The sequence below is a fragment of the Dermacentor andersoni genome, chromosome 8 (assembly GCF_023375885.2).
Source record: "Dermacentor andersoni chromosome 8, qqDerAnde1_hic_scaffold, whole genome shotgun sequence".
Taxonomy (NCBI): Eukaryota; Metazoa; Arthropoda; class Arachnida; order Ixodida; family Ixodidae; genus Dermacentor; species Dermacentor andersoni.
Window position 1 is genome coordinate 11,026,850 of NC_092821.1, and position 288,358 is coordinate 11,315,207.

The 288,358-nt window shown below is 47.1% G+C and overlaps 1 protein-coding gene and 2 long non-coding RNA genes across 4 annotated transcripts; 2 read left to right on the plus strand and 1 right to left on the minus strand.

Moving 5' to 3' along the window:
* Window positions 1-4,390: 4,390 nt before the first annotated feature.
* On the plus strand, window positions 4,391-181,670 carry LOC129383671 (uncharacterized). The gene is made up of 8 exons (XM_055068340.1): window positions 4,391-4,514; window positions 66,113-66,225; window positions 76,583-76,689; window positions 125,660-125,852; window positions 170,670-170,807; window positions 176,544-176,635; window positions 176,971-177,202; window positions 181,503-181,670. Exons 2-8 carry the CDS (start codon window positions 66,118-66,120, stop codon window positions 181,542-181,544), a joined length of 912 nt encoding a protein of 303 aa, XP_054924315.1. The 5' UTR covers window positions 4,391-4,514; window positions 66,113-66,117; the 3' UTR covers window positions 181,545-181,670.
* Window positions 132,395-141,548, minus strand: LOC129383672 (uncharacterized). 2 transcript variants are annotated; one of them, XR_008611549.2, is made up of 5 exons: window positions 141,464-141,548; window positions 139,043-139,185; window positions 138,006-138,074; window positions 136,883-136,963; window positions 132,395-134,549 (listed from the first exon to the last, which is right to left on the minus strand). It is a non-coding gene; the product is annotated as an uncharacterized lncRNA (long non-coding RNA). The 2 variants fall into 2 exon arrangements; XR_008611548.2 differs by having other exon boundaries at window positions 138,006-139,185.
* An 83,467-nt stretch (window positions 181,671-265,137) lies between the features above and the next one.
* Window positions 265,138-266,700, plus strand: LOC140219985 (uncharacterized). The gene is made up of 3 exons (XR_011896223.1): window positions 265,138-265,442; window positions 265,520-265,597; window positions 266,549-266,700. It is a non-coding gene; the product is annotated as an uncharacterized lncRNA (long non-coding RNA).
* Window positions 266,701-288,358: the final 21,658 nt, after the last annotated feature.

Below are 288,358 nucleotides of genomic sequence, written 5' to 3' on the forward strand. Positions count from 1 at the left end.
TCAAACGCCTTGAAAGGTGGGCCTATCATTGAAAATGGTAGGTACACCCATTTAAATGTTGGCCAGCCAATCTGAGGCACCTTATGTTTATGCAACTTCTATAATATTGTGTGCCACTCCATCTGTCGGCCCCCTACTTGATTTTGGAGGCGCATTCAGGCAAAAATGAGACAATGAAAGTGGAAACCAAGGAAAACCAGGGGCTAAAGGTGCTTGTCTGCACCTGACAAGGTCCCTGTTGTGAATATCTTGCTCACACTAGCAGCCATGGTAATATCGCACCTACGTGTCACGAGTTAAAAAGACACCCAAGGAAAGTGAATTCTGAGTCACTGCAGCAAAAACAACGTATCTCAAAAAGAAGTACATGAACAACAGGAAACGCCTTTATCAAAAAGTAAAATTATGTTTTCGTAATACATAGCATAGGCAAACAATGCTCTATAGACATTTAGACGCAAAGCATCCACAACGTGTGGTTGATTATATTCAATACACCTGTTTAGAATAAGAGTGTTCCCGTAAGGAAATTATCGAAAGTGGTTTTTCTATTTATGGAAAAGCGCAAGAACTTTCCCCTTATTTGTTATTTTTTGTCGATTATCTATCTTTTGATTTCTCACAATGGTAAGATTTTCCCAAATCAACTCGGCGTCCCGTGAAACTGAAACTTGAGTTTACTACTTTGTGCGGAAAGAACTACCTGTTGTTGATCTTGAGAGCAAAAGTTATCCACCGTCAATTTCATCAGAGACGCATGGTCTAAAGGAAGGTTCAAGAAACATTTGGTTTCTGCAGCCTTCAACCTCTATTCGTTCGCCGGGGTTGGAATCAGGCGGGACCGTAAGCACGCTTTCTCAGTGGTTTCGAGAATGCTTTCCTGAAATTGAACCCCAAATGTTGCGTAGTTTCCTTATCCAAAAATGATTTTACCCGAATGAATCTGTAGCTTTATTCGAAATAAGGAATATTTGGAATAAAGCTACAGAGTAAGGATAAAAGAAAATAAAAAATAAGGAAATAAGGAATAAGGAATGCACGTCTCCAAATAAGGAAGACGTGCAGCCTCCAAGACTATTTCGTCGCAGAAGATTACAGAATCAAATTGGATGTCCGCTGTGCGGGCACATTGCTGGGATGTTTTGCAGCCAAAAAAGCAGTCTGGTTTTCTTTCTCTGTTTCTAGATCCTTCCACTCTGGTTGCAGCGTGAGCATACAATATCCAAACAAAGAGTCTCGTCGGCTTTTCGTTGGGGTTATGGTGCTACGTAACGTCGATGAGCCAATAGCACTACACTTAACTAGTTCAAGTATCCAGCCTAATTTTCTTGCACCTACTATATCGAGACATGCGGGATGTGTCTATTTCCATCAATTTAAAAAAAAAGCTTAATTATATCCACTAACTAAACGCGTTTTCAACTCTTACCTTTCCTGGAAGCACGACGTGAAAAAAAAAATCTTGGAGGACGCATAAGCTTCGCCTACAAGAGTGGAACGCGATAGCATTCAAAGATCCCTGACTGCTTCTCACGCTTTCCGGCAGCTGCAGCTTATGCTACCTTAATGTTTACCGTAAATCACTGGCGGCGAACGCTATGCACGAAGCAAACGCGCCTGCTTTCTGGTAGGAACGCGGCATCTTGCGTGGGCCGCGAATGCACGGAGAAAAGCCCTCTCTTGATGATGTTGCAAGGAACCGGATGGGGCGCGCTGCTTTACGAAGAGTAAAAATGCTGGAAAGGGGGTTCATGCCTGAGTTTCCGCGATATAGAATGATGTTTTCTCGTGTAGTCAAAACACAATCCGGTGCCATCATGTTTCTAGTTTGTCTGTTACTCGTACTTTACAATTTTCCTGATTTTATAATTTTCCTCACGCATTTTACATTTAGAAATATAGTTACCTCAGCAATGTCTGTGCACTACGTGGAGGGCCTGCGTGGTTCGGTATGCGTGGATCGGTATGATTTTTTACCAAACGACGTCCGACGCCAACACCGGATGTTCTGCGAAACAGAGTCCTTAACACTATTTCGTTGAAAATGTGGTAAGGTAGGAACGTTAGCTAGTGTAAATGCCGATTGGCTACACTGCGCGGGGGAAATCGCCAAATAGAATAAGAGGTGATAAAAAGGAAGAAGGGTAAAAGAAATGCGCACCTAAACACGGCCTTTAAGCGTTTCGTAAAAAGATATACCAGAAAGACCTGTCTAAATTCATTAACAAGTCTTGCAAATAAATGTCTTTAGATAACGTTAACGTATTACCTCATTTCCTTTCTTGCCACATAATGGGTCAGGAATGCTACCTTTTAACGAAGTCCAACACAAATACGAAAACAAGGCACTTACTGTGCAATAAAGTATGTCCCGAAATGCTAAATATCGTTTAAGTACCCACAATGTGCTTCACATGAACTATTATGTATTATAAGTGGTATCAAAATAAACGTCGAGCTTGATATGATAACAGTCAGTTAGTTTGTATGAACTAAGCACAGGAACACATGTTGCCATGAATGTAGGTATTAAATATGGAGCAAAATAATGCGCGCCTCTGCGCAGTGGGTAAAATTTGGGCAGATCGAACGCACTGCGGGTATCGAGGATATGCGAAGCACGTTGCAAGCAGGTGTATATGCAGGATTGCTTCGGGTTTCGCAAAGCGTTACTGGGTGGATATTTGTGCAAACATTACTAGGATATTTGTGCAAACGCAGGATTTGTGTGTGTGACTAGAGTACAGTGAACTAAAATCAATGAGAGAGCGTGTGTGTGTAACGACAGCAGAAAGACGACGACGACAACAAACTCGATTGCATGACTTCTACAAAGGGTATAGTTGGCGTGAACGAGAGGCATGGAGGTGCGAAATGATTAAGAAACGCAGAAGTGCTCACTGGCGGCACCACGTGGTATCACTTGGAAAACACAAACGGGGGACTTGACGGTGATACTGCACCACAGCCTAAATCCGTTTCCCTTTAAGCCATTTGGACGAGTGGCGTGCTACCGTTGTTCTCCATGGCCGAACCGTGAAGACACTCTCATATTGGAATTTGATGCAGCGTTGTCGTACTCGGACACTGTGTCCCAGGAACGAGCAGGCCTTGTTTGATTAAGTGGCTTGGCAAGTCATGAGGGGCCATAGATTTCCGGTTGAGATTCAGGAGGAATGAGGAGACGGTGCCTTGGCAGTCTGAAATTAATGCTCGTGGAAAATAGTGAATCAATGTTTGATCAGATGCAACCACCACCATCCAATGTTCCGCTGGAACATTGTTCGGGTATTTGGCGCACTTTCCGGGGACTATGTATCTATGTGGCTATGTCTGTAGTTAAACGCACTCCCACCTGCCCAGGTCAATGTAAAGTCCGTATAGAATTGGTAGCGAATCGGGTTGCTTTGCTGAAGGAAAGGTATTTGAAACCAAACGTAGGAGCAACATATGTCATCCAGTATATGGCAATGTGCACACATGCTGCTCTTCAACCAAGTTCTTTCGCACCCACGTGGGTCACTGTAGATCAGGACTGTGTAAGTCCCTCTTTTCAAAGAAACTCTGGCGCCGACTTGCAGCCCTGGCTATGTGCAACGCGGTATGTGCTGGCCATCAATGAACCTCTTTGATGTCAAGCTTGGTCAAAGCGTATGTGCAAGTAGGTGTATGCAACTCTGCAATCAACCGTTTTGACGCCAAATCGGAAAACTAGTTATATGTAAACTAGGTTTATGGAAACTAGCTGCTCTGCAATGGCAAAAAATGATACGTTCAACTTACGCCATGTTCAGAGGAATCACACCGCCGTCGCAGGTTTACCTCAGGACAGCAACCCACGGCATTGGCAGGTTGTGCCACAAACGCACACACATGTGCCGCTTTTTGACGAACATCTTTCACGCCAACAGTTTAGCAAGTTGCGCCATGAATGGACTAGGTATGTGGAGCTATTGAATGAACCTCTCGCCAACTTGGCTAAGAGAGTCTGTGCCGCTTCGTGTGCGGCAAGCGAGGGAGCAATTCTCAGCATTCTCATGTACCGGTGCGCATGAATTTCGGGAGCTGCCCGTAATATCTATGTTGAGGAAAAAAGAAGTCGGATTGAGAGCGAAAGAGCTTTATCAATATAGAAAGCTTGTTGCACGTGTTGCTCCCATGATACACAGGAAACGCTGAGTATAACCAGGTGCGCCTTTTGGGAAGTCACTTCTGCGAATCTTTCTTTCTGCGCAACCTGCCTGTTCGCTGTTACAGATTTATTACATTTATTCACACTAGTTATTCTTTTCCGCCCAGCAAGTGTTCATGATTGACAGAATAGTCTATTTAGTACATGGCTTGTCATAAGTAATTCACGTCTTCAGTTGAAGAATAACGTATCCAGGTAGTGTAAGAATGAACGCTCTGTTCCGTAGAAACTTTCAATACTCGCGTATCTTGCAATCACCAAATTGACGACTTTTTTTCTACTAGTGGGAAATTTTTCGTTACAAGTGGCTTTCACAAAAAAGGTAGGAAACATTCTTCTTGTTCCACATTCTGATTAAGGTATCTAGCTGCATGGGCGTGCGTCTGATATGGAAAAAAAGGGGTCACAGCCGGAATCCACCTCTTTCATGGTGCAACGGCGCATGCGCCCTGCCCTAGCGGATTAGACGCGAAACGTTTTGGAAGGGTCGCGCGCGTGGCCGTGCGCCAGGAAGTCCCCCGAAAAAAAAAATGCGCTCGGATGCGCGCTGCTGCAAACAATCCTGCCGTGTACCGCGTTGAAACTCTACTGGTAGCTCGACGTCGGTGTGGTGCCGAAAACGTGCGTAGCGTAAGACCACAACTCCACTTTAAAAGAAAAAGCGGCCAGGGCATTGTCTGAGTTGTCCGGACTGCACCGTGAGTCAGGTAGTTGCCGCCTTTTATGAATGGCTCGCTAAATTAACGAAAAACCCGTGCGTTACACTTGGGCGACACTTAAGCACATCACGTTGCTGACGAAGTCTTTTTGCAGCGTCCGTCCTCACTTGCTGGTGGTGGCAGCGCGTTCCGACTGCACGTACTCGTAAGGCCCGGAAACACTGGGTCGATACGAGACCGACAAGACGCTCACTCCAACGACTGACCGACTATTGTGCGTCACTGAAACCTTTTTATCATACCAGGTCGACAACAACGCAACCGACGAGCGCGAATTGTATTACGACAGGCTTTCTTGTCGAAGGCACACGCAAAATCAGCGTGCCGACCATCGTTCGACTGAACCCCGCGCGATCGGCCGTCGAACCAGCAACAATATAGCGAAAGCGTCTTCGCTTGTATAGACCATTTTCATGCTTACAAACCGAGTTCCTAGAGGACTTCCGTTTAAGCCCTCAGCAGCAACGCAAGTTACAATAGCCTATGAACTTACAGGACCCTCCAGCTGGCACCAGATTTGATGGGGATTTTGAGTGTTTGAGGATGAATTGTGTTGTTAAGCGCAACAAAAAGAAAAAGCCCACACATGAGTTCGACGCATGGCGCACGTTCTTTATATGTGAAAACATCAAGAATATGTGCCTACGGTATACTATGCGGCAAAATACTTCTTTTTTCATGGCTAACTAGACTCTCGGAAATGGCTGACCGGAAGTTCTCTGGGGTCATGAACGCACTGTTGCCACATCGCGGATGAAAAAGGTCTATATATAATTAATCGTGCTCAAAATGAGTCAAGCACGCCTATGAAGCAAATGTCAATCCTGTTCAGCGAAGGTTAACCTGGCGCCGTCGAGTTCGTGCACTCGCTACCGGTGGACTTGAACTGAAATATAAGCAGTTAGGTCGAACGAAACTGCTTTTATTGTTCAAATCTGGCCTTAGCGATTTGAAATCAGCTACACTTCACTTCGCACGGCGCGTGCACAATAAGCGGTAAGCGGTGACACAGCGCTGTGCCAACATCTGTACGTCACCGTACCTGTAGGCTGTCGGCCACATTCGCTACGTATATGGGTGGGCCTGTACGTGTTGCTTTGCCGATAGATTTCTCAATTTCAGAGATGCACTGTTTGAGTCTGTGTCAAGCAACATACGAGAGACGGTGTATTCGGTATACAGCAGCATAAACAACCGCCTCGCTCATTTATACCAACGACGTTTGAGCGATGGCATCCCCGCGGTTTCGTGAAAGATCATGGCCTACAAATGCGCCCTTATGCGAGCACAGTTTTCTCTAATAATGCTCTATGGCACGCTAAAGCTGTAAATATGATGGAGTTAAAGAAAAGCGAGAATTAGTTAATTAACAGCCCGTAATATATGTATCTGCATCACAGTTACCGTTGTTTAAGTGGTTCGGCCGCTCATATTGACTCGTCTCAGGGTGTAACAACATGGCACATATGCGCAGATGTGCATGTTTTGCTACATTTTGACACTATTTCATATCAGCGATGGACCTTTTCCACAATATTTGACTATAACAACGACCTGCGGCTGTAGATGTCGATGTAAACAAATCCACCGCTTTAATAAATCCGACGCAGAAGGCTGCACTCGAAGGCTTTTTGAATATGCAAAACATCTAAATAATTTGTTATAAGAGTACAAGAAGTGATGTCCAAGTGCAAAAATCCGTGACAAATTTCAAGGCAGCCGTGCCGCCAAACGGAACACAGCGTGCCTTTATCGGCAGCACTTTTTGCAGAACATCGCACTCAGGCCTGCTCACCCAGTAGCTATTAAGTGCTACATGGCTTCAGGAACCACATGCTGTCCCGAAGAAGCCGTTAATAATGACTCCCGATCCACGAAACGCAGAAAAGATGCGCACCCAACTTGGGCCCAGGTACACAAATCAACCTGCGAAATCCCCGGAACCCTTCCAAAACGTTTTCTGCGGCGTGCGGCAGAGGGCAGCACAGGAAAATGAAAGAGGCGGAATCTCAAAGCAGACGCAAATCTTCACCATTTCTCCTAGCGTCAAAGTTCGAGGCAGAAATGCTGGGGAATCACAATGAGCGATGTTTGCCTTCCAAGGGATACTTTCGCTGGTATAGCGAATTCTGTCGCGGCATGAAGCGGTGAGCTTCGTGACATGATTTCCTTGAGGCCAAGCCGTTGGCGAATTCAGAGGGTGGAAGTTAGGGCCCACCAACAACTTTGGACACATGAGCGTACTTCTGTCGGGATCTCGAAATAAAGCGTGCACTGAGACTCTCTAAGGCCTTGTCCAGTGCTTGCTTTCGCATGCCCCACCCCCTCCCCTCCCTCCCACCCTTAGAAAAGTCACAGGTAAAGCGCGGCACTTGCAGCATTGTCACATAGCAGCTCAATTTTCGGCGGCACGCGCTCGAGGGTTCGTATCTTGTGTGGAGGCGCCACAACGTGTGCCGAAGAGTAGACACAGGCATCTAGACTACGCAGCGCACATGTGATATCCCTTGACTTGTCGTAAGTAACGATGCTGCTGTTGTTGCTGCTGATTTATTTATTTATTTATTTATTTATTTATTTATTTATTTATTTATTTATTTATTTGAAGCACCTTACATACCTGTAAAGAATTGTGTAAGGGGGGCTGGCGGAAAATTCCAACAGTGCATACACAACCAGTTGAAAAATAAAGAAAGTATAACACATGCTTAATAAAATTTCTGCACATAATAGCAGTAAAGGAGTGGAGTCTCAGCAATGCAAAAATAACGAGAAGAAATATGGTACATAGCTTAACACACACGATAACATAAAACGAGCCCGGCGCTTGTATAAGTGTGCAGTTCATCAGGTGTGTTATAGCAAATGTAAAAAAAAAAACCAATGACGATGATCATTATTTGCATTCCTTTTGAAACAAATCGGTAACAATTAGTCACCTAGCCTGCTTCAGTTTATCAGGTCCAGCTACATGCAACATACAACTGCTACATACAACTGCTACATGCAGCTGCTTCATGCAACTGCTACATATCGGGACACTTGGTAGCATAGAACGCAATTGCAATGAAAAATTCGCACGTATCGACACTCAGCCGCGCTCAGGTCGAGTTGTGACATGTGGTACGATAAGACGCTAGTGACAATGTTGATAATGATGATTTATTGGTATCCCGCTTAAAACGGGGCGGTGAAAAACAGTCACTTAGTATGCTTGATTTATTCAGGTACGCTGTAGATGTTTTATTCCAGCATTTTGTACAGACCTGAATCTCTCTTTTTTGTTCCTCAAGCCTCCTCTATCTACATTATACATGGGCCTACGAATTGATACAACGCCTGCAGGTGTAATAATATGCAATTGCAGTGCACAGTGTGGCAACAGACGCTATGCGGCGCACATCTCAAATCGTCTAACAATGGAACGGCACAACGTTAATGATGACGAAAAGATGATGATGATTTATTCTCATACTGTTTGAAACGGGATGACGACAAATGGTCACCTAGCCAGCTGGATTAACGAAGCTATGCCTTACGTGCTTTTCATTCTAGGATTTCGTATAATTATTCTTCTTTTTCTCCCTCAACACTTCCCTATCTGCCTTTTAACGCTTCCTGTACATGGCGTGCCACCTTGGACAGTATTAGGCAACTGCAACGCAAAGTGCGAGAGTATCGACGCCACGCGGCGCATATCTCACATCGTGTGTCTCCTGGTGCGCTAGGAAGCGTGTATAAGCCATTTTCCCCCTCTAGGCTAGCAAGCGCACTGGTGGCTCTGTTTTCTAAAACGGATACAAAGAAGCAGTTTGCTTTAATAATGGTACTGAAAGGTGTTTGTTTTGTGCTTGTAGACCAGGAAATGACTTTTTTGGCCGGTACGTAAATACCCAAATAAGTACGTATTCTACTCGTAATCAATAGCATGAAAAAAAAAATACAGAAGGCTGGTGTGGGTCAGTGTTAGTGTAGCTCACTCCGGCGCAGTTCGCCTGGGTTCGATCCCGGTTGGAACTGGGAATTTCTTTTCTCATTTCAACGCGATAGCTGCGACGGACACCGGCGCTGGCGGACACCATCGCCAACCGAAACGGCTATCAGAATGTGCCCATCACAGCTAACGCTATAAACAGGGTTTGAAACCAACCGTCAGAACAACGTGGGTTCTCCTGACAACATGTGCAGCCAATTCATATGGGGCAAACTCTCAGGTGCGTGAACTTCGGTTTAACGAATATTTCAGAATAACGAACTTTTAGAAAATCCCCGACGGTTTTCGTATGCATTCTATGCTAAACTGTTTTAGTTAAACGAATTTGTGAATAACGAACATTTCAGTAGAATTTACTTGATCAGCAAGCCCGGACGCATTTTTGAAATCAGTTCAATGAAGTTTTGCGCTTTGCAGCGCTGGCATAATTCGCCCCTCCAGCAGCGCATATGTGCAGTTTGACAGTGAGCTAGTTACGTTTGCTGAACTATCAGATCTGGAAATTGTTTCCAGTGTTCGTTTCAAAGAAGAGTGTGACGAGGAAGGTACTATGCTAAAAGCAGATTCAAATACTGTAATTCTAGCCGAAGCTATATAATGCCTTGAAAAGTTGTGAAACTTCATGTCTTGCAACTTTCCTCTGCACAAGCTGTGCAGAGGAAATGTACAAAAATATAGACTCTCTTGACAGCTGTGTTACTTCTTGCGCTTTACGAGCATCAGTGCAAATGAGAATATTTTTTTTCCAAATGAGATCGGCACCAACGTAACTCTTCCGTACTTTGTATTGTAACGTTGTAGTGACGGTGAAGAGAGCAGCAACACAGGAAATGACGAAATGAGCGTTTTATTGGGCAAAACACCGCGCTCAAGAACAGGCTACACTCGAAGAACGGCGATAGTGGCGTACAAAGGCGACAATTGTCGAAAATCTCATTTGCTGGTTAAGCGCGTCGGCTTTTTATACATGAGGGATCGAAGGTTCCAGAGTAATCGCTGGTGTCCGCGTGTCTTCCATGCAGAAAGTTCTACACAATTCGCGTCGCCCATGCGATCAGAGAACAGAAGCTTGGGTGACAAGACAGCAGATAGAACCGTCGATAACACTCGAGAAACTTCCCATACAGGCGAACGCGTTCCGCGCTGAGAGATAACATTTGTTAGACGTTGAAAATCGGTCACTGAAAAAAGATAAACAAATAGAAGTGTCAGTATAAATTGATGTAGTTAACTCCATAAATTGCATTTTGCATTATTGACTTGATGTCCGCTGTGCCCTAGGCTTTTGCAAGTTCTAGTAAATATTCAGGTTAGCGAACTTTCAGTTAAGTGAGCTATTTTCTCGGGTCCCCTGAAGTTCACTCACGCGGGAGTTCTCTGTAAAATAAACCTCCTGTAACGTGGGAGAAGATCGCGCTTCCTAGGACAGGCACAATCTCACGGAGCGAAGCATCGTCACGTGTTTCAACGTCCAACGCAAGAGCGATTGCCGCGTCAGCTATTTTACTGATGGCCCTCGCGCCCAATATATTGCCATGCGTACTTGGTTATATATTTCCCGTGACTGTTTTTCAGGGTAGCAAATGGTGAACAATTTCGCTTACCAACAGACGCACCTTTCTGTACCACAACTTTCTCGAACATTTTCGCCGATTGTATCTGTTCTCTATGTTGCCAGCTAACCTTCTGTAATAAGCTTTCATGCGCTATGCGAACAGTTTTGCCCATACTAGGGTACACGTGAGCATCATAAATTAAACTGTAATCGATGACGAGTCCTTTAAAATAGCCTACGTATGTGAGCCGCGAATCGGATGTCGAGGACTCAGTGTGTGCTCGTCACTACGGTTTTGTCCGAGTGTAACCTGTTCTGGTGCTCAAAGGTTCGCCCGACAAAGAGCTAGTTCTGTCACTCGCTATTGTGCCACGGTATGACTCTTCACGGTCATGGCAGCGTGACAAGATACAGAAAATCGGAGCGTCGCTAACGGCCATCTGCCCTCATCTCGCCTCACCACTAGTAAAAATAGAAATTGAGTGAGATAAAAATACTTAACAAGGTAAGTTGCGTGAACAGTGCATTTTCGTGTATGAAATACAAATGCGAAATGCAGAAAGAGATGTTAACATAAATGCAAGATATTATAACGACGTTGCCTACATATGGCGCACAGAACCTTTTTTACTACGCTTTCCATAAGTCAAGAAAATACATCAGATGGCTTAAATATCATGTATAGCCAGAGTCATTGAATAACTTATAAGCACTACAGGACACATACTTCGACAAGAATCAAGAAAGACAGACAATATGCGTCAAATATGGTAGACATCTCTAGCAATAATTCAACGGAAATTTATATGAACCTGTTTCAGAAAGATATTTAACGCGTTCGAATTTTCTCAAATGGCTCCTCTATCGGAAAATATTGCGTCAAGCGAAATTGAGGGATTAGGCTGCTCCAACAACGAATTCGCCATTCGAAAGGAGAACAGACACTTTGTTGGTATGAAGACGAAAAAAATATGTTGGTGGTGATGATAATTTATTCGTCAGCCACTTTTAAATGGGGTGTTCGCAAATAGTAGCTTAGCTTGCTTCAGTTAATCAGGTATGCTATAGATTCTTTTAATGCGATTCGCACACCTTACCAACTTCACGTTTTGAATCTATCTATCTATCTATCTATCTATCTATCTATCTATCTATCTATCTATCTATCTATCTATCTATCTATCTATCTATCTATCAATCTATCTATCTATCTATCTATCTATCTATCTATCTATCTATCTATCTATCTATCTATCTATCTATCTATCTATCTATCTATCTATCTATCTATCTATCTATCTATCTATCTATCTATCTATCCTCTTAACACAGCTAGGGCGACTGGGTGTGCATATACGATCATGAAAGGGTGTTTCACCCCGGCTGCTAGATCAAAAGAAATTCGCAGTTTTGTCCGAAAGGCGAAGCACCGATTACGATAGCAAACTTGTTGATAGCTATACGATTTAAGGGTAGTAGTATTATGGGCCGTATAATTTTGTAAACATTCGCTTGCTAACTAAATTAACGATTATAGAATATGTAAGCGTGACTCACCGAGGACGTAGAAAGAACCAGGCACAAAAACACAGCGCTGTCTTTGTGTGTTTACTTCTCTCTACGTCCCTTTTCAGTCACGCTCACATACTCTGGAATGGATTCTACCGGTGCTAACATCTGGGACAGAAACCTGGAGATTAACAAAGAAGCTCGAGAAAGAATTAATGACCGTACAAAGAGCTATGAAATGAAAAATGTGAGGTCTAACATTAAGATACATGAAGAGAGCGGCGTTAATCTGAGCGTTAACGGGGATAGGCGCTATTCTAATTGACAAAGGAGAAAAAAAAACAGACTGGGGTACGCCATCTAATGCGTACGTTTGATAACCGGTGGACCATTAGAGTTACAGAACGGGTACCAAGAGAAGGGGAACACAGTCGAAGACGGCTAAAAACTGAGTGAGGTGACGAAATTAGAAAATTTGCAGGCGCAAGTTGGAATCAGATGGCGCAAGACAAGTGTAATTGGAGATCACAAGGAGAGGCCTTCGTCCTGAAGTGGACATCAAGAAGTCGCAGTTCTGCCCGAAAGGCGAAGCACTGATTGCGGCAGCAAATTGTAGATAGCTGTAAGAAATAAGGATAATAGATATATCTGCCGTGTAAGCTTGTAAATATTAGCTTACTTACTTAATTAACGGTGATAGAATATGTGAGCGTGACTAAATGAGGATGCAGAAAAAAGCAGACACACAGAGGCACTGCTGTCTTTGTGTGTCGGCTTCTGTTTACGTCCTTGTTTAGTCACGCGTGCACATTCTATCATACCTTCAAACCAACTAGCGCGACAACGTGTTTTAATTGAATTAACAAGCACGGTGTCACGCGTGCACAGGTTAACATGAACACATTTCGCTCAATGAGCACGGAAACTCGCTGTAAATTTCTGGAGTGAGGAATCGCGGCAGCAGCAAGTGAATTGGTCTTCATGTGTCTCTCGCTTCGACGGGAACGAAACGTCGAAAGCACAGCGCATCCTAAGTTAACGGCACCACACGCACTCTGCAAACATTGCAGAGCGCTTTGAAGATGAGGCCCGCGCGGACGCGCACTTTGGCGATGTAGCAGATCGCTTTCCAGGCACATGATCTTCGGTAACGCGTCCCTACGGCGTCCGCGTAATGCCCGTTTCACATGAGGCAGTTGGGACGAAAAGCTCGTTCTGCCGCGCACCACGCGCAGCAATTTTCGCTGACAGCTTTCACGTGCGTTTGCGGCAATGCGAATTCCGTCGCAGCGATGCGCATGGTTGCCGCCTTACTCACGAAGTATCCATGCCTACATCATAAAATAAAAACAACAAGGAAACGAGTCAAATATAAGATTTCTCCTAATATTATTCGACAATAGTACACCATTTTTTAACATTTAAAAGCGTTGAGACCTCACGACAGCTTGAAGACGCGGTGAGTGAGACGCTGCACAACACCGCTAGTAGGGGCGTGTGGCTTGTGCGACGTCGGTGCGGTGGTTCCATTAGGTACACTCAAGTTTCGTTGTTACTATGGAAACCACAACTTTCTTCCTGGATGAGTATTTGCCTTTGCAGAAGAACAAGCGACTATTGAGTGTGCATGTATAGGCAACTGGCACAATTTGTAGCGATGAAGTGGTTGACGACGCTGGCGATCGAGTAGGCACGTGCTTTATGTTGAAGCGGCGTACTTCTCCTGACCTGGTTAGTGTGCAGTTTCTCCTTTTAAACAAATTGTGTTAGCGGAAGGAAAAAAAGATTATGAAGCTCCTAAGCCGCAGACGCTGGTGGGTACGCCCTATTAAAACATAACAAAACTGGCGCGCGACATTACTCCACAGAGCTACCCACGCGCGGTAAAACAGTAAAGAGCCTCTTTTGACGGCGCTTTGTTTCGTCACACATTGCCGCTCCCACATCGCGCCGATCGCTGCGACTTAGCGATGGCGCTACCAATTTGTTGGAATCCAGACGCGGACGAAATGCGACGAAATTCGCTGACTGAAAATTGCGCCATGTGAAACAGCCCTATTGCGGCGTGGGCGATTCGCGCGGCCAACGCCGTAAGAGACGTCGCGGTTGTCTCCGCTTTGCACGGAGCGGCGGGCGAGGACGACAGCAGCCGTCGGAAAATAATGCCCCTCCTCCCTCGCCTGAGTTCGCTGCCTCGCGCGCGACAGGAGAGGGCAAGCATCTTGACCGCGTTCCTCGCTTGAGCACGTGAAACCGAACCTCGTCCGCCACCTCCTCCTTACACTCTTTCAGTCATACGGAACCTTACGGTGACGCCTACGGCAATAATGCGCCTGGAGTGCCTATAAAATTGCTATTGCAGTAAAAAAATGGCTGTGGCTTAGCTAAGGTTAAGTCCGAATGCGAAGCATAATAGCCTTTATTTTAGTTGTTGAACCACTGTTTAGCCTGGTGACCTGCTGTTGCTTGGCTATATTTGGTTCGGCTAGTAGAAGAAACAACTCATGCGTTACTCTGCTTCGCCTTCAAGAGTGGAACGCGACAGCGTTCCCGTCGACCCGCCAAGGGGTGTAAGACAATGGGCTACGGCGCAGCGACTACGCGCCCCGCATTGGACGCGGTGAGCGTCGAGCAACGCAGCCTTCGGCGCGGCAACGAAATGTGCGCCTGAGCAAGCGACGCACGCCTGAGCCTTAGAAACAGCTCGTTTCTAAGGCAACACCGCATTCATTAGAGGCGCTTTTGTACCGCTTCGAAGCATCGTACTCGTGGCTCGACTCCGCGTTCGGCTTTCGAAGAGGAAGGACCCGTGATGGCTCGCTCCGTGCGAGGTTCTTTGGCGGCCGCCGTTGGCCGCGGTGACAGGTTTTCTTCTGCACCCTCGGATTATAGGATGTTGCTGCCGACATTGCCTTCAGGCGAGAGCATGCAGCAGTGCGTTTTTTTGCACGGGGACCTGGCAAGAAGACCATATCGGCTGGAAGATTTTCGCGAGCCATTGGAGGACGCTGGTATCATCAAGAACATCACGGGTATTGGAGCCTACCAGATGAATCACGTCTGGCTAGTCAAGTTGCGCAGCAAGGTGGACAAGGATGCTCTGGTGAAAACGGGCGGTCTTCAGGTCAAGGGCGGCTTCTGCGCTGTCATTGACCCCGTCCAACAAGACGTCACCGTGAAAGTGCACTGGGTCGACTTTGCTGTTCAAAGTGAGAGCTTTCGGCAAGCGTTGAGCAGCTTTGGTGACGTCCTTGACGTGTCGAACGACAACTGGTCCGTCGCCGGTTTTGAACATGCAACATCCACGACGAGAGTCGTGCGAATGAGACTTAAGGTGTTGAGCTTGATGACCTGCCTCATCTTTTCAAGTTGGGAAGTGGCACCGTCCTTCTTGTGGCCCCGGGCCGGTCCCCGCTATGTTTGAGGTGCCGCAGGCAAGGACACATTCGACGGGACTGCCAGACGCCACGTTGTGGTGTGTGCCGGGCGTTCGGACACGAAAGTAATGATTGTGCAAGGAGCTACGCCAGAGTAGCTAAAACGGTTCTCCCAACAGAAGTAGTACAAGAGAACATAATGGACGCGGAGGAGGCCGAAAAGTCTGCCCCGAACAGCAACACCAAGGAATGCGAAGACAAGGCCCGGGAGACTGACGCCGAGAAAACTGGAGGGACGACACCTGACAGTCGGGACTTGACGAAGGCAACTGAGGAAAGTGCCGAAATAGGCTGCACGCAAGAGTCACTGCCCTTAAGCAAGTGAAGAGGAAGACATGAGCGACAGCACCGAGATCACTACGGCCGAATATCAAGCAGACGCTACAGGGGCGACCGCGGGACGCGGGAAGCGTCCCAGAACAGGCATTCCGAAGTTGACGGAGGACAGCACCGAACGCAAGGTTAAACGCCTGGAGCGTCAGTGGCACCGCGTTGCTGGCGCCAAGGGTAAAAAATATGTCCCCGAAGTCCGGTCGGCGTCATCGTCGCCGGTTCGGGGTCAGGGACGCGATAAGTAATACCCTGGTGTTCCCACTGCAGGGTAGAACCACGGTTAGCGTTGTACTGGTGGTTCGCGCTTACAATCACCATGATTAGTATACCTGCACCATTACGCGTCGGTACGCTCAGTGTACGGGGTCTAGGGGCTAGTCGCAAGCAATATCAAGTCAAACGCATAATGCAAGAAAGAGACCTAGATTTGCTTGCGGTCCAGGAGACGAAGGTTAGCAGGGAGGAGGCGACCGAAGACTTGGTAGCAAAATTTTCTTTGAGGTACAATGTATGCGTGAGCCATGCGGTGGGAACATCAGCCGGGTGTATGTTGTTTGTTAAAAATTCAATTGGAATTGTCGTTGAAACGGTTACAAGTTGCTTGCAAGGACGCTTTGTTTTGTGCGATCTTTCTTACGGGGAAGCGAAATTTAGATTTATTTGTGTCTATGCACCTACAAAGCCGCATGAAAGATGTTTGTTCTTTCGCGAATTGAGTATGTATTTTGATTGTGAGAGGTGTTTGATTGTGTTGGGTGACTACAATTGTGTCCTTAATCAGGAAGACCGTTCAACCACTGCTAGTGTAAATGAAGAAAGTGCTGCGTATCTTAAAGAATGCGTGAGCAAATTCTCTTTAAATGATGTGGCACAGTTCGCAAGAGATGGAAGTCGCCAGCATTTCTCACACTTTCAAGGCACCAGCCATGCACGACTAGATCGAGTGTATGTGTGTTCGGAGATTGCGCCTTTGTGTCAGAACTACGATGTTGATGCTGTTTCTTTCAGTGATCATTGTTTAGTGACCTTCGAGATTGGCCAAAAGCAAAAAAGGAAGCTTGAATGGGAAAGATGGAAATTGAATGCCAAGCTTCTCAAGGATGACGTGTTCATAGATGAAACAAAAAAAGAAATACATCAATTTTTTAATGACACACTACGCAGTGCCGCAGAAAAATGGGAGTTATTTAAACAAAGGGTAAAATTGAACGCAATAGAAAGAGGTGGGCATATGAAGTATCAGGCTCAAAAACATGAACAGATGAAGACTTGGTGCGAATCGAAACAGCTAATCCGGGTTTGGTGACTCAAGAACTGCAAGTCATTAAAAGAAAACTAGAAAGCTTAGAGGAGGATAAATACAGAGGTGCAATTATACGAGCACGAGCCGAAAAATACCTCGCGGGGGAAGTACCTACAAAGCGAGCTTTGTCAGATGAAAAGGCGTACGCTCGAGGAAATGAAATATTGGAAATAGAATATAATGGTAGGATATTCAGAGAACAGAAAGTTATCATGACGGCATTTGAAATTTACTATAGAGATTTGTTTGCTTGTCGTGAGCCAAAGGCACCGGGCTACGAGGATGACTTTCTGGCAGAAATGCCGACGCTAGGCAAAGAGGAAACGAATTTATTAGAAATGAATATTAGTATGGAAGAGATTGAGAGGGCTATTGAGGAACTAAGCTCGGGCAAATCTCCTGGTCCGGATGGGATTACCGCGGCATTTTACAAGGCGTTCAAGACGGACATGGCAACAGCATTGCATGAAGTATTTTCAGAGGCACTCGAGCGGGGGACTTTACCACCATCGTTCAATCGTGCGCATACAGTACTTATCCCAAAAGGCAAAGAAAAAAATATACTACGTAATGTAACGGGATACAGGCCAATTACGTTAACTAATGTTGACTACAAGGTTTTCATGAAAGTTCTTGCAGCAAGGCTGCAGGGAGTTATACGGAAGTTAGTTGGGCCGCATCAGACATGCGGCATCAGAGGTAGGAAAATATTTACAAATATTCATACAGCTAGAAGCATTTTAGAATATTGCGATAGCGCTCTCCTCAAGGTAGCGATGCTGCAAATAGATCTAGCTAAGGCTTTTGATATGGTACCACATAGTGTTCTCTTGTTATTAATTAATTATGTAGGGCTTGGTTCCGTCATGTGTAAAGGCATCAAAATGGCATATCAAAGCTCATGTACCAATTTAATTGTTAATGGTGAACTATCACAACGCATACAAGTACTTTCTTCCGTTCGACAGGGTTGCCCGTTAAGTCCTTTACTTTTTGCTTTATTTTGGGAACCGCTTTGTAGAAAAATAGTTAATAGTACAGAAATCAGGGGGTTTAAGATACAGTCCTGTGAAGTACGTGTTCTAGCTTATGCCGATGACGTCGCCCTATTTGCTGCAGATAGGGAGAGTGTTAGCTCATTATTAAGAATTACTGAAAGGTTTTGCGAGAAAAGCGGCAGTGAAATCAATAAGCAAAAGAGTATTGGTCTCTGGCATGGCCATTGGAATGCCACGCCCGGTGTTTTTGAAAATATTCGGTGGCTCACGACATCTAGCACTTACCTGGGGGTACCTTTGGATGGGTATCGTGAGAACGAGTCACTTTGGCTCGAAAAAACGGATGAAATGCGTGCGATGGCCGAAGCATGGGGTGGCCGTGAGTTGTCGATTTTTGCACGTGCCACTATTTGTAACGTTTTTCTCGTTGCGAAAATTATGTATCTTCTGCAGGCACTGTATTGTACACGTAGGCACATTCAAAAATTTCACCGAATATTTGCCACGTTTATCTGGTGTTCTACGTGGGAGCGAACATCAAGGACAAATTTGTTTCGTCGAGTAAAGAAAGGTGGTCTGTCGGTGTGCCACTTGTTTCTTCAGCAAGTTGTATCACGTTTCATATTGATAAGGGACGAAAGAGACCCGTTTCTGTGTTGTTTTTTTCAAACCATGTTAACAGTTTCTATGGCTGATTTTTTTGTTTCTTCAGCCATTGGCCCTCACTACACAATTTCAAGGTTCTTGCGTGAAGTTGTAACGTCCTATCGTTTCCTTAGGGCGAGATTTTCCCTTGAGTACCTCTCCAATGTAAAAAGAAAGCGTCTTATGAAGGATCTCATTGCAAGTGTGTTCCCTGTTCCATTATATCGGTTAATTTTTCAACAAGGGCCTGGGCAAGACGTACTTAAAAGGGTTAAAGATATGTGTATACCGGCGAACGTTAAAACATTCTTCTTCAAGCTTCACACGGGAACCTTGCCTGTTAAAACGTGGCTAGAGGAAAGAGGGATGTATGTGCCATGGGGAAGCAGATGCTTTTTGTGCAACAAAGCTGAAACAATTGAACATGTTTTCATCGATTGTAGTAATGCCATATTCTTTTGGGACATATTACAGAGAACGTTAAAGATAGACCTACCCCTCAATCCACATGGCATTCGTTTTTTACCCCCTGAACGCAATTTTGAACAGATGGATGTTATCTTTTTACTTGGACTACACGCAGTATGGCGTAGTCTGTTGGCATATAGACATTGCGATGTGAAAGGCCGAACTGTGTATGAATATTTTGTGGAAATGGTTGTGAAGGTGCGTGACGTGTACAAGATGAATGACTGCGATGAAGATGTGGTGTCAATGCTTGATACTTTGACACATATAAAACGGGTGTGATCTATGATCACAAACACTTTTGAGGCTTGTAGCCAAGCTGGAAATAAAGAAAAAAAAAAGTACTCGTGGCTCAGTGGTAGCGTCTCCGTCTCACACTCCGGAGACCCTGGTTCGATTCCCACCCAGCCCATCTTGCAAGAGTTGAGCCAAAGCCACCTAGAAAAAGCGCAGCTGCTTATATAGACCGTTTCATCGGGCGAGGAGGATAGGGCGTGCGGAGAGCCTTTCCTCCTCTCTGGCTTGGGCGATCCGGCGCGGCGCTGCTTGAAAGTATTGCTGTCGCGTGCTCCGGAACGATTTCGAGATGTTTTAGATCTTACTTTGTGAAATTTACGCCATATTCGTTCATATAAGGTCGTCAGGGAAGCCTTTCGGTGCATTGGTAACTACTGTAGGCAGAAATATGTCTTGGGGGCGCAAAAATGTGACTCGCATGATCAGCCGCGGTGTACGCGCATTATCAGTCGCGGTGCGTGTATGTGTTGTTTACTATTTTGCTTATATCGATTTAATTCAACAAAGAAAACCAGCGTCTCTGTATTACCAGCATTAAATAGTAAATCAGCTCACTGCCTGATCAATTGGCGTAGGGAGTAAAACAAAACATAAGAGCGCATGCTCGTGCACGGCCAACCTAAGGCAACCACGAAACATATGAGCGGCAGGCGCTATCAAATATTTGTGATACACTGGCATCGTTCTCACGCATTTCAAGTCTAGTATTCTTGAAATTACCATATGTCTACGCTAGCCTTGCTGCATGAGGCCCATGGCGCTGCTCAACACAGCGATCACTGCGGTTGGTGAGCCAGCACGATACATATATAAGCTGTGTGCTTCGGCATTGCCTTTCTGGCCTCTATACAGCCATAATATATGAGAGGGTTCGCATAAAAAGAATGCGATGGCTATTTTTGAGCGCCAAATTTCCGTAATACGTGTGAGTGCGTCGTAGAGAACTGAACGAACACAACCGAAAAAAAATTTGGTTATCATCCTCTTTCTCTAAAAAGCAAGAGAAAACGGGCTAACGCCGCACAACGTTTATAAATATATAACCGCTGATGCCGTATGCTCGGACCATGCGCTATATAGAACAAAGATATCTGTAATCCAGAACCTACTACTGCTTAGGACGCTCACGCAGTTCGTAAACGGTCGCTTTGCTGGACAAGCTTAATTCAGACTGTAAGGTATGCTACTATTACTAGACAAAACTATTTTATTCATGGGTGGAAGCTTCATCCATCCAACCAAGTAGTCACTCAATGTAACCTGCAGCGAACAGTTTGAACTCTTGTCAAAGTATAACAGCACAGCTCCTATCGTAGCAGAATGGTACCCACGCTGTTACGAGCGTCGCGTATGTTTCATGGCCCCTAAACCGCAGCTTAGAAGTAGAGGATAATACTGGAATAGGTCACATTAGTGATTGGAACATTCGGAAATACACAATTGCCCTCCGCGGCTGATTGTAGGCTCAAATATGCGTGCACCCCCTTCCCCCCCCCCCCCCCCCATCGCGCTGCGTGTTCCGTCCACCTCAACACCAACAGAAATTCTGGCCATGGCGCCTTAAACCACTTCAGCAAGTCTCACAGAACCGTTTACCACGTAGAAGACGCACGTCATACTAAACAGACCGCACGACCGCGAAAACAAACGCCAGAACCTACCGCCGAGCGTATACCTGCCATGCCAAAGACCGCTTTCACCCAAGCCAGTATGGCGCTGCTCATAGGCGGCGCCACTGCGTTCACAACATGGCGGCGCCTACGAAAAAACGGTCTATACCGCCGCGACGCCGCGAGCGACGGCGCGAGTTGGAGGCCCGTTTCTCCTCTCTCGTGACGTCACGGTGTCATGTGGTATTGAAGGCGACACCGCCGCGCCTGAGGAGCTGGGTTGAGCTCTAGTAATATGCTTCGCATAAAAGGTGCAGCCTACCGCGTTAGCCGGGTTGCAGTGGGAGAGAACGTGAAAGCTGTAGTTGCATTCTCGGGAGCTTGGCTGGGCCGAACGGCGCTAGCTCTCGGGGATGGAACACGTCAGCTTGCACGCATTTTTCATGTCAATCTCCAACAACAGTCCCCAACTGGGGGCGCCGCGGCAGGTCAGAGCGTCTCCGATGCACGCCGCAAGCCGTACCTTTCTTTCCTTCTTTTTCTTTATCCTGAGGCCGTGGTTTAACTATAGTGTACTAGAATGGGGGAGTGCGTCCACTAGAGGCCACGGCAGCGGCCACGGCAAGCGGCGAGAGTGAAGCAAAAACGTGCAAAAATGCAGAAATTTTGGGCGGCGCTGCCATCGCGTTCTTCTGAAGTTCCAGCCAATCCGGTGCCTCGCCGGCTCGGCGGAGCCACGCGTACCGGCAGCAGGTACGGCGGCGTCGAGCTGTCGTCTCCTCGGCGCACCTGTCGTCTGCTGGACAAGCCATTCTGCTTGCGTTTTTTCCGTCATTTCCTAATTCATTTCTAACAGCGGAGCTGTTTAAACGTTCGTTCCTCCGTGGATCGTTACCAGACAACTAAGCCTAGCTCTGCGCCGGTTCGCGTTGCCTATATACCTGCGAGAGCACCGAGCTACGTAACCTCCTCGCAACCCACGCGCGTAGGGCGGAGTCGTGAGGTGAGAGGCGAGTAAAAACTCTGAATAGCAGGCACGGCGAGACACCTCACGCCTCCTGTACTCCGTGCGTATACGTACTGCTTCCATGGAAATACCGAAGCAAGTTCGGACGCCGGAAGAAGCTGCTTAGTAGGAAGAGCGCCGTACTTCCAAGTGAGAAGCGATGCGTCGCCACCATGCTGATTCGGAACACCGCGCTGAAGCTGCGGCTGAAAAGAGGGACGCCGAGTCGAGGATACAGAGTTTCAGTCCAGGGATCGCGAGAGTCGGCGCCTGAATGCTCGACGTCACCGAGAAAGCGATCGCGGCCCGCGACTGCTCGAAAACCTCCGGCGTCACCTCGAAGAACCTAGAAATAACTTAGCCAAGCCTGCCATAACCTCGCAAAACCTTGAAATGACTCAGCCAAGCCTACCAACAACTTAGCAAAATGTAGCATAAGCTCGCAAAATTGAAAAACAAATTAGACAAGCTACGTAAAAGCTGGGTGATCACAAAATCCGCTGTTGACTGCAGTGTTGCACCACCAGTGGAAGCTGCGCAATTTTTTTGTTTTTTTTTTTACCTAGTACGTGCGTACAAAAGTACAATAACTTTACAGCTTTGCCATGAATGGAGCTTCGTCGCTTCCTTTTCGAAGCCACCAACTCCATTTGTGAGCTGCACTTTGAGGCAAAATACATACTGAGGCATTATTTACATATTATTGACGGCCAAGAAGTATCCACAGAGCGTGGAAAGCTTGCGTTTCCGATCTGATGTGGGGGTACCCACATTCGTGCCGCATCTTCTAGAGTATCTCTACAAGCAGCACAAGCCCGAGCAGGCCACGCAAAAGAGAAAGGCCTTTGGTCTAGACACGGTGCATGTTACTAGAGCTCTGTCATATCTTGTGGCACGTATACCTGTGTCCGTTGTCTACTCCTGGGGTAATTAACCATACTTCCATGTATTCGGGAATAATGAAGCTTGTTTCTAGGAATCTAGCGTGTTGGCTCGTATTCTTATTGATGTTTGGATGCACCCGAATCTTTGGCATGTTTAAGTACACTCAGGTTTCATACTCCTATACTTTTCATTATATTGAGATCCTGCCTACTCCACCGCCTCTACCAACACCGGCGACTGATGGCACATTGGGTGGTTTGATAGGCCTGCTTTCCAAGCTTTTCTTACTAGCTCAGCGCCAATGCTGGTGTGCAATTGTGTTTTCTCACCGACTCCCAGCTGTCACACGGCCGCTTCGATCTGCTTTGCTGGCTGGCTGTTGATAATGACCACAGTAACAGCCCATGAGAAGCACTGTGTAACTCCCTCAAATATACTTATAGAAAACTGAATTTCAGCATCACTATATTGTCACGGCTCCCTTGAGACGAGAGCTGAGAGCGGTGTTTAATCGAGACAATTACAACAAGCGCTCAGTTTGGGCTTCTTCTCTAGCACCTCGCTTGCACACTTGAGGTAGTCGTCATCGTCGTCAGCGTAGTCGGGCACAGATAGCGCCACGGCATTTTCCCCTCCAGAAAGAGCATCGTCCCGATGTTCGGCGGGTAGCACCCGGTGTCCAGGCAACCAAAGAGTGTCCATCTCATTCAGAAAACTAAGGTTTCATGCACACCACGTGCACAGTCTCAGGCACGTCCTGACGGCGCCTCGAGCAGGATGGGCTGTTCCACATGACTTCATATTTGACGTCGCTAAGGCGTCGTAGAACCTTGAGTGGTCCGATGTATCGGCGCAGACGTTTCTGCGCAACGCCTCGGTGGCGTACTGGAGCCCAAACCCAGACTCTGGTAGATGACGCATCGATGGTGTTGATTTTAACGTCGGGCATCACGGTCTTGCTGGCTAGTTACGCCAACGTGCGCGAGCTGTCTTGCTTCTTCGGTGCGCTCTGTAAAATCTGTGGCGTCAGTCACGGTATAGCTGGAATCGTGAGGAAGCATAGCATCCAACGCTGTAGTCTCTTTTTGACTGTGCAGGAGACTGAATGGCATCCTTTTTGTTGTTTCTCGCACAGCATGTCTGCGAGAGCCTTGTTGAGGCGCTCATAAGTCCGCTGCTTTGCGGGTGATAGGCTGTCGTCCTTCTGTGTGCCGTGCCACTGAGCGTGACTACAGTTCGCAAAAGTTCAGCCGTGAACGCGGTTCCCCTGTCGGTTACGATGACCACTGGAGCACCATACCTCAGGACGACGTTTTCGATGAACAACCGTTTGGCCTCGGTTGCTGTGCTGCTCGGAAGTGCCTTGGTTTCTGCATATCGCGTGAGGTATATGATCCGCTTATTGCCGGCAGCAGATATTACGAATGGGCCCAAAAGGTCCATCCCAATTCGTGCAAATGGCGCTTCCGGTACTGGAACGGGATGTAATAGTCCAACAGGTTTCGTAGGTGGCACTTTTCATCGTTGACAGTCAAGGCACGTTCGAGTAATGCTTCACCTGTGTGCGAGCTGTGGCCAGTACTAATTCTCTTTGATCCGGGCGAATGTTCTTGTGTAGCACAGATGGCCTCAGGTAGCTTCATCGTGACAGGCCTGCACGATTTCATTGCGGAGAGTTTTAGGGATGACTATTAGATATCTCTTTCCCGTTGAAAAGAGGTTCCTCCAAAAAAGAACACTGTTGCGTATGCAGGTTGGTGACAGGTTCCTTGATAACAATCCGGGCTTTTTTGTAGAGTGGCCTTCTAAGAAATGAATTAGTGAAGCGAGATCCTGGTCCTCTTGCTGTTGTTGAGAGATGGTGGCCGCATCAGCAACTCCCAAAAAGCCTGCGGATTCGTCATATTCTCCGCCTCACGACTCGATCGGCGATATAGAAAGGCAGTCAGCGTCTAAGTGCTGCCTTCCCGATTTATAGACCACTGTCATGTTGTACTTTTGAAGCCGTAGGCTCCAGAGCGACAAACGTGCAGATGGGTCATTAATGTGGGTCAACCAACAGAGAGTATGGTGGTCACTTATGACTTGAAATGGGCGGCCGTATATGTACGCGCGGAACTTGATGATGATGATGAAGCCTCAGGCAATGGCACAAACCCCCTGAGCGGGATAGGCCACGAATCTGGTGATAATATGACTCAATAAATAAAATAAAATAAATTGGTTAATAAATAAATAAGACGAAAAAAAGAAAGGAGACAAAGACTCCAAGATGTAAAATAAACTATGAATACATGAGATGAAGTATTGATCAATACTATATTAAGCCTTGCGTTGATAGGAATGTATAAGAAAAAAGAAAGGATATACTTAAACTTGAGTAAGTTAAATTATGAATAATAATAGTGAGATTTGAACTGTGAATTTGTGCTTTTACTTTTTGAATTTTCTAAACTGCAGTAGAAATAAATCAATTCTTGAAACTAAAAACTATTAACAAGGCATTCTTTTTGTGCCACATGGGAAATTATAAATGGCTAGGCAAACGTTCCTGTGGCTATATCCCAAAACTGTTGCTCCAAGGGAGAGTATAGCAGTGCTGCTTAAAGGTAATCCTAAATTTTGAAGTGGAATCTAGACATAGTTTTCGATGATTAGAAAGCCGCCGGCATGATAATAAAAAATGATCTATAGTTTCTGGTTCATTGCAGAGGTAGCATAGAGGAGATACCGCGAGACCACATCTGTGCAAGTAAAAATTCAGCAAGTCAGCTTTTTCATTAATATGAATGTCTCGGTGACCAGGAACCCATACTATATGCACTAAACTTAAGTGAGGTGGAGCTAATGAATAAAACGTGTTTCCGGTTGGCGACTTTGTAGACGCAGTAAGTGCGCTGCATACAGATAGAGAATCTGTGACGATAATAACTCTTGTAATAGGAATGGGTAATTTCCGCAAGGCAAGAACTATTGCCAGAAGTTCGGCATGAAAAACTGATGTGTAATCTGGTAGGCGAAGTGAAAAAGACCAATTGAGGGCTGGTGAGTAGATACCCACACCTGCCTTCTGTTCACACGAAGAAGCATCGGTCGCTATTACGTTTATTTTGAAACGGGCCAAATAATCTTGTACACGGTCATTCAAATATGTTGTGGGCAGAAATTTCGCATTGCGTGCAAAAATGTCTGCAAATTCAATTTTCAGTGACCCAGGAGACCTATGGAGCGGAATTATTTCTCTAAGGCGAACATTTAAAGGTGCTAATTGCGCTTGCACAAATACAACTTGCGGGGTATGGAACCGTGACCACGTGGTCTCAAAAAATGGACCTGGTTCACTAATAAATGCATATTGTCCACGTCGTAGCGAAGAATCATAAGCTCTTAAGTAGCTTTGAACCGTAAGCATGCGGAATCGTGTGTGAAGAGTAGGTAGGCGCGCTTCCTGGTATAATACTTGGTAACTACGCATACTACAGCGAAGCACTTCTTCTTTGTGGTGGCCTAATTCGACTCGGTACGTGATAGTGTTCTACTCGTGTAAGCGATGACTCACTCAGCGCCGTCTTGTCGCTGAACAAGGACGGCGCCTAGACCCACGTTGCTGGTATCGGCGAGGATCATTGTCGGCGGATCCACGTCAAAGTGGGCAAGAACAGGCGGAGTTTGTAGACGGTGCTGCAATTCGTTAAATGTCGCCTCCTGCTCGTCGCCCCACACAAACGTGACATCCTTTCCGGTTAAGCAGGTGAGCGGTGGGGCGATGCGTTGAAAACCCGCAATGAATCGCCGTTAATATGCGCATAGGCTCAGGAAGCGTCTGAATACCTGCTTGTCCGTAGGCTTTGAAAACTTTGGGACGGCTGTTATTTTCTCAGGATCAGGTCTGACACCTGTGTGACTTACAATGTGGCCCAAATCTGTAGTCCTTAGTAGCCAAAGTGGCACTGTTCAGGTTTTAAGGTAAGCCCTGCGGACCGTATGGCTTGAAGAACTGACCGTAGCCGTCTGAGATGTTCATGAAATGTGGAAGAATAAAGAATCGCATCCATCTAGGTACACTAAGCAAGTCTTCCACTTAATGTCTTAGAGAACAGTATCCATTAGCCTTTGGAACGTGGCTGGGTTGGAGCACAAACCAAAAGGGAGAACTTTGTATTGATAGAGAACAGCAGGCGTCATAAAAACAGTCTTTTCGCGATCCCGCTCATCGACCTCTATTTGCCAGAATCCACTTTTTAAGTCCATCGATCAGAAGTAACGGGCATGCCATAGCCTGTCGAAGGAATTCTCGACGTGCGGTAAGGGATACACCTCGTTTTTCGTAACGCGATTGAGCTTGCGATAATCGATACAAAACGGCAGGCTACCATAATTCTTAAGAGAGAGAGAGAGAGGGAGAGAGAAACAACTTTATTTAGTCGCCTGCAGAATGACACCATGACTAAATGGCGCCGCGACGCGGGCCCTGACGTCTTCTCAGCGGGTGCTCTCTACTCAACTCCAGCGGGTGTTACTCCCGCGGTCTGTCGCCCTGAGGGGCAACGTTCCGTCGGTTTCGCTCGGCCTTTGTGTTTCAAGAGCCGCCGAGACCTGCTGGACGGCCCAGGTTTGGATTTCGTGATCGTAGCATTCAATCCCAGCCGCGAGTCGCGGCGGAATTGTTGTACTTGTCAAAGCTTCGTCGGGTAACTTGGTGCATTACCATAGGATGTGCGTCAGGGTGGCCCTCTCCCGCTGACACACGTGGCGCATATCACTCACATATACTTTCGGGTACTGATGATTGATTAACACTGGGGTGGGTAAGGAACCAGTTTGTAATTGTCTGAACAGCACCGCCTCCGCTAGGCTCAGCCCCGGATGCAGGGATGGGAAAGTCCTTCGAGCCAGGCGGTGAAATTGTGTAAGTTCGTTGAACGTCGTCATGCGGTCCTTGGCACTACACCACGTTGGACGGTCGGTTGCAGCAGCGCGGTTGGTTAGCGCTCGCGCCACTGCCTGTGCCGTCTCGTTGTGGTTATCGTGCTTCTCCGACGCATCGTTGCCAGCGTACGCCGAAAACCACTTGCTTTTAACATACCTATTCTCTCGTTGCATGTCAGCCGAGCACAGAACGCGCGCAGCCTCACCACGCACTTTGCCTTTGACATAATTCCGCACTGCACTTCGAGAATCACACAACACCGTCTGGCACCCAAGGTCAGCTCGAAGGAGGTGGCAATGCCCACGTCCTTCGCCTAACACGCCTCTCGGACCCGTAAGGCCTCCGCTGCCCTCGTCGCGCCGGTCAACGCCTTGATGACGGTAGCTACTAACGCCGCGCTGTCTCCCTGCTATTCTGCCGCATCCACGAACCTTGCGTGCTCGTCCTTGGTGTGAAAGTCGATGAGAGCCTGGGCCCTCGCCGCTGAACGAGTACCACGGGTGATGCCCAAGAGCTTTCTGACGGCTAGATGACACCATCTTCTAGCATTTTCTTGACTTGCTGCTGTATTGCTTCACACTCTTTCTCAGCCACGTGATATGGATGCTGTCGGATGGGTATTGCTGTTTCCTCCGTAATGATGCGCTGTCTCGTCAGTGGTGTCTGACATACTCGGGACGTTGTAGAGAATCAGTCATTAAAATGGTCAAGCAGCTCCCTGAGTCTTTGTTTCTGTTCCGGCGCTTAACCTGGGTCAACGTCGACAACGGTTGCTTGTGGCATTGTATTGGTGGTCGATTCGAATTTTACAGCAAAGCAGTGTTGAACGCGGCCAATTTCGTCAAAGTATGCCACAGTATGCCACAGCGATGACCTTACTGATGTTCCGGCGTTCACAGGCAACATTTGACAGTAGTACCTCTGTGCGACCACCGATTAGGCTGATGATACCCCGAGCGATGGCAACACGTTGATAGAACAGAACTGCAGGTAATTGTTCGGCTACACCGTCCTTGTCAAACTCTTCTCCGCAACTGACGGAGACAAGACTGCATGATAGTGGTGGTATGCAGACGTTGTGGTCAGCAACGCGTAACGATATACGTTGGCACTCTTCGTGGTGGCTCGTGTCTGTATTTGTTGACAAGTTTATCTCTCCGTCCCGTATGTTAACCACGGCGCCGTACTACCGCAAGAAGTTCATTCCAAGGATCAGTGATCTGCAACGCTCCTTTAAATCTATGAAAGTGGTAACAAAACCTGTATTTTCTATCTGGAGTCGTGCAGTACAGTTTCCTGTGGGTGTCATTATCTGGGCCCCGGCATTTCGAATAAAAGTACCCGTCCATCACATTTTGACTTTCTTAAGCCAGTCTCCCAACGTTATCGAAAGCCTGCGCCAGTATCAGCTAAACCTGTCACATCGTGCCCATCAATGGTTAAGAGTAGGTCGGCACTCACAAATTCGTCGGCGTTCCCTTTCTCCGAGTTGCACTCCTTATTTCTCAGTAATAATGGGGGATTTTCGGCAGTTCTACGACTTTCAACCTTCCCCCTGGAGGTCTCTTATTTCAGTTTTCTCGCCGTGGGCTTGGGGAGCGGCCTCTTACCGCGTCGGTGAAACTGCGACGGTTCGGCGAAAAATAACGTAACGAGACGGCGAGCGCGGCCGCACATTAGCTGAGCTGCCTTGTTCCTAAGTCACACTGTCGTCGAAGCGTGGATGTCTCTCTGGAAACTGTCGCGGAGTGGCAGGAGACATTTGCTGGATGCCACCTAGGCGATGAGGGCAAAAACGATAAATGTGCCCTGGTCCGCCACAGGGAAAGCACAATGGTCGGCGATCAGCAGTGCACCATTGATCCGTCCTGCAAAGTTGGGGTCACCTGAAATGCTCCCTGTTTATCAAAGCAGCCATAGGTCGCTGCTGGTGATACTGCTGTACTGGCACGGTAGAAAGCGGGCGACGGACAGCGTCTGCGCAGGTGTATGTGCGTGGCTCGAAGCGCGGCTCGGGACGCGATTCAGAAAGCGGCTCAGGCGATGCGAATGCTTGCCGAATTTCTTGGCTGACTACTTCAGCGACCGAAGCAACTTCGGTGTCGCAGTTTCCTTTGCAATCTCCTCGCGCACAATGTCTCTTATCAGTTGACGCAGACAGGTCTCGTCAGTCACTGTTAGTACTGCGGCTTCTACAGGCGCATAGGCGTTATACCGGCAACGCTGCTGGAGCACCCGTTCCCGATTGCTGTGGTGTCCATAATGAATTCTTCCACTGTTGTAGTCATATCATAACAAACCAGCAAACACTGACACCGAGGACAAGATAGGGGAAATTACTTGTGCATAATAAATGAAATAAAGAAACGATAAATTAACGAAAAGGAAAGTAGATGAAGGACGTTCCCCATCCGCCGCCAAGGTCTGCAAGTGGCGGTGCTAGCTAACACTCCTAGGGTTCTGCTGGGAAACATAAATACCCAAGAAAGTGGTTGGGGAAATGGGGCGGCGGCAGCTCATTCGGTAGAGCATCACACGCGAATGTTTTTTCATCCACTTTCATTTGCATTATTTATCGTTTCTTTATTTTATTTATTAGGCACAGGTAATTTCCCCTACATTGTTCTCGGTATCAGTGTTTGCTGGCTTCTTATGATATGACTAATAAAAATCGGGCCCCCCGGTTAAACACCTTTCTTTTCATTTTTTCCGCTATTGTAGACGGGTTAAGGTTGTTTCACATGCTGTGACTGGAACGATGAAAATCGATGCAGTCGCAAGCTTCGCAATGCCATTTTTAGAGGGCCCATTTCACATGATTGCGATTTCAACAATGCGACTCGCGCGACGCCCAAGGTTGCTTACTGCCAAGTTTCGTGACACACGCTGCATAATTCATTTAATGTAATGAATAAAACGTTTGCATTATAATATTGTTGGCTTTTCTTAATGGGGAGCAAATAATATGCGCGCTTCGTTATTTAAAACATGTCGAAGTTAAGATTGGTTTCGGAGTGCGCCACAGCGGTTTTTGAAGTTCACTGCGAAGAGACACAGCGCACGTAAACAGTTGTTCACAGCTGGTTGTCCAAGGCTGTGTGTTGTCTCATCTGCCTTCTATGAACGTGTCGTTCAGTCTGCGCTACAACAATCTACAAGAATACCTATCAACAAGTTCCTATAGCTACTCTCCCCGCACGTGCAGTCTGCGAAATTCGGCTGCCACGAAGTCGTCGTGTAAGCCGAACGAGATCCCCGCGCTACCCGTACTCAGCGTCAGCTTCTGGAGAAATGATGTCTGTATATTGCTCGTGATTGCGAATATGCGGTGCCTGCTCCTAGCCAGATTCGTGCACCAAACGCCACAACAAGCACCAGCCCAAAAGCCCGCGTCAGCCCCTGAACGAAGCCGAAAATGAACCGTGTCACTACGGAACGTAGAATGGAAATTGTGTTGTGAAATTCAACTGAATTAACACGGCAAGCTTGGCGAGTTGGTGACTGAACATGTTCCAGGCGCATGCGTCAGCCAGACTTCTATCACTCTGCAGGATAAAGAAACTGATTTTTTGAATGGCAACATAAGCTAACACCCTTGTAAACGTCACTTTACAGGTGTTTACATTTTCTGTATATTATAGTCCCTTGCTTGAAATAAGAAACCAGTTAGTCTGCACTCGTATTGCGTACTTACTCTCGTCCTTCGTCCGGGTTGTGTTGCCTACCCATAGGAGCATGTGAAATTCTACCCTAGCACTAGCCTGGTGCGTCCATCCCTGCGCGTGTGCTGTGAATATATATATATATATATATATATATTGTAAGCACTATTAACGTACTTCGTCGTTTTCATTTGTACATAGCCATAATCATCTTCCCTATTCTTCTTCTTCTTCGCGCGTGAGCTGGGGCGTTGCCTTCTTTAGTAATAAACAGCCCTGGACAACTTGATCGGTCTCGGTATTATAAAGTGGCGGAGGTACGTCAAGACCCCGACGTCCTCTCGCGTTCCCGTCCTCCCTGGAGCTCCGTTCCGGTCGCCGCCTGCGCCCAGCTAGCCCTACAACAATGGACACTTCCAACCCCGGCCCTTCCGGCACCTCTAACCCTCCCACACAGACGACCCGACCTGCGGCGCCCTCTTGGACTGTAACGAGCCCTCATCGCGATCCCCCTGTCTTTGCGGGACTCCACGGTGATGACGTCAACGACTGGATCGACCACTACGACCGCGTGAGTTCGTGCAATAAGTAAAACGACACCCAGAAATTGAGGCACGTCGCCTTCTACTTGACCGGTGTTGCAAAGACGTGGTATTTCAACCACGAATCCGACATCGCGGATTGGCCCACGTTTACCTCCAAGCTGCGGCAAATCTTCGCTTCCTCGTCTGGTCGTGCAGACGTCGCCAAACAGAAGCTGGGAACGCGCCGCCAACTTCCACAAGAGTCTTACACATCATACAAAGAGGATGTCTTGGCTCTATGCCGCCGTGCGAAGCCTAGCATGACGGAAGCTGAACGCGTTCACCACATCTTAAAAGGCATTGGGTCTGTCACGTTCAACGCCTTAATAGTGCAAAATCCGGCTTCTGTCCAAGACATCACTTCAACGTGTCAACGCCTAGACGAGCTGCAGTCTATTCGTCTTCCACATGACAGCAGCGAACCTCAGGTTCCTCATCCTCCAGACGTATACGTGCTCTTATCCGCACCATCATCCGCGAAGAGCTTCAACTACAAGACCTAAGGCGTCCACCTGCTGCCTGCGCCCCAACCGCCACCATCGACTTGCGCGAGGTCGTAAAGCAAGAGTTGACAGCCATAACTAAACCCACGACGCATCTTGCTCCGGTAGCGCGCCCCACACCTACCTACGCGGATGTTGCTTGGCTACCCATCCCTACCGAGACCTCCGTGCCTACTGACGTTTCCTATGACCATTTGGCTTCGATGGGAACCAGAGCACTTGCTGCACCATCGGACCCTCAGTGGCGTCCACCTCGTCCGGTTTGTTCTTACTGTGGTATACGCGGCCACATATCTCGCTTCTGCCGCCGTCGACAGCAGGATAAAAGACGAGGCTATGCTGAGCACGAGAGAGACCGCACTCGTCGATTGGACGCCTACTATCCCGGATCGTACTTGTAGCAAGTAGGTGACGCCCCCTCGGACATAATCTTGGTTCACCCGCCAAGCTCGGCGGCCTGCTATAGCTCGGCAGGCAACAGTGGTCACCCGCACCACAATAAACACCGACGAGCACGGCAGCTCGCCGGTCAGTAATCTTTCAGCACCACCACGCTGAGAAGCCCTCCCTTGTTCACGACCCGGGGTGGATCGTGACACAGGCGACGAGGATGGGATCCTCGTGACTCTAGCGACGAAGCTGGCGACGAGTACCTACGGAGCGTCGCACGCCGCCGCGAGCGGCGAAACACCGCCCCCCGTTGCTGTCGCCATGCCGATGTACGGAAGGCTCGAGCCGTTCGAGGGAGATGGGTCCGCCTGGCAAATTTACGAGGAGCAAGTCCACGTGTTCTTCCGGGCAAACGACACACCCGAGGCCAAACAGCGGGACATTTTCCTGGCCAGCTGTGGGACCCGCATCTTCAGCCTCTTGCGCGACCTTCTGAAGCCAGCCACGCCGCACGTTAAGACGCTGGGTGAGCTGCTTGCCATACTGCGCTCGCATTTTAACCCAGCACCGTCCACACTAATGGAGCGTTTCCGCTTCAACAACCGGAGCCGCCGGGAAGGAGAGACCCTCGGGCAATTCGTTGCTGCGCTACGAGGGTTAGCGAGTGCCTGCGCCTTCGGGGACCAACTGGACTCGCTGCTCCGGGACCGTTTCGTCTGCGGAATCAACAACCCCGCCATGCAGACGCGACTCCTGGAGCTTCCCGACCCGTCGCTGGATGACGCCGTGAAGGCAGCGCTGGCAATGGAAGCTGCCGCCAAGGACGCCGACGAGATTTCCCGTGCGACTGGCTCACCGTCGGCGGAAGCGGCGGTCAACAAATTCGCGACAAAGGGCAGTTCCTGCGGTCGCTGTGGTGGTGCCCACTCCCATTCACAGTGCCAGTTCTCTCAAGCACAATGCTTTACGTGCGGGAAAACTGGGCACCTGGCACGTGTATGCCGAAGTGGGAGGACGAACAGCAAGCAGCAGCCTGATTCAAGCCCAGGTACAACACAAGCCCGCGGCCAGGGTAGCCGTCGCAAGGGTACGCGGCGGAGGCATGCGGCAACAAGGTCAAGCTCTTCCGCGGCCAGGCTCCACGTCGTGGCCGAGGACCCGCTGATTTTCGACATGTGGCACACAGGCTTTGTACCGTCGTCTGTGCCGCCATACATGCTGACCGTCGAAATCTGCGGGCACCCCATTTCCATGGAGCTGGACACGGGGGCCAGCGTGTCTGTAATGGCCGGGAAGCTCTTCAAGCGGACTTTCCCCGGCGTGTCCGTCGAGGCTTCGGGCGTGATGCTGCGCAGCTCCTCCGGGCAACTCTCCCAGGTCCAGGGTCAGGCACAGGTGAGCGTTCGTTTTGGCGACAGGGAGGCGACCCTTCCCCTTTACTTAACGAAGGGATCGTCGCCGACGCTGCTGGATCGAAACTGGATTCATGCACTGGGCATTCGTCTGCCAGAGTACCCGGAAGCCAGCCTGCATGTGATGCAGAGCTGCCAAATCTGCCAGGAGCATCAGCGAGCCTCGCGTAATGTGGAAAGCACCCCCTGGCCATTCCTACAGAGACCTTGGTCCCGCCTACATGTGGATTGTGGGGGCTGTGGCGGTGGTGGCGGAGCAGCCTCCCTGCGCTTGGAGGACCTGCATAGCCAGCTCGAGGAACAGCGGGAGCTGGCATCGGCACGGCTGCTGGAGCTGGAGCAACTTCAGCTTGACCACAAGGAGGCCCTGAAGACGGTGGAGCGGCTGCGGATAGAGCTGGGGTCCGGGTCCGCCACCACCGCCACAGCCCCCAAAATCCACATGTAGGCGGGACCAAGGTCTCTGTGGGAATGGCCAGGGGGTGCTTTCCACATTACGCGAGGCTCGCTGATGCTCCTGGCAGATTTGGCAGCTCTGCATCACATGCAGGCTGGCTTCCACGTACTCTGGCTGACAAAAAACGGAATCCGCCGGATGATGGTTCCACCGTACCACCCTGCTTCAAATGGTGCAGCCGAGCGGGTGGTGCAAACCATCAAAGACAAGCTCAAGAAGAGCCAGACTGGGGATTTCCGGACGCAGATTGCTCGGATACTATTCCAGTACCGGACCACACCTCACGATGTCACTGGCCGTGCCCCCTGTGAGCTCCTGCTGGGTCGGATGGTCAAGACACCCTTGCACGTCTTGCATCCGGACCTCCGATCCACAGTGCTTTTGAAGCAGCTGAAGCAGAAGCTGGCTGCTGACCAAGGATGCCGTCCCGGGCCTTTGCCAGAGTCGGGAGCTCCAGTTTTCGCCAGGAACTTCCGTCCTGGCTCACCGTGGTCTGCCGGACAGGTGGTGTCTCCTGCCAGCGCCTCATCGCTGCTCGTCCGCATGCCAGATGGGGCCATGTGGCATAGACACGCCGACCATGTCAGACCTCGCCTCGGGACCTGGCCAGCACCCTCGACTGCCACTGAGTTCCAGCCCGCAGGAGGACTAGCGGCAGCACCAGTCGCTTCTAGCGGAGTACCACCTACCTCGGAGGCGGCAACCGTAGCCAGTGGTGCGGCACCCGTTGGACCGGTGTCGAGCTCGGCACCACTCACGAGGCCGACCACTACGGACCCCCCGGATGGAGCAAGGCTGGCCCAGGCAGCACCCGGCGTTGCCACACCCGACCCGTCAACACCGGTGCCCAGGCGGAGTACTCGACGGCGGAGGCCACCAGACCGTTACTCGCCTGGGTAGCAGGCACCGTCGACCCAGCTAGGGTGGAGGCAGAGCCTCATAGTGTGAACTTGGACGTTTGTTTCACGAGTTTGACTTGAACTTGGACGTTGTTGAACTTGGACATTTGTTTGAACTTGGACTTTTTTATTTATTTTAACAAACACACTGGGGGTGAGGGGTTGTAGCAAGTAGGTGACGCCCCCTCGGACATAATCTTGGTTCACCCGCCAAGCTCGGCGGCCTGCTATAGCTCGGCAGGCAACAGTGGTCACCCGCACCACAATAAACACCGACGAGCACGGCAGCTCGCCGGTCAGTAATCTTTCAGCACCACCACGCTGAGAAGCCCTCCCTTGTTCACGACCCGGGGTGGATCGTGACAGTACTCGTTCCCTCAACAGCGTTCTCCGTCTCCTCCAGCTGCTCCCAATCTGCCTCATAGTTCCCGTTCGGCCAGACGTCGTTCTCCGTCGCCTTACCGGCGCTCTACATAACCACTTCGCCCCACTTCCTATCTTGTCGACCAACACTCGGAAAACTAACTGTTGCAGTTTTTGGAGGGGAAACTGCTTCTGATTTGTCTTCACAAATTCCTCCTGTTCGCCAGGCCAACATGCTTTCTCTAACTGTCGAAGGTGTTCCCGCGTCAGCTCTCATCGATACCGATATATATATATATATATATATATATATATATATATATATATATATATATATATATATATATATTATAGTATGAATATGGTCCATGAGAGCAGCAGGCAGCGTGTCTTCACCAGAGCAGCTCAGCTGATCTCGAGCTCACGCCTCCCGGACGACTGGCGATGTGTCTGCAGCGCCGGGCATTCCTCTTCACTACAATCGCCCCGCATAAGAAAAGGAACCATCCTGTTGACTCATTGTGAACAAAGAATCATGGGGCCATAATACGGCTTCAGGCGTTGTACGTGGGCGGTTCGCTAACCACGACAGCATTGGTCCGTAGGTGGCGTGACAGGCTCGACAATATAGTTCACAGGCGATGTCTGCGCTACAACACGGTAGGGTCCTTGATACTTGAATACAAGCTTGGATGAGAGTCCAGCAGGAACTGCGGGAACCCAAAGCGACACAAGGGAGTCCGGATGAAAGTGACAGTCCGGGTGATCATCGTCACGTCGAGAGTTTTGTTGCCGTGGGCTTTAAAGGAACCGGCGAGCTGACGGCATTCCTCTGCGTGGCGGGCAGCTTCAGAAAAGGGCGTACATTTATTTATTCATTTATTTCAAGATTACTGCCAGCCTCTGGTTAGAGGCCTTAAGCAGGAGTGGTTACATACATGACGAACAAGACTGAGTACAAGGTGTGAAGCGTGAGCAAAATGAAATAGCACTGAATTTGAAAATATAAGCAGCGTGTCATTTGCGAAAACGTAGCAATTAGCGCTAACAATGTGAAATTATTCCAGAAGAAAATGTAAACTGCTTTTAGCGCCAAGTTGACAAACACTTAAGAGACAGAAAAACTAAACTAGAATAATATATGCATACCACGCGTGGCAAACGATTACAGAACATACATCCTGTTAGACAAATATAATGTGGTAGTGTGTAAAAATGTGTAGCAGTGGCAGAAGCATCAGAAAACACGTGCGTTCAATTATGTGGAAGTACAGGCAGAAAAGAAAAGAAAAAAAGGAAAGGAGGGCAGGGATGTACCCCGGTCATTTACACAATTTCTTTGAGCAGCTTTAAGAATGATTCGATGGTGTCGCAGGCAACCACCGCAGCAGGAAGTACATTCCGTTCCCTAATGGTTCCGGGAAAATATTAATTTCTAAAGGATTCTGTTTTGCAGTAGTAATCTTTAAGCTGCTTAGCGCGGCTAGACCGAGTTGATCGACGAGTTAGAGGCTCGGTATACGTGTCCTTGTCGATGCCCAATCGTTCTCTACATCGCCGTTTTTGCAGGGTAACCAGTTCTGCTGTTTCGAGCATAGCACTTGGTGATGCATACCGGCTGAAGGAATTGAATACAAATCTTATCGCCTGTCTCTGAATTTTTTCCACCTTTTTTATGTTATTATCGCTATGTGGATCCCAGACGACGGACCCATACTCAAGAATCGGGCGGACGAAAGTTTGGTAAGCTAGTAGCTTTATCTCATGGGGTGAATTTCTTAAGCAACGCCTCAAGTAACCAAGCTTCTGCATAGCTTTCTTTTCTATGTATGGCACGTACTCATTCCACTTTAAATCCGAGCTGATAACTACACCCAAATATTTATAGCTTGTCACGCGGTCTAAAATTTGCCCATCGATCGAATACTGGTTGTTTAAAGGTTGTCGTTTCCGCGTCACGGTCATCGCTACAGAAGGTGAATCGGGTCTGTACGGAAGAATGGCGTCGAGGGTAGTTGAAAGTTCGCGGCCATACAAGAGGAAGAATGGGGAGAAGTTTGTGGTCACCTGTGGCGCAGTATTGTAGGCGAACGTGATGAATAGCAAAATGAGGTCCCAATCAGTGTGATCAGAGGTGACGTATTTGGAGAGCATGTCGCCAAGGGTGCGGTTAAATCTTTCCTTCAGAACATTAGTTTGAGGATGGTATGTGGTGATGGTGCGATGAACGATGCGATATTCAGCAAACAGCGCGTTTACGACTTCGGAAAGGAAGGCACGTTCTCTATCACTCAAAAGTTCGCGAGGTGCACCGTGACTGAGAATGAAGTTTTTCAGGAGGAATTATGCTATATCACGAGCGTTGGCATCAGTCAGAGCGGCTGTTTCTGCGTATCGAGTCAAATGGTCGATGGCGACGACTATCCAGTGATTCCCAGAAGGCGTTGTCGGAAGGGTCGATATAGGTCAATGCAAATACGATCGAAAGGCCTGGCAAGACACGGCATTGGCTGGAGTGGAACAGAGAGATGCTGAGCAGGAACCTTGCGGCGTTGGCACTGAGGGCACCACCGAATGTACTTGCACACAAAGGTGCACATGCCACGCCAATAAAACCTGGAGCGAAGCCGGGTGCACGTTTTGAAGACACCCGCATGTGCACACTGCCACTCAGTATGGAAGGCAGAACATATTGAACCACGAAGGTGTCGATGTATAACTAGCAACCACATGCGGACGTCAGAAACGTAATTCCGGCGACAGAGAAGTCCATCCCGAATTTCGAAGTCAGATGCTTGACGGCGCAAAGCTCGAGAAGGTGAAGGAACTTTCGACGGGTTTGAAAGGAAGCGGATAAAAGTACTAATCCAGGCATCCTTGCGTTGCTCCGAAGCCATGTCACCGCCCGCTGGGAACGAAAGTACTTGGTCAATGGTAGAGAGGCAGGCATCGCTTTCGGTTGACACGGGTGAACGGGAAAGCGCGTCGGCATCGGTGTGGTGGCGGCCAGACCTGTAGACAACGCGCACGTTGAAATCTTGCAACCGTAAAGCCCAGCGAGCTAATCGACCTGAGGGGTCCTTCAACGTGGACAGCCAACAAAGTGCGTGGTGGTTTGTAATCACGTCGAAGGGGTAGCCATAGGGGTAGGGTCAAAATTTACTCAGTGCCCAGATTATGGCCAAACATTCCTTCTCCGTAACGGAATAATTCTTCTCGGCTTTGGTGAGGGTGCGGCTTGCGTATGCAACGACGTACTCGTCGAATCCAGATTTGCGCTGCGCGAGCACAGCGCCGAGTCCAACAGCGCTGGCATCGGTGTGTACTTCTATCGGAGCTGTAGAGTGGAAGTGACGCAGTATAGGCGGCGAGGTCAGTAGACGACGCAACAGTTGGAAGGCATCGTCACAAGCGGACGATCAGACGTAGTCGTTCAAGTGCCTCCGTGGGAGCTGATTCAAGGGAGCGGTGATGGATGCAAAATTCCGAATGAAGCGGCGAAAGTAATACAGGCCGAATAAGCTACGAAGTTCTCCCACGGAGAAAGGTGTGGGAAAATCAGCAACTGCACGGAGCTTGGCGGCGTCATAAAGAATACCGTGTTTAGATACATGGCCAAGGATGGTGAGCTGAGTGGCGCCAAATTGGCATTTCTTCAGGTTGAGCTGAAGGCCGGCGGCACTTAGGCACTGTAACACTTCCTCCAGCCTAGAGAAATGGGTGGGAAAATCGGGCGAGAGCATAACTACATCATCTAAGTAGCACAGGCATATTTTCCACTTGAGACCACGGAAAAGGTTGTCCATCATAAGCTTAAATGTTGAGGGGCGTTGCAAAGCCCGAAAGGCACGACACGAAATTCACATAGGCCATCTGGTGTTACAAAGGCCGTTTTAGGTTGGTCTTCGGGTACCTTGGGGACTTGCCAATAGCCACTGCGTAAGTCGATAGAAGACAAGAACTCCGCGCCTTGGAGACAGTCAAGGGCGGCGTCAATTGTCGGAAGAGGGTAAACATCTTTACGAGTTGTTTTGTTAAGACGACGGTAATCGACACAGAATGGAATCCATCCATCCTTCTTTTTAAGAACAACGTGATATGCCCAGGAGCTATCCAAAGGCTGAATGACGCCGCGCTTGAGCATGTGTGCTACTTGGTCGTCGATAACACGGCGCTCTGTCGCGGATACACGATATGGTCTTAGTCGCAGTGGTGCACTGGTACCAGGGTCGATGCGATGACAAACAGTTGACGAGCGGCCCAAGGGAACATGCTGGCAGTCGAAAGACGAACGGAACTTGTCGAGAAGGCGTAGAAGCTGGGCGCGTTGAGAAACAGTTGACGTGTCAGCGATGGATCTATGTAAAACATCAGGTCAAGTCGGCTCCTGCGCAGGGTTACAGGTCACTCCGGCGACTTCATGAGGGGCGATGGCACCAGTTGGCACGTGAATGATGGCAGCAGGGTCAACACACTGGGTACGGCCAACGCACTCCCCACGTAGCAAAGTGAGAGGACAGGACAATCGGTTGGTGACGAGCAGTCTGCTGACGCCGGCATGAACGTCCAAAAGAGCGAAAGGCCGCGGGGAACATTTGCGACGAGGGAAAATTGCAGATGGCGTGAAAAGTACGCTGGTATCAGCAACAATGTTGCATGACACTCGCAAGGGCAGAAGAGTGTGGTGCAATTGTAACGTCTTCGGCAACAAATACTTTACTTTATCTTCAGGTTCACGAGCGTCAAAGAGTGGTGCATTACACAGCGTTTCAAATTCCACATCAGCACGAGAACAGTCACTGACGGCCTAATTAGCGGAAGGGAAGTCCCTGCCCAAAATAAGATTTTGGGAACAAGAACATAACACCAAGAATTCGACGGTGTAGAGGAGGTCGTTGATCACAACGCGAGCAGTACACGCAGCTGCAGGCGTGATGCGGTCTGCGCTGGCAGTACGAAGTGACACGTTGGACAGTGGCTTCGTAACTTTTCTGAGCGAACGGCAAAGTTTGGCACTAATAACTGAAGCTGCGTCACCAGTACCAACCAGGGCGAGTGCAGCGACGCCGTCCAAATATACATCAATAACATTCGTCAGAGAAGGGAGAGGCCTTCGTATGTTCGTGGGTGACACAGTTCTGGCCTCTGGAACTGCGACGATAAGTTTTCCCGTTCTGGCAAAGAAGGACGACGACGCATCGACGAAAGCGATTGGCGTCGAGGCGATGGCGAATGGCGGTCAACAAGAGGGCAGTGGTCGAGTAGGAATTCATCCTGGCCAGGGTTCTGAGACGCGGAGGATGATGGGTATGGGGAAACGTATGGTGCGCCGTCGAAGCTACGGTGGTAGGACGTTGCGCGGCGACGACAAAATCGTCCAACGTGACCCGGTAGAACACAGGCAAAACATATTGGCCGGTTGTCAGGAGAGCGCCGTTGTCCACTGCTGTGTGAGTACCGCGGCTGAACGAAGTGAGGAGCTGGACGCACGACTTATGGGGATCGCCCAAAGGTCTGAGGTGGTGGTCGTGCGAGAGCCTCGACATAGCTGAGAGGTGCAGTCACCTTGGGAGTCGTCACCGGCGGAGTCTCCTGGGCAGAAGGGAGAGCTGCGCGCACTTGCTTGTGGATGACCTGGTGAAGGTTGGCCTGCAAAGACGAAGGTGGTGGCGTGGCTGAGGACAGCAGCGAAAGCTGACGAGCGATCTCAGCATGGACGAACTCTTTTATCTGGCCAAGCAGGGAGTCCATCTCAGGAGCCGCGGTCAAAGCTCGCGAGGGTTTCGTCGGACGCAGGGGGGTGCCGCGTGAGAAGACGCTGTCTGCAGAGCTCATCGAAATTCTGGAAAAGTTCCATGACCTGAGAAACAGTGCCTGGGTTTTTGGACAGCAGCATATGAAAAGCATCGTCGGAAATACCCTTCATGATGTGACGTACCATGTCCGCCTCCGCCATCGTCGGGCTGACACGCCGGCAGAGGTCGACGATGTACTCTATGTAGCTGGTGAATGCTTCACCAGTTTGCTGGGATCGGCTTCGTAGGCGTTGTTCAGCGCGAAGCTTGCGCACGCCAGGGCCGTCGAAAACTTCTGCGATGCCGGTTTTGAAGCTAGTCCACGTGCGCATATCGGCTTCGTGGTTTTTGAACCACAGCTTGGCGACGCCCGATAAATAGAAGATCGCGTTGCCGAGCTTGAGGGGATCCTCCCATTTATTAGTGTTGCTGGCGCGTTCATACGATTCCAACCAATCTTCAACGTCTTTCTCATTTGTGCCGCTGAAGAAATCAGGATCCCGCTGACGCTGGGCACCGGCACATACGATGGCTGGAGTAACCGGTGGGGATGTCGGGCTGGGGTCGTCTGGCATGACGGATGGCAGAGTACGGGTGCGTAATTCCGGGTTGGGCGAAAAGCGCAGCACCTCTACCAGAATCTAATATGAATACGGTCCAAGAGAGCAGCAGGCAGCGTGTCTTAACCAGAGCAGCTCAGGTGATCTCTAGCTCGCGCCCCCCGGACGACTGGCGATGTGTCTGCAGCGCCGGGCGTTCGTCTTCACTACAACGTAAAAAAAATCGTCGGTGGTGTTGAGTGCTTAAATAATTAGAGCTACCTCATGATGAAGTAAGAAAAAATTCTAACAATATGTACTAACAAATTGAAGGGGGGTCGGGTAACCTCAGCGGCCATCCTTGCCAGGGCAAATATCTCAAGGCTCCTAACCAATCAAATAAAGTCCTCAGCCTTTTTCTCAGGAATGAGAAATGGCTGTGGTGTATGAGGTGAAGTACTGCGTGATGATTTAAATATTTTTAAGAAAACCAGCTCCTGTTAAAAATCTAAAAACGCTAGACATATCCACAATTGCATTATCAATCAAGAGCAGTACTGGGTGAAAAGGGATGAATTGGTTATAAAACGGGGGAAAGCACTTTTTCCGTAGCTTTTCCAGTTTACAACATGAAATTAAAATGTGATTGACTGTAAGTTCATCTCCGCAAGTGCAAATTGTTCTGTCTTCTTTCTTCAGCAGAAAGTTGTGTGTAATGTGTGTGGGACCTATACGGAGACGACAGATAATGACTTCCTTGAAACGCTTCTGGTGCACGCATGACTTCCATTCACCTAGAACTGGTTTTATTATTTGTAGCTTGCTATTTAGTTCGTTGCTCCAAGTGGGCTCCCATTTTTTCCTTGCATTACTATGTAGTAAGTTCATGCAATCTCTATAGGGCATATTTTATTTATAGGGCATATAGGGCAACAATAATGGCCATCTTCCAGGCTTGGGGAAGTTTCCCTGATACCAAAACTTTGTTAAAAAATTTAAAAGTGTCTCCATAGCCGGTTCAGAGAGATGAGCTAACATATGATAATGTATTTCGTCTGGGCCAGGTGCAGTTTGCTTACCAGCGGACAGTACCCTATTAATTTTCTGAACTGTAAGTAAATTATTATACGGTTCATTTGTGCCGCCACTTGTCGGCAGTCTTTGTCTTTCAGCTGTGTTTTTGTATTTCAGGAATGATTCTGAATAGTGAGATGAACTGGAGACCGCAGAAAAATATTCACCTAGAATATCTGCCTGTTCTTCTATATTTGTCTGTATACCAAGGTCAGAGAGAAATGGAACCGTGAATGGGGAGTAGCTGCCATTTATCTTTTTTACCATCTCCCACATTTGTTTTGATGTAATTTTGCTATTTGTTGAGGACACGTAACCTTGCCATGAAGTTTTTTCTTCATTACGGCGAATATACCGGGCTTCTGCTCTGAACTTTTTGAACTTGATGAAATTTTCCTGCGTTGGGTACCTACGAAAAATTTCCCAGGCTTTGTTTTGTCCCCTTTTTGCGTCTCGGCATTCTTGTGTGTACCACATTTTGTAATTCTATTTTACTACTTCTGACGACCGAGGAATTGCCAGGCGTGCAGCGGTTAAAATACAGTTGGTGATAGATTCATTCAGTTCGTCTATGCTTAAATCATCTGAAACTATTTTATCTAAGCTGGCCTTTTCTTTAAAAAGTGTCCAGTCGGCTAAATGTAACTTCCACCGTGGTGGTTTTGTTGGGATGACTTGTGGTGGAGAGGTTAGGCAGATTAATACAGGCAGGTGATCGCTGCAGTATGGGTTGTCGATGACATCCCATATAAAATCGCAAAATACAGAGGGTGAACTAAAAGACAAATCTATGAAACTCTTTTTTCCCGTGCTCGGAGAGCAGTATGTACTTTTGCTGGTGTTTAGGAGGCAAACATTATTACTTAAAATAAAATCATCTAAAATGCGGCCTCTCGCATCAGTGTGTGCACTTCCCCAAAAACCAGAGTGGGCGTTAAAATCACCAACTAGCAGGTACGGCTCTGGTAGCTGTTCTAAAAGGGTTTCTAAATCATTACATGTTACCGTTAGGTGTGGCTCAAGATATATATTGCATATTGTGATCGTCTTAAAGTGAATGACAGTGACAGCAACAGCTTCGTATTTGGTTTTAAGTTTGACTTCTTGGGTTGTAACACCAGTTTTATTTACAATAGCAACACCTCCAGACAGTCTACTTGCGTGTTTTCGGTCAGACCGAAAGACATTGTATTTGTTTAAAATGTATTTTTTTGTTTGGGACCTCAGTTGGTCTACTGTAAGCATAAAGCCACCGGGTACAGTGTGTTTAACACTTTTTTTATGTCACTGTAGTTATGTATTAGTCCACGGCAGTTCCACTGTGTAAGGAACGCCATGTTTGATGAGTGTAGTTAAAAAAAATAGGATGCTATTTTTGGGGGTACCAATACTGGGATTTTTTCTTTTCTTTTTCGCTGCAGGGAGCTGTAGTTCTGCTGCAGCAGAGGCGAGTTATGTGTTATGTACATTGTCTCACTAGAGGCTCTGGACTTCCGCGGTGAACCCGCGGGTGTACGGTTTGTGGGCTTCTCTCGACTGGGGGGAGCCTCGTAGGCGGCCGACTGGGAGGCCGGCGCGTCTTTGTTCAGAGGTGGCAGAGCAGCCTTCGCTTAGTCTGCCGGGGGCGGGAGTGGCCCTGCCTCAGGCTTTGCCTGGGCGGTGGCCGAGGCCTGGTGTGGTGTGCCGCCCATGCGCACCACGTCGCGAACTTTGTTTTCGCTCTGAATTGAAATGTTGAGGATTGTTGTTTTCGTCCCTCTTGATAAGTTATGTTTTCCTTGGTCTTGATCGTTATGATTTCTTTCTCTTTCTTCCAGGTTGGACATGACCTCGAGTACGCGGGGTGGTCCCCTTCACAGTTCGCGCACAGTGGCGCAGCGGTACAGTCCACAGATTCATGAGCATTTGATGAACATTTGGCACATGTTTGGCGTCCACGACAGCTCTGAGAGCCATGGCCGAATCTTTGACATTCGCAACATCTTCTCGGATTTGGAATGTATGGTCTTATAGTTATTCTAAGATAGCCTACTTCTATAGATTCGGGGAGTTGGCTGGAGGCAAAGGTCAGGACTGTGTTTTGTCTGTATTTCTTTGTCATCTTTTCGGATTTTGATACGATGGACTTCGGTGACATTCTGGTATTTCAGACCATCCAACATCTCTTCTTCAGAAAGGTTCAGAAAATCGTGCTCAGATATTACTCCTTTGACTGTGTTTAGTGAGCGGTGAGTAGTTACGGTTACCCGGACGTCTCCAAACGACACTAAGTTTGGGAGTTTCGAGTATTGTGCTCTGTCTCGGATTTGGAGGAGTAGGTCGCCACTGGCTAGCTAAGGCCCAGGGCGTAAGTCTGAGATTTTGATACTATGAATGGGGACATTTCTTGAGCTGGTGGATTTGGATCTTCACTATGCATGACATGATACCTGGGGAAGTGTTCGTTTGTTTTTTGGAAGCATTGGGAAGTTATGTCCTCGGTCCGCACTCTTTTTGGAGTGCGATCATTTTCTGAGAGAGATGGAGCCATAAAGTGCGTTTAATGTTCGGTCATGATGCCAGCCGCCCACCATGGAGCCAAACGAGGGGACGGGACAGGAACTCGCAAGTCCTGCCCACGCCAGCTGTACACCTCTACTATAACCAAATATGACACAACTCAGGGTAGTTGGTCACACAAGCTTAACCCTCACCGCCTATGAAAAGTGAAAATGCTGAGAAGAGAGGAGGACACAGGAAAGTTGTAAGAAAGAAGACAGGAAAGTGAAAGGTGGAGGGGAGGATAGGAAAAGGCGACTGCCGATTTCCTTCGGTCGGGTCAGGCCGAAGGTGCCGTCTACGTGAAGCAGAGGCCAAAGAGGTGTGTTGCCTACTCCGGGGGGCCTTAAAGGTACAAATGCGCGGCATCAGCTCAACCCCCTGGACCCCCCTTATATATATATATATATATATATATATATATATATATATATATGGGAGGCCTCTCTGAATATTTCCACAGGCGCTAAAGCCGACGCCTCAAATTTTTTGACCAGTTACCGTCACTTTTGTACCACAACATTCTACACGACACGCTTATCGTACACTTTCTTGTCCTGTGTCTCGCGCTGGTAGTACACTCTGAACTTTTAACAAGAAGACCATTATACCATTACGCACTATTCATAATGCAGAAACGTAGGCCCAAGGCAGGCGCACTTGCCATAGGGTTTTTCTTCTTTCTGCTCAGCCTCGCACGCCGCTCACGGTCAGCCTGTTTTGGGGAAAGAAATATAATTAATAATGTTATTATATATTGTAGTTCCTTCACTATAATTTATAGCAATCATTCAGGTCTCTTAAGCTGGTGATGCGTTTAACCTTTATTAGATCAACATTTTTACACGCTTATGGAAGCCATTTCAAATTAGATTGCTCAGCCAGAGAAAGCACTAATAACCGCCTCAAAGTTTATTCCTATCTGTTATTCCTAAACAGATTATATTTGCAGAATTTTATGCCTGCTTGCATTTCCCGCAATTCAGTGCTCAAAGCTGGAAAAACTGATTCGTTTTCTTGCTGTATAAAGGCTGATTCAATGTCGATATCAAACTATAATTGATCAATTCGAAAGCGTTAAGCAATGACTATACCTCTAAGCTTATGAATGCGATTTTGTTCCATGACCACAATTGGGTTTTCTTTCTCCCTCTCATTAACAGCCATGGAAAGAAACTGTTCACTTTCATAATTATCAGGATGCAAACATTCTGGAGTTTCTCTTGAGCATTTGTTCCCATACTATAGTGCGCGTGTTTGTATCAAGCTCTGGTGTTGCAGTCACAGTGAAGTACGCATTTTTTAATATGTTGTAACAAATTAATTTATTGAACTTTGTTTTTAAATCTGCAAAATGTGGCCATGCAGTAACGACCACATTAATAAGCAAAAAAAGCGGCAGATTCAGTGTACGTGTTAGAATCTATGCGAAGAGAAGTTTTTGTCAAGAGGTCAGTTAAATGCTGTTAAAGTAACTGCGACATATACAATTGGTATTGTCTTCAACAATCCAACATGTCATCTTTTGCAAGGTTTGGTTATGCACCGCATAGGTCACAACCCTAATGTCATCTAATGTTAATGCACTGCACTGTTCACGCACTATAACAAAATGCAAGCGGCAGTTAATGTAGATGCACACTGCGAGACATCAACACAGTGATGTTTGTTGAGGAAGGGATGGTGCGAAGTGTATGCAGATGAACGAATGACATGTGCTTATGTACTTATTTATTTATGTACCTCGCAGGCTGCACGGTTAGAGTATTAGGCTGAGGTGGAATAAAATAAGTAGTTATAAAAGACGAAGGGCACAACATTAAGAAAAAACCAGAAAAAGACGCACCAACTATCCCAACGTGTTTTACTGGCAAAGCATAACACAATACTTAACAATACAAGAAAAAATTACTACCCATGCGCCCTGTACAGATGGTAAACCAGCGAACCTGAAATGTGCGGCCCCGGTGTTTATCACTGGGTTAATTGCGACGGTTTATTAAAGTCTTTCTGAATTATGTCATGCATTTGTGTTTCATAATGCGTTAATCATAAGATTTATGACTAGGTTAAGCACTGTAGTTACCTAGTGACACACTGGGGCTGCAAATTTCATTTAATTAAATGCAGGGATACATTGTTGAACCTATTGCGAAGTCGCAGAGAGACCGCTGCACGCGCACTCTGCTGCCAGAGAGAAACGACCTCACTACCGGTGTAGTCAATGGCCCGTCACCCCTTTGCTGCGAGATAATTGTCATCACAATTTTGTCTTAACCCCGTGCTGCTCTGTGTCCCTTCCCTGCAATAATACATAGATAAATGTCTATATTTTAAATGCATAGGCATTTCTCACCCTACCCAACGAGAAATTTGTCCGTCCGTTACGTACGATGAATGCAGTGGCTCATACCCCCTAAACAATGGTTCATACCCCCGCAGTAGGGTTTCTGTGGTCGGACCACGAGCGTTTCGCCTAGGTATATGCAGGTTCGCTGTAATGAGAATGAACACCCTTCTGCTGGAGACCAAGACGATCATAAGGCAGACCAACAAGTGAAAATTTATTGAACATGCCGAGTAAATCTGGTTGACAAGGAATAAATCGAAGGCATACAAAAAGGAGAAGCAAGAATTGATATGTGTCCATACAGATCCCAACAGGAAACACATCCATCTCTGAAAGTGTAACAGAGACCATCCTCACATAAGATTCTCCCAGTCTCTTTGCATCAAAAGCGTCCATAATTTCTCTAGGCAGCCGGTCTCATCAAAATTCTAGCTTCTTCCTCTACAATGCACTCTCCATATCAGAGCGTGCATTATAGAGGAAGAAGCTAGCCTTCTGTGGATATTGGCTGCCTAGAGAAATTATGGAAGCTATAGATCTAAAAACGTTGGGAGAATCTTGTCAGCATGGCCTCCGTTAGAAATGGATGAATTTCCTGTCAGGAAATACACATTAATTTTTGTGTCTCCTTTTTGTGTTTTTGGTTTATTGTTTGTCAGCCAGCATTTACTCAGCGTGTACATTACACTATTGGTTCTGAGATCATTTCAGTTTTCTTGTTCGTCCTATGCGTTCTCTGGTGGCATTTCCAGCAAGGCTATTCTTTTAGACTGAAACAAGTCGCTTTAGTGGCCCTTATGATGCTTCTGTGTACCTTATATAATTCATTATTTGGGCAATGTTGCAAAGCGTACAGTGTGAAGCAGTAAGAACAGGGTACGCTAACTTCTAATTAAAATGTTTCTAGTGAAAATGCAGTGATTTAAAAAGGTTACCAGAAAGTAGTACGGCAAGAAAGCCTGATAAACACTAGTACTTGTGCCAATCTTGCTGGCATGCACGATTGGCGATTGTAATGACATTTTTCTTGCAATTAGAATGTTTCTTTCTGTAGCATTTTTATTTGTTTGGTTGCATCAAGCACCAATCTTTATCACGCCTTCAAAACTCTCTTTTTTTCTGGTAAACTGCATAAATTGCCAAATTTTTACAACGAACCTTAGTTGTAAATGAGCAGTCATTCGTCTCTAGTGCTATCCTGTTGATACTGCTTCATGCTATGCACCCTTGCAGCATATTGACACATGTACTTATCTTTATTGGGCGACCACGTTCGGCCGCCTAACAAATGTTATTGCGCGGCGCAGGACGTGCCTGCATGTAAAAGAAGTTTCTGGAATGTTATCGATGGTTCCGTACACTGTCTTTCACCGCAACTTGTGTAATCTGATTGCATGTATGCGCGACGCGAATAGTGTAGAACTTTGTGGAAGACACGCGGGTCCCATCGGTTAATCTGGAACATTCGACGACTGATCTATAAAACCCGACGCGCTTGACCCGCTGATCAGATTTTTTGACGATCGCCGACTGTGTTCGCCGCTTTCGTTGTGCTATAAGTGTAGCCTGTTTTGTGGGCACAGGTTCGCCCAATAAAATCTAGTTTTGCCTTTCACAGTGTTGCTACTGGGTTCTTAACGTCAACACCACGTGACATCTGGTAGAGGTGCTTTACGTTCATGTACCGGACGCCCCCGACAAGCCGTAATCCAAGCCCGGACCGCAAGGACGACACCAGCGCCGTCCCGGAACATTGAGCAAGGAGCCGTCTTCAACAGCTGCCCCCGGAGCACGGACTTCTACCTGAGAAGACCAAGAAGATTGTGGCCAAGGAAACCCCAATGGCAGCCCCATCGTCCCCCATCGTGCTGCAGCAGCCCAGGGAGCCTCCGACGTTCCGCGGTTCAACATTCGAGGGCACGGAAACCTGGCTCGAGACGTATGAGAGGGTCGCTGCATTTAACAGCTGGAACAGCGACGACAAACTGCGTCATGTCTATTTCGCATTGGAGGACGCCGCCAGGACGTGGTTCGAGAAACGAGAAGCCACCTTGACGACGTGGGACCTGTTCCGAAGCGGCTTCCTGCAAACATTTACAAGCGTCGTGCGAAAAGAGCGAGCCCAAGCTCTACTGGAGGCCAGAGCGCAGCTGCCGAATGAGACGATCGCGTTCTTCACTGAGGAAATGACCCGTCTGTTCCGCCACGCCGACCCGGAAATGTCAGAGGAGAAGAAAGTCCGCCTACTGATGCGTGGTGTAAAGGAGGATCATTTCGCCGGAATGGTAAGAAGCCCACTGAAGACCGCCGACGAGTTTCTCCGTCACGCGAAGAACATCGAGAAGACACTGGAATTCCGGAACCGGCAATTCGAAGAAGAAGAAGAAGCCGGAGGGAGCGGATGCACATCACGTCGGCTCCGTATTCCACGAATGTTCTTGTAGCGCAAATCGCCAAAAAGCCACCCGCTATTGCACGCCAACGGACTCAGCTCGTTCCTAGGAACATGTGGATACCGAAAACCAGGTGGGATTCCCATTTTTCAAGCCTCTACGACAATATTTTGGCCGGACCTCGTGGCGGGAGAGCCGCGAGGCCACGCGCCGGAGCCGGCTTCCTCAACAATTGCCGATCATTTTCTCAATGATGGAAGTCACCGTAGAGGGGTGCAGCATATCCCAGGAAGAAGTGGATACAAGCAAGGGATGGAAGGAGGTCAGACACAGAAGATCAGACCGGCGAACCTCCCAACATCGCGAGAGCACCTTGTCGCCGACGCGGCTCGACAAGCGCAACAATAACCCATGGAAAGGCAGGCTAGAGCAAATACGCAAGGCAAGCAGAATGCCACATTTGCCAAGAGGGGATTACAAGATTGTGATCAGACCGCGTGGAGGACTCAAGATATCCGAGCACGGTATAGTTCCCCTCACAGCTGCGGTACAAGATGCGGCAGGCATTCCTCGAGACGAAAGGGAGGAGGACATTGTCTGCCCCAACAATTATCAAAATATCTTCATCGTCAGTACATCGGATCAAGAGCGTGCAAACAAATATCAGGAAGTAGCACGTATCAAGATTCAAGACACGTTTTACGAGGCCAATGCTTACGAGACAGCGCCTGACATGACGGCCAAAGGAGTCATCAGAGGAATCCCACTCGACGAGGGCCCAAGAGACATCACAGCAGCGGTGGTTACGAGTAAAAACCCAACGGCGATAGCAGCAAGGAGACTGAGTAATACTACCGCAGTGATTGTGCTCTTTGAAGGACACAAAGTGCCCGCGTACGTCCGATACAGGGCAGCGCTACTCCCTTGCTCCCTGTACAGGAAACAAGTGGATTTCTGTCACCAGTGCAACAGACTTGGACACAGAGGAGATGTATGTCCCAACCCTGACAACAAGATTTGTGCGGGATGTGGAACATCAAACCCAGATAAAGACCACAGGTGCCAACCTAAATGTCAGTTATGCGGTGAGGACCATCCGACCGCAGACAAGACGTGCAAAGCCAAATTCAAAAAAACCCTTCATCGTTAAACAGAGACAATGGCACAGACTGCAACGAGAACGACAAGAAGAACATGAAGACGCTATCTCGACAGAAGACAGAGCAGAGTCTCGCGGAACGCCTGGCCTCCTAAACGCCAGGGAACGACGCTCCAGATCGAGAACAAGGTCTCCATCCACCACCAGATCATTATCCCGGTCCGGCTCCAGGCAACCGGGGACACGATCCCGATCCAGGTCCAGAACTAGGCCATCCTCTTCAGCAAACCAGACTAACACGGTGAGCTGGGCAGACGTGGTCGATGGCGTGCGCCCGGGGGCTGGTGGGGAGACTGCCATTAATAACGAGATCAAGCAACTAAAACACGAGAACGTGCAGTTGAGGATTTTGCTAGCACGTATGAGCGATGAAATCAAAATTCTGAAGGAAGGAAAAAGCCAAATAAATCAGGTAACTCCCACTCCACACGCGAGCACGAAAGAGCCATCTGAAATCCCGGACAATAAGATGGACGAAGGGGATGACCCCCCTCCACTCAAACGCAAGGCCCAAACCATCAGTGATAAACAAGATACCGCAGTGGTAGATAAAGCATTAGCCGATATTCAAAAGACCCTAGCAGAAATACAAAAGTCAAATGAAAAACGGGACGAATTGATGAATCAAATGGCTAAGGCAATAGCAGCAATTATGAGTAGATTAGACATCCTAGAGGCAAACCAGTCACCAGGTAACGGACTCCCCTCCGTTGCCTCCGAACCATCACAATCATTACCCACTTCACAACCACATAATTATATAAGATCAGCTTCTCTGCAATCTCCCGCCTCCCTCCCATGGTCGCGCCCGAAATGAAGCGCGCTAAAAAAGGGTTCAGGATATGGCAGTGGAATTGTAGAAGTTACGAAAACAAAAAGTCAGTTTTGCAGCAGTATTTAAAAGACAAGGATACACCAGACGTCATAATTCTGCAGGAAACACACGGGATTGCAAAGCTAGCAGGATACAGATCTTTTGGCTATGCCGAAGGGGACACCAGGGCATTAACTACGCTGGTAAAAAGAAACATAACTTGCGTGCAGCACAACACAGGCATACCGCACATTGACAATATTCTATTGGAACTCATCCCACAAAAAAAGACAGGACGTAGCTTATTTATTCTCAACATTTATAGCAACCCCATGCTACATAAACACAAATTCAAGAACCTATTCCAGAAAACACTCAGACTTGCTGGAGAAAATCCGGTAGTTATAGGAGGAGACTTTAATGCCCCGCACACCACGTGGGGATACTTATATACCAGAGCAAAAGGAAGGGACTTATGGAACGACTCGCAAGAATTAGGCCTTACGCTCGTCACAGACCCCGCCACTCCGACCAGAGTAGGCACGGCGCTAAACAGGGACACAACCCCAGACCTAACCTTTACCAAGAATATTGAAAAGGCGACGTGGCACAACACACTGGAAGATTTGGGTAGTGACCACCGCATATTGGAGTTACACGTCAGAGAAGGGCCGAATAGATCCAAGGAACGACAGATAAAATTAGTAGACTGGGAACTATTTCGTAGAACGCGAGAGACGAAACAGCAACGATCAATCGCAGACATAGAACAATGGACTAAGGAGCTCAGTGATGACGTCAAAGCTGCCACAAAAATAGCACCACCTGAATCTAACTTGGATAAATGCGACAGCAGACTTCTCCACATGTGGGAAGCTAAGCACTCGCTTCAGAATAGACTTAGCGGTCAGAAGCATAACAGAAAGTTAAGAAAGCGCATAGCACTCCTCAACAAAAAAATAGAAGAACATGCTAAGCAATTGACCAAACAACAATGGGACGAGATATGTAATTCCATGGACGGACAATTAAGCACCGGCAAAACCTGGCACCTGCTCAGGTTCCTGCTTGACCATGACAATAACAAGAAAAATCACATGCAAGCCATTAATAAGTTAATACACGCATTTGAGGGTACAGAAGAGGAATTTCTCAATGAATTACAGCAGAAATACTTAAACCAGGCACCGCCTTGCATCTATCCTAGCTACAACGGGAATACAAACGCAAAATTAGACGAGGAACTCACGGAGGCAGAAATCCGCGCGGCCCTACAAAAGTTAAACACCAAATCCGCCCCAGGCCCGGACGGTATAACCAACAAGACTCTCAGGAACCTCGATGATGAATCGATAGCCAAACTAACAGAATACATAAACGGGTGTTGGGTAAAGGGAGAATTGCCAGCTCAATGGAAGAAAGCGACGATAACGCTTATTCCAAAACCTGGTAAGAAGCTTGAGATCGACAACCTCAGACCAATCTCCCTAACATCCTGCGTCGGAAAATTAATGGAACATGTAATTTTAAACAGAGTAGACAACTTCTTAGAGGATAATAACATATACCCAGATACAATGATAGGATTTCGCAAAAGTCTTTCGACACAAGATGCTATGCTCCAACTTAAGCATCAGATAATCGATTATAAAACGCGCTCGACAAGGGCCATCTTGGGCCTTGATCTTAAAAAAGCTTTCGATAATGCCAACCACGCAACCATATTGGAAAGCATCGAACGAATAAGACTAGGGCAACGGGCGTATAACTACATTAAGAGCTTCCTATCAGATAGGAAAGCAGTCATCTCCGTCGGAGGGCTCAAGTCGCCCGAGATCGACATAGGGGGGGCCGGCACGCCGCAAGGCGCTGTTATCTCGCCGATGCTCTTTAATCTCGTCTTGATGGGACTCCCCGAAAAATTAAATCACATAGAGTCCCTGAATCACACAATCTACGCGAACGATATTACTATCTGGACCTGTGATGGCAGCGACGGATCAATAGAACAACGACTCCAGACTGCAATTACCACAGTAGAGGAACACCTCATAGGAACAGGCCTCACATGCTCTGCAGAGAAATCTGAACTTCTATTGTACCGCCCCACACTTAGAGGCAGGCCTCCCAAAGGATACGACAGAAACAAGGCTCATGAGGAAATCAAGCTACACACCAAGAACGGGCGGCATATCCCAATAGTCAACCAGCTCAAAGTGCTGGGTCTGGTAATCGAGAACAAAGGCACAAATAGGGAAACCGTAAAGAAGTTAGACACAAAGGTAACAAACACCATGAGATTGATCAAACGAATTACTAACAAGCACCAAGGTATGAAGGAAGAAAGTATCATACGGCTGATACAATCATTCGTAATCAGTCAGATCACATACATCGCAGCCTTCCACAATTGGTTTGCAGCTGAAAAGCATAAAATTAACAACATGATAAAAAAAGCATACAAACTAGCACTAGGTATTCCCATCAGTACGAGCACGGATCTCTTGCTAAGGTTAGGACTCCACAACACACTGGACGAACTCATAGAAGCACAACAAACATCTCAAGCAGAGCGACTAACCAAAACCAAAACGGGACGGCATATACTAAGCAAACTAGGAATGAATTACCACATTTTATACGGGGAAAAGAGGACGATAACGAGAGAAATTCGTGACAAACTCCTAGTACCAAATATACCCAAGAACATGCATCCAGGTTACAACGAAGGCAGACGCAAGAGTAGAGCAGAGAAAATTATCCGAAGCTTTGGGTCAGACGACAGAGCAACCTTCGTAGACGCTGCTGAATACCCAGACAGAAATAGCTATGTAGCAGTAATCGTAGATCACACCCAAAAACTCCTTACAAGCGTATCAGTTAATACCAAACATTCCGAGACCGCAGAGGAGGTAGCCATTGCACTAGCATAGGTCTCCACGAATGCTCAGTACATCATTAGTGATTCTCAAGCGGCCATTAGAAATTATGCAAAAGGTAGGATCTCTCCTGAGGCATGGCACATCATCAGAGTCAATGAAGCAAAGTTCTCCAATGCAGAGAAGAACGGCAGGCAATTGCTCTGGTTCCCAGCGCATACGACTTTAGACATTCCCGCGATCAACCTCAACGAGGTAGCACACCGCGAAGCTCGAGGTCTCACTCGCCGAGCTGAGCAAAGAGTGACTTCCATCGGTCAGGAGAACGCGGAGGAGGAAATCTGGAGAGAAAAAGATATATTAACAAGATTTAGCAATATTACCAAATTCTATCAAAATCAGAGGCGAGTATTACCACCGCCTCACACTAAACTGAACAGAGCTGAGTCCGTTACTTGGAGGCGACTACAAACAGAAACTTATACGAGTCCCGTGCAACTAAAAACTTTCTACCCCGATATATACGAGAGCGATATGTGCAAGCTCTGCAAGTCTGTTAGAGCCACCCTTCAACACATGTTGTGGGGTTGTGAAATATACCAAAATAAAATGGCAGTCTCCCCAGAAAATCTACGGGCGCGGTGGTCGGCCGTGCTGCTCAGCTCAGAACTCCAAGACCAACTTTGGGCCGTCCAGCGAGCCAAGGAAGCCGCACGGGAGCAGCAGCTCCCAGTGGCCATCTAGGCGGCCCCAGGCCCGGGCCTCCCAATCGCCGGATTCCAAATAAAGTTATCACATCACATCATCATCAATTCGACCGACGCACCAAGCCAACAAGCTACGCCGGCGTTCAATCAGTGGCCACCGACGACCTGCGTGAGACCATCTGAGCAGTCGTACGAGAGGAGCTTCAGAAGATCTTCCCTTCATCGCAACCTCAAGTGGCCTCAATCGCCGAAGTTGTCAAAGAAGAAGTCCAGCGTTCGCTCGGAGTTCCCGAGGTGCAATCACAATCATCGCAACCCCAGCCAGAAGCGATGACCTACGTCGCCGTCACCCGCCGTCAAGGTCCCCCTGCACGACCACACCAGAGCCCTGTAACGCTGCAATTCCGTCGACCACTGCCGCCGCCGCCAGCACGCCCACCCGTCGCCCAGCGCAGCTAACCGAGGAAGACAGACGTTTGGCGCGCTCCTGACCACCGCCCGCTCTGCTACCACTGCGGGGAAGCCGGCCATGTGTACCGCCGATTCCCATACCACGACCAGGGGTTGCGAGGATTCGCCGTCAACGCACCGCGCGCTCGGGTAGGTGAACGCACTCGTGACATCGCCGACTATCTCGCCGCTACTCAGAGGAGCCCTCGACGACCGTCCCGTTCGCCGTCACCAGGCCGCTACCTGTCGCCGCAGCGCCGACCATACAATGGCCCAGCCTGGGGCCGCTCTGCGAGCCCATATCCGGAAAACTAAAAGCAGCAACCGATGGAGGTGCGGTTGCTGTTCGTCGAACTGACGAAGATCCTCCGCCGCCGACGAAAACGCCGAAGAGACCATCTCGACGACATAATAATGACACGCCGCCGTCCCGACGAAATCAAGAAGCCAAGACTACACCGACGAAAGACGACTTGACGACGCGACGTTCCAGCTCCAGTTCAACGCGACGCAGCCGTGATCCGACGCCAAGACCCAACTGCAACGCCAGACAAAGAACCACCGACCTCGACGTACTTCTCGACGGCCGCGAAGTCACTGCCTTAGTCGACACAGGGGCCTATTACTCCGTAATGAGTAAACACATCGCCGCCCAGTTGAAGAAAGTTAAAACTGTATGGGAAGGCCCCCAAATTCGGACCGCTGGAGGACACCTCATCACGCCGACTGGAATCTGCATGGCAAGAATAACCGTTCATGATTGGACTTACCCTGCCACCTTCGTTATCCGCCAACAGTGTTCACGAGACGTCATTCTCGGCATGGACTTCCTGAACCAACACGGCGCAATCATAGACATGAAGTCAAAATCGATAACGCTGTCGGAACATCAAGCGATACTGCCGGAGAGCTTTCGTAGTCACCATGCCTTGAGGGTTCTCGAAGATCAAGTGAGCATCCCGCCTCGCTCGAGCATTGTAATTTCGGTCGGCACCGAAACACCCGCTGACGTAGAAGGCGTCATCGAAGGCGACCAACGTCTACTGCTAGACCGTAAAATTTGCGTCGCAAGAGGGATCGCTCGACTGCATGGAGGGAAAGCTGAAGTGTTGCTGACAAACTTCAGCCAGGAGTTCAAGCACATCAACAAGGGCACGACGATCGCGTACGTCGAGGAAATTCTGGAAACCAGTAATGCATTTGTCCTCTCGGATTCCGCCGCATCTACCCCGACGACAATGGTTCGCGAACCAGATTACGACATTAATCCAAGTCTCCCCGTGATTAAGCAACATCAGCTCAGAAGTCTGCTGCGACGATACAAAGGCTGCTTTTCGACGTCATCGAGGATTCGACAAACACCAGTCGCCAAGCATCGCATAATCACCGAGGAGTGCACTCGACCACTCCGCCAGAGCCCTTCCCGAGTTTCACCGCGAGAACGTGCAGCTATAAGAGAACACGTCGACGAAATGCTGCGCGACGACATCATCAGCCGTCGCAAAGCCCGTGGGCTTCCCCTGTTGGCCTAGTAAAGAAAAAGGACGGAACCCTACGTTTCTGCGTCGATTATCGTCGTCTGAACAAGATCACGAAGAAGCACGTATACCCCCTCCCACGAATAGACGAGGCATTGGATCGGCACTGCAACGCTAAATACTTCTCGTCGATGGAGCTCAAGTCTGGCTATTGGCAAATAGAAGTCGACGAAAGATATCGCGAAAAGACGGCCTTCATCACCCCAGACGGCCTCTACGAGTTCAAGGTTATGCCCTTCGGACGGTGCTCGGCACCTGCAACGTTCCAGCGCGTCATGGACACAGTGTTAGCAGGATTGAAGTAGCAGACCTCTCTCGTTTATTTGGATGACGTCGTCGTCTTCGCCGGAAATTTCGACGATCACTTCAGGTGGCTTGCGACAGTACTACAGGCCATCAAGTCGTCAGGGCTTACTCTGAAGCCGGAAAAATGCCGCTTCGTTTACGATGAGCATCTGTTCCTAGGCCACGTAATCAGCAAATCTGGTGTCCGTCCAGACCCGCAAAAGACAGCTGCCATCGCACAGTTCACGCGACCCACCAAGAAGAAGGCAGTGCGTAGATTCCTTGGCATCTGTGCCTTCTACAGGCACTTTGTCAAGGACTTTTCACGCGTCGCCGAGCCGTTGACACGTCTAACTAAATGTGATGTTGAGTTCAAGTCGGAAACGCCGCAGGCCGACGAATTTGAAGAACTCAAACGACGCATGCAGTTGCCGCCGGTACTTGCGCACTTCGACGAGTACGCCGATACAGAAATCCATAATGACGCCAGTAGCCTAGGCCTCGGTGCCGTTCTTGTCCAGAGGAGAAACGGAGTCGAACAGGTGATAGCTTACGCTAGCCGGTCGCTGTCAAAAGCGGAAGGCAACTATTCTACGACCGAAAAGGAATGCCTCGCCATCGTTTGGGCTACTGCTAAATTTCGCCCTTATGTTTATGACAGGCCATTCAAAGTCGTCAGTGACCATCACGCGTTGAGTTGGCTAGCGAATATAAAGGATCCTTCACGATGACTGGCGCCGTGGAGCCTCAGACTACAAGAATGCGACATCACTGTAACCTTCAAGTCCGGACGAAAACACTCCGATGCCGATTGCCTATCACGCGCACCCATTGACCCGCCGCCGCAAGATGACGAGAATGACGACGCCTTCCTGGGAATGATAAGCGCGGAAGACTTCGCTGAACAGCAACGGACAGACCCGGAGCTAAAAGGCCTCGTCGAATATTTGGAAGGGCACACCGACGTTGTCCCCAGGGCATTTAAGCGCGGATTATCTTCCTTCACGCTTCAAAACAATCTACTCGTGAAGAACTTCTCACCAGTCCGCGCCAACTACCTTCTTGTTGTGCCGTCAGGACTTCGTTCAGAAGCATTGCACGCCCTACATGACGATCCGACCGCTGGACACATCGGATTTTCCCCGGACACTATCGAGGATACAAGAAAAGTATTATTGGCCGCGCCTGACCGCCGACGTCGCCTGTTATGTCAGAACATGCCGAGACTGTCAGCGACGCAAGACACCGCCGACAAGGCCAGCCGGATTACTACAGCCAATCGAGCCTCCTTGCCGACCATTCCAGCAGATCGGGATGGACTTGCTGGGACCCTTTCCTACGTCAATAACCAGAAATAAGCGGATCGTCGTGGCGACGGACTACCTCACCCGCTTCGCTGAGACTAAAGCACTGCCGAAAGGTAGCGCAGCCTAAGTGGCGAAATTCTTTGTCGAAAACATCCTGCTGCGACATGGCGCCCCAGAAGTCCTCATCACGGACAGAGGAACGGCCTTTACAGCGGAGCTCACCCAAGCCATTCTGAAACACAGTCCAACAAGGCACAGGAGGACAACGGCCTACCACCCGCAGACGAATGGTCTTACGGAGCGGCTGAATAAGACCGTCGCCGACATGCTAGCGATGTATGTCGACCTCGAACACAAGACCTTGGATGCCGTCCTGTCGTACATAACATTCGCTTACAACACGGCGGGACAAGAAACAACACAGATCCCGCCGTTCAAGCTGGCCTACGGCAGGAACCCGACGACGACGCTCGACGCCATGCTGCCGCACGTCACTGACGAGGAGAACCTTGACGTCGCTACCTATCTCCAGCGCGCCGAAGAAGCCCGACAGCTCGCTCGCCTGCAGATCAAGAACCAGCAGAGGACCGACAGCCGACACTACAACCTGTGACGACGCTTCGTCGAGTACCAGCCCGGCGACCGTGTTTGGGTATGGACCCCGATACGCCGACGAGGACTCAGTGAGAAATTACTGCGACGCTATTTCGGACCCTACAAGGTCATCCGACGTATTGGCGCACTGGACTATGAGGTCGTGCCAGACGGCATTTCGCATTCACAGCGGCGCCGCGCACGATCTGAAGTGGTCCACGTGGTGCGCCTTAAACCCTTTTATGGACGCTGACGAACTTCCTTATTTTGTTTTCTTTGATACGAGTGCTTCTTTTTTAATTACTTTCGTTTGCTTACAGCATCGGGTCGATGCTTTTCTTTAAGAGGGGGGTAATGACACGTGTACTTATCTTTATCGGGCGACCACCTTTGGCCGCCTAACAAATGTTATCGCGCAACGCAGGACGCGCCTGCATGTAAAAGAAGTTTCTGGAATGTTATCGATGGTTCCGTACGCTGTCTTTCACCGCAACTTGTGTAATTTGATTGCATGTATGCGCGACGCGAATAGTGTAGAACTTTGTGGAAGACACGCGGGTCCCATCGGTTAATCTGGAACATTCGACGACTGATCTATAAAAGCCGACATGCTTGACCCGCTGATCAGATTTTTCGACGATCGCCGACTGTGTTCGCCGCTTTCATTGTGCTATAAGTGTAGCCTGTTTTGTGGGCACAGGTTCACCCAATAAAATTTAGTTTTGCCTTTCACAGTATTGCTACTGTGTTCTTAACGTCACCACCACGTGACAATATATGTGTGTGCGTGCACTCACATAGATTCGGATGTGAAATTGGGGCCTTGGGCGGGGGTATCATTCTCCTGCTGTGCAGCCTCATGAATTCATTAACTATAGTGTGCCAGTAATACAATGGACAAGAACGAAGTGAAGACAAAGAGCGCTTCGTTCTTGTCCATTGTCTATTTGTTGCGTTCAGTTAATAATGAATACACACCAACTCATCCAGTTTTGAATTCCTATGTCGTGCTCATAAGCCTGCTTGTGTCCTGAAATATCTGCATGGCTATGTATAGTGTAATTTAATTTTTGACCGTGTAATTGCAATTCGCACGTCAATCTCCTGACTTTCCTGACAATCTTATGAGAGGTGCAGGCCCAGGCAGTTTCTGGTGAATCCACGGAGGCGTGCAGGATGTTATAGTCTGCACATTTGCACTGCAAGTGCTGCTTTGATTGCTTTCAGTTCAGCTTTTCTAGGTGTAGGATGACCTGCAATGATACTCACTTGGATGGGGTTTAATTTTATGTAGTGTAATACTACTGTTGCACTGGTATTGCCAAATCAGTGTACTATATGTGCCTGCTGTTTGCTTGCACCTTCATGATTAGTAACCTCTGTGTGTTTGCCAGTTGCATATAGTCCCCTGGCCTAATTGTTTACCTCCATATTGCATGGTATGGGCCTGTTGTGTTTCAAGTTGAGGTGCTCCTGAGGTTGTGTTTCTGAAGGGAGGGTTAGTCATCTTTACATGTCATATGCTAGCTGGCATAGTATATTGGGACCAGGTTCTGCGCTTTTGAGGCAAAAAAATTTTTGCTGCAGGCTGCAACTCTCTTCTGTCTAGGTGCTAGTTCGTTTGCTCTTTCTCAAAGAAGTCTTCAAGCGCGGTAAAGTTGAAAAAACCTGTCAAAACCCGCTGCCTGTATTCGTTGAGTTGTCTTTTCTGTGCGCTGCTCGTAACTTATACCGTTTAATACCTTGGACACAAGTAGAGAATCTGAGATTTCCTACACTATCCACTCATCCACCCCCCATGATTTCAAGATTATTCTTTTCAGCAGGTGTAGAATTTGCGTCCAGACAAGGCATAATTGTTTCACCCACGTGCTCGCTCTGCTGTCATGGTCTTACACTAGCTGAGGATTTGTGAATGTTGATTTGTGGGTATATTTGTCCAGCTATGTGGAGCACCATATGCTATTTGTGGTAGTTCTTGATTATAGTCCTTTTACCGACGTCATTGTAAGCTGACTTATCAGAAAGCGCGAGGCCAGACCAGCGAAGAAAGTCTGCAGGGTTGTCGAGAGTTTGTTGCATCCTTCTTGATTACTGTATAACTTTCTTATAGACGGTAGTATACCACAGACTGTAGTACTTCTTGTCTTATGCATGTGTTGGTGTGGGTGGGCCAAATGTACCTCCAACTCTCGCCTGGAATTTTCTGTCTTTCAAACAGGCACTGGTGAACTTAAATGCTCTACCAGAAATTTTCTTGGTCATCGTTCCTCTTAATAGACTAGCATGAGCTACTGCTGTTAAAAGCCTCTTTACTCTCGTCATTCTTTCATAAGCGGTATTACACAATGCTCTGTAATAAGCTTTTGCTGCTTGTGGCCCACTCATATCTGCCAGAAGGGACAACACTTGAAAAAGGTTTTCTTCGTACTGTGTGCATGATGTAGTGTGAGCATTTATGTCTTGACGTGTATATATTTGTAGAACCAGCTTCGTGACAGAGTACTTGCTACGCCTGATCATGCTTATTTGTGCAGTGCTGTTGACTAATACTTATTGATGCAATGAATGTTTACACACTCGATGTATAAGAAAAGATGCTTGTTTTACAATTGTGCCCTTTGCTTTTGACTAGTGTTAAATTTTGCATAAGCATGCCCCCTCATGCAACAGTATTTTGGAAGTTTAAGGGTTCAATAAATGATTATGAACTAGATCTAAGCGCAAGAGCTTTTTTTACATTTGACTCTCATTGAGATGCGACTGTCATGGCTGGCACTTCAGCCCCTCTCCTTGTGTTAGCAGCAGAATGCTATAGCCGCAGTGGCAGGTGACTAAATTGAAGAACAATTTTGTTGCCTACAGATTTGTTTTTTTTTTCTTGCCTGTTTATGGAGGTAAAACATGGAATAATTTTCTCGTAGCAAAAAAAAAAAAAAGCAGTTTGTCGCCCTTTATTGAATAAACTGGATATTGTTTTACAGTTGAAATGCAGAAATTTCTTTTAAAATCCCAGAGTGGTATGTTCTTGCAAGTAGCATGGCATTTCACTACTTTAAAGGCAGTAATCCCATCGGATATCGTAATACGGGTTACACCCTCATATATGTGGTAACAAACTTATTAGGAGCTGTTATGTCAGGCATAAATGTTTATGCACACTCGATCGCTCTGAACCTGCACGAACTGTTTGTACTTAAAGGATTCACAGGAAGGTATGCAACTGGCTGACTTCGGTGCAATCTTGATTTACTTCTCTTTAATGTGTCAGCTTCTACTGCTTCATCTCCACAAGAACAGATTGTTTGCCTGCTTTTCGCGTAGTTTCGCGAGTTTCACATGGCGGTGGAGGAAGGTACGTTGTCACTGTGCCACTATAGAAGGCGAATAATTTACTTCATTTACTAACTGTATAGTTAATTACAGTTCAAAGCAAATGTTAATACAGGTGCAGTAAGGATACAAAGTCAGCAAGATATTCATTGTTTATTGGTTTCTGTGCAAGAAAAATAAATTCTCCAGAGAAGAGATGCAACTTAGCGTGCATGAAATATACGAAAACAAATTAACGACGATTATTATTCAAGCCAAGGAGATAATGCTATCGTAGAAAATGTATTACGGTTCTTTTTCATGAATACATTAAAGCTGGCTTCTTTCTTGTTTGCATCAGGAATGCTCACGTCTGGTCACTTCAGTCTATGCGTTTGCTCTGTCAAATTTAAAAAGTAATTGAGGTAAGATAACCTTTGAAGATGCATCGGGAAATTCACGCTTGAAAACCTACAAAAAAAAACGCAACTGAACGGTACCGCGTTCAGCACAACGTTGAAACTTCGGGCACTTTGCCGTCTTGTCATGTGACCTTGCCGAGGTTGAAATTATGTAAGCTGCTCCGTACGCACGATTTTTGTACGCTACTCAACAAAAGAAAATTGTGACGACCCCAAAAGGCCATGTCATCTCGTGGGAATCGAACACCTCGCAGTATTGACAACTCGCAAAGGTGTAGGCAGCAAACGTGAAAATGCACTTCATTTGCGTCGTAGCGTGTCAACGAACTCACAGAAATGGGAGAATGGAATCTGCGGTACAAGTTTTTTATTCTCCCTTTGCGTACGTACTGAATTCGGCAATCCACATCGCACAGTGCACTTGTTGAGCGAGACGCTATTTCCCAAAGCAAACCGGCGAAATAGCTCTCCGCGAAATTTCGACGGAAAATCGCAGCCATCGCTGCGACGGTGCGACTGTGCGACCAACCGGCTGGATGCAGCCGAAAATGGGGGGGGGTTGGCACTGCGACTGCGATTTTCATCGCAAACGATGGAAATCGCACTTCCGGTGCGACGAAAATCGTATCATGTGAAACAGGCTTTACGCACGAGACCAGCGAATAGCTTTTCTTTCAAGCCGTGCATAAGATGGCTCAGCTTCTTCGAATCAGGCATGTTGGGATCCGCGCGGCGAAACAAACGAGACATGTCCTCGGCAAACATGGAAACTCTCTCGTTTTGTTTCGGAATGCGCAACTCTGGAGCAGGCGTTGTGCATTATCTCGGCGATCAGTGCTTCCGAAGGAATCAGCTAGCCGACGGCAATATTCGTCCCACGTTGTCAAATGTGCCTCGCGGTTTTGGAAATACGTCCTTGCGCTACCTTTAAGGGCGAAGTACACGTTCGAAAGCTTCTGGTCCGGACGCCACTGATTGACCTTAGATACGCGTTCGTACTGGTCCAGCCAGTCTTCAGCGTCTTCATACGTGGAACCGTGGAAGCTTGAGGGGTCTGGATTGTTTTGAACAGTCACCCGTGTTTTATTTCCAAGCGCCATTTCCTGAGTAAGTGAGGTCGCTGACAAAGTTCCTTGGAAGAGACTGAATTCCCGGCACGGACTTTGCAGGCAGCGGCTTGCGCGGTGCACAGATGTCTCGACGCGTGGACGATGTGTTCAAGGGCTAGATGCAGGGCTACTCGCACAAGTGGTTCCAATCATTAGGCGATGATGCGATACCCCGCACCTCCACCAGTGTCAGGGCTCACTTAGAAGAGCGGAGAGCGGTATTTAGCCTAGGCAATTAAAACAAGCGTTCTGTTCAGGCTTCTTCGTTAGCAACTCGCTTGCACACTCGAGCTCGTCGTCTTCGTCGTCAGCGTCATTGGGCACGGACAGCATCGCGACAATATTCTGGTGGCGATGATTTTGCTTGAAAATGGAATTTGTAGCCGATGGCTGGGTCCGACGGCTGTCGGACGAGGAGCTGGCGCTCACGTCACGCAACTTAACAATCGTCCATTCTCCCGTCAGTTCTTCAGCGAGCACCGCAGCAGCCAAATTCCCGGTGACGTTGGGCGCCTCTGACACTGCCGGCGCTCTGCGGTTGCTGAGGAGGCTTGCGGGTCGTTGCGTGGCGTGCTGGTCGCTAGCGTGAAGGAGCACTTAGACAGTTCAATTTAATATTTCCGCAGTTTTATCTGCCTTGATGCAGTCACGGCCGCTTGTCAATATGCGAATTACCAACCATCTTCTCAAATGCAGGAGCGATGGCCTTGCGAGAGTTGTCATTCGGCCTCAGTCGCGGACCCAAGCCTCTACTCCTGCCACCTTTGATGCAAGCAAGCACGCAGAATGGACTTCATATAAGGTTTGCGGTGAGTGCCAGAGTTGGACCAGCATTCATCGCGATGACCTATGAAATCTACGAAGGAAACAAGTTCCAAGCGAGCTGTTTTGCTGTTCTTGTAACAGCTGCGCACTTAAAAGGTCGCGGGGCTGCTAATCACCTGGATCTTGTTTGATTCTTTCTATAAGTCACCTTTTTTTCCCACTTTTTAGTGTCGCTACGGTAAGCGTCAACTTAAGCAGCGGCCATAGTTTAGCACTACTAAAAGATTTAGGGCACATGGCACAAACGTGCCTTACATTATAATTGACAACACCGTCGAAGCTGGGGCTGGTCGCTACATACTCGCCAGGGGAACAGCGCGAAGTGACGAAAGACAGAAAAGAAGGTGAACGCAAACCAGTGCCGACTGATGGCTGAATTCTCTATTAGGAAATGAAATCACACGCATACCTAGAGAAAAGAAAGGCACGTGAAACTTTGAGGCTTCTGCTATCGAGGCGAATGGTGTGTCTAGCGTCAGCAATGCATCGTTGGCCTTGACTGAGGCAGAACTAACATAACTGAACAACCACAGCAATTCGGGGGTAACCTAATCGGCATCTCATTCTTGGTAGTTATGCGCACTGATGTACCTTTGTTTTCTTTTTTTGTCAATAAAGAATTCAGTCGTTAGTCGGCGCTGGTGTCTTTACAACTTCTTCTCTGAGCTTCGTCTTTCCGCGCTGTTCCCGTGTCAGTTATAATTGACATTTAGAAGGTAAACTTCAAAAGCGAAATGTATTTTCCGTTAGTGTCGCAGTTATTTCTCTTAGTTTGTGCATTTTACTTTCATGAAGACGACCATAACCAGCTAAGGTCTTCGTACAGAAGGACGCATAAATCGCGTGTGAATCCTAAGCACGTCATTCCGCGCCTCCACTGCAAAGCGAGCTTCCTTTTCTTTAACTATACAATGGAAAACGTGAAAACGAACGCGTAAACAGGACGGGCACATGATTTCAACTCTATCACACAAAGGTAAGAGAGGCACTCTATTAATATAAATCTATCAGACATGAGTCCAAACCAGTTTCAATTAAATGGGAAGGAAAACGTAATAATAACTATGAATGTATCACATATCACATTCTGTCTGCAGTACACACTGTCGTAGTAAGTAAACAAAAAATCAACGACGATTACGACACTTTGTAATGCGAAATTTGAGCGCAGCTATATACGCGTTTTCATTTCGCAATATATTGGCTGGCAAGGACAATGTGACTCGTGCGGCACATTCCAAACGGAGCGAAGTATGGCGCGACTGCCTCGCTAATCGAGAGATCACGAGAGGAAGCGTGGGCGCAATTCACAGCAGCCGCCGTAGAGAGTCGTCAGCTCATGCAGCTCTTTGCTTCTACATATATATGTTATACGTAGACGTGCCCACCGCATGCCCTCGGTGAGCAGACGACAGCATGATCTCGTAGCGGTCGTCGCTAAAGAACCCGCCTTGCGCAGCACTACACTTTTTTTATCATGCTTTTGCTGTAGCCTCCTCCTCTGCTTTCCACCACATGGTTCCGCTGCACCCTCCTTCACCGCTATTCTCGTCGCGCTCTCCTTGCACTCTTTTCTCTATCGCAGTCTTTCATCCCCCGCTACGCTCCGTGTTCGCTCTTTCATCCTTATGTGTGTTCCTTCGCTCGGCAACGCCGAGGGAGGACGCCCAGGAACAACGCCGACGCGAAGCGCAGGAATTGGCGCCAAAGGGCTGCTTTATAAAAGGGGCACAACACGCAATCAATGTAAAATAGCCATGTGCGCGAGCTACAATACGCACCGAGACAGCATGTAAATGCCTAAAATAAAGAAGCATGGTTGGTTGAAAAGAAAGTCACAGTTAACCATAAGGGCGAATCACTGATTGCGATAGGAAATTATTCGACAGATATACGAAATATGGATAGCAGTTTTATCAACTGTATAAACTTGTGAACATTCTCTTACTAACTAAATCAGCAAGCATGGTGTCATGTGCGCACAGGCAAATATGAACACGTCTTACACTATGACCGCGGAATCCCGCTTTCAAAAGGCTGACCTGAGGAGGAGCGGTAGCAGCAGCTAGCGAATTGCCTTTCAGCTGCCTCTCGCATGAACGCCAATTAAGCGGCGACAACACAGAACAGCCGGAGCTATCAGTCTTCCGCGCGCCTAGACTCTTTACCCGCTTCAGATCGCTTTCAATATAAGGCCCACTAGGTCACGTCCATGCCACATCAAAGGCAACGGTCTGAGCCTGTGCCTTGTGTGTGGAGAAAAAATGGTGCATTTCCTCGCCGCCTTGAACCATTGGGCGCGCGAGATCAAGCCGCCATTCTCGGATCACTCTCGCATACTTTCCCTCACAACCACAGCACGCGGCGTACATCCGCAATATTTTTGCACTTGGTAACTCTACTTAAGATCACGGCGACGGCGATGCCACAAACGGTGGTGGAAATTCGCTTAGAATTTTGACGTGATTGATCTCAGAAAGAAATGTGTACTATCTCTAAGAGTTGCCACACACAGTACCCTATTCGCGCGAAAACATGCAAAACCCACTGCAAGCGACTACAAAAACACCAAAAAGCAAGTGCCTTCCACCTTTTAAAAACTTCCACTGAAGTATGAACCAGTCAGTATAATTGTACTGTCCACAAATTCATGAGTTAGAACCTTTAAAATACGTGCCAAAATCACGATCTGATTATGAGAAATGCCGTAGTGGGGAACTCCGGAAATTTTGACCGCCTGGGGTTCTATAGTGTGCACGTACACACAAGTTCTTGTATTTCACCCCCATCGAAATGCGGCCGTCGTGGCCTAGATACACCTTAAAAAAACATACAGAACACGCTAAGATAACACAACCATCAGAACAACAATAACAATAAAGTAGGGAAACAATATCAAGCAAAAACAATGGCTCTTAGCTGAAGAGGGGTAGAAGCGCCAGAAGAAACAAAAGCAGACAAAAAACACCTCTTCAAGATACATAGAGTGACAACGGTAATCAAGAATTCTTCTTAAAACCGCTGAGCGGACTTCCACTTTGCCATACGAGAAATCTAATAATTTTCGTAGCAAGGACACCGATGGCATGCTTATATATTGGTCAGCGCTTCTGGCAATGAAATTGGCTTCAATTGTTTCCCTTTTTAGTTTGTCTGCTGATTTCGCCAAGAAGGCCTTGTATTCGAATTCTGCCGCGCACCAGCAACTTCTACAATGAAAACCTAAGCGTCCTCCAGTTTGATGGCAAATTTCGAGCTATGTTCTGGGGGTCTTTCGTTGAAACGTAGACCTGGCTGCGCTGTTCACACCCTTCCCCACGAAGTGTGTGGCTGGCCATCGCCTTAGTCATCCGCGAAGGGCAACAGGCAAACAAAGCACTGACCATCATCACAGATTCCCAGCTGGCCTGCCACAAGTTCCTACATGGAAAAATCGGAAGAACTGCTGCACAAGTCCCAGCCGAAATACTCACGGACATCATCCAAACAACACCCAAACTATCATCTAGACACCGGAATACACTCGCACCATAGGTAACCTGCAAACTGACGGAGCAGCTCGAGGATTCGTGCATAAGCGAGTATTCATCACGCCGGCTGCAGAAGACCCGGGCCCTGTCGACCTCGAGCATTCAGCCATCGTGAACTGCTGCAGAGCGAGTCGCTTGCGATATCGGTCACTCCATCGCAATCTAAATAAAGAGGATGCCGCTGCCCGGCGTAGACTGCAGACAGGCACTTACGCGAACCTCCACATATTACATCGCATATGCCCCACAGCCTACAGTGACGACTGCCCGTGGTGCGGGGCCACACCAACCCTATACCACATTACGTGGGAGTGCACGCTGCACAGCATAGAACCCCACCACACAAACAGCACGAGGGGGCAATGGGAGGGACTGCTGTCTAGCATGGCCCTCGGCGAATAGCTCAAGCTGATCCAGAACGCTGAGAAGATTGCAAGAGCCAGCGGAGCCCTGGACTAGGGACCCTGAATACTTGCGATTAATCTGATTATTCTTTTAATAAAATTTTTCTATCTATCGACCTCCACACGACAGGGAAATTCGGTTAGCGACCCCCGACGCACATTTGGTGGAAAGTTGTACGTTACGTTTTGCTTAGGCAATGCGTCTTTTCCGTGCAAGGACTACTTACATTTGTACCATGCCGATTGTGACTTTCTTCAAATCATGAGAAAAATGGGGGAAGTAAGACATTTCTTCAGCAACAGGTTGCTTGCTTCGTCCAAATACTCTCAGATCCTACAGAACGTGTTCACTGGGTCTCGAAATTGAATCAGTGGATGAGGGGTATTGAGCTTTGCTCAAGCACTGGATGTAAAACTTTCTTCAATTTTATGACAACAATCTTTTCGGAGAGCTCAGCGAAAAGATAACGTCACATTCGTCCTCGTTCTTATCTTATAATCGGCCTTAGAATCAACAATAAAATGCTGAAAATTACTCAACCATATTCTTCCATTATGCTTTCGATGCCCTTTTCCCAGTCTCTAGGTTCCTCGGTACTTCCGAGCGATTGGAGGGTTGGCAAGGTTGTTTCTGTCCCTAAACCAGTTAGCACTCATTCTCCCCAATGGCTATCGTCCTATATCACTGACAAGTATACCATGCAAAATATTGGAGCATATCTGATTGATTTCCTTGAGTCTAATTTCTTCTTTTCGACTGAACAGCACGGTTTCAGGAAGGCATTTTCATGTGAAACGCAACTCATTTGTTTTACTAATGAAATATTTACCCATGCTGACATGGGCTTCGATGTAGAGTGCGTGTTTTTCGACTTTGCAAAAGCTTTCGACACTGTTTCACATGATATCCTCATTCTTGAACTTAGCATCCTTAACATTTACCCTAACGTACCAAACTGGATTAAAAGCTTCCTGTATAATCGAACTCAGTACGTTTCGGCGAATAAATGTTCATTCTCACGCACTTACTTAACACCGCGTGCACCACAGAGGTCGGTACTGGGATCTCTGTTTTTCCTGATTTACATAAACAACCTTCCTAAATGCGTTTCCCATTCATGTATCAGGCTTTTCGCAGATGACTGCGTCATTTATCGCAAAATAACTTACCACACTGATTCTTGTAAGCTTCAAGACGATCTTTGAAACATATCCACTGGGACGATAAATGGCTCATGCGACTAAACGTTAATAAATGTGAAACAACGCATGTATCGGGCCACACTAACGCTGCCAACAGCGTGTTTACTTAGTTCACAATACTTCTCTTGAATCCGTCAACTCGTACAAATACCTGGGTGTTCATATTTCACGTAACTTATCATGCCATACGTACTACTAACGCTAACCGGGTTCTTGGATACTTGCGTCGAAATTTCTCTGCTGTGTCTATGCCGATAAAGCTTACCCTCTACAGAACATTAGTGCGACCAAAGCTAGAATATGCATCCACAGTATGGAATCCCTCTCAAATCACACTGATAAACACACTAGGATCCATCCAGAATCGCGCAGCACGTTTCATATTATCTAACTATCTCCATTACACCAGCATTGCTTCCATGAAAAACACACTTTGTTTACCGGACCTTTCATTGCGCCGTGAATGTTTTAAACTGTGTCTTTTCCATCGCTGCCATTTCTGACGTTGACAACTTCAAGACTGCAGTATTTTCTGGCGTTTTGTAACACCTATTTCTTCTAATTATGTACTGTTTCTTTTCACTTAGCACTGCTTTCTGTATGCCTTCGGGTTAGGAAAGTATCCGAAATAAATAAATAAATAAATAAATAAATAAATAAATCCTCCTTGAGACAATCCGCGGACAACAACGTGCCTTCTTGTTTCGCCATCATTCGCGGACATGAAGACTGTGCGACCATCTAAGTAGCTTACAATCCACATGTAGAGAGGGCCGGCAATGCCCAAATTTATGGGGGCATCAATAATGGCTTCGTGCTGTACATTGTCATAGGCACCTTTGATATCCAGGAAAACTGCTCCTACAAGTCGGCGCCTTCCTTTCTCGTGCTTGATCGTGAACACGAGATCAAAGACCCCATATATAACAGACCGCCCACGTCTAAATCCGGTCATCATTTCAGGATAAAGTTCATTTTTCCCATGACCACTTGGCACCACCCCTTCCATCACCTTACGACACACCTAGCTAAATTGACTGGTCAGTAAGATAGCAGTTCTTAAGGCGCTCTTCCTGGTTTTAGGAGGACAACCAAACAAATGGTTTCCACTGCCTCGGAACTGTGCTGACCAACCACGTTGCGTTACAGCATGACAGCAGGACTTTCCGTCCTTCCACGCCAAGGTGGCTCAGAGCAGTATATGAAATACTGTCAGGTCCAGGTGCAGAAGATCGTTTTTCAGCAACAAATGCACGTCCAATTCCGGCCCCGTGAAATGAAGATCAAGACGAGCATCTTTATGAGGTGCTGCGGGTCGAACGAATGTGAGACATGTGGACATATCTGCACCCGTAACTCTCTTACATAAGTCCTCAGCGACGCGCACTTCCGTCACAGGTAAATGAAGTGCTAGAGCACGAGAAGGGTGTTTACGCTGACGGGGGGCACGAAGACTCAGTGCTATCTGCCAGATCCTAGAAAGTGGCTTTCGAGGATCCAGCGGCGAGCAGAATGTCCTCCATCGTTGCTTTCCCATTTTTTGAAGGTTACGCCATTTTTCTTTCGTTGCAGGCAAGGTCTAAGGAAGATTTAGTTCAGCTACACTCCTTTTCTGCTCGACGATGGATCGCGCGGAGCAGCTCATACTCAATATCAATTGTCGTTCTTGATGTAGGTGCACTGATAAACGTTGTTGTCTTCTGTACTGACGGTAGAATACTCCTCTATATCAGATGGTTAGGGGATGCCTCCGCAATACTTTTCTGCACATGTGGAGAATGTGGTCCAATCAGCGCAGCGTACAGGCAGACGCAGTTGATTGCATAAACCACTTTATCTCCACATATGTTGGTATATGAGCGCTTTCATGCGTTTCTACGTTCGAACACCAACAGACGGAGCGTAGGAGGCTCTGAGACACAATAGTGAGGTCTAACCAACTGCTGTAGGAAGTGCCGTGGATGTAGGTGGGATACCCAATTTGATAACAGTCAAGCCTTCAGTGTCTATAAAATCTATAAAATTCCTACCACGGCCTTTGATTGCGGCTCTTCCCCAGTAAGTATGGTGAGCAATGAAAACTCCAGTAACAACAGGCGGGCCTGGGGAGCCTTGTAACACAGTCGATAGGTAGGGGAGGTCAAGACTTTGTCTAGGACGTATGTAGGCGCCGATGATCTAAAACACATGTAGCTTAAATTTTAATCTCGCATACTTACACAAACAAACACTCGTTGCTGTCATATGGAGTGACTGTATGCTTAACAGGCGTCATGTCGTTGGGTATACACATCAACACTTTGCTCTTATGTTCATCTTCACGAGACCATTCCTGGACGTATCCGGAAAGTCGAAATGGCGATGTGAGGTTTGACTCGCATATCACGATGACTGGAAAGTGGTATTTGAAAACCCGTTTACTAAAGTCAGACATGCGGCCACTTAGACCTCAGCATTCCATTGCATTAAAACAGAATTATGCATTTTGTGTTGCAGTGTCCAGTGTTTTATTGTGAGAGCCATGATTGCCATCCTTATTTTAGAGCAGCTAATAGCGGCTCCATAGCATCTAACGCCTTCGCGACATATACTGCAGTTGGCATTGCCAATCCGGAGAGTAATATTCGCACCGTGATTACTAGCTGTTTAAGGATGCCTATCACCATTTTATTTCGAAGCTTTTCATTGCTCTCTTGGCTCTTGGGTACCGCCAAAAAATATCTCTCCCTGATACTTTTGAGGTAGGGAGGGCCCTTCAGCAGCCGAAGAGATTGGATGCACGTTGGAGGCCGGTTCATTTCTTCGCTGGCCTGGAGCTACTGGAGGAGGCGTACGTTGTCTGTGCGGGCCTTGCTCTCTCTTTGGCATGTTTTACAGCCAAGGACGCAAAGGAAGTGCCTCTTTCTACCGGGACTTACTCTAGGAGCGTCGACGCCGTTGCCGGAACCGGCACCTTCTCTTGCGGAAGGAATCGACAGCCTACTTGTGCGTGCAGTTCTCTCTTACCATTTTCTCAGAATTTGTTTCTCCTCTGCCGCTTTCTAGCATTCCTTGAATGTTGCTACATGGTCTCCGGAGCAATTTGCATATCTCATGGTTGCAGCCGCACAATATTATGTCTGTGGATACTACCACGTTGTCGGCACCATGCAGGATTCCTACACAGAGCACTCACGCGGCTCAGCTTGCAACAATTGTGACAGTGTAACGGTCGTGGCACATATGTTTGTACTGAGGGCCTCACATATCCTACTTCGATCGATGTTGGCAAAGAGTCTGACACGAAGAGCAACTTGATGCACCGGGAGCGGCCGAATGGGTGGATGTCGAGGATTTGCACTGTCGATGATAGTGGAGATCACAGGTCTTAATCTTTGATGTCAGTGTTAACGTCTGATACAACACCACTGAAAGTGTCCTACCTGCACGCTACGAATGAGCGAACTCAAATGTTGCCAACCGTTTGAATAGCTTTCAATGCCCCCAATACTACTTGAACTCACATCCACCGTTAGAATGTTCATCTGAGCACTATTGCGGATCTGTTTCACATGTCCTGAAGCTATCCGATTGAAATAATCGTTCAACGATTGTCTCTTCAACGAATTCATATTCGCTCCTGCTGTAGTTGGCCTGTACCCAACGGAAAAGACCCGTTCGCGACATCTGTTTTTATGAGTGGAATCACTTCCTGGGGATACCATGCAAAGCTTGCGTTTCAAGTGGTGCGATTGGACTAGCGTGTAGTCACTGTCCAAGTCCATCTCTGCTGCTGTTGAACTGTGAGATGATTCGGGAAGCCTATAATCTGTGATGTCGCGGTTTCCCGAGGGATGCGCTACTGTCGTAAGATTCGCGCTGTCAAGAGGGCACGGAGGTTCTCCCTCCTCCATCCGGGACGACGACGTTTTCGGTGAAGCTCCTGATATCCAGAAGTCGCACAACATCGAAGAACCACAGAACAAGGACGTTCCTTCCGCACTTCTTCTCACCCTCTTCCACGAAGAGAATAGAAACCTGGCGAGTTGGTATTGGTTTATATCTGTGAAAAGCAGAGTGCTGAAATTCAATGCCAGGGCAGGCATAGATTCAGAACAAGAGCGCAAAACCAATTAAAAATTGTATTTAGAAAGCGTGTTTACATACACATCGACTATGGATGCACCTGCAAGCCAACAAAAACCATGGCATGGCATTATGATTAGATAAGTTCACAAAAATATATATCAGATCAAAAATTCGCAGTTTTGCCCGAAAGTTGAGGCTTCAATTGCGATGGCAAGTTAGCAGACAGTCAAACGAAATAAAGGAAGTAGATTTATCGACCATATAAACTTGTAAGCAACACACGCTTGCTAATTAAATTAACAAGCATGGCGTCAGCGCGCACAGGCAAACATGCGCACATCACAGTCGATGATAGCGGACACTCGCTATGAAAACGCCGGCGTGAGGAAGCGGTGCAGCAGCAGCGAGGGAAGTGTTTTTCGCGCTGCCTGTTGCTTAAACGCAAACTGACAGGCGGGAACACAGCCATGCAAAGCCACCGGCCGTCGTCCTCCTCCCTAAACTCTTCCCCCAAGGAGATCGCTTTCAAGATAAAGCCCGCGCGACTGCGCGCGTCCGCGCACTGCTGCCGAAGTACGAGACCCCACCCCTCTACCTGCCCCCTCCCCCCCGCTTGTCCACGCGCGATGGAAGACGGTGCGCTTGCTCCCCGCTTTCGTCCCTGGAGAGCGCGACATTGAGCCGCGGTTGTCGGTGTCAGCCTCGCACGCTCTCACTCGCACGTACAGCATACGAAGCACGGTGACGGAGTTATCAACCTTGGACATAGAGAACATCCCGGTGACAGCGACGGCAAGACTGCGCCTTTGATGTCCGAATGCTTACTATCCCCATAAAATGAGAGGTGCTATCAAAAAATTATTGCTGTGTGGCACAACGCTATGATCGCTTTGCGTAATCTAAGGAATTTCTTTTTCCAAGAAAGCTATTGAAGGCTGACCAAAAATTGTGTGAGTCAGCCTGCAGTTATATGTCTTTTCTTATATATTTATAAAGCGCTATAGCACATTACCGTTACTGGCTGTGACATGGCTTTGTTGTGTTGTGGCACTCGCTTCAGGGAAACAAGGCACGTGTCGCAGTGCGCTATTGCTAGAAATCTATGTTATAATCACTGTTTCTTGTGGACTTTGCAGCCTCATGGCTCTGATGCCAAGGACATTAAATTCAAACTTCCCAGAGGTCTTACCAAAAAGATGACACTTTTAATGCTCTTTGGCCGCGAACCGCAGGCCAATAGACCGTAAGTAATACTGGCACATTATTTTTACACTAAAGATAGGTTTAACTATAATATGTCTAGCAGACGTCTCATTTAAGAAAAACCACCTATACGTCATGCCAGAAAATTGTGGGAGGGCAATTCCACTAAAGCTTTTCAACTTTATTTTCTTGGAAAAGTGTTCACAGAAAGAAAAATATTATGAGTGCTTGTGTGCACATAGTCACTGAAGCGCGCACGAAACAAACGTGGTTCTCTAAACAGAAAAATTGTCATTCGTGCGACCGTAACCCGTCCTCCGCCAAAGCTAATAAAAACTTATTGTTTGTGTTTTCTTCGTAGCTTTGTGTTACAGTTGGGTGGACAATTTCTCCCTTTAATGCGCTCTCCTGTACCTTGTGGACTTCTGCAGAGCTAATTTCCAACGGTTGCTCCTCGTTGAATCTTCTAGAAACCCAAAAACGCAACGTAATATGTAAAATGAAATACGTGCGAATAAAAATAAATATTGGGGTCATAACAAGTTGAGTAACCTGCCGCGCATGACAACAACACAAAGTCAGACAGTACAATACATACAGTTCTGACTTGCAGGTGAACCTTTGTTGAAGATATGCCTATCATACACAAATGACATGACATTCGTATTGAAAATCATAACGCTGCATAAAAACACGTGTTCTGCAGAAGGACAGAGCACAGGACCGAGCCAGACACAATGTCCTGCGCTGTCCTACATGAAATGCTTTCTATGTCTTGTGTAAGCTTGTCTTGATGCTTTTGCAACCACATAAAACTATGGGCGCACCAGCAGCAACGAAGTTGAGATTAGTTGATTTGGCAGTTCTGCCGATAGTGTACTAAGGGTCCCTTATTCTAACGTTCAAACACGTGGCCGCCGCATTTTGAGAGGGAGGGGAAGAACACTATGACGCTCGTCTACCCTGGGTTGGGCGAATGTCAAAGGAACCCAGTTAGTGACGACTGATCACAAGCCCCGCACTTGTGAAATCGTCCCGGCATGTTAAATCCCATATTTCAGATTTGGTGCGAAGCATACCTTGGCCTATTCTTGGCAATTTGCGGTAGGTAGGTTGGCTCCCGTCTTGTCTCGCTTTAATGAAAAGAAAATAGTGATTGACCCACAGTGCAATTTAACCTCTCCCGTGCAGCACAGCAGCGCGGTCCTCTAACCACTAGGCACTATCGCATGCATGTTTCCTCGTTTTAAATGAAACCAGCTTTCTGACACAGTCGGTGCGTGCAACACATGCCTTATTATCGTAATTTTTTTTTCGTAAAAGCTCGCGTTTACAGGCGCTCTCGGAGTTCAATTTCTCCGGGACTAGCCTACTTTCGCTAGGAATTTCCTAAATTAGTTGACGCTGGGTAGAAACAACGCGACAATATGCCAACTTAGTGATCACTCAAGGTAATCGTGTTTGAACATTTCTTCATTGGAGCGCAAATGTCTTCTTCATTTTCACACTCACCATTTGAATAGCCATAGATAAGGTACGATTGTATGACACCCAGTTTTTTGTGACGTCACAATCTGTGTTGCTCTTGTTCACGATCATCGACTATTAATGTCGAACCCAACGATCAGCATGACGTAAGCTAGCGTCAAACGGCTGGCGTAGATATCATAGCTTAGATGGCCATACGACCCTGGTCGTCGTGCTGATATCGCCACACCCACGTATGCTCGCGACCTGCACCCGATCCATCAAGTTGCACGAAAACACTAGTAAACTTGACAGCGGTTTACGGAGCCCTAAGAAATGCTGGACAGCCAGGTACTTGCAAAACGCTTCGTATAACATCATTTCTTTCCATTATCCTTCTGTATATAATTAACATGCAATTATCCCTATTTTTGTCTTGAATAAACTGATTCTGATTCCGATTCCCCCAGTTCCTGGGATCTGCACAATCTAGTTTGACGGCTGCGAGTAAACATTGTTTCATCTTTGACAAACTAGCAATCACGGAAAATTACAATGAATAGTTGCCTAATTAAATTATTAGTTGCAGATGCCATACACTCCCACAGTAATGTTGTTACAAAGAATTATTCCTGGTACAGCAGCCCTAAGTATTAATAGGTAAACTTTGACAGTCTGAAAAGGATCAGGAACCTAGCTGATGTGAAGAAACTTGTTTATATTGCCGCCAGCATTGCGAGAAGAAAAAGACGACCGGCATATCCCAACAGCGTAGCCGCCACACCGCGAGCGGCAAGCAAAGCACCGCAAGGCAATGCTCGGCCGGTGCTGACAGGCCGGCGGCTCGTGCGCGAGAATCGGACGATTGGCACGCGACAGGAGGCGACAAAGAGGAGAACGACGTTCGAAGAAGTGTAGCTCGAGGAACTTTTTGTTGTTGCTGTTGAGTATTCAGTCGGGTTTTGTTGACGGGCACAGGTTCGCCCGGAATAAATTAGTTTTCCTAGAAACGGCTGTTGTAACTGTTGGTTACATATCTGGTGGAGGTGCGGGGTATGATTCCAAGCCCCACACACGCCAGGGAAGGTAGCCCGGATCCCCGAAGTTTGGAGCCAACGGACTTAACGCCTGTCCACCAACGCACGAGCCGCCGCATACGAGGTGAGGCCCCCGAGTTTGGTCCTCTCGCCGATTCACCAAGGGCAGCGGCAGCAGTCAGCCTAGGTACCAGTGCGATGGCTACCCAAGTAATCCCTCCTCACGTCGTCGGTGACTCACCTCAGACGCCAGAACCCTTTCACACAGACACATTCGAGGATGCGGAGGACTGGCTCGAAAACTTCGAGCGTGTCGCCAGGTGTAACGGTTGGGACGAGACAAAGAAACTCCGGTATGTGTACTTCGCGCTGGAGGAATCTGCACGCACCTGGTTTCGAAACCACGAAGCGTCGTTATCATCGTGGAAGGACTTCCGGCTAGAGCTGTTAGCTACGTACCCACCCACGGACCGCAGAGAGAGGGCAGAAGCCGCTCTTCAGGCGAGGAATCAGCGGAACAACGAAAGTTTGACCATGTACAATGAAGACATGACCCACCTCTTCCGCCGAGCCGACCCAAACATGGCTGAGGACAAGAAATTGCGGCACCTAATGTGCGGTGTGAAACAGGAACTCTTTGCCGGCCTGGTTCGTAATCCGCCCCGCACTGTAGCCGAATTTCGATCAGAGGCGACGACGATGGAGAAGACGTTGCAGCAGCGTGCGAGGCAGTACAACAGAGATATATGCGTCGCATCATTTCACGTTGGGTCAGGAGCCCTCCCCAACAACATGGACATCCTACGCGAAATGGTGAGGTCCTTCGTCAGGGAAGAGCTGCAGAAACTGCAGCTGGTCCAAAGCCCTCCTACAGTGTCCTCACTTGCTGATGTCATACGCGAAGAAGTCCGGCAACTAATTTGTGAGCCAGAGCCTCAGGTACGGCCCCACGCACAGCCAGAGCGTCAGCCGCGGATATTGTACGCCCAAGCTTTACGTCAGGACCTAGGACGCGCCGACTTTGGACGAACGGCCACAATACCCCAGGTGCTTCCTCGCAATGTGCAGCCCATGCCAGAAGGAAGCCCACGTAACAGCGATGTATGGCGCGCTGCAGACCGGCGTCCCCTCTGCTACCACTGTGGAGAGGCTGGTCACCTATACCGGGAATGCCAGTATCGCCGAGTAGGACTGCGTGGCTTCTCTGTGAATGCGCCTTGCCCTCGAAACGGTGAGCACCCTTATGAGATTGAGGCACTTTTATCTACGCGCCAATCTGTTCGGAACCCCCAGCAACACGAACCTCGATCAGCAGCGCCTATGCGTTATAGGTCGCCCAGTCCGCGTCCCGCTTCCATTTCATCGAGGCGTCGCTCCCAAAGTCCGCGACGGGAAAACTAGAGCCAGCGACCTGTGGAGGCAAGGCCGCTGACGCCCGGAACACCGAAGGCTCTCCATCGCCAATCCGACAAGACGACGGCAGTGACGGACAAGTGCAGCGATGACGCCGTTACTTCCGAGTTGCGCGTCATCATCGACGACTTCGAAGTGACTGCGTTGATAGACACTGGTGCAGAATATTCCGTTATTAGCACTGTACTCGCCAGAAAATTGAAAAAGGTATTGTCCCATGGGACCGGATCTCCAATACGTACAGCGGAGGGACACTTAGTCGACCCCGTAGGAATGTGCACAGCAAGAATCGGAATTAGAGGCTTTACATACGTCAGCAGCTTTATTGTTCTCCCTGAGTGTTCCCGTGATCTGATACTGGGCATGGACGTTTTGCGAACGAATGGCGCAATTATCGACTTGCAAGAATCACGCGTGTTGTTTTCCACTGAAAATGCTGTTACCATTTCTGATACAGAACAGCCACATATTTCTTCTCTCCGTATTGTGGATGAAGACGTGACGGTGCCGGCACGGTGCAGTATGACTGTCGTTGTAAGGAGCGACGTATTTCGTGACTATGAGGGACTTGCAGACGGAAATATCGGGCTGCAACTGGAAAAGCAAATATGCGTGGCAAGAGGCCTTGTTCACCTGCGTAACGGATATGCGGACGTCCTTTTGACTAACTTTGGCAATGAGGCACAACAAGTGGCGAAGGGAACAGCCATAGCGTCTCCTCATGGCTATGCACAATTTGCTGATGTGTCAACCCTCGATGCAGCATCACCAGCTTCTGCCACCTCAGGCAGTGTCGTTACCTCTATCGACATTGACCGAGAGCTGTCATCACTACAAAGAGATGAGATTGTGAACTTGGTCACAGAGTTTGCAGAATGCTTTTCGACTTCATCGAAAGTCCGTCGTACTCCTGTCGCAAAACACCGCATTGTGGTCGAAGAACCTGCAAGACCAGTTCGCCAACACCCGTACCGAGTAGCTCCAAAGGAAAGAGTAGCGATAAGAAGTCAAGTACAGGAAACGCTCAAGGACAATGTAATACAGCCATCCAATAGTCCGTGGGCATCTCCAGTCATCATCATCATCAGCCTAGTTACGCCCACTGCAGGGCAAAGGCCTCTCCCATACTTCTCCAACTACCCCGGTCATGTACTAATTGTGGCCATGTTGTCCCTGCAAACGTCTTAATGTCATCCGCCCACCTAACTTTCTGCCGCCCCCTTCTACGCTTCCCTTCCCTTGGAATCGAGTCCGTAACTCTTAGTGACCATCGGTTATCTTCCCTCCTCATTACATGTCCGGCCCATGCCCATTTCTTTTTCTTGATTTCAACTAAGATGTCGTTTACCCGCGTTTGTTGCCTCACCCAATCTGCTCTTTTCTTATCCCTTAACGTTACACCCATCATTCTTCTTTCCATAGCTCGTTGCCTCGTCCTCAATTTCAGCAGAACCCTTTTCGTAAGCCTCCAGGTTTCTGCCCCATATGTGAGTACTGGTAACACACAGCTGTTGTACACTTTCCTTTTGAGGGATAGTGGCAACCTGCTGTTCATGATTTGAGAATGCCTGCCAAACGCACCCCAACCCATTCTTATTCTTCTGGTTATTTCAGTCTCATGATCCGGATCCGTGGTCACTACCTGCCCTAAGTAGATGTATTCCCTTACCACTTCCAGTGCTTCGCTACCTATCGTAAACTGCTGTTCACTTCCGAGACTGTTAAACAATACTTTAGTTTTCTGCAGATTAATTTTCAGACCCACCCTTCTGCTTTGCCTCTCCAGGTCAGTGAGCATGCATTGCAATTGGTCTCCTGAGTTACTAAGCAAGGAAATATCATCAGCGAATCGCAAGTTGCTAAGGTATTCTCCATCAACTTTTATCCCCAATTCTTCCCACTCCAGGCCTCTGAATACCTCCTGTAAACATGCTGTGAATAGCATTGGAGATATCGTATCTCCCAGTCTGACGCCTTTCTTTATAGGGATTTTGTTGCTTTCTTTGTGGAGGACTACGGTGGCTGTAGAGCCGCTATAGATATCTTCCAGTATTTTTACATATGGCTCATCTACACCCTGATTCCGTAATGCCTCCATGACTGCTGAGGTTTCGACTGAATCAAACGCTTTCTCGTAATCAATGAAAGCTATATATAAGGGTTGGTTATATTCTGCACATTTCTCTATCACTTGATTGATAGTGTGAATATGGTCTATTGTTGAGTAGCCTTTACGGAATCCTGCCTGGTCCTTTGGTTGACAGAAGTCTAAGGTGTTCCTGATTCTATTTGCGATTAGCTTAGTAAATACTTTGTAGGCAACGGACAGTAAGCTGATCGGTCTATAATTTTTCAAGTCTTTGGCGTCCCCTTTCTTATGGATTAGGATTATGTTAGCGTTCTTCCAAGATTCCGGTACGCTCGAGGTTATGAGGCATTGCGTATACAGGGTGGCCAGTTTCTCTAGAACAGTCTGACCACCATCCTTCAACAAATCTGCTGTTACCTGATCCTCCCCAGCTGCCTTCCCCCTTTGCATAGCTCCTAAGGCTTTCTTAATTTCTTCTGGCGTTTCCTGTGGGATTTCGAATTCCTCTAGGCTATTCTCTTTTCCACTATCGTCGTGGGTGCCACTGGTACTGTATAAATCTCTATAGAACTCCTCAGCCACTTGAACTATCTCATCCATATTAGTAACGATATTGCCGGCTTTGTCTCTTAACGCACACATCTGATTCTTGCCTATTCCTAGTTTCTTCTTCACTGTTTTTAGGCTTCCTCCGTTCCTGAGAGCCTGTTCAATTCTATCCATATTATAGTTCCTGATGTCCGCTGTCTTACGCTTGTTGATTAACTTAGAAAGTTCTGCCAGTTCTATTCTAGCTGTAGGATTAGAGGCTTTCATACAATGCCGTTTCTTGATCAGATCTTTCGTCTCCTGCGATAGCTTACTGGTTTCCTGTCTAACGGCGTTACCACCGACTTCTATTGCGCACTCCTTAATGATGCCCATGAGATTGTCGTTCATTGCTTCAACACTAAGGTCCTCTTCCTGAGTTAAAGCCGAATACCTGTTCTGTAGTTTGATCCGGAATTCCTCTAGTTTCCCTCTTACCGCTAACTCATTGATTGGCTTCTTGTGTACCAGTTTCTTTCGTTCCCTCCTCAAGTATAGGCTAATTCGAGTTCTTACCATCCTGTGGTCACTGCAGCGTACCTTGCCGAGCACGTCTACATCTTGAATGATGCCAGGGTTCGCGCAGAGTATGAAGTCGATTTCATTTCTAGTCTCACCATTCGGGCTCCTCCACGTCCACTTTCGACTAACCCGCTTGCGGAAAAAGGTATTCATTATCCACATATTATTCTGTTCTGCAAACTCTACTAATAATTCTCCTCTGCTATTCCTAGAGCCTATGCCATATTCCCCCACTGACTTGTCTCCAGCCTGCTTCTTGCCTACCCTGGCATTGAAGTCGCCCATCAGTATAGTGTATTTTGTTTTGACTTTACCCATCGCCGATTCTACGTCTTCATAAAAGCTTTCGACTTCCTGGTCATCATGACTAGATGTAGGAGCGTAGACCTGTACAACCTTCATATTGTACCTCTTATTAAGTTTCACAACAAGACATGCCACCCTCCCGTTAATGCTATAGAATTCCTGTATGTTACCAGCTATTTCCTTATTAATCAGGAATCCGACTCCTAGTTCTCTCCGCTAAGCCCCGGTAACACAGTACATGCCCGCTTTTTAGCACTGTATATACTTCTTTTGTCCTCCTAACCTCACTGAGCCCTATTATATCCCATTTACTACCCTCTAATTCCTCCAATAACACTGCTATACTCGCCTCACTAGATAGCGTTCTAACGTTAAACGTTGCCAGGTTCAGATTCCAATGGCGGCCTGTCCGGAGCCAGGCATTCTTAGCACCCTCTGCAGCGTCACAGATCTGACCGCCGCCGTGGTCAGTTGCTTCGCGGCTGCTGGGGACTGAGGGCCGGGGTTCGATTGTTGTATTCATATAGGAGGTTGTGGCCAAGTACTGCACCAGGATGGCCAATCCTGCTCTGGTGAGAGAGTGCGTTACCGGTTCTGGTCACCGGGATCAGGCCGCACTCCAGGCCTGTTTGTGCAATTTTCTAAACACACGGTTTTTTTTTTGTATTTTCCGGTGGAGAATTGCGCGGCACCGGGATTTGGATCACGGTCCTCTTGCACTGGAGACGGATACTCTACCGTCCCCGTAGGAGTTAAATTAAAAATTAATTTATGGGGTTTTACGTGACAAAACCACTTTCTGATTATGCACGCCGTAGTGGAGGACTCCGAAAATTTCGACCACCTGGGGTTCTTTAACGTGCACCTAATTCTAAGTACACGGGTGTTTTCGCATTTCGCCCCCATCGAAATGCGGCCGCCGTGGTCGGGGTCCGATCCCGCGACCTCGTGCTCAGCAGTTTAACACCATAACCACTGAGCAACCACGGTGGGCCCCGCAGGAGTTGTACGCCTCATTTAACCTACAGTGGTGCCCTATTTGATCAGTCAAGGTGGACCAATCTGAGCTCGGTTATACCGCATGGATGGCACTCGGCTAGAGAACCTGGTATTTATGACCTGCACATGTGAGGCCATACATATTTGAAGATATATATATTTCTCTTTTTTTTTTTAGGAGGGTTCCCGTACAGTGATAAAATAAAGGAAAAGACATTAAAAGAAAGAAAAGAAAAGAAAAAGGGGCGAAAAAAAAAAGGAACATAACAGGTGATTTGAACTCGTGACCCTTCGATGTTGCCCGGAAAGATAGCTGAGTCGGTTGGTTCGTCAGGCCCCAGGCTACTTTCAAGCGCCAGAGCTTGAAAGTAGCTTTCTAGGAAAAATGGTCGCTCGAGGAGAAGAGCGAACTCGAGCGGCTTTAAAGGCTAGGAAAACTGCCTTAAAATATTTAGACTTGAGGGAAAGCTTCGTTAACAAACTATAACACGGCAATCAGCACTCGAATACGACGAGAGAAATTACTGAGACGTGGAAAATTCCCTTGAAAAAAAAATCTGGTTTGCGAGACAAATGCTTGTATGTATTGAACCTCTTAAAAGATGAGGGGGGAAATATGCGCTCACCGAGAGGGCATCGTCAGCACGAGACCACCACAAGGCACCTTACAGAGATGTGGAGAGCTTCGCGGCCGGAACGAAGCCTCCCCTCTCCGCGGCCAAGAGGGGAAAACGCGCTTTCCGATCGCTCAAGGTTGCGCGGACAAAGCATAACTCTAGCGTCTAGGAAAAGCTTAACCAGGTGCGATGGCGGCACGCATAGCGTGGGAAGCTAGCCGCCAGAATAACTATACCAAGGACTGCTGCAGACGAGGGCGAAATACCTTCGTGTAATTATAATAACCCTAATAGGACCACTTTCGAAAGAAAAAAAAAAGGAAACGGCCCAGAGGGCTATACTACGAGAGCTATGACTGATAGTTTTCTAAATATACATATATATATATATATATATATATATATATATATATATATTCATCTCATCTATGGGATCGCATGCACGCGCTGTTGCTTTCTCTCTGCGTGTAGTAGTTAAGAGAGCCAGTTTAAGGGCGGAGAAGAAGAAAGGAAAGAAAAGCAAAAACTTGCAGCGCCGTGGTTTTAAAGCGCAACCGTGGTAGAGAAACGGAAGGCGATATAAGCGTGCGTGGCCATGATACGCACAGACAAACTGCCTTAAAATATTTAGACTTGAGGGAAAGCATCGTTAACAAACTATAACACGGCAATCAGCACTCGAATACGACGAGAGAAATTACTGAGACGTGGAAAATTCCCTTGAAAAAAAATCTGGTTTGCGAGACAAATGCTTGTATGTATTGAACCTCTTAAAATATGAGGGGGGAAATATGCGCTCACCGAGAGGGCATCGTCAGCACGAGACCACCACAAGGCACCTTACAGAGATGTGGAGAGCTTCGCGGCCGGAACGAAGCCTCCCCTCTCCGCCGGCCAAGAGGGGAAAACGCGCTTTCCGATCGCTCAAGGTTGCGCGGACAAAGCATAACTCTAGCGTCTAGGAAAAGCTTAACCAGGTGCGATGGCGGCACGCATAGCGTGGGAAGCTAGCCGCCAGAATAACTATACCAAGGACTGCTGCTGAGGAGGGCGAAATACCTTCGTGTAATTATAATAACCCTAATAGGACTACTTTCGAAAGAAAAAAAAAAGGAAACGGTACTTCATCTCCAGTAGTCCTAGTCAAAAAGGAGAACACCCTACGATTTTGTGTTGACTACAGGAAACTCAACCTCGTCACGAAGCGGGATGTTTATCCACTCCCCCGCATCGACGACACCTTTGAAAAACTACGCAATGCTTACTTCTCTTCTCTGGATTTCAAGAGCGGATACTGGCAGATAGAAGTGGACGAGCGAGATCGCGAAAAAACGGCATTTGTGACACCGCATGGTTTATACGAGTTTAAGGTGCTTCCATTTGGTCTGTGTTCTGCACCAGCCACATTCCAGTGGATGATGGACACGGTTCTCTCCTGACTGAAATGGCAGTCGTGCCTCGTCTACCTTGATGATGTGGTGGTCTTCTCCACTACATTCGAGCAGCACGCACAACGACTGAGAGCAGTTCTGGATGCTATTCCCACGGCGGGATTGACCATAAAACCCTAAAAATGCCACTTCGGCTTTCGTCAGCTCCGCTTTCTCGGACACATTGTCAGTGCTGAAGGCGTCCTCCCTGATCCTGAGAAGATTACTGCAGTAGAAATGTTTCCGGAGCCAAGAGACAAAAAAGCTATTAGACGTTTCCTGGGACTGTGTGCCTACTACAGGCGCTTCGTAGAAATTTTTTCTAAAATTGCCGAATCACTCTCGCGACTGACAAAAGAAGATGTCCCTTTTGTGTGGGAGAAAGAACAAGAAGACGCCTTCTCTGAACTACGACGGCGTTCGCAGAGTCCTCCTATACGTGCCCATTTTGATGAAAATGCCGAAATGGACATCCACACCGACGCCAGTAACGTTGGTCTCGGTGCCATACTTATTCAGTACGCAAGCCGTACCTTATCGAAAGCCGAGACAAATTACTCAGCTACAGAAAAGGAATGCCTGGCGGTTATATGGCCATCAGTAAGTTCCGGCCATGCTTATATGGCAGACCGTTTCGAGCCATCAGCGACCATCACTCATTGTGCTGGCTGGCGAACCTCAAGGACCCTTCTGGAAGACTCACTAGATAGAGCTTGCGTCTACAGGAGTATGACATCACGGTCATTTACAAGTCCGGTCTCAAGCACAATGATGCTGATTGCTTATCACTCGCACCAATCGGGGCTACGTCACCTGAATACGAGCAAGATTTCCCATTTCTTGGGGCTGTGAATACGACGGAAATGGCTCATCATCAGCGTACTGATCCGGAATTACTCCTGCTCATCGAGTACCTGGAGGGTCGACAAGGATAAGTGCCTCGAGTTTTCGTTCGCGGATTGTGTTCGTATGTCCTCCGGAACAACGTCCTCTACAAACTAAACTTGGAGCACAGTGGTGAGACGTTTCTACTTCTCGTACCATCATCGCTGCGAGCTGAGATCTTAGAAGCTTGCCATGATGACCCTGCAGCTGGCCACTTAGGCAAGCGGACCTCGCATATCCTCGCTTGCCTTAAACAAGGCAAGCGGACCTCGTATATCCTGGTCCCTATCGGAGCTGGGCGGTCTCATCCGTCCGCACGACACCACGTAAAAAGTTTTGCCACCTTCTGTGCGATTTGCGCAGTTTGGTGCACTGCAACCTGTTCTACGGGAATACAACTGTCAAAATTTTCTGCTTCGTAGCACTAAACCAAAATCATTAACTTAATATCCTCGAATACCGTACTTGCAACCCGGAACCGATCGCTGCTACGCACACTCGATGGCCCGCTGCCTGCAATTTCGATGGCACCGACAGAAACGAGTCGGCGCCGTTTCCGTAAATTTGGCTTCGGAGCGCGCAGTTGATCATTTGGGGTCATTTGGCACCACGTGATCGCGCTCGGCGAATAGCGGTGCGAGCGGCGGCGGAAAAGTTATGCGCAACTCTGCTCCCTGCGGGAGCATATACAGGAACACTAGTCTTGGCGAAAAGGGTGACACCAGCGGTGAGGTGGTCAATGGTACTGTAATTCTTGCGAGCCCACGGATAACCCGAGGCGCCCGGCTACCATACCATCGGACAGATCGTGGAGGACTGCTGACCTGAGGCTGCGGGCACAATGAGAAGCGAGTTTGCGCGGGCTGGCGAAAAGTTCTTTATAAGTAGAATGTTTTGTTAAGAGATACGAAAACAATCCGCTCCTAAATACCCTCGGGACAAGGTCGGTCTTGATTAGCAACTACTCAGCAAGGCTTCTGAGCTCCGGGTCCACTCGCTGATACTCGCCAAAGTCGTCTGCTCTTATTGCACCTAGCAAGGCGTCCTCGTCTTGGTCGTCGTGTGGCGGCGTGTCCACGGGAGCGCGAGAAAGGCAGTATGCAACAGAGTGTCAGATATTGCAGTGATGTCATATTCTTCCAGTGGTTGAAGTCCATGTTTCCTCTGGACTAGGACGGCACCGACGCCCAGGCTGCTGGTGTGAGTGTGGTTTTCTGTATTAGGGCACTCGTCAAAGTACGCCAGTACAGGTGGCGACTGCATTCGTCGTTTAGGTTCTTGGAGTGCGTCGGCCTACGTAACTTCTGACTTGAACTGGAAATTACATTTAGTGGGGTGTGTCAGTGGCTAAGCGATGTGCGAAAAGTATATGACAAAGAGCCTGTAGTACGCACTCATGCCAAGGTATCTGCGCGCTGCCATCTTGTCCATGGGCTGATACAACTTTGTGATGGCAGCGGGCTTCTGCGGGTCCGCACGGACTCCATAATTTCTGATGACGTGGGCCAGGAACTGACGCTCATCGCAAGTGAAGCGGCACTTCTCCGGCTTCATGGTGAGCCCTTTTGAATTGATAGCCTCTAATACTGTCGCAAGCCGCCTAAGCTGGCCGTCGAAATTTCTGGCGAAGACGAGGACGTCATCCGGGCAATGAGACAGGGGCCACTTTAATCGTACTTACACAATGTTAATCAAGCGCTGGAACGCTGCAGGCGCGGAGCACAGTCCGAATGGCATGACCTTGAATTCATAGAGCCCGTCCGGTGTGAGGAAGGCGTCCTGTTCACGATCCATCTCGTTGACTTCTACTTGCCAGTAGCCGGTCTTGACATCCATTGACGAGAAGTACTTACTGTTGCAGAGCCGATCCAATGCATCATCTTTTCGTTGGAGCGGCTATACGTCCTTTTTCAGAATTTGTTCGGTCGACAATAATCGACGCAGAAACTACAGCAGATGCCCACGGGCTTTTCGACGGCTGGATGATGTGGTCGCGCAGCTTTTTGTCGACGTGTTGCCTCATAGCTTCACGCTCTCGCGTCTAAATATGGTAAGGGCACCGGCGGGGTGGCCCATCGCATTCTTCGGTTATTATGCGATGCCTTGCAACTGGTGTTTGTCTAATCGTCGACGACGTCGAAAAGCAATCTTAGTATAGTCGAAGACTTCTGAACTTTGTCTGCTACTCATGGGCAGACGGGTTTATGTCGAAGTCTGGTTTGGAAACCGTAGTCCTCAGCGTAGTTGCGGCAGAATCTGAGAGGACAAGCGCATTCCCGGTATCCACAATTTCATGGATGTATGCGATCATCGTGTCCTTGTTGATGAGCTTGAACTGCTGGTTGAAGTTTGTCAGCATGACTGTCGCTTTTCCTCCATGCAGTCGAGAGCTCCGTCTTACGAAGAAAATTTCAAGGTGCGGCAGCAGACGTTGATCGCCCTCGTTGACGTGTTCAACGTCTGCAGGTCTTTCGGTGCCGACGGAAATGACAATGCTGGAGCGAGACAGGATGCTCACTTGATCTTGCAGTACGCTCAAAGCGGGGTAATTGCGAGAGCTTTCCGGCGGTACGCTTGAATGTCTGATGGCGTTACCGACTTCGGCTTTAGGCCGCTCAATGCGCCGTGTTGGTCAAGAAAGACCATGCCGCGAATTAAATCTTGGTAAAAATGTTATAGGATAACGAAGGCGGCAGGGTAGGTCCGATCATGAATGGTAATTCTTGCCGTGGAGAGTTCAGTCGGCTTTATAAGGAGTACTTCAGCGGTCTGAATTTCAGGGCCCTTCCCGTGCAGTCTTAACTTTCTCTAATTGGGCACTGATGGGTGCATTCATGACGGAGTATTCGGCTCCTGTGTCAAATAAGGCGGTGACTGCGTGGTCATCGAGAAGCACGTCGAAGCCGATGGTTCTTTGTCTTGCGGTGCATTAGGTCTTGACGTCCGATCATGGCTGCGTCGTGTTGACCTGTGGCTGGAACCTTTTGTCGTCAAGCCTTCTTTTCTCGGTGCATTTTGGTTTCCAGGGTTCTTCGAGATGACGGCATGTCGTTGGTACGTTGTTGAGAAGTCTCTTCGGCGTCTTCAGCAGTGACGGAGGATCTTCGTCAGTTCGACGAAGAGCAACCGCACCTCCATGTGTTGCTGCTTTTAGTTTTCTGGATATTGGCTGATGGACCGGCTCCGGACTGGGCCAGTGTGTGGCAGGCGCTGCGACCACAGGTAGCGGCCTCGTGACGGCGGACGGGATGGCCGTCGAGGTCTACACTGACTGGCGGCGAGGTAGTCGGCGATATCGCAAGGAAGTTCACCTTGCTGCGGGCACGAAAAGTTGAAGGCGAACACTCGTAATCCCAGTTTGCGGTATGGATACCGGCGGTAGATATCGCCCGCTACTGCGCAGCGTTGTGTTGGCTTGCCACGCGTTGGCTTGCTCGGTGCAGCAGCGGGGGACGATGGATCTGCGGTGTGAACGGTTCCTGCCGCGAAAGCGGAGCAAGAGTGGGATGGCGGGTAAAGACAGCGTAGGTCATCGCTTCGGGCTGAGTCTGCAGCGACTCCGGCTGTACTTTGGGAACTCCCAATCACCGCTTGTTTTAATTCCAAATTACGTCAGCAACATAAACAGGCCTGGAGTGCAGCCTGACCCCGGTGACCAGAACCGGTAACGCACTCCCTCACCAGAGGAGAGTTGGCTACCCTAATGCTGTACTTGACCAGCCACTCCTAGATGAATACAACAATAAAATCCCAGCCCTCAGTTCCCAGCAGCTGCGAAGCGACTGACGACGGCGGTGGTCGGACCTGTGGTGACGCAGTGGCTGCTAAGAATTTCTGGATCCGGACATGCCGTCATTCGAATCTGAAGCTGGCAGCGGTTAACGCTAGAACGCTACTTATTAAGGCGATTCTACCCGTGCTATTGGAGTAATTAGCGGGCCATAAATGGGATATAATAGGGCTCAGTGCGGTTAGGAGGACAAATGAAGCATATTCAGTGATAAAAACCGGGCACGTCCTGTGCGACTGGGGCTTAGCAGAGAGACGAAAACTGTGAGCCAGATTCCTGATTGCTAAGGGTATAGCCTGTAACATACAGGAATTCTATAGCATCAACGAGAGGGTGGCCGGTCTTGTGAAACTTATTAAGAGGTACAAATGGAAGGTCGTATAGCCCTACGCGCCTACATCTAGTCATGATGACCAGCAAGTCGAAAGCTTTCATGAAGACGTGGAATCGGCGATGGGTAATGGCAAAACAAAATACACTGTACCGATGGGTGAATTCAATGCCACGGTAGACAAGAAGCAGACTGGAGACAATCCAGTGGTGTAATATGGTATAGGTTATACGAATAGCAGGAGAGAGTTATTAGTAGAGTTTGCAGAACGGAATAATTGGCGGATGATAAAGACCTTTTTCCGCAAGTGCGATATCCAAAAGTGTACGTGGAGGAGCCCGAATGGCAAGACTAGAAATAGAAAAGACTTCATACTCTGCGCTAGCCCTGACATCATTCATGATATGGACGTGCTCGGCAAGGTGCGCTGCAGTGAGCACAGGATAGTAACATCTCGTTTTGGCCTACACTTTAGGCGGCAACGGAAGAAACCGGTACAAAGGAAACCGATCAATGAGTTAGCGGTAAGAATGAAAATAAAGGAATTCCGGATCAAGCTAAAGAAGGGATATTCGCCTTTAACTCAGGAAGAGCACCTTAGGGTTGAAGCAATGAACGACGTTCTTATAGGCATCAGTAGGGAGTGCGCAATAGAAGTCGGTGGTAACTTCGTTAGACAGGATACCAGTAAGTTATAGCAGAAGAAGACATATCTGATAAAGAAACGCCAATGTATGAAAGCCTTTAATCGTACCTCTCGAATAGAACTGGGAGAGATTTCCCAGGTAATTAACAAGCGTAAGGTAGTTCACATAAGGAAGTATAATATGGATAGAATTGAGCATGCTCCCAGACGAAGACTAAAAGCAGTGAAGGAGCAAGGAATAGGCAAGAATCAGATGTACGCTTAAGAGACAAAGCCGGTAATATCATTACTAAGATGGATAAGATAGTTCAAGTGGCTGAGGAGTTCCATAGAGATTTATGCAGTACCAGTGGCACTGATGACAATAATGGAAGAGGGAATAGTCTAGATGAATTTGACATTCGGCCATTATAGCCGGAAAAAGTAAAGATAGCCTTCGTAGCTATCCAAAGAGAAGGCCGCTGGGTAGGATAAGATAAAAACAGATTTGTTGAAGGGTGGTGGGCAGATTGTTCTAGAAACAGTGACCGCCCTGTATACGCAATGACTGATGACCTCGAGCGTACCGGAATCTTGGAAGAACGCCAACATAATCCTAACCCCTGACAACGGAGACGCCAACGACTTGAAAAGTTATAGACCGATCAGTTTACTGTCTGTTACCCAGAAAGTATTTACTAAGGTAATCGCAAACAGAATCAGAAACACCTTAGACTTCTGTCAACCAAAGGACTAGGCAGGATTCCGTAAAGGCTACTCAACAATAGACCATATTCACACTATCAATCAGGTGATAGAGAAATGTGCGGAATATAACCATCATCACCATCAGCGTAGTTACACCCACTGCAGGGTAAAGGCCTCTCCCATACTTCTCCAACAACCCCGGTCATCTACTAATTGTGGCCATGTCGTCCCTGCAAACTTCTTAATCTCATCCGCCCACCTAACTTTCGGCCGCCCCCTGACGATCCCTTAATGACGATCGGTTATCTTCCCTCCTCATTACATGTTCTGCCCATGCCCAGTTCTTTTTCTTGATTTCAGCTAAGATGTCATTAACTCGCGTTTGTCCCTCACGCAATCTGCTCTTTTCTTATCCCTTAACGTTAAACCCATCATTCTTCTTTCCATAGCTCGTTTCGTCGTCCTCAATTTCAGTAGAACCCTTTTCGTAAGCCTGCAGGTTTCTGCCCCCTAAGTGAGTGCTGGTACTGGAATATAACCAACCCTTATATATAGCTTTTATTGATTACGAGAAAGCGCTTGGCTCAGTCGAAACCTCAGCAGTCATGGAGGCATTTTGGAATCTGGGTTTAGACAAGCCGTGTGTAAAAATACTGAAAGATATCTATGGCGGCTCTACAGCCACCGTAGCCCTCGATAAAGAAAGCAACAGAATCACAATAAAGAAGGTAGTCAGGCAGAGAGATACGATCTCTCCAGCGCTATTCACAGCGCCTGTACAGGAGGTATTCAGAGACCTAGATTGGGAAGAAATGGGGATAAGAGTTAATGGAAAATACCTTAGTATCTTGCGATTCGCTGATGATATTGCCTTGCTTAGTAGCTCAGGGGACCAATTGCAATGCAAGCTCACTTACCTGGACAGACAAGGCAGAAGGGTCGGTATAAAATTAATCTGCAGAAAAGTAAAGCAATGTTTGACAGTCTCGGAAGAGAACAGCAATTTACGATAGGTAGCAAGACACTGGAAGTGGTGAGAGAGTATCTCTGCTTAGGCCAGATACTTAGGGATACCACGCATCCGGATCATGAGACTGAAATAATCATAAGAGTAAGAATGCGCTGATGGGTGTTTGGCAGGCATTGTCAGATTAGGAAGAGCAGGTTGTCATTATCCCTCAAGCGAAAAGTGTATAACAGCTGTGTCTTAGCAGAACTCACCTAAGGGGCAAAAGCATGGAGGCTTATGAAAAGGGTTCTGCTTAAATTGAGGACAACACAACGAGCTATTGAAAGAAGAATGATGGGTGCAATGTTAACGGATAAGATTGGGTGATGGAACAAACGCGAGGTAATGACATCTTAGTTGAAATCAAGAAGAAGGAATGGGCATGCGCAGGGCATGTGATGAGGAGGCAAGATAACCGATCTTGATTAAGGGTTACGGAGTGGATTCTAAGAGAAGGGAAGCGTAGCAGGGGGTGGCAGAATGTTAGGCGGGAGGATGAGATTAAGAAGTTTGCAGGGAGAACATGGCCACAATTAGCGCATGGGCGGGGTGGTTGGAGAAGTATGGGAGATGCCTTTGCCCGGCAGTATGCGTAGCGAGGTTGATGGTGATGATGAAGTCAGCAAACGGATTGCTTTGGTACTGCGATGATTTGTACATCATCGGGAGTTTCTCGCGTACAACTTGTCTGATTGTCGCGTGCCAGTCGTCAGACCTGATGGCTTGAATTCCTGTAGAGTCTGGCATTGAGCGGTGCTTTAATTGGCTAGTTTTGCTAGTGTCTTAGGCGGGCTTTGCATCAGTCGGGCGAAGAGTGGTTGTTTTACACCGCGCATGATTAGAGGTACTGTTTTCTCCTCTGACGTTTCGCTGCCGGTGTCATGGAAAAGAAGAGTAATCTCTTGCGTGAATACCGCGACATTCTCGTTAGGGAGGTGGGCTCGTGCTTGTAGAAGAAGTTCCGCCCTTTCCCTTCTGATGACGCTTATGAAAGTCTTGAGGAACTAGCTACAGAAGAGGTGCAGTGTCGTTAACGAACAATCCCCATTTTCGAACCGGAATTTCCCCATGAGAAATAGAGGTGACGCAACTCGTCTTCAGGGTTCCACTTCTTCTAGGCTGACACCCTCTCAAATGTCTGGAGCCAGGACTCCAGGTCTCCTGATGAAGTTCCGAGAAAGATTGTCTCCCTGGATTTTTGAAGCACTGCCGTGATGGCGAAACTGTTGTCATCGTTGCTGCTTACTCGTTGATCCTTCTGCTCTCCTCAGGTAGACGAGCACGCTCCGTGGTCAGATTTTCTAGTCTGTGACTTGCTTGATGGTCTGGGGCAGCGTTGGTGCTTTCTTCCAGATTAGGGATTGGATCATGGCTCATCGCGGGCGTTCGGTACATGAACGTACCCGCCAACTCCACCAGATGTCATGTAGTAGTGACGGTGATGAAAGCAGCAAAACTGTGAACGATGTAACTAGCGTTTTATGCGGCGAACCTGTGCCCTCAAAAACAGATTACGCTCAAAGAATAATGATAGCGGTAAACACAGCCAGCGATCGTCGAAAAACTGATCAGCTGGTGAAGCGCGTCGGCTTTTATACCTGAGTCATCCAAGGTTCCAGAATAATCGCTGGTGCCCGCGTGTCTTCCAGAAACTATCTGCGTCGCTCATAGAATCAGAATACAGAAGCTTGGTGGCAACAGACAAAGGATAGAGCCATAGATAACATTAGACAAACTTCCGACACATGCAGGCGTGTCCAGCGCTGAGCGAGAACATTTGTTCGATGGTCAAACGCGGTCTTTCAGTAAACAAGCACACGTGTCACTGTGCATGATCGCTGCGGTCTCTCAAGTGCCGCATAGTGGCGTCAAGTCACACGTCATCCAACGCTGCCGCTGTATTTACACAAGACATACTGAGCCTGAGTGGGCCTTCTGCAATTAATCCCCCTCAGATTTAGTTGATAATCGTAGTTCTTGCGGCTATAAACCTTCACTACCAAATAGGCGTATCCCTTCAAATTCCAAGCAAAAACTAGCACGGTAATCATAGAGGCGTTACATATAAGTAGCATGAGTGTCGCAGGTGTCAGATGAAGAATTTACATTCTTACGCTTCACGTTTTGCGACGGCAACTGAATTTGCCTAGTTATGTAATTTCGGCCTTTTCAAGGGTTCATAGCGATACTTTCCCGTTAGTTCTTTCCATGTGGTTTTCAGGTCTCCCACCAGTGTGGTACTTAAGTGTAGTACGATAAAGTACATGAGTTACAAATTTTTCTGAAGTGAGGTTGTTGAGAGTTTGCTATTGTGTCTTTACTTGGTATTCATGTTGTTTCGCACTCTATATAAATCAGTACTAATTCGCCTACCTGTCAGTACTGTGATAAAAAATATCATTGCAATCGTTCAACTGCAGACTAGTAAGAACTTCTTCTATCAGTTTATCATCACCATAACCCCTTCTCACACACGAGCATCTTTCCTGCCGAAAAGGATGTCCCAGTAATCATTCATGACTCTGAGGTGAAAGCTCTATTTGCGCCTACTAACCTGTTGCAGACTTCATTCATTCGCCTATTTCGGGATGGAATCATCTTCCTGGAAATATAGCCGTACTTACTAGCCATGATGCTTTAAAATGTACATCATGAAACGTTATGAACTGACCAAATTGAATACATTCATATTAGTGTACATTTCTTTTTCTTGAATCAATGCAAAAGTAGTCCAACCTTGCTTTAATCTTTTGTTGGAATGTTGCAAATTGTTTTAATTTTCTGACCTAGCTATTGACACTTGTACTTGTTTATCTTTTCCGCGTGACCGGTTTGTTATCGCTCAGCGCAGTACACGCGCGCATGTATCGGAAGTTTCTCTGTCTGTTGTCTGTTATCACCGAAGCTTGTGTAATCTGATTGCATATGCGACGCGAATTCTGTAGAAATTTCTGGAAGAGAAGTGGGCATCAGCGATTACTCTTGAATATATGATGACTCATGTATAAAAGCCCACACGCTTGACCGGCACGTCAACATTTCGACAATTGCTGACTGTGTTGTCCGCCATCGTTATTCTTTGAGTGTAGCCTGTTTTGTAGGGCACAGGTTAGGCCAATGAAACGCTAGTTTTGCCAGAGGACTACGAGATCTGGTGCAAGTGCTAGTGCGTTCATTTAGCGAACGCCCCCGAAAAGCCGCGATCCAAGTACGAGTCCCGGGGACAACACCTAACATCGCCAAGGACCAGTGAGCTCGCCGTAGGCTGCATGGACTGCTACCTCAGTTCAGGCCTTTTCCAGAAAAGACCGCAGGAACCAAGGTCAAGTGAACCCCAAAGGCTACCTCAGCGTCCCCCATCCTGCAGCAACAACTCGGGAGCCACCTGTCTTACTTGTATTATCGGCTGAAGACCCAGAAACCTGGCGGGATACCTATGAACGAACCGCGACTTTCAACAAGTGGGACTCCGATGACAAGCTGCGGCATGTATACTAGCATTAGAAGACGCCGCCAGAACGTCGTTTGAGAACTGGGTGTCGACCCTGACAACATGGGACCTGTTCCGTAGCGACTTCCTCCAGATGTTCACGAGCGTTGTGTGCAAGGAAAGGGCCGAAGCTATGGTAGGAGCCCGAGAACCATTACACAATGAAAACATAAAAATTTTCACGCAGCAGATGACGCGCCTGTTCAGACACGCCGACCCCAATATGCCAGAAAAGGAAAAAAAGTTCGCTTGCTCATGAGGGGTGTCATGCAAGAGCTCTTCGCCGGATTGATACCCAACGCGCCCAGGTCTGCTGCTGTATTTGTTTCTGAAGCCACAACCACCGAAAACACGCTTGATATGCGGACAAGGCAATATAACTACTGAAACTACACCACCGTTCAAGCACTCGACAGTGACGACACGCAAGAGACCATGAAATCGGTCCTTCGCGAGGAAGTGCTGAAGCTATTTTCAAGGTCGCAGCCTCAAGTCGCCTCCGTCACCGACATCGTCAAAGATGGTTCAGCCAGCACTTCGAGTTACTGATGTACAACCGCCATCGCCAGAGCCCCATCCTGAAGCGATAGCATACGTCGCCGTCACCCGCCGCCACATTATCCCCCCCCGCCTATTCGGCGCTCAGTGCTCGCCTCGAGTGGACGTGCGCAACGAGAGCTCCGCCGAACTCTGAGAGCTCCCTGTCATCGCTGAACGAACTTTGGCCCACCGCACTGCGCCTCGCCTAAACATCGGCGGCCTCGGCCGGCCCCAGCACAGGGCCCCCCGACCCTGCGCCGCACTGCAGGCGCTTCGCCGCCGCCGCTGCCGTGCTCGTCATGGATCCGCCGCCCTCGACAGCTACGACTGCATCGCAGCCTGCACAATCCACCACGCTGAACCCACAGGGAATGGACTTTGGTGACGCTTCACAGGGACCATTTATGTGCGTGACCCCTTCAGCACCACGGCAGGTCGAGGCCACCACCATAGTTGTGAAGTTGACCGATGGCTTCAACCTCTCCTCAGTAACACCAATCGAGTTGAGCCTACTAATTCTTCGGGCGGCCCACCTTGCCAAGTTCGAGAGGCAGGACACCCTCGTAAAAATTCGAACCACACAACACCTCATCTCCATCGACACGTACCGTGTATCGGCCATCGCAAAACTACTCCCCTCACAGTCCGTTGATGTCTGCGGGAAATCACACCCTGTGAGTGCGTAATGCGTCAACGACCTAGATAACTCCCGCGCCGTCCTGCACGGTGTACCACTCTCCTTTTCTGAAGATGCCGTACGGGAAGAAGTCCTTATTCAGGGCCGAAAAACCCTGTCTTTACGGTGACTTGGCAAGACGGCGTCGCCAATCATGACTGTGGAGGGCCCTGAAATACCAAAGAGCGCCATCCTGTTTTCAGCGGTCTACCGGCTCTACCCACCCAAGCCGAAATGCCTTCAGTGCTGGCATTGTTACAGCCTGAAACACAGATCTGATGTCTACTCAAACGCCTCAAGATATTCGTGGTGTCGATGTTGTGGGCAACATTTCCCCCTTGGAACTGACACGTCAACAACTCCTCACGAGTGCGATATGCGCTGCTGCAACTGCGGAGGTGACCACCCGGCTACGGACGCAAACTACCCACACAGCCGCGCTGCAGAGGAGGCACTTCGCCGATGCAAACCACCGACACGCATCAATCCAAATCACCAAGAAGCCCACCACCTCTCACGACCACCTACTCGAGAAGACTCCTGCGTTTGAACCAGCAAACGGTATTCGGCACTCGACACCGACTGCAGCCGTAGCCGTAGCCGCAGTTGCAATCGGAGTCATAGTCCCAACCGCAAGTCCAGTCGAAATCGGCCCAAACAGAAACCGAAGCCCGCCCACAAGCAGAAGTTGGACTTCAGACAGAACCAGACAGCTAAATCACAATGTGATAAACACGATCCGCGCCGTCCTTCGTGGCAGCAACTACCTAAATTTAAGCCTGCTGATGACGACCCTAACAGGCCTGCGCTACCTAACCAGCGACAGACGCAGTCTACGCCTTTAAAGGTGAGTGGTACAGGTCTCTCAGAAACTGCCCCCACTCCGCAGCCCTCCCCATTGAACTCAGACCTTCTATCAAAGGAGTTAGATGCACGTATTCGTCGCACCGTGCAACAAGCGATCGAATCTACTATCGGAACTATAATTACTGAACAGATACAACGCGCCATTCTAACCGCTCTAACCCCCTTGTCAAACCAATTTGCGCAAATTTCCACCCGCCTCCAACATATAGAGGGCACTATGCACCCACACAAACGCCCCATCCCACATAACCCTTCTGAATCACAACATGACCACTAACTCTAGGCAAACACCTCCGATCCCAACTCCACCATCCCCATCTCTCACGATATGGCAATGGAACTATGGTGGTTTCAGACGCAAGAAACAACATCTCCTGCAACATATGCTATTCATGAAAATAGAACCGGATATCCTAGCGTTGCAGGAGACCCACGGTGCCTTTCCCCTCGCTGGCTATGAACATTTTATTGCTCCTAGTATTACAAACAAACAACGGGGCACGTCACACCCACTTACTCCTACAGTGATGGTGACTTACGTCAAGAGCTCCTTGCCCACAATCCAACTCGACACTACGCATATGAATACACCAACTACTGAGTATGTGAGCACGAGGACAGACGTTCATGGTCACAGTCTAGATATTTTAAACTGGTATTGGACGCCAAACCAAAATATCTGGCCGTTATCAAGCTACGACCTCTCCCCGCAACGCTCAACACCTCACCATACTGTCCTAATCCTCGGAGACTTCAACTGCCGACACCCTTCTTGGGGATATGACCAAACATCAGCGCTCGGCCGCAAGTTAGACACCTTCATCTTAAACTACGAGGTCTCTCTCCTAAACGACATTACCACTCCCACCAGATTGGGGAACTCACGTGAGAAGGACAAAAACCCTGATCTCACTTGGTCAATCAGCCGCTCCAACATTCAATGGGAGAATACCCAAGACATTCTGGGGTGCGATCACTCTATTATTGAGATCCGACTTCCCTTGCGTACACAAAGGCCAAGTCGGGCACCCCGCCACAAAACCATCTGTATCGTTGACTGGAACAAGGCGCGTAAACGACTCAAACTGGATGAGATTGATGAGAACACTAACCCCACAGAATGGACAAACAATGTAGTGCAGGTTGTGTGCCAACATGCTTCCCGCATTGCCGCCACAGAAGATCAACCCCAGGTTGACACTCACCTCTTAGCCCTCTGGGAAAGACGCTGCAGACTGGTGAGCTGGTGGCCCCGTGCAAAGAATAATAGGACGCTCCACCAACATATACACACCATAACTCAGGAGAGCCAGGAATACGCTGACCAACTGGCATCTCAACAGTGGTGGCAAACATGTGAAGACCTCAATGGCCAGCTTCACACACCTAGAGTATGGCAAATCTTTCGCACTCTCATGGGCCAAGCCAAACCTCGCTATGCCCTCCAACGATATCATATGCAGGCTGGGCGCTCCACAGGAGAAATTATCCAAGAACCGCGCGAGACATTTTATCTGGAGTTCAACCCACCACCACAACCAAGCCAGAAGGGATTGACTCCGCATTTACACTCCAGGAGCTGCGGTCAGCACTCATGCAGCTCTGGCGCAATACAACTCCCGGTCCGGATCAGATAACATATACCATGTTCCGCAACTTGCCCAAAACCACCAGAAGCACCTTCTGCACCTCATTAACCATGCATGGGAGACGGGGAACATTCCACAGTCATGGAAAAAAGCTTCACGTATTTTCCTCCCCAAACCTGGCAAACCTTCCAACACACTTAAAAACGTTCGACCGATATCCCTTACATCGTGCGTGGGAAAATTGATAGAAGAGATGGCCCTGACGAGACTAAAATGGCACCTTGACAGCCAGAGCCATCTCCTAGACACTCATTGGCTTCCGCAGGCACGTATGCGCCCAAGACGTGGCCCTGCAAATTACCACAGATGTCTCCTAGCTCGGCACAACTCCGGACAATTTTAGGCGTGGATATCAAACGCGCCTTCGATAACGCCCTACACCAAGCCATCATTGACAACCTAGGAGCCACCAAACCCGGAGAACGCATGGTTCGCTAGGTCTGCGGCTTCCTCGGTGCTAGGCAAGTGCGCTACTTGGGTCCGGACACCCAGCCATCCACGTGCTTCCCTATAAACTGAGGAACACCGCAAGGTTCCATTCTGCCACCGACTAACTTCAACTTGGCGATGAAGGACCTCCCCACAAAGCTCAACCTCGTTACCGGTTTACGCCATGCAGTATACGCTGACGACATCACACCTTGGTGTGCCACCGGAAACCCAGGCGAACAGAAACCCACACTTCAAACCAGCTTAGAAATCGTCGACACCTATATACACAAGCTAGGCCTCACATGCTCCCCGGAAAAATCAGAGTACGTTGTCGTACTGAATTCCTCTACGCGCAAAGCAGCTGCTGAACACACCCACATTATATTGACTTTATATTGACTATGACCGGTGAACCTATCCCGCGCAGAAAATCCGTCCGCATCCTCGGATTTCTGTGGCAAGAGAGTGGCCGTAGTGCGGAGTGGCTACGGTGCATTCTCTATTAGGAAAGCCAAGTCATACACATGAGCGCACGTGTAAGCAAGCGCCACACAGGCCTGCGTGAACACGAACTCCGTAAAATTGCTGAGACAGCAATCTACTCCCGAATCCTCTATGGCCTGCCATACATTGCACTTACACTCACCCAAACCAAACGAATCGAGGCTTCTTTGCGAAGATGTCACCGCATTAAAATGGGTGTTTCCAGGTACGCCCGTAGCATCGATGTTGAACGCGCAACCCTGCACAACACCTTGCATGTGAAGGTCCAAGCCCATCGGGAGTCTCAGCATCTCCCTCTGAGCACCTCGTACAAGGGCGCGCCATCCTGCGAATGTTGGGACACGACATTTCACCACTTTCACCTCTTTCCATCGATCCTCCACCATGGATAACTGTCCCTCGAATCGAAGTCCGACCGATACCCCGGAATATGCACTCCGAGCGCAACGCACGCAGGCGACAGTTGCGGGCGACCGATCTAACTGACCCAGCGCATGACACCTACTATGTTGACACTGTCTTCTCGCCGACCGCATCCAAGACGGCAGTCATCGGCCCTCAGGGTGACACCACTCGTTGGCATAGCGGAGTACCGTCTCCAACCGACGCCGGGATCCTTGCCGTATCGGAAGCCATTACTATTCCGCCTCACTCCACGCCAACCATAACCATTCGCTCAGACAGCCAGGAGGCCCTTCGTTCTTTCGCAAACAACCTACTTTCCTGTCATATTGGGGCATCTCTCGCGCTACACGTGCAAAAGCATCCCTCACTTCACGTCCTCTTGGAGTGGGTGCCGGGCCATCAGGGGATACAGGGAAATGAGCGTGCTCCTTCCCTCGCTCGCGAGTCTAAAATACCGAGCGCTCCTATTCCATGGCCTGACACCTATTGCGCCAGAATGAACGGCGCTGAACACCGAAGCAAAGCCGCGCTAGGCTCCAGAAACTGCGCTCATCTGCATGTACCCTTCCGGCCCCCGATCCCTCCTTTACCCGCCACGACGGCTCCCTAATTCGTCAGGCTCAAACTCTGACATTGGCCAATGACGCCATGGAACACATTATTGAACAACGCCGCAGCCACCCGGCATGCCCGGTGTGCGGCGGCTATCCCGACGTTCGCCACACGTACTGGACCTGCCCCCATGCGCAGTCCTCGCCTTACTATCTCCCCACCTCTTCCCTGAGCCAATCTATTCCTTACTGTTGGGACAGCTGGAGTACTCCGCCTGAACCCCACCGAGCAGCTTTTTGGTCCCTCCTTGTGCAACACATAAGGCACCTCCAAGGCGCCACCACACCCCCCGCTCCAGGTGCTACTACATGATCACACGGCACCGAAGTGGCGGACGGCACGGACGAAGAGCCGTTTCAAATAAAGTTTCATTCCTCCACGCCCGCATCAGGGGGCATGACGTCACTTTCTTCCGTCACCAGATGCCGCCACAGCTGCTGCCGCCACCCCACCCACCTGTCGCCTAGCGAAACGCACCAAGGAACACAGACATTTGGCGCGCGCCCCACCACCGGCCGCTCCGTTACCATCAGGGTGTACTGCCGATGTCCATACCGCGACTTGGGACTGCGAAGGTTAGCCGTCAACGCCCACACGTCCCAAGTTTGGGGAACGACCTCGTAATATCACCGACTAACTCTTCGCCAGTAAGTGCAGTTCTCTACGACCGCCCCGTTTGCCATCACCAGGCCGCTACCTGTCACCGCAGAACAGGCCATACACTTGCCCAGCCCGAGGCTAGTCCGCAAGACAATATCCAGAAAACTAAAACCAGCAACCCATGGAGGTGCGGTTGCTTCAAGTTGAAGTACTGAAGATCCTACGTCGACGACGACAACACTTCAAGATGTAGCTCGATGGCGTAGCAGCGACGCGCTGCCATCCGACAAAGCCTCGAAGTCAAGTATACGCCGAAGAAAGTCAAACTGGCGACGCCGCGCACCAGCCACAGGTCAACGCGACGCAGCGGTGATCCGACGCCAAGACCTCGCTTCAACGGAAGACAAAGAACCACAGACCTCGACCTGTTTCTCGATGGCCATGAAGTCAATGCACTTGTAGATACTGGAGCCGACTACTCCGTTATGAGTGGATTATCGCAGCTAATTGCGCTCTTTTCTTCTACCTCGCTTTTTCCTGTGTTCGGACCTTCCATTAGCCATGAATAAAAGCCGACGTGCTTAATCGGCCGATCAGATTTTCGACAAGCACCGACTGTGTTCGACGCTATGGTTCTTCTTTTGAGTGTCGCCTCTTTTTTGATGGCGCAGGCTCGCGGGGGTACTCTAATTTCTTCCTTGGAACTTTTGAAAATTCCTTCACCGTCTCTACTACGTGACACTATAAACCTTTGCGAACGTTCCTTTTGTATATGAATTGGGCTAAATGAGTTCCATGCTGAATTCAATTTTGCATAATTTCTAATATGTATTGTAAATAGAATGCTTTTTGATTGATCGGCCTATACATGTTTGTTCGTAGTTCTTTGCATCAGTTATTGTGTAGCCCCATATGCAATTCCCACGTTGGCGTTTAGGAAAAAATTACCGAAAGGAGACTACTAATCTAGCATGATTTACACTTCATTAAACATACCATATTAAGTCTCAAAAGTGAGCACTTCATAATCAGTATAAGCCTTTTATAAATACTGAAGTAAGAATGCCCATCACTATTCTCTATTTAGCGGTTGCGTACGATAGCAAACTTCATGCAATATCTGTAACCTTCCTCACCTCTTTAGCCACCTTCATTGTGAGCCGATGTCGATTACGTTTATATCCTCGTGGAACCAGTTCTGTTATATCGGAGACGACCGGTTATTAGCTTCGCGTCATTTGAAAACTTGCACAATTCGGCTCTAGCTTTTAATTAATTAAATTATGCGGTTTTACGTGCCAAAACCACTTTCTGATTATGAGACACGCCGTAGTGGAGGACTCCGGAAATTTTGACCACCTGGGGTTCTTTAACGTGCACGTAAATCTAAGTACGCGGGTGTTTTCGCATTTCGCCCCCATCGAAATGAGGCCGCCGTGGCCGGGATTCGATCCCGCGACCTCGTGTTCAGCAGCCTAACACCATAGCCACTGAGCAACCATGGCGGGTCTCTAGCTTTTAATGTCTACTACACTATAAACTTACATGAGTTCGATCTAATATATATGGCCTGCAGATCATTTCTCTTAGCGGCACATCTGCTATTTTCTTAACCACTTCTCATTGTACTCTATTTGTTTACTTATGTTTTATAATACCAATAGACGTTTCAGCCATCCAATTACTACTCCCAGATTTTACTCGTGAAGGAACGTGCAGTAATAAAGGCAGGTAGTGCATTCAGTAAATAGTTCGAGGTGTTGAGTGCGCCCGTGGCATGACGGCAGCCTTTCTTTCACAAATTAGTTTCCGTTTCACTTCAATATATGTTTATTCTACACTAGAGTAGTACGAAGAGGAAGTAACGCATGTAGAAATTTAAAACATCGGCTGAAGCTTACTTCATTGTTGTTATTGCAGGCAATATGATTTTGATTAATTCCTATACTTGTAGATTGACACGTTCACGTATGCTTGGCGATCACGGAATAAAACGTGTTTAATTTAGCCATTATCGAAATCAGCAAAGCAGGCACTTCTAGGAACGCACCTTATTGCGCATTTTCATTAAAAACTAATTTGAAACTCTTTGTTTGAAAAGAATTACAGACGCCTGGACCTAAGTGATTAAAAAAATATCTTAACATTTTCATATTGACACGTGTACATATCTTTATCGGGCGACCACGTTTCGCCGCCTAACAAATGTTATCGCACAGCGCGGGACGCGCCTGCATGTATCCGAAGTTTCTGGAAAGTTATCGATGCTTCTATCCGCTTTCTGTTGCCGCCGAACCTTAGGTTATCTGATTTCATCGCCTGACGCGAGTGGTGTAGAACTTTGTGGAAGGTACGCGGGTCCCAACGATTAGTCTGGAACATTCGATGACTGCTGTATAAAAGCCGACGCGCTGGACCCGCTGATCAGATTTTCGACGATCGCCGACCGTGTTCGCCGATATCGTTGTGCTATAAGTGTAGCCTTTTTTGTGGGCACAGGTTCGCCCAATAAAAGTTAGTTTTGTCTTTCACAGTATTTGCTACTTTGTTCTTCAACGTCACCACCACGTGACATCTGGTGGAGGTGCTTTTCGTTCATGTACCGGACGCCCCCGACAAGCCGTGATCCAAGCCCGGACCACAAAAAGAACGCCAACGTAATCACGGAGCATCGAGCAAGCCGCCGTCTTCAACAGCTGCCCCCGGAGCACGGACTTCTACCCGAGAAGACCAAGAAGATTGTGGCCAAGGCAACCCCAATGGCAGCCCCAGCGTCCCACATCGTGCTGCAGCAGCCCAGGGAACCTCCGACGTTCCGCGGATCAATATTCGAGGACCCGGAAACCTGGCTCGAGACGTATGAGAGGGTCGCTACGCTTAACAGTTGGGACAGCGACGACAAGCTGCGGCATGTCTATTTCGCACTGGAAGACGCCGCCAGGACCTGGCTCAAAAATCGAGAGGCCACCTTGACGACGTGGGACCTGTTCCGAAGCGGCTTCTTGCAAACGTTTACAAGCGTCGTGCGAAAAGAGCGAGCCCAAGCACTACTAGAAACCAGAGTGCAGCTGCCAAAGGAGACGATCGCGATCTTCACGGAGGAGATGGCCCGTCTTTTCCGGCACGCCAACCCGGAAATGTCAGAGGAGAAAAAAGTCCGCATCCTGATCAGACAAGAATACAAGAATACGACATCACTGTAACCTACCAGTCCGGACGAAAACACTACGATGCCGATTGCCTATCACGCGCACCCATTGACCCGCCGCCGCAAGATAACGAGAATGACGACGCCTTCCTGGGAATGATAAGCGCGGAAGACTTCGCTGAACAGCAACGGACAGACCCGGAGCTAAAAGGCCTCGTCGAATATTTGGAAGGGCACACCGACGTTGTCCCCAGGGCATTTAAGCGCGGATTATCTTCATTCACGCTTCAAAACCATCTACTCGTGAAAAAGAACTTCTCACCAGTCCGCGCCAATTACCTTCTTGTTGTCCCGTCAGGACTTCGTCCAGAAGTATTGCACGCCCTACATGACGATCCGACTGCTGGACACCACGGATTTTCCCGGACACTATTGAGGATACAAGAAAAGTATTATTGGCCGCGCCAAACCGCCGACGTCGCCCGTTATGTCAGAACATGCCGAGACTGTCAGCGACGCAAGACACCGCCGACTATGCCAGCCGGATTACTACAGCCAATCGAGCCTCCTTGCCGACCATTCCAGCAGATCGGGATGGACTTGCTGGGACCCTTTCCGACGTCAACAACCGGAAATAAGTGGATCGTCGTGGCGACGGACTACCTCACCCGCTTCGCTGAAACAAAAGCACTGCCGAAAGGTAGCGCAGCCGAAGTGGCGAAATTCTTTGTCCAAAACATCCTGCTGCGACATGGCGCCCCAGAAGTCCTCATCACCGACCGAGGAACAGCCTTTACAGCGGAGCTCACCCAAGCCATTCTAAAATACAGTCAGACAAGGCACAGGAGGACAACGGCCTACCACCCGCAGACGAATGGTCTTACGGAGCGGCTGAATAAGGCCCTCGCCGACATGCTAGCGATGTACGTCGACGTCGAACACAAGACCTGGGATGCCGTCCTGCCGTACGTAACATTCGCTTACAACACGGCGGTACAAGAAACAACGCAGATCACGCCGTTCAAGCTGGTCTACGGCAGGAACCCGACGACGACGCTCGATGCCATGCTGCCGCACGTCACTGACGAGGAGAACCTTGACGTCGCTACCTACCTCCAGCGCGCCGAAGAAGCCCGACAGCTCGCCCGCCTGCGGATCAAGAACCAGCACAGCACCGACAGCCGGCACTACAACCTCCGACGACGCTTCGTCGAGTACCAGCCCGGCGACCGTGTTTGGGTATGGACCCCGATACTCCGATGAGGACTCAGTGAGAAACTACTGCGACGCTATTGCGGACCCTACAAGGTCATCCGACGTATTGGCGCACTGGACTATGAGGTCGTGCCAGACGGCATTTCGCATTCACAGAGGCGCCGTGCACGATCTGAAGTGGTCCACGTGGTGCGCCTTAAACCATTTTACGGACGCTGACGAACTTCCTTATTTTGTTTTCTTTCCTACGAGTGCTTTTCTTCATTACTTTCGTTTGTTTGCAGCATCGGGTCGATGCTTCTTTTTAAGAGGGGGGTAATGACACGTGTACTTATCTTTATCGGGCGACCACGTTTGGCCGCCTAACAAACGTTATCGCGCAGCGCAGGACGCGCCTGCATGTAAACGAAGTTCCTGGAATGTTATCGATGGTTCCGTACGCTGTCTTTCACCGCAACTTGTGTAATCTGATTGCATGTGTGCGCGACGCGAATAGTGTAGAACTTTGTGGAAGACACGCGGGTCCCATCGGTTAATCTGGAACATTCGACGACTGATCTATAAAATCCGACGCGCTGGACCCGCTGATCAGATTTTCGACGATCGCCGACCGAGTTCGCCGCTATCGTTGTGCTATAAGTGTAGCCTGTTTTGTGGGCACAGGTTCGCCTAATAAAAGTTAGTTTTGTCTTTCGCAGTATTTGCTACTGTGTTCTTCAACGTCACGACCACATGGCAATATCAAGCTCGCTTTTATAGTTTTTGAGGTGGTATTTTATTTCAATTCAAGCACAAGATTTGTTCCAGAAGAATTGTAAATTCGTAATATTTTGTTGATTGAATGTAGTCGGTAGTTTTCTGAGATCGGGAAGTTGAGCTTTTTAAAGCGTAAGCATTCTCTGGCGACCCCGTGACCCTTGTATGCTCAAGGGTCGGGCCTTGTATCTGCACAAAATGTGTAATATGCAAAGGCATTTAATCGTAATGATAGTGTAAATGTACATGATTGGTAGCTTTTAAGGGATAAGGAACAGGTTAAAGCAAAAGAAGAAATAACAAGAGAATACCCATAGAGATACATAGTGCTGTTTAGAAACTCATAGGGAAACATATAGTAGGCGTGAGCTAACTGAAATTTGAGGGTGGGTCAACTTAAAATTTGGGGTTGAGTCAACTCGTAGTTTCGAGGTGGACAAACTGAAATTTGGGTGTGGGCCAGTTTCTAATTTGGGGCTGTCCAACTTATATCTCGGGGTGCGCCACCTTGAAATTTGTGGGCAGGCCATATGAAAACTGAAAGTAGGCCAACTTAAATTTGGGGATGGGCAAACTTAAGATCTGGTGACGGGCCAACTTGAAACTTGGGGGTCAGCCAACTTGAAATTTCCGGGTGGGCCAACTTGAATTTCGGAATCATCTTCATCATGGTCATCAGCCTGGCTACGCCCACTGAAGGGCGAAGGACTCTCCCATACTTCTGCAACTACCCCGACCATGTGCTAATTGTGGCGATGTTAACCTTGCAAACTTCTTGATCTCACCCACCCACCTAACATTCCACCGCCCCCTACCAGGCTTCCGTTCACTAGGAATCCACTCCGTAAACCTTAATGGCCATCGGTTATCTTGCGTCCTCATTACATGCCCTGCCCATGCCCATTTCGTTTTCTTGATTTGAACTAAGATGTGATTTCCTCGCGTTTATTTCCTCATCGAATCTGCTCCCTTCTTATCCCGTAACGTTACACCCATCATTCTTCTTTCCATAACTAGTTGTGTCGATCTCAATTTAAGTAGAGCCCTTCTCGTAAGCATCCATGTTTCTGCATTGTAGATACAGACACCGCTGTTATACGCTTTTTTCTTGAGGGATAATGACAACCTGCTGTTCATGATCTCAGAATGCCTGCAAAACGCACCCCCGCCCATTTTTATTCGTTTGCTTATTTCAGTCTCATGATCCGGATCCGCAGTCACTACTCCCCTAAGTAGATGAAAGTAGATGTATTCTCTTACTACTTCCAGTGCATCGCTACCTATCGTAAACTGCTGTTCCCTTCCGAGACTAGTAAACAGTACATCAGTTTCCTGAAGATTAATTTTTAGACCACTCCTTCTGGTTTACCTGCCCAGGTTAGTGAACATGCATTGCGATTGGTCCCCTGAGTTACTAAGCATGGCAATATGAACAGCGAATCCAAAGTTACTAAGGAATTTTCTATTAACTCTTATCCCCAATTCTTCCCAATCCAGGTCTCTGAATACTTCGTATAAACATGCTGTGAATAGCATTGGAGAGATGGTATCCACCTGCCTGACGCCCTTCTTTATTGGAATTTTGTTGCTTTCTTTATGGAGTACTACGGTTGCTGTGGAGCCGCTATAGATGGCTTTCAGTATTTTTACATATGGCTCGTCTGCACCCTAATTCCGTAATGCCTGCATGACTACTGAGGTTTTGACTGAATCAAACGCTTTCTCGTAATCAATGGAAGCTCTATAAAAGGGTTGGTTATATTCCGCAGATTTCGTTATGGCCTCAATGATAGTGTGAATATGAACTATTGTTGAGTAGCATTTACGAAGTCCTGCCTGGTCCATTGGTTGACAGAAATCTAAGGTGTTCATGACTATATTTGCGATTACCTTAGTAAATACTTTGCAAGCAATGGGCAGTAAGCTGATCGGCCTATAATTTTTCAAATCTTTGACGTCCCCTTTCTGATGGATAAAGATTGTGTTTGCGTTCTTTCAAGATTTTCAAGATTCCGCTACGGCCCTGGTCATGAGACATAGCGTATACATGGTAGCCAGTTCTTCTACAACAATCTGCCCACAATCCTTCAACAAGTCTACTGTTACCTGATCCTTCCCAGCAGCCTTCCGCCATTGCATAGCTCCCTAATATTTCATTACTTCATCCGGCGTTACTTGTGGGATGTCAAATTCCTGAAGACTATTCCCTCTTCCATTATTGTCGTGGTTGCCAGTGATACTGTGTAAATATCTGTAGAACTCCTCAGCCACTTGACCTATCTTATCCATATGAGTAATGATATTGCCGGATTTGTGTATTAACATACACATCTGATTGTTGCTTATTCCTAGTTTCTTCGTAACTGGTTTTAGGCTTCCTCCATTCCTGAAAGCATGGTCAGTTCTATCCATATTATACTTACTTATGTCAGCTATCTTACGCTTGTTGATTGACTTGCAAAGTTCTGCCAGTTCTATTCCAGCTGTAAGGCTAGAGGCCTGCATACATTGGCACTTTTATTGAGATCTGTCGTCTCCTGCGATTGCTTAGCGGTATCCTGTCTAACGAAGTTACCGCGGACTTCTACTGCACACACCTTAATGATACCCATAAGATTGTCGTTCATTGCTTCAACACTAAAGTCCTCTTCCTGAGTTAAAGCCGAATACCTGTTCTGTAGCTTGATCCGGAATTCCTCTATTTTCCCTCTTACCGCTAACTCATTGATCGGCTTCTTATGCACTAGTATCATCCGTTCGCTCCTCAAGTCTAGGCTGATTCGAGATCTTACCATTCAATGATGACTGCAGCGCACCTTGCTGAGCACTTCCGCATCCTGTGTGACGACAGAGTTCGAGCAGAGTATGAAGTTTATTTCATTTCTAGTCTCGCCATTCGGGCTCCTCCGCGTCCACTTTCGGTAATCCCGCTTGCGGTAGAAGGTCTTCATTATCCGCAAGATATTCTGTTGTGCAAATTCTAGTAATACATCTCCCCTACTATTCTTGTAACCTATGCCATATACTGAATTGTCACCAACCTGCTTCTAATCTACCCTGGCACTGAAGTCGCCCATCAGCATAATGTACCTTGTTTAGACTTTGCCCATCGCCGATTCCGCGTCTTCATAGAAGCTTTCGACTTGCTTATCATCATGAGTGGATCTAGGTGCGTAGGCCAGTACGACCTTCAATTTGTACCTCTTATTAAGGTTCCCATCAAGACCTGCCACCATTTCGTTAATGCTATAGTATTCCTGTGTGTTACCAGCTATATCCTTAGTAATCAAGAATCCGACTCCTAGTTCTCGTCTCTCCACTAAGCCCCTGTAGCACAGGACGTGCCTGCATTTTAGCCCAGAATATGCTTTATTTGTGCTCCTAACTTCACTGAGCCCTATTACATCCTGTGTGATGCCCGATAATTCCTCCAATAGCACTGCTAGACTCGCCTCACTAGATAACGTTCAAGCGTTAAAGGTTGCCAGCTTGATCCAGAGATTCTTAACGGTGGTGTAGAGGTAGAGCATCCACCTCATGTGCAAGAAGACTGTGCTTGAAATCCCGGTGCCGCGCAATTTTCTTCCGGAAAAAAGAAATCCGCGTGTTGATAAAATTGCATAAACAGACCTGGAGTGCGGCCTGATCCCAGTGACCAGAACAGGTAATGCAATCCCTCAGCGGAGCAGGATTGGCCACCATGGTGCAGTACTTGGTGACAGCCATAAAAATGGTGTATATAAATACAGCAATCAAACCCCGGCCCTTAGTCCCCAGCAGCGGCAAAGCAACTGACCAGGGCGGCGCTCAGACCTGTCACTCAGCAGAGGGTGCTAATATCTGGAAATTTGGGAATGGGTCACCTTAAACATGGAGTGGCCCGATTGAGCCCGGCTGAGCATCCTTCGATTTTAAATTGAAATTGAAATTAATTTCAAATCGAAGGATGCTCAGTCGGGTTCAATCGGGCCACCCCAAGTTTAGCCCAATTTGTGAGGAGCTCGCAGACAAGCGAGCGAGTTGAGACGCTTGGCGCGTTTTGAATGGACCATATGAAGGATGGATGGATGGGTGGATGGATAGAAATGTGTTGCATCTATTTAAAAGGTGTTGGGCCCTTAGATGTCCGCGAGCCGACATCTCTAGGCAAGCACGGTCCACCAGCCAGAGTTGGTCATCCGAGCAAGTAGCCCGAAGAGTGGCCTCCCACAAGAAAAAGGAAGGGCCGGGAATCGGCTCTACCGTCATGCGCGTGGGGCAGCTCCACAACCAGTGGAAAAGGTCTGCCGGTGACGCTCAGCAGGTGGCACACTGGAGATTATGGAGACCAGGCTAAAATAAATGTGCCAGATAGGGAGAAATAAGTGCTTTGGTCTGGTTCTGGCGCCAGATAGAACTCTGATGGGCGGTAAGGGGATAGTGAGGGGGAGTTAAATCTCGTCTGGCATCCCTGTACTACGTCGTAATCTGGTGGTAGGTGCAGATCCCCACTCCTGGTTTTTCCATGGGGTTGGGTGAGTGGTCGTCCCGGGTCGGAGGGAAAGATCTCGGACATGTGCATTAACGCGCCTCTTCCCGGGGACACACTCATGGCCAGGCACTCACGTGATAGTCACCGGGTGGGGAAGCGAAGGAATGCTTTAAAATGTGTGTGACCGTCTTAGGTGCTACTCCTTGAAGGAAGGAACGGTAGGCACTTTGAGAATTGGTGCAGATTTCTGTAATGGTTGGATCCGCATCCGCATGCGTCACTGCTAGGGCTAATGGGACCTCTCAGCTACGTCGGTGCGCGCTGTTTTAATCGAGGCAGAGATGTTAATGTGTCCGTCCTCTGTCATGGCAGCCGCCGTGACCGTTCCTTTGAGCGGGCCGACCGCAGCGTTGACATAGACGACAGGACATCTTCGCGATTTTGATAACGTTGGGCTTAGTAATGAGCCCGCGCCTTACGTTGGCCCAGATACCGGTGTGAAGTTATGTTTCGTGGCAACGGTTTGAGTTGACTAGGGTTGAGGATATAGCGAGTTGGTATTGCATTCTAAAACTGGTACAGAGCAACATAGAAAGGAAGAAACAAGCCGAGCCGAGCAGATACAGAAACAGAGCGCTCTCCTGATGCACAAGAAGTGAAGTTCACTAGGGTTGAGGATTGGACGAGTTAGTGTTGCATTCAAAAACTGGTACAGGGCAACATAGAAAAGAAGAAACGAGCCGAGCCGGCCCGATACAGAAACAGAGCGCTGTTCTGGCTGGCTCGGCTTGTTTTTTTCCTTTCTACGTTGCGCTGTACAAGTTTTCGTTTGAGTTGTATGTCAGCTGCGAGTCTTACAGGAATGGGGAACCACGGCTCTTCTATTGGGGCCGTGCCGCTTGGGTCACACCTCAGAGTTCGGAGTAGATTTCGCCCAGTGAGTGTTCGGGTGAGACGCAGAAGTTAATTACTCCTCTGTGCCTCTTATCATTTCTTGTACAGTATTATAGAGGCCTGTCTGTAGGAGGCAGATAGCGCAAGCGCGCATCGGCAGCCTCAGTGCGGTCTTAACCGCCCGCCTGATTAGATAATTAGCCTGATCCGTTTCTTTTTGACTGAGGTGGTGATACGGGAGGTGGTAGGCGAGGCGACTGACCACCAAAGATTCAATCATTTGTAAGGTGTCCTTTTCTCACAGGCCGTGATTCCGCGGCGCAATACGGCGAACCAGTCCTGAGATTTGTTTTATTTGCTTTTCGAAGTGGTTCTGTGTAAAACCCGCCTCTCGGTTAGATTGGATATGCAGCCCCATGATTCTGATTCTATGTGCCCTAGGCACTTGATGACCGCGTATGAGCAGGTGTATGCCTGAGTCGTACTTGTGGGGTTTAATAGAAAGCAATTCGGACTTTTCTGGCGAGCAGAAGAGCCCCATTATGCTTATATGCCATTCGATTAAGTTTATAGCTGTCTGTAGCACATCTCGGGCCTCCGAAATAGTGCCTTGCAACACCCAAAGGGTCGTATCATCAGCCTAAAAAGCGTGGTGCAACTTAGTGATATCTGCGAGTTCTGTGGCGAGTGGGGCCATGCCTACGTTAAATAATAGTGGTGAGAGGACCGCTTCCTGGGGTGTGCCCCTGTTTGAGAGGGCAAAAGCGGCCGATGTGAGTAGACCTAATCTAATCTCGGTGGTACTCGATAGCGGTAATCTCGGTCGTAGTCGCCAAACAATCACGTGCTCAAAACGTTTGCCTACACAACTGGTGAGCGAGATAGGTCGTAAATTCTGAATCATTAAGGATTTACTTTGTCTGGCAATCAGATTAATCTGGGCGTGTTTCCAATCGCCAGGCAGTGTGCCCTTTCGCCAGTGTTCGTTCAAGAGATCCGTGAGCTCCTGCAAAGATATGTCATCTAAATTTTGGAAGACATTGTCCGTTATCCGGTCGGGCCCTGGTGCGGTGACCCTTGTAATATAGCCAAGGGCCTGTTTCACCCCCGGGAGTGTGGCATCTGCATCCACGGATCAGGGGGCGCTAAAGGGGCTGCGTTCAGATGTGTAGGTATGGGCTGTGGAATATATAGATTTTTGGTGTGTGCCATAATATCCGTGCCCTTTTGGTCCTGTAAGTAAATCAGCTTATTTGTAGCGTCAGCGAGAGTTTTGATGGAAGTGAGATCGAGAAGAGCCCTAAGGAAGTTCCAAGTACATTTTTGCCCAGCGTTCCTTTTACTGTACCGCAAAAGTTGGCACCGTTTGTTTGAGCAAGCTGGGTGGCATATTGTGTAGCCTCCTTCGTAACTGCAGCGATACGAAGGCTAACTTTGCGGTTCAATCTCTGGCACTTCCATCGTGGGGTGTTAATCAGCAAGCGTAAGACAGCTGCCATAAGGAAGTATAATATGGATAGAATAGAACATGCTCTCAGGAACGGAGGAAGCCTAAAGGCAGTGAAGAAGAAACTAGGAATTCACAGGAATCAGATGTATGCGTTCAGAGACAAAACCTGCAATATCACTACTAATATGGATGAGACACTTCAAGTGGCTAAGGAGTTCTATAGAGATTTGTACAGTACCAGTGGTACCCACGTTCATAATGGAAGAGAGAATAGTCTAGAGGAACTTGAAATCCTACAAGTAACGCCGGAAGAAGTAAAGAAAGCCTTGGGAGCTATGCAAAGGGGGAAGCCAGCTGGAGAGGATTAGGTAACAGCAGATTTGTTGAAGGATGGTGGGCAGATTGTTCTAGAAAATCTGGCCACCCTGTATACGCAATGCCTCATGACCTCGAGCGTACCGGAATCTTGAAAGAACGCTAACATAATCCTAATGCATAAGAAAGGGGACACCAAAGACTTGAAGAATTATAGACCGATCAGCTTACTGTCCGTTGCCAACAAAGTATTTACTAAGGTAATCGCAAATAGAATCAGGAACACCTTAGACTTCTGTCAACCAAAGGACCAGGCAGGATTCCGTATAGACTGCTCAACAATAGACCATATTCACGCTACCAATCAGGTGATAGAGAAATGGGCGGAATATAACCAACCCTTATATATAGCTTTCATTGATTACGAGAAAGCGTTTGATTCAGTCGAAAGCTCAGCAGTCATGGAGGCATTACGGAATCGGGGTGTAGGCGAGCCATATGTAAAAATACTGAAAAATATCTATAGCGGCTCCACAGCCGCCGCAGTCCTCCATAAAGAAAGCAACACAATCCCAATAAAGAAAGGTGTCAAGCAGGGATATACAGCCTCTTCAATCCTATTTACAGCGTGTTTACAGGAGGTATTTAGATACCTGGATTGGGAAGAATTGGGGATAAGAGTTAATGGAGAATACCTTAGGAACTTGCGATTCGCTGGTGATATTGCCTTGCTTAGTAACTCAGGGGACCAATTGAAATACATGCTCACTGACCTGGAGAGGCAAAGCAGAACGGTGGATGTAAAAATTTATCTGCAGAAAACTAATGTAATGTTTACCAGTCTCGGAAGAGAGCAACAGTTTACGATAGGTAGCGAGGCACTGGAAGTGGTAATACAGCTACTTAGGGCAGGTAGTGACCGCGGATCCGGATCATGAGACTGAAATAATCATAAGAATAAGAATGGGCTGGAGTGCGTTTGACACACATTCTCAGATCATGCACAGCAGGTTTCCATTATTCCTCAAGAGAAAAGTGTACAATAGCTGTATCTTACTAGTACTAACGTAGAAGCCTGAAGGCTTACGGAAAGCGTTCCACTTAAATTGAGGTCGACGCAACGAGCTATGGAATTAAGAATGATGGGGGTAACGTTAAGGCATAAGAAAAGAGCAGATTGGCTGAGGGAACAAACGCGAGTCAATGACATCTCAGTTGAAATCAAGAAAAAGAAATGGGCATGGGCAGGACATGTAATGGGGAGGGAAGATAACCGATGGTCATTAAGGGTTACGGACTCGATTCCAAGGGAAGGGAAGCGTAGCAGGGGGCGGCAGAATGTTAGGTGGGCAGATGAGATTAAGAAGTTTGGAGGGACGACATGGCCACAATTAGTACATCACCGGGGTAGTTGGAGAATGTATGCGAGAGGCTTTTGTCCAGTAGGGGGCGTAACCAGCCTGATGATGATGATTTCCATCGTTCGGAGAGGCTTCGACGAGCCTCCCACAGATGGAGGAGGTGGGTGTCTACTTGGGGGCATTCTTAGTGTTCTTAATCTTTCTTTCAGCTCTGTCGACGGCATGTTGTATCTTTTCATTCCAAGACTCCAAGGTTTGCGGTGTGGTATCCTCCACGGCGACGTACGAGCGCAGTTTATCCCAGTCGACGAGGGTGTGATTTTGGGCCGAATGATTTTGTAATTTTGCGTTATCATTGTTTGTATCACGTGGAAATCGCTACCTAATGTGTCCGGCAGGACCTTGTGTGCTTCCACTATCCCATGTGTGCTTGTCATCGTGAGGTCTGGCGTGGTGTCCCTTGCCATACTGGCGCCCACTCTCGTTGGTATAGTAGGATCTGTGAATAAAGTGCGTGGTGCATCATATTGTTATGTACAAGGTTGCCCTTGGGCGCGTTACATTTATAACCCCATGCCATATGGCGGGCGTTAAAGTCGCCCACTATGGTTCGATGTGTATAGCGCGTTTGAGCAAGAATTTCCGGTATCCTTTTGCCCTTACCTTTAGGAGGACTGTATATGTTGACAACCAACAGTCTTTTTCCCGATGTGTGGTTGGACGGGATCATCTTGAGAGCGGTGTACTCGGTTCCTCCTCCTGAAGGACCCCGGTAGGGGTTCGGTCTATGAAGGGGAAGGTTTTATTATTAAGAATAGCGGTACGCGATGTTACGGATGTCACGTGATATCCCTGCAAGGATAGAGACGCGGCCCCTTTTCCTGCAGGGCCAGTATATCTGGCGGGTTCGGGAAGTGTTGAATGTATACGGCCAATAGGGCGAATTTCTCTTTGATCCTTCTAAAATTCAATTGCCTTACGATTAGGTCAGATAAAGTTTGGTTTCCGGGTAGAGGATGTAAGCCCGCTCTATCCCACTTCTGTCGCTTATTGGAGTGTTGAGCCGTGTTGAGAACGGCCGTGTTGAGCCGTTACAGGGGTCGAAACCTCCAACTGTGGGCCGGTTACTTCTTCTGGGGGCAGCGGGGAGTGTGCGGCGGTGGCAGGTTTGGGCTGCACGTGGTCACTTGTGGGGTATGTTTGAGCATGGAAATCGGAGAGGTGAATAATTGCAGATTCAATTTTGCCGATGCGTTGATTAAACGCGGTCTCCACCTTTTGTAGAGCCTATTCTTGTTCCTTAACCATTTGTGTTTTAACAGCCTCGAACCTGTAAGCGACAGCCTCGCGGCTGTCGCTTACAAAATTTTTAGCTAGTTTTAGAACTAGCCTTGTGTGAATTTTGGGGTTTGGAAATATTGGACAAAGGTGTGTTGTGAGAGGACTGGTGCCTGGGGCGGCGCTGGATGGGGAGGTATTGGGGAGGTCTGCCCTACGGGTGACTTACCAGTGTCGGCCAAGGGGTCCAGCCGTTGCTGCCGCTATGGCTCTGGATCGACGCTCCCTCCGGTGGCCAAACTAGATGAAATCTTCAGACCCCTCTTGTGCATGGGTGGGCTCTCGTTGCGGGAGTGCCGGCCACGTGGCGTCGCTTCTCGTGCCGCGCTGCAGAGGAGGGAGTGGCGGGTAGTTCGTGAGTGGTGTCGCAGATGTCCGTATGGCAGGAGGTACTCGGGGTTGAACATGTGCTTGTTTGGTGTTCTTTTCGTGGTATGATATTTTTGGTTTCATGGGTCGGGCGGTACTGTGATGATCTTGGCTGCAGGCATTCTTAGGAATGTCGTGAGGTTGTTGGTTTGTCTTTGATACCTCGTTACGCCGCCTCAGTGGAGTCGTATTTGGTCCCTTTGGGCGCTGGCACCGCTCTTTCACCGCTTGGGGCCCGCGTCCCTCTGACGAGCCGGGCAACTCAAGTCGGTGGCGGGATGGTCATCGGATCCGCAGGTAAGACAGCGTGAAAGGCAACCTTCGTGGTCTTCATCTGGGTTAAGCAAGCCACAGTGCCCGCACCGCCGTTTTTGTGGGTATGGGTAGATGTCATATCGATGTCCAGTTCGGAGGCAGCAGTGGCACACTTGGGTGACTGGGCAAAAAAGTCTGCATCGAAATTCTGCGCCTTGAAAGAATAGGAAGCTGGGAACCCGCCTGCCCTCGAAGGTGCAGAGGCCTGCTCTTTTCGTTCCGGAGGGTCGGGCTTGGACTATGTTGATATCATGGGGGTAGGTGACCGTATCGTTCATAAGGGCTTACTCGGTAGGTATAGGTATGGCACCTATCCCCTTGCAGGAGTTGTCCGGGGAAGCCACATGCGCAGACATCTGTGACGATTTGCTGCCGAGCAGGAGCGTCTGAATGTGGCAAAACTGTTCCTCCAGGTCAGGGTCCGGGGTGCTGACCAGCGCGATGTTAGATAGATAGAAAGCCAAATTTATTAAAATAAGAATCAGAAAAACCGCTAATGGTCGGGTCGGGGCACATAGTCATGAATATTCGTGCGTGTTTCCACATCGCCGCCACCGTACCTTCTTCCCAGTGTTGGTTGAGAAAGGCCTTGAGCGCTGAAATAAACTTGTCGCTCAGGTTTCTGATCATGGAATTCGTGATCTGGTCCGTGCCCGCCGCTGTGTTTCAGGTGGTGGTTGTGACGACCGCTCTCATTTCATTTTCTGTGATAGGTTCGTCCATTAGTGGGTTTGGGTTGTCCTGTGTAAGGTGTTCTACATGGTTTTGTGGGAGCGGAATCTCCATAGCACTTGGTCTTGATGGCATGGAAGAGGTCTTGTTGGCTGTCTGGGTAGATGTGTAATAACCGCTCCAGAGCCATATGTCCTCCTCCTTTGGTTTTGGTGGGGTCCAGGATGGCTTTGAGGGTGTGCCACGTCTTGATCGTGTCCTAGGTGCCACCGAAAGAGTCGCAGAATCTATACCAGTTCGCGGAGGCAAGTTGCATGGCGTATTCTTCTGCTTCAGCTGTTAGTTGTGCTATGCGCGTCTGCAGTTTCCTGTTGTATTTCTGTTTTTTCAAGCGGCGGGTAAGGCCCCCTTCGGCATCCCACAGGTGTAGTAAGTGCGGAGCCGCCTCTGGGGTCTCTTCCGTTGTGGCGATTTCCTTTGTGTCGCGTTGTTTATGTCGACGGCGATTGCCGCACCAGTCTTCCAGGTTCGTGATTGCGTCGGCGTCCTGTTCTTGGGCTTCCCTGATTTTGCGCCAGCCAGTGAGTTTAGCTGTGCCGATCTGCCTGCGTAGGCGTCCAGTCTGTAGTGTTAGGTTTAATATGTAGCGATCGCTGCCTAGGTTTTCGAGCGTGTTGAGACATTCGGCTCGCGTGGTTTGAGTGATGAAGGCGAGGTCGCGAGTGGTGTCGCGTGCTACGTTGTTCCCTTCCCTCCTCGGTATGTTTGGGTCTCTGATCAGTGTTAGTTGGCACTGTTCAATTAGTGTTTGTAGCTGGAGACCCTCCCAATCCTCCCTCTGGTATCCCCACAGCGTGTTCTGAGCGTTGAAGTCGCCTATGATTAGCAGGGTAGCGACTTTAGCGAGGAGGAGGTTGTCCGCAAAACGTTTTCCTATGTTTGCCCTCCTTTGGCTGGGGGGGGGCAGTAAATGTTGAGCACGAAGGCACTGTGTTTATGGTTTTCTTTGCATGCTATTTCGAGAACTACATGTAGTACGTACACGTGGTCTATGGGTTTGTGTTGTATGGTTGTGAAGTTTCTCTCTACTAGTGTGGCTACCTTCCACTTGTCGTCTTGACTTTTGTGGTATTCTTCGTAATCATGTAGTGTTGGTCAGGGACCGGGCTCTTGTAGCGCTATGATCCACGTTGGCTTTGAGGAATGAGCGATCAATTGTGTGAGCAGCCCTTTCTTCCTTCGGTACTCACGGCAGTTCCGTTGCCAGACTTCAAAGTTTTCTTTGACTTGCCTGTATGGTGTAGGCATTGTTGGACGTTGTGGTCGGTGATGTTACGATTTGGTTCGGTGCTGCTACAGATGTGGCCTTGTAAAGTTCTGTCGAGGTGTCTTCGGTAGTTTTATGGAGTGAAGCTGGTTCTTAAGCTTGTTGTCTACAGTGGCTTCAATGTGTTTTACTACTACATCTGTGCGCTGTATTGCCGTCTGTGTTATTTGTTCTAACTGGGCGCGTTTAGCGTCCGTGAAGGCTTGCATTTGGGTGCGGATGGCATCGACATGGGTTTGTATGTCAATGATGGCCTTGTGTGGAGCCATCTCTTGTGGTATTTGTGTGAGCAGTATCACATGTTGTTTGATTTGTCTGTTTTCTTGTGAGTGTTTTTGTATCTGTGTGCGCATGGTCGCGAGTTCCTGTTCAAATTTCATAGATGATGGCGTCTGGGGTTTTTTATGCGATGTGGAGGCTACTGCTGACAAGCTTACCTCGTGTTCTTTGGTCTTAATCCTCTTGAGTGAGGCTTCCTTGGTCTGTCGTTGGTGTTGCTGGGGCCCCTTGTCTTTGAGTGCCGTGGTGGTTGGTGCTGCTGCTGCCCTTGCTTGGGCGTCGACCGAGATCGCTGTCTGGGCGACAGAAAGTGAGACCGGGAGCGACAGCAGGAGCGGGACCTGGACCTCGGGTTGGAACCAGACCGTGATCCGTAGGTCCTCGAAGACTCCGAGTAGTCGAAATCGGACTCTTCCCGCTCGGAGCTGAACCATCGCGGGCGAAAGTCAGCCACCTTGTTCGACTGAGTGACCGGTCGGGGCTGTCGTTGGGTTATGGGTGTGGTGGTGGAGACAGACTTCCATCTGGCGGGAATGCGCTTGGACTTATTGTTACACTCTGTTGCGGCTGTGAGATGGGCCCCTCGGCATAGGGCGCACTTCGGAACACAAGTGTGTCGAGAGTTTGGGTTAATGTGGTTGCAAACGTTGCACGCACAAACCGTTGGGATGGGGCGGACGTCTGGTCGGTGTCCGGTGGTTCTACAGATGGAGAAGAACTGCCTTGTCGGCTGGTAGTCTGGGCAAGGCACCTCCACTCCGTATAAGTACACAAATCAAGGCACCTGGGGTCTCTCGAAGTGGAGTAGGGCTGTCTGGGATTGTCCGAGGATACGGGCACGCACGATGCGGACTCCTTGTGTGCGGCCCCGAAGACTCGCCATAAGCTCTTCTTCGCCGGTGCCTGCGTCGATGCCGTGCACAACACCTTTAAGCAGGCCCTCGGGTGTTGACAGATACACTTTCACAGTGTGTGATCGTCCGTGAAAGGCGAGGCTCATAATTTTTATGAGGGTGGCCGCTGTGGCCTCGTGAGGGATTCTCACGATGATGTTCGAGCCGTGTCGCAGGATGACGATGAAGTCGTGCACCTTGCAGGTTGGCGCGCCTCCGGTGACTTGGACGCTTGTCTTAGAGCTTGGACTAAGGACCCAACAAGTGGCCTTCGCCACTTGGTAGGTCTGTAGTGTTCGAACAATGAGGCATGGGGTCGGGCGGATAATCATTTTCATCCCAATGCGCAGGAGTGGAGGCGAGCATCGCCGAGGCCTGCTCCTTGCAGCCGCGTCTTCAAAAATAGGTAGTCCGGCTCCGCGCTTTTCGCAGGTAGTCGCGACGTGGCTTTCGCGGCGGCGGCTGGCGCCTGCGTTAGAGCTAGCTCTAGCGGTGTGGTTTTCGATGCCGGAGTTTGCCCGACTGAGTCTTGCTCACCAATGGATTGTTGTTTTTGCAAGCGGAGTTTTCGATGAAGGGAAACGACCATTTCCCACTGGGATTCTTGAATGGGGAGCTGCTCCGAGGGGACGGAAGACGGCCCCGGCAAGGCCTCGTCAGACAGGGGTCTCGGGTTACTCTCGGATACAAATTCCACGGTTTCGGTGTTGGTGGGTTGATGGGCAATGGTGCCTGGGTTTCCCGCGATCGTAGCGTTCCGGGTTGGGTCGCCCCCACAGCTCACCGTAGACACGGTGGCTGCTTGCGGGTCTCCGAGCTCCCGCGAGCCAGCGTTCGGCGTTCGGCGAACGAATGGGGCTCTCGTTGGTCTTAAAACTGCGGCTCACCGAATTTCGGTTCCGGTGGATCACTTTGATCTTTACAAAGATATTCCGGTGATCACAGTGGTACCAGGAGATTTAATGTGCTTGTAAAATTATAGATCACAGAGAAGATGCGAAGCACGTCTGTACGATTTGAGCTTCTTCTTATTCGATATTCTGTTTCTTGCGTACTCGTATGCTCGCCGCCGGAGGCAGCGGGGCTCGGACTGCTGTTTGTATCGCGTCTCGCAGAGGCAAGATCGCTTCTTGTTGTGATATACCTCCTCTTATTCGGCGAACCACCTTGTGGTCCCCTGCGTGGAGGCGAGGCCAGCCGGGTCCGTGTCGACGTTCGCGTGAGACGAATGGGGCGGGTGTGTCTTGAACGACTCCTCGGCGACAACCCTGCGTCGACGAGCGTTGACCACCCGGTACCGTGGAGTGTGAGGGACAGGTGGCTGAGGATGTGCATCATTGGACATGTCGGCTGCTCAGCTCAGGCCGGGGTGGTAGTCGCACTACTGGATGTCGCGCTCGAGCTCCATGTCTTGTGCATCCATGCAGACCAATTGGCCTGCCGGGTCGCAATTACTGGCGGATATCGCCGTGGCTAGGGCCCCTACTAAGGGAGCCGCGTTGTAGAGGGCGTCGGATGCCGACACGGGGTCCACGTCCGCCTTGCCGCGGTCGCGGTGGCGTGTTTAGTCTTAACGCGGTGACCGCCGCTGAGGGATTTCAAACGGCCATCTCGGGTTAAGAATAGAGTCCAGCCCGGAAATATAGGTGTTAAGCAAAAGCTGGTGACTTGCCGGTGACGACGGATGTACGATTTCGTGCCGATGATCAAAGATTCCGGGTGGTCGACGGTGGATTAGCAGAGCCAGCTACGACGCGATGTGCATCCGCCGATGCCCAGGTAGGAAATCCTTACCGAGATACACTTGGCGATAGGTTGCGTGGACAAGCAACGCCCGCATAATACAGGTTCGCGACTGCGACAACCAGGAAGACATGGCCTCGCGGCGATGCGCTCTCCCCTCAAGCAACACTTCACGTGCTACTGCGGCTCCTGGTATTCCCTTTCGACAGCTCTACTCTGTCGAGGCGCAATCGTGCCCGGCGTTCCGGCTGTATTGTATGCATTGAAGAGGCCGGATGCGCCAAGAAAGATGTGACAATTGTCTACTAAAGCCTAAGGAACCTTTGCCACCGGAAAGACTATGGGTAGACGCGCAACAGCTAAGAAAAATAAGTAAGCAAAACTAAGCAAGAATGAAGTCACAGCAGAGCCAAACAATGCTTACGCTTTAGCAGACAATTTTAAGATTGTCTGTAGCTTCTAGACTCACTACCGTGGAACTTGTGTACACACTGATACAAAGATTACCAGAAACATAGCGCTTCAATGTAATCGATTCTATCGTTGTATAGGGCGCCATAAATAATTTCGTTAAGATCACGGTCCATGTTATGTTTTTCAATGTACTATTAACGGGGAACGAATATCTGCTACTTTCTTAGAATAGTAGGCCTGTAACTGACATATAGTGGCGTTCTTGAACAAGACAATTCACTAGTAGAAATTCTACTGGTACAAATAATTTCGTATGCTCCTTCTTTTCTTGGCACTCCGCAATAGAGGTTTGGTTGAGTTAATTATTTGCTGAATTCCAGAAAAGGCAGTGGCCGTCAAATAAATAAATTTTCTAGACTGAATGGCTCAATTAAATAAACCGCACTTTTATCCCTTCAGGATGAAAGCTGAACTGATGACTACCAACCGCGCAGGCCTCTCGATTGGGGTGGAAGTGTTCCACAATGGAGAAGCCGCTGTCCGCTACCGTGGACTCAACGGAGTAGCGCAGAGGACAAAGCGAGTAGACGTCGACAAGGATGGTGGTTTCTATGTCATTGTCATTGACGTTGACGACAACACGGAGATCCAGGTACTATGCCCTGCACAAACTCATCCGGATAACCTAATAATTTATTGCGTGTGTAGCGTTTCGTATTATAACTGGACGTAATGGTCGTAAATTCTGTTCATATTAGGAATGCGGAAAACTATTGTGCCGCCATCTCAACCGCAGAAGTGATCAATCAGTAAATGGTGGCAAAACTAGGACATAAAAGATGTTTATTTATTTATTCATTTGTGATAGCCTCAAAGTACATAGTTGTACATTGCACATGGGAGGGGCGAGAATACATTCCTAGAGCAAAATTACAGCATTAGTTCTAGGAATTCACATTGCAGGGAACAAAAAAGATATGAAAAACTAGTAATGTGTTCATAAGAACCAAAAAGGAGACTTACATAATCTGAAAAATACAGAAAAGGAACACTTTACCAAGCACACAATGTTCACAAATAAGTACGTAATTATGCCATATGCCACCATACATTTTTTATGTTCATTAGTGCACTTTTAAAAAGAGAGGGTCACTGATGCTTACTAATAATGTACGTTGATTATTCCAGTAGATTGAAGTTCCAGGAAGGAATGATTGTGAGCACGCGAGGGTGCTCTGACGGGGTACGTTAACTTTATGTACGTGATCACGATGAGCCGAATAATGAGGCGCTGGGTGGATCCAAAGAAGGCGAAGAGATGCGTGGTGGCAGTATATTTTATGAAAATGGAAATGCGCGATTCCTTTCTGCGAAGAGATAATAATGGGATTTGAAGGGTACTCTTCATACTGTAATCCTAGCAGTGCGATGGTGGTTAGCTAAGATGAAACGAAGAGAGTGATTTTGCACTGATTCGATTTCGTTAACTAGTGTGATCTGATGAGGATACCAAACAGATGGGGCATATTCTAATTGGGGGCGGACGTATGTTGTATACAACAGCCGCTTTATTAAAACAGGGGCAAGCGAAAAAAATTCTCATCAATTATCCTAAGGAGCGGTTAGCTTTACATATTAGATATTGTACATGTTACTTCCAAAAAGATCGCTAATTATATGAATGCGAAGATAAACGTAGCATGCAACCGACTGAAGAGAGCAGTCATTGAGGGCTATTGTAGGGCAAGTTCTGTTAGTACGAGAAATCCGCATATATTTGCATTTATTAACGTTACGTTCCATGCAACAAGTGAGGCACCAATTAGAAATGCTATTTAAATCAGATTGAAGGGTAGATATATCCTAAGGATTAGTTATTTCTTGATACATAACTCAGTCGTCAGCGAATAGACAAATTTGTGAAGAAATCTTATCAGGTAAATCATTCATATATATTAAAAATAAAAGAGGACCAAGGACAGACCCTTATGGAACACCGAATTTAACTGGAGCCACGTTAGATGTGGAGTCATTAGCTACAACAAATTGGGAACGAGGCGAAAGCAACGATTGGACCCAACTAAATACTGCCACCTCAATGTTGAATGCGCTTAGTTTGTGTAGTAGCAATACGTGTTTGACCTTGTCAAAAGCTATCGGAAAATCCAAAAATATACAGTCAGTCATAAAACCGCTATCAAGATATACATGTAAGTCATTAGTGAAAATTACTAGCTGAGTCTCACAACAGAATAATTTGCGAAAGCCATGGTGACTTTTAGAGAAAAAAAAAATTATTTGCTTCAAGAAAGCTGCCAAGGTTAGAAAATATAATGTGCTCCATTATTTTGCACGGCACGGAGATAATCAATATGGGCCTGTAGGGCAATAAAGCAGTATCCGCAATTATGCCTAAAGAATCAGTATAAATAATAAAGCGGAACAAGCAGCTCTGCAGTTTCTGAAATATATGGCAAGGTCAACCTGCATAAAAGTACGATTCCCTTCTTCACCAGCCTTGAAATACCAGACTTACTTCTGTTAATGGAGTGCAATACAGGAACAACAGACATTGTTTTGCTTACATAACGGGCGCAAGTAAAGGAAGGTATTATCATCATTTCAAACGTCGAAGGTGATGTTCAGTCTTTCGCCACGCTCTTTAAACACCTTTTAACAATTGACCACATGCATGCTAAGTTGTGAAGCCTCTACGAAAACATGGTAGGCCATCACTTGATGCAGTATTTTTATTGCAAGGCCACCTAACCGAGAACTAATGTGGATGGATGGACTAAGCAACGAAGCCAGCCTTGATTATTTGCAGGAATCAGCGTTCTGAAGAAAGCTTGAACCTTCCCAAGACACGAAAGTCAAAGATAAATAGAAGCTCAAGAGATCAGGAAACGTTTCAACGGAAACACGGCAGCGATGTAGAAAGACGTGCTCAGTGTTATCTTCCGTTATAGACTGTCCATCCCGCCGCTAAACGGTACCATGCTGCCGTGAATTGCACAAGCCTTCCATATCCACATTAAATACCACTAAATGCTGGATATTATCACCCGTCGGAAACGAGACCAGACTTTGTGAGATAGGAACTTCACGAGGGTTGCAATGTGGGCTTGTTTGTAACGAATCTTGTATAGGTGGACGGTACCATGTTTAACAGACAGGATGGAAGAAGATACACAGGGACACACACAGCGCTACGCGTGTCTTCTTTCGTCCTTTCGTTTAATCGTGCTGACGCACACCTGTTCAAGATAGGAACTTAGTCAGGGCCGTTCACACCCAATACATACGCATCTGCAAATAATAAAACTACCCGCGGTCAAGTACCATGTTCTAAAACGATGCCCCTAAAACGCACATCATATTTATGGGATTTGATTGTTACATGGTAGCTAGCTGGGCGAGTCGGTACATCTGGATTATTATTACTTACAGCGTGCTCTAAAACACGGACGGCGTTTGTGTTCCGTCTATCTTCTTTGTCCGTGTTTTAGTGCGCACGGTAAGTAGTAATAATTTCATTGCAAACCACAATTCGAGCTTCAAGCCCTTGGTCCTCCAATTCTTTTAAGGCTTTGATTGGATGAGCGGAGCACTACCGGTGCCACTTAACCTAGACTTGTTAGCATCGATAGATCTAATGCTCCTTCTCATAGCAGATGCAGTTAATTAAAAAAAACTTTCTTCATTAGTTTGAAAAGATATTTCCTTTCCAACGCTACAGGTCTTCTACGAATCATCATCATCATCAGCCTATTTTATGTCCACTACAGGACGAAGGCCACTCCCTGCGATCTCCAATTACCCCTTTCCTACGCGAACGAATTCCAACTACACTCTAAAAACTAAGGGAGTGCCGGGCACTCTCTTTGAGGGAGTAGCTGCTTGTCCCATATTTCACTCTCTTTTCGAGAGTAGATCGACCCTCTTTGAGAGAGAGTAGGTCAACTCCTCCTGACAGAGTTTTGTTACTCCACCGCAAGGGATTGCTAGTACTCTTCCGCAGAGTGATAATACTCTTCCCACAGGGAGTGCTAGTACTCTTCCGCAGAGTGCTGATACTCTCCCCGCAGGGTTAATAGTACACCGCCAGACCGAGTACTTCTACTCCCCCAAACAGAGTGCTTGTACTCCTTCAGAACAGAGTGCTAGTACTCTTCCCAATACCCTCTTGCCAAGTCCTGGTCACGCATGCAGGCAGGAAATCAGATCAAATTAGGGCCGCTGATATACTGTTCCCTAGGCGGCTCCTCAGAGACACTGGCCCGATTCCAAGCGGCCTTCAGAATAGGCGTGAGCAAAGTTATGCAGGATTTTGAAGTCATTTTTTCCTGGCTATTTGCTGCCTACCGTGAGGCGTGACTGCTCTGAAGTGGCCTATGCGTATGCGTCACGAACGCCACTGAGGAGAAAAAAAAGCGAATTAACATTTAATCTGCAAATATCTCCGCAAATTTCACAATCAGGAGTCACACAATCTAATTAGAATACAATTGTCAAGGAGATCACATACTTATCAAGAATCACAATGCTCTATACATCACGTGAATTCGAACCCGCGTACACTCGCATTCGTAAAACACACATCATAACCATTACACCACAGCGCCGCCACGCCCAGTCGTGTTCTTTTAGAGGTTATATATATACCAAACGTATTTGATGAATCGGCTGTGGTGGGTGGGGTTTCTCTGCAGTGTGCTGTGCTGTTGTGTACTGGAATACGTGTGCGTTTGCATCATTTCCATTCCTTGCTACGACTAACGAAGGAAGACAACGTAGACGACAACGTGAGAACTATTCACGGCTTGTCGCCACCGCAGGAAAATAACAAATGTGCCGTTCAGCTCATGATCGAGTGCTTCTCCAGTCCATGTTCTCCAAAATACGCGGATACAAAGTATTGCGCCAACCATCCACGTATGTGAATTTAATTCGCGCGTATACTGGTGAGCAACTGCGACGCCAGTACCAGGCATTTCGACGTGCCTCACGCTGCCGTGTAGGCGTTCTTTTCAAGTGCATTAGTTTAGAGTTTGGTTCAGTCCGCTGTGAGCTGTTGTCCAGCATTAGCAGCGGATCGTTAGCGTTTTGAAGCGCGTGCATTCCAGCATTTGGAGACTGCTTATGCCGATAGCCGCGTCAAATGCATTGGCACGCATGTTTAAATGACTAATGTGTCCACTTGTTACGCGTGCACTGCTCGTATCCTGTGGCAGTGCTCGTTCTAAAAGCTTCGAAGATCATCTACACTCATGCGTGTGTTCAATTTATATATGCACAGGATGGACTTGCCGGCTAGTTGGTTGAGCGTTTTAGAAGAAACAGCGCAACACAAGGACGACGCAAAAACATGCCACACCACGAAGCGCTGGTGTGGTTGATGCTTTTTTTCGTCCTTGTGTTTGCGCTGTTTCTTCTTCCACGATACACGCACACCACAGGTACGCGAAAGTTTAGGAGCATAAGTGGTTAACTCTGTTTTCCCCGTTTTCTCTCAGTGTCAATGGCACAGCGCGTTGCCCGGAATTGTGCACGCTTACCCCCATATGCAGAAATGCATCATAACTTGAAGCCCATGCTTGACTTGATCTAAACGACGCAAGTCGTGAACGCACCAAAAGAAAGGCAGTGAGCGTCTTGGGGGACGTTCGCACCAGGCGTCGTTTATATCAAGTCAAGCATGAGCTTTGTATTAAGATACATTTCTGAATACGGGGCTAGACATCTGCTTCTTCCAGAAAATGTCGAAGAAACGCCCGCCAAAACCAGGCACATTCGTAAACTTAACTAGGCAATACGAAGCTCCATAGAAAAAAAGAAGAGTGGTATTAAAAGCTTTCAGTATTTTTCTTTACTCCAAAATAGTTGCGCTCTCGTGGCTTCACTGTACAGAGATAGTGCAGCGTTAGCTAGAAAGCATGAATTTCCTAACTCCATGCCAAAATGAGCTTGTAAAATTATTTAGGTGCTAGAATCCAGGGTTTGTAGCGATCCTTGAAAATCCTTTATTTCTAAAATGCCATTTTCAAGGCATTGAAAACCCTTGAATTTTTAGAAGTACTGGAAAGTCCTTAAACTTTTACACTTGGCTAGACTTAGCAGACATTGCCAAGCGCTTTTTTTCCCTTCTGTGACACTCTTTCGCATGTCACAGAAAATTGACTCTAGAGGTAATAGAAGGAAAGCGACATCCTTAAAGTTGAAATTACAAAGGAGCTGCAGATACCAGTTTTATGCACATGGAACCGGCGACAAATGTGCTTGGAGGAGCAGAAGCAGGAAGCTCAACAGTTGAGGCATTCGAAGAGAAGCCGTGAAGAGTAAATTGAGAGCGACAGACACAATAAAAAGATATTAGAAATGACTATTGCTTATTTGATGGTGAAAAAAGCTGAGGCAACAGATGACATCACATACACTGTCAAACCAAACAGTATTCAAAAACTGCAAATGTTGCAGGTCGAAGTAGTTAATTGTGCTATTGCAGAAAAACTTTGAGCGCTTTCTTGAAATGCTTCCTTGTGTGCGTTTAGTGGTGGGCGGTGAAAGGCAAATTAGCAGTCTTTCAAATGTTTGAAATCACTGAAATGCGATTTGTTTTGTTTTCTTTTGTTTGCATTAAAGTTAACGGTGTTCTTGAACAAGTTATTGCCTGTCCAAACTACTACACACATTGCACGAGGTCCTTGAAGTTACTGTGTCGGGGCCTCGAAAGTCCTTGAAAACCATCGAATTTTTTTCTTCAATATTGCTACGAACCCAGTAGAACAACTGTCATGGAGTAAAAACCGTGGCTGAACAGGGGTTTATACGCAGAGCACAGGAAGACTAGAAATGCAGTAGTAGGCATGGAGGGCCCTGAAAAAAATTTGCCACATCCGCTCGTCTGCCTTATGTTTCTGCACCGACTGTTGCATTTTTAATAGAAGTGCACTTTCTGTTCTACTCCAATAAACGCAACATTTCGAACTCCAGTGTGGGGCAGTCCTTCAGCCAGTGCAGAACTTTTTCTGTACATCCGAGTCAGCTCTGTCATTTTTCCAGCATTGTAGTACAAGATTTGTTAAGCTGGTTTAGCAGAATATGAGCAGTATACTCTTAAATTAGCTGTTTATTTGTATGCACAAGTTCAGGTCCTCAGTTTGGTTGCATGACAAATTGCCATACCTCAATAGATACAAGAAACAATTTTATTACAGTTTAATAAAATCCAAACAGTAATAATCACAACAATATAATGACATACATTTCTTTGGTACGTATACAGCCCATGTCTTGGCAGTGTATAAATTCAACTATACACCGCAAGTACTGTGTCCTGACCACTATTATTCACATGTGTAAAACCATCACAGCAATTCAACAAATATCACAGTAATTAGTGACATACACTTTGTAACTGCTTTACATGAGCATAATGTATACAAATGGTCCCTGTGTACCTACACATGACTAGTGCCACCCGAGTACTATTACTCACAGGCGTAAAACCAACAAAGCAGTTCTTTAAAAAATATCACAGCGCTTAGTGACGTACATGCTGTAACTCCCTTGTAGAAACTTAATACAAACACGTGAGGACACAGAAAGCTAGCAGTGGGCATACATGGGAATACCACCACCTCAATACTTATTCACAAGTGTAAAACCAACCAAGCAGTTCTTTAAAGAATATCACAATGCTTAGTGACATACATTTTCTAACTAGCTTATATAAGCTTTATACAAACATGAGAACATACACAAAGCTAGCGGTGCACCCGCATAGAAGTGCGGCCATCTGAACACGATTATTTGCAAGTGTAAGCTCAACAGAACAGTTCGTTATAGTGACCCACATTTTGTAACTGCCTTATACAAGCTTGGTGCAAGCACAAGAATGCAGAAAAATATAAATTAAAAACTTGCTCTATGCATACACAAACAGATCAACACAAATGGTAAACACCGCTTTGAAGACAAATGTGACTGTGGCAAAGCGCAGTGCTGTGCCGGTTGAAATCGCCACCCAAAAAAGTATTGAGCAATGCTTAAACCACAGGCAATAAAGTGCTGAAAGACTGCGTCTCTAACGTAACTATTTTAATTCAAATTTCTTGAATATAGGGCTCACTTGCAGATAAGGCATCTGATCCAACTGACCTGATTTTACACCTGCTACATGCAAAAAATGCACTCAGATATAACTGGTAATAATAATTATAAAAGGCATTTAAAAACTTGATAGTATGATGAAGATGCATGACTAGAAAAGTTCTGTCCCCCTCGTACTTGTTAAAAAGGTGTAAGTACGACACATGTTCTTTTTTTCCTCAATTTTTGCATTAATGGACAGCCGGGAACCTCGAACCGACACACAAAAAAAGATACTGCTATGTTAATAGTGTTATGAATAATTTTTTGTGAAAGCTTTTTTACAGACAAGTTGCAGTCTCGTTTCTGGAGGTTGAGCTGTATCTTGCAAAATAACTTGAAAAGTGGTCACATGGGAGCATGACACTATATCATAATGTTAGTTTCAGTTGACTCTCTTGCCCTACAAGTCGCTGCTCACTGTGGCCAGTGATGCAACAGCAGTGTCTGTGTGATTTTCATCACACTTCTGTCCTATGCCATTCTTACCAGAGTTGGCGGCACATAGATACCCAAATTTCGATAGTGTTGCTTTCTCAGGTGGTTGCTTCTGATTTGCTCAATATCAGTTGGCACTTCAGCTGCATCAAACTTCTTTTTTACCTCTTCAACAACAACATCAACAACGATCTTATGACACCTGTGTTGTCCTTCTAGTTGCCTACAAAGACCAGTCAATCTAGCAACAACACTGACAGTCTCTACTATCTTGTAATGGGGGAGAGGTGTGTCCCACCATGTGTTCAACATTGTTGTCACTATGTGGGCTGGCTGGGGAGGCAACAACTGTAATATGTTTGCATTTGCATATATTAAAGTGATGCTTGTACTGTGTTATAACACCTAACTTAGTCTTGCACTTGCTGCACAATAACACTGGCTCACTGTCGTGGTGAAAAGCTTTTGTATGTTGAGCAAATGAGTTGTATCCACTACAAAAAAGTCAGTGATAGCACACATGTTGCTCTACCAGGCCTGGTGTGGTTCCTTCTGACACTGCTGCTGATGCTGACACGCTGCTGCTTGCCTCGTACACTGTTGCAGCTGCAGTAGACATGGCAGTCTCTGTATCTATTGCTGCCGTGTCATCTGTCATGGTAACTTCCAAGTGGTATCGGGCTCACTTCTGCAACAGAGATGTTGTTTGCCCCTTGAGGGCTCTCATGATCAGGGCCAATAATTTCGTAGGCATTGTCTCCTGCATCGAAGAACCAATAAGAACAGCATGAATTAATAGATATAGCTCTAAAAAGTATGGACATCAAGACTTAACCACAAGCTTTGCACATAAGTGACCGGGCTTAATGAATAATACTTGCAGGAGGAGTTACACAATTGTTTGTGTATATTACAGTAAAGCCTCATCAGAAGATATTCAAGAGGCACGGGAAACATGTCTCTCGAAACCAAAAATTTTGAGACACTGAGGAGCCCGACTAGATCACTTTATTATGCATCATCACTAAAGTATGTTTTGATATATCTGAAGGAATAAATCCTCAGGGTGGCTTAAAGGGCCCCTAAACCACTTCTCGACATTTTTTGAACATTTCAAGTAAACATGCGTATCAAAATCAGAATGCCGTCACGATCGACGAAGCCAAATGTCAGAGTGCGTAGCACTGCCGGAGCACCACAATATGAAGAAAATGACCCCGTGCGCCTCTCTGGACCTATCCTGCACCCCCCAGTTTGTCCTGACGTCACCAGGCTGTCTCTGATGATGTCACCAGTTTCCGGTGCTGTCGATTGGTCGAACGAAAGTGTACGACTGCCGGCAAGGCCTGCAAGCAAATACACACACTCCTTCTTCCTCGTCGCGTTGCGCGCGATGCCATTGTGGGCAGCCAATGGGGGCAAAGAACAGAAACGCCAACAGAAGGGTCTCCCTATGAGGCTCTTCAACACGAGTCACCATACAGTTCCGTTGTATTAGCGCCACCCCTCGCAGGACGACGGGCCAGCGCGGCAGCAACAGAGCTCGTTGGTGTTGGCCTGTCCCGTAACATTTGGAGGTGTACTAGGCAAGGAAAAGACGATACTGTCCATATGGCGTGTACCAGATGAAAGAGTAAAATGAGTGGGGACTACTTTTCGATAATCAAACACGCGTAGCTCCACTATTACTGCACCGTTTCGAAAAATTCTCGTGGCTACCTGTTCATTGCCTTATTGTGTAGAACTGCAACACCGCAACTAAATTTCAACCTCGGTGGTTTAGGGGCCCTTTATTGAAGACATTCACAGCTTTTTAGTGACTGTAGATTGTGTTAGCTTCCTTCCCAACTTCTGGAATTTAAACACTTCACTTTGCAAGCCTTGTTGCTCGCTGTACCTTAGAGGTGCTCTTTGATGCTCGTCAGCTTCAACTGCCGACACTTTCTGCCCTGCACTGTCCTCGTTACCCTCCTTTTCTGGTCCATGCTAAAAGAGACATGCGCGATTGACTTGTGTAAGGATTGCGTGATCTTTACGCCCTTCGGAGCACACAAGGTCCACAAAGTGAATGTGTCTGGGTTGTGTCCCTTCGAAGTAGTGAATACTTAAAAAGTCACCCTTAGTAACAAAGGTGTCTCTTGTATACAGTATTGTTAACGTGGCAAACATCGGAAAACCAACCAAACCATTTTCAGATGTCTCTTACAACCAAGTGCATTTTGTAATGAGATTCTACTGTACTGAATATTTTTCAACTATGGATCATCTGCATGTACATATAGTCACAAATACATGTTGTGTGGAATGGCGAATCGGGAAACAGTTCGTACTCTTACTTTTTGTCCCTAACATAAGCAGCTGATAACAATATGATAAAAAAGCAGGCAATGAGGCTAGAATGGAACATAATCCTTCAGCTCTAAACAGTTCTTTGGGCCCACATCATTCCCTCATATGACATAAGGAAACAACTTGATTGCAGTAATCGCTGCATGTGATCTGAGTTGATTGAAACAAACTATACATAAGGTTGTCCTGTATGTAATCTTATCAGAGTGCTTTTTAGATGTCCTGCTGGTGATCCTGGCTGTGCGATGCTTCTCATGCTTTTTGGCACGATTCCTTTTTTTCCACTCCACTTTTTTTTTCAGATTTTCTCCCCTTTCCCTTCCCCCTTGTGTAAAATAGCACACTTGAAGTATCAAATCTGTTGAACTAACGTGTGTATCAAACCTGTTAACATGTGTGCTTCTCTGTGGTCTGTGTTGTATTTTTGCGCTGCACAATTCAATTCAAGATGAAAGATGGAACGTCCCTGCCTTTAGTTTAATTGTGCGTGTGTGTGTATGTGTGTGTGTGTGTGTGTGTGTATGTCTCTCATGTTTTGAAATATATGTACATTCAGGAGTGCCTGCATGCCCTTCTCTCCTGCTCCAGTGACGAAAAGGAGAGCCTGTTTATGTACCATAGTAAAAAATTCAAAGGTTTTCGCTGTGCCCATTACATCCCTTATCATATGGATCTGTCACAATACAAAGTAGCAGTGGTCCATAATACTAGCCCATCCCAACATAATTATAAATTAACACATACCGACATGCTGCGAAACAGCTGTTGCAAAGCCGCTGGTGAAGGCAATTTCCGCAGCACTGCAGTGGTACAGCCGAGTTCCACCTGTATAGTGACAAATCCATATGCGCGTTAGCAACTCAGTAGTTGCTGATGGTTTCATAAGCTTTACACTACACAATAAAGTAATCTAGACAACTTTGTTGGAACAAATGCACATAATTAGGACACCACTTTAACACGATTAATTGCCCCCAATCTCTCACTCACTAAGGGATAATACTACTGAAACATAGGTGGAGAGCTCAGATTAACACAGCCCATAAAGGACAAGCGTTCTTTGAGGAAAACAGCTATAACAGCGGTTAGTTTTCTTGATCATTTTATGTGGTAGCCTTGATTTAAATGTCATGCAGTACTATAAAATACGAAGTGCCGCATTTCTAGCACCAGAAGGCGTCGTCAGGTTCATGGTACAACAGATTTTTGCACTGTTTGTCAGTGAGCCGACACATACAAAGAAAACCGAATTCACACATTCATATACAGTGTCAAGTGCACTTCTGAAAACGCAGCCACCAGTTCCAATGTTGCTGAAAGGAAAGGTTATATAAAGTGCCAGACTGCATGGAACTGCCACTTATGACTGTAAATGTATGGTCTGCTGATTGCAGAGGTAGTCACATGCTATTTCTAGTCTTTTAGAAGCATTACTAAAGAATAAATTAAAATCTATTCATAAGTCACGAATTTCATGCATCCACAGTTTGGCTAAATAACCTGTGAGAAAAAGACATGTTTACCTGGAATAGCAACCTTTTTTCCTGCTGCGAAACTTTCCTCCGAATTAATGAAATAACTTTACAGCGTCATAATGCGTTTCTCGCAACTACTTGCCGGCAGTGGCGAGTCAGTGTTTATATCCAACTCATTGGGTGACAATACTGCCAAACACAAATGCTTCACGAACACGAGAACACGTCCCTCGCAGAGAATAGCAACCATATATGCCTCTGTGAGACATGATCGCACCTTTGTGGTCAAAATGTACATTAGAATGACATCACCATCTCATTAAAAAAAAAAAGCCTCCGTACAAGGCAGCCGCCAACTGCATAATGTGAAATTGCAACTGTTGTCCACTTACTGGTGGCCTGTGTTTGAGTCACTTTTGGCAGTTGACTGGGTGCTGAGAAATGCACGCCCTGGGTTGTTCCTGCAAAACATACAGGGTTATGTGAAATGTGGAAAATATATATATGCCGGCATTTCATCAGTCGCAAAACACACGAGTAAACTAATAAACAACTGTAATGTAAACAGAGTACACATCATAAGATAGGCTGTCAACTGCTAATGCATTACGCAAAAAACCTAATGCATAGGAAAGACTATATGTATACACACGAAGCTGACACACAATTTAATTCGCTCTAGGTTTTTCCGTGCAGTATATACAAATTATTATGTCTCGTGGTTAGAGCAAAATTAGTGTAAATTACGAACTAAATTATCTACCCTGGAAACTTTTCTTCAATATGCACCTGTGCGTGCTTCGAACGAGTAGCGTTGTAAAATTTACGTACATGGCATTTAACATAGTTACTGAACACGGATTTCCTTTGCCCTGTGTCGTGTACAGTGAGCTACATATATCTGCCCCCCCCCCCCCCTTTTTTGTACTAGCCATACTGCGTGCCACTGCACCTATACGCACGTCAATAAACCTCACGACACAGAAATAAAAAAAGCGCCAATCACCCATGCCTACATGTTGTAGTTGGCCTAACCTAACCAAGCATGGGCTGTTGCTTTTTATAGTAAACACAGGCACCGTGCTCATTGCAAGTATGTATCATGTCGCTAAGCAAATATGCAATTTCATTGTACCACTATTTTTTTATCACATGGATATATCTGTTGAGAGGCAAGACAAAAAGCAGTCACTTCTCAGAACTAATCAGCTTTCTTAAAACACATTTTTAAATTTTTAATGACACTTGCTGCAATGTGTTTGTCTCCAGAGAGCATACTTGATTTGACTTTCCAATCAGAGACATTACATAAATATACCATGTTAAGATGACTGCCTGGAGCACATGAGAATTTTCATCTTCGTGTAACATACTGTATCTTGATTTTGTTGACATTTGGTCAAATGGTACACCCAATATACCCACATACTAGTTTTCTTGTCCAAATAACATGCCAATGTATTTTGATTTTTTGGCATTGGCTCCTCTGCACTATGTGAAGTTGCGCTGCACTGGCTCTTTCACATCCTCGTGTCCTTGCAGCTGCCTTCTTGCGTTATATAAAGCGGGTGCCTGAAAAATATCGTATGCAAAAGTCAACACAAGGGCATGGTGCAAAACAACATCAAGACAGTCAAGGCCATGGCAATAAAAAGGTCTTAGCTCTCAGTCTTCCTAGTGAAATGCATGCAAAACATCCAAATGACTGCAACAGTCAACTGCTAAACTAACTTCAATTTTTAGATTTAAGCAAAAAAACAAATAAACCACAGTTCATCCTTGTTTTTCATGAATGTTAGAATACTCCTGCTAATGAATAGAATATTGGTCATTTTCAGACGTCATAGGTCTGTCATGAGTCTGGTGTGTCGCAAACACCACTTGTGACACATCCTAAGCACGTGCCCAGTGTGCCCCCCCCCCCCCCCCCCCCCCCCGCACCATCCCCGGTTGTGCCACTGCTGAAGCCATAATTTGAGGATTATAGCTGCAAACATGATGCTCAGTAGGGATGAAAATATTGTCCTTCAGCTCAATGGATATATGGATGTGCCTATAAAAAAGGGGCAACAAGGCTTGTTATGGCAAGCTTACCCACATTTCAATACTAACAAGTTCACTGCGGCCTGCATCTAAGCTTACTAAAAGGCATGAATTTATTTTCATGCATGAAGTGCGCAGTGGAGTTCATTTTTGACAGACCCGACTACTGCTGCAGTTTGAAATCTAGCATTTTAGATTCTTGTAGGCATGTAAAAGTTGCAGTTAAACCGCAGTTATTAGTTTATTACACCAACCTATTGTTCTGTGTACGACAGACTGGTAACACGGAATTAAAGCAACATTTTATTTTGATATTTTATTTCTCTACTAAAAATATTCAAGCGATAAACACATCTTGATCTGCCATGCTATAGCAAAATGCACACATTACGCTTGTAACCCCCAGAGGAAGGCTGATTTAGCTGTTCATATGACATAACTCTGACACGCCAACTCATATTAGCAAATGCACAGGCATGTCCAAAACAATAAGCGTATGCAAAGCGCCCCTGCAATTGTAATTCCACACAGCAGCCGTTATATTCGATGCCGATGCGTAACTAGCTGCTCGACAATTCACCGAGTTCGTAGACCATAAGCATCCTTTCAGTTTCGCACCGTGCACGAAAACCGCAACAGGAGACAAAACCAGACCAATAATCACACCATTTCAACATGAGCAAAAACAGTTCAGTCTTAGGGATGAACACTGTGAGAGCGATTTAGTGCGCGACGGCGACGAGCGACGGCTTCGAGCGACAAAACGGGCCGTCGCTTGAACAGATGACTCGGTTCTGGAAATCTAGAAATCGTCGCTCGTCGCCCAGAAGTGCTATGAGCGACTAGCCAATAGCGCGAAGCCGGAACTGGATGTGCATACATCGCTCAAATACTACCGATTGTCGCGCGGAACGAGCAAATGATTCAATTTTTATACGTGCAAGGATAAGAACGTACTGCAAGACCTCCGGAAATATTTTATGCTACTTTTTATAGTAAAATACATCAACGTAAATTACTAAAGCACGCGTCACGCGTGACTGCAACCCTCATGCCGGCAACACCGGGGAGGCGTCGCTCAAAATCGTCGCTCGCACGGAGTACGACTTGTAGGCGACGAGCGAACGCGACAGCCATCTCCGTCGCGTCGCTTGTAGCTGCCGCGCGCAAGATCGCTTATATGGGGTTTATACTTTTTTCAGCATAAAACATGGATTCCTCATGCGTTTTCAGTAAGTTCAAGATAACGCGCCCAACTGACCTCTTGCAGCATGCAGCTGAATGCCTGCGGCAAAGTTTCTAACTAGCACTGGTGCTGCACGTAACTTCAGTGGTCGCAGATTCCCTCTGCGCGAGACACCGTCAAGCGCGCGGTTTATTTATAAAAAAAAAAGCATGCTGCCAGCAAAATGACGCCTTCTGTTATGTGATTCCTTAGTTCAACAGCGTTCCGTACACAGTAGACTGCCAAACTGAATAAATTCAAACACACAAAACGCACGCTAATCACGCTCCGCATAGGCTCGGAATCACGGGCTGGTGAACTAACCATTTTAAGCGTCCTCTCGCCTGGCGTCTTATTGAACATACCATAGTTCTGGCAGCGTTTGCGATTTTTAAAGCTCTTACAGACAACGGCAAAGTGATAAAATCACAAGCAGTTATCGCGACGACTGGCTTTTTAGATTAACATCGAGAGACAGCGCGTACGCCGTCCTTTGTCAATCGCGTCGGCTAAGCGCAGCGACGACTTCCTGGCGATAGCATGACATACGGAGAATGTGCACCTCAGTTAGAATTCACTTACCGTGGAGGATTTGTTGTTATATCCAAGGCATGACGAACGACTGTCGTGTTTTCGTGGCGACGCGAGATGGCCGACACGCGATCTCCCTCGGCTGGCCTTTGCTCGCTGGACGGTCACCTTTCTCCAGGGCTGTGTTGTTCCGCGATCTTGAGCGCGCGCGCGCGCGCGGTGGAGCCACTCCGAGTGAAAAAGTAGAGCGCTCGCTACGCGTTCCTTTGAACTGCGGCGGCCTGTTCTCTTAGAAGCAAAACGATGTGTTCTTTGCTCAGCGTGCATGAATGATACATTGCCATGTTCGGGGCCAGCCACCTAAGGTTGAAGCAGAAGATTACGCTACGTTTTGTTTTCTATTGCCGCAAGAGTCTCTCTTTTCTATTGTCGCAAGAGTCTTTTCACTCCCTCTCTCTGAAGGGGAGAGTGAAAAGCGCATTTCACTCTCCCTTTGGTGACAGAGTGAACAATGCATTTCACTCTCCTCAACATTTTGCGAGAGTAAAACGACGCTTCGAAGAGTGAACCGGCAGTTTCACTCCTGCGATACCCTTCCTAGTTTTTAGAGTGTAGCACCCACACATTTCCTAATATCGTCGCACCACGTAGTCTTCTGCCGTCCTCTAATGCACGTCCCTTCTCTTGGTTCCCATTCTGTCACGCTAATCGTCAAACGGTTATCTAATCTGCGCATTATATGACCTGCCCAGCTCTTCTTTTTTCTCTTAATGTCTATTAGAATATGGTCGACACCGGTTTGCTCTCTGATCCAAACTACTCACTTTCTGTCTCTTATAGTTATGCCTAGCATTATTTGTACCATCGCTCTTTACGCAGTTAACTTGTTCTCAAGCCTCTTTGTAAGTCTCCAAGTTTCTGCCCCATATGTCAGCACCAGTAAAATGCAGTGATTGTATACTGTCCTTTTCAATGATAACGGTAATCGCCCAGTCAGGAGCTCACGATGTCTGCCGTATGCCATCCAACTCCTTCTTATTCTGTGAATTTCCTTTTGATGGTTAGGTTTCCCTGTGATTAGTTGACCAAGGTAAACGTTACCCGCCGTGGTTGCTCAGTGGCTATGGTTTTAGGCTGCTGAGCACGAGGTCGCGGGATCGAATCCCAGCCACGGCGGCCGCATTTCGATGGGGGCGAAATGCGAAAACACCCGTTTACTTAGATTTAAGTGCACGTTAAAGAACACCAGGTGGTCGAAATTTCCAGAGCACTCCACTACGGCGTCCCTCATAATCAGAAAGTGGTTTTGGCACGTAAAACCCCATACTTTTTTTTACGTAAATGTTGACCTAGAATCTAGAGGATGACTTGCGATCTTTAAATCTTGTTTCCTGTCCGGTTGTTTATCATTATCTTTGTCTTCTGCATATTAATCTTCAACCCCACTCTAGCACTCTCCATGGTAATGTGCTCAATCATTTGTTGTAACTCGTCCGCAGTGTTGCTGAGCATTGTCATCGGCAAACCGAAGGTTGCTGAGGTATTCGCCATCGATCCTTACTCCTAAACCTTCCCAGTTTAATATTTTGACTACTTCTTCGAAGTTCGTAGTGAATAGCATTGGAGAGATTGTCTCCTTCTCTGACCCCTTTGTTTAAAGGTATCTTCCTAATTTTCATGTGTAGAATTAAGGTTGTGGTGGTGGTGGTATCTCTGTAGATATCTTACAGTGTATTTACGTAAGCGGTCTGTACTCCTGGATTAGTCAATGACTGCTGGTATTTCTACTATCTATGAGAGCCATATAGAGAGGCTTATTGTGCTCTGCGTATTTCTCGATAACCTGATTACGATGGATCACATCCCTGTCATTAGAGTATCCCTTCCTGAAGCGAGCGCCCTTGGTTGACTAAATTCCAGTGTTGCCCTTATTCTATTGGAGATTATTTTAGTAAATATTTTATGTAATACTAGAAGTAAGCCAATGGGCCTATAATGTTTCGGTTATTTAACGTCTCCCTTTTTGGGGATTAGTATAATGTTATATAGAGTACTCCTGAGTTCTCAGCGTACTGTAAAGGTCAGTAGAGAGTTCTTCCTCCGCTTTTATTATACAGTCGAGATTGCTGATGATATTACCCTCTTATCTTTCAGTACATACATCTTGGTTTGTCCTATGTCATGTTTCCTTCTCACTGATTTCAGGCTGCGTTCCTTTTTTACGGCTTCTTCAGCCTTTTCACGTTATAATTTTGAGTATCACTTATTTTCGCTTTGTTGATAGGTTTTTACAGTTCCGTGAATTCTACCTTACCTCCTGAGTTGGACACTTTCCTTATTTGTTGTTTCTTTATTAGGTCCTTTGTTACTTGGGGACGCTTGTCTATTGGTTGCCTTGGTGCCTTGCCTCTCACTTCAAATGCTGCCTCTCAAGCCAGTCTCGTTACGGTTTCATTCATTATCTCTATGTCATCATCATCATCATCCCTGTTCTACGGCTGCATATTTGTTTCGAAGTAGCCGCCTAAATTTGTCTGCTTTTACTCTTACTGCCTCTAAGTTGATCTGTTATTTCTTGACCAATTTTGCTCTTTCTCTGTTCAAATTGAGGTGATTCCTAGCCCTCACTAACCTATGATCACTGCACGTTACACTGCCTATCACTTCTACATCCTGTACTATGCTGCGATCGGCAGAATGTATGATATCGACTTCATTTCTTGTTTCAACTTTAGGGGTTTTCCAGGTCCACTATCTGTTGCTACGTTTCCTTAAAAATGTGGTCATTATTCTCAGCTTATTCCAATGTGCGAATTCTACCAGTATCTCTTCTCTGGCGTTTCTAGAATCTACGCCGCAGTTGGCAATTGCCTGTTGACACGCCTGTTTCTTCCGCACTTTTGCATTGAAGTCGCCCATTACTACTGTATATCGAGCTCGCACTTTTGTCATTGCTAATTCAACATCTTCGTAAACCTGATTTCCTTCCTCATCGTCGGGACTGGATGTTGGAGCGTAGGCTTGTACTAAATTTAGTCTATACCTCTTATTAAGTTTGATTACGACTACTGCTACCCTCTCGTTAACACTGTAGAATTCGTCAATGTTGCCGGCTATGTCCTTATGGATTAGGAATCCTACCTTGTATCGCTCCTCATTAGGGAGACCACTATAGCAGAGGATATGGCCGTTATTTAGCAATTTGTAAGCCTCAGCTGTTCATCTAATCTCAGTAAGGCCGATAATATGCCAAACAAAGCCTGTTAGTTCCTTAGAGAGTCCCGTTAAGCTAGCCTCACTCGAGAGGGTTCGGGTGCTAAACATGCTGCAAGGGTCAGTTTCCATTGGCGGCCTATCGGGACCCAGAGATTCTTAGCACCCTCTGCTGCTTGCAGGTCTGACCGCCGCCTTGGTAAGATGCTCCGCAGCTGCTGGGGACTGAGGGCCATGGGTAGTTGTAGTGCGTTTGACTGGGGTGCACTTGGCAGGCATTCTCAGTTCATGAACAGCAGCTTGCCATCATCCCTCAAGAGAAAAGTGTATAACAGCTGTCTCTTACCAGTACTCACCTACGAGGCAGAAACCTAGAGGCTTACGAAATGTGTTCTATTTAAATTGACGACGACGCCACGAGCTATGGAAATAATAATGATGGGTGTAACGTTAAGGGTTAAGAAAAGAAAAGATTGGGAGAACGAACAAACACGAGTTAATGACATCTTATTTGAAATAAAAAAAAAGAAATCGGCATGGGCAAGACATGTAATGAGGAGGGAAGATAACCGATGGTCATTAAGGGTTACCGACAGGATTCCAAGTGAAGGTAAGCGTAGCAGGGGGCGGCACAAAGTTAGGGGGGTGGATGAGATTAAGAAGTTTGCAAGGACAACATGGCCACAATTAGTACATGACCGGGGTAGTTGGAGAACTATGGGAGAGGCCTTTGCCCTGTGGTGGGCGTAACCAGGCTGCTGCTGCTGATGATGATGGGTAATTGTAGATATTGACACGTGTACTTGTCTTTATGGGGCGAGACGTTTCACCACCTAACAAATGTTATCGCACAGCGCAAGACGCGCGTGCATGTATCGGTAGTTTCTGGAATGTTATTAATGGTTCTATCCGCTTCTGTGACCGAACCTTGTGTAATCTGATTGCATGTGTGAGCGACGCGAATAATGTAGAACATTGTGGAATGCACGCGAGTCCCAGCGATTACTGTGGAACATTCAACGACTGATGTATAAAAGCAGACGCGCTTGGCTCGCTGATCAGGTTTTCGACAATCGCCGTGTGTATTCACCGCTGTTGTACTTTGAGTGTAACCTGCTTTTGAGGGCACATGTTCGCCCAATAAAACGGTAGTTTCTTTGATCAAAGATTTGCCGCTTTCTTCACTCTCACTGCCACATGACATCTGGTGGAGGTGCTTTAGGTTCATATACCAGACGCTCCCGACAAGCCGTAATCCAGGCCTGGACCGGAAAGACAACACCAACGTCGTCGCGGAACTTCGAGAAAGCCGCCGGCTGCAGCAGCTGCCCCCGGAAGACGGTCTTCTACCAGATACGACCAAAAAGACAGTCCAAGAAGATCGTCCAGAGACGACCAAGATAACATCCGCAATGGCAGCCGCAGCGGCCACAATAATTCTGCAGCAGACCAGAGAACCACCGACGTTCCCCGGATCAACATTTGAGGACCCGCAAAGCTGGCTGGAGAAGTATGAGAGGGTCGCTACGTTAAACACCTGGAACAGCGACGACAAGCTGCGACGCTATCGAGGATACTAGAAAAGTATTACTGGCTGCGACTAACGGCCGACGTCGCCCGTTACGTCAAGACATGCCGAGACTGTCATCGACGCAAGACACCACCCACAAGGCCAGCGGGATTACTGCAGCCGATCAAGCCTCCTTGCCGACCTTTTCAGCAGATCAGGATGGACTTGTTTGGACCGTTTCCGACATCAACATCCGGAAATAAGTGGATCATCGTGGCGACGGACTACCTCACCCACTGCGCTGAAACTAAAGCTCTACCGAAAGGTAGCGCAGCCGAAGTGGCAAAGTTTTTCGTCGAAAGCATCCTGCTACGACATGGCGCTCCAGAAGTCCTCATCACCGACAGAAGAACGGCCTTTACAGCGAAGCTCACCCAAGCCATTCTGCAATACAGCCGGACAAGCCGCAGGAGGACAACTGCCTGCCACCCACATACAGATGGTCTCGCGGAGCACCTGAATAAAACCCTAGCCGACATGCTAGCAATGTACGTCGACGTCGAACACAAGACCTGGGATGCCGTCCTGCCGTAAGCAACCTTCGCTTACAACACGACGGTGCAAGAAACAACACAGCTCACGCCGTTTAAGCTGGTTTACGGCAGGAATCCGACGGCTACTCTCGACGCTATGCTGCCGCACGTCTGCGACGAAGAGAATCTTGACGTCGCCACCTATCTCCAGTGCGCCGAAGAAGCCCGACAGCTCACCCGCCTACGGATCAATAACCAGCAGCGTACCGGCAGCCGACACAACCACCTCCGACTACGCCTCGTTGAGTACCAGGCCGACGACCGTGTTTGAGTATGGACCCCGATACGCTGACGAGGATTGAGTGAGAAGCTATTGCGACGCTCTTTCGGACCCTACAAGGTCATCCGACGTATTGACGCACTGGACTATGAGGTCGTGCCAAACGGCATTTCGCATTCACAGCGGCGCCGCGCTCGATCTGAAGCGGTCCACGTGGTGCGTCTTAAACCCTTTTACGGACGCTGACGAACTTCCTTATTTTGTTTTCTTTGCCACGAGTGGTTCTCTTTATTACTTTCGTTTGTTTGCAGCATCGGGTCGATGCTCTTTAAGAGGGGGGTATTGACACGTGTAATTGTCTGTATCGGGCGACACGTTTCACCGCCTAACAAATGTTATCGCACAGCGCAGGACGCGCCTGCAGGTATCGGAAGTTTCTGGGATGTTATCGATGGTTCCATCCGCTGTCTGTGACCGTTGTGTAATCTGATGGCAAGTGTGCGCGACGCGAATAATGTAGAACTTTGTGGAAGGCACGTGGGTCCCAGCGATTACTGTGGAACATTCGACTACTGATTCATAAAAGCCGACGCGTTTGACCCGCTCATCAGATTTTCGACGATCGCCAAGTGTATTCGCCGCCGTCGTTCTTTGAGTGTAGCCTGCTTTTCAGGGCACAAGTTCGCCAAATACAACGCTAGATTCTTTAATCAAAGTTTTGCTGGTTTCTTCACCGTCACCAGCATGTGACATCAGGGAGGTTGTGGCCGAATACTACACCAGGGAGGCCAATTGCTGTTCTGATGCGGGAGTGCCTTTGTTCAAGCTTAGTGAGCCTTCGTAATTTGGTTGTACCTCGATTAGTATAGCCCCACTCGCTGTCGGCATCTTTCGCCAGTGTCAGGCGTCACTCCAAGCCTGCAGATGTAGTGGACTGGACAATGTGGAAACAAAGAAAAGAAAACCCTGGTGGGGGGGATTTGAACTTCCGAGTACCGCAATTGAGCATTCGAGATAGCTCAGCAAGAAAATCACGCAGGTGGCTAGGCTACCTTGGCACTGAAAGCGCGGCCCAGAGGACCCTACATGCCTAAGAGACCCACTGATTTGCCCGCCCTTTACGGGTTTGGAACAAATGTTCAAAACCCGGAAAGTTCTTAAATATTTGTAGTGTGTAGTTCCAACGTCTATTCGCGTTTTAGGTTCGCCGAATACCTTTTCAAGATCTGTATAAGCTAGCTTCTATGTACTGTGGGCTATAAAGAGGAAATCGCGGCAGGTGCATTTGTTCGGAATTTGTCTGCGTTATATTTCGTAGTGTTGTCGCTAGAAAGCATGTACAAAGTATATCGGTAGTGTATTTGCAAAGCCCTTTTCGTAAAGATTTCGTGTTGCACAATATAGTGTCAGTTCTCCGTGGTCCTAATCCCTTGTTTCTCGAATCTCAGGCATGCACGTGGTCTTGAACGCGCCTAAGTACACGATATATTTTCGCTGAATTTGAGCAGCACTTAACACTTGTGTGTGAAAATAAAACAGGGAAAAGTTTTCAGCGCTTACCGAGAGGCCCAGAGTTGCGTATCATCCACTCGTCGCGTCTGCTTGTCCCTTGTTTTCCGAAAACTCGCACGCCCAGGTAGCTATTCAGAATAGTGAGCCACGCCGCCGTATCAATAGTCTCGCGCAGAGCAGGCGACCTTGACAGCTCGCAGTGGTGTCTCTAGCCTTTCTACAGCTTAGGACAGTGGTGATACTGCTGCTAATGAGAAGGAGGAAAGGGGGGGTGGGTAATTGAGCCAGTAGTTTTTCTGAGACGCTGCGGGCTTAAACGCTAGGGAGTTGGGAATTCTAGGCATCATTTGACCTACTGTGATGCCTTCTTCGATCAGTCAGACATAGTTTGAACATTTCGCGCTTGTAAGATATTGACGGCTCTGCTACCGCCGCGGTCGCTATACAATTCTCGGGAATATAAATGAAAATAAGCAGCAAAGAATAACTGCATATGTAGACAAAAGGAATGGACGCATATACGATCGTTCTGACGTGTGAAAATCTGTGTGTTAACTTTACAGCTAGGTGTGGGTGCTCCTTGCCTTCCCTTATTCTTTGCGTGAATACTGTAAACAAAAACTTTCCCGTCATTTCTCTCTGTTTCTTTCGTGCGGTAATTACGCATCCTAAAAGCAAGCTCGTTTTGTCCGCGCGCTTCGTAAGTTGCTGCGGATAAGTCCTTGAACATTTGTATTGTTAAGGAATGTGAGGTACCATTCGTCTTTATGTACCCAGAATACGTTTTCAAGATCTATGTAAGCTGCTTTCTATGTATTGTGGGATTATAAAGAGGGAATCATGGCAGGTGCCGATGTTCGGAGTTTGTCTGCGTTATATTTTCTAGTGTTGTCACTAGAAAGCATGTGCAAGGTATATGTCAGTAGTGTGTTTGCAAAGCCCTTTTCGTAAAGATTTCGTGTTGCACGATATAGTGTCAATTCTCCGTGGTCCTAACCCCTTGTTTCCCGAATCTCACGCATGCATGCGGTCTCAACGCACCTAGGTACACGATATATTTTCGCTCAATTTGAGCATTCCCCATAAATTCCACTAACCAGAAGAGCGACCGTTCTATGTTGTTCCTCGATGCCATACTATCTGAACATGCAAGACTCACAACTACCCGCCGTTGTTGCTCAGCGGCTATGGTGTTAGGCTGCTGAGCAGGAGGCCGCGGGATCGAATCCTGGTCACGGCGGCCGCATTTCGATGGGGGCGAAATGCGAAAACACCCGTGTAGTTAGATTTAGGTGCACGTTAAAGAACCCCAGGTGGTCGAAATTTCCGGAGTCCCCCACTACGGCGTGCCTCAGAACCAGAAAGTGGTTTTGGCACGTAAAACCCCATAATTTAATTTTTTTAAGACTCACAAGTGTACTTGTTTATCTTTTACGGCTGAGTGCTTTTCACCATCTAACATGTATCACTCAGCGCAGGACGCGCGTGCATATATCGGAAGTTTCTGGAATGCTATCGATGGTTCTATCCGCTGTCTGTTGTCGCCAAACCTTGTCTAATCTGATTGCATGTATGCGCGACATGAATGGTGCAGAACTTTCCGGAAAACACGCGGGCGCCAGTGATTATTCCGGAACGTTTGATGGGTCATGTGTAAAAGCTGACGCGCTTGATTCCCTGATTAGATTTTCGACGATCGCCGAGTGTGCTCGGCTCTATCGTTGGCCTTTGAGTGTAGCCTGCACTTCAGGGCACAAGCAAGGTCCATCTAAATAGGTCGCGAAGCTTGGAACGAAAAGCGTGCCAAAACACATCGCCAAAAATATCAGTACATTCTAAAAAAAGTTTGCGCCTTTTGGGGTGTATATCTGCCAAACAACAATAATCGTTATCTGCCTTGATGCGTTTCCTTTTTTTAACGCTGCGAGCCCGGTACTTTCCAGTAACGAACGGCATGCACGTTATCAGCATGACATAGCATTCCCGACAGGAATGTAGTGGGCGCGGCGTTTTCAAGAAAGTAAACTCATTGAGGCAGACGAAGATTATTGTTGTGTGGCAGAGATACACTCCAAAGGGTGCAAACTTTTTTAGAGTGTGAGTGGTGCACGATTGAAGCGCCACTATGGGAAGAGGGACAAACACTGAACCTAGAAAAGCTATGCAAAAAAAAAACGTTTGAACATTTTTCATCAGAATGCTGCTGTAGAGTAAATATTCCGTTTTCAGTATTTTTGCTGTGCTAAAAGAACAAATGCCAATTTTTTTCTATTTCTAAAATTTTTAGTTCGTTCTTGGTGACCCCTACCAACTAGTAAATCTGGCGCAAGATTGACAAGGCTGTGCAAACCAGCTACTATGTCGTGCAGAATGGCGTGGCACACTTGAACGCGGTGGTATCGTCAGAGTTCTTTTTTTTTTTATTTCCTCGCGTGTTTGTTCAAAGTGTGGCATTCGCTCCAATTCCAATATTGCGTGACCTAGCGCACGCCATTCATTGGCGAAACGTGTGAGTGCAGGTTTCTTGCTATCTTGCAAGTTCACGCTGCGGTATCCGACGCGCTTGTCTTGTCGAGACGGTAAATGCGCAACGCTCCACGAAGAAGTATCGCGCTATGTTCGTTTACTCTCCGTATAACACAGGCTCTGAGTGTCCGACGGGCAGCAGAATAAGTCTGCCGAATGTTTCTTAAATGATTATATGGGGCAGTGTTGTTTTGTCTGATAACTGTTGCACTTCAATACATGGTGTCGCAAGGAATTGCAAATGATTCTGTGAAAAGGATTCGCACAGGTTGCTATGCATTACGACTGTGTGCGGGCCATAGTCCTTTTCAGCATTGAAACATGTTCTATTAGGTCAATGATATTGGTTGCATTATTCAAGACAAATAAAAGGGAAGTCGATTTTGAAAGCTCTTTGGCAGTGTCATTTATTTCCATCGTAATCAATCACCTTCCTAAGGAAGCTACCGGAGCAGTTTTTGTCAATAACAGCCTAATTATGTTCACATTAAGACATACGCCACTCCTAATGGTTAAGTGACACGCTGGCGTTTCAGCTCAGGCAAGTCGCAAGCTCTCCTCAGCCTCAAAAGAAGAATAACTGCTGCCGTAGCAGCCTTAATACCGGGCGCTAAAGAAATTCAAACACTCATGCCAAACCGCGAAAGATCTTGACGTCACTGCCATTTCTGATTCTGACGTCACTTTTTTGTTTTTTCATGTTTTGCTTGCTGTTAGTTGTCCCCACGATACGTAGACGCCGACGGTTACAACGAGCTTAATTTTCTTGACATGTGGGCTTTTATTGGAACTTCACTACCAGTTCACAAATACCTTGCATGTTCGGCCAATAAAAAAGTTAATCACAGTTATGCTGCCTTCTTCACCGTCACTACTGCGTGACATCTGGTGGAGATGCTTTACGTTCATGCACCGGACGCCCCCGAGAAACCGTGATCCAAGCCCGGACCGCAGTGACAACACCAACGTCGTCCCCGAACATCGAGCAAGACGTCGGCTAGAACAGCTGCCCCCGTAACACAGACTTCTACCAGAGACGACCAAGAAGAAAGTGGCCAAGCCAGCCCCAATGGCAGCCGCAGCGTCCCCAAGAGTTCTGCAACAGCCCAGGGAGCCACCGACGTTCCGCGGTTTAACATTCGAGGACCCGGAAAGCTGGCTAAAGAGGTAACAGACGGTGGCTATGTTTAACAGCTGAAGCAGTGAGGACAAGCTGCGACATATGTATTTCGCATTGGAAGACGCCGCCAGGACGTGGTTCGGTAATCAACAAGCCACCTTAACGATGTGGGACCTGTTGCAAAGCGGCTTCCTGCAAACATTCACATGTGCCGTGTGTAAAGAGCGCGCCCAAGGGCTACTCGAAGCTAGAGTACACCTTCCCAATGAGACCATAGCCATCTTCGCGAAGGAGATAGCGCGTCTTTTCCGGCACACCGACCCAGAAAAAAGACCGCTTTCTGACGTGGGGCGTCAAGCAAGCACTTTTCGCCGGACTGATACCCAACCCACCGAAGACAGTAGCTGAATTTTGTACAAAGGCTTCGACGACAGAGAAAATTCTGGAAATGCCCATTCGGCGGTAGAATCGAAAAGTACTCACGCCGCAGTGCGCCACACAAAGACTGGGTTCCGACGACCTGCAAGGTCTCACCTTCAGGGTTATTTTGGGCGAAGAACTGCGCAAGGTCTTGCCTTAGTCGCAGCCTCAAGATCGTCGGCATCGTTAAAGAAGAGGTTCGGCGATCACTTGGAGTTCCTTAGGTGCGACCACAATTACCGTAGCGCCAGCCCAAAGCGATGACCTACGCTGCCGTCGCACGACGCCCTCCACGACCGCGCCAGAGCCCTGTAACGCCGCAATTCCGTCGTCCACGGTTGCCGCCGCCACCAGAACGCCGACCCGTCGCCCAGCGCAGCCGCGCGAGAATGATGGACATTTGGCAAGCCCCCGACCAGCGTGCGCTCAGCTATCACTGCGGAGAAGCCGGCCATGTGTATCATCGATGCGCATACCGCGACTTGGGACTAAGAGGGTTCGCCGTGAAAGTGCCACGTGCACAGCTTGGAGAGCGCCCACGTTACATCGCAGATTACCTAGCCGCCACTCAGCGGAACTCTCGACGACCCTCCCATTCGCCGTCAACAGGCCACTAGCTGTTGGCGCAACTACACTAGCCCAGACCGAGGCCGGTCCATCAGCCCATATCCGGAAAACTAAAACCCGCAACCGATGTAAGTGCGGTTGCTGTTCGTCGAACTGACAAAGATCCACAGAGGGAAAGCGGAATTGATGCTAACCAACTTCAGCCAGCAGTTCACGTACATCAGCAAGGGCACGACATTCGCGTACATCGAGGAAATTGTGGAAACCAGCAATGCCTTTGTCCTCTCGGATTCTGCCGCATCAAATAAACTTCCAGTTGGCAGTCAGCGCTTGTCTGTGGTATTTGTTTCCTTGTGTCCTCGTCTTTTTCGCGCTGTTTCACCTCAGTTCTAAAATGACAAAGATCCTCCGTCGCCGACGAAGACACCGAAGAGACTACCTCGATCACATACATGTAACAACGACACACCGCCGTCCCGATGAAGCCTGGAAGCAAAGAATACGCCGACGAAAGATGACCTGACGACACCACGTACCAGTGACAGGTCAACGCGACGCAACCGTGAACCGACGCCAAGAACTAACTGTAACGCAAGACACAGAATTAACGGCCTCGACGTGCTCCTCGACGGCCACGCAGTCACCGCCTTAGCAGAAACAAAGCCGATTATCCGTCATGAGAGGACCCATCGCCTCCCAGTTGAAGAAAGTGAAGACTGCATGGGAAAGCCCTCAAATTCAGACAGCTTGAGGACACCTTATAATGCCGACGGGAATCTTCACGACAAGAATTACCGTTCTTGACCGGACTTACCCTCCACCTTCGTTATCTTCCAACAGTGCTCACGAGACGTCATTCTAGGCATGGACATCCTGAACCAATGCGGAGCAATCATCGACGTGAAGTAGAAGCCGATAACGCTGTCGGAAGATCAAGCGACACCGTAAGAGAGCTCTCGTAACCTCCACGTCTTGAGTGTGCTCGAAGATCAAGTGAGCAGCCCACCTCGCTCCAGCATTTTTAATTCTGTCGGCGCCAAAACACCCGCTGACGTAGAAGGCGTCATCGAGATGGACCAATGTCTACTGCTCGACCGTGAAATTTGCGTCGCAAGAGTGATCGCTCGACTCCACAGAGGGAAAGCGGAATTGATGCTAACCAACTTCAGCCAGCAGTTCAAGCACATCAGCAAGGGCACGCCATTCGCGTACATCGAGGAAATTGTGGAGACCAGCAATGTCTTTGTCCTCTCGGATTCTGCCGCATCCATCCCGACGACCACAGTTCCCGATCCGGACTTCAACATAAATCCAAGCCTTCTCATGAGTAAGCAGCAATAGCTCAGAAGTCTTCATGGACGATACAAAGACAACTTTCCGACATCATCGACGATTCCACAAACACCAGTCGTGAATCATGGCAGAATAACCGAAGAGTGCGCTCGACAACTCCGCCAGAGCCCTTACCGAGTTTCAACGCAAGAACATGAAGCTATTGGGCAACGAGTCAACTAAATGCTGCGTGACGACATCATGCAGCTGTCGAAAAGCCCATGGGCGTCTCCTGTAATCTTGAAGTAAAAGAACGGAACCCTATATTTCTGCGTCGATTATCGTTGACTGAACAAGATCACGAAGATGGACGTAAACCCCCTGGCCACGGATACACGATGAATTGGATCGCGTCTGCAACGCTAAATACTTCTCCTATATGGACCTCAAGTCTCGCTATTGGCAAATACAAGTCGACGAAATAGATCGCAAAAAGATCGCCTTGATCAAGTCAGACGGCCTCTATGATTTCTAGGTTATGCCAGTTGGACTGTTCTCGGCGCCTGCAACGTTTAAGCGCATGATGGACACGGTTTTAGCAGAACTGAAGTGGCAGACCTGTCTTGGTTACTTGGAGGATGTCGTCGTCTTCGCCGGAAATTTTGACGATCAGCTCAGGTGGCTTGCGGCAGTACTAGAGGCCATCAGGGCTCTAGATTTCCCGGCATCAGGGCTCACTCTGAAGCCGAGAAAGTGCCGCTTCACTTACGATGAGCTTTTGTTCCTAGGCCACGTCATCAGCGTATCTAGAGTGCGCGCCGACCCGTAGAAGACAGCTGCCATCGCAAAGTTCCCGCAGTTCATCGACAAGAAGGTAGTGCGTAGATTCTTTGGCATGTGTGCCTACTACAGGCGCTTTGTCCAGGACTTTTCACGCATCGCGGAACCGCTAACGCATCTGACCAAATGTGATGTCGAGTTCAAGTGGGAAACGCCGCAGGCCGATGCATTTCAAGAGCTCAAACGATGCTGCAGTCGCCGCCGGTACTTGCACACTTCGACGAGGACGCCGATACCGCAATCCAAACTGACGCCAGTAGCCTAGGCCTCGGTGCCGTGCTAGTCCAGAGGAATAACAGGGCTTCATGATCATCATCATTTATTTATCATCATCATCAGCATGTCCACTAACCCGCTGCTGTTCGCCATGCAGGTGTTTACCGAGGCAATCATCCTGACACTTCTTCCGGCCGTCCCCGTTCCTTCGTGCATGCCAGTTGCGTGCGCATCATGGCCCCACGCAAACGATGACCCGTTGGCAATTACGACGCATTTTCGTGCATCTACTATCAACGGAACTATACAATCGGTATCGCCCTCGCTGTTCCTGGATCTCGGTCAAGCCAGTCAAGCACCATCGTCATCGACAGCCGCATTCACGGCAGCTATAAGTCCTCCGCATCTGTGCGACCCGTTTCGTGGGCTCAGCGGCTGTGCCTCTAGCATGTCCACTAACCCGCTGCTCTTCGCCATGCATGTTGGTTCACCACGCAGTTTATTTGCTAAAAGGACGAGCAATTACCTCTTGGTACAGCTGCTGAGCCCCCAGTGTTTGTTTTCTATGGCGTTTGAGTGCTTTGCTGTTGCGCGTTTCCTGTTGCTGCAATCAGCCGATAGTGAGCTGAATCTTGGACCCCATACAGCAGCAGTCTTAGAGGAGCTAAAGAAACTATCTTCTGGGCAATCTAAACTTCTCTCAGAAGTCCAGGATCTTAAACATCAGGTGCTGGCAACTAAAGACGCCCTGGTCGAACTCAGTAGACGTTTAACAAGCGTTGAAGCAAACTGCCAGCAAATTGAGCCCTTGAGGCAGCAGCTCGGAACCGTGCAAACCGACACCGCTAAAACGGCTCATCGGGTTTGTAACCTTGAAGCTCGCCTTGATGATGCCGATAATCGCTCTCGGCGCAATAACTTGATCTTTTATGGCATTACGGATACTAACAAATCTGAATCATTTGCTCAGTCAGAAGAACTGGTCATTCGGCTGTGCTCCGATCAGTTAAGTGTTTCGCTAGAGCCAAGGGAAATCGAGCGAGCGCATCGCCTTGGTCGATACATCCCTGGTCGTAACCGTCCCATCATTGCCGAACTTTCCTGCTTTAAAACAAAAGAATCCATCTTGTCGAATGGCCGCAAGCTTAAAAACACTTCATACAGCATGGGTGAGGATTTTTCTAAGCCGGTACAGAACGCGCGAAAACATCTTGTCGCTTTTGCACGAAGCCAATCAGTTCCTTTTTCTCTTCGCTTTAAAACATTATTCATAGGTTCAAAACGCTACATTTTTTATCCAGCTTCCCAATCCGTGAAAGAACTATAGCTATCGCGTTGTTACCAGCATTCGTCCCGACGTGCTCTGCCTGTCCCCCGAGAACCTTTTTCAATCTCTGTTATTTTTACTAACATAAGAAGCTTTCTTCCGAAAAGACAAGTATCTGATCTAGTATCTTCGTCTGGCAGTGACCTACTTATACTAACTGAAACATGGCTTACCAATGATATCACTGACGGTGAAGTTCTGAGTGAACTACCGAATTTCGATGTTTTTCGTAAAGATAGGCAGGGTACTCGGGGCGGTGGCGTTCTTATCGCAGTAAAAAAACATATAATGTGCTCCACAGTTAATGTGGCCACTGACCTAGAAGTTGTATGGCTTATCATTCGCGCTAATCCACAGCTACTACTTCTTGGCGTCTGTTATCGTCCCCCCAACACTAATCCTGACTTCCCCCGCCATCTGATAACACCTTGAACCAATTAACGAAATAATTCCCGAACGCTTGCAGCTTGCTCGTTGGGGATTTCAATTACCCACATATCAATTGGTCAAATTATTCTAGCACAGTTACTAGTACGACAGGAGCTAGAGAATTCTTAGATATCTGCCTTAATTTTAACCTCTCCCAGATGATAACAGAGCCAACGCGTGCAACTTATGGCTCGGCTAACATACTAGACCTCATACTAACCACTCATCCTGAAAGCATGTCCTCCATTAGCTACCTACGCGAAATAAGTGATCACAAAGTAATCCACGCTGTTTTCTCATTTTCACCTATAGTACGTCGTTCAGATCAGAAAACAATCCACCTGTATGAAAAAGGCAATTATGCCACCATAAACAGCGAACTAATCGCATTCTATCAATCATTTGAATTAGGTTTTGAAAATCGCTCAATACAAGAAAACTGGTTACTCTTCCAAAATAAGATGACTAACCTCGTTGCGCAGTTTATACCAACTATCTTACTTCGCTCTAATCGCAATAAACCATGATTCACTAACGCACTAAAAAAACTGGAAAACAAAAAGAAACGTCTTTTTCGCTTCGCTAAACTGAGGCCAAGCCCTAGCTCCTGGGAAAAATACTATGTATCTGAACGCGCCTACCTGATAGCTGTCCGGCAACAGAAGCACTCATTTTTTCATTCTGACCTACCCCGCATGCTCAGCAGTAACCCCCAAAAATTTTGGCAGGCTATCAATCCCCAGTCATCCCCTGGTGTCAGAATTTCTAAAGATGGTGAAATCTTACCTGCTATTGACTGTGCGAAACTGTTTAACAATGCATTTTCATCCGTGTTCACTACCGAACCACACGTGCCTCTTCCTGTTTTCACTGTTGCTGTCATGGCTCCAATGCCGGATATTATTTTTTCACCAGATGGAATATCCGCACTAATTGATAATCATAAATTATCTTCATCAGCTGGTGTTGACTATATCACGTCAAAGCTTTTAAAAAACACGAAGCGCATCTCTGCCATGTATAAAACCCTGCTGTATTGCCAATCACTATCATCAGGCACGCTTCCTAACGAGTGGAAAAAGAGCAAGGTCGTTCCAGTCTACAAATCAGGTAACCGCAATTCACCCTTAAATTATCGTCCAATATCCATAACTAGTATCCCTTGCAAAATAATGGAACACGTCATATACACACACGTAATGAATTTCCTAGACAGTAATAACTTTTTCATCTGTCGCAACATGGCTTCCGTAAAGGACTGTCATGTGACACTCAATTAGCTACATTTCTTCATGACCTACACTCAAATCTCGATACTAACACTGTGACCGATATAATTTTTCCTGACTTTGCAAAGGCGTTTGATAAAGTAGCTCATCAACGCTTATTATTAAAACTTTCTCGCTTGAACTTCCACCCCAATATCCTAGCATGGATAAAAGAATTTCTTAGTAACCGATCACAGTCCGTCAGTGTTAACAATACTACCTCAGAATTTCTTCCCGTAACATCAGGCGTAACCCAAGGTTCAGTCTTAGGTCCCCTCCTCTTCCTAATATACATTAACGATCTTGCATTGCATGTTTCCTCTCAGATTCGTATGTTTGCTGATGATTGCGTTGTCTATCGAATTATCACTAATAGTAATGACTGCATTTATCTTCAATATGACCTGAACAACATTACAGCCTGGTGTGATCAATGGTTAATGGTACTAAACAATAATAAATGTAAATCTATGTCAATTTCCCGCAGCCGTAATCGGCATGACTTTATCTACACAATTAATGACATCCCAATCGACACTGTAAACTCTATTAAGTACCTAGGCATTACGATCACGCATGATTTAAACTGGTGCTCGCATATAAGTAACATCATATCATCTGCCAACAAATCCTTGGGATTTCTGAAACGCAATCTCCGCAACGCTCCTCAGCAGGTAAAACTACTAGCATATAAAACACTGGTTAGGCCAAAACTCGAATACGCATCACCCATATGGCACCCTCACCAGATTTACCCCATGCAACGCATTAGAATCCATACAGAACCGCGCCGTAAGATACATTCACTCGACATACTCATATGATATCAGCGTATCACCATTAAAAGTAGAGTCTGGTTTGGACACACTAGCGCACCGTCACCGTATCGCGAGCTTATCATTATTCTATAAGTTCTTCACCAGCTCACTGCGCCACGCGCCTTACATTGTACCACCTTCACGCATACCGCTGAGCACAGGCCACCCACTAAATGTTGCTCGCCCTAGCACGCGCACTGTCACCTGCTCGTCATCATTTTTTTCATCGTACAGCCAAAGACTGGAACGGCCTTCCCCACCACGTCGCTGCCATCACCACGTCATCTGCCTTCGTGGATGAAGTAAAGAGTATTCTGTCTTTAAAATAATATAGTGGGCAACCTCCTGTATTTTTGTACCACCCACCCCTGATGTAATACCCCGCAATGGGTCTTTAAGGTAATAAAATGAATGAAAATTAAAGTCTAGATAAATTACGTCTTTTTGCAAGAGAGAATCAAGGTTGAAATGGTCAGTAGTGAATTCGAAGAGTTGAGTTTCACGTGAGTGTCCTGGTCGGAAGCCATGCTGGTTGGAGAAGAGGAAAAAGTTAGCTTCAAGAGGAGAGGCTACATGATAATAGATTATGTGTTCAAGAAGTTTGCAGGCAATACAGACAAGTGATATCGGGCGATAATTAGAGGCATCCGTTCTGTCACCGCTTTTGAACACCGGGACAACCTTGCTTAACTTCCAGTCATTAGGAATGGTACTAGTAGTTATGGACTGCGTAAAGATGATTTGTAGAATTTTACTAGTAAGCCCCTTAGTGCATTTGACGAATTTAGCTGTAATGTTATCCGGGCCAGGAGCATAGGAGACCTTGGTATCGATCAGGGCCAAAATGCCCTCAGATATGATGTCAATTGAAGGCATGCGGGAAAAGTTGCAGTCAGGAAGGGTACTGCTACTTAAGGCAGATTCTTGAGTGAAAACAGAAGAGAAATAAGAATTCACGACATCAAATTGATGATCGGTAGAGACAGGTGATCCATCAGGATATGACAAAGTTATATTGTGAGAAGCACTGTGGTTTGTAGGTAGAAGTTCCCAAAATTTCTGTGGGTTTTCACGAAGGATACCAAGGAGGTCAATATGCAAAAAAAATCTTTTTTGATTGCCCCAAAGATTATTGTACTGGCGGAGGCATGCGAAATACTTTTCCAATTTGGAATTGCAATCCGAGTGTTTAGCTGCCCGAAAAAGGCGCTTCTTTTTGTTTACGAGCTTCCTAAGGGAGTTGTGAACCATGGTTTATCAACATCGCCCCGAATACGGACAAATGGCACCTATTTCTCAACAAGAGATCAAATCTTCTGTTCATAAAGTAACCAATGGCTCCCTAAATTTTGAGAGGAAGCGGACTGCTCAAAAGACACAAAGAAAGCATCTAATTCCTGATTTATTTTCGAGAAGTCTGCTTTGTTGTAATCACGGAAACATTTTGTTGAAGGCTGACTGTTTGGTACCTGAAACGTCAGGTAAAATAACACCATCTTGTGATCACTTAGACCATCAATACACATTAACGATTGAACATCATCGGGGTTGGAAACCAAAACTAAATCGCGAATATTGACATCGTTTGTGCGAACTTAAATGTTATAACAAGATCAAGAAATTATTTAGGTAGTTGAGAAGATGCTGTTATGTTATCCCAGTTAACGTCTGGAAGGTTAAAGTCACCGCAGAGGATGAAGTTACTAGTCGGAAACGTAGCAAAGTAATAAAAAACAAGTTGTCTAGGTCTTTCGTAGAAGATTTATCGCAGTCGGGCGCACAGTAGCACGCGATAAGCATATTTATGCAAAAACAAAAACGCACTTTAACGAAAAGAATTTCTTGTTCGTTGTTGATTGGTATAGCGGTGGAAGACAGATCAGATTTAATCAGTAAGAGAACACCACGCCCCGGCGACCAACCCTGTCAATTGTGAAGGTGTTGAACACGTCACTGGACAAATGTTCTTGCGTGTCTATATGAGAAATAAGCTATGATTCTGTAAATATTGCAATGTCAGCTGAACTGTCATGAACAACGTCTTCTATTAAGTCTTTTTTAGGAAGGTAGCTTCGTACGTTTTCGAGAAGGAATTAAATACTGTCGTATACTGGGACTTTAGGGTGGTGTGAGTGTGGCCATGTAGTGTGGCAGGATAGCAGTGAGCGAGCTTGCGGTGAACGCTACGACTTCACTTCTCTAACGGTCTCAGTCACGGAGTCATTTGTTGTTCATTGCTAGGTCGTCAAAACGAATCATAAAGGAAGTGAACCGAACTTCTTGCGCATGTGCAAAAAGTTTTTTGGCGGGCTATTCTGACACGTGCCGAAATCTCGAAAACTTTGCAATTATCGGACGGTTTCCAACCTGATAAGGTCCTAGTCTAGGCGCATATTCAATATTACTGCTGTTAATCGTAATGGCTAGCTTATCAGCACAAAATGAGACAACATGCGATTCGGATCGCGTCCAGCTCTTCCCATTCTCATCCAGAATTAAAAAAAATCACAGATTTCACAGATGCTGTCCGTTTTCCGAGTCGTCGCACTTCTCAGCTAAGGCCTTTACTTCAGCAGTAAGTTTGGCAATTTCAGCATTTGGGGAGGCAACTGGCTCTGAAGCGGCGTAACGGTTATTTTCAGCAAGTATTCTAAGGCACCAACACGACTTGAAAGACTGTTGACCAGGTGCTCTATATTGCTTTGGGCTACACGGATCATTGTTACCTCTGACAGCAAGGTAGTTTGCGATGCTTGAAGTTGCGACAAGGCATTAGAAATAGATTCAAGGGACGGTGCGGTGTTATGATCAGGACCGGGAATAAGTTCGACGTCCCCAGACAAAATGAGCGTGAAAGCCAAGGCAACAGCACTTGCATACAAATGAACCAGTTTCAGCAAATCTCAGCGAAAATTTCCGCATTCCACGGGGGCACGATACCGCAAGCGAGAACGGGTTGCTGCTGCGAAATGAAGCAGCATAAGGTAAGTAACTAACCTGTGTCAATAAAGGGACCGTCACGACAGGTGCGTGCGCGGCAGCGTGCTCAGACTGGTAGCGGAACGGAGGCGGGTTTAAATAGACCAGCGGCATTGACCGCGCACAAGGTGGCTCCAGGTTGCCAGATGAGAGCATCAGTAGTGGTGGGAATCAGCGGCCACGTAGCAGCTCCTGTCCTTGTTCGGTTGAAAACTTGGCCACAAACTGTGAAGCGGCGATATGCCGCGCCCTCGATGCTTAAAAGGTAGGCGGGAAGATTTCGAAAGACCATGTGCATGATGGCTTACGCTAGCTAGTCGCTGTCAAAAGCTTAAGGCAATTGTTCTACGACTGAAAAGGAATGCCTCGCCATCATTTGGGCTACGGCAAAATTCCGGCCTTACATATATAGCTGGCCATTCAAAGTCGTCAGCGACCATCACGCGTTGTCTTATTTAGAGGACCGATCAGGACGGCTACCGCGGTGGAGCCTGAGACTGCAAGAATGTGACATCACAGTAATCTACAAATACGGACGAAAACACTCTGATACCGAATGCGCAAGATGGCGACAGTGACGACGCCTTCCTTGTAATAATGAGCGCTGAAAACTTCTTTGTACAGCATCGAGCAGACCCGGAGCTAAAATGCCTCGTCGAGCATTTGGAAAGGCACACCGACGTTGTCCCTAGGTCAGTTAAGCGCCGATTGTCTTTGTTCACGCTTCACAACAACCTACGCATGACGAAGAACTTCTCACCCGTCCGCGCCACCTATGCTCTTGTTATTCCCTCAGCCAGAGATACTGCACGCCCTGCATGACGATCTGACCACTGGGCACCTCAGAATTCCGCGGCTGCTATCGAGGATAAAGGAAAGGTATTACTGGCCGCGCCTGACCGGCGACGTCGCCCGTTACGTCGAGACATGCCGAGACTGACAGCGACGCAAGACACCACCGACAAGGCCAGTAGGATTACTACAGCCGATCACGCCTCCTTGCCGCGATTTTTAACAGATGGGCATGTATTTGTTAGGACCGCTTCCGACGTCAACATTAGGAAATAAGTGGATCGTCATGGCGACGGGCTACCTCACCCGCTTCGCTGAAACGAAAGCTCTACCGAGAGGTAGCGCAGCCGAAGTGGCAAAATTTTTCATCGAGAACATCCTGCAGCGACATGGTGCCCCTGGAGTCCTGATAACCGACAGAGGAACTGCCTTTACAGCACAGCTAAACCAAGACATTCTGCAATACAGCCAGACAAGCCACAGTAGGACAACTGCCTACCAGCCCCAGACAAATGGTCTCAGGTAGCGCCTGAACAAGATCCTCGCCGAGATGCTAGTGATCTACGTCGACGTCGAACAAAAGATGTGGGACATGGTCCCGCCGTACGTAGCTTTTGCTTACAACACGGCGGTGCAAGAAACAACGCAGATCACGCCGTTCAAGCTGGTTTAAGACATGAACCCGACGACGACTCTCGACGCCGTACTGCCGCACGTCACCGACGAATAGAGTCTTGGCGTCGCCACCTATTACCAGCGCGCCGAAGCCCGACAGCTCGCCCGCCTTAGGATCAAGAACCAACAGCGTACCGACAGCCGACACTACAACCTTCGACGCTGCTAGGTCAAGTACCAGCCCGGCGACCGTGTTTAGTTTTGGACCCCACAACGCCGGCAAGGGCTCAGTGAGAAACTATTACGCCGCTGTTTCAGACCCTACAGGATCATCGGACGCATTGGCGCACTTCACTATGCGGTCGTACCAGTCGGCGTTTGGCTATCACAGCGGCGCCGCTCACGAACTGAACTAGTCCACCTTGTGCGACTTAAGCAGTTTTACTAGCGCTAATCAAATTTGGGACATTATATACCTCAATTTTTTTCTTTTTTTGGACTCTGTTACTTTCGACTTTGTTGTTTTGTTAGTTTTGTTTATTAAATGTCCTTTTTGTTTTTAGCTCTCCTGTTTTATTTGCAGCGTCGGGACCATGCTTTTTTGAGAGGGGGGCATTGACACGTATACTTGTTTGTGTTCTCTGGGTAACTGCTTTTCACCTTCGAACGAATGTTACCGCACAGCGCAGGACGCACCTGCATGTATCGGAAGTTTATCGAATGTTATCGATGGTTCTTTTTACTGTTTGGTTTCACCGAACCTTGTGTAGTCTGATTTCATGTATGCGCCACGCGAATGGTGAACTTATTGGAAGACGCGCGGTCACCAACGATTGAACCTTTGCCGACTGATTTAAATAAACCGACACTCTTATCCGCAGATCAAATTTTTGACGATCGCCGACTGGTGTTCGCCGCTTTCGTTTAGCTTTGAGTGTAGCCTGTTTTTATGGGCACAGATTCGCCCAATAAAGTTAGTTTCACCATTCAAAACTTTGTTGCTGTGTCCTCAACCGTCAATACCACGTGAAAATATATACCACCGTATGTCTGATGTAATTAGTCATTAGTGACGTGAATACTTCCGCTTTCTACTTCCCTGTTTATAGGAATTTCTGCAAAGTCGTGCTCCGTGGCGGGTCTCTAGAGTCTGCCATTCTATGCTTTGGTGTGCTGTAACATTTGATTTCAGATGAATTCTAATTATTCCAGACACTTCATTAACTGAGCTTGTATGCCTATGCTTTGATATCGTATTTGTAATGAAGCCCATGAATTTAGTTTCTTACTATTTTTTTCTATTTTATCTTATTTATATTGAATTTCGTCCCCGGTCTTATCAGGAAGTGAAAGTGAAGCGCTGCCAAGAAACAAGAGTGTCACTCGATGCTCGTGCCACTAATAAACTTATCTTCAGACATAAACAATGCTATTCTTATACTTGGACAAGCATTATAGATAAGTTCCGCTGAAATGTTTATTTCTATGAAAATTTTCAAAGTTGATTTCTGCCTTAATGGACGAGACTTCTTGAGTGGTCTTTATTTTCACCACTTTAATATTGGCACTCTGTTCATTTGGGCTGATTGGTACATCTTGTCAAGCAGCAGCATGGCGATTATAGAGCCAAAGTGCGCCAGAGAACACATTGCACAAGTAAAGCAGATGGGGGCAACAACAGGGCACCTGTCACCATCCTCGTGTCCCTTTCTTGAGTGCTGTGTTCCCTGGCGCTGTTCGCCACAATTATAAACCAACTAGACGAACCATACGTTTTTTTACAAGAATGTTTAGCAGTGCGATAGATGACGAAGAGGCGCATAATAGAGCGCTCATTGGCGATAAAATGCTTTTCCTACTTAGTCACTCCTCATTTATGAAAGCACAAAGAAGGTTACACAAAAAAGTAAAGAAAATCTGCAGGAAACGTAGCTAATTTCTATTGTTCTTAGGGAAACGGGTACTCACGTGTATTCCACATCTGTAACTTTTCTCATGCTTATATATAGCAGTTTTAGATATAAACCATTTAGTTGCTAATCACCTCTGTACCCTTCGCATTCTTCCTGTGTCACAATGTTGAAAGTTCTCCCATTCGCAGAGTACACATGCGAGGATACTATGGGTGCTGTACGCGATGGCTGTTCATGACCGCGCTCTGGGCAAACAAAGGCCCATACAATGAAGCGTTCCTTTCCTTCGACCGCTTCCTAACCTTGCGTGAGGCCTCCTCACAGCGAAGGAGCGATGAAAAAAGCAAGTGCACTCTGAAAGCTCCCTTCGCCCGTCCTCACGTAAGGAAAGGCTGCCGCACGCCTGGGTTCGAGATGATCTCTAGAAACATTTAGGCGAACACTATTATTCAATAAAAAGATGTGGTATCGTCGTATTACTCTTAAACTGACGTGATAATACTGAGAAGCGTGCGCACTTTCTTCTAGTTTTGTTTAGTAAACGTAAAAGAGTACCACATTGTAACGCAAAACTTGATGTACTGCAGCGACGCTGGCTCGCCGGCGTGGTGCAACGCCTAGCAACGCCTTGCAACGCCTAGGAACGCCACTCATGCCAGACGTGCGACTGAAACGAACATGCCTGGCAAGACGTACCGTGCACGCGCTTCTCCGCAGGGGGGCGACAGCGCACATGCGCTAGCAAACACCACGTGGCATAGCAGTGAGGTGAAGCGCTCGTTCATGGCTAGGAGCGGCGTAAGGACGCATGAAGGTAGCTTAGGAGCTATATTACGCTGAGGAAGCACAAAGGACACCTTCTCTCCGGGCACCTTAGTAAGGAAGCTTTCAGAGTGACATAAGGTGGCCTGAGTGCAATGAAGGCTTCCTTACTGAGGTAAGGAAGATTTTATTGCTTGGCCCTAAGTGTACCAAAACCACGGCCTCCGTTGCTCACGGTTGCTGTATTGAAAAAAGTAAATTTGCACGGCGATAAGCAGTCTTAGATCGAATTACGCAAATAAAATTCATTAATTATTTGACAAGGCGTAGCTTGTTGGTCAACCGGTGCCAATCACGAATCACGACAGCTTTAAAAGTGGTGACTGAAAACGTTGAGCTACCAAGCCGCGGTGGCTGCTCTTAGCTGCAAAAGACCAGTGAATGTTTAGTGGTGGAGTAGCAGCAAGTATCGTTTAAATGCGTAAATGCCACAATGCGTTGAAAAGAAGAAGAAATAAAAGTGCCTTTGGGAACCGGAAGTTTGCGACTCTCTGATTTAGGCATTGTAAAAATTTTATTACTTTACTCATTTGATCCTAAACTGAATTAAATTGACCTAGCCTACGATGCATGCTTAGTGTCACGATTGTCGTATTTCGTTCACGGAGAAATCTAAAATTTGAAAAATCCCCGCTGTGTTGCGCGAAGATGAACTACACTGTGTGAACCGCGGGAGGCGCATAAGCGTGGACGCCCCGACGACTACACAGCAGTTGTCGACGCAGTTTGCGTTACCTCTCACTTGGCTATCACGCCATTTCTCATTTTTTGATAGAACAGCCCAAATGCAAATGGATATCAAATCTGCCCTTCTATTTTAATAAGAACAGCTTTTTTGGCATACTTAAGTATTTCCGGGTATAGTTAGTATGCTCTTTACATCGTGCCTGAAAGAAAAAAAATGTCCTCTAAAATTTATCCGTTGTTAGGCGAAATCAAAACCGCGTCACACGAGTTCTTCAAGCCCATCAGGTGTACACATTAGCGCTGCGACAATGTGCCCTTGGGCAGCGAGCAACTACTCACCATTAGCACGCACAGGCACGCCAAAGATCTCGGAGGCCACTTCGTGTAGGTCCAGCGTTACCAAAGGGAAGAGCTAGAGAGTAGCCCTGCTGGAATACACGGCTCACAGACGACCTGTTTCGGCGGTGGCTTTATAAGAAACTTTAGCTAGCGCTCGTTAGGAACGGCCTGCAGAGGTGCCGACATGCAAAGTTTTCCCAGCCAGCTGCAGCAGCGGGGTTGGCGTTTTCTAGGCATCAACCGTCAGTCTTCAGCCTAACGGCGCCATTAGGTCTACAGTGGAGACTTGCTTTAAAAGGGCGACAAGGCGTCATTCCGCAGTCCCCTGGCGTTACGATGTCTGCTGCGGCGACTGACTGGGTGAGGAGGACAATACACCGATTCAGCAACTCTGCGTCGCCGGAGTGCCGGGACGAGGTCGGCGAACCAGGCTTTAAATTGTTAGTGAACTCGCCATCACCGACCTGGTCTGGCGGTAGCGGGGGACCTCCTGAGGGAATGTAATTGGCGACATCGTTCCACGCGCCTTTCAAGACGCAAGAGAATGGAGAACCACGGCGGCCACTCTGCGAGGGTCAGCTTGGGGATTAAGAGGCACCTCCTTAGGGCAAGACCCAGTTTTGCGAAGACCGTCTCGCCTCGGTGGGGGCAGTGAAACCTGTGCGGAAGTGTGTGTGTAAGCCCTCCCCCTCAAAGGCGGCTCGGCTACGACGACTCTGGTCGAACGTTGTCTCTCACCTAGGGATCTAGGGAGGACAAAGTGTATTTAAGGAGCTGTTGCGCGGCTCCTCAGTGTGCTTTCTCTCGCAGTCATGCTAGACTGATGAACTGCAACGCCCTTATGTAGATACTATAAATAAACCAATATTTTTCGTTCTCGATGAGAACAATTCTCTCACTTCGGCAACGTCCTCAGCGTGGATGAGTTGGACGACGGCATGAGCGAGCTACCATCTAATACATGCCCGACTCCAAACTTTACAGGCCCAACTCCGACGCGGCCTATTCAAATACATGTAAAACGCAAAAATGATTTTCTGATATAACCCTTAGACCGAGTTTTAAGAAATGTGTTGCATTTGGGACAGAAGGTTAAATTCTAGTGACTGTTGGAAGCGGAATTTCGATTTAGGGCCTGAATTTAGTACAAAAAAATTTCAAAAATTCAAAATTCTTAAAAAAGTAGAATCGCGAAGTTTACAAGTTAACAGCTCTGCAACAAAGACAGTTATCGCGGTTCTGTAAACAGCATCCGTTAGATCATTGAAAGCGGACCGATTCGTTGTGCCAACTTACATATTACGTGAATTGGTTACGTTGTACACAAGGGTTCAGCAAAAGCTGTATTTCCATATTACCAATTTTTTTTACATTTATTTGTGATATATCAATTTTGTCCGCTTTAGATGTACCATTAGATCCAAATCGCATAATTGTGGTATAACTTTTCATTGCCGAGTTACACAGTTGTAAACTTGATAGCTTCGTTCTTTTTTAATTTGCAATTGTTGCCTATTTTTTGTAACAAATTGACGATCTAAATCAAAATTTCGAGATGGACAGTCACTAGATTTAAAGCTTTTCTTTTAAATGCAACGAACCTCGCCAAATTTGCGGCAGTGGCTGCCGAAAAAAACGAATTTTCCTTTTACATGTACTTAGTAGGAACACCCGAGCTAAAGCTTCCTCTTAAAGGGACACTAAAGTGAAAACTGATTTCTTCTGCATCACTAAATTACCGTTATACAACACCAAAAACACTACTCTTAAAACGATAAGATGTTTAGTAAGCCAGAAAAAGCGCGAGAACGAAATACGGGTGGCGACGCCTACTTAAGTTCTTGCACCTGGGGGCTGTGACGTCTTGGATTTTGATGCCATCTTCTAGGGATTACTAATTATATATAGCGGTGCAGATTGACTGCATTGTGTTCTAAAGGAACCAAGTATTCAACATGGCAAGTTTCTGGAACCTTTATTCAGCCAATGCGGCCCAAATGCGAAAACATCCTTTGGAATCCCTGACGTCACGCTGACGTACCGGCACTAGGGTTTCGGCGCGAAATTCAAATACTGATACCTTTACTCATTTTCTCGTCTAATAATCAAACTATTTTTTTAAATGACTGCCTGCAGGGTTCTCAAACAATGCTTCATTATTCTAAACTAATTTATTTTTTCGCTTTAGTGTCCCTTTAAGGTGCGTCGCTACATCGCTTCGGTAATAATTGCAATAACCTACACAGTCATCGTGTGATTGGTTCTGTAGAAATTTTCTTTTGGGGGTGGAGGGTTATGGCCCGAAGCAAACACAAAACCCTGTATTCTCCTACGGAGTTTCAGGCATTAGCACTTGCAGCCCAAAATGTTTATTACTCCTGGCGGTGAGTACGCAATCTGATAGCTTGCTCAATATTGTTGCGGCTTTCTGCAATGAGAAGACAGGCTTGTGACGGACTCGCTATGCTATGTTATAAATATTGGCCACCTATTCGTATGCCAACAGATCAAAAATACGATCACGTTTTTCTTAAAAGCCAATTCGCAATATCGCAAATAATAACTATCAATCCAGACGTACAAGACACCGCCGAGAGCAACAATAAAAACAACCTGCATGTAGCCACGCTTGTAAAAGACTCGCTATGCTATGATATAAATATTGTCCACCTAGCCGTATGCTAACAGGTCAAAAATACGATCGCTTTTTTCTTACGAGTTGCGATATCGCAAATAATGAATATGAATCCAGACATAAAAGACACTGCTGAGAGCAACAATAAAAACAACCTGCGCGAAGCAATAACACTTCATTTTGAATTTACTCTATATTTCTATGTACGAATAATATAAATCTGCGATTGGCCGACGTGCTCAGTCAGCAGTCACTGTCTGCTTCTTAACTAGCAAAATTAAGTGTTGCGTCGAGGTATCATATTCTATGTCTTACAAATGTACTGGAATTCGGAGTTGCTGACGCTTCTTTCTCCCACCGTGTTGCGCAGTTGCCTCAAGTGTGTAACGACAATTTCATTTGCATCACCCCTTTTATAACTATCACAAAAAATAAAGAAATGGCCGTGATGACAAAAGGATCAATGAGATTAATATGAAGAAGTACTCGAGTCAAGTAGTAGGCGCTTCCTGGTGCTCATTAGTATTAGCCATGCATGAGGCTCACCTTATTTTGTATGCAAGGCGGACGCCCCTTCATATGTATTTCTCTCTCTCCCTATCTCTCCCTCAATCGAACGTGCAGGTGAAGGTCAATGGTGTGGATCTCTTGCAAAGCAGAATGCTGTACGACACGAAAGGGCTGGATATACTGTCCATATTTCTCATAAAGTGGAAGATGTACGAGCTGCACCTCATATCGGAGAGTGCACCTGTTTACCCGGCAAGTAATTTAGAAATCATAGCAGTTTTCCTAACTGTGTTAGCTTGGATTAAATTATTGTGGTCCTGTTTAGTTTATTGGTGCTAAATAACGGACCCTTCAAGTTCGACCCTCTACATTTTAGTGGATGTCATCGGAACCTTGCTTATTAAAAGCAAACTGTAGGCAATTTTCAGCAACCTTTGTAATCATAAATAGAAAAATATTGAAACTGAACTAAAAACAAGGAAAGATAACTGAAGCTCAATAATCAACGAGAAGAAGGGAAAGCAAGAGGCTCGATTTTTGTTAATTATGAACAAAACAAACTAAGAAACAGTGAAGTCAAGGAAACCATAGAAAAAACTAGCTGAGGTTGAAACTAAACTGTAGAAAAAAGTAACGAAAAGGAGAAAATGAACCTGGATGAAAAGAACTTGCTAACGCTAAGATCCTAACTCGCCATCTCAGCATTACGGGTGCGCTGCACTACACACGGTGCAGCGGCGGCCGCTCTAAATGTGAGCACTATCTTCAGTAATAATGTGCACCAAATCAAGCCCTGCTACTCTTAGTCAGCGCTACGCGGAGCCATGGCGAAGTGATGCGGGACATGCTTCCAAGAAAAAAAAAATATATGCCTCATCCACTGCCCATGGCCATGAGTGGCGCTGGTTAACACTCCCAGGGCTTGATCAAGTGCCCATTCTTATCAAAGACAGTGGCCGAATTGATAGCCGTCGCCGTAGCTCCATTATTAGTGCTGCGGCAGCTCAGTTGACAAAGCATCGCACGTGAATGCGAAGGGTGTGGGATCGTTCCTCACCTGCAGCAAGTCGTTTTTTCATCGCATTTCATTTCCATTAATTTATCGTTTCTTTATTTCAATTTTTAAGCACAAGTAATTTCCCTTATCTTGCCGTTGGTGTCAGTGTTTCTTGGCTTCTTATGATATCAATGGCTGGATGAAACTCTTTTCTTGCTTAAATGTTCTGCTCTTGTCCGAGCTATGCTGTCTAGACTGGCTATATTTTTTGGCTTTAATGTTTTACCCTTTGTGTTCACGCGTACTGAATTATTCGGTGCTTGAAGTAAGTTGTACTTGTTGTTTCTTGGAATAACAACTTCGTTTATCCCGATATTACTTACGTTATCGTTCTCAGAGCTTTACACGAAGTCACATAGTTTCGTGACAATGGAGTCTACAGAACGACAAGGCTGATTGCAACGTACAGCTTATGAGTACATGAAAGTTTACGTGCGATGAGTCTTAAAAAAAACTCGTCTGAAAGAAGAAAGCATGGCGACTCGAGAAGCCGAGCTTACGTCCTGGGTAAAAGAGAACTGGGCTCTAGAATGTCAAAGGCATACTAATGAAAGGCTCAGAGAAAATGTTTCCTGTGGAGGACCATTCCAATATAAGCAAGGAATTCAATATCGGGAAATGAGTGGATAGATGATTGGGATTGAAACTGTCGAAGTGTTAAATTACTACTTCCCGTTCGCAGCAATGTTGTCGTTGGTGTCGGCATAGGAGCCCAGCTGCCCTTTTAAAGCTCTTCTTCTGAAATAGTGCCTTCGACCGCCATCAAAGAAAAAGAGGAACCTCAATGGCACTATATGTGTCAAGCAGTGGTCTTGTAAGTGGATAACAATGATAGCGTCAAGGTAGTGATGCATGACTTCCCAGCTAACTTGGCCTGTGAGCTAGTGAAAGAAGCTTCATTTTGCCCCACGAAATGCCTGGTCACACCCGCTGATGCTCTGTCCGATATAATCAACGTTAACGCGTGCGAACCCCACGGCAAAACAGTCAGTACTAAGCCAGGGGACCTAAAGGGACTTGCAAGTGGCGCAAATGCGTGGCTGATTTTCAGAGCTACAAAAACTTACCTTCAAGAGGTACTCTTTATTAATGCGAGCTCAATAGCAGTACCGAAATACACGTCTCTTCAAATATGTGGCCTGTTAGGAACGAATTATGCAGCTTTCAACAGATCGAACCACATCTTTCCAAGGACGACACTAACACGGTATGCGCCCTCAACGCGGCGTACCTGTCTATGCAACGAATCAAATAAAGAAGAAAAAAAGCTTAACCGGGCTGATTTACCTGGCTACAGAATTCTCCTCGCCGCAACAAAATAATTTTGACGAAGGGACATTCAATGACATGATGGGTGGTGAGACCTAAAATAGCGCGGTATTCTTTCACTCCGTTTCGATGCGTTTAGATATTTTCGAAAACCTGTTAGCAAAATTTTATAGTCAACCGTCACGCTGATGACGGTGAGGGTGACATGAGGAGTATATTAGTTCTGTTCTGTTGACCTGCGATTTCTTCTTTAGGTACTGCAGTTATTTCAGCAAATGTCTCAACAATCTCATTGTTTTGAGTGTGTTTGTCCAGTAACTGCCGCGCACACAGCTCCATCTTTAGCTACGCAACACTTTTCGCAAGGGTAATTTATGTAGTGTGCGCGGAAATGAATTGTCATATGTGAGTGACCTGGAGAAAAGAAAACGAAATGCGGACGAAATGCTCGTGTTTGACGGCGCAGCAGCACCGTGTGTCGGGGGTGATCGGAAGACAGCCAGCGTTGTAGATGTGGTGGGACGGAGTTGATGGTGTCCACGGCGAAAGCTAGTGGCCTCCAGATTTCGTGACCCAAGGTCACTGCAGGCTCCCCCCTCGGCACGGACATCACTTCAAACTCCAGCCCCCAGCTTGTGGTCGGCGAACATCGCCAGAGTGTCCAACCGAGGTGAACCTAGCTTCTCCTGTGCTCTGCTCAAGAATCAGCATGGGAACGCCGAAAGTGCTTCCAGTTTTCGCGTTTCATCGTTTTCAGCCAGCATCGTGGCGCCGACTGTTCTAACATCTTCTTTGCTGCCTTTCTGTTATCTCATCGCCAACCGTCGCTGTTCGAACTTGAGCCCATCTTCAACGTCCGGGCCGTTACTGTATGACTCAATGAAACACTTTCATTTCTTAAATGTGGTGCCATTGTCCAAGCGATGCTGTCTAGACTAGCTGTATATTTTCCGTCGATTGCGATATCAATTATATGAACACTCCACGCACCTTTCGCTGACAGAGACCACGCACCACGCACCTTTCGCTATATGTGCGAGTGATTGCGCGCGAGATTCAGCGAGCTATCGCGGCTGAATCTCGCGCACGCATGCGAGGAAAACGGGGAGGAAGCGCGCCGTCTTCCGTCGAGCGCAAGGCTACGTGGGGGGCACATTCTGGGGGGCACAGTGGGAGGCACATTCTACTCCAGGCAGCCCGGGCGGCCGCGCGCGCCTGCCCAGGTTGCTGCACGTTCAAAGCTGTCTACGACAACGACAAAGTCCGCCCGTGCGCTGTATTCTCGCGGCTTAGTTTGTGTTGATGCCAGACGCAGCCTGAAGGTCAATTCGCTCGCTGTTGCTCACGCGCTGCCTCACTCCAGCGTTTCGGCAACGAGTTTCCGCGGTCATCGAGTGAGATGGGTTTATGGGCCCCATAACGTAAATCTATTCCAATCTCTGTTTATTCCAATATCCTGACGTCAAGCTTCACCGACGTCAATCACCAACGCAAGCTTCGGGCGGTAGCCTGCAGCGTTGTTTCAAAAGCCGACTCAAACGTCCTTCTCGCCTATAGGATGTCACTTTCTTTTTCTTTCAAAGCGAATCGTATTGCCTACTCTGAGCAGTTTTTCTTATCTAATTGACTGACAAGAGGCGACGAGCCTGTTCAGGTGGAGAGAGTTTCAATTGGGCGCGGCCAACACATTGAAAGTAGATTACCGCGCGGATGAGAAGGGTGGTGCCAGCGTCTGCGAGTGGACCACTTACCCTTACCTAGCTTGCTGTGGCTTGTCGAAAACCGTGGCTGTGTGCGATGCAAGGTTAAAAATTCCACGAAAATGGATCTGTAGCAATGTAGACTTGCCGCAGCGATGTCGTACACGTTCCGAAAGGTATCGATTAGGTTTGCTGGGACGCAAACTCTATTATTAAAGGCAAATAAATCTATAGTCCCTGGCATCTCGAAGTAGCCAGTAACACAGCGATTGGCGGGTAGTCCTTTTCTATTCTTTTTGGAACGGTGCAGCATCCGGCTGCGCAGAAGAAATTTCAATTTTTTTCAGAAGAAATTTCAGATTTACTGCTGCGAAGACAGCAGCCTACGTTATGTGGTATTGTGACCAGACACCGTGACTCGATGCCATCTGGCTTCGAGCCTGCAAAATGCCCAAGATCGGTATTGTGGTGTCTCGGGCAAATTCACGTGTGTCACTCAGCTCCTGGGATTGCTAAGAAGGGAGACTTGTCACCGCTAGCTCTGAAGCATTGTTTGTGCTTCTCCTCAACGACTTTTTTTGACCGAATACACGTTTACACGGATGGTTCCGCCAATTGCAACAGCTCTACCAGAGCAGTAGCTGTTCTATTGGACGCCGTCTCACTGTAGCCTAAATATCCACACAATAAAACGCCGACAGCAGGAGAACTTGCGGCTCTTCAAGGTGCACTGAACTACATGCTCCAGCAGCCACCAAATCGTTGGGCTATTTTCTGCGATTCCAAAGCAGCCCTACAAACTCTGCAGTTTGCCCTACATCATGGGTTACACGAGCAGCTAGAGTATGAAATAAGGCACGCTCATCGTCACGCGCTTGAGATAGGCCACGACACTGTATTTCAATTGTTGCCAAATCATTGATGAATTGTCGGCAACGACGGCTCAGATGAAGCTACGCGTTTAGGATACCAAAACCATCAGCGGATTCCTATAAAACTTTCAAAAATCGACGCTGCGCGACAACTTCAATCACTTGCTCGCCTTATCACACTTCTACAACGGAATTCACCGGGTTTCACCAACTCATGGTGTCAGTCTCTCAACGCTAACTTGCGACTTCGCCTGCCACCTGGACTTTCCCGTCGCTAAACTTTACTGGGTCGCATGTGGTTGGGCGTGGCAATCAGAAATTCCCATTCATTCCCCATAGGAAAGGCCAACAGTGTGGCGTGCAATTTGTGTTGGTGCGATGAGATTCTAGAGCAACTTCTGTGCCCCTACCCATCTTTTGAAACTGAACGGCGTACTTTACAAGGAAAACTGAAGCTGCTAGATAATAGAGCGATTTCAGAAGAAAAGATGCTTGGACCATGGCATATGCATTCTTGAATGGAAAAGACCACGAAAGTCCTTCTGCGCTCCATGAAGGACGCTGGATTGTACGAACGCTTGGGACAGCGGAGATTCCTCGGCGACTGACTGTGAATGACTGATTATTATTTTTTTTCTCTCCCATCTGTTCTTTCCTTTTTCCCCTCCACAAGTGTGTGGTAGCCAGCCAGGCACGTCCTTGATTAACCTCCCTACATTTCCCGCTTCGTTTTCCTCTCTCACTCTCTCTCTGTCGCAACCGATGGTTAGGCTTTCGGCCGAAGTGGCGACTTTTTTCATATGTTGCACTTTTCTCTTTACACGTAATTATTTCTTGTGCTCTTGTAGTACATTGTACTCGTTCTTTCTTGCACAAGCTGGATAGTCTATCCCGATGACTCTTACTTCATGGTTCTCTTAACCCTGTCTGAAGTCACATATACCTTCTTGACATATTGACGTTTTATAGGACAGTATTTTTGGGGACCACTAGAAGATGCTTATTATGTGCTGTATACGGGCCCTCCTCAGCAAGCTATTTCCAAAAGAAAATACTCCAATGTTTTATAACACTCAAATTTTATTTGCAGGATAAATTTACCCACTCTCACTACCCGAGGCTTGCGCTGGGTGCCTTCTTGGAGCTCAGTGGAACTGTTGCTGTCCTTGGCAATCAAGATAAGTAAGGCTCTCTACGTCAGATTTACGGAGCTATTCTCTTCTTTCTATAACGTTTTTTGGGTCATACTCAAACTAAAAAAAAAAGCATGCGATGATTCGAGACTGGCCGTCTACCCTCATATTTTTGTGTACCAGTGCCCGTAAGAGCGCATGCAAAAAAATGAAATAAACACAAAACATCATAAAGAAAATATAAAATTTCGATGATGCGTAATGTTTTATGCCTGGTGTTTAGAAAAGTTGTAACGTTAGAATAATGTGTTGTGTTTCATGACAATTTATATGTGATTTCAGAATGTGATGTACTGCTCTTCGTGACTTCAACTCTCTTCACAGATTGCAATTTCTCCACAATGGGCGACCCTTCGGAGCGATAGCAGTGGACTCAAGCTGGCTAGGAAAAGTTGTTGTCATTAGCATTAGATTTCATGTGAGCCACATGACTGTCGATAGTAGCCTTGCCGGACACACGGTGATAACGAACATGCCTCAGCTGCAGCCGACACTAACGGAAACTGGTGGTGAATTTGCTGTTAGCCCGAAATTTGTACCGTACAATGCTGTCCTGGTAAGTGCATTGTAAAATATGCAAGGTCAAACTATTGGGCTGCAAAGTAAACGTGTATTTTTTTTAATATGACATCAATAAGTGGGAAAGGGCGCCTGAGACTTGCGGAGGCACAAAAATAAGTCCGACACTTATATCAAGCCCGTTAAGAATAATTAAACGTACCTAAACCACAATATTATTATTAAGGATGTCGTAGCCAGGGATTACAGAATAATCCTATATGTGTAAGCACTTCTATGCTTACCCAACGAGGAAAGGGTCAGTCCGCCTCTCCGTCGGTCACGTTAGACGCAGCGCGGCAGCGGCAGCAAGCGAATTCACGTTCGTGATGCCTCTTGCTTCAACGCTAGCTAAGCGGCGAGGACAGAGCGCACACAAAGCTATCAGCAGTTGGCGCATTCTGTCCCAATCGCAGATGGCTTTCAAGATAGAGTCCCTGAGGGGGCGTCATAGACAGCCACCGTCGCCGAAGTACGTTTGATATTGTTTATGATTGTTCGGCGTGTATTGATAGGGCACTAAAGAGCGATAATGGCTTATAATTACCGGAACGCCATCAGTGCACCTGGCGCCGCCACCTACAATAGTTTTCTTGCTTGATCAATTTATTGGCACCGCCGTCCGCTACAGTTCGGCTCGCCGCAGCGCTGTCGTTTATGGTGATCCGATCAAGTTTCATAGTATTGTAATGACACCGGGCTGCATGAAGATGAGCTAGTGGCACAACGCTTACGCAGATTTGGACAACCCCCAGAGGAGTTTTCCGCGTAAATATTTTACCACCTTGATATCTTTGAACGTGCGCCGAATCCACGGTACACGGGTGCTTTTTTATTTCGCCCCCATAGAGAGGCTACTATGGTGGCCGAGATTCGATCCCGCGTCCTAGGGCAGAGCAGCGCAACGCCAACGCCACTACGTCACCACTGTGAGTGGTATGCTTCACACTTAATAAGGATCACTTATCAAGCGACGACAGAATAAGTAATTGTGTATTTTAAATGAAAAAGCATTATATGCCCCATTAAGCAAAAATGTAGCGGCGACGGCGGCGGCGTGACTGAGCGATGGTAACAACATACGCCTATGGCACGAATATAAACACGTCAAAATGCTCCAATTGACGTCCTGTTGCTCAGGGTGGTTCCAGTAGACAACGTAAACAATGACTTTGAAAGGAAAATTTGCTACGCTAAGGTCTGGGTGGTAATCGAGTCCGGGCCTACGGCGTATGAGACGAGCACCCTTCTCCGACGTAGCGACAGCCCTACGGGTCTGGCTGACTAAAGATGTGCCTAGGTCGTGGGTCGTGGGTGGCGCAACGTCATTGCACACGTGCGTCATTAGGCACGTGAGGGCACAGCCCATGGGCTGTGCCGCCACGTGATTACGTTATAACTTGCTAGTAGCGCCACGTCATGAGTGTATAAAATGAGCGAGTTCATGATGTTCCGAGGTCTACACGCGGTATGCTTTCGCATTCCCAGAATTAAACAGTTTTAGGTGTCTCTGACGTTTTTAAATGCACTTCATATACCAACTGCTATCTATAACATTTATATAAATTATCATGTACTTTCATTATACATAAAAGAAACTAAATTGTGGGGTTCAGCATAGTTACCTTTCACAGGCTTCTTTTGCATTGTTCCCTAATTGTCATAAAGCGGCCTCGTTCCGATGACAAAATGCTCGATAATCAAACCCGCAACCTCTAGCTCACTAGCGAAACACCGCACCCACTGAGCCAGCGAGTTCGTTATCTCAAATACGCTAAACAACAAATTGAAAAGATTCACCTTGTGAGCGCAATGAGCTGTCCAAGTAGTACGCTGCGCGAACAATTTTGTGTAAATAAACAGTAAACAAAATGTACAGAATCACGACGATAACAATTGGACTACAGTCATATGGACCATGGTTATTCACACCTATGTAAAAGTTGCACTAACGAATGAGATCGTAACGCAATGATACCAGACAGTCGCCATACCACACTAAATACAGAACGATACTGCTATATATTATTGCATGTGTAATGACTGAAGATGTTAGGCTATAATCGGGTGTACGTGGTTTCTAGAAGATTACTTAAGCCAAACCTACTTTGACAAATTGACAAACAAAAAGATGCCAAAAAAAGGTTTGACAAACCTACTGCGGGACATTTCATTTGTTTTATTTTTGTACTCTATACAGCGACCCTACATTATAGGCCTTAAGGCAGGAGTGAGAACCGGAGTACAGTGCAGGAACATACTACAATATCATTGTACAAAAAAAAGAAACGAAAGGCGGACATCCCACTTCTATACACGCGGAAAGAAAGAAGATAACATTATGAGATTACAAATTACGTGATAACCTGCGGAGTATTTTTAGGGGAACAAATGATATGTGTGCGTAATATAGAAGTGCATGCGAAGTTTATCGGCCATAGGAAAGTAACCAAAACATCAACGTGTGAATCAGATAACGTGTTCTGCTTGAGAGGTTAAGACGTCTATGGCTCTGCAGTGCTAATCGCTTTCAGAAATTATTCTAGTGAAAAACACTCGACCAGATTGATAGGCGAGACATTCCAGTTAAAAAGTAGCCTGGGTTACGAGACCAAGTGAAGCGGCCAGTGGCAGGTGTCGTGAATGCAGATTTATAAATTTTTACAAAATTGTGACATCGTCAATAGATCTGCTTGAGCCTATACAACACCGTGTCTCAACAAGATCAAGTTCCTAATTTTGGAAAAGATTGATGGCGATATCCTCCGGCTATAACAGACATAAATTTACCTTGTATCAATTTTAAACCACTAGACAAAACGCTGAGCAATTTAGGTAATAGGAGCGAGCACAGTGCACAAGGTTATGGGTGTTACTTTCTATGCGAGGCGACGATGTCAAATAATGGTAGTCCTCTCTCTACATGATTGTAAATTATCTGACCAAAAGCAGTTACGCAATTCTTATTTGGGCTTAGTACCGATTGTCTAGTAATCTTATATTAAGTAAACTTGCATATGAGCCTTTTCTTTAATAATGCGGGTGAATGTGCTCCCTACTATGTAGCGAAACCAATCTGTTTTTCTTCTGTAATGCTGATCGTTCAAAATTATAAAGCTGGTTTCCTTATAATAAACCGTCAGCAACGCGGAATAACTGAGACGACTTTTTGAATACATAAACCTTAAGAGATATTGTCATGTAGTAGTGACGGTGAAGAAAGCAGTAAAACTGAGAATGACGAAACTAGCTTTTCATTGGATGAACTTGTGCCCTTAAAGACAGGCTACACTCAAGCAACGGCCACATCGGCGGACCCAGTTGGCGATCGTCGGAAATCAGATCGGCGAATCAAGCCCGTCAGCTTTTATACATGAGCCATCGAACGTTCCAGAGTAATCGCTGGTGCCCGCGTCTCTTCCAGAAAGTACTACACCTGAGGTTTTTAGCGCACGAAAAGGGACGAGAGACAGAGGCAAGACGCGGACACAGTGCTGTGCCGCGTCTTGCATCTGTCTCTCGTCCCTTTTCGTGCGCTAAAAACCTCATTTATGCAATACCAACACGCCCTAACCTACGCTCTTTCCATTACTACACCGTTTGCGTCGAGCATAAATGCAATCAGATTACAAAAGTTTCAGCGTGGACAGCGGATAGAAGCATTGATAACATTTCAGAAGCTTCCGAGATATGCAGACGCGTTCTGCCCTGAGCAATAACATTTGTTAGACGGTGCGTTCACCGATAAAAAATAAACAATTTCACGTGTCAATATATGTGAAGTCAGTTTATTGGCCATCACATTTATCGTGACGTAATTGGATAAACGAGGCACTACAGAGCGCGCGGCCAGTATCCTTGGCCTTCATGTTTCCGAAGAGTGCCATACAAAAGTTTATGTCATAAAAACGAAATAAACAACGTATCATAAAAAGAGCCTTCGGTTAACCACCTTTCTTATTGTTTAGTACATAAAATTATGCACTTCTTTTATTGCATATTTCCCACATTCTGCGCCGTTCAACTCCCCAGTCCTTATATAGCGCTAGCATTAGTGTTAAATAGTGCAACCGCAGACGCAAATTTCTATATACAAATAAACTCACCTGTATTTTCAGACCGTAAAATTATTAAGCATAGTGGTGCCAGCACCGAACCACGCCCTCTATAAATACCAACCACAACGCTTAGCCGCCACTGAATGATGCGCTACAAATTGTGAAAATGAAAAGTTTGTGGCATTACATCATGGTGTAATTGGTGTTTCCGAAACACACTTTAAAATTAATCTATTCCAGGTGCCAGGATTTTGGGGCGACTTCCCAACGTTCACGGCATGATAAAAGCGGCAGTGAGAGCAAACAATTCGCTTTCTTTTTTTCACTTAACGCCGGTCGTAGGCGGTGGCATGATAGAAGGCGTTTGCATGAGTCCGCATTTTCTAATAAATTATTTGTGAAACGACATGTATGTGGTCTAATTTTATTTCCGAATCAAAGAGAGCTGCGCCGGGGCAATTATGTCTGTAAATTTCGACAGCTATCGGTTGTGGTTACTGATGCGTTTCAGACGAGAACAGCTGCACGAAATGTTAACGTAACAGACTCATCATGCGTTTTTGAGAGCTTGTCCGTGGCAGCATGGGTCTGTATATGTAAATACAAGACAATATATTCTTTCAACGATATCATATTGATCCATCTTTGCATCAGACGATTCTGTCCGAGGTGTGCAAATGGGGTCAGCGCCTTTGATAGTCAGCCGTTCTGAACACCTTTGCCTGGCACACTTTCTCCTACTTTACTTAGCCACCATTCATTGTGGTCTATTATTGCGGTAAATATTCTTTGGAAGCTTCAGGCACTTTTTGATGTGTACCTCGGTATCTAACCTCTTTGGCGCCAACTTCAGTCATTGTGTTGGCACTAGGCGTGTGTCCCAGTAGACAACTGTGAAATAGGCTTGTGTCATTGGATAGGTGTCCTGTGCCTGTGCCATTTGGTATTTCAAATATAGGCAACTTGGGTCCATGCCCATGTCAAACTGGGCAGGAGAAGCTGGGCATATGCTCGAGTAGACGACTTGGTCTTTTGGCTATGCGCCAATGAACAGGTGACACTAGGTATGTAAACAGTTTTGGTCCCGGCTTCAGCATTGGTAAGTGCAACATTGTAGGCGCCCAGGTAGACAAGCAGAAGTAGAGAGAAGTGAATTCGGCAATACAGAATTTAAGCAGTCTGCTACAGATAAGTGAAAACATAATGAAGAACCCATGCACTGCGGCAATCGATGTGAGTGAAGCTCTTTGTGTTGTTTAGGTTCATTGGTGATAGTTGATGCATGGGGATGTTGAAGGCACATGACAGTCGAAATGTCGTAATGTCAAGTTGAGTGTTACCTTGTGCGCATCAGTTTATTTATTTATTTATTTATTTATTTATTTAAATAATACAGGAGTTGGTTTGTACATTGCATATAAGAAAACATTCTTCTGCACAAATCAACCTTGACACCGTAGGAATAATTACTTCAAACAAAAGATACAATGGGTAATTATAAACACAGAATGAATCAAGTTAAATTGTTCAAAAATTCCTCTAAAGGCAGTGACCTAGTTACAGGAGACAGATAGTTCTTCTTTAATGAGTAGCGTGGGGTAGTAATGAGATTATGCAACAATTTCAAGCATTCACGATCACGCTGCTCGGACAGAGGTTGTAGACCTAGTGCAACAAGTTGAAATGAGGAATGAGATCCCAGTCATAACGGCGGCATATGAAACGTATTGCTTTCTTTTGAACTGATTCGAGGGCGTTAATATCAGATTATTTATAAGGGTTCCAGATGGGGCAACCATATTCGAGAATGGGTCGGATGAGCGATTTATATGATAGCAATTTTGTTTCACGTGGAGCTTCTCGCAATGTACAATTTAGATAGCCTATTTTCTTTAATGCTTTAATGTACGTGTATTCAATATACCTTGATCATTACATGTTAGCTGTGAAGATGGGGCGAAGGTACTTGTATTCAGACACCTGTTCAAGAGAAGAGCCATTAAACGAATAGTTAAACAAAAAAAGAACAGAAGAGCACCTACTAAAAGATAAAGCAACTGTTCTTGAAAATTTTATATTCATTTCCCATTTGTCGCGCCACCTTAAAAATTGTGTAAAAGAATCGTTAAGGGAAACGGGGCAACATTCGTGTTTATTACGTTATACAGAAAACAGTCGTCAGCATAAAGGAGATTTTTCCGGACATATGATTCGGCAAATCATTGATATACATAAGAACAAAATCGGCCCCACTATTCAACCCTGGGGACCTCCGGAAATCACATTTGCTACAGAATAGTTTGAGGAATGAAACAAAACACACTAGGAACGGTTATTTGAAAACCTAGTGATCCCGTCAACTAAACGCGAAGCTTATGGAGAAGCTTTCAGTGTGTAACAGTGCCGAATGCCTTGGAAAAATATATGAAAATGCATCTATGTGATTTCCTGTGTCGAGAGCGTGTGAAATGGCATGCGAGAATTCTACGAACTGAGTCATTGTACTAAACCCGCAACGAAATCATGCTGAGCATCACTCAAAATGTTACTATTTTCAAGAAACTCAATAATATTCTTAAAGTATATATGTTCAAGAAGTTTACATGATTGAGACGTGAATGAAATCGGACTATAATTTCATGGTGATTGTTGGTTGCCGGATTCATGCAAGGGAAGAATTTTCGCTAATTTTCAATCTAAAGCAGCTGTCGGAATACATAAAGACTTGAAAAAATTACTGCCGAATATTGACTACTCCAAGCACAATATCTAACAAGAAAAGCGTTGTTATAGCCATCAAGGTCAAATGATTTTTTAATCTCTAAGCGCATTATTAGATTCCAAACTCCTTCGAGTGACACGGTAATATCGCCAATTGAATAATGGGAGTTCTGTCTGCATTTTACACAGAACAAAGGTTCAGACGTGTTTGGCCGATGCACTGTTAAGCGCCATAGTTTGCAGCCTGCGAATGGGTCAGCGATGCTATTGCCGCACAGGGTGCCTCGCATAGTGGCTGAAGTGCTGCTTTGTCGTCTTGACGCTATGGTACTTTAAAACCCTTCGTCATTCCACAAAATAAACGATGTTTATTCTTTAGGAATAGCAAACACGTGGCTTACGTACATGGAATTCAAATTTTTATAGTTTGCCCAAAGTTTGTCCGTGTCTAGTAGTAGCGTTTACTTCATTGAAGAGACAACAAAGAGCGATTTCTAGCACTACCTTTCCTTGCTTCCGCGATCCTCCCATATATGCAAGCTGACATGAGCGAGGTGTGGCAAAGCCTTATTCACCCTGTTTTGTTTCGGCGTTCGCTTTACGCATTCTCTGTCTCCTCTTTCTGTCAATCTATTCCCATCTGGGCGCCTGCACGTGAGCACATATCTAAGCGGTTCAGCTTCTAATTACTGTTGCGCAGGGCTCACGCGTAATTACATCCATCCAGATGGTATTGTGACGAGACGCAGGGAGTTCCCGTTGGAAACATCTCGTACATCTCCCATGATACTGTTATGTACATTACACCCCACTCCAAACTAATTCATCAACTTCATCTGATTGATTTACCCTCTACCATTGTTGACGAGGTTTCATCGTACTTAACTTCTCGCACACAGTTTGTTGACATAAACCACGTTTACTCTAGCCCTCTCCTAGTTAACTCCGGAGTCCCCCAGGGAAGCGCTAGGACTGCAATTGTTTTAATTTATACGAATAATATTACAACATATGCCAAAAAAGGTGTTGAAATGCGGTTGTTTGCTTATGATCGTATTTTATTCCATTCTGGAAACTCTGTAAATAACCAAATAATAATGGATCAATCTGTCGATGAAATCACTACTTGGTATGACTGCTGGGGCATGAATTTAAACCCTGATAAAAGTATATTTATGCGTGTCACTAATGAGAAACAACCTTTTATTTACCAATACAGCATCAAAGAAACCCCTATTTCACTAACGGAGAATTATAAATATATTCGCGTCACTGCCACCAGCAAGCTCACTTGGTCCTCCACATTGAAAAAAAAAAAAAACTGTTCGTCCACACGCAGGGAATTAGGCCTGCTAAGGCATCAACTTAAACGCTCGCCCCCTATCACAAGACTCCTCTCATGTGATGCAATAATACTGTCTACCTTGGAATATACTTCTCAGGTTTGGGATCCGCACGCTAAAAAAGACATTACCAACCTCGAGAAAGTGCAAAGGTTAGCCGTTAGTTTTATTCTCAACCATTTTCGGCACTCTGACCCCCCAACTGAGTTAATTAATGAAAATGAAATTCAATCATTGGAATGCCCAAGGGAAATCGCAAGACTAAATTTTATTTTCCGCCTATCTAGCAAAAAAATGTATTCTAGACCTCACAGACATCCTTGCTCCGTTATCTTCGCGTTCCACAAAACGATACGATCCATACAACTTCACCCTATCTTTGCCCACACTAACAATTTTAAATACTCTGTTTTTTCTTCACGCAATAACAGATTCGAACAACCTGCTGCACCAAGTTTTTTCCGGAAGCATACTAAAAGTCACTGATAATTATTGTGAACTGGGATTTGACCTTGTACTTTAGTACGTTACATACCTGTCTGTTATTCTGACACGCCTGTAATATATATTTGGTTGTGTACATTTTCTCAATGACACCCCCCCCCCTCTTGCTCGGGCGACTGCTTGGCCTGTAGTATTTTCTAAATAAATAAATAAATACTATTTTCATCTTCCCCTTCCCCCGGAGGCGGGGCTAGTTGGTAATATCTAATCCTCTTATTTCTCCTTATGCGTTAAAAGAAAAAAATTCGGCAGAACATATCTCACGATAACTGTCGACTGTAATGCGTTTAGCATTGAATAAATTCAGTGATACAGCGCACTGGCACCGTCTAAACTAGTTATTAAGAATGTAATGCAGCGGGATTACTCCTTCGTAGCTCTCAAAGAACACTCGGTGCCATCGAGCGCCGCCACCGTGAGCCCTAAGCATGACTCCTAAAATGCATGGCGTGCTGCTTCATGCGAACGCTGAGAAGCGCGTCGTGCGGGAACCGGACTCCTCTCTTGTGCATCTTGCTGGACACGCTGCACCATATAGTGGCGCGCCGAGAAGTCTTCTCATATTCTCCGAGTCGAGGAGAAGAGAGGCGCGCCGGTACATACGAATGCTGACAACAGTTCCCTCGCTTGCCACACCATCAGTGGGACATACTCATTGAACGAAGTTGGCGATAGGTTCATTGAAGAGCGGAACACAGGTGAGCGCAGCCCGCCTAAGCGTTGTCGTGAAATACATTTATTCAAAAGCGCCACGTACCAAGTGCATTTGATGCACATCCTCATAAAGCGTCAGCTTGCTGTATTTGAGGAACGCTTTTAACGTTAGTTCGATAGCGCTCAGCATCGTAGAAATTGAAGGCTCTATGAGTTTTATTGACATTAGCGGGAATCCCAGACACGTCGGTTCCAGCGCGGAGAGCAACCGAGCAGTCCAAGCCAAGCATCAGCGTGAGCAATAAAACAGCGACACCGACCCTTTGGTGTTTGTCTTCCTCACTTCAGGAGCCATGCGGCCGCAGCAATACTTGTACTATCTTCGTCATTACAATTGCCCCAAGAGAGAAGAGTAGCCATCCTGGCGACTCATGGTTACGGCACGATAAGCGTATCATAATACGGTTTAAGCCGGCCGATGTGCATTGCCTCACGACCGCGACGCTTCAGGTTGTCAGATTGCATCAGAGGTTCGACCACATAGTTTACAGCAGAGGTACATGCGACGATCAGGTAGGGTCCGTAGTATTGAGCCAGTGGCTTAGACGAGAGACTGGGAACGTGAGGCGGAATCCATAACCAAACGACGGAGCGGACGAAGAAAGTACTATTGCTAAGGTCATTGTCATGTCGATTCTGCTGGTCAGCCTGACCCTCCGTCGTGAAAGTACGCGCAAGTTTCAGGCATTCTTCAGCGTACAAGGCTACTTCTGACCTGCGCCTAAATTCGGAGGCGTCGGGTCAGATGGCGATGCCGTATCGAGCTTGCACAAGAGCTCTCGTACATGAAACAAAAAGAAAGGCGAAAAGTCTGTGGTCGTTTGAGACCAGTATTACAAGCGTAGGTTACAACGGGGAAAGCCAGGTTCCAGTTGGAGTGGTCCAACGCGACGTAAGTAGTGAGCTTGTCGCCAAGAGGGAGATTGCAGCGCTCAGTTAACTTAGTTTTAGATAGTACGTGTAACGTGGTACGTAGTAGATGTGTGGTGGCTGGCATGGCGCTCGGCAAGCGCTAAACCACACGGGAAAAAGAGACACGCCCTCTTGTCACTGAGGAGTTCATGAAGAGCGCCATATCAGAGCGTGAAATTGCGCAGAATGAAAAAACCAACGTCGCGTGCTGCAGCGGCAGGAAGGGTGGGTCTCTGACCATATCCGGTGATATGGTCAACAACAACGATTATCCATCGGTTTCTAGGCGTAGCGCACGAGAGTGGGCCCTACAGATCAATGCCGACGCGGTCGAACGGCCGCGTAGGGCAAGGTAAGGGCTGAAGAGCGCCGGTCGAGCGTTGCGGAGGAACCTTTCGTTGTTGGCAGGCTTCGAAATCATGAGATACTTGAAGATAAAGCTGTACATACCGCGCCATTAGAAGCATTGGCGGAAGCTTGCGCAAGTTTTCAGCATGCCTGCGTGAGCACCCTGTGTGTCGTAATAAAAAGCAGTGCAGATTTCGGAGCGCATGTGACGAGGCATTACGAAAAGCCACTTGCGACCATCCGGTATATAGTTGTGGTGATAGAGCAGTTTTTTTTCTCGGACGGTAAAATGAGAGGCTTGACGACGGAGCACGTGTGAGCGCTTGATGGTAGCAGGGAAATGTTCCATAGATCCTTCCCTTGCTCCAAATGCATGGACGCGACGTTGACTGCAAAGATAACGGTCTACCGTGCCAAAAGAGACGCTATAGCATGGGCTAAAGGAGAGCGAGAAAGGGTGTCCGCGTAGGAGTGCTTCCGGCCAGACCTGTACACCACTTGTACATCATGCTCTTGTAGCCGCAGAGCCCAGCGACCGAGGTGGGCCTAGCGATCTTTTAAAGTCGACAATCAGAAAAGAGCGTGGCGGTCCGTGACGAAGTAAAAGGCCCGTCCATAAAGTTAGGGTCGGAACTTCCGAAGAGCCCAGACTACTGTCAGGCACTTTTTGAGTGGCCTAATAGTTGGTCTGGGCCTTTGTGAGCGCTCGGTTTGCATAGGCGAGAACCTACTCGCTATAGCAAGGCTTGAGTTGGGCGAGCATCACACCAAGGCCCAAGCCGCTTGCGTCCGTATGTACTTCCATAGGAGCTCGGGGATCGTAGAGCCAGAGTATCGGAGAGACGTGAGCAGCCGCCTAAATGTCTCGATAGCGTCATCACATTCAGGAGACAAGTTAGACATGTCGATGGCAACGTTGAGATGGCGCGTCAAGGCAGCGATAACGGTCGGAGGAAAACGGTGTGATAACGGTCGGACTAAAACAAGAACAAAGGCCGACAAAGCTCCGGAGGTTCTTCAGTGACGTTGGTCTAGGGAATTCAGAGACAGCTCGAAGTTTCGCAGGATCAGGGAGGGCGCCGTCTTTGGACAGATTGTCACCCAAGACTGTCAAGGTGCGAGCTGCAAAGTGACACTTTTTGATATTCGTCTGAAGACCAGTGTTCATTAGACATGTCAAAACCTGGTGGCGATGATGTCGCAACGATGTGATCACGACAATGTCATCAAGGTAGTACAGGCAGATGTACCATTTGAGACCGCAAAGTATGACACCCATCATGCTCTCTGAACTTGCGGGCGCACTGCAGTGTCCGAATTGCATGACAGTAATTTCATATAGCCCATCAGGGGTAACAAACGCTGTCTTGGGGTGATCGCATGCACTAATGGGAATTAGCCAGTAACCGCATCGCAGATGCAATGACGAGAAGTACCCAGTGCACTGTAAATAGTCATGTGCATCGTCAATCCGGGGTAAGGGGTAGACGTCCTTCCGTGTTACTTTGTTGAGAAGGCGGTAATCGACACAGCCTCGCATACAACGATCCTTTTTTTACCCACTAGCATAAGTGAAGAAGACCACGGACTCTGGGATGGTTGAATAACGCTAGGCTCGAGCATTTCACTCACTTCGTCGTTGATTCCACGAGGCTACGCCACTGAGATGCGATAGGGCGTTTTCTGAGTTGAGGCGGGAATCCGGTATCGATGTTATGGGAAACACTGTTCGTACGACCCAAGGCGTGCTCCGTACAGTGAAAGGAAGAACGCAAAGTATCAAGGAGAGACAGTAGTTTTTTGTGGTGCTCGAGAGAAAGGTTGGCGTCTACGCATGAGTCAAAGACCTCCGTAGCCAATTAGGACTTCTTCGAAAATGTGGTCATGGCGTCGAGCGAAAGTCCAGAAGAGGAGCCGAGCACGTTCAAACACAGATACGTCAATGAGCCCGACACAGCCGAGGGGCTCGTCGCGAAGGAGAGTGAGTGGTCATGGGAACGCGTAGTGAACTAGCATAAATGTACTAGCGGCCACGTCAAGAACGGCGAACAAACAGCAGTGGTAGAGGTTTGCGATGAAGATAAGCAGATGAGGGTGTGAACAGTATCTGCGCGTCGGGCGCCGATGGACAAAACAAAGCGACTAGAGGTGATTGGCGGCAGATCAATATCGGCGGCGACAATGATCATTAGGGGGCGGGAGAGGTAGTCGGCAGAATGTTGTTAAGGACAGATAGAGCAACTTCGGCAGGGGCTCAGTTACTGACAGTGATGCCGTCAAGGTCGTTCCGTCGTCTTCACCATAACCTTAAGAACCGACTCCCATGATGTCGTCATCACGCACTCGTCGTCCCACAGTCGTCGCCATGCCGTTGTCGTGAATGTATCGTTTAGCATTGTCATCTATTAATTAAATTGATGTCCTTCGACATCAATCCTCATTTGTCATTCTATCGTAATTATGCTACCGTCGTTCAAACTCTTTACACTGTCGTGGTTATAAAAAAGACGTCGTTGCGTCGCTGACATACAGTTGCCACCATGTATCTATTCTCATGCCGTCCTGGTCGTGCAATGGTCGCAAGTACAGCTTCGCATGCGGCTCTCGCCATGCTATTGTCGTCGCTCCATCGTTTTCATGCAGGGTTTGTGATACAGTCATCTTCACCCCATTGTCGTCATACACTAGTCGTCATACCTTTCTCCTCCTACCGTTGTCCTGTAATCGTCATCAATCGTGTGAGTCATGTGTAGTGAAGTCAGGTTCATCTTCCTCCATCAACAAGAAACAGCCTCATAAAAACACCTACATACACCAGCGTGACGGAGGGGCTGCTCCCGAGGTATGACACCAGTGTAAAAAGACGCAAAGTGCATCTGATTATCCTTAAGAAACTGCCAGTTTTGTCGTACACTGACTCGGTGGATAGCATTATTGACACCTTTCAAAAAAATTGGAGGGGGTTTATTGTTTACGCACGAACTGCCTTCTCAGCGTTCGTTCCAGTTTTTAGACATGAACATTGCTTTACAGAATGAATATGTGTGTTGCGATTACGCTGTGTGTTGGGAGGAGCTTTTACCCTACATGCCCTACATGCCTGGGGTCTGCTGTCACGAAGTCGTGCCCGCATGCAGTGCAGTATAGTTTTATAAGCAAATAATCTGGCTAGGGCCTGTGCGGTCGTTGTGTCTGTGACGGAAGCCCTTTTACGAAAAACTAAGCAAGCCATATTTGGGGAGGAGACAGTACGGGAGAAGAATCCGGCTGAACCTGTTCTGGTTCCGTATTTTCACAAGGTGGCACACCACACGAAGAAAGTGGCGAACTGACATGGCATGCCCGCGGTTTTCTCTGCTCCGAAGACGCTCGCCCAGCTGTGCTCACACATTTCGCGTGATGGAATTCTGAACGGATGCAGAGAAAAGCATGCCAAGCAGTTTGTTAACTGCTGTACGGGAGTCGTGTACGAGATCCCGTTGACCTGTGGGATGGCTTACATAGGCTATACTGGGCGCTGTATTAATGACCGGGCTCGGGATCATTTGAGGGCTTCTACGGGAGGTGGGACAAATTTGGGTGATTATTTCGGCAACTGCACAACTTGTGAACCACGAATGAGTGACATAAGAATCATAGGCAAAGTTCGCGATAAGACGGCGCGTGAACAATTAGAAGGCTTTTATATCAGGAAAAGGGGAGATAAATGTGTGAGTGACACGTCTGTGAAGCTCTCCAGGAAAGAAATCGAGTTTCCTGAACGTGTTGTAGTTTTACTGATTTGGGTTGCCTTGTCACTATGTTTTTTCCATTGTTGTTACGCATTGCGCATATAATTCTTCTCACACTTATCTTCTGATGAAGCTGTAAATAAAATAGATGTGAGTTAGCATATGTCCTGCATCTTTCTCGGCTCTTTCGTGTGTGTCTTCCTGTGCGCTCATTTACGTCGGTCTTTAATAAATGTGTCATCGAAGGATCCAGAATAATCGCTAGTGCTCGCGTGTCGTCCAGAAAGTACTGCACAATTCGTGTCACGCATATATTCATATTACACAAGGTTCGGTGACAACAGACCACAGATAGAATCATCAATTACCTTCAAAAAACTTTCGATACATGAGGACGCATTCTGCGCTGAGCGATAACATGCGTTAGACGGCGAAAGGCGGTCAACCGAGAAAGATATCAAGTTGTCAATAATTTGTTCCATGGTAGTTGCTCATAAGACCGACACAGTGAACTTTATTCGAGCCTAAGGAGCTTCCCCGGGGGCCCCTAACGGGGACCCGCGGAAGCCGCTGGCTGCGTCCAAGTCGGGGCAGGGATACCGTGATGTACCGCCCTTTCTTGGACCCTCTGGATTGCCTGTAGTTGTGTCTGGAACGATGGGCTCCGGAGTGCCTCTTCCCAGTCAGGTTCACCGGATAGAGGGCCTCTAGGTAACGCGGGGCATTGCCAGAACATGTGCGCTAAGGAAGAATAAATCTCATTACAGTCCGGACAGCTTGAATCGGTGTCTGAGGAGATACGGCGAGAAGAATGAGCCAGTCTGGAGCATTCTAAGTCAAACTGACTGGAACCTCTCTAACTTCGGGTGAGGAAGAGGATAGGCCCTTCTACTAAGCCGATAGTGAGAGGTTATTTCATGAAAAGTAAGGAGCGGGTAGTTCTGCTGGATTTCATCCTGTCCCCATAAGGCCTCCATACCGCCGCGGCGCGTTAGACATCGCACACGATCATGCGAAAGCTCGTTGAGGTTAGGTATGTCCTGATGAACGTCCGCACCCATACGGGCGGGAAGCCAAGAGCTGAAGTGAGTGCCGGGGTTTGTTCTCTTTTGCAGAATGGAGGCAGCCTCTCGGCCTAGGTTACCCAACTCGAAAGCCTTGATGGCCGCTCGTGAGCCTGTGAAACCGTTGTTGCGCGAGGGGTTGCTCATGGCCAGGGCTATGGCGACCTCTTCCGCGACTCTGCTCGTAGCTAACCTAACCGAGGCCGAGGAGCGCACTTCCCCCTTGCCGTCAATGATTGCCAACGCAAATGTGCTAGACTTGCCGTACTGAGCCGCGTTGACAAAGACAGTCGAATCTTGATTCTCGCCCGATCTCGGGCTTTTCACCTCCCTACTTTGTATTGCGGGTGCATACTCCAAGGGAATGGGCTGACCACGAAGGTGGCCCGGGGCTCCCTGGATAAGGTGATTTCCTGTTTGTTGAGAATTCTGGGAGCCGTGCAGGCCCCGTCTAGGATGTGTCTCCCTACCCTGGTTGGCGAGAGCCTGCCTACCTGAGCGGTGAGCTGCGCTTCGATCGCTTCATCAATGCCGTTGTGCATACCGAGTTTGTTTAACCTGTCCGAGCAAGTGGTTATTGGTAACCCCAGTACTTTTTCATGCTCTTGCGCATGTTAAGCTTATTCTTTGCGGGTTTGGTCCAGTTAAGGACCGAGGCTACATAGTTGATGTGACTTATTACAAAAGCGTAATGGATCCTCAGGGGATTGTCTTCACCTAGTCCCTACTTTCGTCCGCATACTCTAGCAACGAGTCTCAACATGCTTTCCGTTTTGGCCGTGATGTGCGTGAGCGTTTCGGCGTTACATCCACGTGCGTGAATCAGTAATCCTAGGATTCGGATAAATTCGACTTGAGGAATGGGCCGCTCGTTTCTTGCAAAGAGGTATATGGGAAGTTGTTTAAGGGGGGTGTGCCCCCTAACATCTTGCCTGGCCGGCCTGTACAGTAACAATTCAGATTTGTTTGGGGACAGTTGGAGGCCTGTGTCTTCCAGGTAGGACTCCGTTGCTCTAGGGCCGATTGCATCACGTGCTCTACTTCTGCAAGTGATCCTCCCGGGCACCAGATCGTGATATCGTCCGCGTATAGCGAGTGGCCATATTAGGAAGGAATCTGCGCCTCTCCGATGAGCCCTTCATGACTATGTTGAATAGTAAGGGGGAGATGACCGCTCCTTGGGGAGCGCCTCTGGCCCCTAGTGCGAACTCATCTGACTTGAGTTGCGCAATCCTGATGGTGGCTGTTCTGTTCATGAGGAATGATCTAACAAAAGCCAGAAACCTTGATCCCAGACCTATGCAGGCCGTGACGTCCAGGACAAATCAAAGAGATGCAGTGTCAAAGGCCTTGGTCAGGTCAAGGGCTAAGATGTCCCTAACATCCCTAGTGCTGTAATCGAAAATGTGCTTCTTAAGGAATAGCATTGCATCCTGTGTCCCAATGCCGGACCTGAAGCCGACCATGTTGTGCGGGAACAGGTCATTGCGTTCTATGTAATCGGAGATCCTGTGGAGGATCGCATACTCCACTACCTTCCCTAGGCAAGAGGTTAGCGATATCGGGCTTAGGTTGTCAAGGTTTAGGGGCTTACCTGGTTTCGGGATAAGCACAACCGAGGCCGCTTTCTACTCGTCCGGGACGTATCTACTCTCCCAAGTCTTGTTGACCTCTTTCGTTAGCAGCTCAATTTACCTATCATCCATGTTCCTTAGCAATGTGCTTGAGATGCCGTCCGGACCTGAGGCCGACCTGCTATTTAAGTTGTGAAGCACTCTTCTGATTTCGGACTCCTTGAAGGTCATCGAGCACCATGTCACATTCGATGTTGGGATACTCCTCTGAATGTGCTGCGCCTAGCGGGAGTTACCTATTGGCTACCTCGTCTAAGAGCGTTTCTTCTGTTCCTGCCTCTTGTTTTTGCCTGTGAATGAGGCGGCACAATGTCTGTATTTCATTGCCTTTGGTTTGCGTGTCATCTAGCATGTGTTTAAGGAGATTTCATTCTCCCCCTGTCCGCATGCGCCCATCGACTGCTGAACAGATTTCATCCCAATGTAGCCTAGCTAACTCGGTGCAGTACTGTTATATCTCCCTGTTAAGTGCGGCAACCCTCTTTGGCAACCTCCGGTTACGCCTTTGTGTTTTCCATCGTCTCAAAATGGAGGCTTTGGCTTCCAAGAGATGTGCGAGGTGCGGTTCTCTCTTGAAAACCTCGAGGTCGGTTTAAATAGTTTTGTAGCCTTTTCAACATCTGCACTGGGTGCCTCGACGAGTTCGCTGAAGCTGGCGTATTCGCCCGTGTCCTCCTTTCTGAGCTTACGGAACGCATTCCAGTGCGTCACCTTAAATTCCCTGGCCTGGAGGGCGCTGACTTGAGAGGTAACATTAATGATGAAGTGATTGCTGCCCAGGTTTTCTTGCTTGTTATCCCAGATTGTTTGCTCTATATTTCTGACAAGGGCGAGATCGGGGGTTGTGTTTAGCCACCGACGTGCCCAGTCTCGTCGGGAAACGGGGATCGGTGATGACTGTTCGCGCTAGGTCATCGACTGCCCGCGCTGTTTTGTTCCCTTAGCCGTCTGCCTGATGTAACCTCATGCATTGTGTAGGCGTTCAAGTCTCCCGCGATTACTAACGGTGACCGTCCAGCGGGCGAAGCCGCCTTCATCAACAGGGAATGAAAAGACTGTCTCTGATTTTATGGTGGGCTGTAAACATTGAAGTTGAACACGCTTTGTTTAAGCCAGCTGTTGGGGATAACTTCAACGAGAAGTGCCTCCAATCTGCCGCGACCTGGCTGAGTGTCATGTTCAACGTGTGCGAGCTTTTTGCTCACTAGCGTAGCTATACCTCTCTTGAAGTCTCCCCTTGCCGCCACCGATTTGTAGCCGGTGAGGGTGGCTGTAACACAGTGTTTCCTGCAGCAAAATTACTTGCGGCCTTTTGGCCTGAGCTGTAATGTACTGTTGCAGCGAAGACTTGCGCCTTTGAAAGCTAGCTACATTCCATTGCCAAATTACTAGATCCTTTTGAGTGCCCACCATTTTGCTAGTTTCTGTTTTGATGACGCTTTGGGGCTGTCCCAGTACCATCATTAGCTGCAGCTTGTGTACGAACTTTTGACTTGGCCTTAATCGTCATCTTGTTTTCAACTGCTACTACTTTATTCTCTATAGCTCCTACTTTACTCTCAAGTGCGCCCATGCTATTGCGCGAGCTGGTTAATGCTTGCCTGATTTCCTTTGGAAATCCTAAGTAACTCTTCTAAGATTTTGTTCTGCGACCTTTCGGCCCCGGACATCTCCGACTAGCTTACCTCCGAGTCGTCCTCATGTGGAAGGGGGCCTTACGTTTGGCTTTGCTGACCTCGACTTTAGGTGCCTTCGTGCTTTTCTGCACGGCGTTATCCGCCGCTTTCGCACCCTTGAGCCTGCTGGGAATAGTCTGCGCAACTTTCTGCTTGCATAGCTCTTTGAGACTAGCGATCTCCTGACGTAGTAGTTTAATTTCATGTTGTGCACTATGCTCTGGCGATACCGACCTTTCTTGGTTTGGGTGCCTTCGCGACTCGATCCGCCCAGGTGGGCGCCTCCTCCACTCTTGTTCGAGACGCCGAGTGCCCTCTGGAACGGGAACGGCTCTGCTTAGCGTTGCGCTGCCGCCTAGATGGCGTCCTAGAGCGGCCTCTCCCGAGAGTGCTGGCGACGCTGGTACAGACGCTGGAGTCGTGTGACTGCATTCCTCGGGCCACCTGTGTTTTCTCGGCGCGCCGGTGGCGTTGGCGTCTTCTCCTTCTTACGATGAAGGGAACTTGAAATCTGTCTTTGCATACTCTACCCGCAGTGGGATGTGGACCTCCGCATAGCGAACGCTTTGCAATACACTGATAATCGTCCCCTGGTGATTTCTGTCCGCACGTGCGGCACCACTTGCTGTTTGGATTAGGGAAAACATCGGCCACGGTGTCCTAAACCTCCGCAGCCATAGCAAACCTCCGTGCGTCTCCTGTATAGCGTGCAGCGAAGCATGCTCGCGCCACAAGATACATAACTGGGCACCTTCATACCCTTGAACAATACTACCGCAGCCGTGCTGTTCTTGATTCTTTTGGCCTCGATGGCTCCTGGGTCATGACGCTTCACGATTCTTGCTCTGAGTTGAGCCTCGCTGATATCCACGTCGGCAACCTGTATTACACTTTTACATGTGTCGTCGGGGGGAGCCGGGTACACAGAGATCCGCTGCGTGCTTTCGTCTTGCCGCGGACTTGCTGTGCCTTTGCGTAGGCGCACGCATCCTTCTCGTGAGGAGTGCACACCAGATAGATGCTTTGAGTACCATTGCGGCAAATGGTCTCCTCTTCGACTTCGGCTGGAGCCAGCGCCACCGCCATGGCTACCGCTTGCTTGAAACGTATTTGACTAACCTTGGTCACACTCAGGCCATACCTCGGCCTGACGATGATGCGATACGGGTCCCTCGGCATTTGAGGAAGCCTTGAGGTAGCGACGATGCGCTAGTACGCAGTCCCTGGGGCGGCAGTGCGGCCCCCGTCCTTTCGCTCGCCACGTCTTGGGTTGCCTTCGCGGGTAGTAGTCGCCGCTATCCCATTGCCATTCTTGCGGCCATATGCTGCCATCTAGCCGGGGCTGCTTGCCTCTTCTTGAGAGATGACTTCTCCCTCTACGATCTCCATCCTGCGATCCATCTTGGCCCGGGGTCGCAGGGCTAAGCCCAGCCCAACCCGCGCTGCCTCGCAGAGGTTAGGCCTACCACGCTAGGGTTGGCTGCGCCGCGGCGTAGTCGGAAGTTCACACACTCGTAAAACGTAAAAAAAAGGTCACCCACCGTGAATCGTCCGGTACCGGTGAAGTCCTCACAACTTGCTGAGTAGATTAACACATAATTTACTCGGTTTCGAGGAAAGAAACCAACCGAAAGCATTGAAAAAACCAGGAGCCGCAGTCATGGCATCTGCACTAGTCGGCTTCTTCGTCTTCTACGCATAAGACAACAGTAATTTCAAGTGCAAGAAAATCGGCAATAATATAACACAAAATCTTGTAATGCAGGAAATACTACGCAAGCAGTATTGTTGCATAAAAGTGACGGTACACGATAATTTGGTGGGGAAATATTCAATATGCACATCTCATCTCAAATCTCATGAAAATTAAACGGCTAAAGTCTTGAAAAACCCAAATTTTCCAATTTATTTATTACCTACGATAATCAAGCTATTATTCGCCTGGTTTAGAGGAGGCATAATAAAAATGAAAACAGAAACGCCGACCTAAAATGAAATAGCTTAAAAACCTTCAAGACGATTCGACTTCCACACGGAGGCCTTCACAAAGAATTGGCTTGATGAAGCGAGCTTATGTCCGTTTTAGTACGCAGGTGGGAAGTTGCTGTCATTACTGTTTAGCTTTTTTTTTTTTTACATAGTCTCGGACTCTGTTCTGGACATTCCGCCGTTTTCTTCGAGGCGTGACGTAGGCGCTACGCGTACAAACTGGCCCTGGTGGCCCAGTTTTGCTTTCGTAACCTTACGCAAACTTAAAATGTTGCCTAAGAACTGAAGTGGAGGCATTGAACATAACGGTCCTGATAAAGCAAAGCGGTTTTCCGCCGCCGTAAAAATAAAGCAGCTAGCTCAAACCACACGATTATTCTGTCGAAAACGCTTCTCGCTTCTATCGTATACGCTGCTTACAAGCTGTCGTGTGTTTCATTAGCTAGGATGCGTGTCCCCGGGTAACGGAATGAGTCATCGTATGTTATTGCCCCCCCCCCCCCCCAACGCGGATTTTTACTACCTATAGAAAACATACGTGACCTACAAATGGTGATAAGCGCACGTTCTAGGCCATTTTGTTGCTATCTCACGAAACGCAAGTGACTCAGCCCGACTCGGCTGATTGATAAAGGGCCGGATATTACCGATAGCGTTACCGAAGGGATCCGCTTGCGCGACGCGTGGACCGGCGCTGCCACTTTTGTTCTGTTCACTGGTTACTCGCACCGCGTGAGGAAACTTCAATGCGCCGCCTTACGTGCATTCCTTTTTTTATAAATTAAAAACACAGCGTTGTCATAATTTCTGATTATGCAAAAAGTCATCAATCTTCAGTAAAATACAAGACGGAGCAGTGAAAAGTTGAAAACGTTGCAAAACGTTTGCTATGTTATGCCAATATTATTTTATATAAACGTGTTCTTTTAAAAAAATTCATGGCCCAGAACACAAATGCCAACATCACCCGAGTGCGATGCAAATACTGTAAGCACGCGTTATGAACAAAAGATTTTCAAGGCGCCAAACGACGGGGAAAGTGAGGCGATACGCATTCTTCTCGGGCGCCATTACATAAGGCTGCTCATTAGCATAATTCGCGCGGCTCTTCGCACCACAAATTACCGCGGAAGATGTCTACAATGGTGGCTCAGCGAAACGTCACGCCACCTAAAAGTAACGTTTACGAAGCGGCCCTTGCTGTGACGCTCCCTACGGCATATTCCTTCGGCTAGTCAGCAAGGTGGCATGGCGGCTGTCACGGAGCACCACCACATATTCGCGAAATCGCAGATGCATTGCACTGGTTTTGTACGCTACCACTCACATTCTTTTTGACGCGCTAACGACGCAATATAGCTGCTAAGGACCAGAAAAATATATTAATCGATAAATATTGCAGCCCCCATCACATTTCGTCCTCTCGATGAAAACGCAAAATTTCATTTAGGAAAACTACGGTTTCCCGGCACAAATTTCTAGGCACGTGAGCTCTCTACAGGCAACCAGAAAGTCAACATGGTGGATAAAGGCGGCCTTGCAGCCGCCATGCGCGTTGAGAATATAACCTCTCGATACGAAGTGATTCCCGATACTGACGGGAACACCAATTTATTTGCCGATTACACTTGCCTTGGCCGAGTCAACGTCATGCTTAGAAGGTGCCACGGGTTCCGCAAATACTTTGGAGACAACGTTCTTATTTCTGACGTCATTCATATGGTCTTTCAGCCGTGTTTCAAAATTTTCTCTCACCGATATAAAAATAGTCGCATTCTGCGTGCGGAATTCTATAAAGAACGCCTGGAAACTTTCCTTTCTTGAGCCGGTCTTTCACCTGCACCATTTGATGGTTCAAATTACGAGTGGGAACTTGCACCATGTGTTCTTCAAATGTTGGCAGCGTCATCTCACCAGCGCAAGGGGATGGGGCAGGGATCGGGTAGATGTGCGCACGTTGGGAGGGTGCGAGAGGAGGCAGATAAGTGCGCATCTCTTCTTCTACTCCAGCTGCGGTGGCTCAACGCGGCCGCTCGCGTCCTATATCGGAGGCCACCTGTGGTGGGTTCGATGGCTGAGATAGCTGATGACTTTCGTGTGTGTGGTGTTCTCGCGCGCCTAGCTCGCGTTGCAGCGAGAGGCAGCACGAAGGCGATTTGCTCACCGCTCCTGCTGCCCTTCATCCCGAGAGCTTTCTGACAGCGAGTGTTCGCGGTCAATGAGTGCGATGCATTCTTGTTTGCGCGTGCGCACGTCGCAGCGTGCTCGTTAATTTAGTTATTAAGCGAATGTTTACAGCAGTTTACGCAGCTGATAATGCGGCCAACCGTACATTGTATAGCTGTCCAATAATGTACTATCGCAATAATTGCTTCGATTTATGGGCGAAACTGGGAATATTTTAAGCACCTATCTGAGAGTTACGAGCAAAGAAATTACTACTGCCTTCTCTGAACGACTGTTAATGATTCCTCTTTTTTTATAGCTCTGTCCATGCCCGATGAGACCCCCCGTTTATGGTTAGGTGTGCGTATAGGATGTTTTTCTAGCTGCGCCACATTTTTAAAAATTGCCTGTGGCAGATCGCACAATTCTAACGCTTGATATAAGTTTCCTCGATAAGCTGACAATTACTTCTACAAGAAATCAAATTACGATGTTACAACATTACAATAATTACGCTGCTTAATCTTTGAATTGATTTCTTCACGGAACACACTTCAAACCACAAATTCCAGCTAGTGTGTTCGCAAGGCATACATTTAAAAAGAAGTTTACAACCTTTGCTTGTATTTTGTGCCCAAACAATATACGTCATCTGTCTTGCCCGCATTTCCTTTCTTTAACGCTGTGAGCCCGGTACTTCCTAGTCACGAATGACTTGCGTGTTATCACCTTGACACAGCATTCTCGGCAGGAAAGTAGCGAGCACCGAGTTTTCAAGAGAGGCAACGCAAGCAAGGCAGACGACGATTATCGCTGTGGGACAACATGAACACCAAAGGGTGTAAACTTTTTTAGAGTGTACTCACATTAAACAAATTCTTGGGATCGCACCTGTTCGAGATATGCGGCGTCAAACTTGAAGTAAGAACCCACAGTTTCCCAATTAGCTTTATAATTAAATTAAAAATTAAAGGGTTTTGCGTACCAAAACCACTTTCTGATAATGAGGCAGGCCGTGGTGGGAGACGCCTGAAATTACAACCACTAGAGTTCTTTAACATGCACCTAAATCTAAGTACACAGGTGCTTTCCCATTTCGCTCCATCGAAATCCGGCCGCTGTGGCCGAGATTCAATCCCGCGATCTCGTGCTTAGGAGCCCAAAACCATAGCCATTAGGCGACCACGGCGGGTGCTTTTAATTAAAATGCTGCTTTATGCATTGAAGTACAAAAGTAACTGTAAGGCGAATGCATTTTTTCGAACACTGAAAATTAGTATCTCGAAACTGGTGTAGTTCTGAGAACTCGTTCGAAGCGGATAGGTATTGTCAACTCATCGTCGACAATTCATAAATTTAAATTTGCACCATAATATAATAATTTGAGTGCGACTTCGTCTTGCTATGATAATTATTGAATGAAGCATTGTCATTTTTTTGTGGAATTGCCGCCTCATCAAAATATTTCGCTCTATAATAAAACTGTGCTACCTGCCGCCGGCATTTATTTATTTTAGTGTCGTTAAAAAGAAGAGCAATTGCTATACGCACTGCCAGTCTAATCGTTGATGGTTTATTTTATTTTACTAAATATATAACGTCGCCAACTATTAAGTTAGAGATAAAATCGTTTGATTGATTGATTGTTTGATTGACTGATTGATTGATTGATTGATTGATTGATTGATTGATTGATTGATTGATTGATTGATTGATTGATTGATTGATTGATTGATCGATCGATTGATTAATTAATTGATTGATACATTGATTGATATTATCATCCGCCTGGAGGCCCTAGATAGGAGTGGGTTACGTTCGCACCGTAATGGGTAAAATACTGCCATGACATTGCAATAGACAGTACTCATAGAGCCCCGAGGTGGAAGAAGAGACTGTGCTAGCGCCATCCGGCATATAGGCTCGACGATGGTAGCTGCGACATCAATGTAGTCATCTGTTTAATAAACGGCAATTTCTTGTGGGTCTTCTCTTCCTACAAGTTGGTGACCCGGACTTCATACCACATAAGAACTGTATACGTCTACCAAGTTGCTTCTCGACGCAATGGAACCGGCCACCGAACAACGATGTCTCGAAGAAAGTGAAACGTCTTCCGTCGCTGCACTGAAACTTACCGACTTCAGGCCCTCGGACTGTGAACTCTTGTTCGTCCTCGTGGAGGCACAGTTTCGCCGTCACCGAGTCACACCTCTGGCGGCCAAGTGCGACAACGTCGTGAGTGCGCTTAACCCGACTACTGCAGCTTTGGTCCGCGACATTTTACTAGCTCCTCCGCCCGATGATCCGTGCCATACCTTCAAGAGGGAGTTACTATGGCGCACCGCCGACTCTCAGTCGCGATGGATTCAACAGCTCCTCTCATCGGAGGAAGTTGGTGACAGAAACCCGACTGGGCTGCTTCGCCGCATGACACAACTACTGGGAACCCGTCCATCATCAACAGACTCGAAAATCCTTCGGGAGCTCTTCTTACAGCGTCTACCGAACCAGGTAGGCATCATTTTATCTGCCTCACGTACTACGACGTCTGTCGAGGCCTTAGGGACGATGGCAGACCAGATTATGGATTCTTTTCATCCTGTGATATCCACTGTTGACCGTTGTAATGCACCCGTGACGACATAATCTCAGAACAGCATTTTGACGAATCCTACATTCAAGCACGCATCTTGCTGCACAAGTAGAGGAGCTAACTAACCAGTTGGCTGCCTTACGCTTTCGGGAGAATAACCAACTGCAGCGGCATCGCTCTCATGATCAATACGTGTCACGCCCTCCTTCTCCCTTTATTTGTTGATATCACTCCAGATATGGCACGCGCGCGGCACTGCCGTCCACCTTGCAACATTCCATGAAATTATCAGGTCAGTCACTGATTACGGCTAGTGATACTGGCTCTACATCAAGCCGTCTCTCCTACGTCACCGACCGTGTCACAAAAGTTCGCTAGCTTGTAGGCAGTGCTGTGGAAATTTGCGTCACTCCCCCTACCTCTCAAAACCGCAGAAGACATCGCCATGACACGTCTTTTCTCACTGCCGTCAGCGGTTCCAACATTAAAACGTACGGCCAGAAATGTTTCACTCTTCACCTTGCTCTGCGACGCCCTTTAAGATGACTCATTTAAGAGGGAGAGGTTGGCTAGTTGGTGGTCGATATTAGAATGCATCATGTAACCGCACCGACAACAAAGGAAAAAGAAGTCTTGTGTGTTTCCTTCTTTGTCCTTAGTGCTTTGAGTGGTTACATGATGCATTCCAATTTGCGATTTGCATTCCAATTTGCGGGCCGATGATCGGCGCTTTCTGTGGAGGTATAACCTTCTCGTCGACCTTTGCAACTACCACTTTCTTGACTCCTCAACAAACTTGTCCGTACAGGGTATCACCACGTCTGCACCACCGTAGCGTCTGGTACACGCATTGAGCACGTGCTCGTGGGCTAGTTCGTTATACATGATTAATGAGTTATAGATGATTACTGTTATACATGATTACTGAGTGATTACGGACAGGCCGCCATTGGAATATGAACCTGGCAACGTTTAACGCTAGAACGTTGTCTAGTGAGGCGATTCTAGCAGTGCTATTGGAGAAATTAGAGGGCAGTAAATGGAATATAATAGGACTCAGTGAAGTTAGGAGGCCAAAAGAAGCATATACAGTGCTAAAAAACCGGCATGTCCTGTGCTACCGGGGCTTAGCGGAGAGACGAGAACTAGGAGCCGGATTCCTGATTAAAAAGAATATAGCTGGTAACATGCAGGAATTCTATAGCATTAACGAGAGGGGGGCAGGTCTTGTTGTGAAACTTAATAAGAGGTACAAAATCAAGGTTATAAAGGCCTACGCCGCTACATCCAGTCATGATGACCAGGAAGTCGAAAGCTTCTATGAAGACGTGGAATCGGCGATGAGTACAGTGAAAGCAAAATACACTATACGGATGGACAACTTCAATGCCAAGGTAGGCAAGAAGCAGGCTGGAGACAAGGCAGTGGGGCAATATGGCATAGGCACTAGGAATAGCAGGGGAGAGTTATTAGTAGAGTTTGCGGAACAGAATAACATGCGGATAATGAATACCTTCTTCCGCAAGCGGGATAGCCGAAAGTGGACGTGGAGGAGCCCGAACGGTGAGACTAGAAATGAAGTAGACCTCATACTCTGCGCTAACCCTGGCATCATACAAGATGTGGACGTGCTCGGGAAGGTGAGCTGCAGTAACCACAGGATGGTGAGAACTCGAATTAGCCTAGACCTGAGGAGGGAACGGAAGAAACTGGTACATAAGAAGCCGATCAATGAGTCAGTGGTAAGAGGCAAAATAGAGGTATTCCAGATCAAGCTACAGAACAGGTATTCGGCGTTAACTCAGGAAGAGGACCTTAGTGTTGAAGAAATGAACGAAAATCTTGTGGGTATCATTAAGGAGTGTGCAATAGAAGTTAGTGGCAACTCCGTTAGACAGGATACCAGTAAGCTATCGCAGGAGACGAAAGATCTGATCAAGAAACGCCAATGTATGAAAGCCTCTAACCCCACAGCTAGAATAGAACTACAGAACTTTCGAAGTTAATCTACAAGCGTAAGACAGCTGACATAAGGAAGTATAATATGGATAGAATTGAACATGCTCTCACGAACGGAGGAAGCCTAAAAGCAGTGCAGAAGAAACTAGGAATTGGCAAGAATCAGATCTATGCGTTAAGAGACAAATCCGGCAATATCATTACTAATATGGATGAGATAGTTCAAGTGGCTGAGGAGTTCTATGGAGATTTGTACAGTACAAGTGGCACCGACGACGATAATGTAAGAGGGAATAGTCTAGAGGGATTTGACATCCTACAGTAACGCCGGAAGAAGTAAAGAAAGCCTTGGGAGTTATGCGAAGGTGTAAGGCAGCCGGGGAGTATCAGGAAACAGCAGATTTGTTAAAGGATGGTGGGCAGATTGTTCTAGAGAAACTGGCCACCATGTATACGCAATGCCTCGTGACCTCGAGCGTACTGGAATCTTGGAAGAACGCTAACACAGTCCTAATCCATAAGAAAGGGGACGCCAAGGACTTGAAAAATTATAGACCGATCAGCTTACTGTCAGTTGCCTACAAACTATTTACTAAAGGGATCGCAAATAGAATCAGGAAAACCTTAGACTTCTGTCAAGCAAAGGACCAGGCAGGATCCCGTAAAGGCAACTCAACAATAGACCATATTCACGCCATCAATCAGGTGATAGAGAAATGTGCGGAATATAACCAACCCTTATATATAGCTTTCATTGATTACGAGAAAGCGTTTGATTTTGTCGAAACCTCAGCAGTCATGGAGGCCTTAGGGAATCAGGGTGTAGACGAGCCGTATGTAAAATTACTGAAAGATATCTATAGCGGCCCACAGCCACCGTAGTCCTCCATAAAGAAAGCAACAAAATCCCAATAAAGAAAGGCATCAGGCAGGGTGATACGATTTCTCCAATGCTATTCACAGCGTTTTTAGAGGAGATATTCAGAGACCTGGATTGGGAAGAATTGGGGATAAAAGTTAATGGAGAATACCTTAGTAACTTGCGATTCGCTGATGATATTGCCTTGCTCATTAACTCAGGGGACGAATTGCAATGCATGCTCACTCACCTGGACAGGCAAAACAGAAGAGTGTGTCTAAAAATTAATCTGCAGAAAACTAAAGTGTTGTTTAACAGCGTCGGAAGAGAACAGCAATTTACAATAGGTAGCGAGGCACTGGAAGTCGTAAGGGAATACATCTACTTACGGCAGGTAGTGATGGCGGATCCGGATCATGAAACAGAAATAATCAGAAGAATAAGAATGGGCTGGGGTGCGTTTGGCACGCATTCTCAGATTATGAACAGCACGTTGCCATTATCCCTCAAGAGAAAAGTGTATAATATCTGTGTCTTACAAGTACTCACCTACGGGGCAGAAACCTGGAGGCTTACGAAAAGGGTTCTACTTAAATTGAGGACGACGCAACGAGCTATGGAAAAAAGAATGATGGGTGTAACGTTAAGGGATAAGAAAAGAGCAGATTGGGTGAGGGAACAAACGCGAGTTAATGACATCTTAGTTGAAATCAAGAAAAAGAAATTGACATGGGCAGGACATGTAATGAGGAGGGAAGATAACCGATGGTCAGTAAGGGTTACGGACTGGATTCCAAGGGAAGGGAAGCGTAGCAGAGGGCGGCAGAAAGTTAGGTGGGCGGATGAGATTAAGAAGTTTGCAGGGACGACATGGCCACAATTAGTACATGACCGGGGTTGTTGGAGAAGTATGGGAGAGGCCTTTGCCCTGCAGTGGGCGTCAGCAGGCTGATGATGATGATGACTACGAAGGCGACAAATAAAACGACGGACTAAGAAAGATGACACGGGAGAACCACGTAGGTGCACCCCCAAGTTGTTGGTGAGTAGTTGGTACGCTTACCTCGTTGTGCCGTGTTGTCTTCCTTCGTCCGTCGTATTATTGTGTGCTCGTAATCGTACGAGTACACACCCAGGTAGCGAAACTATGGTCCACCATACGGCTGCGATTTCCAGAGCTGTTTGAACTATTCTAGCGAGATCGTCCAATAGTGCACAACATCACGCAACACATGGTGATTAAAGGATCACCAGTATGCACCCGACGTCGTCGGTTAGCACCAGGCCGTCTGAAATTTGCAAAAGGAAGAATTGAAATGCATGCTCGATTTGGACTTCGTTCGTCCTTTGCTAGCCATTGGTAATCTGCTTTATACATGGTGCCCAAAAAGACGGGTGATTGATGACCGTGTGGCGAGTACCGCGTCCTAAACAAAGTGACGATTCCCGATAGGTACCGTATACCTCACATCCATGATTTCACCGCATCGATTCGTGGATGCTGCAGATTTAGCAAGGTGGATCTAGTAAAAACCTACCATCAGATTCCTGTCGAGACTTCCGACATTCCTAAAACCGTAATCAGTATCCCTTTTGGCATATTTAAATGCAAGCGGATGCTATTCGGCCTCCGTAATACTGCTCAAACATTTCTGTAGTTCGTCGATAAAGTACTCTGTGGCGTGACTCGTTGCTTCGTCTGTTTAAACGCCATCCTTGTATTCAGTAGCTCTGATGTAGAACACAAATCTAGCATACGCAAGGTGTTTGAACGCCTTCTTCAATATGGCCTGGTTTTAAACATCTCCATGAGTAAGCTTGGCATTGCTTCTCTCGATTTCCGGTCCCATGCCGTGTCCAAGCCATTAATGATTTCCAACATTCATCTTCCACCAAGCAATTACGGGCATTTCTGAGCGTCCTCAGTTACTACCGCCGTTTCATTCCTCGTTGTGCTTCAAATTTGCAGCCTCTGCGCATTCTATTCTCTGGCACACCACGAGCTAGCACGCCTATATCGTGGACTAATCCTGCTGAATCTGCTTTTATCTCTGCCAATAATTCGCTTGATACCTCTATTCTACTGGCACACCCGCAACGAGACGCTCCAATGTCCGTTATGGTAGACGCCTGTGACGTTGGCGCCGTGTTGCAATAAATGGTTTGCAAGGCATGGCAGTCTATATCTTTCTTTTCAAGGAAGCTAACACCACAAGAAACCCGCTACAGCACTTTCGGTCGTGAAATGCTCGCACTCTACCTCACTGTCCGCCACTTCGGTCACAATCTCGAAGGGTGTCAGTTCTTTATTGTCACCGACCACAAACCGGTCATTCATGCTATTCCCTCCAACAGTACCTCGCACACTCTCGGTGAAATTCGCCAGCTTGCATATATCTCCGAATTCGCTGTTGATATTGCCACATATATTCACCACATATTCATTACATAAAACGTATACTGTGAAATCACATGTTAAAACACTATATTGGTTCAATGAAACATGTTGTAAAAACAATATTACAATGTACAATGGTATTACATGTCACAACAGTGTCAGAAGCATTTTGAAACGATATAAATGTGCCTCTTCCTGTGGCGCGAACATCAATCCCGAATTAGAAGCCCTGCAATACTTGGAGACAAATGCTCCACTGCGAAGAAAAACACTCGAGAATAAGAAGAAAACTTGTTGTCGGCCATTCGCGCTTACCACAGCATTCGGGAATCGATTCAGCTGACGGTCCATTCGTAAAATGAATGACTGCATGCAACACTTCTTATAAAACCTCACCTTCTTGCCATACCTTATATGTTTATGATTTGTCACCCTCGACTTCGTTTCATCGACATCACGAAGTTTGTTTACAATTGCACAATCATTTATGATGCTATGAAATAAACTCAACCTTTTCTATTTCTTTCGTACTTTCAGTAAATGGAGGTTTGTTCCGCCTCAAAATTTGACCCTGAGTTGTCCCTTCGATATCAGAACAAAATATGAAACGCAAACCACTCAAACGCAATATTTTCCCCTTCCCCTCTCGGCAGGCGAAATCAAGATATCACAGCGCGGTGTGCCGTGCAGTTGTTGCTCTTGATTTCAATAAAAGTCACAGTACTTTGAAATCAGCAGTCACTTTATTTGAGTAGCCAAGGCGACACCATGCCCGCTCGTCTAGAAAGCATTAGGCACACGCACTGCCCCCTGGCTTCTCCTCTCCCGCCATTTTATCAGCATGGTAGCTGCCGCCGTCGTTACAGGCTGTGCGGTCGCGTGTTGCGACAGCTGTTGCGGGCTCTTCGATTTTTTTTTTTTATTTCGCCATCCGAGAGGCCGGGGGAGGGGGGGGGCAGTTATCTTTGCCAATGTCTCCGCCCCGCTGTCAGACTGAACACCGCACGGAGCGGCCGCGTCACATCAGGGAGGAGCTTTGCGCTCATCCTAACCCTCTTGCATGCGTAATCACGAAAACAACAATTCAAATTTGGAGTCGCATATCTCGGAGTACAGACACGCTAGAAGAATTCTTCCAACTGATACAGTGTAGAAACACGGCTGCATCTACCATTTCAACACAACGATATCCACTTACTGCACAAAACAGAAAGTTCATAATTCAGTTTTACGTAATTGGGCTGCTGACAACGATAATTACTATCTCACCTGGCGACATAACTTATTTGCACAGGTGGTCTTCGCGAGCCTCCCAGTGGCTAATTTTACCTAATATCTTAAAGTTAGATTTTGAACACCCTGTATATTTTGTTGCTCGAGCTAAAGATACACGGCACAGCATGTATGTAAATTGAAAACGTTTGTGTTTTACTCTCAAGACAGACTGCCATTTATGCAAATTTAGTGGCATTTGCATTTACCACACCATCCAATAATTTTTTGCAAGCACTCGTTCAGTTCAAATTGTCGGCTACCATTGTGATCTCAAATTACGCCGCTTACGTAACACCTCCTGAAATGGGGGCCTTTAAGGAAATAAACTAACCTAACTAAACTAAATAATGCAGTCGCCTGCCGAAAATTTGGCTTTAACCAGTTAGTCATCTGTAAGCACATTGACAAATATGAGGTACAGCAGGGGTCGGAACACCGAACCCTGCGGCACCCCAGCCGCAACACTACCAAAGGAACTGCCGGCGATTGGTTCCAAAGACCTCCACCAAGCAAACAGCGTTGCAGGTTCTCAATACCATTCCCAGTTTTAATATTCGTTTATGATGACTAACCATATTAAATGCCTTTATAAAACCTAGATAAGGATATCAACCTGTCTCCTTCTATCAGTCCTTCACTGAGAAAGTGTGTGGTTTTCCCTAGTTTTATTAAAGGCGATTATGCATCACAAAATTCAAGATGAAACTGACTGAAAGCTTGTTGCGAGAGAAAATCACTTTAATTTATATATTTATTTGTCTATTTATTTACATTTATAGATTGTGTTCAAAACGTTTGCAGGAATGTGATGTTAGAGCAATTGGCCTTCAGTCAAAGCTAATTGATCATTGAGGCTTCTAGTTATTGAAATTACTTTGCTCATTTTCCAGTCATCACGAAGAATCCCTGGGGAGAATCGTTTTTCAAGAATTATCCAACGGTATTTTGCCACCTATTCGACATACCTTCTTAAAAAGAAGTTCGGGATCTCGCAGGGCTCATTTATCTATTTCTGTATATAAGTTAATCTGCCTGCAAGGCTTTTATTTGCTTGACATTACTCAGAAGAATAAGCAGGCAACGTAACACACTGTGTACATGACTCCTTTCCCCATAATTTTCATAAAAGTACTAAGCAGTGTAAAGCAGAGCTCTGAAATTACATCCAACGCTCTTTCCCCCAGAGTCATCTAAAAGCTTCGCTCAACCTCCGGCATTTCCTCGCAAGTTGTGTTATCTAGCTTCATTTTAATGCCGCAATATTACGTTATATGGGGCAGGAGTTTAGGGCAGTAATCATCGCCGCAGTCATATCTAGAATATTGGACACTAACGCTGCATTTTGCCGGCAACATGATCGTACGAGCACCCGCTGGCAGCGCTTTAGGTTTGGCTATGCATGATTTACATGTTAAATAGTCGTTAACAATTCCAACATCCTTAAATGGCCGTAGATTATTACAATTAGGCTTTCATCTGCGGGATTAAACCAGAACAAGAACACTGATATTTATCCATTCAAGAATAAGAGGCAGGCTAGAACCAAAGCAACGAAAACGAAATGTTCAAGCCTTTTTTTTTTTTTTGCATGAGCATTTCAATTTTGCGATAGGGCATTAATTGGTGATATTAGCAGAAACTAACGTCAATGCCGATACCACCATGAATCGTTTACTGCATAGAATATTGCTTGAAACTTTGTGAATGCTTTTCGAAAGCATGTTTCTGTAACGTCACTGTCGACGCGTGCTATAAGAAAAAGAAGCTTAGATGACCTACGTTGTTTTAGAATTGAAGCTCATGGCACAGTTAAGACTTCGTAGGAGTTCAAGTGTTAGTTTAACAGTCTATACCACGCGTTTTCTGCTTTCATAGAAAAATGCATTTACTCCCTGCCCCATTTTACGAAGCAACAAGACCTCTACGTAAGCCTTTTTTTTTTCTCCTATGTATAAACGTTTACGAGCAGCAACAAGAAGACTAGGTACGGAGGAGTTACCATGGGGCGCGTTCCCAGTTTCAATATTGGACATCAAATCTAACCTGGTGCTAGCTGTATACGACAACATTTATTTGTGCAAAAACTAGGCTGTGTATTTACAAACGATCGGTTCACCGCGTCCGCCTACTTGTTCTCCCAAGTTCTGTAATTATGCCTTCGTAGAAGCGCGCAAAAAACACGCGCCTGCGGGGAGTCCGCTACCCACACCGCGGAATATTAACACATTGAGCGGCAACACGATCAGACAGCTCATTTGTACTAGCGTTCTGAGCTGGAGGCTCAGAATTGATTACCTCATTAGCACCACCCGGCAGAGCACTAACACTCCCTACGATGCGTCCCAATCGGCGCTAACCTAGACTGCGCTCCCGCTCGCCGTTGGCGGACTTGATGAGGAAGCGCTTATCTCGCCCACAAAGCACACGTCACCCCCAAATAAATCGTTGCGCACGTCGTCAACACACAGGGCTCGACACATGCTGTCGATTAGATCAGTCGCTCTGATGAAACGGCCCCAGGAGGACCGCGGTCTGTCCATACACACACATAGACACACACAGACACACACATATATATATATATATATATATATATATATATATATATATATATATATATATATATATATATATATATATATATATAGCGAGAGAGAGAGAGAGAGCTCGCGCGTCACTACATCAATATGGACGTCTTAGCCAGTTAATTGCGGTTGCATTTTGCTGGACGCATGAGGCTCTTCTCACGTAGCCAAAGCGCAAACCCAACGGCCATCGTCACTGATGTGCTCCTGTGCCCTCAGTCTATCTAGGCTGTAGTTTGTATTTGTGTTCGATTTCCCAACATTTCCCAGCACCTATAATATGTGCTGTTGATTCGCGGGATATACACCTCTGTATATTACAATGCAGAATCTATTCAGGTAATTTTTATTATACCCTGCAGCACCGGTGCATTATAGCAGCAGAGTGGCTAAAACATCGAAAGGACAAGTAAGGAAACATAGCCAACAGCAGCTAGCATAAAGTGACAGCGCACAGGAAGAGATACGTTATCAAATCGTTGATTGCGTTGTCAGATACTGCGCTATTGGTTGTCACCACATTTACAGTACTATAGCTTGTGGCCACATTTGCACTTATGACGTTCTAATTCCAAACTCTCTGTGCAGAGAAAAACGTTTTTTTTCTTTATGTCCTGCTTCAAATAAACGTGTCAGCTGCTCTCCGGCTTGGCCCACGACACTGCGCTGTTGTATCAATGACCTTGTCCATGCTAGTTGATATGAATACCTTTTCAAGCTCCACGAGATTCCTTTTACGTTATTATTTTGCTGCCACCACTTACCGTTCAAGCAACTTCCCACGCTACTTGCATATTTCCACAACGGTATGCGCTAGATAACGTAATCCACACTTTCAGCGAAGTCGTTTTTCTGTTTTTGCTTACACTGTTTTTCATTCATGGATGCATTTGGAATGGTCACCTAGCTTAGGCTGGATAATTTGGTGTCAAATAGACAATTTGCGCACCTAAGTTACCCTCCGCGGCAGCCCAATAGCTGTGACATGGCATTGCTGAGCAGTTGCTGAGGGTTGCTGAGCAAAACATACTTTGGCTTTTGCGAGGACCAAGTCGGTTCCATTTTCATTACGCTACAAAACTGTTTATAGGACCTGCTAAGTTCATGTACAATGAAACTACGAAATGTGTAAAAGAAGTCCAATAGCAAACGCTACACCGTCGTCATTCAACACAGCGTTCGACAACGACAACCCGCCCAAACACTACTATTTCCGCAATCTATTCTAACATACCTAGCTTCCATTCCAAACGTGACGTTGTATGTAATCTGGTGTTATCATCTGGAAGTAACTTCTTAATGCTACCGAAACTTGACTAACCGCTTACGTATCCGACGCGGAGGTCATGGATGACCTACCATGTTTCCTTCCATGTTTACCTTCCATGTTTTCCGTAACGATCGCTAGCATTCTAGAGGTGGCGGGGTGCTAATCACCGTTAGTGATACGGCATCCTGCTCCGTTCATAACCCAAGTGACCTTGAAATATTGTGGCCACTCTTTCGTGCAACCCAGCAAACTATTTTACTTGGCGTTTCCTACCGGCCCCTGCGAGCTGACACCAGCTTTACTGACAAGCTCCACTGCATCCTAGATGTTATAATGAAAAAATACGCTAACGCTTAGATTTTGCTGTTTGGATACTTTAAGTTCCCGAATATCAATTGCGATAGCTATCCACTTTCGTCACATATTAGAACAGAAAATGATTTCCTCGAAGGCTGTTTTAATTTCAACTTAACCCAGTTAGCTTTAGAACCAACACGCGCAGTGAAGGACTCGGCCAGCATTTTAGATCTCATATTAACTAACAATCCGTCTAGGGTACCTTCGATATCTTGTCTCCGGGAAATTAGCGACAATAAAGCTATTCACACTGTCTTCAACTTTATCTTTCCAAAACGAGAATCATGTAATATAATAATGCGCTTATAGTACAAAGGCAACTACGAAGCCAATAACAACAAACTTATGTCCTTCTACCCCACTTTCTGTGCTGAATTCCAGAACTGTACACTTCAAGCAAATTGGTAGATCTACCAGCAAAACATCACTAACCTTGCTACTAACCACATTCCAGTTGTTCCAGTTCAGATTAACAGTATTAAACCTTGGTTCACAAAAAGTATCACCTCTTTAGAACAAGAAAAAACTATGTTTTCGTTCGGCAAAGCAAAACAGTTCTGCTTTGGCCTGGGCCAAATTTTACGAGGTAGAGGAAACTTATCTCAGCTATATGCCGCGAAATGTACTCCTTTTTCCATGACATGGTGCCTCGTGTACTAAGCAGCAACCCCCAGAAATTCTGGCATATTCTAAACCCCACGCCACCGGATGCTATTATTATCGCCGGCCATAACGACATAGTGATCCCCGGACAACAGTATCCTGATGCAGTTAACCGTGCGTTTTCTTCAGTACTCCCCACTGAACCTGATGATACGTTACCTATACTAGCTTTACCTGTGCAATCTGTTAAGTCACCCATGGAATTCAATGAACATGGCGCAACGGTAATAATTGAAAAGCTAAAGCTTTCATCGTCATCAGGGGTGGATGGCATCAACTGTCAACTGCTAAAAAATACTAAACACATCTGCGTAGCGTACTTCAGATTAATCTTCTCGCAGCATTATCCTCCTGTAGCATCCCCGTCCCCTGGACGAAAGGGCAGGCCGTTCCAATCTACAAAGCAGATAAAAACACACCTCTTAACTACCGACCGATTTCCCTAACCAGCGTACCCTGAAAGATAATGGGGGCACGTCATTTTCACCCTAAATATGCACTTACTTGACACTAACAACTTTTTTCACCCATTCCAACATGGCTTCCATAGGGTCTGTCATGCGAATCGCCAATTGCTATGTTCGTCCAGCACTTATGCCTTCATCTCGATGCTAACATCCAAATCGATGCCATTTTCTGGGTTATGTTACAGCATTTGGCAAGTTACCTCACCAATGCATATTATTCTACCTCTGCCAGCTGAACCTGCACCCTGAAATTTTAAATTAGGTAATTGAATTTCTCACTAACCGATGACAGTCAGTGCATGTCAATAATTACACTTTCGCGGCCCTCCCTGTAACAGCTAGAGTCCCTCAAGGTACACTGTAAAAAATTTCCGTAATTATACGGAGGATTTCCGTCATTATACGGAGAACTGCAGTGTAAAAATACGGAAACTATGTCATATTTCAAAAATACGGCAAAATCTGCCGTTAATATACGGAAAGTGCTCTCCGTTTTCAGCTTTACGGACATTTTCACTGTAATCATATGTACGGCTATACACTGTTTTGGACGAAACAGACAGAATTCCGTATTTTTGTTATGCGAACATCCCTATTATTGTTAGAAAACTTAAGCTGTCTGAATGAGCGCTCGTACTCGTAAAGTTTCAACTAACAATATTTTATTGAACACGCAAACTGTACGTATGAAGATGCGTACAAAATGTGAGAGCTAGCCTTCTACCAAAAGCTGCAATAACAGATCGTATAAATATATATACGCATCTTCTATTGCGGTCGCAGTTTGCCGCGCATATGGGCCTCGCTGATCATATGCGCAAATATATGCGTGTTCTCGCAATGTTCTCAAATTAAGCGCTTTGTAGTTAATAACACAGCATATATGTTTAAGTGAACGAAGAGCCGTGGACATACGTGCATACGTAAACAAGCTTGCAGCATTCAGGTGCTGGTGCACTGGGAATGACATTGGTGCTCTGTATACGCCAAAAATTGTGTGCACTCTAAATCAGTACCGAAACGCAGGGAGTGGTATAATGGCCGTAACGGCATTTACATTTTGCAACAAATGGTCTCGAAGGGGGCTGGCGGACTATAGATCCAAGTACAACGGTCGGATGAAATTTTCGAATGCGGCAAGCAATTAACCCAAGTGTCAAAGGGCATTGCTGAACTGCAATGTAGTTGGTTTAACTCATTCCCATAATACTTACAAAATATCTCGTCTCTGACAATAACTGCCCATTCATTGAGACAAATCGATTACGCATAATTTTCACTGTTCATGTGTTAATTCTTGCGATAAGATGTAATCGCAAACATTTGGCGCTTCATCTTGAACCAAGACCGGTATAAGCGCGCTCGTTCTTGTACGGTAGAATAAAGAACGCGAACATGCACCGACATGTGTGTAAACTACTGGAAGGTGACTGAAGATGAAGGACCTATTACCTTGCTAGTACTGTGTGTACTGTCAAAAAGAAGAAAAAAATAATACGGAAAGAAAGAATGCCCAGTGCCGAGATGTAACGATTCAAGCTTTATTTCTTTTTGACCTAGAATGCAACACCATTATTTCCATGTGCTTTATATATGAGTAATGTTATGACACAACTCATTATTTACCCGTTCATTACATGCACCAACCAGGCCAAATTATCACTATACTAGAGATTATGGACGCATCGCAGTGCATTGCTTTGCACTTCATTGCAGCACAGGGGTTAGCTATCCCCAGTAGCGAACGCTTTGGTTGACCTCCCTGCCTTTCTGCTTCTTGCATTCTCTCTCCCTTTGTATAAAACGCACTAACTTGTGGGAGAGAAAGTGTTCTCCTCTTTTAAAATTCAATTAATTGTCAAGCAATTATATTGCAGTTCCAGTAACTGTATCGACCGGGTCCCGGTCGAAGAAACCAACAGCAGGCGTTTCAAGGCAACAGTGAACTGTTATGTTTATTGCGCTGGGCATTTTATACCAGAGCGAGGGAAAGGGGGTAGTGGAAATAGAGGGCAAGTAAAGGCACGTGTCGTTGCAGCGTGCCAAGATAGCTTGTGCTCGTTGAACTGATACGATACAGTAACTAGAGCACAAATGCGAAAACGAAACCGATTCTGTTCTCCGGGCTCACAGAGTGCGGCACCAGGGGGCAGCGCACGCTGCGCGTCCGTTAGGAGTGGCAGACGGAGCTGCACATGTGTAGTCAGCCGGAATATTTCGTGTCGTGTTGTAAAAGTTGTGAATTTGCCGTAAATATCTCTTGATTTGTACTCAAGAGTGAAGCAAGACTCCAAGGAAGAGAGATCGACGCATCGGGAGCGAAGGACAGAAACGATGGATGGTTACGCTGCGTGGGTCTCGGCACGTTCGAATTGGCAAAGTTCTGAATTTGTCGCTGTGTTTTGTACGCTTGTGCGCTCGTCATTTGCCGTTATCGCGCGGAGATATTTGCGCTGGATGTCTTTCACTTCGCGTACAAAACTCTGCACGCTGCGGCATCGAAGAAGTTGTCCTGTGTTTGGGTGCCCGTATGCGCTTGGACACGGATATATCCTGCTTGCTCTCAACGGGTGTTCAACAGTCTACGCGCACTCGCAACTTGCTCATGAGGTAAGTCCATTTCAATCTTATTTGATTTGCATAACGTAGGTGTTAAAGTGATGTGTGGTAAGCCGGTGTCGCGAACAGAAATATTGTTCCAAAAGACCACTATGCAACGTCTTAGGGCAAAACTGACTCATGAATGGGGAAAGGGATCACCCTATCTTTTCAGATCGGTTCCAGTCGTAGCGCGATCGGCTCGATCGCAATTTCCGTGAGGTACTTCTAACCTTTTGCTCACTCGCGTTAAAAGCGTAGAATAAAACTGCGTTCAGTTGCGCACTTGTATTGACGCTTGTATTGGCTTGAGAGCATACTGTATCCGATACAAGAACTTCTGTTAAAATACGGAAATAAACGTTCGAGGCAATAGCAGTCGCTCACTACCTGTGATCCTTACTTTCTTGCTTGGGTGCACGTTTTAATTGCGACCAGAAAAAAAAAAGTTCTTTGCTCTGGCTGCTCTGCTGTGTTTCCTCGGTGCAACTTTTTGCATTGCAGCAAGACGTGTTGCTTCGAATGATGTCTGGGCAGTCAAGGCATTCGTGTCAGTAAGCAAGTAGTAAACGGGGTATCAGTGCGAAAAAAATTGGACATACAAGAGAAGCGAATGGTATAATCATTGACTCTTTTATTTTACGAATAATTCAGTTGTATTACTAAAGCGGAGAGTGGATATGCATGAAAGTCAGATTGTATTGATACTCAGCAAAAACAAGGTAACTTATCATTACTAATCAATCCTTTTCTTTTACTGAAAGGCAAGTTGCTGTTGTGCTGGAGCTGAGAAGAGGTCTGCTGCCTGCAATGGGTCCATCTCTCTCAAGTTATCGCAGTAGTGTAGCTCTCAAAGTGAGTGGATTTTTTTTCTCTTAGCTATTTGCCACCTGAATGACTGCCACCTGCCACCTGAATCAAGCTGTGTAGGTGATCACTGTTAGTGACATTGGAGTGGTGGTGGACAAGCACTCCTTTATGATTGCAACGCATATGACAGAGTGTAGCTGTGGCAGTATGCGAAGGTGTTCATCTATAAGCCAAATTAGGTTCTTTGAGGTAATATGTTAATATATTGATGACATTGGATTGTGGTCTAGCAGGCAAAAATGCTAAACAAGGAGAAGTAATTTTAATTTGCACTTGGTAAGATGTGCAAGCAATTCAGGCTGTTACACATGAAATGGGACATTTGTAGATGTCTTCTACAATGCTGCAGTCCTGAATAGCTTCAGAGTTTAGTGATACCACTATAATTTCTCTGTAAAGCATGCAGCAGAGTTTGTCATTGGGGGAGGCTGGCATCAACAGGCGTCTCCTTACTTAGTTAGTTAAATGGGGTTTAATGGCGCAAAAGCGGCTAAGGCTATGCTGCGCCAAACATGAGGTGTTTTAAAATCCAGTTAATGAAGGAAAAGGCTTTGTTAATAATATATATTTTATGTAAAAATCCAGTGTCGTCTAGAAATTTACGAACGTCACATAATGGGACTAGCGGATCATCACCTAAAATTAGAGCAGGGTGTAAAGGTATGTGTAGTTGACATAATTTGTGCAAAAGTGTTCGTCTGTGTGTTTCAGTCTGCGTACATGTGAGTAATATGTGCATAACTGTTTGTGGCTGTTGACATTTCTCGCATGTTGGTGTGTCTTCTTTCGTAAGTAAGTAATTGTGTGTGAGGTGTGTGTGCCCAATGAGTAGTCGGCATAAAACTACATTGATGAACCGCTCCTGATGGTAGCATGACTTCCACTCGCCAACTATGGGTTTCGTGAGATGTAGTTTGTTGTCAGCACAATGGTCCCATTCGCGTTGCCATTTCGCCGTTAAGGCTTTTTTAATCGCGTGGATGCTATCTTTGTATGGAAGTGTTGTGTTTGTTATCTCTTTGTTCGCTGCCATCGATGCATATCTATCGGCTGCTTCGTTACCCAGTATCCCAACATGACTTGGTACCCAGCAGAAGTGGATTGATCTCCCATATTTGTTAAGAGCGACCATGTTTAGTATGTCCCCTAACAGGGGTTCACACTCATATTTTAGGTTTAGAGCCTTCAGTGTACTTAAGGAATCAGTGTAAATGACTGTGTTTTCGTGCTTGCCAGTGATAATATTTTTAACTACAACCCATACAGTGTAAACTTCAGCAGTGAAAACAGAGGCATGTTTTGGTAGACGAATACTTCCTTCCCAATTTTCTGTTACGGCCCCTACACCCACGTGTTCTTTTGTTTTGGACCCATCAGTGTAGAATTCCATGTGATTTTGATATTGGTCCTGAAGAGCACGGAATTCTTGTATAATGTGGTCGTGAGGAGTGTATCTTTTCCTTAAATGTGTTAATGTCCAGTCGCACAACTGCGTGAAATCGTACCACGGGGCCAACCATTCTGGTTGCTTGGCAACCTGGAGGACTTCGTGGGGAATTTCATAATCCCGACACTATTGCTCATACTGCAGTACAAGTGGCCTAATCATGTTTGGTTTATTTGTGTAATGTAAGCGTGAGTTGCACTGTGTGACGATGTTGTAGCATATGTGTTGCGGTGATGACTCAATTCTGAGTACGTAAGGAAATGTGAGGAATGCTCTGCGCTGCTGTAATGAGGGTTCGTTACATTCAACATATAAACTTTGAATAGGTGACGTCTACTTACTGTGAAGTTCAAATGAGGTGTTACTGTTAGGGTGACTATATATAATTTATGGTTTAATTCTAATCTTGTATGAGGCAGACATAGTTTACCCACTTCGTTAAACAATAGAGATGTAATATCTATGTATACAAGTATTACCCATTCATTTATGCCATTTGGACAATGGCAGAAATGCATGGGTAATACTTGTGTACATAGACAATACATCACTATTGTTTAACCAAGTGGTGCCCCTGCATGCTAAATTTTACAGGGCTATTATTAAGTAATGTCAACTTTTGTTATAACATTAGGCACCTTTTATATTATTACAGATTACCACCATTGTGTACCATCATAGTGTGATATTTACACTAAATGTATTTGACTTTGCTATAAAACCCTGCACAGTGGTGCATCATGAAATGTTTTTCTATAGTTTCTGGCCTCAGAATGCACTTCACGTTATATTCTTGCTTGCAACAAAACTATAATGCAGGTTTCTCTCCTTATATTTTGTGGCACTTCAAGCTGCGGTGAGCTAAACCACTGGGCAGCAATACTGGAATCGCTACTGCGTGTGGAGCTGTCTTCAAACACACACAAGGAATACATAATTGCTTTTTTAGCGCAAAACAATGGACACAAGAAAGACGACAGAACAAGGCGCTACTCTCAACTGACATCACTTTATTGCGTCCCTGCTTTGTAGACAGCAGAATCTAGAAGAACATGCGCTGTGAACACCATGTGCAGGAACCACCAACATCTGATCACAAGAGCACACTCATACGACAGAATCCAAAAAAAAAAACATATTGAGCACTGTACAAGGTTAAAGAAAGCGCACTAATGCACTGTGACCCCAATGACTGTATGAAGAAAGCTTCCGATAACTCTCTGGCGGTGGTATCACGGCTCTTTTTCAAAATCGTAGTATCACGAAACATTGCGAACATAAGCGATCCATACCAACAGGCACAGGTTCCCATGTGGCTCAACATTGTAAAATATGGAAGTGCAATGCCATGTTTCGTGATACTATGATTCTGAAAAAGTGCTGTGATACCACCGCCCGAGAGTTATCGGAAGCTTTCTTCATACAGTCATTGGGGTCACAGTGCATTAGTGTGCCTTCTTTAACCTTGTGCAGTGCTCAATGTGGTTTTTTGGATCCCGTTGCATGAGTGCGCTCTTGTGATCGGTTGTTGGTGGTCCCTGCACATGGTGCTCACTGCACATGTTCTTCTAGATTCAACTATCTATAAAGGAGTGACGCAATAAAGTGATGTCAGTTGAGAGTAGCGCCTTGTGCTGGTCGTCTTTCTTGTGTCCATTGTTTTGCGCTAAACAAAGTATTTATGGATTCGCACATATTAGCCCGCCAATGCATTGTGTTGAACGCAAAGAAATGCTGCTTTGCCTTCTTTGACTGTGTTGCGGGCACTTCTGAAGTACTGTCTGTCCAATAACCTTGGTGGCATGGAAGTGCCATCCACTTCTATGCGTTGCTTTCTGTTTCATTGTGGCATCACATCACATTATATTCATAATGTTTATGTACTTTTTCTAAGAGACCCATATTCCTATCCTTGTGTTATATTTGCTGTCGCAATATTTATGTGGAAATGACGAGTGCTCCAAGTTCCATTTTATCGCAAAGTAAACTACTGGTACCTAAACAGTTCTGTATATCAGAAAACCAAAGCCGAACTGCTGAACACTATCAAGCAGCAGCCTTAGTACAGTGTCAAGTAGTCAGATTTTATTGGTTATGCAGAGGCGCACAGCGTACCTCTTTATTACTTGCTGAACAATTAAGCTGTGTGAAAACTGAGTATTTATGTAGCTTCAACCACATGGTATTGGCCATTGTTCCTGCCCTCAGCAAGTGTGGAAGATTATCATGGCATTTCTTTTTCCAACTATTTTTCCTTATTACAGTGGGATTACTGCATGTGTAAGTAGGAAACGGATCACATAGGCAATCAAAAGCCAACTATGTGTAAACTTGGAACATTGATTCTACAGTTTGATGACCCAGAATAAGTAGAAATACACCATAAATGATTGACGATTAACTTTTACTTGACACAGGGCTAGAGCATACAGTAAGCATACTGTATGCTCATACGGTGGCACATCAATTTAAATTTTAGTGTAGCTTTACAGTGTACGCTTCTATTATTGCATTCTGTTAGAGGGATGGTAATGTTTCGCGTGTCTAGCAACTAGACTATATACAGTAGTAAAAATGTGCGAACTGTATTTTTTAATGATTTGATAGAATGTGTAGAACAATAAAGCCATACAATCAACGCACAGTGATGTGACTTTCTCTGCACATGTTGCAGGTTCAAAAAAGTATGGTGGAAGCTGTTGCCAAGGTTCCGACCAGAAAAGACAGCCAGTATAAAAGGGTCCACACCACTGATCTCTACTACAGGGGATGGACAGCACATTGAGCACCCTCGACTGAAGCCAACCTTGTCCCGGAAGTTGGTGCTTCACAACTTTGCAGCAGCACTTCGTTTGCACGGGTGTGTGGCATTTCTTCCCTTAACATGCCTGCCTGATGTGCCATAACCTACCCAAGCAGTGTTTCGAGGTGTCCAGAATTTTTCCATTGCAGTGCCTACAGTGTAGCTAACATAAGTGGCGTGCAATGGGGACACTGGTAAATGAGAAAAAACTTGATGTAAGAGAACACTATCGTATACGGGTTCAGATTGTCATAAAAGCGCTTACCAGACATGTAGAGACCTCCTAAAATGTAAAAAACCACAAAGAAAAGTTTTTCGGCAGCAATATTATCTGATCGCACGCACTAGTTAGTCCACCATATGCCCTACTTCCAGGACAAGCGCCTGCATGACACCGCATTTCCACTGGCTTCACCTGCATCCGGTGTGGTGTGCTACATCCAGCAAAACATTAGAAATCACTGGTGCACAGTGTTTTCTGTCCCCTTTCTCAACACCTACTGAACACATGGTAAACTGTTTCCAAAGCAAAAAAACAGAGGGAAAGGGCTCTGAACACATTGCATTTTAAAGTGGCTGGTACTGGGTAACGCAAGTACTGTGGCATAGTAGATTTGCACCAGGCAACCTGGGCGCCCAAAAAGGCTGCTGTTTACTTGCAAATGGCCAACGTATTGTGAGCATGTTGATGTTCTTTTTTTATTCTCATCGCTTATTTAGCTAGTGGAGACAGCTTTCACAACTGGAGAAGAAGCCTTGGAAGCATGAAACACTTCACAAAACCAGCTTCAATATAACGTGTCTGCATCACAATTTCATGGCTGCATGAGTGAACCCTCTGGTTAACATGTAAGAGTGTTCATGATGTTTGCCATGCATTATCCACTTTATTTACAGGTCAACCCTATCTTAAGATTTAAGCTGATGTTGCGTTTAGAGAAATTATGGCCGAGAGCCAGCTTTTGAGAATACAGATTGAGCTCGACAGATTAAACGCCAGAACAAGTCGTTGAGGATTTCAGATCAAGAATCTTCAAAGGCCAGTTCATTTAGTGGTGTTAATATTCTGCTCAAAGTTGTTGATTGTTACGTTCATATGGTGCCCAAGCATTGCGGTAACAACTTCACTTGGAGCACATAGCAAGGGTGTATTCGACGTAAGCTGCTGGCTTTTTTCTGTGTTTTCAAAAACTGGCTTCTTGTTCAGTTTAAATTTTCAAATTTTGCATTGTTTATTAGGTGTTGTGTCCTGTTTCCTTTTCCTGCAGCTTCTTAGTTAAACATCTGAATAGTGAACACAACTTGACCTTTTGCTTGATTTTCTAGATTACACACCCTCGATGCAAAACAATTTCACTTCAAAACTGCTTGTACTGTACTGAAAGAATAACTTGAAGCAGCCATAGCCACCAATAACACGCAAGAGATGATTATGAAAATTTTAATATTGTTTTTTGATCTACAGGGTGTCTTAACTATCGTGCACCAAGATTTAGAAATATGTAAATGCGATGTAACTAGACAAAATGAAGGTAATGTTGTTTGCCGTTGCTTGGAGATACTCTGATTATATTTTGCATTCTGCCTAATTACATAATTCCTAATTAGTTAATAAATATCTCAAATAATTAAATGAAATGTGTCAATGAAAAGTTGTAGAGCAATATGAAAGCCTCCTTATACACTTTTTTGTTACTGTTACTCATTGTGTGCTACATAAAAGTGTTTTTCCAAGGAATAAGCCTGCGAATACACATAAAGTGTCTTGAGTGGCCAGTCATGTGTCAGTTTTGTGGTGCAAAGCCACGAATACAACTTAAATGGGTTCTTTTAATAAAAAGACTTAGCTCAGAAAATTATCCTTCTTTATGCAGCCTGTGGAGACAAGGTTTCTTTGACATGGCCATGGCCCTCAAGGAAGAAGCCGAGGCCACAGGCAGTTCCTCCAGTGACCGTGAAAAGGTCCCCTGGGGCACAAGTCTAATTTGGCACCCCTACCTTTCTCCTGCAGCTTTTCTGTCTACATAGCTAACCAGGTGGGTCAATGATGGCAAAGGTAAAAAAGAATCAACTGCTTCAAACGTAGAACTTGCTCAAGCTCAACGCATTTTTGGTGTGAAGTTTTTCCCTTATCATTTATCAAAAAACGGGTAATAAGTATATGATATGGTCTTCATACGGACACCTCTTTCCCACAGAGAATTAGCAGTAAAAAAAGCAGCTTATGAAGGCTTGAATATTAGCTAGGATGATGTGGCATAGATAGGATAATGATTATGAATGTTTCCGGTAAAGGTAGTGGTAGTAGAGTGAATAATCAGTTTATATATAGATTAAAAGACATTTCGTTCAAATGCCAGAATTTTAAATCATCCCAAATAATTCTTGCGTTTGATAGTCTATGCGCATTGAGTGACAGTGCTTCTTGATGCTTGCTTCTTGCTGACATCATTTTTATGCTGCATAATTCACCTGTTTAAATTCCCTATTTCTCCCGTTCAAGCAGCTTTACATTCATCATAACATACCTTGTAGATAAGTTCCAGAAACTTGCTGATGAGATTAGGGGGCGGCGTGCAGCCCAGGCTTAGATATGCATTCAAGAGCCTCATATCTTGCAAATTTTAGAAATACTCCTGCTAAGCAAGTTCTTGGTGTCATACAAGGTTATTTGCGAATACGAATTTGCCTAAATTTAGAAAACAGTCAATCTAAAGCATGTCAAGCAATATCGCTGACAGTACACACACATTCCAACGGAACTAAATACAAATAAATATAGCACCAAATGCAGAATCATTGGCATGATGCCATTCTTTCAGTGGAATAAAATCTGTCCTGCGTTGTAAATCTGGAATCCTTTATAATCCAGACTACTAAATGCCTCATGAGGGTTGTGACGTAAAATATGCGTGTATTTATTTCTCGTTTTTTTTACTTTAAGACCCGATAATGCTTAAACAGCAGTGAAAGAACTGAGATCACGGTACTTAATACCTTATATTGCTCCAGAAATCCGTTTTTCTGCCGATCGCAGCATTTGACACTAACAATTTTTGACAGAAAATGTGAGACAGAAGGCACATAACACTTAAGGTGGTGCTATTCACTTTGATTGTTTGGGAACAAAACTCATAATGTACATGTTGTGGCCCTACGTGTCATTGCCTTTGAACAACAAAAAGGTAGGGGGTTTGCGTTTTGCAAAACTGCATGGAGGTTTTTACTGTGTGCAATTAAAATTAGAAACCTTCACAGCTGATACTAAATGCATTCTCCACAGCTTTAGGTTATACAGGTGCACTACTTTACACAGAACACACTCTTACCTCATCACTGCCCACACTCTTAGGCAAAGTTACACCCTTTGGAGTGCCCCTTCTGCCCCACAATGATAATCGTCATCTGCCTTGTTGCGTCTCCTTTCTTTAACGCTGCGAGCCCTGTACTTTCCAGTAACGAACGGCATGCACATTATCAGCATGATAGCCTTCCCGAAAGGAAAGTAGCGGGCGTGGCGTTTTAAAGAAAGGAAACACATCAAGGCAGATAATGATTATTGTTGTGTGGCAGAAGGGGCACTCCAAAGGGTGTAACTGCCTAAGAGTGCAGGTGGTGATTCAGATTCTTCAAAGGTGTTTCATTGTATGGGATGGCACATCGCTCTTCACTTATTTGCAGAATATTGCATTCCGATTGTGTCATATGAGATGAATCCATTAGAGAGCTTTAACTTGCCCTAAATTTATTACAGCTCTGTACTGGCAAACTGGCAGCAGCTTGCAGTGCTTGTGGAAAAACAATTGTAACTGCCATATTATATGTAACTGCTAGTGCACAGGCATCGGCAGCAGCAATGGTTAGGGTACACTTGTTTCTTCTGTTCTGGGGTATGCATCCTCCACGAGAAAGTAGTTTTTTTTGTCTTCCTCTTCTACCACATTGGAATGTGAAATGGGGTGTAATTTGTAGGGTATACTCTTGCATAAACTTCATGAGCATTTATTCTTGTCTGTGCCACAGATCATTGTTGCTACCACTATAAAAGCAGTTTACAGCACCCGTAGGGAACAATCTGTGAATCTTTAACGAACAGTAAGGATAATGAATTATCGAATAATTTTTAGTAATTTTCAACAAATTTACCACTCTTTGCTTTCCACTGTGGTGTTTTTCAAACTGTAATGTTGGCACAAGGTTTGTCTGCAGGATGTCATTTTGTGTGAATGAGTGCACTTGTGCGCATAACACCTCATCGTCAACAGTCTGTTGCACAGAATGTCATTAGCTTTCGTATGCATTGGTCACTATCGGCTGCTCCTTTGTTAGTTGGAATGTAGCATTTATGTAAAGCACATTTGATGTTCTAACAAAAAGCATTGTGCCCTCTTATCTTCTAATTCTCCTACTTGATGCCTAGTGCTATAATAGCATGGTTGACACATTGAGAGTCAGTGTGGTGTATAATTGTGTCTGGTGAGGGGGGGGGGGGGGTGTACATTAACTTAAGCAACTTTTCCAAACGACTTGAATCAATATTGTGGAATGCTGATTTTTTTTTTCAATCACTGTTACCAAGTTTCACTTTGGTTGTGGCAACAAGTTTAATGTAGTTCGCTAGCACTCCTGCCAACACATATAATGTGCAGGCATCTGTGTTGAAAAAAAGACCAGCTAATGGTTTGCGAGGAGCTAAGGTCCATTTAGACCATTAAATTTTGAGCTTACACCGGTGGAAATAACTGCTGAATGAAAGCACACCCAGGAGAACGGACCATAATATTTTCTTTCAGTATAATAATGCTGAAGCTTTGAACTGCATATGAACTGACTTGTTTAAAGAATGACCCATTTCCTTGTTCAAGTAAGACAAAGGTTCCACAGGAAGACAGAAACTTGAAGCCGTCAACAGCAGCATGAATATAAACAGCGCTCGACGTTTTGCAATCTTGCACCTGGTTATCATATTGTCCATCCCATTTTTTTCCACAGGCTGTTCTTTACTGTTTTATGGTCATACCCAGTTTAATTTTAATGTCCCTATTTTTTAATATTTCGTTAATATATCTTTTCTTCATCGCCTTTTAACAAAATATATATGCGTAATGTGCCTTCATTTACCATTTGCAGTGATCTTAACCAGATGCATCTTGATACAAAATTTATTTTCCTTAATTCTTCGTTTTCCTTTTCCAAAAGTGCAAACTGTTTATCTTGATACCTATTTTGTCTTCTCGGAAGATTAGGTCTACTGGATCAATGACTGCTTACATGTGTACATCATTTTCTGTTTTGGTCACCCCTACTCTTTGCAAGAACTGACAGTAGTGCTCATACCCACTCCATCACAATCACCACTGCTAAGCACACCCTTCCTTCCTTTATTTTAACACTTTGGCTTCTCTTGACCTATTATATGCACCAGTTTCTTCCCCAATGAGGCCAGGGGCCAGTGCGCTATGCACAATCCAAAACAACACAGCCAAGGAAAACATTTGCTACCCTAATGACAAGCACCAATGTCGAAATGTTGGCTATAGCAACATCCCTTGTTCCAACAATGTTGGTCTACTTACATGTTTTTCTAACACAGAAGTTACTGCTTTGTCGTGTTCTGTGATTATACTTTTTTGCCGCTTTCTTTAGGATGGATATTCACGAATACTATTTGTTTCTCCTAACAGCAGCAAGTTTATCCTTGCAAGCATTTTGGGTCAAGAACAACTTTCACCAGGAAGAAGTGCAAGACGAGTGATTGAAGAAAATAAAGTTGCTTCTGTGATCTAAGAACTTGAGGACTGAAATGTTGCACCTTTGTGTATATATGCTATGCAGTGCATTCATATCACAAAGTGCAAAGTGTTTTATCTCTGCAGCCATGTCAGTGTGTTGGCAAGACAATTTTCTCAATGGTGACCTGCTGCTTTGTCTATGAGCTGCCTTCATGACATTTGCATTTAAGGCGATGTACTATCATGGACAAAAGTACCCTGGAAGTGCGAGCGTTGACCAAATTGCATTTCTGTTCAAGACCGCTGAAAACAGTGGGTCACGTATGCACATTCCGAACGCAGATGGTAGCACGGCTGATCCCAGCAAATAGTGCACCATAAAATTCGGTCGACTCTCGCACGTCCTGGGCAATTTTGTCCCCGATGGCACATTCTTCGAACAATGGATATGCTCTGCAAGATGAAATACGGGAAGCACCTGTACTTTAACGGATATAGTACAGATTTAGCATACGGAGTCTTTCGTTTTCTGAATACGGCAAGCACCTGTATTTTAACGGTTATAGTACAAATTCAGCATACAGTGTGTTCCGTTTTCTGAATACGAGACGCACCGTACTTTTACGGTTATAGTACAGATTCAGAATACAGAGTCTTCCGTTTTCTAGATACAGAAGCACTCGTATCTTGTATTACGGTCACTCTTTTACAGTTGTCCGTTCTACGAAAATGACCGTTCTTAATTTACGGAAGAGTGTTCGGTCACAAATTACCAGCAAATTTTCTGTAAAGTAAGGAAAATTTTTTTTACAGTGTAGCGTCTTAGGCCTCCTACGCTTTTTTATTTATATTAACGACCTTCCTCTTCATTTTTCCTCTCAAATCTGTATGTTCTCTGACGATTGTTTTATGTACCGCATAATTAGTACCAACTCTGACCACAGCATTTTACAACATTACCGCAACCAAGTGCAAGACTGGTGCAACGACTGCAAATGGCCGTTAACCCTAATAAATGTAATGCCCTTCACTTGCCGCCATCAGTCCACCATTAGTCCACCATCAGTACCCACCTTATAATATCACGAATGCTACCAGAAAAAGTGGACACATTTAAATGCCTCGGCGTCACCCTTTCATAAGACTTAGACTGGTCTGCTCATGTAACGCGCATTACTGCCCTCGCTACGACAGAGTGTGCTGTTTGACATACATGGCGCACCCACTGCAGGACATCTTGGGGTAATCCGCACGTACGACAGTGTCCGCCGCCACTTCTATTGGACTGGTCTCGCTCGCTCCGTCCGACGCTTGTGATCCCTGCCAGCGTCGCAAAACACCTCAGGTGCTACCTGCCGGTCATCTCCAGCCGATCACCGTCCCTGTGGAACCGTTCTTTCGTGTTGGATTAGACCTCCTCGGTCCATTTCCCACGTCATCCTCTGGGAACAAATGGGTAGCCGTCGCAACTGATTACGCCACCCGATACGCTATCACGCGGGTTCTCCTTACCAGTTGCGCCACTGACGTCGCGGACTTTCTCTTGCGTGACATTATCGTACTTCATGGCGCCCCGCGACAGGTGCTTACTGACCGGGGCCGTAACTTCCTCTCCAAAATAATCGCCGACATTGTGCGTTCCTGCTCCACTCAACACAAGCAGTCTACCTCATACCATCCTCAAACCAATGGCCTGACTGAGCGGTTAAACCGTACTCTTACCCATATGCTGTCCAAGTACATTTCCAAGAACCACCACGACTGGGACATTGCCCTTCCTTACGTCACATTTCCTTATAATTCTTCCCGGCACGACACCGCCGGATTTTCTCCATTTTATCTACTGTACGGTCGCGAACCTACCTTGCCCCTAGACACGGCACTTCCTCCTGCTGCGATCTCAACAAGCGAGTATGCGCCCGACGCCATCGCCCTCGTCGACCATGCACGCCAGCTTCCCCGTGCTCGACTGACGGACTCGCAAACCACTCAGCAGCGTCAGTACAACGCCCGCCATCGGGATGTTCAGTTTTTGCATGGTGCGCTCGTGCACCTGCGGTCGCCCTCTCGCCACGTCGGATTTTTAGAAAAGCTACTTTCGCGATACACAGGGCCCTACACCTTTAGCTGGGTAACCCTTAGTATAGGTGCACAAATTCGCATTTATAAGGTACATTGTAACCATTATATTACAACGTACATTGTTACCCTTGAAAAATATGCAGCTTTAGAGGTTACGCTGTAGTCCTTTATTTTCTAAAAGCAAATGTAACCTCTAAAGGATGTGTTAAATTTAGGGGTTACTTCAGTAACATATACGGATCTTTTCTTCTTGATTGCATTCTATTTTTATAGCCAAACTAGAAAATTTGCACTGTTCGACTACAAGACATTGCAATATCGAATTGGGGCGATATTGTCATGCCTGCCAGCTGGCTATGTTCTCACCTCAGATTATAGTTATGCTGGTGTTTAAATTGTGGGACTATAAAAGGAGACCTTCACTGTCAATGCATTTCATTAAAGCTTTAAAGAGAGCATGTAATTTGCTCGGATTGGTATCGACCCAAACATTTTTCTTTCAGTCCCATAATTCAAACTTCTGCATGACAATCTGTGGCGAGAAGAAATCCGAGGCAACTGACAAGCATCACAATGTTGGCCCCATTCGAGATGCAGAACATTTTGAATCATGACGCCATGATAGATTTTGTAGGCTAGCTATAACAATACAGCGCAATCACAATAAAAACATCTGAATAAATAGCCGAAGTAACCCCTAAATTTAACATAGCCTTTGGGGGACAGTTCCTGCTTGACTGCCAATATAACTCAGCTGTAAGTTTCTAACGTATACTGCTTCTGAGTTAATGTCCCTCTAAAATATGTGGAAGGCAAAAATACCTTCAGTTCCTAGAGTATTACATACTTGTGCAGAAAAGGCATTATTTATTAAAAATACAACTTCCAAAGACACAAAATTACTTGAAGTACACTCAATGAAGAAAAACACTTGGGGAAGCAACATATGCATGAGTATTGTAGATTGGCCATAATAATTTAGTTCAGGTGAGAAAACGCATACTGCAAAGCGCTGCTGGCAATAATATTGTGACAATGAGTTGTTTTAATGTAGTTGAAGGCAATGTCATTATTTCACTTCCTAACTATGGACCTAGCCTTTGTAATAAGCTGTTCCGTTTAATATTCTGTGAATGTTCTCGAAAAATAAGTTGGAGTACTCTCAGGTACGAAATTCTTTATTACAAGTTTTTTGTTCAACAAGGTCTGATACAAAAATACCATCCATGAGACCTCCCATATACAGTCATTGAAGCACAACTGTGTGAAATGACAAACATCAGAATTGATGCTATTTAATAACTACAATACTAGATTTCTTCACAGGCACAGAGATACATACCGATCTGCTCACTGAGCAAAGGGCAAATAGAGTGCATTACATTTTGCAAAACAACCATCTACGTGGGTGAATTAAATGCTTAAGCTATGTTTATAAGAAATTCTGAGGCCTATGAATACACAAATGAAATAAAATTAACCAGCCTTCACCACAGGGGAGAGGAACCAATGACTAGAGCAAGTAAATGCACTGCTTGTGACTAGAAGTAAACAATGCATGACGTGAAAAAAACAGCTGCTTGTGGTGTAAGCCTCTCCCACCTTTGGAGCTAACCAACCGCATTGAAGTAAATCACACACTACGTTGTTTTTTTTTCTTTCACTCCAGAGTTGGTGAAACACATGGAAAGCAGCGCGAACAGCACTACTCCCTAGATTACATTTTTACTGCTTAGGAGCGCAAAGAGACGCTTCAGACGGGAAAGCAGTCCTTTCACTAGCTTGTCTCCTGGCAGCACAACTTTTTGCACGAGAGCAAGCATTTGGCAAAATGCAAATGGATATTCTAGGTTCTTAACATAATATGCCAAAAGGCAAAAAATAAGTGCCCGTTGTATTCCAGACGTGAAGACAGTGATGACTTCGGCTTGGCTGCCAGCAAAAATACATATCTTGTCAGGAGCGCAGTAAATGTGAGGTGCTGTTACTTGGAGCTGATCAGCTGGCACTGCCATCTATGAAAAGAAATTAAAGATGACATAAACCACTGCCCGAAATTTATTTATGTAGTTCAGAGCACGGCATGCATGTCGCATTTTCCCACATAATAAAACAAAGAGGGGTACGAACAAGGGCAAAAGGAGAGAAGTCAGCTAGGAAAGCTGGCACTAGTAAACCGGGCAGGTGTGTTACTCACAGTCAACATGCATTGACTGTGCCTTAGTAGTTTGGATTTCCTAACTCACTGAAAACAACTAACGCTCGAAACTCGCATATGTAGCCTAGTGTAGGTTAAGCCAGTTCCCCTGCGTTGTTCTCTTAAAAGTTCGCATCTCTTACCAAAGTTTTCGTGAAAGAAATATCTCCACAAAAAGAATGAATATATTGCCTTCCTATCTATTTAAAAAATTTTTATTCAGCCCAGGATATAAGCAGAACTTATTTATCTTCTGGCATCTGTAGGCCATTATTTTAATGCTCGTAAATGAAAGGCAAGAAGAGGTCACACAACAAGCAAGACAATGCACAAGAGCTTCTGCCACGGCATAGATGTAAACCACATATCGGCACCATCAATGGCATATTAACCAATATATATATATATATATATATATATATATATATATGTATCGTGCTGGCACTGGTAGTATAATAAAGAAAAAAGATGGTACGCCACACACTGGTATTGCACAGTACATTTTCCGAACGTTTCGCTTTGACAAAGGCTGCTCCACCAGCCAGAATGTACGTCGCACTTTTTTTTTTCTTTATACGCACTCATGTTCACTATACTGACGTCACTACATATAAACGATCTGTCCAGACCAACATTACTTGCAAGAAAACCTAAGCAACAAATTTACTATTAGAGCCAATTAGATCAATTTCATTTTATACACATTAGGACACATGATTGCATCTGAAAGCTGATGAGAATCGTCGTAAAAAAGCAGGGCTGTTCAAGCAGCAGTACTTCCATATCGAATTCAAGTATAATAGAAAGATGAACCCTGAATATAGAATGAAACCCATTATATATGCATGAACTAAAGTACAGTGCGTAAATTGAGATATTTCTGTCATTTTGTTTCAAAGTTGTTGCAGTTGTCAGCATGACAAGCAACTTCACAGGGAGGGACTAACTCAAATTCCTTTCATTTCTCAGGACACCTGCACTGTACCAGCATACTTCAGCTTATTCTGGAATATTGTGGTCAATTTGGTCTACGTCTGCATTCTTTTCAGCAAAGATGCATCCCAACGACACCACACTTTGAGTGCACTCGAGTGCATGCATGCAGCCGACAATGCCCGCTTTCAGAAGTGAAGGGGAGGAGCTATGGTCCCCTTTCCCCCGACCCTGGTGAATACACCTATGCAAGTTGTACAAGCTCAAACTTGCTATGAGGAGATCTGCGCAGTGGTAGCCTCCTTGGCAATGCTGGCTCACAGGGCATGAAAACGTCACGCAGGTGGCTCGCACTGAGAGAACCTGTTATGCCTTGTGGTGGGGCATGAAAGGCAATGCTCACTGCAGCTCAGACAGAATATGTAATAAAGGTCCAATAATTACATAATTGCTATGCTGAAACAAAAGTTCGCCTCAGTTGTTGAATTTGCCAATGTGCTGAAGGACGAAGGCCTCTCCAATAATTAAAGGCACGCTGACAATAGCGGTAAATGTCCCTGAACGGCAAACCGGCCTCCAGTGACGTAGAACGTCTGCCGCGCGAGAGGTGTCTAATGTAGACGGAAATTCGGCCGGTGCACCGCCCGCCGCCAAAGCCACCTTGCCGCCTCACGACCGACGGACCAATCGACGACCGCGAAGCTGCGCGCCTCCGCCACCGGCAACGCAAACATCGGCTGCAGCTTCTGTTCCACGCAAATCCCCGCAAAATAATTTCCACTACATAAAGTGATGCGTACATTGTACATGTTACGCAAAACAATATCCACTGTCAAACGTTAAACACGAACGAGAGCACGGATACCTGTGCAGCTCAGCTGCACTGCACGGCTCCCGACGGCAGACGACGGGCGCGGCTGTGCTCGCATCACTGCCAACGGCGCCGCGAATATTAGCGTATTTTCTGCATTGTGTATAATTATTGCGAAGAGCGACAGCAATGCTATGAAATATTGCGGCTTGTGAGCGTCGGTGATTCATTCCGAAGCGCCATAAGCCTTCACTTCGACGTGAACGGGAAAAGGCCTAGCGACGATATCGGCGCCGCCGAGCGATGAGCGGCGGTAAGGCTGCCGACGTTGCCAGAACGACCACTCCTCGGCCGCTACTTCGCTGTACGGATGCGACACAAATGGGTCCCGGTAACATCATATGATCACATCCTATCTACGGCAAGTAAATCTCGCCGTTCGCTAGGAAAGCCGCCGTCGAACGGCGGCCCGCGAACGGTGCGCGGCGCCGCGGCCTGCCGTGCCGGTAACGTGGACGAGCCTTAAAGTGTCGTTTTTGAGCTTGGAAGAAACACGGATGCATTTCCGCGCAAATCGCTGCTTACCCCTTCGTGGAAATCGCTGCTTACCACTCGGCAACGGTACGTTGACTCGTACCATTGCCGAGTGCACAAAAAATAATGGGAGCAACGTGCCAAGCGTTTTAATGATTGCATTTTGTTTGCTCCGAATTCGCTCCTCGGCTGCAGAGATTGTTTGCTAAAATGCTCAGTTAATATGTCTTCCGTTGGGGTAACATTCATTAAATTCTTTGGACGCTTTCTAGGCAACGACGCATTGCGCTGGATGGCTCTAATATGAGGAAAATGTTCGTACATCAGTCTGGGACTGAGCTTGCTCCATGAATGCACCCAACCAAATTCGCACTGAGTAAACACGGCAAAAGGCCCTTCCAGGTTCCTACCATATAATAATAATAACCATGCTTCTTTTTTCTCGCCCCATGAAGAAGGCAGAAGTGCCATAGGAGCATTATTTTATCATGTTATAAGCTAAACGTATGTCAAAAGGGCTCCCCAATCCGTGAATGTGAGACCCATAAGAAACAACAAAAACACTTGCGGCGGCATGTGTCGGCAGTGGCATGCGACGGCAACGAGATAGGTTTCTGCAGGACACATGTAGGGTCTGTGAAAAGCGCTAATTGTATGTAATACTTGCTCAGTCGATGGTTGTACTTCCGGCAAGAATCGTCATTATTCTTGTAGAACGTTCTTTTCCCGCGGCCTACTTCCGATATGCGGCTCTGGCGGCTCAATAAGTAATTTGCTCTCAGTGAAAATTTGCGACAGAACACCCGTATACAAGTGCTTATCAAGGGGATCAACCATGTGTGCACGCAGATAACTTATCCTGCGCTTTGTTAATGTGTAAATTGCGAACTTCCCCTCCCTATATAATGTCTCCGTGGGGTCTCGGTTAAAGGTTACTAAAATTCTATAGGTTACAATATAGAGGTTACATGCTGGCAGCAGATCAATGTAACTAATAAGCAGCACCCGTCTCACTCAGTTTCGTCATTGTAACCCTTAGCATGAGCAATATAATGAAAACATCAAAAGGACGGGCGAAGTAACCGTTATTTTATTCGTTACTCATATTTATAGGTATACTTATAGGTTACCAAGATTAGAGTGTACCGCATGCTGCGCCAGGTGACGCCTGTGACGTACGAAAATGCTCCTGGGAGCTCAACCTCATCCTCCACTCTGGCATCTAGTGATGTCGTGTGCGTCAGTAGGATTCTGGTTCCGAGTCCGGCCTTTACGCGCTCCGGGACGGCGCTTTTGCCGCCGGGGGTAGTGCTACGGAACACCATTTCCAATGACGAAGAGGCGAGCAGTGAGAAGACGACGACGATTGGAGGCAAGCGCAGGCTGTTGCCTCTTGGCCAAGTGCGCCTTATTCTTCTATGAATATACTTGTATATAGCTCTTCGTCTGCGTCTTCCTACCTAACAATATTGACGCGGGCTCAATTATTACTCTGCTTTCCGCTCCGTAGTTCTTCCATCGTTTTCCTTATATCTTCGCTACTTGCTGAAAGCACGACTGACTGTGCCTGCGATTCTTTCAAAACACGAAGTATTTCCATGGTTTGCTCCGATTGTGTTAATATGCTATTAGCGGCAAGGTTACTCTCCTCGCTCGAGGTGTCTATGCTCGAATCACCGCCGATTATTTTGGTATGCGTGTGAAAAGGACCTGGATTACTTCCACATCTCCCGACAATAGCAAAAGAAGACAGCTGTTGAAGCATTCAATGAACACACTCAAAAACACCCGTGGGCACAGCAGCAGCAGTAAGCAACGATTGTCACTTTTTGTAGCTTACACAGGAATGTAGTTACTCATCTGGATGGCAAACAAAGGCGGCCTGTTAGTCATTGTCGCTGCAACGCTGTTCACGTGCCCACTGAAACGGTCCCACGGACACCAGCGCGTAACTACTGGCGTTGAACTTGCTGTCGCTGACCATGCCGCAGTCCTGGAGTGATAAGGACAGTTCACAAATCTTGAGGACGCTGCCTGATGAATGAATGGAGGCAATTGACAGGAGTCAAAATGCGCCACTTGGTGCAAAGAAGCACTGTCACGGGCAGGATGGCAGATATTGTAGATGCTGTGCGCCACAAGTGGAAGCAGCACCTGGATGGAAAACAAAGGCGGTCTATTAGTCATTGTCGCTGCAACGCTGATCACGTGCCCACTGAAGCGGTCCCACCAAGGTAAATATACCTGGTAGCGAAGCTTCCATAGGAGCCCATACGTTCAAAACATGGCGGTTCATTGGTGGTTCATGGGGCTTAGCGCCATCTGTATGTGGTGGGAACACTTCCGGCGGAAGAAAAAATAATGTGACGCCATGTCCGTTAAAAGCAGAAGTGACGTCATTTTGCTTTCGAAGGCGCAAAATTTGTTTTGTTGGCCTGCTTTTGGAGATATATATTCAAATGCACCGCCATTCGACTTGATGGGCGTTCGAGTTTTCAGCGCGGACAGCGATGCAGGAAAATCCAGCCGTACGGTTGTCGAAATCGCACCCCTGCACAGAACATACTTTCTTTGGAGGCCGACGAAAGCTTTAGGTGCAGAGTGCTGATCCTGTCGTCAAACGCCAAGCCCGTCGGCCGGTGCAGTCGCTCGAGAACAACTACACAATTATCTGGCGGTCGTAACTCGCTACTTTTGACTGAACAGATTAAGAAGTGATGAAGCTGCACGCGCCACCAAATTCAGACAAACTTCGACAAGCCAGAAAGCAGAAACTGTGAGGAGAGCGTATTTCAACAGGCGAATTTTACGAGTGCACCTTTCTGCCCTTTTCAAGACGTACAGCCGCCCTGATTTTTAATAATATAGCGCGAGCGTCGACTGAACTGCTGGTGAGCGCCTTATAACGGCGATAAGCGTGCAACAAGGCGAGAGTTCGCGCACGAGCAGGAAGAAAGGGCGTCGTCTGCTACGCTGTTCCGATCATGAGGACACACTCCCTGCCACAATACCATTTCGCAAAAACACGCCAGGCAGTAGAGCACATGCGCATGAATAAAATGCGACAGTGAGACGTGATGCCGTCTCTTTTTTGCTAATACGTCGGCCGCGCTGGCGAAGCAGATTGAAGATAAGAGAAAATAAAAAGAAGGAAACGCAGCAACAGATGGAAACGATTGCCTGGATCACGATAAAAGACGCACCGACCAGCTGTTTAATCGGTATTTCAGTGTCTAGAAGGTATAAAAATTGCACCGCAGCTTTCAAACGTGCCCTTCCGCGGAGAGTGCCTCCTTGCGAGTTATCATTTTTCGGTTTTTGTGGCTCTGGACCAAGGCCCACTTATGCTGTCTTTTTTTGTCTTAATTCAGTAAAGTTTACTGACTCACTCCTGAACTACTTGGAGAGCAAAGACACGGAGCCACGAATGGTTGCGCTTTCCTTTTTGTTTTCTGCAAGAAGATTGCCGTTTCCTGCATGCGTCACCTGAGCTGGAAATCGTAGTCGTCAGATTAGGAGCGATGAGTGCATTGAGAAGCGTGGTGTGTATAGGAAAGTTTTTTTTTTTTTTTTTGAGGAGAGGAGGGGGTAGTAAGGCATAGTTGCATGTATCCGCGGAAGTTATAACTTTTATTTGCATGGTGCATTTTAGAACTGAAACAAGGCCTTGACTCAAGGTTTTCACACATCAGACTTAGAAGTTAATAACGCTGAAATTCTCCTCCAGACTGAGCAACACCCGCGATGCGCCTGGGCAGGGAGTCGAAGAGTGCGGGCACAAGGTTCATGTCATCCTTGAGGGCATCCCATTCACTCTTCACGGCTTCCCATAAGCCGTCTGGCGATGCATCGTGCAGACTCATTTTTGACAAGTTGGACTTGAGGATACCCCACACATTTTCAATTATATTGAGGTCCGCTCCCTGGGGAGGCCAAGACAACGTCATGATGCCTAGTTGTTCCAGAAGTTCTTTCACGGCGCGTGCAATATGAACCGGTGACAGGTCATGCTGTAGGTAGAAGCAACCATTTGTGAAAGGGCCGTCCAGAAGATGGGGAAGAAGCTCCTCATTAATAATCTCCAGGTATGCTTCTGCACAGAAACGGCCCGATATGCGACGGAGTGGGCCAAGACCGTCCTTAGTTATTACTCCCCAAATGTTTACACTCGTCCTGCCACTAGACTTGACCTTCTGAACATAGTGTGGATCAAACCTGCAACAGAGGAAGAAAATTTTATAAACAACATAAATTGTGTGAATGGCGCTTAGACAAGATTAAACGACACCTAAAAAAATATTACGGCAACAATACACCCGCTCTTTACATGAAAGCATAATCCATCCACAATCTCAGCAAACATTTTTCAAATTTAACCAAGTATAAGTAATTCTATTAAGGAACAATTTTACCCGCCTGTGCTGCATCATCTATTTCTTGAACAGTGACAGCTGAAATTGATAATCACATGTCACCCCGCGAAGCAAATGCCATATACTTTCGCAGATGTAAGCCAAACATAGGCAAATAAAAAAAAAATGAACAATGCTAAATCACCTACCTCATTAGGTCTGGCCGGTAAACTTTCTGTTGCTGGTTCCATTTCGTGCAAACCGTGGACTCGTCTGTGAAGACAACATTTGCCCAGTCCTCAACGTTCCATTCAATATGATCGCGTGCAAACTGTAGCCTTTTCTCCTTGTTAGTCGCCGAAAGCTTCGGCTTCTGGGCCGCAACTAGATTGCGAAGACCTGCTTCTCGAAGTCGGACACGCACCAAATTGTCACTCACGTCCACTCCAGCAACCTGCTTCAATTCGCCAGCAGTCATGAAGGGCGCTACACAAGCCGCAGCAACAATGGCATGGTCCTCTTCTTCGGTTGTCTTACGCTTCAAATGTCGAGGCGCGTCACAGCCTGAACTATCCTACTTACGGTAGCCTGAGTGACTCCAACGCTCTTAGCGATTTCTTTCTGAGACTTGTCGCAAAGCGACATTGCGATGACGCGGTGGCGTTGTTCCATTGGCACGCGTGGAGGCATTTTCCGCCGAAGAGAGCGTTTGAAAGCTGAGATGCCTTTTTATACTCTCGAGACACTGCAAAGCTGATTAAACAGCTGGTCGGTGCGTCTTTTATCGTGATCCAGGCAATCGTTTCCATCTGTTGCTGCGTTTCCTTCTTTTTATTTTCTCTTATCTTCAATCTGCTTCGCCAGCGCGGCCGACGTATTAGCAAAAAAGAGACGGCATCACGTCTCACTGTCGCATTTTATTCATGCGCATGTGCTCTACTGCCTGGCGTGTTTTTGCGAAATGGTATTGTGGCAGGGAGTGTGTCCTCATGATCGGAACAGCGTAGCAGACGACGCCCTTTCTTCCTGCTCGTGCGCGAACTCTCGCCTTGTTGCACGCTTATCGCCGTTATAAGGCGCTCACCAGCAGTTCAGTCGACGCTCGCGCTATATTATTAAAAATCAGGGCGGCTGTACATTGCATTGCGAGTGATAATGGCGTCAATCTAACGATGGGCGCTGAAAATGAATGAATTTATTAATAATAATAAAATGGAATAAACTTGAATTTCCTAACTCGTCACGAATATATATGATTGACCAGGAATTTTATTTTCGTTGCATGAATCTAACTCTGTCTGAATTGAATTAAAAAAAAAAACACTTTTTTCTTTGGCAATGTTTCTTCCCTCCAAACATAATCGCGCTTCAATCGCTGCTCCCATAACCTCCCTTTCTGATGTCGGTGACAATCTGCACTGAACCGCTTTTCGCCCAAAGCTTCGCGACCTATTGCGATCGACCTTGGTCCCAGGGACACCAGCGCTTAAATACTGCCGTTGAACTTGCTGCCGGTGACAATGCTGCAGTCCTGGAGTGATAAGGACTCCTCACAAATCTTCAGGGCGCCGCCTGATGAACGAACGGAGGTAATTCACATGAGGCAAACTGCGTCACTTGGTGCAAAGAAGCACTGTCACGGGCAGGATGGCAGATATTGTAGATGCTGTGCGCCACAAGTGGAACCAGCACCTGGATGACAAACAAAGGCGAACTGTTAGTCATTGTCGCTGCAACGCTGATCACGTGCCCACTGAAGCGGCCCGACGGACACCAGCGCTGAAATACTGGCGTTGACCTTGCTGCCGATGACATTGCCGCAGTCCTGGATTGATAAGGACTGTTCAGAAATCTCGAGGGCGCCGCTTGATGAAAGAACGGAGGCAATTGACAGGAGGAAAACTGCGTCATTTGGTGCAAACAAGCACTGTCACGGGATGGATGGCAGATATTGTAGATGCTGTGCGCCACAAGTGGAAGCAGCACCTGGATGGCAAACAAAGGTGGTCTGTTAGTCATTGTAGCTGCGACGCTGCTCACGTGCCCGCTGAAGCGGCCCCATGGACACCAGCGCTTAAATACTGGCGTTGAACTTTCTGTCGATTACCATGTCGCCGTCCTGGAGTGTTAAAGGGACACTAAAGGTTACCAGAAAGTTAAGTTAAAGTGATAAAGCAATGCTCTAGAACGTCTAAGGCGTCAATATAATCGCGAACAGAGCTTTAGCAACCGAGAAATTGAGGTAAATGCATGACACGATTTGAGACCCTCCAGCGACAGTCCGGTACTAGCCCGATGACGAAAGCACTCCCCATCATAATTTATGTCACTAGTACACAACTACTCGTATTAAAAAGATCATTTCATTAGATTATAAGACGAAATAAAATGCTACTTGTCTACTTCTATTCAATTCTAAGAAAAAATAACATTTTGACGTTACCCTTGAGTAGTATGGGTGATCGAAAGGTTTCGTTTTCGCTCGACTCTGCGCGCTCGACTTTGCGCCGCGCACGCTTTGGAGTTTCAGTTGTTTCTTTAACGCGTCGTGCTGCGGTTGTCCTGCTGGCTCGCGAAACTTGCATTTGGAACAAGCAGCGACAATGCCACGTCCATGTGATGTCGTGGGATGCGCGAACGGTCTGCGGAACTTGGCTAAGGGCAGTTGCAGCGGCGAATCCAACGTTACTTATCACTGTGTGCCAACGAGTGAACCTCTCCGTTAGAAGTGGTTAAGTTCCGTACCTCTGCCACAGCGCGATGGCAAAGAGCCGAAAAATCACGTAGTGTGCTCGCTCCACTTTCGTCCAGAGGATTACGAGTTCAACGCCGACTTACTGAAGTCGCGTGAAGTGCCTTTCAAACAACGACGCCGGCAGCGCGAGCCCTCAACAGCAGGTCACGTTCATCAGTGCTTAAATCGCTGAACTCCGAGCCCAGCATCGCGAGCTAATGTGTCGTTGTCAGGGTCATCCATTGCAACGAGCGTCGAAGTTGGCGTCATAAAATAAAGAACCAGCTTATCGTCGTGCGCTTTCCCTTCCGCTAGCCACCATAGTTCCGCTTTCGCGCTGCTGTCGGCTCTGTCTTGGCTCTTTCTGGCCGCGAAGCCGTAGCGCCGTCTGCGGGAGCCGTTTTACTCACCGACGGCGCAACGTCACTATGAGACCATGACGTCAATACTCCTCGATTGCAGGGCGGATGATTTGAACTGCGTTAGAGGTACGCGGACGCTTCAGAACGCATTTTCTCTTAAAATAAGTCTCTTCTTCGCACGAAACAAGCGTTTCGAGGTTTCTGGGATGGTATTTCAACAGTCCACGCTGACTTAATATTAATCTTCAGTGTCCCTTTAAGGACTGTTCACAAATCTTGAGGGCGCCGCTTGATAACCGAACGGAGGCAATTGACAGGAGGTAAAGAGCGCCACTTGGTGCTAAGAAGCACTGTCACGGGCTGGATGGCAGATATTATAGATGCTGTGCGGCACAAGTGGAAGCAGCACCTGGATGGCAAATAAAGGCGGTCTGTTAGTCATTGTGGCTGCAACGCTGCTCACGTGCCCACAACTGACTTGTCCACAACTGACTGCTCAGACTGCGATACGGTGTATCTGCCTAATTAGAATAAGACGAATTATCTTTTATAGTTACCAGATCTTGCTTGTGTTGCTGAACCTGCGTACAAGTACCGCAACAGTAAAAATACATTTCAGCTGAATATTTCTCACCCACCCTCTTTGTCGTTTATGCTGCGGTTCCCTTAAGCACTATGCTCTCACTGTCAGACAAACTACACCAGACGTGTCTTCCTCTGAAAACAAATTAAATCACGCTCGCAATCCGCGCATTGGCTTTCTTTATTCATAGACGTAATTTAGTTTCTTAAACCTGTATGCAGAGAACGTTTTGTAGTAATTACTCAAATCTGAGCCTCAGATAGAGTCTTCACTGATGAGGTGAATTTCTTCTACACATCTACTTCAGACAGAAAGATTAAAAATGCGTTCTTTATTATGCGATGCCAAATTGCTGAAATTGTTTCCATGGTTGCCACTAATGCTCTGGAACCCTTCAGGAATACTTCAAATATTATAACTATACGCGATTTCTTGCTTTGTAAGGTTGCTGTCAATAAATACTTTTGCCCAAAAACAAATTTAGCGAGTCATATAGCTCCTTAAATCACAGTGTCTTAGCAAACACGTTCGTGGCAGGAAGCGGTCCCATACAGCTGGAGATCAATATAATGTCAGTAGGGAAAACTTTCGGTGTTACCGCAATGGTAATTTCACAAGCAGGAATTATGGATACCTATATTGGGGGACAATATCTATTGAAATTGTAGAGCCACTGAACTCTGTTACAGAATACTATGTATGGGAAGATAGTACCTTCAATTTCAGTTTGATGTTAATATTGCTTAAATACAATGAATGGATACGGACGAGGCTCCCAAAGTCAATGACTGCAACAGAACCCTCGGTTAATAATAACAATGGATAGGCGTGTGAAAGATGAGAAAGCTAAATAAAAGAAACAAACCCAATCGCGAGAAATACAACACAGAAAACTAAATAAACAAAAATAATAGTCAGTATACAAACGTGCAAAAGAACTGTTAAATACAAATGGCTAATACAGCGTAATCAACGATGTACACTTTGTTATACATGGAAAAAAGCTCAAGGGCATGACTAATTGAATGAAAGGATGAAGATTTAATGGCGTTAGGTAAACCATTAAAGTGTTTTATACCAGCTCTAAAGGTGTTTATTTGGCATAGCTCGAAGCAGCGCAACGTCGACGGGCAGGGCAGTCGCAGCTTCCAAGCACGAGAGCTGTTGCTGAGCAGGAGCGCTCGACCCACTAGCGTTTAGAGCCAGTAGCGCTGAACCCACCAGCGTCTCTCTTCCCTACAATCACCCCCCGGGAGCGAGGAGGGAGCCGTCCGGCGACCTAACAGCTGCTCACGATGAGCGGGTCGTAGTAACGCTTTAAACTGTTGACATGGACAATGTCTCGTCCACGGCGGCGCATGTCTGAAGCTGGCTCAACTGGTTCTATGACATAGTTCACAGGAGATGCGCGTTCGAGCACACGATAAGAGCCTTCATACTTAGGAACCAGTTTTGATGAGAGGCCAGGGGCATTTAAAGGGACTCAGAGCCATACGAGCGTTCCCAGATCTAAGGTTACCGTGGCAGTGGCGTCACCGCGAGTGCTCCTCTGGCGCTCTTGATCATCGGAAGTAAAGGCCCGTGCGAGGCCGCGGCAGTCTTCTGCATGTCTGACCGTGGCAGAAATAGGCACGCACTCGGATGCATCCGGCTAGTACGGAAGAATGGTGTCGCTGGTGTGCGAAGGGCGTCGACCATACAGCAAGAAATAGGGTGAAAATCCAGTTGTGCTCTGCGTAGCAGTATTATACGCGTAGGTGACGAATGGCAGAATGGCGTCCCAGTTCGCGTGGTCGAAGGCAACGTACATTGAAAGCATGTCGCCGAGCGTACGGTTGAAGCATTCTGTGAGGCCATTCGTTTGAGGGTGGTACGCCGTAGTCGTACGATGAACAACGTGGCACTCTTTGAGAATCGCTTCAACTTCTTCCGACAGGAAGACGCGTCCGCGATCGCTCAGCAGTTCTTGAGGTGGACCATGCCACAGGATAAATTGGAGAAGCAGGAATGATGCAACATCGCGCGCTGTAGCTGCTGGGAGAGCGGCGGTTTCAGCGTATCGTGTAAGGTGATCTACTGCCACAATGGCCCAGCGGTTACCAGCCGACGTCAGGGGAAGTGGCCCATCCAAATCGATGCCAACGCGCCCGGACGGCCGGGTAGGGCAGGGTAGAGGCTGCAGACCAGCTGGCGAGAGGTCGGGTGCAGATTTTCGGCGCTGCCAGTCTGGGCATGAGCGAACGAACTTTTGAATGTAGTTGTACACTCCTCGCTAGTAGTAGCTTCGTTGGAGGCGCTGGTAGGTTTTGAAAAGTCCCGAGTGAGCGCACTGTGGATCAGAGTGGAACGATGCGCAGATTTCAGAACGCAGGCTTCGAGGTACAACTAATAGCCATTGGCGGCCGTCAGAGCTGTAATTACGTCGGTGAAGCAGGTCGTCGCGAATGGCGAAATGGCGAGATTGACGGCGCAATGCACGAGTGGTTGGCTGCGAAGACGGATCAGCAACGCACTTTATGATGGAGGCAATCCAGCGGTCCTTGTGCTGCTCAGAAGCGATGGTCCCAATGTCGACGGAAGAAACGTAAAGCTGGGATATTGCGCAGCAGGCATTGTCGTCTGGCAAGGGAGAACGTGAGAGGGCGTCAGCATCAGCATGCTGGCGTCCGTTGCAGTACAGTACGCGGATATCGTAATCCTGTAAGCGAAGCGCCCAGCGGGCGAGACGGCCTGAGAGATCCTTCAATGACGACAGCCAGCATAGCGCTTGGTGGTCCGTGACGACATCAAATTGGAGACCATACAAATAGGGCCGGAACTTGGCGAGCGCCCAGATAATCGCCAGGCATTCTTTTTCCGTGTAGGTGTAATTGGTCCCGCTTTAGTAAGCATACAGCTTGCATATGCCACAACATATTCAGGAAACCCTTCTTTGCGCTGCGCTGGGACAACGCCGAGGCCAACACCGCTGGCATCTGCGTGTACCTCAATAGGTGCCGTTGGGTCGTAGTGGCGCAAAATGGGAGGAGACGTCACCAAACGACGGAGCTTAGTGAACGCCTCGTCGCACTCGGCCGACCACGAATGGAGAGGTCCGTTGCTGCCAAGGATCTTCGTCAGGGGCGATATGACGGCGGCGAAATTGCGAATGAAGCGCCTGAAGTAGGAACACAAACCCACAAAACTGCGCAGTTCTTTGACGGACGTCGGATTAGAAAATGCAGCTACGGCACGAAGTTTGGCTGGATCGGGGAGGATTCCATCTTTCGAGACGACGTAACCTAGTATCGTGAGCTGCCGCGCTGCAAATCGGCACTTCTGTAGGTTCACGTGCAGGCCAGCGTTTGCCAAGCATGTCAAAACACGCCGTAGGCGTTGAAGGTGCGTAGTGAAGTCAGAGGCAAACACAACAACGTCGTCGAGATAACATAAGCACATGTGCCACTTCAAACCGCGGAGAACTGTGTCCATCATGCGTTCAAAGGTTGCTGGCGCATTACAAAGTCCAAACGGCATGACGTTAAATTCGTATAAGCCATCCGGTGTGACAAAGGCTGTCTTCGCCTATCGATATCAGGCATGGGTACTAGCCAATAGTCGGAGCGTAAATCTAGAGATGAAAAGAATTCTGCTCCTTGTAGGCTATCGATGGCGTCATCGATTCTCGGCAGCGGGTATACATCTTTGCGAGTGATCTTTTTCAGGCGCCGATAGTCTACACAGAACCGTACCGAGCCGTCTTTTTTCGTAACAAGGACGACAGGGGATTCCCATGGACTGTTCGAGGGTCGGATCAGTTCGCGCCGAAGCATATCGTCCACTTGCTCATTAATTACACGACGTTCTGTCGCTGAGACGCGATATGGTCGTTGCCGCAATGGCGGTTGGGAGCGAGTGTCAATATGGTGCGTGACAGCAGACGCCCGGCCCATGGAAGGTTGCCCGACATCAAAAGAACGAAATTCTTCTAAGATGCGCAGAAGCTGCGAACGCTGAGGTGGGGTGAGGCCATCGGCAATAGATCAATCGAACACACCTGCGGGCAAAGGGTCGGACGTAGAGAGAAAACCGAGCGCGTTGTAACTGGCGCAGGACGTGTCTTCGGGAACATCCGTAATTTGTACGGCGTCGATCACTTCCACGTCGCCAAGAGATTCGCCTTGAAGCAGCATCACAGGGTATGAGAAGGGGTTGCACACAAAAATAGCTGTGGAGCCCTGTTTTACGTTCACAGTCGCAAAAGGCAGCAGCAGACATTTTCGAGTATAAAAGCGGCCCGACGGAGAAAGTAGTGCGATAGCGTCAGAGAGGCTGCTGCAATGCATTGACACAATCACTGACGAGTTGGGAGGAACGATGGTGTCGTGCCTGACGAGTAGTTTGTTCGCAAAAGAAGCATTATCGGCCAGCGTCATACCTGAGATAGGCGACAGTTCTAGTTCGGCCCGTGCGCAATGAATGATGGCATCGTGGCGGGCAAGAAAGCCCCACCCCAGGAGAACTTCGTGGGAGCACGAGGAAATCACAATAAATTCGACGGCGTATACAACGTCCTCGATGGGAACACGAGCGGTGCATGCCGCAATCGGGTGAATACGCTGTGCGCCTGCTGTGCGGAGGGCGAATCCAGCAATGGGCGTCATAACCTTTCGAAGGAAACGACAAAGCTTAGCGTCCATAACTGATACAGCGGCTCCGGTATCCACGAGGGCATATGTGCGCACACCGTCAAGTAACACGTCTATCACATTGGCCGGGCTACGTTGAGGACTTCCGCGTTTCGATGGCGTCGCAGTCCTTGCCTCATCGACTGCGACGATTAGATTTCCTCATCCCGAACTTCGGGACGAGGCCTCCTCGGTGATGGGGAGCGTCGGCGTGGAGAAGTTGAGCGGCGGATGTTGGCGGACCGGCGGAATGGTGTTGACGCAGCCCGAGGTTCGTCGTCGTAATAAGGGCGCGGAGAAAGCGCCATAGAACTTGGCACATATGGTGTACCGCTAGGCGACTGGACGCGACTACAGTGGCGTGCGACGTGGCCTGCATAGCCGCACGCAAAACATATCGGTCGATTGTCCGCTGTGCGCAACCGAATCGTTGCGTCAGGTCCCATCCATGTGGAAGGACGCGTCGGACGTGGCGGCTGGTGAAGTGATTGCATAGGAGGCTGTTGTTGGGGCATAGCGAGGACTTCGGCGTACGTGAGAGGTCCCCGTTGAGGGAGTTGTTGAGGCTGGGTGACGACTTCCGCGTAGCTGAGTGGCACAGCCGTCGATATCTGTTGGGGCCTAGCCATGACTGCGGCGTAGCTCTGAGGCGCAGCCGCAGGAACACGCTGGTGGTGCTCAGGCAAAACCTCATGCAGTTCTTGCGCTATGACGCGGTGAAGAGGAGGCGCAAAACTTGGCGTAGGCGCGTGTACCGACTGCTGCTGTGCAAAATCCTTCAACGAGAGTTGCCGGGCAACTTCCTCACGGACGAACGCCTTCATTTCTGCGAGCAACGATGCCTGGTTGGACATGGCAGCCAAACCAGCGAGGTGTTCGTCAGGCGGTAGAGATCGACGGGTCAGTGACCGCTGCCTGCGGAGTTCTTCATAGCTCTGGCACAGTGTGACAATTTCAGCCACAGAGCGTGGACTTTTCGCCAGCAACATGCTAAAGGCGTCGTCTTCTATGCCCTTCAGGATGTTTCGGATTAGATCAGACTCAGCCATGGTCGAATCGACTTTTCTGCATAGGTCCAGGACATCTTCGATATAACTGGTAAATGTTTCGCCTGGCTGTTGAGCTCGTTCTCGCAAACGTTGCTCGGCACGCAGCTTGCGAACAGCAGGGCGACCAAATACATCGGCGAAGGAAGTCTTAAATTCCGACTATGTCTGGAACTCTGCTTGATGGTTGTTATACCGCAGGCTGGCCACTCCAGCGAGGTAGATCAGAACATGGCTCAGTTTGGCCGCTTCGTCCCACTTGTTATGGTCGCCTACCTTGTGGTACGCCGTGAGCCATTCGTCCACGTCACTGTCGTCCGCTGCAGTGTAGATAGGATGGTCGAGATGACGAGGCACCCCGGGACACGCAGTGGGTGCAGGAGGAGGCGTTTGCTGGGAGGCGTCTTGGGGCATTGTAGATAGTAAGGTACGGGACCGGAGTTCCAGGATGATCGTCTGAGGGTACACCGCACACTTCACCAATTCTAAAGGTGTTTATTTGGCAGAGCTCGGAGCAGCGAAACGTCGACAGGCAGGGCAGTCACAACTTCCAAGCACGAGAGCCGTTGGTGAGCAGGAGCGCTCGACCCACTAGCGTTTAGAGCCAGTAGCTCTGAACCCACTAGCGTCTCTCTTCGCTACACAGCGAACAATGGCGTCATTTTCCATAGTTAGAATGAACCATGTGCAGTAGAAAATTCGAGTTAAGTGCAAACCTTGTATTATTGTTATTATTGGTGAGGTACCTGGAATCAAAGCATTCATATGAAAGTTGTTTAGTAAGTCACTTATAAAACATACTTAATCGTTCATAGTTGAACAAGTTCGTTACAACAAGGATGTTATCTTCACGACGTAACAGAGCAGCACTCGCGAAAAAGCCGCTGCTAGTGATCATGAGTTTCGCTTGGTTTTGTAAGTGCTGAACAGACCAGAGATGACAGTAATATGTACTTCCCCAGGAAACAACGCCGTTATTAGTGTTACTCTGAATAAAAGCAGAGTATAATGATATTAACGCGTGTTTGAAGAAATGTCTCTTGATATGATAAATTTTCTAATACTTAAGGTACACTTTTGATTAATGAAGGCCGCGTGCCGAGAAAAGTTCAGCTTTGAATCTAATTTGATGCCCAACAATGAAAGACAGTCGGAGGCGGGAATGTGAGTGCCCCCAAAAATTATCTCAAGCAAGCCAGGTAGTATTCTTTGTCTATATAGGAAAATCGTGCATTGAGTTTTGTTAGGATATGCAACAATACGTTCAAGATCATTATTTATTTTAGGACTAAGCTTGATAAATATTTGTCACATAAGGAGAGAAGCAGTATCGTTGGCGCTTAGTACACAGTGTGCACATTGAAGAGAACTTTTTTCTGGGCAAGTAGGTATCGATTCATTACATCTATTTTTGAGGCGCAAAGAAAACAATACAGAGCACACAAAAAAGGAAAATGGGGCATAGCGTTGTGTACCGTTGTCCTCTTTTATGTGCTGTGTGTTTTTTTTTGCGCCTTAATAATAGGCATAATCCAGGTTAAGAAACCTGGGTAAACCATTAATAGAGATGGAGAACAGTAAGGAACCTAGTAAGCAGCCTCATGGTACACCTTGATTATTAATTTAAGTATCAGAATAAGCCCTTCAGAATAAGCTTCAGAATAAGGTTATATGAATAAGCTCAGAAAAAACAGTTTGTTATCTGTAATGCCGCTAACTTCTTAGCAGTTTTAGTACTAGGCTGGTAATCTCAGGGCTTCTAGCTTAGTAATAAGTATGTTTTGATTGATGCAATGAAGTTACCAGTATAAATCAACGAATAATCACGGATAATTCAGATCAAACCTAAAAACGCGTTATGGTCATCTAAAAATCATAGTATGTAAAGTAAAAGTGGGCCCCGTGCAAGGGATTAAGTACGACATCCTTACAGGATAACAGTTTTGTTGCGATTACGATGTCTTCTAGGGCAGTACACGTAATGCGCAGAAATGAGAACAGGTAGTCCATAAGTAAAACAGAGTATGTTCCAAGTGGCATGTATAAGGTGACTCAATCGAGGGCCACATACACCAGAAAGATTAGGAACCTTTGCTGAAATAGAATAAGGAGTTGGCAGGATAACTGATGTTTTCATAAAAAAGCAACAATGTTGTACAAGATGCGTCACGATACCTGTGACGCAACAGCTTCTTTATCTCGAAGCGCTGTTTGCATTTGATCCTTCATTGGTTGAGTGATAGTCCCTAAAGAACTAGCGAGAAGAATGAGGAAATCTAAGAGTCATGAGGTAACAGCAGATTTGTTGAAGGATGGTGGGCAGATTGTTCTAGAGAAACTGGCCACCCTGTATACGCAATGCCTCATAACTTCGAGAGTACCGGAATCTTGGAAAAACGCTAACTTAATCCTAATCCATAAGAAAGGGGACGCCAAAGTCTTGAAAAATTATAGACCGATCAGATTACTGTCCGTTGCCTACAAAGTATTTACTAAGGTAATTGCAAATAGAATCAGGAACACCTTAGACTTCCGTCAACCAAAGGACCAGGCAGGATTCCGTAAAGGCTACTCAACAATAGACCATATTCACACTATCAATCTAGTGATAGAAAAATGTGCGGAATATAACCAACCTTTATATATAGCTTTCATTGATTACGAGAAAGCGTTTGATTCAGCCGAAACCTCAGCAGTCATGGAGGCATTGCGGAATCAGGGTGTAGACGAGCCGTATGTAAAAATACAGAAACATATCTGTAGCGGCTCCACAGCCACCGTAGTCCTCCATAAAGAAGGCAACAAAATCCCAATCAAGAAAGGCGTCAGGCAGGGAGATACGATCTCTCCGATGCTATTCACCGCGTGCTTATAGGAGGTATTCAGAGACCTGGATTGGGAAGAATTGGGGATAGGAGTTAATGGAGAATACCTCAGTAACTTGCGATTCGCTAATGATATTGCCTTCCTTAGTAACTCAGGGGACCAACTGCAATGCCTTCTCACTGACCTGGAGAGGCAAAGCCGAAGGGTGGGTCTAAAAATTATTCTGCAGAAAACTAAAGTAATGTTTAACAGTCTCGGCAGGGAACAGCAGTTTACAATAGGTAGTGAGGCACTGGAAGTGGTAAGGGAATACATCTACTTAGGACAGGTAGTGACTGCGAATCCGCATCATGAGACTGAAATAATCAGAAGAATAAGAATGGGCTGGGGTGCGTTTGGCAGGCATTCTCAGATCATGAACAGCAGGTTGCCATTATCCCTCAAGGGAAAAGTGTATAATAGCTCTGTCTTACCAGTACTCACCTACGGGGCAGAAACCTGGAGGCTTACGAAAAGGGTTATACTTAAATTGAGGACGACTCAACGAGCTATGGAAAGAATAATGATAGGTGTAACGTTAAGGGATAAGAAAAGAGCAGATTGGGTGGGGGAACAAGCGCGAAGTAATATCTTAGTTTAAATCAAGAAAAAAATGGGCATGGGCAGGACACGTAATGAGGAGGGAAGATAACCGATGGTCGTTAAGAGTTACGGAATGGATTCCAAGTGAAGGAGAGCGTAGCAGAGGGCGGCAGAAAGTTGGGTGGGCGGATGAGATTAAGAAGTTTGCAGGGGCAACATGGCCACAATTAGTACATGACCGGGGTAGTAGGAGAAGTATGGGAGAGGCCTTTGCCCTGCAGTGGGCATAACCAGGCTGATGATGATGATGAAGAGGCTTGACTGGTAATAAAAAGAAAACAAAGAAGTAATGATTCACTGTGCGGGAACCACCTTGTGCTACGGTTATTTCGATTTAATTTTCTTAGCATGAGAGTGGTGGCCGTTCTTCTGTCTGCTTCCTTCATAACGAAGTAGTGATACACGCGTCTGAGGAACAAGAAATCTCAGCGCTTCCAAGGCCTAATTGCAAGGGTTTTCTTTTAACGTTGACAACCGCTGTCGATGGTCAGACTATTTCACCTAACAAGGCACAAACGGACACTGACAATAAAGGCAACGAGGGTAGGTTGTAGATTACGCGAAGGGACACAGTGACATGGAATATAAAAACAGTCCACGACGGCAATGTTCCAGCTAAAGCACTCCAAACAAACATTCCGCAAAGCCACGCTGAACACGTTGGTAAATAAATATACATCTGCAGCTAAAGAAAAAGTGTCAGAGACGGCAACCTTTAAATATGTGTCGCCTCAGTTGCTATAATCTCCAGGCTGGTTCCCAATAGACATGTGCCGCGTGAATTTGCGCCGTATATGTCTCAGTTGCGTTCGAAAAGCCTTGCAAAGAATAAACAAGAACATCCACAGTGCCGTAAAGAATATATCCTTTATTATTTCGGGACGCGCCATGGTTGCTTAGTGGATATGGTGTTTGCCTGCTGAGCCCGAGGTCGCGAGATCGAATCCCTACCACGGCGGCCTCATGTCGATTGGGAAAAATGCGAAAACACCTGAGTACATAGATTTACGCGCACGTAGAATAGCCCCAGGTGGTCCAATTTACCGCAGCCCCTTACTACGGCGTGCCTCTAAGTCAGATCGTGGATTTGGCACGTAAAACCACATAATTGATTATTGTATTTCAATGTTTTGGCGATGACTATTTATTTGCCGTCAAGAGACACGCTAAGCGGTTCTGCCATTCACGAGAAGGACGGCGGTTAAAAGACGGGCCTGATTTTTATGAATCATATCATGAGAAGCCAACAAACAAAGACATCAAAGATAAGATAGGTGAAATTATTTGTGCTTACTAGTGAATTAAAGAAATTATAGATGAATGATCATGAAAGTGGATGAAAAACCAACTTGCTGCAGGTTAGGAACGATCCCAGGTCATCGCGTTACGCGTGCGACGCTCTAACAAATTGAGCTACCGCGGCAAAGTTTGCCCATACAATTTCTAGGGTATTTATGTGTTGCGACGAGAACTAACCATGTGAGTGTTAGCCGGCGCCACCACTCACAAACGATGGCGTCGGATGTGGAACATCATTTCTGCCGCAGGCGTCACGACTACGTGATCTTTCTAGGTGAAGGCAGCTGGTCAATAACAGCCCACATGCTACCCTAAGGCATCAATGTTGCCGGATTACAGACCCTCGTTATGTTAGAACGAGACCCCATTTTATTTATTCATATCATCAGAAGCCAACAAACAAGACACCAAATATAACATAAGGGAAATTACGTGTACTTATTAATTGAAGTAAGGAAATGATAAATGAATCGCAATTAAATTCGATGAAAAAAAGAACTTGCCGCAGGTGGGGAACAATCCCACGTCATCACGTTACGCGTGCGCTTCTCTAAGAAATTGAGCTACCGAGCGCAGTTTGTCCATCCGATTTCTAGGGTATATATGTGTTGCTACAATCACTGAAGGAAGGACAAGACAAATTTGCGACGACTGTACGAACCCTAAAGGAAGGTTACGACCGGGTAACGCTACAAATCAACCATATTATGGAGACAATCAACAGCCACGGGGCAAGGCTCAAAGTGCTAGAAATGGCAGACCACCCGTCTGTGATCTCACAGTCTACTATCGCCAAGCTACCTCGGGCATTGTCGGTCGATAAACAAAGCGACAACGTCGCCTCACAAAGATCACCCAACGCCATTAACAAAGATGGCTGTGCAAACTGAACCGTTTCGCCGTTGGCAGTGGAATTGTAGGGGCAACGTCCGCAAAAAGGCCACCCTGCAACAATAGTCATTCTCCTACAAGAGAGAAATAGCGCTACAACCTCGCTATCCGGCTATGACGCGACCGCTACGACACCGCAGCACAAATGCAGAGGTATCGCCACGTTGGTCAGCAACAAGCTAGCCCACACGACACACCACATTAATCACGACCACGGCAATTCCGAATTTATTCTCACGGAAGTCTTCAATAGAGCGAAGAACGCCAAGAGCATATTCATCCTAAACGTTTACAGCAGCCCCAAGCACAGAGCACAAAAATTTTGGCGACTACTCCAGCTCGCCCGCAACCATGCCGGTGACAACCCCATGATCATGGCCGGGGACTTCAACGCCCCTAACACGGCCTGGCGATACGTGGCCAGCAGGGCCAACGGGAACGCCTTACTAAACGACGCCGATGAACTTGACCTAACGCTCCTCATGAACGCCGCATACCCCACAAGGCCGGGTAACTCGGTCAACCGCGACACAACGCCAGATCTCACTTTCGTCCGCAACGTTCCACACGATTCGTGGAACAAACTCTTCGAGGATCTGGGCAGTGATCATCACATTGTTGGGGCAACGATTTACACCCCATTCGGAGAACCTAGAAAAATGACGTACGTCGACTGGGACAAATTTCGCGAGTTAAGACACGAACGTCGAACAAGCAAAGAATCAATGCTACAATGGACGTCGGAATTAAGGCCGACATTAAGGCGGCCATGAAGGGAATAGGGACAGATCTCCCCGTTCAAAGCATGGACAGCCGACGGGCTCACATGCTCGAAGGCAAACAATCGCTCACCAGGAGATAGAAAGAACAAAGACACAGTCGACGGCTGAGGAAAAGAATTTCTTCCCTCAACCAGCTGATTGCAGAATATTGCACACAGCTATCTAATCAGCAATGGAACAAAGTGTGCGACGCCGCGGACGGCCGCATGAACAGCGGGACGACGCGCCAAATGCTGCAACACCATTTAGACAGAACCAGGACCAAAGCGAGCCAGGGTCGCATGCTGAATAGGATCATGCACGAGGAACTCAACATTACCACGGAAAATGAGCTCATTGACCGTCTTGCCGAGAAGTACCTCCGGCTGGCCAAAAATGCTAGAGGCACGACCGCCGAAGCATATAGCGGCAAGGCCAACCCAAAGCTAGATCGGAACTTCTCAACCGAACCACGGCGCTTCAGAACCTAAACAGCTAGTCAGCGCTGGGGCAGGACGGCGCAACTTACAAGGCACTTAGAAAACTAGACGAGACCTCCATCGAAACCCTCACAGAGGAAATCACCAAAATCTGGAGGAACGGAGCACTAGCCGAGGACTGGAAAACGGCCCTCGTCGTGCTCATCCCAAAGCCTGGCACGGCGCCCAACATCACTAACCTCAGGTCGATCTTGCTGACGTCTTGCGTCGGCAAGGTTGCCGAGCACGTGGTCCTAAACAGGCTCTCGAAACATCTCGAAGAAAAAAAAAAGCTACCCCGCTACAATGATCAGCTTTAGACCCGGGTTATCCACCCATGACAACATGAAGCTCCTCAAACATGAGATCATTGACGCAGACACGAGAGACGCGAGAGTAATCCTAGGGCTAGACCTCGGAAAGGCCTTCGATAATTTGTCCCATGACTACATATTTGACACGATCTCCAACCTCGACCTCGGAACGAGACTACGCTTATACAAAATTGTTCCTGATCGACAGAACAGCAACCCTCCGTCTAGGGGAAATCAAGTCTCAGAAATACAAACTCGACGGCAAGGGCACCCCGCAAGGTTCTGCCATCTCTCCAACGCTTTTTAACCTTGCGCTAGCCGGCTTAGGCAAAAGACTGGATCAAATATGAAACGTCAAATACACCATATACGCAGATGACGTAACGCTCTGGATCCCCGGAGGTAGCCTGGGATCAATTGAGAACGCTCTACAGCACACGATCGACGCGATCGAGGAATACCTCGCTCCCACGGGCCGGCGATGTTCACCTGCGAAGTCGGAGCTCCTCGTCTAGAAACCATCGAGAAGCGGTCGCACCCCGCAGGGGCGTCTGCGTCAGAAGGCGTTTGGTGTGTTGCGACACCACGTACCCGAGCACACGAGGGTTGGACCCTCCCGCGTGTAGCCGTGCGCGGCTTAGCCGTGTCCGGGGAATGGGGGATCCTGGGGGTTGAGCCGATGCCGGGTGTTCAGACCTTTAAGGCCCCCCGGCGGAGGCAACACACCTCTTTGGCGTCTGCTTCACGTAGACGGCATCCCCGGACTGACCCACCCGGCGGAAATCGGCAGTCGCCTTTTCCTGTACTCCTCTCTAGTCTTCGTCTTTCTCTCTCGCCTTTTTCATCTTTCCTGTCTTCTCATCACTTCTCCTCACTTCCTAGTTTCCCGGCGGCAAGGGTTAACCTTGTGTAGCTAGCCAGCCTTGGTTATGCTGTATTTGGTTATAGCAGCGATGTACGGCTGGCGTTGGCAGGGTTTCTCTAGCAGGAACTCCTGTCACGTCCCCCTGTTGGGCTCCATGCTGGGTGGTCGGCATCACGGCCGAAAACCCTACTGTACTTATGGAAAACGCTTTTCCTAAACTGCCTGATCACCCTCACAAACGAGGGCGCACCGAAGACATCTTTCAGTTTTTCGGACGACAACTCCAGAACTTTCCTAGATACCATGTGATTCACTCGGAAAACCCAGACAAACTAGTGCGCAACATTTCACCGTTCCTTGTTTCGAAGTCTTTAACTGAAGTTTTTGGAACAGGATATAAGGCGTAGAGAATGACAAGTGGTGATCTTCTCTTGGAGCTCCACGATCAGAAGCAGTACGAGAAACTGCCGAAACTTGTGTCATTTGGGGAGACCCAAGTAACAGTAACCCCACACCGTACCATGAACACTACCCGCGGCGTTGTCTCGGACGATGACAAGCTAGAGCTCACTGAAGCTGAACTCTTGGAGGGCTTCAGCGAACAGAATGTCATAAATGTTAAGCGAATTAAGATGAGGCGAGATGGTAAAGAGATCAAGACGAAACACCTGATACTCACTTTCGGTTCTAGTGTCCTCCCCGAGTCCATCGAGGCCGGTTATATCAAACTCCGTGTTAGGCCATACGTGCCCAATCCTCTTAGATGCTTTAAGTGCCAAAGGTTCGGCCACAGTTCACAGAACTGCCGAGGCCGGCTGACATGTGCCAAGTGCAGTGACAAAGAACATTCTTCCGATACGTGCCAGAACAGTCCACATTGTGTGAACTGTGAGGGCGAGCATGCCGCATACTCGCGGTCCTGCCCGTCCTGTAAAAGAGAAAAAGAGATTGTGACAATCAAAGTCAAAGAAAACATATCTTTCAAAGAGGCACGTAAGCGGGTGTCATATCTGTCTAAGAGCAGCTTTGCCGATGTGGCGCGTAAGGGGGCAGCGTCACAACGGCCTCCGGCGGCTGTCCGACCCACAGGCAGTGAGTCGGCAGATACGCCATCTGCCCCTGCGGCGGTTGCAGCTAGCGCTGCTCCGTCAACACAGCAGAGGGGACCATCGACCCCGCAGGTGGGCGCAGCCGAGGCTGCCCCAACATCCCCGGCCCCTTCCAGCGCTGGCAACAGCCGGCGCAGCCAAATCCCGCAGGGTGCCCCATCGACCTCCGGGCTGGTGGGCGCAGGGGTCTTGCCCTCCAAGGCGGGACCTTCCCTGGTAACTTCTCGCTCGCAAGAGCATGTGTCCGGCGCCTCACAAGAGGCAATGGACAGTACACATGTCCTCAAGGCGCAACAAACGCCCAAGGAGTGGCGAGGCTCCCTCGAACGCTCCAGAAAGGGCAGAACTCCCGTTACAGGGCCTCGAAAGAGCTCTGTAACCTAAGGCATCACCTCCGTTTCCGTAAACACAGCACAAATTTTTCTTTAAATATGGATACACAAATCATCCAATGGAATGTCAGAGGTCTTCTCAGGAATCTCGATGATGTGCAAGAACTCATCCATAAACACAATCCAAAAGTGCTGTGTTTACAGGAAACACACTTAAAACCAAAACACACAAACTTTCTCCGACCGTATGTCAAGTTCCGCAAAGATCGCGATGATGCTGTCGTATCATCAGGCGGTGTTGCCATTTTTATTCATAAAAGTATCTCCTGTCAGCGTTTACAGCTACACACGCCCCTTGAAGCACGGGCGGTTCGAGCTGTTCTCCTAAACAAACTCATCACCATTAGCTCTCTTTACATACCCCCACATTACAAATTAACGAAACATGAATTCCAATCCTTTATAGATCAATTGCCAGAACCTTATGTTGTTCTTGGCGATTTCAATGCGCACAGCTCCCTGTGGGGAGACTCTCGTATAGATGCGCGAGGTCGTCTTAATGAACAGTTCCTTTTTTCTTCTGGTGTGTGCCTTCTGAATAAGAAGAAAGCCACATATTACTGTCTTGCGAAAAACTCCTTTTCTTCAATTGATCTGAGCATAGTTTCCCCGTCCATACTGCCTGAACTCGAATGGGAAATTACGAATAATCCTTACGGAAGTGACCATTTCCCCATACTATTAAGAACACTTAAAGAAGACGAATATCCACCACAGGCTCCTAGGTGGAAGATTGAGACAGCAGACTGGGAGAAATTCCGAAAATTAACTAGTATATCATGGGATGACATGTCCTCGTTAGGAATTGATGCTGCCGTGGAATATTTTACAGCCTTCATAATAGATGCCGCAACTAAATGTATATCACAAGTAAATGGATTGGCTGGCAAACGGCGTGTCCCGTGGTGGAACGACGATTGTAGGATCGCTCGTAAGAAACAAACCAAAGCGTGGGGGTTGCTTCGCGCCTCCCCCACTGCGGTGAATCTTATCAATTTTAAAAAAGTAAAATCCCAAGGCAGGCGAACCCGCCGACAGGCCAGAAGGGAGAGTTGGCAGAAGTTCTTATCTGGTATCAACTCCTATACAGATGAGGCCAAGGTGTGAAACAGGGTTAATAGGATAAACGGGCGACAAACATATTCACTTCCTTTGGTGAACACACAAGGTGAAACTCTGAAAGATCAGGCAGACTCACTTGGAGTACACTTTGAGAGCGTGTCGAGTTCAAACCATTATTCGCAATCCTTTTTGAAATACAAACAAATAGAAGAATGTAAGCCAATAACACGAAAATCCAGACAGAATGAACCTTATAACCGGCCGTTCAGTATTGCTGAGTTGAGAGCTGCCTTGAACACATGCAAAAGCTCTGCACCGGGACCTGATAGAGTCATGTACGAAATGATCAGAAACTTACACACTGACACCAAGCTTACACTACTCACGCTTTTCAACGCTATTTGGGCTATGGGATACCTTCCATCCACATGGAAAGATGCGATTGTGGTCCCTGTTCTTAAGCAGGGCAAAGACCCTTCCTTGGCGGCAAGTTACCGCCCGATAGCTCTTACAAATTGTCTTTGTAAGCTTTTTGAAAAAATGGTTAACCGCAGACTTGTGCATTTCCTTGAACTCAACAATATCCTCGATCCCTTTCAGTGTGGCTTCAGAGAAGGGCGGTCCACAACCGATCACCTTGTGCGCATTGACGGAAACATTCGCGACGCCTTTCTACATAAACAATATTTCCCATCCGTATTCCTCGATATGGAAAAGGCGTACGACACTACGCGGCGCTATGGAATCTTGAGAGACTTGTCGGGAATTGGCATCTGTGGCAATATGCTCGTCCTAATAGAAAGCTATTTGTCCAACCGTACATTCCGCGTGAAAGTCGGCAATGTATGGTCGCGACCTTTTATACAGGAAACTGGCGTACCTCAAGGAGGTGTACTTAGCTGCACGCTCTTCATCGTGAAAATGAACACCCTTCGTGCTTCATTACCGCCAGCCATTTTTTTTTATTCTGTTTACGTAGACGACATACAGATAGGCTTCAAATCCTGCAACCTTACTGTATGTGAGAGGCATGTTCAACAGGGCTTGAACAAGATGTCTAAGTGGGCAGACGAAAACGGGTTCAAAGTGAATCCGAACAAAAGTTCTTGTGTGCTTTTCACAAGAAAGAGAGGGCTCGTTGCAGATCCCAATATCGAAATGTATGGCCAGCAAATCCCTGTGAACAAAGAGCACAAGTTCTTAGGTATCATACTTGACTCTAAACTAACATTTATTCCACACATAAAGTATCTCAAGGTTAAATGCTTAAAAACAATGAACTTACTGAAAATTTTATCCCATACAACATCGGGCAGCGACAGCAAATGTTTGATGAATCTTTACAAAAGCCTCATTAGATCACGATTGGACTACAGTGTCGTGATTTATCATTCTGCAGCCCCGAGCGCGCTAAAGATGCTAGATCCGGTTCACCATTTAGGAATCCGACTGGCCACTGGCGCTTTCAGAACAAGTCCCATTGAAAGTTTGTATGTAGAATCAAATGAGTGGTCACTCCATCTTCAAAGAACATACATCAGCCAAAGATATTTTCTGAAAGTCCACTCTAACCCTCAACATCCATGTTTCAATACCGTTAACGATATGACATATGCTACACTCTTTCATAATCGTCCCTCCGTAAGACAGCCTTTCTCGCTACGTGTGAGGGAGCTTAGTGATCAAATGCATGTCCCACTCCTCGAGCTCCGCCTAATACCTCCAGCCAAGCTGCTACCTCCTTGGGAGTGGCAGCTAATAGAATGCGATATATCTTTTTTGCAAGTCACAAAGCATACTCCGGAGATTGAAATCCAAATGCATTTCCGGGAAATCCAGTACAAATATTCCTGCACGGAGTTCTACACAGATGCATCGAAGTCACACGACGGGGTGTCCTATGCAGCCTTCGGTCCATCCTTCTCGGAATCCGACGTACTACATCCGGAAACCAGTATCTTTACGGCTGAGTCCTACGCACTCTTGTCGGTTGTAAAGCATATAAAGAAATCAAAACTCCAGAAATCAATTATATATACGGACTCCCTTAGTGTTGTGAAGGCCTTGATGTCATTCTGTAACCACAAAAATCCGGTAATTAATGAACTCTACTCTGTCCTGTGCAAAGCATATATATCTAACCAACATGTGATTGTATGCTGGGTGCCTGGACATAGGGGCATCGAGGGTAACGTTCTAGTAGACCAGATGGCCACATCAATTTCAATGCATGCAGTTAATCCTACTGCTTCGGTCTCTGTCACAGACCTGAAGCCTTTCTTAAGAAGAAAACTGCGAAACTACGGGCAACGCTTGTGGGACCTGGAAACAAATAATAAACTGCATGTAATAAAGCCACAATTAGGTTTCTGGCCTCGTTTAACAAAATCCCGCCGGACAGATGTCCCATTCTGCCGTCTAAGAATAGGACACACTTTTGGCACACAACTTTTTACTCACGGGAAACAAGCCTCCAACCTGTGGTAGATGCGGGGAGAGGCTGACCGTCGTCTACGTCCTACTGGAGTGTCGGGAAGCCGAAGCCGAAAGAAAAAAACATTTTCTCTTAGCATACCGCCACCACATCCCCCTTCATCCTGGTATGTTACTTGGTCCAGAACCACTCTTTGACACCAACACCGTCTTAGGTTTTTTGAAAGATGTTGTGTTGCATGTTAGTAGCCCCACACGTTCGTAGCGCTTCCTCTCTTCAGAGGATGCTGCTGCGATAAATATTTTGAATAGCACATGCCTATAGGCTCTTGTGGTTCAAGGGCTCTGGCGAGGCAGTAGTGCTGTAATCAATTTAACATCTCGCATATTTTAAACAATGCATCATTCTTTTACGATTGATTTCAATGTTCATAGTATTCGTCACTAGTCATCGCCGTAATTTTATAGCACGTAGATTTTATGCACTTTACAGCGACTATTTTTAGGCCACTTTACAGCGAAGTCACATCTTCCATAATACATCGTTAACACTACCACTTGTCATGGCGCTCTTTGGCCAAACCTGGCCCTTGCGCCACAAAACACCACACATCATCATCATCAGAAGCGGTCGCAAGCCAAAGTGCGAAATCAGAGACATACACAGCCATTACTCTCAGAACAAAAGACGGAGGAACCATTCCACATGTCAGCAAAATTATAGTCCTCGAGATGCTCATTGAGAGCAACGGCTGTAACACCGCTACAGTGGAGAAGGTCGTGACAAAGTCGAATAATGTCTTGAATCTCATACGACGCAACGCAAACAGACAACACGGCCTTAAGGAAGAAAATCTCCTGAAGTTAACACATGCCTTTGCGCTATGCCACTTCACGTACGAGGCGGCCATGCACAGATGGAAGGTAGCGGAGAAAGAAAAACTCAATGTGCAACTGAGAAAAATAGTCAAATTAGCGCTAGGAATCCCCAAGAACACCGAGGCAGAGCTTCTGCTTTAACTGGGGATGCACAATACACTGAAAGAAATTGCCGAAGCTCAAGAACAGGCTCAATTGACAAGACTCTCTATAACCAAAACGGGTAGAGAAATCCTAGCCAAACTAGGTCATTACACCGCAGCAATCAAGAACCTATACCAAAGCCTTCCGACGGACACACGCAACTCCTACACGGTCCACCCACTCCCGCGGAACATGAACCCCGCGTACCATCAACTCAGAAGACTGGCACGTGGATCGTTCATCCTGCGCAATGTACCTGATAAGAAGATCGTATCCTGTTTCGTAGACGCGGCACAGTACCCGTCCAGGAAAGCTTTCGTTGGAACCACGGTCAATAAGCAAGGTCAAGTCACTAACGCTCTCACAGTCAAGAACCACAAGTCCGAGATAGCCGAACATATCGGCATCGCTCTCGCGCTCACAGACCCGACCACCACCCACGTCTACCGCGATTCACGCTCGGCCATCAAAGGCTTTCAGAAAGGAGCCATTGCAAGCGAAACACTGCAAATATTCAATAGATCCGCACAGCTGCAGCATCACACCATCTGCTGGTTCCCGGCAAACCTCGGAGAGATGGAGGACGCCCCTCCCAATCTAAATGAGATGGCTCATAGGAGCGCGCGCGACCTAACCCGCCACGACGCCACCTATTCGGGTCGTGACCATCCCAGCGATAATCAGGAACCTCCCTCCACTTATAACGAGATCACAAAGCACTCTTTTCAAGACCGCAGTATACACAGCATACCTCACAATAAGCTCACGAGGCCTCAACCATTCACGTGCAGTATGCTTCAAACCAACACGTTATCATCATCATTATCATCATCATCGTCATCCTGGTTACGCCCACTACAGGGCAAAGGCCTCTCCCATACTTCTCCAACAACCCCGGTCATGTACTAATTGCGGCCATGTCGTCTCTGCAAACTTCTTAATCTCATCCGCCCACATAACTTTCAGTCGCCCACTGCTATGCTTCCCTTCCCTCGGAATCCAGTCCGTAACCCGTAACCGATGGTCACATCGGTCATCTTCCCTCCTCATTACATGTCCTGCCCATGCCCATTTCTTTTTCTTGATTTCAACTAAGATGTCATTAACGCGCCTTTGTTCCCTCACCCAATCTGCTCTTTTCTTATCCCTTAATCTTACACCTATCATTCTTCTTTCCATAGCTCGTTGCGTCGTCCTCAATTTAAGTAGAACCCTTTTCGTAAGCCTCCAGGTTTCTGCCCCGTACATGAGTACTGGTAAGACACAGCTGTTATAAACTTTTCTCTTGAGGGATAATGGCAACCTGCTGTTGATGATCTCAGAATGCCTGCCAAACGCACCCCAGCCCATTCTTATTCTTCTGATTATTTCACTCTCATGATCCGGATCAGCAGTTACTGCCTCTCCTAAGTAGATGTATTCCCTTACCACTTCCAGTGCCTCGCTACCTATCGTAAACTGCTGTTCCCTTCCGAGACTGTTAAACATTACTTTAGTTTTCTGCAGATTAATTTTTAGTCCCACTCTTCTGCTTTGCCTCTCCAGGTGAGTGAGCATGCATTGCAGTTGGTCCCCTGAGTTACTAAGCAAGGCAATATCATCAGCGAAACGCAAGTTACTAAGGTATTCTCCATTTACTCTTATCCCCAATTCTTCCCAATCCAGGTCTCTGAATACCTCCTGTAGACATGCTGTGAATAGCATTGGAGAGATCGTATCTCCCTGCCCGACGCCTTTCTTTATAGAGATTTTGTTGCTTTCTTTATGGAGGACTACAGTGGCTTTGGAGCCGCTATAGATATCTTTCAGTATTTTTACGGACGGCTCGTCTACACCCTGATTCCGCAATGCCTCCATGACTGCTGAGGTTTCGACTGAATCAAACGCTTTCTCATAATCAATGAAAGCTATATATAATGGTTGGTTATATTCCGCACATTTTTCTATCCCCTGATTGATAGTGTGAATATGGTCTATTGTTGAGTAGCCTTTACGGAATGCTGCCTGGTCCTTTGGTTGACGGAAGTCTAAGGTGTTCCTGATTCTATTTGCAAATACCTTAGTAAATACTTTGTAGGCAACGGACAGTAAGCTGATCGGTCTATAATTTTTCAAGTCTTTGGCGTCCCCTTTCTTATGGATTAGGATTATGTTAGCGTTCTTCCAAGATTCCGGTACGCTCGAGGTCATGAGGCATTGTGCATACAGGGTGGCCAGTTTTTCTAGAACAATCTGCCCACCGTCCTTCAACAAATCTGCTGTTACCTGATCCTGCCCAGCTGCCTTCCCCCTTACTTCTTCCGGCGTTACTTGTGGGATTTCGAATTCCTCTAGACTATTCTATCTTCCATTATCATCGTGGGTTCCACTCGTACTGCATAAATCTCTATAGAACTCCTCAGCGACTTGAACTATCTCATCCATATTAGTAATGATATTGCCGGTTTTGTCTCTTAAAGCATACATCTGATTCTTGCCAATTCCTAGTTCCTTCTTCTCTGCTTTTAGGATGCCTCCGTTCCTGAGAGCTTGTTCAATGCTATCCATATTACACTTCCTTATGTCAGCTGTCTTACGCTTGTTGATTAACTTCGAAAGTTCAGCCAGTTCTATTCTAGCTGTAGGGTTAGAGGCTTTCATACATTGGCGTTTCTTGATCAGATCTTTCGTCTCCTGCGATAGACCAGAACACGCTAGCCTCGCACACAGGCTAATCGAACGCATACTCTCGCACCCGGATTGCCCGGTCGACCAGCGCCATTTTGTTCTGGGCTGCCAAAGCGTGTTCGCCGGCGACCAGCAGACGTGGCTAGCGCTAGCCCTAGGACTCCAAAGTGCGGAAATGTGCCCGTTCACGCGAATCCAAAGTACAAGAAGTCATCTGGGCATCGTTGCGTCGTGTTTGGATGCCAAAATAACCAGCGGAAAAGGAGCAGGTTGCTTAGCGCTGTTTGCGAAGAGCACAATACACGTAGGGAATCGTGCCGGTGCGGTGTTTTCAGCCTGCACCGATTTCCATCCGCAACGAAGAATGACAAGCTGCGCCACCGGTGGATAGCTGCAGTGAATAGGAAGAACTACCAACCCAGTGAAAATGCACGAGTGAGTATTCGATCTGTGTATATTTTGGTGCCACGTTCAACTTTGCGCCCGACGAACGTAATATGTGTAACACGCAGGTTTGCTCCGAGCACTTTCTGGACAAGCCCACAGAGCAGAATCCCGCGCCGGTGCTTCGCCTTGGCTATAACAAGAAGGCAAGCCTTTTCGTGTTTTCATTCAGGCAGAGCTCCGGACGGTTAAGCGGAACAGTTGAGTTTGCGGTTAGCGATTCTTGCAGCTGCTGCACGGCATGACCATTAAGCGTGAACGACAAGTTGTAAACGATAGTATGTTGCCCTGCTGGTGAGCGTTATTGCTAATGAAAGTAAAACGAAGTCTGCTCGTCACGTAGCATGGGTCGACAAAAACGTAAACAACGACTGCTCGTCGCCGAAGGCGTTCTTGCAGCGCTCCTGTCTTTACGAGCTGGTGTTGCAGGTGTCATGCGTAACGAATTCATTTGAGCATCCTGAGCTCTAAACTGCGTGCGGGCTGTTATGCAGGGCAAAGCGAACAAGTTTTCCGTTCATAAGGCGAGGAAAATAAGGTGCATAATTGTTGTATTTTTTAACAAAATTTTGCTCGTTCTCACCAGTTTCTTTTACTGTTTTCTAAGGGAGCGCTAACAATCTGATATGGCCTCGCACAAGCGAAACAGGTCTGATACCAGGTAGCTGCAGTTGGTGGGGCTAATTTTTTGGAATGCAGGTGCGGTTGTTGTCTTGTACCAAAGGCTTCCCTGATGATGCAGCTTTAAGTAGGGATGGTAATTTTATGTGCCCTGTCATGGTTTGTGCAACTGTACAAAACCTGCATCCGTCATGCTCGCCCTGTTATATGGGCTTTGACTGCACATGTAGTTGAACATTATAACTACTGTAGTTTCTCATTTTCCAATGAGTGCAGGTTTAGCATCACATGCTGCTTGTTCGAGTACTGTAGGCTTGTGTTCTTAATGTTGTACTCTTAAGGGGTTGCACGATACAATTGGCCTGGTGCATTTTCTATTTCATTTTGAGAGGACTTTATGTCTTCGCAACAGTGATGGCATGGGAAAGAACTACAGCCCTTCTTACAATAACATATATATTGTTTTCAATGTGCAGGTGGTGAAGGGCAGGCGTCTGCTAATCAGGCAGTCAAACGACCTCGCCAGTTGGTTGCCAAACGCGGCCAACCCAGTAGTGACCATGACAAACAAGACCAAACTGAAAGTGCAGAGAACAATGTTCTGCGTGCTTTAATAAAATGTGGCACCAACACAGTGCTGAAATATCCTTCACAGGTTACGTGCTTACGTGGTTACCCGATGTATTCGCTTCTGCAGTCTGCACATCACTCAGTGCGGCCATTGCGGACTTGCATGAGGTCTTGAAGCTTGATTGAATCGAGACAGCGAAAATGACAGGCTAGAAAAAACGCGAAACACGCCTTCCGCCCAGCTAAAAAGCCCAAGTTTCGCTTTCGCGCCGGGTCGCATCTCCCGGCGTGGCAGCCCAGGCCTGCTACTTCGCGGCGCTTGGGATAGATGGCGCGACCGGCGCTCATCATTATGGTGGCGTGCTTTGAATTCACGGTGTTCTGGTGTATAGCCCACTGGTATCCTGTCTAGCAGAGTTACCGCCGACTTCTATTGCACACTCCTTAATGATGCCCACAAGACTGTCGTTCATTGCTTCAACACTAAGGTCCTCTTCCTGAGTGAAAGCCGAATACCTGTTCAGTAGCTTGATCTGGAATTCCTCTATTTTCCCTCTTACCGCTAACTCATTGATCGGCTTCTTCTGTACCATTTTCTTCCGTTCCCTCCTCAAGTCTAGGCTAATTCGGGTTCTTACCATCCTGTGGTCACTGCAGCCCACCTTACCGAGCACGTCCACATCTTGTATGATGCCAGGGTTAGCGCAGAGTATGAGGTGTATTTCATTTCTAGTCTCGCCGTTCGGACTCCTCCACGTCCACTTTCGGCTATCCCGCTTGCGGAAGAAGGTATTCATTACCCGCATATTATTCTGTTCCGCGAACTCTACTAATAACTCTCCCCTGCTATTCCTAGTGCCTATGCCGTATTCCCCCACAGCCTTGTCTCCAGCCTGCTTCTTGCCTACCTCGGCATTGAAATCGCCCATCAGTATGGTGTATTTTCTTTTCACTCTACCCATCGCCGATTCCGCGTCTTCATAGAAGCTTTCGACTTCCTGGTCATCATGACTGGATACAGGAGCGTAGACCTGTAAAACCTTCATTTTGTACCTCTTATTAAGTTTCAGAACAAGACATTCGTTAATGCCCTCTCGTTAATGCTATAGAGTTCCTGTATGTTACCAGCTATATTCTTATTAATCTGGAATCTGACTCCTAGTTCTCGTTTCTCCACTAAGCCCCGGTAGCACAGGACGTGCCCGCTTCTGAGCTCTGTATATGCTTCTTTTGGCCTCCTTACTTCACTGAGCCCTATGATATCCCATTTACTGCCCTCTAATTCTTCCAATAGCACTGCTAGACTCGCCTCACTAGATAACGTTCTAGCGTTAAACGTTGCCATGTTCATATTCCAATGGCGGCCTGTGCGGAGCCAGGGATTCTTAGCATCCTCTGCAGCGTCGCAGGTCTGACCGCCGCCGTGGTCAGTTGCTTCGCAGCTGCTGGGGACTGAGGGCCGGGGTTTGATTGTTGTGTTCATATAGGAGGTTGTGGCCAAGTACTGCACCAGGGTGGCCAATCCTGCTCTGGTGAGGGAGTGCGTTACCGGTTTTGGTCACCGGGATCAGGCCACACTCCAGGCCTGTTTATGCAATCTTATCAACGCGCGGATTTTTTTTTTTAGTCCGGTGGAAAATTACGCGGCACCGGGATTCGAACCACGGACCTCTTGCACGCGAGGCGGGTGTTCTACCTCTACGCCACCGCTGCACTTACATCACTACATGCCTGACCTATACACAGGATCATATTGCGAAAATTGCCATAGCACACTAGACGTATATCACTTGCTCTGGCCGTGTGATCTGAACCACGCAAACATGAATCAAGGCTCCGCCATGCTACAAGAAGCATTTTGCAGTACGGACCTTGCGGAGCAGCTCTGGGCTGTCCAGCGAGCCCACGATGTGGTCAGGAATTCACAACTCCCGGTCCAAACGTGGGAATAGCCCGCTTTATGGGGCCTTGGGCGCCGTACCGCGCAGAACCTTTCATTAAAGTTATTCCATCTATCCACAAGAACTAACGGTGCGAGTGTTAGGCAGCGCCACCACTAACAAAACATGGCAGCGAATGTGGAACATCCTTTCTGCCATAGGCGTCACAAGTACGCGATCTGTCTGGGTGAAGGCAACTGGTCAATAACAGCGCAGCAGTTCCACATCCGCCGCCATGGTTTGCGATTGGTGGCGCTGGCTAGCACTTTTATGGTTATTGCTACCAGTAACACATAAATACCAAAGAAAGTGGTTGAGGAGACCACGCCGCGGTTGCTCAAAATAGTTAGAGCATCACACGGGTAATGCGAATACGTGCCACCATTTCCCTACCAGCGGTAAGATTTTTCTCATCTACTTTCATTGCAATTCATTTAACATTTATTCATTTGAATGAGTAAGTACAAGTACTCTCTCCTATGTTGTCCTTAGCGTCCTTGTTTGTTGACTTCTCATGATATCATTAACGAAAATCGGGCCCCTCGGTTAACCCTTTTCTTCTCGTTCTTCCAAAGTGAGGGTATCGAATCGGGCAAGACTGATGCCTTCAGGTAGGATGTTCTGGTTTTATTTCCCAGTTGCCTTCGCCCAGAAAGATCATGACGCGTGACGCCTGCGCCAAAAAGGATGTTCCACATCCACCGCCGTCGCGTGTAAGTGGAGACGCTGGCTAACTCTGTCAAGGTTAGTTCTAGTGGCAGCACACAAATACCCATGTACTCATGAAAGTGCATGAAGAAACCGCGCCGCGGTGGCTCGATTACTTTGAGAAGCGCAGGCGTAATGCGAAGAAGTGGGGCCGTTCCTCACCTACGGCAAGCCATTTTTTCATCCACTTTCATTGCCATTCATTATTGATTTATTGAATTCAAACATTAAGTACAAGTAGTTTCCCCTATGTTATTCTTGGCGTCTTTGTTGGCTTCTCATGATATGATTAATAAAAATAGGGCCTCTTGATTAACCCCCTTTGTTCTCGTTCATTCGTACCATGGGCCTTGAATCCAGCAACATTGAAGCCTTCAGGTAGCATTTGTGCGTTTTATTGGCCAGGTGCCTTCACCCAGAAAATCTCCTACTCGCGACGCTTCCGGCAGAAAGGATGTTTCACTTCGGCCGCCGTGGTTTCTGAGTGGTGGCGCTGGCTAACTGTGACGACCCCAAATGTGGGGGCGAGAGGTTCGTGTTCTCAATGTTTTAATGGCTCTCTTAGGCGGAGCCCCCGAGAACCCAATTGAGGACAAAGCCGTTGGTTTGAACACACACACAAAGACTTTAATCAAAAATAAAAAAGGCAAAAAGCAAATAGAACGACACGGAAAGCATGCATAAAATAAACATTCAAGAAAACATAGCAGTAAGGAACACACTTAGGGCTTTAGCGAGGGCGCGAGTCCGGGCTTGCCCCGAGGGCGGGGACGCGTCGCAGTCTCGACGCGGCAACGCGGCGACGAGCTGGCAGAAGGAGAGGCGCCGGTCTCACCAAAGGTCGTGGCGTAGGTTGACCGACCGGGCGCCGGGAGCGCGCCAGCTCTGGCGAGGCGAGGTAACGCTGGCGGCTGGGTGGACGGCGGCGGCGTTCTGGCCGGGCAGAGAGCTCGGGTCCGTAGCCCGACTGCTCCCCTCTCGCCCACGGCGCGGAAGCTCGAACGCCGGCCTCGGGCAGCAGGCGGCACGGCAGACGGGGGTGGCGTTCTGGCCGGGCAGATGTCGTAGAACTCGGGCCCGAAGCCCGACTGTTCTCGTCCTGCCCACTGGCGCAAAAGCTCACCGGCCTTGAGGAGCTGACGGCACGCTCAGGTAGACGGGCGACGCACAGGAACAGGTTGGCAGGAGGCCCCGGGCGGGTGAAGTCCTGGTGGGCTCGGGTCCGGAACCCGACGGCCCGTCTTCAACGCCCACTCCGGTGGTTGACCTCCTCCTGCCGTCGCTTCCTGGGACTCTCCTGGCGTCTCCCCGGCGTCTCCCGGCGTGTCCTCTTGCGTGTCGCCCCCGTTCTGCCGGCGCACCACGCTTTTTCTTGTGGTATGGCCGATTTGGCATTTACTGATTGGCTGCCCGACGCCCCGTGGTCTTTTCTAATTGGTTGCTTTTTCTTCTTGTTTTTCCTGCGCCGCGCGTTCACGTGCCGGGCGCTCTTCGGCGTCGTCGTTTTCCTCCTTCCAGCTCGGCGCGCGTGCACTTTGCGTCGTCTGCTCTCGACCGTCCCGAACCCCGCACCACGTCGCGCACCACACATCACACTAACGCCCCCAAGGTCAGTTCTAGTAATAACACATAAATACCCAAGAAAGTGGTTGAAGAAAAGGCACCGCGGAAGTTCGATTGGTTAGAGCATCACACGTGTAATGCGAAGAAATGGATCGTTCCCCACTTCCGGCAACTTTATTTTCATCCGCTTTCATTTCCATTCACTTATCAGTTCCTTAATTCAATTGGTGTGTACAAGTAGTTTGCCCTATGTTATCCTTAGTGCCCTTGTTTGTTGGGTTTTCATGATCTCACGTGGTTCAAACAGCCAAGATTCAGCAATTTAGCGATCTTTCACTCAATATGGGCGACAAAGAGGTGCAGGCACGTGTTTTTTTGTTTTTTTTTTGGTTTTACAAGTGGTCCAGCAGATGAGCGTTTCAGCGATACAATCACACAGTCAAATCTTAGCTGGTATAAATTGCTGTAAAATCTCTGCTAGAACGGACGATCATAAAGGCAATAGTAGAAACTATAACGAAAAATGATGCAGCATTATGTGTGCAATGCTGAACACATCAGGCGGGCTTGATAGAATTCGGAAGGATATTGTTTGAAAGGGTCCCCGAAACAAGACATGTGCCTTCGAAGCCTTAAGGTTGTGGTCAAGATTCTTGGATAGAAAATATACTAATATCGGCAATGAACAACTTCTATGGGCGAATGTCGATAAAGGACCCCCTCCTAAAACAACCATGCCAGTGTGGTGATATATCTGATGATGATGTTTGACGTTTAATGGCGCAAGGGCCAGGTATGGCCATAGAGCGCCAGGCTAGTGGTAATGAATTTGTAGTGGTCTGATGGGTTCTGTGAATTTAATGTGACGTGGCTGTAAAGGGGCCGAAAATAGTTGGTGTTTATAAATTGCATAAAATCTACACGTAATAAAAATATGGCAAAGATTAATGACGTGTACTATGATCAGGTAATGTGTCTCATTGATATTATTTGTATTATTGGCTATCCCGTGCTTTTTTTTCTCAAGCTCGAGCATTCACAACATCAATTCAGTACTTTAACTGGACCCCTGGCACTGAACCAAGTGCTGCTTCATTACGGCATGTTTATTCAAATGAAAAACTGCTTGTGAGGAACAGCTGTGTTTTATTTGAAAGCTAATCGCGTTAAGTCTCAGATCGCGGATTTCATAAAATTCGTAGTATTCATACAGTTTTTGCTTTTTGTGGCTGAATGAAGGTAGAGACGGCCGTAACTTTCAAATTCCTAAAATACGTGACTAGTACCTAATTATGTAGTTTCAGCAAGAGTAGAATAGTCGTATGCGTAACTTGCGACTTCACTTGTTTGTTTGCACCCTTTGGTCTCTTTTGACATGACTGTGCCACAATTTGTGACATGCTAAACATGAGATAACTCACGCAGGTGCATCATATCAACAAAGAAGCACAGTTACGTTTCCAAACTCAGCTAGTTTATCCGTACAAGGCTGCTTAGATTTCCTCTGGTTTTATCTTAGCTGTGTGTGTGCACAATTCATAAACATGGAGCGTGCATTACTCGTGTTTGGTGCCTCTACTTAGGAATAAATTTTTTGCGCACATTGGCCGATACTTGTCTAATGCATTGACTAGTTTTAGTTCATTTAGAGCTCTGGTATGTCAGTGACATTTTATTTTGTTTCAATGTCGACCCACGCTGCACGGTGCCTACCCAGTTAAATGTTTTTACTGAAGCTCTTAATACCACTGTAATTATACCCCTGTAATGTAATACCCCTTCGGGACATTTAGGGGCATTATGAAATAAAAATAGATAAATAAAATGCACCATGACAGGCAGCTGAATCGGCCACCCAGTGATTAATGACACTTCTAGATAAAAGTGTACAAACTGTCATTTATTATGGCAGAAGGTACATCGGAGAGACGGCACAATATCTTAATGACCGTGTAAGAGAGCGTAGTTTAAATGGAAATAAGTACCGCGACGGTATTTTTTCCCTTGCTTCAATCCTTTCACTTGGATAACATAGGTCATAAGAGACACATTGCCAGTGGGAAATGCCACAGGCATGAAAGGAACTGGAGAAAGCTCTTGAATGTGGACCTCCTGAAAAAGTAAATACAGGAAATTTCCCACAATGCACTCTCCGCTCGGGTCGCATGTGGTGAACTGCGAAAAGCTAGGGATTCAAGTGGGTCGCTGATTGTTACTGCGCGACATTGAGCATTGTTGTGTTGTATACAAATATTTGCAGCCTGTTGTCGAAATTTGTTGCATTCTGTACCTTGATCAATAATGCTAACCCCTATATTATTGCGGTAACAGAGACATTGCTTTCGGCGAATGTGCCTAATAGTGCACTGTTCAAATGCGAGAAAGGTACAAAGTGTTTCGTCGTGATAGGTCAGAGCGTCGTGGTAAGGGAGTCAATAAATGAAATTTACTGCTTTCTTCGGCTTACCGCATAATTTACGTTCACAGTCGTTTGCTATCGACCTCCAGCTATGCCTCCAAAATTTCTGTCGTGTCTTCCATGACAGCCTAAGTGAATTCGCAGAATACCTTGCGAAAGATAACGATCCTAACTTGCGGTAATTTAAATTTCCCTACTATCGAGTGGTAAAATCGCTTTTTTTTGTTTTGTTTGCTACCGGCGTCATCTCAAGCAGATCCTTTTGTACTCGTGTCTGTCAGCATTGTACTATCAAGCTTGTACATTTTCCAACACGTATTACTTCGACAACGGCTTCCCTTTTGGACTGTTCTGACATCATCATCACCTTTCCTTGTTACTTTGTTAACGTCCACTCGCGGCCTGGCTTATCCGGACATAAACCAATTTTCCCTTTTAATGTGGTCAAAACTTCAAAAAAGATGACTTATTTGCTATCAACAACGATTTGCTTTCATCGTTTTAAAGCGCAGCTCTTAGGCGATCGTTTCCTGCGGCGACCGTCGGGGTTGTACTTCGCCGTAACCGAGCGAACGAGCTCAGCGAAGGATGAAAGCGAGCGCGGAACGCAGCGCTGGATTAAAGACGCCAAGAGGAAAGCGAAGAGGCTGGCAAAGCTGAACCATGAGGCGGAAAGCCTAAGATGTGTCGCAAGCGTGAGACGAAAAGCGTAGTGCTGCGGCGATGACTACGATACGGCGCCAGAGAAGCGCGCGTCGTCTGGAAGGTGTGTCGGTGGCGGCGGCTGTGAATCGAGATGCCGCGTCACTCATGCGCTGGCTCTCCCGATCTCCCGATTGGAGAGGCAGTCACGCCACACTTCGCTCAGTTCGCGAAGTGCCGCGCGAGACAGGTTGTGCGCGCCTACTAATATATCGCGAAATGCGTACAGAGCTGCGCTCAATTTTCGGATTAGGTTGTATCGCAGTCGTCTGTGATTTTTTGCATGAGTTTCTTCCAACACACCTTAATTGCACAGTTATACAAAAATGGCTCATATGCCGAAAAATTTGATAGAACTGACAAAGAACCGTATTCGCCTGAAGAATATTTATGCTAGGCAACAGGCTCAACACACACACACACACACGGCCTGTTTTGAGCCCATCTTTATAAGCTCAGTCAACATTTGTGAAATGCTCAAGAAATTGAGTTTTGTTACGTTCCGCCTCCGACGCGCGGTATAGCCGGCACGGATGCAACGGACGCCGGGGCTTCGTTAAAAGCAGCGGACATTTTGGCCCGTTCAGCGCTGCTGCAACGCTTCCTCCCAAGCGTGTCCAGCCATGTTTCAATGCCACGTGTCTTCGTGTGTGTGTGTGTACATGTTGGTGCCCACGCTTGTCAAAGCGCGGCACCCGGGGAGAGGAGCTCCCCAACTGTGAAGCGAGGAGGTGTGACCGGCGCCGGCCGGGCGGATGCGTCACTTCTCGTCTCAACGTGTCCAGGCGCCGCCGTCACGTGCGCCTCATACCGAGCCGTTCCTTCTTGCCCTCGACTCCGAGAGTATAAAAGCAGCAGCCCACGGACGCCGAGGGAGACTCCAATTTCTTCCGTCGAGTAACGTGGTCTCCCGTCTCTCTACTTCGGTCGACCTGACCGGCCGCTCTTTTGCGATGCTACAATAAACAAGTTGTTCTGTTAGCAGTCGACTCATCCTTTGTCGGGACCTTCGGATGCTTCCAGGTGTGCCCCAGGCCGCCAGGCCAACGCTACCCTTGGGGCTTGCGACCCATCTGCAACAACTGGCTGCCAGCGGTGAGATCGCGACAACGGAGGCCAGCAGCGAAGATATGCGGTCGCCTGAATGCTGAGCAGCACAACGACCATCCGGGAGCAGTGCAACGAGCCCTGTGTGATGACTGGTTGCCTGCAGCGGAACGACTGCGCTGAATTCTTGGCTGCGAGGTTTGGTGAGTGCGGGATTTTTTTTTCTGAGTTTTGCCAGGCTTTTGTTAGTGTCAGAAAGCGAACTGGTAATTGTGGTTGTCGTTGCTGCCGGGATAGTTTGCGGCAAGACAATAGTAGGCAGTAGAGAAAGCAGCATTCAGAGCAGCCATGGATTGGAAGTCGTTGCGCAAACCGAAATTGCTGGAGCTTGCAAGAGAGTTGGGTCTAGATGTCTCAGACAAACTCAGAAAACCAGAACTGCTAAGGGCTATTTTTGAGTTAGCAGCTGAGGATGACGAGCTGTCGGAATGCCTTGAGACCATTGAGGAGAGGGAGACGGCAAAAAGACAGGAACGCGAACGTAAAGAGCAAAAAGAGAAAGAGCGCGGCCGTCAACACGCTTTGAAAATCAAACGTCTCGAGGTAGAGATGGAACGCGCTCGTAATGGAAGTGAGGCACACGGTGCAGGAGAACGAGTATCGTTCAAAATGACTGACCTGATGCGGCCGTTTAAGCTTGGAGAGGACATTGGTTTGTTCCTGGTTAACTTTGAGCAAACGTGCGAAAGCCAGGGGTTCTCTCTGGAAACGTGGCCACAGCGCTTGCTCAATTTGTTACCCGGCGAGGCGGCCGACTTAGTCGCTCGCTTGAAAAGAGAGGAGGCAGAGGATTTCGACCAAGTGAAATCGAGTCTGCTTAAAAAGTACAGGCTGTCAGCGGAGGCGTTCCGTCGGAAGTTTCGGGAAAATTAGGAAGGCAGAAGTGAGTCATATACAGAGTTTTCCTACAGGCTTATGTCAAACATGCAGGAGTGGCTCAAAGAAGAGAAAGCGTTTGGGGACCACGAGAAAGTTCTGCAGTGTTTCGGGCTGGAACAGTTTTATAGTCGGCTACCTGAGAACGTGCAGTACTGGGTCTTGGATAGGCCAGACGTTAGTAAGGTTGCTAAAGCCGCCGAGCTAGCCGAGGAGTTTGTGACGCGTCGGGCTCGCGGAGCTAAGGACGGTCAAAAGGGTGAATTTGGCTCCAAGTTTGAGAGGCCGAAGTTCACGCCCAGGAGAGCAAGGGGGGACACACGTAGTGCGGATGCGAGTGAAAGCAGTCCGTCCGAACGTAAGGAGACGGCGGCAGCCGAAGCCGAACGCAGAAAGCGGTTCGAGACAAGGCAAGCGCGCGTGTGTTATACGTGCCAGAAGCCGGGTCACTTTTCGGTGCAGTGTCCAGAAACAAAAACAAAAGTCGTGTGTTTGTCATTATGCAGCACTGACGAGAACATGAAGCTTCTCGAGCCATACATGCGAGACCTCCTCGTGAACGGGAAAGAGTGCCGAGTGCTTCGTGATTCCGCAGCTACAATGAATGTAGTTCACCCCTCTTACGTAGAACCCGATATGTTCACGGGCGAGTGCGCATGGATCAAGCAAGCCGTGGAAGCTCATAGCGTGTGTCTGCCCGTAGCAAAAATGCTTATTGAAGGACATTTCGGAGCGCTTGAGACGGAGGCCGCAATGTCATCTATGCTGCCCCCCCCCCCACCCCAGTACCCGTACCTATTTTCGAACAGGTCCGATCACCTCCTGCGCGAGAAGGGGATTTTGTTTGGTGAGGCTAGCGTTCAGGCCTTAATCAGATCGAGAGTTCTGGAGCTCGCTTCAAAGGCGGTAGTTGCGGGGCCGACGCTGTCGAACAATGAGAAAGGGTTGGAGGCGCAGCAAGCTGATATTCAGAGCACGTCCGAACTGGATAAAATCGAGTCTGTAGTGATGAAGGCACCAGATACTGGAGAGGAAATGCCCGACACGGGAAAGTTAGAAGAGCTATCTGCAGATTTGCTCATCGCGCCTACGTCAGATGGACCTAATAGGTTGCTAAATGTCAGCGGGTCGACTTTGATAGCCGAGCAAAAAAAGGATGGCAGCCTAGAAAACACGCGCTGGAATGTCATGGAAGGTATCGCCAAGAAAAATGCTCGTTTCGTGGAAAGAAGCGGGGTCCTGTACAGGAAGTATCTAGACCGCAGGGGAGTGGAGTTCGACCAGCTGATCGTGCCTCAGTGCTACCGTCAGGATCTGTTGCGCTTGTCACATGGAGGTTCGTGGTCCGAACACCTAGGAGTTAAGAAGACTAAGGACCGTCTCTTGCAAGAGCACTATTGGCCAGGGTGTTTTCGTTACGCAGAACACTTTGTGAGGACATGTGACACCTGTCAGCGGGTGGGCAAACCAGGGGACAAATCGAGGGCGCCGTTGAAGTTGGTACCTATCATTGCGGAGCCCTTTAGGCGGCTCGTTATTGATACAGTGGGACCTCTGGCGGTAACAACCACGGGGTACAGACACATATTGACTGTGATCTGCCCAGCGACAAAGTTCCCCGAAGCAGTGCCGCTTAAAGAACTTAGCTCAGTTGAGATAGTCAATGCACTACTGTCCATATTTGCACGAGTTGGTCTTCCTGCGGAAATCCAATCAGATCAGGGCACAGTGTTTACTAGCGCTTTGACGACAGCCTTTCTCGAAAGGTGCGGGGTAAAGCTGTTACACAGCTCAGTGTATCACCCACATTCGAATTCCGTTGAGAAGCTCCACTCCGTCATGAAGCGCGTGTTGAGAGCATTGCGGTTTGAACAACAAACTGACTGGGAGCTGTGTCTGCGTGGGGTGCTGTTTGCATTGAGGACCGCGCCGCATGCGGCTACGGGGTTTTCGCCAGCTGAGCTGGTGTACGGTCGCTCGCTGCGGTCACCGCTTCGAATGCTTCGAGAATCGTGGGAAGGCAGGGGCGACGACACAGTCGTGGTGGAGTACCTGCTTAGGCTCCTCGAACGCTTAAGAAGGGCACAGGAGTTGTCAGGTGAAGCAATGGCAAAGGCCCAGCAGAGGGCCAAGGTTTATTATAATCGGACAGCCAGGGCCCGTCGTTTTGAGGTGGGCGATGAGGTAATGATATTGCGCACATCGCTAAAAAACAAACTCGACGTGCAGTGGGAGGGCCCAGCACGGATTGTTCAAAAACTGTCGGACGTTAACTACCTGGTGAGTCTGCCAGGAAAACGGAAAGCACAGCAAGTTCACCACTGTAATCTGCTCAAACCCTATAGACAACGGGAAGCAGTGGTGTGTATGATGGTAAACGTTCCCGAAGAGCTTCCGGTCGAGCTTCCGGGACTAGGCTCAGTGACGAACAGGGAAGACACCGATCAAGTCATTAGTGACTTCATCAGTAAAGCACCGCTGTCGCCTGAGCCGAAAACCGAACTACACCAGCTCTTACAAGAGTTTCAAGGTCAGTTCTCTGAGAGGCCTGGTAGGACTTCTGTCCTTACTCATGAAATAGAACTTACCTCCCCAGAGCCAGTACGATCCAAGGCGTACCGGGTGTCACCCCGCCAGCGCGATATTATGGACGCTGAGGTAAAAAAAAATGCTACAGCTCGGTGTTATTGAGGCGGGTGAGAGTGATTATACCTCCCCTTTGATTTTAGTTGAGGTACCGGGCAAGGAACCTCGTTCTTGCGTCGACTACCGCAGGCTTAATTCCATCACTAAGGATCAAATTTATCCGATCCCTAACATCGAGGAGCGCCTTGAGAAAGTTGGTTGCGCTCAGTTTATTTCTACCCTAGATCTTGTCAGGGGTTATTGGCAGGTTCCACTTAAAGAAGAAGCTAGTAGGTATACGGCGTTCATTTCACCAATGGGAACATTCCGTCCTAAAGTTTTGAGTTTTGGTTTGAAGAACGCGCCATACTGCTTTTCAAGCCTCATGGATAAAGTGTTGCGGGGACAGGAAGAATTCGCTTTACCGTATTTAGACGACGTAGCGATATTCTCCGCATCCTGGTCTGAGCATATGGCACACTTGCGGGCAGTGCTAACCCGCCTGCGCGAAGCGGGCTTGACAGTCAAGGTGCCCAAGTGCCAGTTAGCACAGGCCGAGGTTGTCTACCTCGGTCACGTGATTGGACGGGGTCGTCGCCGCCCCTCTGAAATAAAGGTGGCCGCTGTGCGAGAATTCCCGCAACCGCGCACGAAGACCGATATTCGGTCGTTCTTAGGTGTCGCCGGCTAATATCAGAGGTACATCCCCAGGTACTCTGATATCGCGGCTCCCCTGGCGGATGCTCTAAGAAAAACAGAGCCCCAAACAGTCATCTGGGACGAGGCAAAGGAAAGAGCTTTTAGCGCCCTAAAGAGCGCCCTAACAAGCGAGCCTGTGCTACGATCGCCAGACTACACAGAAGGGTTCGTTGTTCAGTGCGATGCTAGTGAGCGAGGCATGGGCATTGTACTGTGCCAACGGGAAGATGGAGAAGTGGAACACCGCGTCCTGTATGCTAGTGGTAAGCTGACCAGTCGTGAGCAGGCGTACAGCGCCACCGAGAAAGAGTGTGCGTGTCTCGTATGGGCCGTCCAGAAATTGCCATGCTACCTAGCCGGCTCGAGGTTTATCATTGAGACGGATCACTGCCCTCTCCAATGGCTGGAGACCATCTCTTCCAAAAATGGCCGCCTCCTGCGCTGGAGCCTCGCTTTGCAACAATATTCCTTTGAGGTGCGTTATAAAAAGGGGAGTCTCAACGGTAACGCCGATGGCTTAAGTCGAGGCCCCTAACGTAGGAATCATCCTCAAAGTTGTTTGTTACTCATGTTTTTCTTCCTGAGGCAGGATTTTTAACATATTGCTTTTGTTTAGTGTTTCAAAGTCATGACATGCTTTCTAGTGCAATTTTCTAATTTGTGGACGCGTTCTGAGTGCTGCTAGACTACTGTAAGGAACTAGGCAGTAGTATAAAAGGGGAAAGAGCCTGGCATGGCTTAGTGAGGGTTGTGTCGTGGTTGCTGACTGAGCGGTTGATTTTCGGCATAGTTCTAACGCTTGCTGGGAACGAGAGAAAAAATGGCAACTCTCCCGAAGTCATTTTGCAGTGTCCTGTGTGAACCTGAACGTGAGAACGAGGCCTTCTCTGTGCGCTGCGCTCAAGAAACCCCGAGGGACGACCGACTTCGGTTATGAGCATCATCGAGCGACATCCCTCCGGACAGTGAATGCAGTCCCCTGACCATCGGGATCTCCTTTTCCCGGCGGGGCGGTCTGTTACGTTTCGCCTCCGACGCACGGTATAGTCGGCGCGGATGCAACGGACGCCGGGGCTTTGTTCAAAGCGGCGGACATTTTTGCCCGTTCAGCGCTGCCGCAACGCTTCCTCCCAAGCGCGTCCAGGCATGTTTCAATGCCACGTGTCTTCGTGTGTGTGCGTGTGTGTGCGTGTGTGTGTGTGTGTGTGTGTGTGTGTGTTTGTGTGTGTGTGTGTGTGTGTGCGTGTCCTAATGTTGCAACGATGACATCACATCAAAATTTTGAAAAACATGGTAGAATACTTTTCCATCATTTAAGGCTGTATATTCTCCCAGTCGCTTTGTCAAGCATCGTTCCCAAATTACAGGTTGATGGGCCATGTGATTCCCGTGCACAATGTCGATCACCATCCGATCCGAGTAAATACCGGGCTGTGTTGCTCAATTCCACCAGATGAAAAATAGGGACAACATAATGCTCACCTACGTTTTGAATTTCTTTTATTCACTTATTTATTTATTTACTAACTTATTTATTTACTTATATAGTTACTCTTTTATTTATTCAATACTACGAACCTGGTACAGGTTCAAGCATGGTGGGTAAAAAGATAAACAAGGCAAATATAAACATAGTTAAGATAAAAAGCATGAAAGTGTGTCAAGGATTGGTGGTGAGCTAGTCGCACTCTCCGAATCGGAGGGGATGGGGCGACTACAAACCTACCACGCGTGCGTTTATTAAGGGTTCGACTGCTGACCGGCGATAAGGTCCACGCCTGATCGACCGTGAACCAGAGGCATGAGACGGGAGGCGACTTACAACACACACATTCAATTTAATAAAATAAAATCATGCGCGAGACATACTGGAACAAACATACAAATTACCAGCAGTGGGGCCTAGTTCGCGGAAGGCGTGCGGGTCACACAACACACGCCCTGACGCCACTCGCGCGACACTAAGCCCACCACGTGGGAGCTGCTAAGACTCGCGAATAAACAAAATATACGCGACAAAAATGAAAAATACACGTCACAATAAACGCGGCAAACACTACTGTAACAGAGCATACCAGAATTAACACGCGATGGATAAATAAATGAAAGATCAAACGCGATTAAAGAAATACAGTCCGGCAGAAAGTTCTGAGAGCGGGCTGGAACACGAGGCTTATCTGTGGCGTGCTTGCCGAGATCCCGATCTGAAGAGCGTCAGGCTGCTGCTACCTTGCTGCCGAAGATCCTGACGGACTTGTACCCTCTGTCGGTCGAACGGCGAAGACTTCGGCCTGGAGGTTTCAGCCTGCCGACCACATCTTCAGCTGTCTCGCGGTGCACGACCACGCTGCTTTGTCTTCCAAACTGCTCTGCCGCTCGGCGAGCCGCCTCGTCTCTCCGTCGCGCTCAGGCGACCCACGTCACCAACCGGTCCAGCGAGCTCAGGGACAATGGGAAGCGCTCTTCTCCATCGCCGTGCAAGCGGCGTTGCTGCTGCTGCGGCAATGGCGGCCATCTTGAGAGGGGAGCGGGCATGCACTCTGTGACACCACCCTGATGACAAGAATGTTATTCTAATAACATTCAAACTAACACATAGTCATGCACGCGCACCTTAAGGAGACCGCACTCCCCGCGCACAATCACGTCGTCGTGTGGGTCACGGTTCGTGAATTCCTCCGCACAAGGCACTTCGCCGCGCACATCACCGCCTCGCTCTCGGCCAGTCAGTGCAGTCCACAGCCCAACTCAAACGCAAAAGAACAGAAAACTAGCGATAAAATAATGGTCCCGAGAATCCACAGATTCGAAATGCATGCGATACGGTATTGTCCCCTTGGGCCCTGTGACTGGCGCAAACCACGGCAGAGCCGGTACGCGCACTCTACAGGCAACAGGTATCACACACACAAAAGAAAACATAAACAAAAAAATCAGAGATCAGCATATTGAAGGCAGAAAATGAAACAACAAACGCAGTGAAACATAAAAAAGAAAGGTAGCGTGGAACTATTAACAAAACTAAGTTATCGATACATGCCGGCTGCCCTTCTCAATACCTGCTTCTTTTCAGTCGTACTCGCTGGGGTCGCATTCCTGCCGTCCCTCGAGCTTTCCCGACGCAAAGGTGACGAGACCCGCTGCCCGCTCCACAGCGATATGTCACCCCGCGCCCCGGTTGCCTGTTTTTGGCTCGGTGATTGGGGTACACTGAACCTTGCCCGGTCCTCACCCACGCGCAGCGCCCGACCAACCGGGTGCCACGAAGTGCGCGGCTTAGCGGCACCTGCCGCAGCGAATATATCGCTCGCGCTCTCTTTCGCGGCGACGAGCAAGGCTCCGCAACCGCCAAGCTCTGTCGACGCCTTCGTGACCTCTGCGTCGTTTTGCGCGCCCTCTTCCTCACCCTCTGCAATGTGCCCGCGGTCCATACCTCGTACCTCCGCGGTGTGCGGTAACCCGCCAGCCTCCGCCGCGCCACACACTTCGCCGCCTCTCTCGGCCTGCGATGGCACAATTTGCCTGCGCAGCGGCTGACGTTTTTCGTGGCCGGCCTCTGACCATCGTTACCCGCCACACCGCCTGATTCTCGGAGCACCGGCCTCTCGTTCGCTACGAAGGCCCCGGCACCCAAGGGCTGAGGCACTATTGAGGACTCAAACTGGGCACAAACCTTAGCACGGCTCACTCCAGAGGGATGAGGTTGGTTAGCGGCGACGGTCGAGCCCGGCAGGCACTCTGTGTTGCGTATGCTCTCGACACGGCCCTCCCTCGCGCGCAACAGCGCAATTTCCCTCTCCAACTCGAGGACGCGCTGGGAAGACCGTGCCTCATCGTACTCATCCGCCTCGCGTTGTCGCAGCTCTCGCGCTTTCCTGCGCTCGCGACGATCCGCCTCTTCTTTGGAGCGCATGTCGCGCACAAACTCCCGGAGCGCTGGCCCCTCAAGGCCCATCTGCCTCCCGACGGCACGATGCGCTCGAATTCCTCGAGGAGTCCATCAGCCATATCTCGGCCTTCTCCCGCTCTCGGCGATACACGTCTGTTCCGCCCGCTATACCTCGTGGTCACGGATGATCGTGGTCACCAAGTCCTGTCGTGCGGACGCCAGTTGTCAAGGATTGGTGGTGAGCTAGTCGCACTCTCCGAACCGGAGGGGATGGGGCGACAACAAACCCACCCCGCGTGCGTTTATTGAGGGTTCGACTGCTGACCGGCGATAAGGTCCACGCCTGAACGACCGTGAACCAGAGGCATGAGACGGGAGGCGACGTACAACACACACATTCAATTTAATAAAATAAAATCATGCGCGAGACATACTGGAACAAACATACAAATTACCAGCAGTGGGGCCTAGTTCGCGAAAGGCGTGCGGGTCACACAACACACGCCCTGACGCCACTCGCGCGACACTAAAGGCACATTCACACCGAAAGCGGAGCGTCTAATGCCCCAACCACTGGCACGCGCCGAAAGCTTCGGCGCGCGCTGGCAAGCGAACGCGTCGCTTCGCTTCGGCTGGAGGGAAAGGGCGCGCAGCCACTGGAGACAAGCTCCGACGCGCGCTCCTCGGCTGCGGCGCATTGTTGCTGGACTATTCCGTCTTCATCCGTCAAAGTCCGGCCTAAAACAGCCTGCTGTAAACTAAGCTTGAAACAATAAGTTAGTGATCTGTATGTGCTTTTAGATATAAGAAACTCGTTTGAATAATGAATATACACCTGCCGCAGCAGTTTGTTTTTATTTTTGAAGTAACAATAGTGTACAAAATATCGACATCAGCGCTCGTGCGTCGTCTGTCTGCAAGATCGCTTTGCAAACACCTGCACGACGATGCCATATATCAAAAACTGTTGCACCATTTCATTATTTGGTAGCTTATTGCACAGCCAACTATGTAAGAATTAGGCGTGCAATGCATAACTGAAAAAAATCTGTGTTGGAAATATTGCCACGTAGTAGTGACGGTAAATAAATAGTGCCGGCTCAATCGCAACGATAGCGGCGAGCAATGTCGGCAATCGTAGAAAATCTCATCTGCGGGTCAAGCGCGTCGGTTTGCATACGGCAGTCGTCGAAAGTTACAGCTTATTCGCTGGGCCCGCGCGCCTTCCAGAAACTACAACACAATTCGTGTCGCGTATGCAATCAGATTAGCAAGGTTCGTCGACAACAGACAGAACCATCGACAACATTCGCGAAACTTCTGATACGTTCAGGCGCATCCTGCACCGAGCGATAACGTTTAACATTTTTTAGCCGGTGAAATACGGTAACCGGATACAGATAAAGCATCCGTGTCAATATAATTATGCTTGTTGGTGCATGAGAGAAACGCGAAAAAGTGGGTTCTGAGAAAATCAGCAAAACAGAATTGAAACACCTGTAGCACTAAAAAAAAAAACTAGAATAGCTAAAATGTATGTAATTCGTATCTTGTCTCCCCCCAATTCTTGATTCTGCCAAATCTAGCCCATGGAACACCTCTATTATTCTAGGTTGTTTTGATGCATCAACACCGCATCCGGAGGCCTTCACATTGAGTGTATTGCTACAAAACATTTTCACAATATAAGGGCCATGTTCTATTGTAACTGGTTTCCACATATCAAGTTTGCCTTTCTTTACATTAATGAAATGACATACCGTCGGATAATAGAAGCTTGAGAATTAGAGGGTTTTAATAGGAGTCTTTCGTTGCCCTTTGCCAAGTTGTACTATTGAAGCACTTATTCGAATGTATGGGAGCAGCTCATTTGCATAGTATAAGAAATATATAAACAGGTTATTTTCACAATTTATACACTTCGTCACCACAAAAAGAAAAATTGCAGTTTATTGTTTTCAGCCTGCTACGATGTTTTGACTGAGAAAGATATATTCAATTTGTTCTGCGAGGCATGCAATAATTGCTGTGGCATATTATTTTATTGCACAACACTGCATACAGTAGCCAGCCATTATTAAAACTCAGAAGAAATTAATAGCACAATACATATGATCAGGCACATAGCATATTATTGCACTTTCTTAATTCATGCCAGAACGACGACCACAGGCGTCCTTCTCCAACAAGGTGAGCATCCATCGTGCCTCCTTACCATCGGGCTTCACACCCTCAGCACGTTCAACCTCAGCTTTGTGGTGTTTAAAACAACGTCAAGTGCGTCTTACGGTTCCAGGGATAAGAAAGAAGACCGTCCTGCCTACCTTGGCCCTGAAGCAAGCAGCTCTGGATTGTTTGCACACTTTCTACTTTCATCAAGTCCACATATATACGTATGGTTCTTCCACTCAGACCAGCTCCACCAGCGCAGTGGTTATACCATCACGATCACTAAGCATCCAATACAAGATTTCTCACTTGACAACATCGACCGGTTCGGAGCTTGTTGCCCTCCGAGGTGCCGTTGATTACATTAATAACCAACCGGCTAATCGGTGGGCAATATTCTGCGATTCAAAGGCGGCCTTACAATGTCTTCTGTCATCTCTTCCTCGCGGGTCATGTGAACAACTCGTGTCGGAGATACGAGAAATCCACCATCACATGATCATGAAAGGACACGACGTCGTGTTTCAGTGGCTGCCTGGTCATTGCGGTATCTCCGGCAACGACCTCGCTGACGAAGCTGCTAGGAAAGCCCACGAAGGAGCAACCCTTGTTTCTGTACCTTTATCGCGGACCGACGCAGCCCAACACTTAGGCAAGCTACGCACTCTTTTGACATTGGAAAAGTGGCACACACCTGAATTCACTCAACATCGATTGCATTCCCTCGATCCCTCTATGCAACTGCGGCTGTTACCAGGTCTTCTGCGAAATGAGGAAACAGTGCTGTGCCGCTTACATTTGGGCGTCGCATTCACCAGTGCATATGCATTTTTGATTGGAATGGCTGATAGCGCCGAGTGCGATGCCTGCGGTGTCGAGGAAACCATAGAACACCTAATGTGCTACTGCCCATCTTTTGAAGATGAAAGGCAAGACCACTGCAGAGCTCTCAATCAGCTAGATGGAAAGCCGTTCACCTTGAACAAGATCTTGGGACCATGGCCTCGCATATCGCAGCTACAAAAGGCCACAAAAGCGCTGCTGCGATATTTGAAAGATACCGGATTGAGTCAGCGTCTGTGATCCAGACTGAGTGACCGACTGATATCCCCAGTGGACTTTCTCTTCTTTTAATATTTCCGTCTCCCTTTCCCTTTCCCCAGTGTAGGGTAGCCAACCGGGCTCAGTCCTGGTTAACCTCCCTATCTTTCATTTATCATTTTCTCTCTCTCTTCTTAATTCATGCCCTTTTTTTAATTGCACGAAAGCTACTGCACTAAAATAGTATACTAGTACATACTTAAAAAGCACAATTTTATACTACGATAATAATCAATCATTCAAATTTTTATTGTAGTGCCCAGGAACAGCTAGAGAGCCTTCGTACTGGTGCACTTAACGAGCACTATGTGAGACAAAATGTAGAGAAAACATGAATGTAGTAGACAAAAAATGGAAGATAGAGAAACAAATAGGGAAAAAAGGAAACGCGGAAAAGTAAAAGGGAGTTAATCCTACGTGATTATCTACAGATACACAAAACACAGGAAATGAACTCTGAAGTATGTTTTGGAGTCGAGTCTTATTAGCACAATCTTGTAACAAGCCCAGGCAACGAATGTAGAATGCTACCTGGTATACTGTTGCGGCACAAACAAATGCATATGATCAAGAAGCTTTAAGGAATGTATAATGTGATGGACCACCTTATACAGGAACAAAAGGTGCAATTAAGACTTGAATCTAGAGGTGCGAGTTGAAGTATATTTGAGAAGGCTCAACTGTGGCCGCCAGAATGGCAAAAGTGGTGCTTGAAGATAGCCATCAATTTATTCTGGATGCGTTCAATGAGGTCAGAATTAGATTTGCTCATTGCACCCCTCTCCTACAGAGGCATACTCTAGTAGTTGGAGGCACACAGCAGAATTTCAGAAACACAACAGGTGAGTGGAAATCATGCAATATACGGCATGCAATTCCAAGAGCGTGAAGGGCATCTTGCGTAATTATCTATGTGAAGAGAAGCTTAGCATTTTGTCGAAGTACACACAAAGATCTTTCATTTCATCGACCCTAAGGAGTGGAGCATCACGTAGGGTGTATCAAAATTTCACATGGTGCGTTTTGTGCATATAACTTAATGCCATAGTGTTGGAAGCATTTAAGAGTACTTATTGCTTCTGCACCAGTTTGAGAGTGAAAAAATATCTTTTTGGAAGTCGATGCAGTGGTGAACACTGTTGACAGTCTGAAATAGTTTTAAGTTGTCGGCACACAAAGTCATGCTGTTCATTTATTAAAATGCTCTTAGCACTAACAGAAAGCGAGGAATCCCATATCGATTCAAACACCTGACGCACTGAAGAGGATAGATATAGGTCGGCAGTTAGTAACTGCACATCTAGCACCTGATTTGTGCATGGGCAATGTTCATGCTACCTTTCGAGTGCTAGAAAAGGTACTAGACTTTAGGGAACTATTGAAGATGCTTGTGAGAACGAGGAACAAGTATGCTACCATACGCCTTAACCCTTTCAGACACCACTTTATCCCGTTGATTGAAAAGTTGCTTTCACCACATCTCTTGCATCCTTAAAATCGTAGAAAGTGTACAGCTGCAGGAAATATTAAGAATTTTCAATTGTTTAGCGAGTTTTGTCAAGTTTACAAAATTTCGACTCCATGCGAAAACACACTACAGGAACACAAAATATGAAAACATGTACTATTTCGTGTTTTGAAAAGCTTGAAAAGCACTTATCCAGCCACTTGACAATTATGCCTGGTGCACGACATTGTAAAAAACAATGAAAGAAGTGAACCCGCTACATACAACATATTGACACAGAGTAACAACACCCAGCCGTCTACCTTCCCACTCATTTTGTTAAAACATTCTGCACATTATTCAAAATTGCAGCACAGTTCCAATAATAAGTGTTTCAAGATGTATGAAACACATTTTAAATACCATTACTTTCATCAGTGCTTTTGCTATTGATGCACGCTCCTGCTGTGC

Excerpts from the sequence above, each read along its gene's own strand:
- LOC129383671 (XM_055068340.1), top strand. The coding sequence starts at position 66,118 with ATGGCCTTGCGAGAGTTGTCATTCGGCCTCAGTCGCGGACCCAAGCCT. Across the intron at positions 66,226-76,582 it reads GACTTCATATAAGGTTTGCG|CCTCATGGCTCTGATGCCAA; the intron begins GTGAGTGCCAGA and ends TGGACTTTGCAG. Across the intron at positions 76,690-125,659 it reads GAACCGCAGGCCAATAGACC|GATGAAAGCTGAACTGATGA; the intron begins GTAAGTAATACT and ends TTATCCCTTCAG.